Below are 288358 nucleotides of genomic sequence, written 5' to 3'. Positions count from 1 at the left end.
AATGTGGATTGAATTTTCTATCATGGGTCTTTCAGAATTGTGTTAGATCATCTTATTGCTGAGAAGAGCTCAGTCTATCAAAGTTGGTCATCACACAAAATTGCTATTACTGCATACAATGGCCTCCTGATTCTGCTCATTTTGCATGGGGTAATTTTTTACTCTTAGTTCTTAGTGGCCCTTCTCTCACTGCTGTCTTTCTTAGACAATAAGTATTTAACCACTAATTCCTGATAATTCCTTTGCAAACAAATGCAGAGTTTCTAAGTTGTCCCAAGATAAAATCTACTTTAACCCAAATTTGAAAAAAAAGTCCTTTCTACAATATACCTAACAAGTCTTCTGTTAGACTTTATTAGATTATCTAGCTTTTCCAAGAGAGAAAATAGAATGTGCCACTCCAAGAGTGACCCATTCTACTTAGATAGATGTAATCATTTGGGATAAAAAAGATCAATTCCAAATTCACCTTTATGCAAACCACCTATTGCTTTTCATCTTTACCCACTAGGGTCAAGTAGAAAAAAAATCTAGTCACTTCAGTACCTGAATACATTGATGGATCTATGAGTTCCTCAAAGTGAGTACTCAATTCAGCCTATCTTGTTTGAATCTTTTCCATATTTTCCTGTAAATTCTTCAAAAAGAATTGGCTCAACATGCTATAATATTCCTGTAGATCTTTTGATATTGTGTAGATATTTCTGAAACAAACTGGATATCAATCAATTATTGCTCCATCTTGCCACTTATCTAATCCATGTTCTTTTCCATTTATGTGCCTTATCCTTAAGTCATTTCTTTTGTTCATTTCTTCGTAGATAATATATTGTAGCCTACTCATACCCACCATGCCCCTCTCCATTGTTATTGGGAGGCAGAAGGGACAAATAACTTCAAGTTCTTCATAATCTGTTAGTTTTTAATTGATAAACATAGTGAAGATGAATAATATTGATGTGTTCTTCTTTTGAGAATATTAATATTTTAAAATAGACTTACATGAGTCTTTTGAATGCTTTGGATCTAATTGGTAAATATCTGCAGCGTTTCATCGTTTAACCAGTACAGCAAGAGCAAAAAGCCAACAACAGAGAATTGTGATATCTATACAATGCCAGGTATTTTTCACTAGAAATTACATAAAGTTTACCTTTAAGGAACTATAAAATATCACTTCGGCTTGCAAAATTTAGCATATTCAGAATATGCAAAAAGACATAATAAGGTGGAAATCAAATATTATTAAAGACAAAGATGTTGCCCATGAATAATCTAATTTATCATCATCATCATCATGGTCATCATAATGCCACCAAATGATCACAATCTTCTAATCCATGTAATATGAAAAACCTTAAAAACTAAGAGATTTAAGAGAAGTATAAATTACCTATCACCCCCATTATTCTGTCTATTATTGGAGTTGTCCCAAAAATGTTTTTATTTAACTTATACAAGATTAACTTTCATCCCAGTATTTTTTAAAAGTAGTTATTCTGCCCACTTATGAAATTGTTAAAAATAAAATAATTCTAGTAAGATTTTGACTTGTTCTAAGACTATTTCTTTTTGAACTTTATTAACAAGATGGAGCAATTAAAAATAATGTTAATGTCATTGTTTTATGCATATGCCACTTTAAAGTTTTCAAAATACTTTCAAAGAGTTAATTTGAGCACCATAACAATAATATGAGGTTGGTACTAAAAGTATTATTAAAATTTTTGTATTTCAAAACAGGCCTGGGAGGGTTAAGTACTTGGCCTGTGGTCACATAGCTTTTACATCAGAAGCAGGATAGATGAAGGTCTCCAAATCCACTAAATCATCCAATGCCAGACTGCCTCACCAAAACTTGACCCAATCACCACAATACCATTTGCAGTTGGGAACATCTGGTAAACATCATAGAACCATCCATGAGTCATAAATATTGATCATGAGTTATACTATTCACATCCAGTACAAGAGGTGAAAATTTATAGGTGTATAATTGCTACAATGTAACATTTTATTGCTATTAAGTTATGTTGCATTGTGGCATATTGTATATTATTGTATCATAGCATCATAACATACCATAATCATATTGAATTATTACATTACATAACATTATATTACATACTACACCATTGTAGCATCAATGCAATACTTAGAGCACCTATGGTGGCCATGAATATACTGGTGCAAATCCAAATCACAAAATACAACAGACTGTCTACATGGAAGACAGAACGAAAACATTTATTAGATATCAGAAATCCAAATCCTGGGACCAGAAAGCCAAATCATCATAGTAATAAAAATCTATACACAATAGCAATGCAGAGGATAACACCATCCCCAAGGCTTCCCCCTGTTAGGGTTTCCATAAACCAGCTCCCTTAAACAAAATCACAAACAAGCTCTTTCACTCACACTAGCCAACTGCCTGCTTGCTTGCATCCTTCCAAGCTCTGACTAGACTGACCAATTTCTTCTCAGCTCCCGTCTACCTCCATCTCTTCCTGTTTCATCCATTCAGCAAACTACTCCCACCATAAGCTCCATGTGATTCAGACTTCCATGTGACCCAGGAAGTTCACATGGGCCTAATAATGAATGGGAAAGATCTTCCCATTTAAATTACCATTACAACCATACAATACTATAAACATATATCACATCATACATTGTATTGTATTATATAATTGTATATATAATATTATATATATAGTATTATATGTATACATAGTTCTTTCTCTAGATATGGATGGCATTTGGCTTCAAGAGTTCTTTGGGAATATTTTAGGTCCTTGCATTGCTGCAAAAGGCTAAGTCTATCTATCAGAAAAATTCCTTGAATACTATGGTTGTTACTGGGTTACAGTGAGTTCCTATTCCAGAAGTGGGGTTCTTGAGTTTATCAAATGATTAATTGTTATATTCATTGACTGTTGTGTCTTGAAGATCTACCCTTCTATTTCTTAGCCAGCAATGCAAGGACCTAAAACATTCCCAAAGGTCTCTTGAGGCAAAATGCTATCCACATCCAGAGAAAGAAGTATGGAACTGGAATTCAGAATGAAGTGGACTATTTTCTCTTGTGTTATGTTTTGTTTTGTTTGAGTTTTTCTCATGGTTTATCCCATTCATTTTAATTCTTTTGCACATGACTAATGTGAAATGTGTGTAATTAGAACATATATGTAAAACCCATATAAGATTGCATGCCATCTAGAGGAGGGAGGGAAATGGAAGGGGGAGAAAAATCTGAGACTTGGAGAAGTAATTGTAGAAAACTGGAAACAAATAAATAAGTTTATATATTACATATATGTACATATGCATATTTATATTTTCACACAGTAAATAAGAGAAATTTTGATTGAATACATATTTGTTACTAGGAAATCATTTGTCTTTTCTCTTTTTTCAATGAGTTAAAGAATGAAAGAGATATTTGTTATTTAAAAATGGAAAAATAAAAAGTTGTGTTTACACATATGAAATGTTGCTTGCTTTTTCAGATGAGGTTGTCATATTTTTAATTTTACTTTTTTAAATACGTAATTTATTTATTTTTCAGATCTTAACATTCACTTCTACAAGAATTTGAATTCAGGGGGAGCCAAGATGTTGAAGTAGAAAGATGTACATACACTTAACTCTTACCCCACAACCCATAAAATACTTGTAAAGAAGAACTCTCAACAAATTCTAGAGCAGCAGAAGCCACAGAACAATGGAGTGGAGAAGATTTCTACCCCAGAGAGACCTGAAAGACCAAGGGGAAAGGTCTGTCACACAACAGACACAGAGCAGAGCCCAGCCCTGCCTTTGCCGCACAGCACCTAAAGGAGCAGATCTGAGCAGGCTTCAGGGACAGAATCTCCAGCAGCAGCACAGATCCCTCAACCCGCAGGTGCCAAAGGTCAGTAAGAGGGTCTTTTCAGCTGGCCAAGAGTGAAGCAGGGTATCCCCATAACTCAGTCCTCCTCAGGTGGCAGTAGTAGAGGCAGCAACAGATGGGGCTCCCATAGCAGGCAGTAGCCCACATCCATTGTTGAAGGTGCCATTGTAAACCCCCTGAAGGAACTGAACACTGTGTGGTAGCCCTGCCCCCACTTGAACAGGTGATCTTAATCTCACACTGAATAGCAGCCCTGCCCCCACCAAAAGCCCCTGAGGCTTGGGAGCAGGTCATTTGAATCTCAGCCCCCAAGTGCTGGCTTGGCAGAACTGGAGGCAAGGTGGTTGTGGAAAGGAAACTCAGAAGTCAAGTAACTGGCTGGGAAAACGCCCCAAAAAGGAAAAAAAATAAGAGCATAGATGGTTACTTTCTTGGGGAACAGGTGTCTCCCCCCATCCTTTCTGATGAGGAAGAACAACACATACTGTCAGAGGAAGTCAAGGCCTCTGCTTTCAAAGGGAACTTAAACTGGGCTCAGGCAATAGAAGACCTTAAAAAACAAGTTAGCAGCTTACTAAAGGAGAACCAAAAAAATGCTGAGGAAAATAACAGCTTTAAAAAGAAGCTAACTCAATTGGAAAAAGAGGTCCAAAAAGACAACAAGGAGAAGGAGGTTTTAAAAAGCAGAGTTAGCCAAATGGAGGAGAAGGTTCAAAAGCTCACTGAACAAAATAATTCATTGAAGGACAGAATTGAGTTCAGGGAAATGAATGACTTTGAGTTAAACCAAGCAGTTAGTGAACAAAACCAAAAATTTGAAAAAATAGAAGATAATGTGAAACAACTCATTGGAAAAACAACTGACCTGGAAAACAGATCCAGGAGAAATAATTTAAAAATTATAGGACTCCCTGAAAGCCATGATCAAAAAAGAGCCTAGGCATTATCTTCCATGAAATTATCAAAGAAAACTGCCCTAATATTCTAGGATCAGAAGACAAAAAAAAATATTGAAAGAATTCACTGATCATCACCTCCTGAAAAAGACCTGAACAGAAAAACTCCTAGGAATGTTGTGGCCAAATTTCAGAGTTCCCAGATCAAGGAGAAAATACCGCAAGGAGCTAGAAAAAAAAAAAAAAACAATTTGAGTACTGTGGAAATACAATCAGGATAACACAGGATCTGGCAGCTTCAACATTAAGAGATCAAAGGACTTGGAACGAGGTATTTCAGAAGTCAAAGAAACTGGGATTGAAACCAAAAATCACCTACCCAGCAAATCTGGGTATAATACTTCAAGGGAAAACATGTTCATTCAATGATATATATGATTTTAAATCATTCATATTGAGGAAAAGACCAGATCTGTAAAGAAAAATTTGACTTCCCAAGACAAGAATCAAAAGAAGCAAGCAAAGGAAAACTGGAAAGAAAAATCCTAAAAGTCTCTCTAAAGCTGAACTGTTTACATTGCTACATGGAAAGAAAATATTTTTAACTCTTGAATCTTTTCTCAGTATTTGGGTAGATGGAGAGATTGTACACACACACACACACACACACACACACACACATACATATAGATAGATAGAGAGTACAGGGTGTGTTATATCAGAAGAGATATCCACACAAAAAAATAAAAAAAAAAATTAAGAGGTGAAGGAGGAAAATTCCAGGAAGAGAAAGGGAGAAATGGAACAGGGCAGTCTATAACTCATGAAAGAGATAAGAAAAACTTTATTCAAAGGAGATCAGGGAGAAGGGGAGAAGGGGAGGAAAATAAAGCTATTCTCTCCGCATGTGGCTGAAGGAGGGAATAACACACTCACTAAATTTGATATGAACATTTTTATCACACCACAGGAAAGTAAGAGAAGAGGTGACAAGTGGGGTGAGAGGACTGTTAGAAGGGAGGGCAAATGGGAGAAGGGAGTCACTAGAAATGAACACTTTTGAGAAGGGACAAGGGCAATTGTAGGGGAAAAAATAAGGGGGAATAGAGTAGGATAGAGGGCAATATAATTAGTATTACACAATAAGATTATTATGGAATTCTTTTGCAAAAGAACACATATTTGGTCTGTATTGAATTGCTTCCCTTCTCAGTGGGGCTGGGGAGGGAGGGGGAGGAGGAAGAGAAGTTGGAATTCAAAGTATTAGCCATGAATGTTGAGAATTTTTATTGCATATAATTGGGAAATAAGAACTACAGGGAATGGGGTATAGATATCTATCTTGCCCTACAAGAAAAGAGAGAAGATGGGGATAAGGGGAGGGTGGGGTATGATAGAAGGGAGGGTACATGGAAAGAAGGAGCAATCTGAATGCAAGGTATTAGGAAGCAGGTGGAAGGGAGTGATGGGGAGAAAAATTGCACATGTTGCAAAGTGAGGTAAAAACAATTAGTATTAAAACAATTGACTGAATTAATTACTGAGAATAAATCAATGACATCTTTAGTTTGGGGAGAAGAATTTCAGTCTAAATTTCCTAGAGGAAGGTAGCCTCAGGTAAAATTTGGCATTGATGGAAAAGTTAGGGTTTTAATGGTAAATTTTATGATTGCTATTTAATCAGGAACTAGAATATGTATAGAAAGGCATGTAAGCCACTTAAGACTTGCCTCAAAAGATGTTCCTTAGCCAAAGTGAAATTACAATCATATTTAAAACCTGGTTATTGGAACTTGCCATTTTTTAATATGCTATGGGACTATTAAGTGAATGTTCTTCTGAGTCTAACTCCAGGTATGGGTAGCAAGAAAGGTGATCTGAGCCTCCAACCCAAGATGTCAGTAAGCTGGTGAGATGCTGGTATGAACTGCAAATGGTGATCTCATGGGAAGGGTGGGAGAGCGGCTGTTCAGCCTGGGCTGAGGTAGGATTCTCCTGACTCAATATGCCCTCTCACACCTTGCAGACCATAAGCCTGACTGAATGCAAGTGGATAATCTACTCCTGCCTGGAACTAATATGAAATACTATATACTATATCCCTGGGAGATACCATATCCCTGTAATGTTCCTACTCTTGGTGGCAATTTCCTATAGTCAAAAGGTTTGCAAGCTTAATACTAGATCTAATCAATTATAGATTATTGGTAGGGAAACATCTGAGGTTAAGTCTAAAATTAAGCTATTAGGCATAACACTTTAGACCAACAACAATAAGTTCGGGTCCTTTAATTCTTAGCAATACTGTGGAGACAATTAGGTCAACAGCTTTTGAAGTTAGCAAATTAAATATTATTTGTGTCTCAGTTGGTTAATGTTTAAAAAATAATTCTTTTGTGGTCCATATTGTAAATGCTTTAAAAAGAAGTATCACCTGACCGAAAGTTTGAATTGTTTCATCTATTATAAACTGTGTTAAAAAATGAAAAATTAAAATAAAAAAAAAATTTGAATTCAAAATTTTCTTCCCATCTCTTCCCACCCCCACCCCTGGATAGCATGCACTCCATCCACCCCTTCATCCAGTTTGTCCTCCATTCTATTACCCACCTTTCTTCCATCCCCCTTCCCTCTATTTTTCTCTAGGGTAAAATAGATTTTTATACTCCATTGCTTCTGTAGATTAATTTCCAGCTACATGCTAAAACAAGGTTTAACATTTATTCTTAAAACTTAGAGTTCCATATTCTCTCCCTCCCTCTCTACCCACTCTCACTGAGAAACCAATCAATTCAATGTAGGTCATACATGTATAACAATGCAAAGCATTTCCATAATAGTTATGTTGTAAAGAATTTAACACATTTCCCTCTGTCCAATCCTGCCCTTCATTTATTCCATTCTCTCCCTTGACCTGTCCTCCCATAATAGTGCTTGTTTCTGATTATCCCTTTCCTTCATTTGCTGCCCCTTCTATTATCTTCCCTCTCCTATACCCTTCCCCCTTGCCTTCCTGAAGGGTAAAATAGATTTCCATATCCTATTGAGTGTGTGTTATGCCTTCCTTAAGCCAAATCCCATGAGAATAAGGCTCAATTATTTCCTTTCATCTCCCCCCTCTTACCCTCCATTATAAAACTCTTTCTTCCCTCTTTTATGTGAGATAATTTGCTACATTCTACCTCTCCCTTTCTCTTATTCCTAGTGCATTCCTTTCAACAGTAAATTTTATTTTTTTTAAAGTATTTTCCCTTCATACTGAGCTCATCCTGTGCCCTCTGTCTATGCATGGATACATATATGTATATTCACACACACACACATACACCTATATACATACACACACCTATGCATATATAATATACACATACACACATACAGCCATATACATACACATATCTACATATATATAAAACAGAGACATACATACATATCCACATATATATGTATATGTATATATATACACAGATACATATATATGTGAATATATATATATATATATATATATATTCCCTCTAACTACTCTAATACTGAAAATGTCTCATGAGTTACAAATAACATCTTTCCATGTAGGAATGTAAGCAGTTCAATTTTAATGAGTTCCTTAAGACTTCTATTTCCTGTTAACCTTTTCATGTTTCTTTTTAATCTATTTCAAAATAAAATTTTCTATTCAACTTTGATCTTTTCAATAAGAATGCTTGGAAGCCTTCTATTTCATTGAAATTCTATTTTTTCTTCTCAAGTATTATACCCAGTTTTGCTGAGTAGGTGATTCTTGGTTGTAATTCTAACTCCTTTGACCTCTGGTATACCATATTCCAAGACCTTTGATCCCTTTGTGTAGAAGCTGCTAAATTCTGTGTTATCCTGTTTGTATTTTGACAACACTTGAGTTGTTTCTTTCTGGCTGCTTGTAATATTTTCTCCTTCACCTGGGAACTCTGGAATTTGGGTACAATATTCTTAGGAGTTTTTCTTTTGAAATATCTTTCAGTAGGTGATCAGTGAATTCTTTTTTTTTTTTCAAATAAAGAAGTGTTTGTTAAGTCCCATTATGTACCAGAAATTATATTAAGCACTGGGAATACAAAACAAGCCAAAAAAAGTTCTTGCTGTCAATGACCACAAAGTCTAATTGTGAAACAACATGCAAAAACTACATACAAATCAGAAATATAAAAGGTATTCTCTGTCCTTCTAGGTCCTTTACCTTCTAGAATATAATATTCTAAGCCCTCTACTTCTTTACAATGACAGAAGCTAAATCTTTTGTTATCCTGGCAGTGGTTAAATAGTATTTAAATTGTTTGTTTGTGGGTGCTTGAAATATTTTCTTCTTAATCTATGTGCTTTGCAAGTTGAGTAAAATATTCCTGGGGGTTTCATTTTGGGATCCCTTTCAGGAGTTGATTGGTGAATTCTTTCATTTCTTGCTTTGTCCTTTCATTCTTTGGTACTGATACAGTTTTCCTTTATAATTTCTTGAACTATGGCTTCTTTTTTTAAGATCATGGGTTTCAGGTAGTGCAATAATTCTTAAATTATCTCTCCTTGATCTATTTTCCAGGTCGTTTTTCTGATGAGATGTGTTACATTTTCTTTTTTTCTCCTTTTCTTGCTTTCTTTACTTCTTTCTTTTCTTTTATCTTTCCTCTCTCCTCTTTCTTTCTTTCTTTCTTTCTTCCTTTCTTTCTTCCTTCCTTCCTTCCTTCCTTCCTTCCTTCCTTCCTTCCTTCCTTCCTTCCTTCCTTCCTTCCTTCCTTTCTTTCTTTCTTTCTTCCTTCCTTCCTTTCTTCCTTCCTTCTTTCTTTCCTTCTCTTTCTTTCCTTCTTTCTTTTTCTTTCTTTCTTTCTTTCTTTCTTTCTTTCTTTCTTTCTTTCTTTCTTCCTTCCTTTCTTCCTTCCTTCTTTCTTTCCTTCCTTCTTTCTTTCCTTCTTTCTTTCTTTCCTTCTTTCTTTTTCTTTCTTTCTTTCTTTCTTTCTTTCTTTCTTTCTTTCTTTCTTTCTTTCTTTCTTTCTTTCTTTCTTTCTTTCTTTCTTTCTTCCTTCCTTTCTTCCTTCCTTCTTTCTTTCCTTCTTTCTTTCTTTCCTTCTTTCTTTTTCTTTCTTTCTTTCTTTCTTTCTTTCTTTCTTTCTTTCTTTCTTTCTTTCTTTCTTTCTTTCTTTCCTTCTTTCCTTCTTTCCTTCCTTCCTTCTTTCTTTCTTTCTTTCTTTCTTTCTTTCTTTCTTTCTTTCTTTCTTTCTTTCTTCCTTCCTTCCTTCCTTCCTTCCTTCCTTCCTTCCTTCCTTCCTTCCTTCCTTCCTTCCTTTATTTTGCTTTTAATGTTTTTCTTGACGTCATTTTACCAATTGTAATTTTTAAAGAGTTATTTCTTCAGTAAGTTTTGGTAGCTCCTTTACCAAGTTGTTAATTATCTTTTTATAATTTTCTTTCATCACTCTAATTTCTTCTTCCAATTTTTCTCTAGCATTTTTATTTGAATTTAAAAATAATTTTTTGCTCCTTTAAAAAAATACCTATGCTCAGATATCCTAGGAATTCTTGTTGAACTTCTGTCTAACATGAATTTTTATTTGAGGTGTTGTTTGTAGAAGTTTTCAAGTTATTCTTGTCTTCTGAATCTGTCTTCCTTGTCTCCATAGCAGGTTTTAATGGTTAGATTCTTCTCTCCACCCACACCCCCCGTTTTTGAACCTATTTCTTCACTTTGAGTTTAAGTTAGCATTTTTTTTTTTGTTCATTTTGGGGTTTTCTTATCTTTTGATTTGGTTTTATAATTTGTGTTAGAGAATCATGTTGTTATTTTTAGTTTATGTGCCCTCACTTCTCTTTTTTTTATTACCTTATAAATTTTTAATATCTGCTCTAAGTGATTAATTTCTCTTTTTGAATTTCATTAAGAATTTAATTTTTTTACCTTATTTTTCCTCTTGATTAGTATTTTAAAAAAAAATCATTCTGAGAGGTACCTGTGGTCATAATCTGTCTTAGTTTTAGTTGTTGGAGTTGTTTTCTAGAGATTCCTCACTTCTATATACTCTTTTTAAGAAAAAAAAACACTTTTTAAATTTCTTCATTGTATTGGTGTTTTTTACCCCTATCCTCCTTATTTCAGTTTCTATGCTTTTTTCCTGTAGTAGTTTCTTTATGAGGATTTCTTTCCTATTACGTAGTTTAGTTTTTGCTTTAATATTATTTGACACATTTTTTCTCTATTACTGTAATGAGGTTTGACAGGGCTTAGATATAGCCTCTCATTCTCTCATCTTGCCAGAAGTCTGTCACCAGTTTTTTTTTTTAAATTTGTTTTCAGTGTTCTACAATCACTTCCAAATATCTTAGATATTTTCCCTCCTTAAAATTTAGAATGGAGCAGATGAAAGTTAATGACTTTATGAGAAACCAAGAAATTACAACACAAACCAAAAGAATGATAAATAGAAGACAACATGAAACATCTTATTGGAAAAACAACTGACCTGGAAAATAGATACAGGAGAGATGATTTAAAAACTATGTGACTACCTGAAAGTCATGATAAAAAAAATCATCTTCTAAGAAATTATCAAGGAAAGATGCCCTGTTATTCTAGAACCAGAGGTAAGCTAAAAACAGAAAGAATTATCAGATAATCATTTTCTAGAGCTAGGAAAAATATAAAAATTAATCTGGAAGAAAAAAGGTCCAGAATATCAAGGGAACTAATGAAAAGAAATGCTAGGGAAGGTGGCCTAACTCTACCAGATCTCAAATTGTATTATAAAGCAGCAGTTATCAAAACCACTTGATACTGGCTAAGAAACAGAAAAGCAAACCAGTGGAATATGTTATATACTATGACACAGTAGTCAATGAATATAGCAATCTACTGTTTGATAAACAAAAGGACCCCAGTTTCTGGGGTAAGAACTCACTGTTCCACAAAAATTGCTGGGAAAACTAGATAACGGTGTGACAGAAATTAGGCATAGATCAATGCCTGACATTGTACACAAGAATAAAGTTCAAATGGATACATGATCCAGGTATAAAGATTGATACTACAAACATATTAGTGGAGCAAGGAATACTGCATTTATCAGACTTACAGAGAAGGGAAGAATTTTTGACTAAACAAGAGATCGAAAACATTATGAAGTGCAAAATGGATAATCTATATAAAGAACTGAGTCAAATGTACAAGAATACAAATCATTCCCAGTGGTCAAAGGATAGGAACAGGCAGTTTTCAGAGGAAGAAATTAAAGCTATCTGTAGTCACGTGAAGAAATGCTCTAAATCACTACTGATTAGACAGATGCAAATCAAAACAACTCAGAAATACCACATCACACCTGTCATATAGGCTAACATGACAAAACAGGAAGATGGTAAATGTTGGAGAAGATATGGGAGAGTTGGAACACTAATTCATTGTTGGTAGAACTGTGAGCTGATCTAATGATTTTGAAGAGCAATTTGAAACTATGTGCAAAGGGCTACAAAAATATGCATACCCTTTGACCCAGCAATACTGCTTTTAGGACCGTATCCCCAAAAGATCATAAAAATGGGAAAGGGTCCCACATGTACAAAAGTCTTTATAGCAGCTCTCCCGGTGGTGACCAAAAACCGTAAACCAAAGGGATGCCCATCAATTGAGGAATGGATGAATAAGTTGTTATGTATGAATGTAATGAAATACTATTGTGTGATAAGAAGTGATGAACAAGAAGACTTCATAGAGTCCTGGAAAGACTTACACGAACTGATGCTTACTGAAAGGAGCAGAGCCAGGAGAACTTTGTACACAGCAACAACCACAGTGTGCAAGGAATTTTTCTGCTAGACTTAATACTTCATTGCAATGCAAGGACTTAAATAATGCTCAATAGTCAGGAAAGAACTACAGAATTAGAACACAGAATGAAGCAGATCATTTTCTTTTGCATTATACTTTGATTTGTTTTATGATTTCTCCCACTCATTTTAATTCTTTCATGCAACATGACAAAGATGAAAAGGTATTTAGTAGGAATGTATATATAGAACCTATATAAAACTCTATGCCTTCTCAGGGAGGGAGTAGGGAGGTAGGGGGGAAGAGGGGAAGGGAGAGGGAAAATCTAAGATATATGGAAGTGATTGTACAACACTGAAAACAAAATATTAAAAAAAAATAAATGTTTGTATTTCTAGCCTTGAGAACCTCTGTGCTTCTTTTTTAAAATTTATTCATTTATTTCTAGTTTTCAACATTCATTTCCATGAGATTTTGAGTCCCAAATTTTCTCCCCATCTCTCCCCTCTCCTCACCTTAAGACACAGTGCATTCTGATCACCCCTTTCCCCAATCTACCCTCTCTTCTATCACACCCCTCCATTCCCTTATCCCGATCTTCTCTCTTTTCTTGTAGCGTAAGATAAATTTCAGTAACCCATTACCTGTAATTTTTATGCCCCAGCTGAATGCAAAAACAATTCTCAACATTCATTCCTAAACCTTTGAATTCCAGCTTCTCTCCCTTCCTCTCTCCCCCTCAAACCCACTGAGAAGGAAAGCAATTCAATATAGACTATACATGAGTAGTTATGCAGAAGACTTCCATAAAAGTCATGTTCTGAAAGACTAACTATATTTCCCTCCATCTTATCCTGTCCTCTACTTATTCTATTCTCTCTTTTGTCCTTTTCCCTCCCCAATAGTGTTTACTTTTAATTATTCCCTCCTCCCATTTGCCTTTCCTTCTATCATCTCCCCCCCAGCCCACTTTTCCCCTTCTCTTCTACTTTCCTCTAGTGTAAGATAGCTTTTCATACCAAATTGAGTATGCATATTATTCCCTTCTTAAGCCAAATGCGATGAGAGTAAGTTTCCCTTCAATCCCTTAATGTACAAGCTGCAAGATCTTGTGTTATCCTGACTGTATTTCCACAGTACTCGAATTGTTTCTTTTTCACTACTTGCAATATTTTCTCCTCAACCTGGGAACTCTAGAATCTGACTACAATATTCCTAGGAGTTTTGCCTTTTGGATCTCTCTCAGGATGTGATTGGTGGATTCTTTCAATATTTATTTTGTCCTCTGGTTCCAGAATATCAGGACAGTTTTCCTTGATAATTTCATGAAAGATGATATGTATGTTCTTTTTTTCATTATTGTGTTCAGGTAGCCTCATACTTTTTAAATTGTCTCTCCTGGATCTTTTTTCCAGGTCAGTTGTTTTTCCAATGAGATATTTCACGTTGTGTTCTATTTTTTCATTCTTTTGATTTTGTTTTGTAATTTCTTGGTTTTTCACGAAGTCATGAGCTTCTTTTTGCTCCATTCTAATTTTTAAAGAACTGTGTTCTTCAGTGAGTTTTTGAGCCTCCCTTTCCATTTGGCTAATTCTGCTTTTGAAAACACTTTTCTCCTCATTGATTTTTTGAGCCTATTTTTCAGTTTGGGTTAATGTGTTTCCTTAGGTCTTCTTTAGCCAGCTGTTGACTCACTTTTCATGATTTTCTTGTATTGCTCTCATTTCTTTTCCCAATTTTTCCTCCATCTCTCTTACTTGATTTTCAAAATCTCTTTTGAGCTCTTCCATGGTCTGTGATCATTGCAAGTTTATTTTGGAGGTTTTTGATGAAGAAATCTTGACTTTGATGTCTTTCTCTAATGGTTAGCACTTGAGAATCTAGAGGGTCACATGTGACTTCAAGTACAAAGGTTCCCCACCCCTGCTCTAGAAGAATTAAGGTGATAGTTCTGTTCTTCTCTGATTGGATCATGTGTCTTGTTTTATTCAGTTTTAAATACAACATTTTAGAACATTGTTATGGGCCTATTAATCAGCCTCAGGTGGAGCTATTAAGGGAAACTTGATTAGGGGAGATTTGTTTTGCAGGAAGGCCAACACCTTTTGTTAACTGCTAATGAGGCACTGGGTTACCAGGGCCATGCCCTCTGGCTCTGACAAGTGTATATAAACTCTGAGGTGAGGTTTTGCTTTGGGGCTTATTTTTTTGGAAGAATGCTCAAGTGCCAGATGAGAGTCTGGGTAGCCATTAAGAAGCTCCCTGGACTTGAAAACCCAGATGTTGTTGCTTCTCTCTCTGGTATTGATGTATGTATTGCCTTTGGTCAGGCATTTGGAAGCTCTGTCTGTTGGTCTTTCTGTTTGTAATTTCTCCTTGTAATTTCTGTTTGTATTTTCTCTGAAATTAAGCTTGCTGACTTTTTTTTTCCCCTTCACTAAGTGAATAATATATGTGTTTGATTAAAGTCATTGTTGACCCCTCAGAAGTTGCTTTACTTTTAGAAAGGCAGATATAAGAACTTGTACCAGCAGGTCATCCTGGGTGCCAGGGTGCTTGCTATTACAAACATAAGAAGACAAATTTGACTGAGTCAAAGAGGAGGGTAGGCAGGTTTGTGAAATGCTTTTCAATTGGCATGTACTGATCAGTTGAAGTAAGAGGGAATATTTATAACATAAAAAAGAAGACTTGAGTGCCCAAGACATGTGTTTACATGTATTTTAATGTACTGTCACGTATAAGAAAAGTATATTTATTATGCTTCTCTCATGAAGGTAAAAGGATTGGTGGAGGTTTCCAAGAGGTTAATTTCTAAATAAGAAAAAAATTCTTTCAAAGTACCAGGAGTGTCTAAAATTGGAATAGACTGCTTTAGGAGTTAGTGAATCAGTCAAAGACTAGATTAGCCGAGACCAGATAACATGCCCAAGATGTAATGCCTTCTCTGGTATAAATGATCTTTGAGGTCACTTCTAATTTTTAAATTATATGATTTTATGGCTCAAAACTCTTAATTCCCTCTTTCTAAAGCTTGACATCCAGAAAGACTGCTCCCCTTAACTAAAATGATTCCCTGCCCTATTCCTGCTCCTGTCATCCCTCTTCACCTCAGGCTTATGCCTTTGTAATCCTTCTGTTTTCTTTTTCCTTCCACTGTATCTCATTGGCAAATCTCTCTTTATCCTCATCTTTTCTTTACAATCCTTCAAACTAATGGTATTGAAAGCTGGTTTTCCTTTGAAGACACAATATCTTTGTTCAGTGTTGAGAACCCTTTATTTCATGCTCTCTAATTCACATGACTAAGACAATAACTCACCAGGAATATCTTCATCAACTCCGTGTTCTAGAGCTGCTTGGCTATTAGCATTTGATCTGTCTCTTTTGCACTTTATACCACCTAGTTATATCAGTTTGATGTAATTGCTTGCCACTGTCATCTTCCGATCTCTAAAACATTACTCCACATTCTTCAATGTTTTCAGCAGTTGGCTAATAATCTCATTTTGTATATATTTTTTCAATGATTAAACATTTAGCTTTTTCTCCCTTCTCACTACCACCTTAAAATTTAAAAGGAAAACAAAACTTACATGGAAATTTGTTTGTCTATAGAGATATGAGTTTTTTTTCTTCACAATGGGAGAGTAAGGAGGAGTAAGAACTGAAAATGCAATTTAAAAAATTAAATAAAATATGGACATTAAAGTAATTGAAATTCTCCCACTGACCATTTCCAAAAGTGTGGTTCTTATTTTGCATCTTGCATCTTTCAGCTTTCTTTCAGGAGATGGATAGCATAGTTCAACATCAGTACTGGACGGTATTCTTCAGTCTTTAAAAGCTGTCTTTGCAATAAAGTTACTATTTAATATTGCATCATTTTTTCTTCTTTGTATTCACTCTACATCATTTCATGTTTATTGTCTTCTTTATCTTCAACTTCTATCATTCATTCTTGTTAAAATAAATATTCATAATGATGATCCCACAAATCTCTCAATTAAATTTATTAAATCCCATAACTAATATCACCTTTATCTTTACTTCTTGAGTTCTTAGCACAGTGCTGGCTCATTGTATACACTTCAAAGATTCTTATTAATAGATTAATTAGAATTTACCATCATATGAAACTGCAAGATCCAGAACTCTAAAACTTTTCTCTTTGATGACAAATTATTAAACTGTAATGTCTGCTACTTCCTGACTCCTCCATTTGAACTTTCATGCTTGTCATCTTCTCTAGTCCCTCAGTCAGTCTGTGTTCACCCAATACATGACTTTTCTCTGGCTTCACTTTCCTTGCTTCATAGTTGTCAGTCAATCAATAAGCATTTATTGCCTACTAGATGGTTTGGGGCAGGGCCTTTGACTACATCCAAACTTCACAGAACAAATCCCCTTAATAGTGAATTGATTAAAGAAGTACAAAAAGACTACCTTGCTACGATATAGTAAGTAGGTGTACACGAGCCTATGTGAGAGATGTGAAATGTTACATTTGGTGGAAATACTCCATCAACCTGTTATATCTATTGTCTGTATTTTCTTCTACAGTAGAAACTCTTCTATACCTACTAAAAATGCTTCTGCACAGAACAAGACCATTATTATTGTGTTAGAAATACATTCAATTGACAGAAAGTTTTTTTTTTCTCAAATCAAGGTGAAATGTGCCCCTTTGTAATTTCCTTTCATGGTACATAGCTCTACCTTCTGGGACCAAGCAGCACAAATGTGATGCCATTTCCATTTAACTCCTTTCAAATACTCAAAAACAACTATCATATCTTCATTCAATATTCTTTTTTCTCATCTGAACATTCCAATTTTCTCAGTAGATTTTCACATGAATCATACAGAAGGCTATCATTACCCTGGTTGTCCTCTTCTTGACAAATTCTAACTGCTCCACATCCTTCCTAACAATGAGAGGCCTCAAACTGAATATAATTTTTCTGATGTAGCAGAGTACAGTAGTGTTATTGCCTCCTGATTTGGAGATGTTATGCCTTTGTTGGCTTCCAGATCACAGTTGACTCACACACACATTATAGTTTGTTAAAATCATAGCATAATTCTCATCCACATTCCCCATGGTGATTGGCCTAACCTTTCCCTTCTCCTCTACAGTTCTTAATTGTATTCTCATTGTATTGGCTTATTATCTTGATTGCTCATTTTCTGAAGAGATTGTGAGCATCCATCCTGACATCATACTTATAGTCAAAATAATGTCCAAAGACCAAGCCATAGATGCATTTTGATGGGCATATGAGAAGGACAGACTCACCCAGATAAAACATGTCTTCTTGAAATAACAAAAATCCACTGAATGCAAATGCGGAGTGACTCTTGGGAGTATCATTCTGCTTTTAAGTACAAGGGGAAATGTTTTCTGTACCATCTCTTCAAAAACTTGTAAAGGGATCAGATTTCCTCCCATTGATTTACTCCCTCAGTGTTATTTGTCCAAAAAAAAAAAGATAGCGAACACAGGAGGAATATTTCTTGGTCTCAGTTTCTAAGATACTTTTTTGACTGAAAATTTTAGTAAAATTTTTTTTTCACTCAGCCAGTAGTCACTATTTAACTGAAATTATCCAGAGAAGTAAATTCTTCCCTTCTGTTACAAATGAGAAATATGTTTCTTTTGCTAGAAATTCTTAACTGTGAATTATAAATCAACATGTTTTTATTGAGTGCCTACTATGTGCAAGGCACTGTGGTAGGTGCTGAGGATCTAAGTATAAGGGATGAAACAACCTTACTCATCAGCAGCATATATTCACTTTTAAAAATTTTTAATTAACCAAAATCTATGTTCTCCCTCTCCTATCCTCTACATTAGAAAATAAAGGTAAATCAAAATATTTATAACAAATATAAACAGTTAAAAAAAAGAAACAAAAACTTGTCACATTTTGGCCATGTTTGTGTGTGTGTGTGTGTGCATACACATATACACATACATATATACATATATGTATGTGTATATCAAGAAGCTGATATTTTTCTGGGGGAAACAAGAAGTGCATATACAAATATTTCCAGTATAAATAAAGTTAATACATATTTGCAAAGAATGGAATACAAGATAATGTGGGAGTGAGGGCACTAGGAGTATAGGGGATCAGGAAAGGCCTCATATTAAAAAACAGTCAATAGATCATAGAGGAAGAAGAGGAATCTTCGATATGAATGGAAATAAGGAGGTAGAATATTCCATCAATGTAGGACAGCCAGTATAAAGGCATGGAGAAGAGAGATGGAGTGTCATATGTGAGGAAAGAAATAACAGTTTATCTGGATTACCATGAGATCAGTGGGAGACATACTGAGATTGGAAATGAAGCCCTGAAGCAGGAAAAGTAGTTTGAGCTCAAGTTGCATAGGGATACACATACACACAAACCACACAAATCATATAGATATACAAACACAAACACACACACATACATATATAGGTGATGAGGGCTAGAGAGACAGCTGTACAGGAGCTCCATTGACTAGAGTTCCCTGAGTGGGCTGTCTGGAGAAGGATTCACAGACTCAAGCATTCTTGAGGTCAAGGTAAAGATTTATTATAATTTTCAGCATACAGGAGTTCTTAGGGAACCTACAATTTGAATGGGGTAGAGGTAAAGTTTATAGAAAATAAATAGAAAATATAGAAAATATTCTATAGTAAAACATGTATCAAATATACTAACTAGGTGTTTCAGGGTGGGATAAGGGAGTGGTTAAGGAGTGATTAGTTCTTAGAGGAACATGCACTTTTGGTATCTACTGTGCAGACATTTTACCCAGAGTTCATCAGGAAATAACCCAAGGGTGTGCTACATGAAGGTGTGGTTTTAGGCCTGAAGCATCACTACTTCAAGTAATGAATCTGGACTGACTAAGTAATACCAGGCTGCTTTCATCAATGACTTGTTAGACAAGATAAATGTAAGGGAGTGTATGTATGTCTAAGTTTAGGATACATAGGATTGTTCAGTGAGTAGTAAATGCCATTATGACCCAGTGCAAAGTCAGTTCGACCGGTACACAGCTGGTTCAGACTAATAAGTTCTACAAGTGCAGTCAGCTACTATATCAGTAAAAGAAATAAAAGATTTGCTAGGGCAGTCTGTGTCCTTGGGCTGGGGAGAAAGTGCCTGGGATAATATTTTGAGTCTAGGGAGAAATATGATTTTTAGAGGGAAATGTGATTTTGGAACTGGGGTCCAAGCACATGCACCCAAGCACCCATCACAGGCATACACACATACACACACAAACATACAAATACATACACATACACAAATATATGTACATATATTTACATATATACGTGTATATATATACATATATGTATATATATGTGTGTATATATATATATATATATATATACAAACACATATGCACACATATCTGTGCATGTGTAGTCTAGAAGCTTTAGGAAGCCCCTGTAGTTTGTTGAATAGGTGGGGCACATAGTTCTGCACTTACAGAAAATCACTTTGGCAGCAGTATGTAGGGTAGATAGATTAGAGTGAGGAGAGATTTAAGTTAGAGAGACAAATTCAGAAGTTGTTGTAATAATTGTGATGCAAGAGTATGAGGACATGAAATAAAAGTACAAATTGTAAATGGAAAGAGGAGATCAAATGTAAGAAATATTGTGAAGGGAGAAAATGTATGATTTGGCAATTGATCAGATATGTTGGATAAGGAAGAATAAGTTGAATAATTTAGAGGTTGTAAAGCTGGAAGAGTGGAAAGATGGTGTCCGCAAGAGAAATATGAAAAGTCAGAAAAGGAGATAGTGGGGCCAATAATGAGATCAGTTTTGGATACATTAAGTTTAATACACCATGAGATATCCAGTTAAAAATGTCTAATAAGTAATTGATGGTGTGAGATTGAAGATTAGCAGTGATGCTGTGAATCCTATAGCATATATAAATATGATATAAATCATATAGAGCATATATAAATAATTAAATGATCATATATACATACAAAATCATACATTATTCCATGAATATATACATTTTTCTCATCTTTAAAAGAACAGGTCATTCAAGATAATCTTGATAGCTCCTTTAATTTTTAAGTTCTGTGATTCTAAGAATATTAATTTTCGGAAAGTACCTCCAAAAAAATTTCTGAAAAGTGTGTGTGTCCATAAGAAAATATGTGGTACATAGTTTCGATATGTAAGTTTACTTGTTCTTAGTTACAAGATACCCCTTTAAAATACATTATCTTTCTTGTGTTTTAGTTTTGAGAAATAAATCATTCAGTTTCATGAATCTTTGCTGTCTGGTACCAAGTTTACAATGAATAGGCAAAGGCTTCAGGACTACAGTGCTTAGCTAGTGGCACATTTAGCTTATTTTCGTGAGCTAAATATTTCCAGCTGAACTTACTATTCATTTATTCATAATCAGATCTTCCCTTGTTTCTCACCAGGTGGGGACAGATCTAATTAACAATGGTACATGCGATTTCCATCATTTTCTTTCATTATTATTGTTCCTGTCATTTTCCAAATAGGTGAACAACCCACTCATCTCATTGTGATTCCTTCTCCCCTCCCCATGTACTGGGTGTTTGGTAATATGAAATCCATTGTAGAGTTCAGGTGGTCCTCACAATTATTAAAGGATCCACTCAAATGGTGCTGTTTTTCTTCTGATAGACACATTCGTCTCTCTTTACTTTCTTGAGGGTTTCTTTTTAGCGACCATACACTTCCTCTTGCAAACATGTATTAAGTTCAATTAAATTTACTTTGTATTACATCTAATTTATTGAGTATTTATTGATTAGCAACTGTTTGCTCTTGACTACATCAGGTACTAGTAAATACAAATTATTTCCATATTTAAGTAGACATATTCTCTGCCTTCAAAGGGTATGCAATATCATTGTAGAGAGAGTACATCAAACTATGAAATAATCTAGGAATAAATGTCAAAATGTGTGACTCAAAGATTTAATGGTTTATATTTAGTCATTATTAGTCAGAAAAATAGAGAAAACCATGTGTAACAACATGATTAGGAAAGGAGTTGAGCTTTTAAGCAGCCCATTGTAACTAAATTGTTTGAAAGCAAGATAAGAGGAAACTACCCTTTAAGGCACTGGAGTGAAAGTGGGTAGGGGCAGGGAGGCATGAGCAACTATAGGGAAGCAAACATGAGCATAGTACGTTTGGAGAGCAGTTAGGAGACTGCACTGATGAAAGCAAAGGATATGTGCATGTGAAGTGATAGTGTAAACTAGAAAAAAGGCATCCTTTTTAAAAAGAGAATAATATGGTGATCAACATGCAATTATTTGATATATATTATTTTTTGGGTCCTGAGTGTATATGTGTGTCTGTATGTTTACCTGGGTATGTATAATAGTTTGTCATATATAAAGCTTAATTTCATGAGTTAACCATTTCTAACTGAATGTATTATTATACATATATACACACAACAGCAGGCAGTAAAGATTGCACATCAAAGTAAGTAAATATATACATGCATTGTGCATATATAACTTTTATGTGGATCACATTCCTAGAAAGTGATACAAAAATAAAACAATGCAAATGTTGATATATTAACCTATTGGAAATAGGTTAGATTCCTGTGAACACCAAAAACTGGAAACTTTCACTAGAGATTGCTGAAAATACAGTTTTCTTCATGTTATTCTTTATAGCAAAACATTAATTCCGATAATATGCACATTTCCTAACATAGTAACAATGAATTAACCTATAAAATGCATTTTTTCACTAGCAATTTCCTAGAATCTTATGACCTTTTGTGTTAATGCCTCAAAAAAAATGATTTCAGAAAAAAAATCACTGTTTATAAAACATATCTGCAGTACCATAAATACCATACAGCAAATAAAATATATAAAATTAAAATATTTTAACCCAAAATCTTATCTCCCATTGTGTCAGATGACAGTGTGAGAGCACTGTATTTAAATTATACTTCTGTAAACATCTCTACTTTGATTGCCCTCTGAAAACCAAGGAAGACTTTGCTGGAACTTTAGTCACTACTGTTGGAAGATGTGGAGAATGTTGAGATCAACATCACTTCTGACACTTTGTCCTTCATGGTTTGTGAATGACATTGGAGATTGTGATGGACACATCAGCTTTAAATAATCCGTCAGCCAACCTTTGCTTTCTACACTATTTGTGATCTTTAAGATATGTGAGCATAGTAAAAGTAAGCTGATGTTTGACCTTGAGGCTGTGATTGATGATAGGATTTCTACCATTGATGTCTGTAGCTATCTGATTGATTATGCCAAGCCAACCTTCAAGCTTATAAACTTTGAGTGGCACAGTCTTAGGAGCTTGTTCATCATTGTTACCTTCCCTATCATGAAGACCTTAAGACATTGCATTCTTTGGCTTCTGGGGTGGTTCTTGAAGGATGTCATGTCAGAGACATCTGCCTCTCCTATATCTTCAAACCTTTAACCTCCAATTGTATGCACATTATTGCTTCAGTATTCTACAACACAGCTTCATCAATACCTTTAAAGCCTTCAAAATCTGATAGAAGTAGGCCATACTGTTTTCAACAACTGTTCAAGGTAGCCTGTGAAACTTTTCCCCAGTCTGTCAGAAATCGATCATGGTGGTTTTCAGGTTTGTTTCCAAGTAGTCACAAGCATGACGGTAGATTTCCTTGGTATAATGGGATCTGAAATCTTTTATTATGCCCTGATCCATAGACTGGATCATAGATGTGGTGTTGGGCATCATAAAACAACTTCTATATCTTTATGGGCATTTTCCAGCTGCTCATGAAAATAAACTGGTAGATTCTCTTGTGTTAAAACAATCTTGAATACAAGGTTCTTCCCCCACAGATATCATTCCCCCACTAAAGGAAAAAGTTGTTGAACCAGTCCTAGAAGATCTCTGCAGTCATCCAAGAATTTTATTCCAGCACCAAATGCTCTGACATTCTGGCTTTGGTTTTTCCCTTTTGTAACAGCAAGCAAAGTGGAATTTTGTTTTTTAATTTTTGGAGTTGTTTCCTAGGTTCAGGCTAAATTGTGAGCATCTGAAGACTCCGATCTCCTTTGAACCCTGATAGGTCATAGCTGATCTGAGTCATGTAGATTTCATGCCTACTGACTCTGAGCCAATCAGGAGCTGAGTCTTTGTTATATATACTGGGAGGTTGGTATTTTACTTTGGGGGTTTGCTTATGAGAAGGATCTTGTGATTACCTGGATGAGACTCTGAGTGGCTGTATATTCAGACTCCCTGACTGGTCAGATACAAAAGCTCTCTTGATCCAGGGATCGATATAAAATGTATAACAATACTGCTTTGGTCGAAGCAATAGAGCCTTGTCTGTTGGTCTTTATTTCTCTACTTGCATTTTCTATATTCACTTCTTTCAATGTAATTAAAAAGGATTGCTGACCTTTTAAATGGTTATCTTTCCTAGTAAAGCAGATCTAAGAACTAGCTAGCAGTCATTCTGGGTATGCCAGTGTGGTTGCCATTACACCTTTTAGAACCTTGGGTTTGGAGACTTGATAGGTCATCATTGACTTACACTTGAAATGGCTTCTGGCTTTGGTGCACAGCAGTAGGGTTGAATGCTCCTTAAAAGTCTCGAAACCAGGAGCTTTGGCAATGGCTTTTGTTATTTGTGTGTACTTTCCTAACTATTTCAAAAGCAGTCTAATTGGCATTAAATACTTGTTTTTATAGGTAATCTTTTTTCTCAATCAGTGCATTTAACATGTTCTGAAATTCAGCAGCTATATCATCAGCAGAATCAACTTCACCAGAAAGTTTCAAATTTTTAATACCACACCACAACCTTAAATAATAAAGCCACTTGGCTAGGCCCTTCATTACGTATTTATAAATTTGTTGGGCCTTCAAGTGTATGGTTTGCATATCAACCACACTTTTTTATTCTTTTGCCCTCTCATTTACACACAAAACATAGCCACTTTTGACTTTTTTCCAATTTCCTCATCACACACTTGAGAGATTATGTTAACACTTTCTGTAGTGGATTCATGAACGCTTTCATGAATACTTTCTTCCTTTTTGCAGTAATACCAAATCATCTATTCATTAACACCAAACTCACAGCTGACAGCAACTGCAGACATTCTGGTATGAAGTGTATCTAACACCCTTATTTTTCTCACTAAGCCACATCACTGACTGCATACTTAGGTTCAGAGCCTGTTAGACTTGCACTATGCTTTGGGGGCATAATTGCAACACAAAACTTGAACTTTAAAGGCAAAGAATGAAAACATGCAACAGATTCTCAGGGAGATCTTTACAATGGTAGGGTGAATACGGCCGATGAAACTCCTAGTAGTATACCACAAACTTACATGTATCCTGACTCTTATTTTTTCTCTACTACACATAACGACAAATGTGTGAGGTTGTCAACATGAAAGTGAAAATGAAGTTATGAATAAAATCATGTGAATGTTTAAAGTCATACAAGTTAAACTCACAAATGTGAAGGATTGATTGTATGCACATATATACATGCTTATGTGAATATATACATATACAGGTTTACATATGTGTATGTATGTGTGTGTATAATGCATATGTGCATATATGATGTAAACAAAATAATTTGGGGAACACTGTGAATTACTACAATTGGGAAAATTCCTGCTGTAGGAGGTGGCATTTTCTGTGAGCTTCAAAGATAAATAGACATTCTAAGAAGCAAAGATGAAGCTCATTTGTTTAGAATATATTGTATGTGGTAGGGGATTAAAATCCAATAAACTTAAAAATGTAAAATAGAATCAAATTATAAAGACCTTTATTGCCAGTCAGAGCGATTTCCTTCATCTAAGTGGCAATAGGGAGTCATTAGAATTTTGACTGGAGTAGTGACTTCCTCAGATGTATGTTTATATACTTTGCCATCTATATAGAGAATAGATTTGAGATGGAAGAAGCTACACTATGTCTTTGTCCTCACCACATATGTCTATTAGCAACCTATTTAAGTTTTTTAACTCTTTGGTAGTATAGATAGAGTGCTGGAGATGGCATTAGAAAGACTTTTAAATTCTGTTTCTAACACTTTGAATAAATCACTCAGACAGCTCTCTACTATTTATCTTCTAAGTTGTATAATTAAGATAATTTTTGTTAGTGAAGGGACTTCTGATATTAGGAGTTTCCCACAATAATCAAGACAATCACAAATCCTTCCAGTACTCACATCTTCAATTATTCTTCTCATTCATTTGCTCAGCAACATTTTGAAGCTTGGTGATAGTTTCATGTATAGAAATGATGCTCTTTTCCCTTAGCAATAACATGTCCTTTGAGACATTTCTTTTCACCACTGAGCTCCCCGAACTGTAGGAATAAGTTGAACTGAGTCATATTTTATTGGTCCAGGTGATCTCATTAACATAGAGGGCAGAGGTCTATGTGATCAATTATAACAGGCTTCCACTGTTTCGTAGCTCTGGAGTTTTTGTTTGCCTTGACTTCTCATGTAAGAGTAAGAATGGCTTATATAACACGGGCGCAATCATCCTTGATCTTATTGTTAGACTTATTTAATCTTAGGCATTCACATGTTTTGCAGTGCTGATATCATATTTGAATACTTCCTCAGTTGTGTTTATGTTAAATCATGCTATTAATGCAAAAAGCTCTCAAGATACATCAAAACTAAATGTGATCAAAGTGTTTATCTGTTGGAAGATGTTCCAATAACAATTGGGCCATGAAGAGGGTGGATTCTGTAAAATAAGAGCAGAGAATGACTGAATTGGTATAAAAGTGGAATTGAATTCTTCTGTACACATTTGCCAATTTAGTTCATTTGAATCATTAGTAAGACAGATTTCCTTCACAGTACATTCCTTAGCTCAGCTTCTGTAACATGACAGAGATCTTGTCAGTTTCACACACCTGGGTACATTCTGTGAAGTTAGCTTGCTACGAATATACACTCTCTTACCTGTTTATCCTTGAAACCAGTGACATGCTTTGTCACTCAATAGGCTGACCTACACAAATCAACATTCATTATAAAAAAAAAAAAACTCTCCTGTATTCTTTGATTACTTCATGTTTATTAGTCTTGCCTTCCTAACCAAACCATTAGCTCCTAAAGGAAGATATTTTTTCATTTCATTCAATTTATTGAAAATTACAGTAAATGGATATTCAATAATTTCACTCTAGGACTAAGAAGAATGAAAGCCTTTGATACTATTATTTTTGTGGGAAGAGCAAGTTGGAACTGGAAGTTTGATGTTGGAGAACAGACTGCCAAATCTGTGAATTTTGAAGGGCCAAGTTGTAGCTTGCATGCAAATATAGGTAGGTTTTACTTTTTACATTTTTTTCAATTAATAAGTATTTATTTTTTTCTCCTTTCCATCTAACTCCCCCCCACACAAAAAAATAGTCAAGAAAACAAAGTCAAGCAAACAAATTTTGATAATGACCATAAGCCAAACTGTATCTCATTTTGGATGTTTAAAACATTACTTTATCTCTTCCTTCCCTTCCTTCCCCTTCCTTCCCTTCTTGTTTCTCCTTGATTGGGCCCCACCAATTATTTTACTGTCTAGACTAGACATCCTAATCCTGGAGTCTATTAACTTTAAAAAAATGACAACTGTCTCTCAACAAATTTGCTTATGTATTTTATGCATTTAAAAATTATTCTGCAAAGGATTTCATAAACTCTAAACTATTGTAAAAGGGGTCTATAAAACTAAAAATGTTTAGGAAACATTGGTTTAAGCAGTTGTTCCAGCAGCAAGTGAACTATAAACTAGCTTTGCCCTTTCAGAAAGTGAGAGATTTTTACTGTTGCTGAAAGTATAAAGAAACTTAGACCAGGGGTAGGGGAAAGCCTATGAAGCTTTGTCCTGTCCCTCATTCCTTGTTGGGCCCGTTGATTCTGCAGCAGCAGGTATTGAATAGCATTTTATTTTAACTTGGTTTTCTTTTTTAAAGTGTGTTCTTTTAACTGCATATTCCAATTCAGTAGTGCATTTTGAACTTTGAATCTATTGGTTGTTGTTGTGGTGGTGTCATTTTGCTATAGTGTCCAACTCCTCATTACCCTATTTGGGGTTTTCTAGGCAAGGACACTGGAATGGTTTGCAATTTCCTTTCCTGGGTCATTTTACAGATGAAAACTGAGGCAACTAGGGTTAAACTGTTACCCAGAGTCATATAGCTGATAAGTGTCTGAGGTTGAATTTGAATGTAGATCTTCCTGACTTGAGGGTAGTCATTGTATTCACTATGTCACCTAGTTGCCCTTCCCCAAAGACTAGAGAGATGCAGATTTTAGAATCCTTGTATCTTGGTCCTTGCTACCGCTCCAGCCCCATGTGACAACCCCTGGATACTGTTAAATTACATTTTCTGCTTTTAATTTTTTTTTCTTTTCCCTCTACAAATCCCTTGTCTTGACTTTATCTTGCTTTCTTTGGTATAAGTATATTCACACATCCTCAGGAATGTATCTTCACTTCGACATGACTACACTTTTAGAACTGCATTTCTCAGGGCACCTTTGGGGATTGTCATGTCAGCTTTCCTCACTGTCATGTCAACCAGACTTCACGGCTCAGTTCCTCAATTCTAACCTTTCCAAGTAGTGTTCTCTTAGTTCTGGTTCAACTTTGCAATAAAGTGAGACATTGGCAAGTCATCAAAGATCTGAAAAAAAGTTTACTTTGATTTAGCACAAAGATATGCAAGAAGGATGAGATAGTACTTATCTTGAGTACAGGTAGATATGGCTTCCCTTAGTTTCTCATAGAATAGATGTCATCAGTAGGTCAACAGGATACAACAACTTCTGTGATGTTAGGCACTCACCAAGTCTGAGAGGTTTATATTTCAGGTAGCCTGTACTTTTCATGCCCTCTGATGACCAGGAAGTTGCTTCAGAGAAACTGGATCCAGTCAAGTCTCATGTGGAAGCTTTGTCTTCTTTTAGTAAAATAGTCCTGTATTATGTCTGGGAGAGACAAGACCAAGAGCAGGTTGCAGGGGCAATAGTTTGAAATATTCCTTCCAAACTGACATTGAACTGTTAGGTCTTATTCTGACTAATCAAGTAAACACCAATTTAATAAGCATTTACTATGTTCCAGGAACTGAAGATGCAAATAAAAACAGGAAGAAAGGCATGCTGTGCCCCAAAATATTTTTCGTTCTCTAATGACAAAGAGAGCTGAAAATATGAGAGATATAAAGAGAGAAGATTGGAGAGCAAAAGGTGGCTTTTCTGGTCCCTTCTTCAAAATGGAGAGTCCAGAAAGAAGTTACCAATAGGAAAAGGGGATTATAAGAGCTGAGGGAGAAAACAATTGAATTATGCTGGCAAAAGTCCAGAAAGAGAAGCAGGACTGCTCTGGACCTTTTGCAAAATAGAGGTTCTAGAAATAATTCAATAATTGGAGAAGGGAATCATGGGGCTGAGGTGAAAGGCATCTGGAGAAAATTGGCAAAATTCAGAAAAAATGTGATTGGTCACAGCCCTTCCTCAGAATGAAAGTTCTATCCACCATGTTATTGTGCAACCCACATGTTGTCCACAAGAACTATCAAAATCTGTGCTATAAACTAGGCAAAATATTTTTAGAGCATTCTTCTCAACTACAAATTATATAATCTTACCATAAAAGTAATTAAATTTAGTTTGGAATGCCCTGTTCTTGTTGATGCCAGGCTGTCTCATTGTGATCAAAGTAGAATATAGACATGAATAAATTATTGGAATAATTTAAGCAAAACAATAATTCAAGAAAAAATATTTTTTACCTCACTTTCAGCATAATAGATGAAAGTGATTTAAGATTCTAATTTTAGAGGTACTTAGATTAGGAAATTTGATTCCGTATCAAAGTAAGTGATTAAGTATTCAAAATAGAAAGAAATCTAAAGATCATCAAGTCCAGTGGTATCAAACTCAAATAGAAACAAAGGCCACCAAACTTTAACAAGTATCCCTGTGGGCTGAATTGTGACATGTACAAATATACACACATGTGTATATACACATGTATATTTATATGGATGCATATACATGTATATGTATACATATATATATATACACATAAACACTGCCTATATTCTATTGTATTTTTATTTTGTTAAATATTTCCCAATTACATTTTAAATTGTTTTGAGCAAAACTTCAGAGGGTTGGAAGGTAACATCATGTGTTTGGCACTTCTGATCTATCCATCCCCAGGAGCTTTTCTTTTCTTGCATCAAAGTCACGTATGTACATTTTTAATGGGCTAGTAAAGAGTAAACAGTGAAACATAAGGAAGACAGAGGGAGATCTTTAGTTATAAATAGGACTACATTTTTGTGTACAGATACAGTAGTCACCTAAGTGGCATAGTCAATAGAGTGGTTGACTGAGAGGCAGAATTATCTGACTTTGAGTCTTGCTTCAGACACTCAGTGCCTGGGTAAGTAAGTTCACAATTTCCTCATCTGTTAAATGAGGTTCATAATAGCACATACTTCATGGGGCAATTATGAAAATCAAACAAGTTGATATGCATAAAGTGATTTATAAACTTTAAAGCTTTTGTAACAGTAATTATTGCTGGTGTTATCTTTATTGTTATACTAAGGAAACAAACTTATTTTTTAATTCCTCTATTCAACTATTTCTGATATATTATTTTAGTGAAATTTAATCTCCATGAGTACAAAGGCAGTTCTTTTGAGAATCCTCTTGCTTGCTTCTTTTCATTAAATTCGTTCATCTGATACATGTAAACATTTCAGTCCTACATCCAAATAAAATTAATGGTCTTGATATCTTTTTTTCTAACCTATTTCTCCAAGTATTGATCCTATCAGGTGTTGCTGCATCAAGAGGGTACAAGAGCAAGTCAGGGTAGGGGCCTTATGAAAATGATATACAAGTCAAAACTTTGGGGTAACAAGATGTCTAGTCACCTCTCAGAGCTTCCTCCCTATATCTTTTCTCCTCATTTGATGGTAATTCTTAGACATATTATCTCCTCCTGGAATTGACTTTCCATTTTCACCTCACCTCCTTGAACTTGGACCCTCTGAGAAAAACCATCCTCAGCAACAACACTCCTTGGACTTTTAGTCAGATATTATCCCTTTCCTCACTGTCAGAAGTAATGTGGTTTTCAGAAATATTCTAATTTGAAGATGAGCAAATACTTACATTACTTGAATAAATTTTCAAAAATCTCTGATAATCTCTTTCCCTGGAAATGTTCAGGGAAGAAAATGGTGGTTGATATGGGAACTATTCAAATCATCATTATTACTGTGGTTGTAGAGAGACACAGTTATATTTTACCTGAATACCATGTCTTCAATAATGTAAAGTTATCTAAAAGTATATGAAATTTATTCCTATTATGATAATCGATGAGGTAATTTTGTTTTCAAAACAAGAAGGCTCGTGAATATTTGACTTTTCCATTCTCCTTAGAGCAGTTTAATCCTACCTTTTAAAGTTGCTTTTTAAATTTTATATATATATATATATATATATATATATATATATATAACATATTTGTTTCTAATTTTGAAAATAATTTAAGCTTTACCTAGATAAGATCAACCATTTATTAATACAATTTCTTGGATTTTTAGAAGAATGGCATTTAAATATAAAGACATATAAGAATATTTTGAACAAATACTATATGCATACTTTCACTTAATTCAATGGAGTAAAATTTACAAATTTATTTATATTTATTTGATATTTATATAAATGCTAATTAGTAGTTAGAAAATTTCCAGATTTTATTAATAGTATCAATGATGAGCTGACATGAGTCAGTGGTAGACATAAGATTCCTGTTTAATTGGGTTAGCAAATGCAGTCAGGTAGGTGAAGGTAGGGATCCTGTTTTGGGAGGGGTGACTGTGAGCAGAAAAAAAAAAACATCTAATTTTAGTTCCCTGCTTAGATTAAAAGTGACCTTATAATAGTTCATTGTATTGTCTTTAACCACTGTGATATATGTGTATATAAACATGTGTGTATGTATATGTGTATATGTATGTATATAATTCCCATCATCTTTACTTAAAAAACATAAAAGAAACAGAATATATACAGATCTACACATTCTAAAAAAACTTGATAAAGGGCTTAGGACAGAGGCCAGATGTAACTGCTGATTTGACACTTTAATTACACTACCTGCGACCAGATGTTTAGTTCAAGATCTACTGAGTAATCATTTACTAGGTATCGAGCTCTGGAAAACATTGTGGAGACATAAAAGCATAGAACACCATCCTTGCCATCATGGAGCTTACAATCTAGTTGTGAAGGAAAGATTCACACAAGTGAAATAATTGAAAAACCAATCTGTAATTAACTGTCGTAATGTGTAATACAGACTAGTAATTATTACGCTATATCTGAAAGGGGAAAGGTCAGGAGGTGGGAGGTAAAGCTGATATGGAAAAGACTCAGGGTTGACATTTGATTACTGTGCCACAATGTGGCATGGTTATTACAAGGACTAATGAGCTCTTGGGATGGATTAACCAATATATAGGGAGATGACAACAGATATGCTCTAGAACTAGTCAGACATCATATGCAGCATTATGTTTAGTTCTGTAGGTTAGATTTAGGGCAAGAAATTACAATTTTGAGGAAGGGGTCTCTTTGGCCATCTTCTGGAACCTATGGAGCCTTTCTCCTAATGATATTTTAAATGCATACAATAAAATACATACAATTAAAAGGAAAACTAGTTATACTGAATATATTCCACAGACAGGAATGCTATAATCCTATAGGGTCTAGAGGCTGGCCTAATAACTAGTGTGCTAACCTCTGAGTCATAAAATATTTTTGAGATATTGGGAATAGCTATAACATGATATGAAAATATGTGAGTTCTGTTAACGAAGTTACAGTTTCTGCCAATACTACTATTATTTTCCCTACATTTATAATAAAAAGAAAAGCTAAATTATAGTTAAAGGTTAGTGAAAATAACAATGTGAATATACAAGTTTACAGGACACACTCATCACACTCCAAATCTACCTACAGTTCCTTTAGGAGTTCTTAAGTTAAGAAACCTTGATTTAGAGGGACATAGAAAAAATGGAGCCCCTTCAGAGGAAAGAATCCAGGATATTGAAAAGATTCAAAGCAGTTCTATGAGGAAAAATAGAAGGAACTGGGGATGTTTAGCTTCAAGAAGAGATTTATAGCTATCTTTAAATATTTGAAGAGCTGTCATGAGGAAGACAGATGAGACATGTTCTGTATAACTCTGGAGGGTGTCACTTGGCTCAATGGATAGAAATTACAGAAAGATAGTTTCAGTACAATATGAGGAAGAATATTTTTAACCCTCAGAACAGTCAAAAAATGGAATGAACTGCCTTTTGAGTTGTTAGATTTCCTGTTTTTATGTAGAGGTCAAATGATCATTTGTCAAGACTTTTGTAAAAGCAGTCCTTGGAGGTGGAAGATCCCCAAAATGACCTCTCAGGTCCCTTATTTAAGAATTTATGTGATTAGTGTCAGATAGAATTGTCAGTTTCAAGCAATAGTCTGATATTCATATTTTCTATTGTGAGAATAAAGTAGAAGCAGCCAGGATACCTGAGAGCACTGAATAAAAGAGAGGTGTTGTTTATACTCTTTCTTGCCCCTTTCATTCTCATAATTGATATTATTCCCTCCTGGAATTGACTTTCCATTTTCACTTCAACTCCCTGGGCTTGGGTCCTCTGAGAAAAAACATCCTCATTCTCATAATCGATATGGATAGCTAAAGCTGTAGCAAACTGCATTGATCATTCAGCACAGTATGAGTGATGTGTCCAGACTGTTTGCCAAGCTATTGTCCTCATTTTCCTTTACAAGTAGATGTGGCTACCTCAACCTTACTTTTGTCATCTATGAAATGAGAGGCATGGCCTTGTTGACCTACCAAGTTGTTTTTAATTATAAATTTTTATGGATTCATGAAATTATGTTTACATATAAAAGTGGTTTGATTGAGTTGACAGGTGACTAACCTTAGTTTGATCTTTAGAAAAAAATAAAAAAAAAAACAAATTTTCTTGAGAAATATTTTACTGTTGATAAAAATTAGCTCGTTTTGAAACTTTTATAGCAACAAGCTTCCTACACTCCTTCTGTACTTAACCTTATTTGGGGTATACTTTTCTGTTGGGAAAAAAAAAAGCATAATTTAAGCTGTGCCTATAAACACTAAATAAAGAAACTGGATAACCAAAAGAGATGGAAACTGGAACCTTCGACATAGATAGAAAGACAGACATATACATAGATAGATAGATAGATAGATAGATAGATAGATAGATAGATAGATAGATAGATAGATAGATATAGAGATAGAGATATACTGTGGATCTTTAGACATATTTTCAAATAAGCAGTCCACCAAAAAATTATTGTCTGTTATGTGTCAGGCTCTGTCCCAGGTGTTGGGATACAAATGCTAACATAAGACAGTTTCTGCCATTTACAGACTTATATGCTGCTATGGGGGCCACAGGTTTTACAGATAAGTAACTGTAGGACATATACAAGGTAATCTGGATGTTTATAAATATTGAATCACTCTTTAATTTGTTATTCAGATATTTGTCATCAAAGAAACATAGTCTTACTGTAATTTCTATTGACCATATTTTTAATGTTTAGACCCTTCAAGTATTTATTTGTATTTTATTTTATTTCCTATCATGCAGAACCTAACTCAGTTACAGATAACAATGACAAATGACATGGAGACTCATATCATTCTATCTGAAAAATACTTGTCTCACCAATAACATATATATATGTGTGTATATATATATGTGTATATATATATGTGTGTATATATATATGTGTGTATATATATATGTGTGTATATATATATATACATATATATATATATATATGGAGATAGAGACAGAGACAGAGAGAGACAGAGAGAGATAAATACAGGCTAACCGAGGCAATCTTGAATTGTCTCTTTAAATGTCTAAATTTTTCTCTTTCAGTTCGTTAATTTGGACCTGGCCTATTTTCATTAAGATGTATACAGATACAGTGTACTTTGGCTTAAAAGCTATCACCTTGTGTTTGAATTACAAATTCGCTTTGTTCTTTAGCTTTTGACATGCTTTTAATACTTTTCTAGTTCAGCATGTTATTAATTATGATTTCCATTAATCTAAAGTTACCCAGGAAGAATGGACGGTGTCAAACATGTTTTTTTTCCTTTGAAAACTACATTGTGCAGTAATATTCAGAGCAACACCCACTCTCCAGCAATTTTGAGTTGTGTGGAATGAGTCATACAGACATATGCATGTGTATTTTTATCTGAGTAGAAAATGTCATGCACGTCTAATTCTCACCCTTCCAGATACATGCACTTCTGGGCTTTGTTCCTGTTTCTCACATGCATGGAATGCATAAGTTTGAATTCAGTCCAGTAACTTAGGTGTTCTAAAATCAACAAAGGAAGCCTTTTTGTGCATTCACTTATTTTCTGTTAGTTCTTCAAATTATGTCACTGTTTTTGATGAGTACTAATTCCACAAATGCAGTTTGAAATCCTCCCTCTTCTCCCCTCTCCTCAATTAGTCAATGGTTTAATCGGTTATTGATTAAAAAAATACCTGGTGGCAAGTCTTCTTTTCCTCAACTAGGAAAGCCCTCAAACCATCATCCATCGCCAGATACACACACACAAAGGTCTTTTCTTTTTCATATGACTTGCCAAGACAGAATTTGAATTTAGTTGATATTTTTCATGCTGTCACAAAGTGCATCACACTCTGACTTGTCTGACCTACTCTGCAGGCTAACTTTCTGAATGGCTAGAATCCTGGCTCTAAGGTTGCCATGGCTCAAACTCTTGGTCTGGAGAGAAATACTGCTGGTGCCTAAAAACTGAGAAGGAGAATTAACACCCAGGCCATTGGAGCTCTTTTTGGAGTTTGGGTAAAAGAGAGAGAGAAAAGAGGAAAGAAGCCCTTCCCTTTCCATCATTTCAGTTAATGACACCATAGCTGTGAGTAAACTATAATTTTCATCCTCTGGGAGAAAACAAAGCAAGAAAAAGTGTGCAGGGAAAAAGAGACAATTTTAACCTGGATCCACCAAATCCGAGACTATAGTTCATGCTCCACACGATAGTTGCCCACTTCTTCAAAAAAGGGAGAGATGACTTTCTCATCTTTCTTGTTGTCATTGCTACTTGAAAGTGCATAATAATCTAACACGCTGTGGCTCGGCTCACAATTTCTGAAACATTTCAAACCAAAATATCTTTCCTTGACAACTACTCACCTTTATGGGGTAGAATTTATAGTACTTGGGGACAGGCAACTTTTTCTCTTTTTTGTTTGTCTTTTTTTTTATTACAATTCATGGCACATTCTAGGTTTTTGGTTCATTATTATTTTTTTTGGACATATCTAACTCTTTGTGTCCCCATTCAGGATTTTCTTGGCATTGATGCTGGAGTGGATTGTCATTTCCTTCTCTCTAGCTCATTTTACGAATGAGGAAATTGAGGCAAAAAAGATTAAGTAGCTTGCTCAGGGTCATACAGTTAGTATCTAAGGACAGATTTGAACTCAAGTCTTCCTGATTCCAGGTCTGGCCCCCTATCCACTACAGCACCCAGCTGCCCTAGCTTCACGTAGTACTCACATTTTTAAAAATTCATCTATACGTCAGGATAAGTTCCAGTCATTTTAATGAAGCAGCTTTTCCTTTCCTTTTGTTGTTATTCTTTTCATGTATATTTTGTAGTAGTCATTATGTAAGTTGTTTTGTAAGAACCTTTTTTCATTAAATGAAAGTTTCATTAAAAGCTCTTTCTAATGTGAATAAAAATGCATAATTTTTAATGAGAGATAGTTTGAGAGTCTACAATGTGAACTCAAACAAGATATCATAACATATGTCATTCACAGACCCCTTTTATTTTATTTTCCCCAGACCTTTGATGTCATGAGCGTTGAAACTCCTCCCAATTACACAGCTCACCAAACTGTCTGGAACAAAACTTATAGAGTATCCTGGGGCTTGACAATTTAAATGACTCATCCATGCTACATGGTATGTCTGAGGAATGAGTTGAACCCAAGTTAGTCAGCTATAATGTATTAAGTACCCAGCATGTGCCAGGCACTTTAAGGTCTGGAGATACAAAGAAAGGTGCATACACCCATGAACAAACAAACCAAACCACCGCAACAGCATTAAAAGTCAGTGATTTTAAAGAGCTCACTGACCCCTACTATGGCTTAATGACTTTCCTCATATACTTAAATACTTCAAGGAGGAATTTTTTTTTCAGCATAGGTACTCCGTGCACTGATAAATTACAAACCTTCTATGGTAGATGGTTTAGAAGGGTTACTGTGATGGAAAATGCATCACCATGTATTAAATTTGGTGCATATCTTTAAACTTAGCTAAGATAGTCTTTAGAAAACAGGCATCACATGTTCAAAACAATGTCTATACCTGAAACTTTTTAAAGCTTTTAACATGTTGTAGTAATGTATTTAGTATTTTGTTTTTATATTTAGTATTTTATATTTTTATTATATTTATACAGCCACAACACTTAGTATTTGCCCTTGGATATTGTAGCTATTCAGTAACTGCTCATTGAATGAATAAGTGAACTGAATTTGGAGGAAGAAGAGACTATATTATGCACATTTTTCTTATATAAAACTTAAAATTTTATTGTACAAAGTATTAGACTTTGTACAAAGTAGCTGAATGAAGGGATGTGTGTGTATGTATGTAAAACCTAAAGATTTAGAAGTATACTGAGATGATATTAATACAAGATATAAAAATTGAATCTATCTAGTATTAATTGCATTCTTCTTCCTTTCCTCTTTTGAGATAGAAGGAAATAAATTTCGTAATGGAACTTGATGTAACTTTTAAAAACTTAATAATCATAATTTAACATGAATGAGATAAATTCACTCATAAACTTGTGAGGTAGGTAGAAAAATGGATTACAAAACAAAATCCAACAGTGTGCAGTAAATAAGAAATGTGTTTGTTTTCATACAAATTATAAACAAGATCTTAGAATTAAATTTATCAAAAAAGAGCAGAAGTGGCCAACATGATCTCAAATAAGACAACAATAAAATATATACAATCAAGAGATGCAAAAAGTTAAATTGTCCTATGCTTAAAGGCACTTGGTAGACATGAACAAATTGCAACACATATCAGAGAAGGAGCCGCAAATAAGAAAAATTAGTGTCTTTTGCTAAGGAGAAGTCTACTGCTATTACCAATACTACTATTACTACACCTACTGCTGCTGCTGCTACTACTACAACTATTGCTGCTGCTGCTTCTGCTACTACTACTACTACTTATATTACTAGATGGGTGAGCCATATTGTGAATATGAGAGATAACTGATGGATAGTCAATTTGATCTACAAGGATCATCATGATTTTGAGAGAAAACAAGGAACACCAACACTATGGCAAGTGGATCACCTATGGTGAAGTTAGGAGTACATGAACAAGAAGATCATAGACATATACAGATAGATTATGACCTGCATTATTGAAAGAAATAGCCATATCAATGAGATTACAGATTCTGTTGAACATTTACAGTAAATATGTAAATTATAGTATATAGTATATATACTATATACTAATTATAGTATATAATAAATTATACTATATAGTAAACATAGTAAATTTTCTCTGAATAATATATTTTAATTAGTTGCATTGAGCCATTTGAAACTTCTTATAGATGGAGCCAAGAGGTTGAATTAAAGCAGGGACTTACTTGAGTTCTCCCTGCAAAACTCTCCAAATACCTGTAAAAATAACTAAACTAATTCCAAAGCTGCAGAACCCACAAAACAACAGTGAATCAAATCTCCAGACCAAAGCAGCCTGGAAGGTTGACAGGAAGCATCTATCATGCCAAGTTGGGAGCAGAGTGCAGTCCAACATGGGCCATGGCGGCAGAGACTGGGCCCGAGCAGGTCTCAGGGGACTGAATCACTGGCAGCTGTGGCAGTTTCCAGATTTCTTGACCCCAATACACAGAGGACCACATGGAAAGCATATGAAAAAAAATCTGTCTGACCTGTGTGGGAGGGTAGTGTGGTCTGGCCCCAATTTCAGATAAGTAGAGTGGTTAGAGGAGCCCATGGCAGCCACAGCATCAGCAGTGGCAGTAGCTGTTTCTAGAGGTCTAGGCCCACAGATCGTGGGGGGAAATAAGCAGCTGACAGTCCACCACCCCACCCCCACTGGAAGAAGAGAACTACCTTGACAAAGAACTACCTTGACTCAAAAATCAAATAATTGGCTAGGGAAATGATCAAAAACCAGAAAAAAAAAATTAGACTATGAAGTCTTACATTGGTGACAAGGAAGATCAAAACATACAATCATAAGACAACAAAATCAAAGCTCCTACATACAAAGCCTCCAAGAAAAATATGAATTGATTTCATACCATGGTAGCACTGAAAAAGGATTTTGAAAATCAAGTAAGAGAAGTAGAGGAAAAATTGAGAAGAGAAATGAGAGTGATGCAGGAAAATCATGAAAAAATGAGTCAACTGCTTGCTAAGTGGGAACCAAAAAAAATGCTGAAGAAAATAATGCCTTAAAAATAGACTAACACATATGGCAAGAGTCCCCAAAAATTAATGAGGAGAAGAATGACTTAAAAAGCAGAATTGGCCAAAGGTAAAAGGGGTTCCAAAAGTTCACTGAAGAAAATAATTCTTTGAAAATAGAATGGAGCAGATGGAAGGTAATGACTTTATGAAACATCAAGAAATTATAAAAGAAAACCAAAACAATGGAAAAATAGAATACAATGTGCAACATCTTATTGGAAAAACAATGGACTTGGAAAGTAGATACAGGAGAGACAATTTAAAAATTATTGGACTACCTGAAAGACATGATCAAAACAAAAGAGCCTAGATATCATCTTTCAAGAACTTATCAAGGAAAATTGCCTTGATATTGTAGAACCAGAGGGTAAAACAGATAGTGAAAGAATCTATAAATCACTTCCTAAAAGAAATCCCAAAAGGAAAACTCCTAGGAATATTGTAGCCAAATTCCAGACTTTCCAGGTCAAGGAGGAAATACGGAAGCAACCAGAAAGAAACAATTTGAGTATTATGGAAAGAAAATTGGAATAATGCAAGACCTAGCAGCTTCTTCATTAAGGGATTGGAGGGCTAGGAACATGATATTCTAGAGGTCAAAGGATCACCTACCCAGCAAAACTGAGTAGAATCCTTCATTCAGTTAAATATAGGACTTTCAAGTATTCTTGTTGAAAACACCACAACTGAGTAAAAAATTTGACTTGCAAATACAAGAATCAAGAGAAGCATGAAAAGGTAAACAAGAAAGAGAAATCATCAGAGACTTACTAAATTTGAACTGTTTATATTCCTACATGGAAAGATAATATTTGTAACTCTTTAGCCTTTTCTCAGTATTAGAGTAGTGGCATGGATTATAAATACATACATGTGTGTGTACACATACATATGTATATATGTGTTTGTATGTGTATACATATATATATATATATATATATATATATATATATATATTCACATATCCACACACACAAACACACAAACATCCACACACAGTTGGCACAGGGTGAGTTGAATATGAAGGGATGATATCTAAAAAACTAAAAGGAAGAGGTGAGAGGGGAATGAATTGGAAAAGGAGAAAGGGAGAAATAGAATGGAGTAAATTTTCTCTCACAAAAAGACGGCAAGGAAAAGCTTTTACAATGGAGGGAAGATGGAAGAGTTGAAAGGGAAAGAGTGAGCCATACTGTCATCAGATTGAGTTTAAGGAAGAAATGACACACACACTCAGCTGAGTATGAAAATCTACCTTACCCTAAAGGAAAGTAGAGGAGAAGGGGATAAATGTGGAATGGGTGGATGATAGAAGGGAGAGCAAATGGGAGGAGGGGGTAATTAGAAGTAAACATTTTTGAGGAGGAACAGGGTCAAAAGAAATAATAGAATAAATGGGGGGCAGGATAGGTTGGAGGGAAATATAGTTAGTCTTTCACAACATGACTGTTATGGAAATGATTTGCATGACTACACATGTATAATCTGTATTGAATTGCTTGCTTTCATAATGTACATGGATGGGGAGGGAGGAAGGGACAGAATTTGGAGCTCAAAGTTTTAAAAACAAATGTTAAAAATTTAAATAAATCAGGCAATGGGTATACAAATCCATCCTGCCCTATAAGAAAACAGACGGGAAGGAAATAAGACAATGGGGGGTGTGTGATGGAAGGGAGGGCAGATTTGGGGGAAGGGGTAATCAGAATGCATGCTGCCTTGAGGTGGGGGAGGGGGGAGATGGGGAGAAAATTTGGAACTCAAAATCTTGTGAAAGTGAATTTTGAAAGCTAAAAATTAATTAATTAGGAAAAAAGAGATATTGTAATACATGATTTGAGATCCTATACTTTTGCATTACTTTAGTGTCTTATCTGACCATGGAAGAGAGCCTGCACAATTACAAGTTTAGCCAGTAAAATTCCAAGTTCCATCAAACTGTAATGTAAAGGAATAGCCTGTATTAAGAAAGTTCAAGCTTTAAAACATTATTTTCAGTGGTATTCAATGAAGATAATTAATTGGAAACTCTAAGTCTCCTAAGAATTAAAAGGTGTACTATTCAAAAAGCAGTGGAGTAGTGCATGGTCAGGGTGCTTAGATTTCAAAATGTAACCAATGAATAAGTGCCTACTTGAATCAGCATCAAAGATTTTGAAAGAGTGGCATGCTTAAAAAAAGGGCAATGTGCCAGTCTTGTAGAAAGGTTAAAGAATAACTGATGCATAACATGCAGATTCCTGTGGTATGTTAAAAGGTTTAGAGAAAGACTCATTAAGCAGTCTGTTTTGGGAGGATTTAGGAGACAGATGAGCATCACACATGATGTGATGGCATAGATTGTTGTAATCTCCATTAAAAGGAGTGCCTACACTGATGAGATCACAGATCCTCCAAAGTATTCAGAGAATATAATAAGCCTTAGTTAGCAGTGAGAAGGCCTTACAGTATTATGTGGAATTGTTTCGCATAGTAGTTGATGAATCTATCACCTAATCACCCTGTTTCTAGTCTCTATTATATTTCATACATTGCTGCTAAATTTTCATTTGTGTATCATTCATTTTATAGTCATTTCCTTTGATGGCTTCCCACCAACCAGCATTTAAATTAAGATACTGTAGCCTTCCCTTATCTGGTTTAGACTTATCTTCCCGGTCTTATTATTCAGCACTTCATCACCTCCATAGTCTACCCATGCTAATCAGCTTTGTTTATCTTGAACATCTCTCTCCCTCTTCTTCCTCTCTGCTTACATGAAATATACCCATCTTTCAAAATAATCTTAATCAAAATGGTATTGTAGATAGTGTGTTGGGTTTGAAGACAGGAAGACCTGGATTTAAACTTTGCTTCTGATATTTATGATATGTGGAGTCATGAATAAGCCACTTAAATTCTCTGAAATAATTTCCCCACCTATAAAATGCAAGTGATGATGCCTGGACCTCACAACTTATCTCACCTTGAAAGAAGCTCCAATAAGATAAGATTCACAAAAAAATGTTGCAAACTCAAAATTGCTACATAAATTTTAGCTAGACCACATATAATTTTTCAAAAGAGATAGAAAACTGCTCTATTTGTTGGTATTCCCTTTTGTACTTTTAGTCTTCTGTTCATTTAAAAATATTTTGTTGATGCCTTTTGAAATGTTTTTCACTGCCCACTAAGTATATTCCTAAATAGAAGCCCTCCCTTGTAATAATCTACACTAATATATCTCTTTTCTTGGAACTCATAAAACTGGGTATATCATTTATTTGAAATATAATCATGTACTAGCTGGTGACACATATTGTTATCTTTGTGTTGGCATTTAAATTTTCATGGGGTTATTTTTAATTTCCTCCTGGGCAGGAAACTGCTTTATGCTTGTCCTAAGTCTCCTGGAGCACCTAGCCCAGTGCTGATCATGGACGTAGTAAGTGCTCAATATTTATTTGTTGAACAGATGAAATTATGACCCTAGATGGAATGGCAGATGAGGTTTAACTAGAGGAGTGCATCTTTGCAGGCAGAAAACTGCCAGGCTGACTCATTCAACAGCTGCAGTGTGTTTTCTTATCTAAGTGAAAGAATTTGAAAAAGACAGAGAGTAAAATGGAACACTGTAGGTCTACAAGGGACCTGGACTTTTTGTGGTTTAATTACTTTCCTTTTTGAATCCTGTCTTGGAACCCAGAAAAATGTTAGTTCCATTTTGGAAATGTTGGGAGAATTTCTTGCACCTGTTTAGATGTCAGGGGAATGAATAAGTCTTGAATCTACCCACACTCTTGTATATCCAATTCAAAAGAACAGTACATTGGGGTACCAACCAAAATATTTCTCTGATGCTAATGATAATCACAATTTAAATGTACATGTTCCAATGGGAGGTTAGCATTCTGATGAAATCAAAGAAGAATAGGAAGTCAGTCAATGAATAAACATTTATTAACTGAATACTATGTGCCATGCCCCATGCTAAGCACTGAGAATACCAAAAGATGCAAATGGCAGTACCCACATTGAAAGAGCTCACAATGGAATAGGAGAGAACCAAACGAATACATATGTACAAATAAACTATATACAGGATAAATAGGAAAAAAAACAAGAAAGAGTAGACTCTAGAATTAAGAGGGATTGGGAAATACTTCTTGTCTAAAGTGGGATTTCAGTTGAGACTTAAAGGAGGCCAGGGAAACCAATAGGCAAGGATAAGGATGTGAAATATTCTTGGTGTAAGAGACAGTCAAAGAAAATGCTTGAAGTTGAGAGATGTACTGTCTGGTTTATGAAACATAAGTGTCCAGTGTCACTGGACTAAAATGTATGTGGCAAGGAGTAAGGTGTAAGAAAATTGGAAAGATTATGAGGAACCCAGGATTTGTAGGACTTTGAACACCAAATGCAAGATTTTATATTTAATACTGGAGGTGATAAGAAGCCTCTGGAATTTATTAAGTAGTGAGGTGATATAGTTGAATCTGTGCTTCAGAAAAATCACTTTGGTGGTTGAATGGAGGATAGATTGGAGGAGGGGATAATTGAGGCAGGTAGCCCCATGAGCAGGCCATTGCAATAGTACAGGACTCAGGTCATGAGGTTCTGCACCAAAGTGTCAGCAGTGGTTGGATAGAGAAGAGAGTGTATTCAAGAGATGCTACAAAGGCAAAATTGCCAGATTGTTTCTGGGCATGAGGGATAGTGAGTATTATACCAGGTTGTGAACCTGAGAGACTGGGAGAATGGTGATCCCCTCTACTATAATAATAAGATAAGGAGATAGGAAAGGGTAGGTTATACATATACATATAGATATACAAATATATACACATATATTTATTTATATTATATATATATTTATATGCACATGTGTGTGCATGTGTCTGTATATATATATATATATATATATATGTATCTATGTATACACATATACATATACCTATACACATATATATACATTAGTCTAATGTAAACTTTTAGAATTGTAAAATGAGACACAACAGATGTGGAAAGTTCCTCCCACCCCACAAACTTATATGACATTAATAAAGGACAGGGCCAATAACCTTAATACAGCTATAGAAAGATTTATATTTTGTCACTAAGAAGTGGGAAGAGAATTGATGGAAGTTTTTTTCATATTTCAACAGTATGCATTTAACAAAAGATTTAAGAAATGAAAATTGGGGGTGAGAATTTTAGTGAGTAATAAAAAAGGGTGATAATTACACACCAGGGGATTTGTCAAATATATACAAACAGTACAGCGTATGAAACATCTCATGGCCAAGAACAAAATCGAAAGGTCCTTCTTGGGCAACGTGCACAAAATCTCAGCTAATAAGATGTTGATAATTAGATAAAACATTCTTTAAACACTTAATATTTGTCAGTAACTGTGCTAAGTGCTGGAGATACAAATGAAGACGTGCAAGATAATCTTAGACTTGAAGGCGCTTAGATTCTAGGGGGAAGAAAATCCCAAAAGGGGAGCTAGAAAGTGAGAAGCAGGAATATGCATAGAGTAGCAATTTATAAAAATGGCTAGGAAGTAATATGAGAATTGATTTGGGGTAAGATGAGGTAAAGCTTTCCTATTAGAGTTTAGCTTCCCAGGGTTGGAACACCAGCCTGCTGGAGCAGAATGGGATGGGGTGGAAGATGATACCTGAAATGTAGGCCAGTGGTGTCAATTGAAATACATCCATTTGGGCCACATATTGATTTAGAAAACTAAAAATTAACATTATCTATATTGTGTTGTAATTTTATTTATTTTGTTCAAAATATCCCAATTAGATTTCAGTCTGATTAGAGCTGCACTTAGTAGCTTTGCAGCAGTGATCTCAAATTTATCACCTCTGATCTAGGAAACATGGTGATGAGATGACTGGAAAACCATCTGTTAATAAAGAAGCGTTGAGCAAATTGGAGTCATGCAGATTTGTTTGTATAAATGGAATTATTGATGATGGGTATTTAACACCAGATTACTACTACCAAAATTACAGAAGTGTTTTTCTTAAGGAGCCACAATTAAGTAATAAATTTGGATCCAAAGGGAAATGATGGAAATACCCAAACACCTCAACATGCCACCGTAGTGTGTGATGACATACTTCCTACCAAATACAAATCAAGACATGATCTGTTGGCTAGAATTAGAAATCAGAAGTTTTCTGTCTTTCATGGACGCACTGATAATGAATCTGAATGCTGAAAATATAGATGTCAAAATATCCTAGAGGACTCAACAAATAAACTGTACTGGGACTGAGTCATTATCACAGACTAAACTGTTGGCTACATTTGCCCAGACAAAATATTTTTGCCTAGAAACTGAAGAACACTTTTTCATAAATGTTACCATACTGAATATTCATTATCTCTAAGTTACCCAGAACAAAAAAGCTTTCCAAATAAAGGAAGTTACAAGAGAAGACCAGTATCATGTGGGAACAACACGAGGTCTGAATCCTTATTGTAGTCCTATTTGCTGTGGATTTATATTCAGGATGCTTTCATTAAGCCCATAAAAATATGAATTTGCATCTTAGTATTTTTATCCAACTACAAAACAGGGGGTTTATGAACTTCTGAAATATTCAAGATGTAACACAACTTTGACTAAGTGCAAGTGGTTTTTAAGGGACAGCCTATATGTATATGTATGTCATGCCTATATGCATATGTACATATAGTAGGTGTATTTATATATGCACATGCATGTTTTTTATAATATATATGTGCAAAACCACACTGCATATATACATGTATATGTACATACATATACATATATATTTATATACGCATATATGTATACATAGATATATCTATCAGATTGTAATTCCTCCTCTTTAATGTCATTTACACTGAAAAAATAATCAGTTTCTGGTGTTGAGTCATTTGACAGTCAAAGACTATGGCATCAAGAATTTTCACTGAGGACAAGAACTTTCTTTTCTTCTTTCTTGACATGCTTGGTAGATTGTTGCAGAACTTTTGGAGAGATGGTACTGAGAGGTTTAATGCAAACTTTTGAATGGCCACTTTGTGCTCTCAGACCTGTAGGCTCCTGGAAAACCAGTGTCTAAGATATCCATTGACTTCCACCTCTTGGAATCCTAGAAACTGCTAGAGGTAGACTCTTCTTGGTGGTTATTGTCCTCTCTTTCCATAATTGAACCAAAGACTTAATTCACTTCCAGCCTAAAAATTTCTTTACTTTTGTGTGTTACTCCAATCAGTATAATCTCCCTGACATCCACTTACTGCTTATTTTGATTTTCAGGCATGTTAACTATTCTCATTGATTTGTTTAATGAACATTTGGTAAGAAGGAAATAAACCATCAAGTCTAGAGGGAGTACTACAGTTCCTTTTGAGAGTGGTCAGGGAAAGGAGTATTAACACTAATCTCTTTTTTTCCACTCCAATATCCCAGTTAGATTTCAATCTGGTTAAGACTGCACTTAGTAGGTTTGCAGAATATTGAATATTCAATATTCAATACCTTAGACAGGTAGCACAAGTTCACATCTTGTAAACAAGGAAGCTGGAAGTCAGAGAAATGGTCTGATTTACCTATGAGCTAGTCAGGATAACATAAGATTTTTCAGCTTCTACATTAAAGGATCAGAGGACTTGGGATATGATATTCAGGAGGGCAAAGGAACTAGGATTACAACCAAGAATTCCCTACCCAGAAAAATTGAGTATAATCCATGAGGACAAAATGGCTATTCAATGAAATAGAGGACTTTCAAGTATTCTTGATGAAAAAACTAGAGTTCAAAAGAAAATTTGACTTTGAGATATAAGACTCAAGGGAAGTATAAATAAATAAAAAGAAAAGGAAATTATAAGGGACTTAATAAAGATAAACTGTTTATATTCCTATATGAGAAAAAATATCTGTACATGACCTCTCTCATTATTAGGGTAGTAAAAAAGAGTCTATATAAACAGGAGGCACAGGTGCGAGTTGAATATAAAGGGATGATATCTAAAAAATAAAATTAAGGGATGAGAGGAATGCACTGGAAGAAAGAGAAAGAGAGAAGTAGAATGGGGTAAATTATCTCACATAAAAGAGACAAGAAAAAGCTTGTATAGTGGAGGGGAAAAGGGGGGAAGTGAAGGGGAGTGAGTGAACCTTTTTCTTATCAGAATTGACTCAAAGAGGGAATAACATGCACATTCAATTGGGTATAAAAATCTTTCTTACCCTACGTGAAAGTAGGAGGGAAGGGGATGAGAGAGGGGAGGGTGATAGAAGGGAGGAAAGATTGGGGGAGAGAGTAGTCAAAAGCAAAGCACTTTTGAGGAGGGACAAGGTGAAAAGAGAGAGAGTAGAATAAGTGGGGAATAGAATGGAGGGAAATACAGTTAGCAAAAATAACTGTGGGAAAAATTGAAGCAGTTTTCTTTGATAAAGGCCTCATTTCTAAAACATTGAGAACTGCATCAAATGTATAAAAGTAAGTTATTCCCCAACTGATACATGATCAAATGATATGATTAGTTTTCAGATGAAGTAATCCAAGGTATCCATATCCATTTGAAAAAATACTCTCACTTTTGAATATGGAGAAATGCGAATTAGAACAATTCTGAGGTATTATTTCATACCTATTGTATCAGTTAATAGGACAGAAAAGGTAAATGACAAATGTTGGAGGGATGTGAGAAAAATGACACACCAGTGCATTTTTTATGGAGTTGTGAACTGATTCAACCATTCTGTAGAGTAGTTTGAAATTATGCCCAAAGGGCTCTGGAACCATGCATACCTCTTCCCCTAGCAATGCCACTACTACATCTGTATCCCTAGAGAGATTAAAAAACAAAAAGACCTACATGTACAAAATATTTATAGCAACTTCTTTCTGGGAACAAAGAATTAGAAGTTGAGGGGGTGCCCATCAATTGAGGAATGACTGGACAAGTTGTGGTATGTGATTATGTGGGAATATTATTGTACTATAAGAAATGATGAGCAGGATACTTTCAGAAAATCCTGGAAAGACTTGTGTGGGCCAATGCAAAGCAAAATATACTATGTACAAAGTAACAGCAATATTATAAAATAATCAATTATAAATTACTTAGTTATTCTCAACAGTATATGGATCCAAGATAACTCTGAAGGACTTATGATAAAAACATGCTATCCATCCCTAGAGAAATAGCTGATGGTGTCTGAAAACTGAACAAAGCATCCTTCTTTAACTTTATTTTTCTTGAATTTTTTGTCTGTTTTCTTTCACAGCATGAATATTATGCATATTTTACATGACTACACATGTATAACCTATATTGAATTGTTGGCCTTCTCCATGTAGGGGTTGGAAGGGAGAAAATTTGGAACTCAAAAGTTTTAAAAATGAATGTTAAAATTATTTTTACATGTAATTGAGGGAAAATAAAATACTAATTAAAGAGTATTGGGATTTCCCTAGCACTTCTAAAGTCGTTGTTCACAGGCCTAGTCTGTCTTTATGTAAACCTGGTCTTTGTCCAGAAATGATGCCTAAACATATTTTGTATCCTAATTAGGATAAGTAAGTTCCTGTTTTATATATGTGTATTTCATTTAGTGTAGTGGCAATAATATGGATTTGGAGTCAGTGTTAGTATTTTGACACAAGCTAACTACATCACCTTGAGCAAATCACTTACTGACACTGCTCTTGATCTCTTCTTCCAAATAAATGTGGTAGCATCCACAAAATGGAAGAGGACAGCAGAAAGGATTAAAAAGTAGAATCAAACAATATGTTGTTTTCATGAAATCTTCTTGAAGCATAAAAATTCATATAGATTTAAAGTAAGAGCCTAGAGGAAAGTTTTAGTGAAAAGTAGATAGATAATGGATTACTATCAATATTTCTACATATTTATTGAATGGCATAGCATCTAAATACCCAAAGAAAAAGGTAAAAAGTCATAGGGAGAAATTGAGAGTAAAACTAGAATAATTAGATAACTTAATATACTACTTCCAAGCCAAAATAATGTATTTTAAAAAATAACTAGAAAGAAGGGTCTGACTGGATCTTATTTTTATATATACATATATGGCAAATATTGAATATGAATACAAGTGAATAAACATATCACTGTATGGTTCATTTACAAAAATTATCTATGGAATACAGTTCAAAATCTAAGCTCTTGAAATTGACTATGTTAAGGGATAAAAACCTAATGTATTGAATATGTTCCTTTTTGAGTACAAGGAAATAGTCTTTTTCCTCAATACATGGCAACTGAAGAAAGAATATAGCATTAATGGGAACCTAAATTAATCCAAAGGAGTTCATAGGTAGAGGAATTAATCATAGAAGCAGTAGATAATTTCACCAAAGAAATAATCAAATGAGGGGAATCTAAGAGTTCTATAAATTTCTTTTCTTTTCCAACATTGCGTGACTTAGATGATTATGACTCACATGTGTATATTTTGCACTAATTACATCAAGAAAATCTAAGCATAAGTCCTGCCACCGATATATATCAAAATTTTGACATGTAAAGTCAAGCCACTTAAATTTTCAGTGTTTCAAGAAACATAGAAAAGGAAGTTTTCACTCTGAAAGCTCCCTATACCAATGAAGTTGCAGATTGAGGTCTATCTCAAAAGACTTACAAAAACTTAATCCATGGATTTATAAATCCCAAATTCATTTCATTCATCTTTGAATGCTCCTAAACCACACCTAAACAACTTCTTTTAATTGTATTTTTTACCAATATATTTTAGTGAATAGAATATACAGCTACACTCAACATCCAGAGAATCAGTGAAGTTCTCTGAACGGCCCAGTGAATTCTTTACTAATTTTCTTTCCATTTTTTTACTCCATTTGTGGAAAGTTTCTAGTCTATCTGTCATCTGCTTCACTGGCTTTGTTACTTATTCATTTTCATCCGCTAAAAAAATTATTTGTTTCCAATCTGTTCAAGAAAATGAATGTTAATTAAAACAAGGGCTTCAATTGAATCAATTAAGATAGTATCCTTAAATCTACTCTCCAGAAAGGGGTTGGGGTGGGAAGAATAAAACTAGTTTTGGCAAAACTTGATACTTGATATTTCACAGTTATCGATAATGAATTTTATTCTGTTTGGCCCAGAAGGTTATAAGCAATGTATTCTTTTGGGGATGCAGAGAAGACAACCCTTCTTTGGTTCCCCCCTATATTCTTGCTTATCTGTTTCACCTCACGGTTTTCTCTACTTCTTATGTTACTTCCCCTTAAATATGACAACTTGAACCTATGGTTTACATTGCACATCCACAATTAATTCAGACTAGGGCAGGAATATTACTATTAGACATTGGGAGAGTGGAGGAGTAAAGGTTATGCCTCTCCCAAAGGACCTAGTGTGATAGATGTTCCCCCAAGGGGATGTTATCTCTGCTTCTAGAAACATGGTTACCCTAGGGCAATACCCTGCACCTCAATAATAACCTTTAGAGTAGCCATTATTCCCCACTGTAAAGGCAGAGATTTGCCAGGGAGACCTTGTCATGTACACAGTTCAATCAGGGCTGAATTCCAAGGTAGGTCTTAGCCTGCATGTTTGTAGCCAATTTCACACCAAGAATTTCCTAGAAGAGTTCACTCATGTTTCCTTCATGGTAGAGGGCAGTGGTAGAGGGCAGCGTCATCTTTGGAAAGGCACTATACTTCGTTCCTCTGGTTATCTTCACCCCACCCCCATCCCAATACTGCAGTGACTAGTTATACATTTCTTTGACCATAAATTTGACTATAAATTTCTGTCTTTGTTCTGGAGAATGCTTACTCTGTATTCAGTGACGCTTTATTGTTCTAGTCGCCTTTTTTTTGTTTTCTCTTGCAGAAAGGGAATGAGCCCTAAGGGAAACTTGTGCCCAGTACAGCTCAACATTAAGCTTTTATAATCATCCTATCCGTGGTACCATTCTGTGTTGTGGCTGAATACGTCCCCATACCGTATGCAAACATGCAATCAGATTCTACCTTTACCCCAGCCATTAAAAAGGAACTGAACGGCAACTATGCTGAAGACTCTAAAATGGTCATGTATTTTTGCTTGCTTCTTGGTCTAACCTTGTGATGTTATTGGTAAAAAGAATTCTTAGTTCTGAAACCATCTCCAACACTGTAGATTAGTGAATACCTTAAAAATTATTGCCAATGAGATTTGACTTGAGTCAAAAAAATAAAATTATGTGACATGTCCATGTCAAATATATCAAAGGCAGAACTTAACCTGCCAGACCCAGACACTTGTCCTGCATCTCCTAAACCATGTTGCCACTCATTCCATGGTCATGTGAATAATAGTGTTGATTCTGATAATTATAGCTGACTTGAAAGCAACTATCAGATCCCCACTGAACTTACCCAGCACTCCCATGTCCTTATCTCCCTTTTTCACATACTCCCTTCTGCTATATTTGATGAAGCTTTAAATGGGCCTCTAATCTTTCTCACTCCTCTCTGGGTGATATCTTTAGATACCTTAACTACCTTTATTGGTATTTTCTAATGCACATTTATTCTACCCAGGGCCTCAGACTATACCAACACTTCAATCCCCTCACATTTTAAGGACAGCCTGGACTTTGTGAATTAGCGAAACAAAGGAGTGAATCTACAATGAATCGGATGGGCCAAATGTTTGCAGTCCTTAGATGCTTATGAAGACACCCTCCTTTAAAGATTTTATTGTGGATGTCTGTACTAGTGATTCCAAAGTACCATGGCTTGTATTCGCTCTTATGTCAAACAGAATTACTTAAAAGATGATGAGTTAATTTCAACTTAAATATGTCAGTGCAGCCAGAATCAGGTAAAGTCCTTTGCTATTTTGCAATAGTTTCTTCTGATGAGAAGGTTCAAAAATAAATCACATACATTCTGAAATCTCTTCTTGAATAATTTACTTTTGTTCCAGATCTTGATAACTTAAATTCTCTAGTCCACAATATCCTAGAGGGGACAAGAAGGAGCTTGGGAGGATAAAGACACAGACAAGGAAACTGGAGAAAAAAAAATTGAATAGCAATCGACTTTCTCCCCAATATATTTACAATGTTTAATTAAAATTAATTTAAGTATATAATGCTTATTCTAAAATTGTTTTAGTTGTACTAAATTGATAAATAAGGATTTTCACAGTTTTGTATGTGTTATCTTGGGAACATGCAGCAAAAATGACTCAATTAAAATAAGTTATGAGGTGTTAGATAATTTATTTGCAAAATATTTTTAAACCATAGTTACTTAAAAATAAATTAAACATCTTAGAATAAGAGCTATTTTTTATTATTTTCACACCTTTCTAGACCATAATGGGATTCTATGGTCAGAGTGTGAATGGTGCTATTTTGTAATGGAGAAATGTACAGATCTCTAATACCGAGGCTAGCTCTAACATCATTAAATCACACAGCTCACAAATCTATTTTAGCTGGGAGTCATACGGTATACTAGATATAAGTGGATAAGAAATTAGGATTCTTGAGGTCCAAGTCCACTTCCCTGTCTCCTGTATGATCACATGCAAGTCTACATTCTTACTTTCTCTTTTCTACAAAAAAGGGATGGAAATATCTGCCATAAATTATTTCAGAAGATTAATACAAGAATGAAATTAAATACTGAATATAAAAGTGTTTTGAAATGAAGCATTGAAAGTGGATCTATTGGCCTGGAATTCAGCTTTCCATTCTATCCTTTTGTGACTATTTGACCTTGGAAAGTCACTTAGCCTCCTACATTTTAATTTTCTGTAGAATTAAAATAGAGATAATTATATCCACACCATAGAATGATTATGAGGATATTGATTTGGTGGGTTTCCTTTTCCTTTTGTTAGATTTCTTAGACTGGGACAATTCCCATGGAACTAGACATTTATCTTTGGTCCCATGCCAAGGGACCTATATCTCCCTGAAAGGATAGTACTGAAAACCTATGCAGAATGCTCTATAAATTTGAAATATCATACAAGTGTAAATGGTGATCACCAAAAACTATTATTCTAAAACACACAAGTATAATCAGAAAGCTATGAAATCCAGGCACAATTCCCCAGCAGGAATGTATTTTAGAGATTGTTGGGAGCATGCTCATTGACATTTTTGTCTTACTCTTTCTCCAGCTATACCCATTAATGAAACCCTGCACCACATTTAGGACAAATACCATATCCCTGGAATTAATACACAGAGAGCTTCTTTGGGCAACTTACTCAGATGTAATATGAATTAGAGAAACTGATGATGAGGATGATGATGATAAGCATGATGATGTGGAAGAAGAAGAAGAAGATGATGATGATGATGATGATGATGATGATGATGATGATGATGATGATGATGATGATGATAGTTTTTTTTACTCAACTTCCTCTGGAGTGAGATAATGATTGGAGGCCTGCCCAAGTTTCAGATTTCATTTCCAGTGTAAGCAGAGGGTGGCTGGACAGTGTGTAGATATTTGTACACATGATTGGGGTGATATTTCTAATGAACAAGAATGATAAAATAGAAGCTACAGAGAGACATCATAATGACAGTTATTTGGCAAAGAGCTAGGGACCTTGTTTTTGAGAGAATATTTAAGCAAATGCTTTTGTAAAACAGTAATGCCTCAAGGATGAGACAAAGATATTCTCCCTCAATAACATCCTGGATTCATTTGGGAAATGTTGCTCTGATGAAAGATAAGACAAACATAATAGCCTACATTCAGGTTTCAAAACAATTTTTCTTGAAGCCCTCATTGAGCTAGTTATTTCTGGATTAATTGCAGCAATAAAAATTTTAAGGATTAGAAGGTAAAAGTGGCTATTAAATGGAGACTTACCTTTCAGAGTTAACTCCTAAATAGCATACTTTTTTTTACAGGGGATTGAAAATGAAGTCCTATAGAAGTGAATTTTAGGACTGGCAAATGAAACTTTAATAGTATGCATATTATATTAAGAGAGAGCCTTAGACACTTCCCATAGGAGGAGAAATACCCTTCAGGAAACCCACTATCTGGGGGAATTGATGTAACCATTTTTTTTCATACACAAGATGTTCATCTTCACTTAAGACCTCAGGGAAGAGGCTGGCAAAGAAGGAAGAGGAACAAAGGAAATTAAAGGAGGAAAACAAAAAAGGAAACAAATAGATGTTTTCAAGTACTCTGCCTGGGGTCCTTGATTTCAAGTGATAGCAGATGGCATTTCTGCCTATTTGCAGCAGATGAGCTAGCTCTCCACAAAACTTAACTGAAAATTTTCTCATTAAAAAATGGTGAAAATGAAAACACAACCAAAGCCAGAAGAACAGCAAAAGAAACCTCATTCAAGTTACTTAAATTGCACAGTAGCAGATAATCTTTGGAACTAGATTTCATCATCTATAACAGAAAAATAAATATCAAAAGCATTGATAGGAGCCCTCTACAAGTATATACAGGATACGCTTTGAGTCTTTCTCTCCATACACATTCATATTTGTATCCAGTAAGTCTTCTTTCTAATGCCTTGTAATTCAGGACCGCCCACAAATATATGTGGAATACTTAAATGAATAAATGATTGAATGAGTTAGGCAGTGCTAGAGTCCAAATCAATAGACCAAGGTCCTTTTTTTTAATCTACCTGAAATTTTCACTGTGTGACCTATGGCTTGTCAATTCACCTTGCAGGATCTCTCTTCTTTGACCCTCTCAGTAAAATTATTGCATTGGACTATAATCTCTCTTTGGTCACTTCCAGTTCTGATGTTCTATGGTTCTATGATTGCTAAACATTTAAATTCCCCAGCATGGGAAAGGCTGAGTTAGTTAAGAAGAGATGGAGAAAGAGAAGAAGAGCAAGGAGACACACAGACACACTATTAAAGTAACTGTTGACATGATAATTTTTTGAAGACTGAAGCTGAGGAGAGTTTTCATATTAGTTCAGAATTCTGTATTTCTAGTCATGCTATTTATTTTGAAATTGTGATAATCGAATGACTCTATCCATATCTGTAAATGTGATTTATCCATCTTACTAAGTTTAAAAATGTCAAAGACAAAAATGTATCTTTAAAGATCCCCTATAGATTGAAAGCTGCATGGAACTGTTTTTTGATTATGAACTTTTTTTTCATTTGTTCCTTTCAGGAACAGTGTCAAGCAATTATTCTAAGAACTGATATCTGCCTTTTCTAGATGGAGAAACAGATTTAGATATGGCCTGACATCCAAAATCCTTTAGAAATAAGTGGCAAAGACAGGATTTAAGTCAGATTTTTAAACTAAAATACTTAGTCCAAGTTTTTCATGTCTCAATGTTCATAACATGTATGATCATAGATCATGTGTTAAAGATAAGGCAGAGTAGGAACTTGACTCAAACTTTCCTTGCTTGGAAATCAGAAAAGTTCTGTGTGAAACTCACCTCCAGAATCAATATAAAAATCAAATCAATTTAATATATTCATTGTTTGGTTTACATATTCACCACTCAGCAATTTTACAAATGTCCTCATAGTATTTTGTTAGCAGCCACATTCTTTAACTGCTTTGTCAAATAGTTGATATCCAGATGCTGGTTAGCACCATAATATGTTGGCATAAACTAATTATCCGCCATGTGAAGCTATTTATAATTTCTCACTACATTAGTAAGACATGAAAGCAGTTTATGATTTTCTTTAAATAGTCATATCCACCTGCATGTTGGTTTAGAAAAAAAAAGAATCTAGAATGGAAAAAAAAAAGATATGTATGTCTCTTTGAAGTATGTCTAGACAAAGTTGAATGGGGTACTCTGTGGAAACCAGGGAAGGGTAGAAAAACTAAGACACTGTTTGGGTGTCTACAAAGGTCAACATGGACCTGGAAAAAAGGACTAAAAACTCAGGAAATGGTACTAAAGCAGTGAGTCAACTAATCTGGAGAAGATCTAGGTTAGAATGTGTGAAGACCAGAGTATTGTTAAAATGAACACTATTGTAATATAGTGTAACAACTATTTGTTAAAATCCTACTGTGTACAGGGCACTACAATAGATGCTAGGGAAAACACAGATCACATGTCATGAGTTCCTGCCCTCATAGTGTGTACAATCTAAGAGAGAAATGAGATGTCAATACAAACAATTGTCATACACTGTCTTATGTTAGACAGTAACATATGAAACATAGCAAAGTGCTTTGTGAAGTCTATGGGGGAAGATCTATCATGACTTTGACTGTGAAGTTAAGGTTCCACAGAGAGAGTTGACTTTTGTGCCTGACTTCTAAAGGATTGCTAGAACTTAACTAGGCAAATGTTGAGGTGGGAAGGTCATATTAGGTACAGGAAATGGTTTGAACAAAGCCTTAGATGTCTGAGAGTGAAGTGCATGTTTGGAAGCAGAGAATTGCTAGTTTGAAAATAGAATGTGTGACAGGAAATGGAGGCAGACTCTGAAAAGTGTTGAAAGGCAGGAAGAACTAAACTTTATTAGACAGCCAATAGGGAGACATTGAAGATTTTTTAGTAGAAAAGTAACATGACCATATTTATTCATAAGGTTATTCTGTCTGCACTTTGTAGAATGGATTAGAGGGCATAAAGACTAGAAGCAGAAAGAGTTATTAGGAAATGTCTGCAACACTTTAAATAAATGTTAAAATATGTCTGATTCATTTTGGTGGTGAAAGGAAAGGAAAGATTGGAGAAATACTGCAAAGGTGGAAATGTTAAGACATAGTAATGGATTAGAAGCCCTTCAATATATCTATGTTGCATATCATTATTCACCTGGTCTTCTAGGTTGTAAAGTATGATACAGAAATGGCATAAATTATACTTGGACCCAAAGATCTGAAAGTCCTATGATTGTACTTAATATTGGGAATTGTGGGTAAATTTCCTTTTTTAATCATTCAAAATTCTCCAATACTACTTTCATTTGAACTTCTTCCCAGGTTCTCATCTATTTGGTGATCATTTTTTAAAAAAGAAACTTGTATTATCTTCCTTCCAATGTCCTCATTTTTTTCATAAATCATTATCTCTCACATTTTTTGTTTCTTTCACTCTTTCCCTTTTCATAGTACCATATCATATAACCAAGCATTTTATTCCTTAAGTGTCATCTGGGACTTAGGCATTTCGTCTGTCAAAATGTAAGAGAAAAACTGAATTGATAAATTCTACCAGAAACTCTATCCTTGGCTTAGAGGATATCTAATATTCTATGATTATAGCATGCACTGACTCCCAATACCATAATTTAATTATAAATGTACATAATAATGATCACAATTGATTAGTTTCCAAATCTGTATAACAAAGTTGTTCAAAATTAACTCAGCACAATTATGGTATGCATTCTTAGCCATACATTCTTTGTTCTGATATCCACAGCTAATTGCCAAACAGTGGCAGGAAAAGTGAACTGAGTCAAGTTTCTCTGTAATGGAGTCAGTCAGTAAATTAGAATTTAATTTTGCAAGAAAATCCCCCTACTGAGTTTATTTATTTTTGAGTATGTATTTTAGCAGAGAAAAGATCAAACTGCGTGAAGGATTCAACTGTGAATTCTCAGGAGGAGTTCAAGCCAACCTCCTACGTAATATATAACATGTCAAGATCTTATTTTTTTAATGGTCATTTCTTCTCAGAGTGGATCATCTGAAAACTTGTAGGAAATCTTGGTCATGTACCTTCTCAGTTGATGCTCTGAGACACATTTTGTAGGAGAAATTACTGAGTAAATCTCTTCATTTGGAATGTGACTATTTGGTAATCATAGATATATAAATGCTACTTAAAGCTAGAAGGGGCAATGGAAATAGTGCAGGTCAATACTTTCATTCTTGCAGCATTTTTTTCTTTTATTAAATTGTCCCTCCTGCTACCACATTGTAAAAATAGAGTCCCCTCTCTGTACATGTATCCATATATACATATGGATATATGTAAACATACACATATGTATATATATATATATATTATATGTATATGCATATATACATATATAGTCATATATCATATATGGTTATATAGAGAGCAGAACAAACTCCCACATTAGTCACATATTTCATTGTATAGTTGAGAAAAGTGAAGTCCAGAGAGAGTGAATGATTTAGTAAAACCTACACAGTTAGTTATTGACCCAACTGAGTTTAGAATCCAGTTTTCTTAGATTCTTGCCAGTCCAGTGCTTTTTTTCTACCATAATAATTTCCATATGAATAGCTCAATAAAAATCGAATGAGGTGATTAAAACATCCATCAAACAAATTCACAAGCATAGCAATAATTTGAGTTCTCAAATGATGTATAAAACAAGTCTCTGTCCATCCACATCTACTTATGCATATCAAAGAAAAGCTAGCTAGAATAATCCAACTAGGTAAAGATCACATAGATGTAAACATCTTCTTTTTAGGTAATTAGCAATTTGTTGAGCAAGGAACTATGTTTATGTAGATCCTTTGGCAAAAATAATCAGGAATAGTTCAAACAAATGGCTTAATTGAAGCATCCCTTTAAGACACTAAAAAGATGGAATTCCTAGGGACATCTTGCTAACATCAACAGACTCGACAGCAGCTTAGAGAAAGGGTTACTTGGTTACTTTACTTGTGTGATGTCAACTCCAAGGAGTTGATAGAAGAGCTAATTTGTATGCCATCAGACTGAGCACATAGAGCAAATATCATTGTTGCATCTTTCCAGGCTATTTTCACATTTCTGGATGCAAACATCCAGAAGAAAACAAGTTTGCACCATTTGTGTAATAATTTTCTGTGGTAAAAATCATGCTAGATCCAGAGTCAAGATGTCTGAGCTCTCATACTATGTGACACTTGGACAGACACTGAAATTCAATTTCTTCAGCTACAAAATGGTGGCCATCACTATGGTACTATGTTTGTTAACCTTAATGTGTTATGCACATGTAAACTATTATCTGTGCATAAATTCTCTTTGTACTTCTCTTGTATGTGTCCTAGGACTATGCAGCTAGTCTTAAGCCTCTATCTATGAACAATTGGATATTGGCTGATCTGATACTACAGATTAACATTAACTCTCAGAAAAATGGCAAGTCTTTTATCTGGACCAAGAAATACCTCTTTTTGTCACTTGTTTCTTCAAGTCCTTCTATTATAGCTACATCACTGGGTAAAACGTTTCTCCTTGGGTAGCTGTGCTGCAACTTGTTTTTAGGGGATCTTGCTTATCCTGCCTTATGACACTCTTGCATAAGAATTCACGTATTTTCCTTTATTTCCTATTAGATCAAGCCCTACTCGTCAGGCTTATAGAAACCAATGTTTTACATGATGATTTAAAAAATCATTAAAAAATCAACCAAATATGTCCCCAATACAAATCCTCCACCTGAGAATGTGAAAAACTAGAATGTAAGGTCCTGAGAGAAAGGGCTATTTTACTTTTTTCTTTATATCCATAATGTCTAACACAGTGCCCCACACATAGTAGGTAATTAATCAATCTAAAGCCAGAAGTGCAGTGGATAAGTGATGGAATTGGCATTAGGAGGACATGAGTTCTAAATCTGCCTCATGAACTTACTAGCTGTGTGAACCTAGAATATTTGTTTAAATATTATTTAAATAGTGTTATATACAATTTATATTACATATAATAATATAAATATTATATTTTATATAATATATAAATATACACTTATTTTATTTATTTATTATCCTTTATTTATTATTTACTTTTTTATAAAATGGGGATACAAATGTCATAATATAAGTAAAGAGTTTTGCAAAGCTTGAAGAGCTACATAAAAGTTAACTTTTTATTATTAACAACAACACATAGATGTTTAATTTAATTGAATGGGGCTCTGTATGGAGCACTATTGTTACCTCAGTGTCTTTACTTATTCTGGTGCCTCTCCTTCTCTGTTTCCTTGTCCAAATCCTACATTTCTTTCAAGAAGTAGTTCAAAAAGGACTTCTTACATGAAGCACTTTTAGGATTGCTTCAGGCCACACTAATATTTCTTTTTTCACTTTACTTATGATAGTTAGCATCCATACCATATAATTAATGTTGTATTACACATTTGCTGTTGTTCAAGCATTGCATTTGTGCCTGACTATTTGTGACTTTATTTGGGATTTTCTTGGCAACATAATTGAGTGGTTTGCCATTTCCTTCTCCAGTTCATTTTACAGATGAAGAACTAAGGCCCAGGGTCACACAGCTAGTAAGTATCTGATACCAGATTTGAACTCAGAAAAATGATTCTTTCTGGCTCCAGACCCAGTGTTCTGTCCCCTGTCCCATCTCGGTGCCCAGTATTACACATGTTCATATCAGCAAGGACCCTGGCATGCACAGTAAGATCTGCTGTACAGGTTCTTAGATCAACTTTTCTAAAAGGAAAGCAACTTTTGAGGGGTCAACAATCACTTTAATCAAACACATATATCATCACTTAGTTCAGGGGAAAAAGTCAGCACCATGGACTTCAGAGAAAATACAAGCAGAAATTACAAGCAGGAAGACCAACAGAGAGGGAAGGCAATAAATCATTACCAGAGAGAGAAGCACCAACATGTGGGCTTCTTAAAACAGCTGTCCAGAGTCTCTTCTGGCACATGAACCTTCTTCCAGAAAATAAACCCCAAAGCAAAATCTCATCTCAGAGTACATATACTCTTTTCAGGGCTGGAGGGTATGACCCTGGTGACCCAGTGCCTAATTAGCAATTAACAAAAGGTATCTGAAGCTTATTAATGAGCAGGAAAGATTTTTAACTCTTCCTCCCCACCCATTATTAACCTTACATTAACCTTACAATGCTCTTATATTATGCTCTTGTTTTTTCATAATTTTCCAATATAATTTTTAAACTTTGATAAGGATTGTGGAGGTTTGCATCTATTAAGACAAAATGATCCTCACAATTAGAGAGAACATGTAAATTTAGGTACAGAGTGAATGAAAAGAGAAATTCTCCTGATATTAAAAAGAACATACCTTACTTCCACTGAAAACTTTCAGAAAATCCTAATAATAAAACGACTTTAAATATTTTTCTTTCTATAGAACATTTAGTTTCTTAGTGGAAGAAGAAAAACAAATATTTTTAAAGATGTGTAAAGCACATTCGAGATCAGTTGGTTCAACTTCTCTCATTTTACAGACAAGGAAACTGAGGATTAGCAAGGTAACATTAGGCACTCAAGATCATACAGTTATTTAGGAGCAGAACAGACACTAGAATGAGAGTACTCAAATTTGTCATTTAACACTTTCTATCATACAATAATTTACAGCTTCTCCCTCACTGCAATTGCTTGCTTTGAAATAAATGTGAACTTTCAAATAATTTTTATCTACCCCCTGCACAGTTGCCTTTGACTATGCTTAGGACCTTCAAAAACAGTTGTCTAATTTGAACTTTATTGTTCCTTGCTTTATGTTGATTTGATGAATGAATATTTTGGGCCCTATTCTACAATAACTATTTTATCTGTTAAATGTTCTACCACCTTTGGGATGAACTGGATCTGCATTTTAAAGGGCATGATTTTTAATTTTTGGTAAAATTCTGATTTTCCTTCTCTGTGACTATGAGCCAAACAATGTCATCAATCATAACCTACTTAAGTTACCATATGGATACAGACAACACTGAGCTGTAAGTGCTCAAAAATTAATTAATTGAAAACATTTTTTCCAAGGGAGCTGAGAGGTTTTTAGCTAATGCTAATAAAAAAAAACAAACAAACCTATATTTGTAAGAATAACAAAATATAACAATTGCTTCAACTATACCTGATGCCTTCTTGCGTATGATCAAATTATCAGAACTAGTATTGACCAAATATCAGTGATTTCCCTATGAAATGATTACTAAGGTAACTTATCTGAGGCCCTAAGAAATTTAACCTATTTTAATTTTGGCTCCTGCATACTTCCAAGTTGCCCAAGTCCAGTATAGGTGAAGAAATCCCTACAATACAGGTCATTACCTATTCTGTAATTTATAGGCTTAGAGAGTGGCCAGAAAATCCTGAAATTTTATGTAACTTGTCCAGGGTCAGTATACATCAGAGGTAGGGATTGAACCCAAGTAGTCCTGATTCTGAGGCCACCTCTCCAGTCATAATGCCTCACAGGGCCTTATATACTCAGTTACATCTATATGCTCAATTATATACATACATATATATATATATATATATATATATGTATACACACACATATACTTTTTATATACCCACTCATATATGTATATATGTATGTGTATGTTTGTTTGTATGTACACACATACATACACCCCCCCCACATATGCATATATGCAGTCTCCTGAATAAAGACATCTGCAAAAAAGAGGAACAACAAGTTAGAAAAGGGGAACATGGGAAGTGACAAAAAAAGTAAAAAGAGAAATGCAGGATAAGCTGGAATACAAAGGAGGACGGGCCACATGAAAAGGAGGACAGTTTAAAAATAGTAGGGAAGGAAAATAAAAAAGTGAATGAACAACAAAGTGGGTGAGTAGGGAAAAATAAGGGCACATGGAGGAGTTTGGGTAAAAATGTGTAGGCTAGGGGTAGAGTTAATTAGTAGAAAGATGATTGTAAGCCAGTAGGTCCTGGAGGTGTGAAAAAAGAAGGGAAGAAAAACAGATGGCTGACAAAAAGGAGAGGTCATAAGAGAAGGGGAGAAAGAACAGCAGAAAGAGCAAAGAGAGATTATAAAATGGAGAATTCCATTGGACTTTAGAAATCAAGTAGTCCAAATCCATGTTCTGTAGATGGTAAAACTAAAATTCAGAGTGATACAGTGCCTTATTCAAGGTAATGCAACTAGTTATTGGAAGTTTGTATTAGAACTCAGTTACCATGATTCCTGTCATTTTCCATTATCTCGTATTGAAGTGTTCTTTTTTAAATGAGGAAAACAGGGTGAAAAATACAAAGATAGGAATGATAAAAATGGGTGAAGAGAAGATCTAAGATAGAACAAAGGAAAAAAAAAAACTAATAGTACAAATATGATGGCCCCAAATCTCTTTAACTTTTGGAAAACATTCTGATAAGAAAGTACTCTTTTTTATTTCTGTTCAAATGGCTAACTGGTATTGTTTCTTGTGGGGCGTGGTACTTTAGAGCATTGTCAGTATCCTTTCCTACATGTTATGTGATTTGACTGATCAAATATGATCATATGATTCTACTGTTTATCACTTTCTACTTCTCAATAGATATTTCAATAGATCTATGCCTCATTATTTTGTGTAGGTATACTCCCTTTAGTAGCTCAGATTGAAACCCATTCATGTCCTTCCAATCTGGGTGATTTTTACTCCTTTTTGGAAATCCTCCCTATTTCTTCTTTCGTGAGCAAAATGGAGCATTTTGTCAACCAACAGTGAATTCATTATACCCCTGCTATATAACTTGGGCATACAAAAGCATTCAAACATTGGTTTTACTTTTTAAGGAGTTATATCTTGTTTGTAGTTCAATTTGCAGAGCTGGAAGGAAATACAGATGTCATTTAGTGCAGTTTTCTATGTTTTGTAGATGATGAACTGAAGCTAGAGAGATTAAAGGACTTGCCCCAAATCACAGGGCAAATTAAGAATCTGACTTCAAGTTGCCTCACTTGAGAGTCAAGATTCTTTATATCTTACTATGCTAGTTTTCACTATTGCAGCAACCTGTAATTCTATATTAATGAATTAATCTTGATTTACTGAGACATAATTGCTGTTATTTCTTTTCTTAAACTTATTTGTTTTCAGTTTTCAACATTCACTTCCACAAAATTTTGAATTTTAAATTTTTTCCCCATCTCCCCCCTACCCCAACCCCAGGACAGTTTATATTCTGATTATCCTTTCCTGCAATCTGCCCTCCCTTCTATCCCCTCCCCCCATCCTCTTCCTTTCTATTTTCCTGTAGAGAAAGATATACTACATGGCCAATATATCTTATTTCCTAGTTGCATATAAACATAATTTTTAACATTTATTTTTAAAGATCTGTGTTCCACATTTTTTCCCTTCCCCCTTCTCTACCCACCCTAATTGAGAAGGCAAGTAATTCAATATAGGTTATACATGTGTGGTCATGCAAAACACTTCCATAATAGTCATGTTGTGAAAGACCAACAATATTTCTCTCTATCTTTTCTCACCCTTCATTTATTCTGTTCTCTCCTTTGACCTGTCCCTCTGCATAAGTGTTTGCTTCTGATTACATCTTCCCCCAATCCACTGTCCCTTCTTTTTATTCCCCTCTCTCATCCCCTTTCCCCTCTGCTTTCCTGTAAGGTAAGAAAGATTTCCATACCCAATTGAGTGTGTATGTTATTCCCTTCTGAAACCAAATACTATGAAAGTTAGGTGCACTTATTCCCTCTCATCTGCCCCTCTTCCCCTCCATTGTAAAAGTTTTTCAGCTTTTTTATGTTGGATGCTTTGCTACATTCTACCTCTCCCTTTCACTTTCTTCCAGTACATTCCTCTCAACATTCAATTTTGTCTTTTAGATATCATACCTTGATATTCAGTTCACCCTGTGTCCTCTCTCTTCTCTCTCTCTCTCTCTCTGTATATATGTATATATGTACATATGTATATATATATATATAAATATATGTATGTATATATATATATATATATATATATATGGTATATATGTGTATATTTCCTGCAACTACCCTAATAGTGAGAAAGGTCTCATGAGTTACAAATATCACCTTTCCATATAGGAATGTAAACAGTTCAACTTTAATAAGTCCCTTATGGTTTTTTTTCCTGTTTATCTTTTCATGTTTTTCTTGATTCCTGTATTTGAAAGTCAAATTTTCTATTCAGCTCTAGGCTTTTCAACAAGAATGCTTGGAAGTCCTCTATTTCATTGAAATTCCATTTTCCCCCTTGGAATATTATACTTAGTTTTGCTGGGTAAGTGATTCTTGGTTTTAATCTTACCTCCTTTGACATCCGGTATGTCATATTCCAAACTCTTAGATCCCTTAGTGCAGAAGCTGCTAAATTCTGTCTTACCCTGATTGTTTTTCCACCATACTTGAATTGTTTCTTTCTGGCTGCTTGTAATATTTTCTCCTTGATGTGAGAACTCTGGAATTTGGCTATAATATTCCTAGTTTTCCTTTTGGGGTTTCTTTCAGGAATTAGTCTGTGAATTCCTTCAATATCTACTTTACCTTCTGGTTCCAGAATATCAACTCATTTTCCTTGATAATTTCTTTAAAGATGATATCTAGGCTGATTTCTTTTTTATCAGAGCTTTCAGGTAGTCCAATAATTTTTAAATTATCTCTCCTGGATATATTTTATAGGTCAATGGATTTTTGCAGTGAGATATTTCACATTGTCATCTATTTTTTTCATTCTTTTGGTTTTGTTTTATAATTCCTTGATTTTTCATAAAGTTCATTATTTTCCATTTGCTCCATTCTAATTTTTAAAGAATCATTTTCTTCAATGAGCTTTTGGACCTCATTTTCTATTTGACCCATTTTGCTTTATAAACATTGGCTTTTTGAACCTCTTTTGTCATTTGGGTTAGTCTAATTTTAAAGCTGTTATTTTATGCAGCATTTTGGGGTCTCATTTAGCAATCTGTTGACTCAGTTTTCATGATTTTCTTGTATTGCTCTCATTTCTGTTACCAATTTTTTCCTCTGCTTCCCTTACTTGATTTTCAAATTCCATTTGGAACTCTTCAATGGTCTGAGACCATATTTTCTTGGAGGTTTTGGATGTAGACTTTGTTGTCTTCCTCTGATTACATACCTTGATTTTCCTCATCACCACTGATGTAAGAAAATACCTTTTCACCTAGAAAGTAAGAATCTATCATATTTTTTCTCTACCCATTTGTTTGCTCATCCTCCTAGTCAATCACTTGACCTTTGAGCTCTTTGTTAAGTGGAGGGCTCAAGAGGCAGTTGCCCAGCCAATTACCTGACCCTTAATAGCTGTGTTAAGTGGAGGGATCCAGAAGCAGCTGCTTCTTTGGTAGTGATTGCTACTGCCCTTGGGCTGGGGTCAGGTGGACTCCACTCCCCTCTCAGTCAGCTCAGAGACCCTTCCCACTGACCTTCCAAGCTGTCTTTGGCATTTATGGATTGAGAAGTCTGGAAACTGCCATTGCCATCCTGATTCAGTCTCCTAAGGACTACCCCAGCTCAGTCCTCATTGGAGTGGCCCACACCAAAATGCACTCCACTCCCAGATTGGTGTGATAGACCCATCCTGTCAATCTTCCAGATTGTCTTAGGATAGAAATTTACTTCAGTCTGTCATTTTGTGGCCTCTGATACAATATTTTGTGTTTACAGTCATTTTTTACGGGTTTTTTGGGGGATTTTGGGGGAGAGCTCAAGTGGATCTGTGCTTCTACTCCACCATCCTGGCTCTGTCCTCTCTTACATTTTAATAGTGGAAAAAATGATTCTATTCTCTTCTTCATATCTGGGCTACTACTAGCTGAGAGAGGAAAGAGGAAGAGAGAGAGAGAGAGAGAGAGACAGAGAGAGAGAGAGAGAGAGAGAGAGAGAGAGAGAGAGAGAGAGAGAGAGAGAGAGAGAGATATGCTGTAAACTTGCATTTTTCAACCCTATTGGGGGCTGGGAGAACATTTTTTTCAATGACATTTATTGCACGTGGAATTTTTGTTCATGGTAGAAATTGGCAAAACTATGACAGGAACATTCCTGCTTTTACATCTTTGGTTTCCTCTCCCCATAATTGCCCTTTTTCTGTACTTCTGTCAGTTCTAATCATATTCATTCTTCCAGGTCTTACTTAACTTTACTCTTTTGGGAAACTAACCTTTACCTCACCCCTTTCCCTCTTGTCCTAATTTTAATTCTTATTTGCAAGTTTGTTACACAAAAATCTCCAGTCCTCCTGATGAATATCTGGCCACTAGACCCAGATAACTCTGGAGGAGAAAGTGAGACTGGTAACCTTGCACAGCTCTCTCTCACTGAATTCAAAGTGAACTGCAAATCACTGATGTCATAGTCCTCATTGAAAATTAAGGACACCTTTTTTTTTCTAATCTGCCTAATTCTTAGTAACACTTAGAGGAGAGGATTCTAGGAAGATGGTGGAGTAAGTTAGACTATTCCAAACTCTAAAGATTTTCCCCCACTAAAGAGTTAAAATAGCACTTTAGAGTGAACAAAGTGTGGCTGGAGATACCTAAGAATAAGGGCACAACTGGGGTCTTCCTGGAATAATTTGATAAGATTAGAAGAAGAATCACAGGGCAAGGCTTGGTCCATGTGAAGAGTAAACACCTCCAGGTTAGGTTCTATTTTAACAACAAACGGTAAGCCCTGGTGTTAGTTGATATGAGAGGTTGCCTCAGCCCCAGGCACAGGAACTTTCACCTGTGGGGATAGTGAGGAGAGTTGACATTTCAGCCTGGGAAGATTGAGGAAACATCTGCTGATAAGGAATGCCAGACCCAGCTGTGCTGCAGATGAGCAACAGGGGCAAAAAGGAACCAGTATATGCCTAGTGAATACAGAAGTAGGGCAAAAAGCTTCAGGATGAGGGCACTTAAAGGAGGTTGGAGGTTTGGCTTTGGTTCCAGACAGGAGGGGAGAACTGAAGATCTGGGGCAAGAAGCATCATGTCACATACCTGTAGGACAAGAGGTGATCACAAAAACTAAGCTTTAATCGCAAAATATGCACAGGCACAAAAGAAAGAATCCAATCATAGAAAGTTATTATAGGGGAGTGGAGACAAGATGGCAGAGTAGAAACAAGAAGATTTGCTGGAACTCTCCCCTCAAGCCCAGCCAAATACCTGTAAAAATAACTCTAAACAAATTCTAGAGCTGCAGAACCCACAGAATGATTGAGTGAACAAATCTCCAGCCTAAGACAGCCTGGAAAGTCAACAGGAAGTGTCTAGCATGCCATGCTTGCCTAAGAGCACAGTCCACACTGGACATCTGTCTTACACTACAGGAAAAAAAGGGGGAAGGGGATAAGTGGAGTCTTGGGGAAATGATAGAAGGCAGGACAAATAGGAGGAGCAGGTAATTAGAAGTAAACACTTTGATGAGGGACAGGGTCAAAAAAAAGAAAAGAATAAATAGGGGGCAGGATGGGATGCAGGGAAATATAGTTAGTCTTTTGCAACATGACTGTTGTGGAAGTGTTTTGCATGATTAGATGTGTGTAACCTATATCAAATTGCTTACCTTCTCAGTGGGGATGGGAGGGGAGGGAGGAAGCAAGAGAAGTTGGAACTCAAAGTTTTAAAAACAAATGTTAAAAAATTGTTTTTGCATGCAACTGGGAAATAAGACATACAGGAAATGGGGTATAGAAGCCTATCTTGCCCTACAAGAAAATAGAGGCAAGAGGGATGAGAGAAAGGAGGGGTGTAATACAAGGGAGGAAAGATTGGGAGGAGTAATTAGAATGCACAATGTCTTGGGGTGGGTGGAGGGGAGAGATGGGGATACAATTTGGAACTCAAAATGCTGTGGAAGTGAATGTTTAAAAGTAAGGTAAATTAATTTTAAAAAGAGAAAGCTATTATAGAAATAGAGATGACTGGGGTTCATCTTCAGAGGAGTATATTGAAGTAAAGAAATCCCCAAAGTGTAATGTCAAATGGTCAGTAGCCCAAAAAGAATTCTTAGAAGATCTTTAAAAAGAGTTTAAAAACCAAAGGAGAGAGATGGAGGAAACACTAAAAAAGAAGTAAGAATAATCCAATAAAAATAAAAAGATTATGAAAGGAAAGTCAACCAATTAGAAAAGGAATCCTAGAATCTTAAAGAAGAAAATGATACATGGAAAATTAGATTTCAGAAAAGTGAAGCCAGGGAAATTATGAGATGGACAAATAATTTTAAAAAAATATGATTAATGAAAAAATAGAAGCAAAGTGAAACATCTTATAAGAAAAACAACAGATCTGGAGAATAGATTATGAAGAGAAAATATAAAAATGATCAGACTAACTGATAGTTACAATAAAAAAGAATTTTTATACAACAACACAAGATATAATTAAAGAAAAATTTCCTAAAGTATTAGAAAAGAAGTGGGGAGGAGAGAAGTAGAAATTAAAAAAAAAATCCATCCATCACCACTTATAAGAGATCCTATGAAGAAAACTTATAAGAATATCACAGTCAAATTCTGAAAACCCAAGTTCAAGAGAAAAATAGTATAAGCATCAAGATTAAAACAATTTAAATATGGTTGTAGCACAATTAGAGTCACACAAGACTTAGCAGCAGAGACTTTAAAGGATGGCAGGTCTTGGAATATAATACATCAAAGGGTAAAAGGCCTGGGGTTCTGGCTGCAAATATCATACCCTGCAAGGTTAAGCATTATCTTGAATGAGTAAAAATGGACATTGGTAAACTCTCAGACTTTCAAGACTTTGTTAAAAAATATCCTGAACTTAATGGAAGATTTGACATGCAAAAACCAAGAGAAATATAAGGTATGTGCCAAAGACTTATTATAAATGTTCTTAAGGACAGACTATTTAGTTTTTACTTTTCATATATACAAAATGTGAAATGTATGTTTAAGATTCTTATTAATAATTGGGTATCTCATAAGTACATTTGGGGAAAACCTGAGTAGGATATGAATTTAAAAAGTAAAACCTTTTAGGAACAGCTAAAAAAAGTAACCATTTTATACAAATGAGGTGAAGAAGAAGAATAGATACAGAGGAATTAGATGGGGGAGGAGGGCTGGTAGTGCTGGTAACCTACTTTAATCCAGAATGAGTTTAAAAGGGAACAGCATGTATATATTTAGAAGAGTATAAAAGTCTTCTAAATTCAGAAGAAATAAAAAGATAGGGGCATAGGGAGGGTGGAGAGGACAAGGGAGGGATCTTTAGAGGGGAAGGGGGAAATAGGTGAAAGGACTATAGAAGGGTGTTTAGATTAACAGGAATGGGAGGATAGGAGAGGGATACTTGGAGGAGGTAGGAAAGTAATAGGAGGGGAAGGTAGTGGGTAAAAGTAAAGTAGAAGAGGCAGGAGGGATAGGAAACAAGAGATATGCATAAATTTAAAAAATAAAAATCGGGAGTAGAATATGTTTTGAAAGGTGTATATCTATATGTATATGCATATTTGTATATCTGTATGTATATATCTATAGCTAAAAAATATCTAAACTTTATTGTAGCCTTGTGGGGGGGGTGGGAGAAGAGGAAAAAAGAACAAAATAAAAAGGTACAAGCAAAGAATAAAAGAACTCACAAGGAACCAAGGAAAAGATGGACAATTTTCAACTTAAGTATTATTTATCATACAGTCTTTCTTGAAATGAAAATTTGTTACATAATTTGAATCCTCTCATGTTCTGCTATGCACATGACATGCTTTTTTTCTTTTTAACTTTGTATTTAAGTTCCAATATTTATTTTGGTTATTTTAGTTCTTTGTTTCAGTTCTGTATTTGTGTTCTGGCATTTTAGTCTAAAATTAAATTTTAAAAAAGGGAAAAAAAGAAAATGAAGGACAAACACAACCTGTGACTAGCCCAAGCTGCCTGAATAGGGATCCAGTCCATTGTATTACTCAGTTCACCCTTTCCCCTCTCCCTTTCTCCCTCTCCTCCTCTCCAAAGGAAGGTAAATTTTGATGACCAGAAGCTGTCCACTTAATCTGGGGTTTGCTGTCTAAATTCTTCGTTCCTTCCTTCTTTCCTTTCTTCCTTCCTTCCTTCCTTCCTTCCTTCCTTCCTTCCTTCCTTCCTTCCTTCCTTCCTTCCTTCCTTCCTTCTTTCCTTCTTTCCTTCCTTCCTTCCTTTCTTCCTTCCTTTCTTTCTTCCTTCCTTCCTTTCTTTCTTTCTTCCTCTTTTTTCAAAGAACAAACCTTAAACCCATTTCACTCTGGACCTCAATAAGGGACAATAGGTCTCTGCTCAACCACCACTTAATGGCTATATTTTGAGCCCTCCTGGCTCAGAGTGAATGTCAATAGTAACTATTTCTCATTTTAGCTGAAACCCTGAGGGTCTTCCCCTACCAGTTTGATATTTTTTTATTAATGGGACCATCCTTTGACTCATTTCTTAAAGAGGCCTATTCACTGAATGGGCTTTACCTCAGTCAAATTAAGAACCTGAAAGGACCTTACCTTGAAAGGGCTAGGGTCTCCCATTGCATCCTGGGCCATCTCCAGGAATCCTAATGAATATCTAGCCTCTGGACCCAGGTAGTTCTGGAGGAGAAAATCAGGCTGGTGACCTTTCACAGTCCTCCCTCACTCAAATCAAAGTCAACTGTAAGTTTTGTTGTCATCTCCCTGGTGTCATGGTCCTCTGAAAATAAGGACAAACAATACAAGATGGTGTAAAGATAGCAAGACCAATAAGACCACAGTGTGATTGTATTTCTGAATGCTCAGCTAATACAGAGGGAGTAATACATCTTCATTTGTGGGAAATGTTCCAAGTGTAATATAGTTCTCCATGAATAGAGACTAATTGTTCTCTGAATAAAGAAATCATTTTTTTTTTAACAGTGGTGGCAGAAGGAGCTCTTCCCACCCTCCATAACTCCAGAGGAAGATGCCTGTCTTTCACTGGCTGCTATGAATACACAGTCTTAATCACTCTCTCTCTCTCTCTCTCTCTCTCTCTCTCTCTCTCTCTCTCTCTCTCTCTCTCTCTCCCCCTTTCTCTCTTCTCTCCTCTCCTTTACTCTCCTCTCCTCTCCTCTCTTCTTATCTCCCTGAGGTGTCCTGCCCTTACCTGAGTGTGCTCTGCCCAAAGGAAGGTAAATTTTGATAGGGAAAGACAGCCTTGATATCATTTAATTTACTGGTTAGATTACTTTCTTGCGGACCATGCCAGAAACCCAATTCAATCTTGCTCTCATTGATTGGCATAGGGGAGGTCCCTGTTCAAGCACCACTTAATGATCATTTTTTGGGGAGGAGGAGGCCCTGATGGGTCATGAATTTAAATACTGTTTCTCTTTCAGTGAGAAAGAACCCTGATGGTCTCCCCCTCCCAGTTTGATTTTTTTTTCTTTTTTTGGATTAAAGGGACCATCCCTTGGCTCACTTTTTTAAACTGCCCTAATCACTGAATGAGAGTTGCCTCAGACAAAGTAAGAACTTGAAAAGACCTTAGTTTAGAAAGATCAAGGTCTCTCATTGCATCCTGGGTGCATCTCTTGTCCTAATCTGTATCTAGCCACTGGACCCAGATGGCTCTGGAGGAGAAGGTGAGGCTGGTAACTTTGCACAGCCCTCAATCACAATACTCCAATTCACTTGCAAATCATGACATTTTCTTTCTGATGGCGTGATCCTCTTTGAGGAAAGAAGGACAAACCACAATCTCTGTCCATCTAGCTTCCTGTCAGTTTCTGTCTCAATCTCAATTTTCCTGTCTCTCTGTCTGTCTCCATCTGTTTCTATCTGTGTTGCCTCTTTCTCCCTTCTCTTTCCTTCTTCCATTCCTCTCTCCCTTTATCTATCCCTCTCCCACTTTTTCTTTTTCTCTTACACCTAGCGCTCTCTCTCACACACACACACACACACACACACACACACACACACACACACACACACACACTAGAGGTATAAGAGACTCAGTGCTTAAAATTGTCTTGAGTGTCACATATCTCTATAATTGTTGTGAATTCATCTTTGATCAAAAAATCACCACATCAGCAACTTTTATAAGGCCCAATTTAAATCTTGAGACTTTTACCTGATTATGCTTCTTTTCTCATTAATTAATGCATTTAAACCTACCCTTTTTCAAAACTTTATTAGGAAATTGACAATTTAACATAGATTCATTTTTATCGCAAAGGATAATTTTTCATAGTCCCAGTGCATTTTGAAATACTGATATTCATTCATTCCAAGACACATTTAAATCATAAACATTCCTCATAGGTTCCTCTTAAATTTGCTCACTTTTATCTACAGGCAGTTTAGACAACCATTGGGTTTTTAATTTGTCTATGAAATGAAAAAAAATATCTCATACAGTGTCTTCTTTTCTTAGCTGCATGCTATTAGCTGTTAGTAATTTTGCTTCATATCCATTCCACGGATATCTAGCAACTGTAGGACATTTTATGAAAGGCATTGTGCACCCTGCTTCCCTTGGGGTCAGATATGGGAGAGCAGTTCAGGGGCGAAAGACTTCACTTAGACCTCCTCTGTAGCCAATGGGAGCTTTTTTATGTGAAAGCTACATGGGTCTCCTTAGCAAGAAAGCTAATTGAGATCCTGATATTTGGGGAGTTATGCTTATATAGAGGTTTTGGAATGATGATGTAGTTGTAGAGGTTTATATGGGGGTTAAAGAGTAAGGACAGGACAAGAAAGGATTTTTTGACATGGGATAAGGGAGATAAAGGAAATTCTTTACAGTTTAAAGATTTAAGAACAGGACAGGGGGGCACAGGTTAAAGATTAAAGAATAGTGAGAAGAATAGGATAGGATAAGAATAGGATAAGGGAGAGAAAAACAATTCTTTCAGTACAGGTTAAGGAGAAGTTTTTTGGTATTTCCAGAAAAGAGGGAAAGGACTTTAGGGCACCCTCAAGTTACAAGATCTTCAGGAGGGTCTTCACAAAGTGCTGGGAAAGCAAACTTTCATATTCTTCTTAACCCTTAGGGCACCATTTGTATCCACATCACTTACATTTTTCTAATTTATACTGCTCACATCTGTATCTGTTAGAATTGCCATTTGGAGTATTGGTCAACTCACATATCTTGATATGTCTGTGTTTTGACCATTGGCATTCTGTAGCAAAGAAAAGAATGGTTTATCAGAACCAGAAATTCTGAATGTGATCCTGTATAAGTCTAAAATGGATCTAAGAATGCTTAGCTTCTTATAAAATACAAACAAAACACATACATGAAGGACTATCATAATGATTACTGGTGCTATTTAAGGGTAGAGGCACATGTAGTGAAACTGTAGCAAAACTTGATTTTCAGTCAGCTGTGCGATGCATTATAAGTCTTCCTTTCTGTTTATACTTGTTTTTCATATATGGCGGTAAGCAATTGCTAGATATGTTGAGGAGTACTGTACATTGTTTTTTGAAATTTTACTTAGAAAAGAGTAAAAACAGACTACACATTGAAATAGAAAGAAGCCACTGATTTTCGTAACCACTAATCCAAGAACAATTGACTCAAATTTTCCCAGAGAGTTGCACATATTTACATGATGTCTCTGCATATTTGGTTGAACCTGTTGATTTGAATATTGGATGAAAAATGTGTAAATTGGTTTACAAACAGAAAGCTTCAGTGTTATGTTTGAAGAAGGAAATGTGCATAGTTGATTCCAAGCAGTGTACATGAAATATTTAGCTCTTATGAAATGTGACCTAGATACACTAATTTTATAGAGTAGTGTGTGAATTATTAGTGTGTAAGACGAATGACTTCCACATTTAAGCTGTGCCCTCTTTCAGAATCTTGGGGCAAAGAGGACTATTAGTATAATTTATCTAAATCCACCACACAGAAGTGGAAGAACCGAAACATTTAAGATTGTAGGTTATTGCTAAACCCTCAAGTAAAGCTTTGGTTCTTGTCATGCAAATATGATAAAATTATTATGTTGAAACATTTTTAATTATGAAGAATTCTAGACTAATATAGGAGACATTGATAAGTCTTCAAAATGGTAGATTCCTTATTTGTTCTTAAGTATTTATTTTTTACCATTTCATGTGATCAAATCTGAGAGGAATGAATTTTTCATATATATTTGAAAAATACATCATATATATATATTTTAAATCATTAATACAATAGCCAGGGATATGTCATTTTCTGTCCAACTCATGTAATTCTGATCTTACTTTTAAGAAAATGTAGAACTGCCCTTTATGAAATGATTAAAAGGGAAAAAGTAAAATATTTTGAGCTTTTTAATGGAAAAAATCATAATAGATGTACAACTCTATAATTAAAATAATTATCACTTGGAATTATTAGTTCAGAAATCATTACTGGCCTACCTCTTCCTCCACTATGCCCTAACATCATCAAAATGCTTTTTATCCTTTTAGATAGACTTAAAAATTTATTACATCCTCTGGGGCATGTAAACTTGTTCTCTGGAGCAGCGATGTTAAGCTCTGTGAATAGCTAGATCTTGAGAAAAAATGATAAAGTTTCACATAAGAAAAACACCTGTTCTGAAATATATCAAAACATTATACTGGAATTTAAAATCATTAAAAGGATCATGCCAGAAATTTTTCATATAAACAAAGGAATTTGCCAGTTCTTCAGCTAGTCTTTCCCCCCCTTAGCACTCACCTTTAAAATGCTGATCGAGGAAAGGAAGGCAAATAAAAAGAAAATGATCGCATAAAACCAATCAAGAGGAAAGGAACTCAAATAGGGTTCTTCATATATCCTTAGTCTGGGATGGTGTAGATTTGTTGGCAACCAATTAGCTCTTTATCAGGATTGGCTGCCCTAGGACTCTCTCTAGGAGCAGAAAGGAAGAGCAGAGAGTTACTTGCAGCCCACACAAGATGGCTTTGAGCCAGGCATCATCATTCCAGGCTGTTAACCTGCATTCTATCCCAGAAAGAGAATCAGGTTGTATCTCAGGTCTATGGGGGAATTATTGATGTGTATCGGTACCATAAGATATTTGGCTTGGAGGGGAAAAACAAAATGAGATTTCTTTATTGATGTTGTATACTCACAGAAACCCTATGCATACAATTTTAAAATTATCAACTTCTTTCAGTTCTTTTTTCTTTAAATGTGTTGTAACTCATCCTTATCTAATTTAGAAAAGAATTTATAGAATATCTTGAGGGGGAAAAACAATAGACCATTTGGTATTAAATGGTTTTTAATATTCATGACTATTCCCTTTTTAAAGCAATATACATTGAAATCTATAGGAAAATTTAGCATAACATATTTAGGCATTTAGAAAATGCCCAATGGTTCATATTACAACACTAATTCATGTAAAATAGCCTCCCCTGATGTAGGTGATCATGGACTTGGAAATATAAACAAAATGAGGAAACTAACAGCAACTAGGCAAGAAATTACTTCAAAAAGATCAGGTTCCTAAAGAATACAAATAAAATGAATGTATCAAACTCAAAATTAGGATCTAAAAATGTAGTTTACATGATAACATAAGGAAATGTATGGAAATAGTGGTATTTATGAAATAAAATTAGTGTAGTTGGATATATGAGTGGGGAATTTGTACTACAGAACATTGACTATTAAGAAAATAAAAGATTTCTATTCAAATAAAAATGTTGAGTTGGTGGAAATCTTAACACTATAGATGAATCCCAGGAATAAAGGACCATCACTAATGGGACAATGGAGTAGGACATATTTAATCCAAGCTGTAAGGTAGGCTTGGTTTCCCTGTTTTCATGGTTCAAATGACATACATATCCCATGAATTTTAATTAGACTGTCAATGGGCAAATATAGAATAATAATGTGGAAGAGAGTGATGGAGAGAACTTAGTGGTGTTCTTCACAGAGCCGACTGTAAAAAACAAACAAATGTTTGTTTAGGTTGTAGCATATTAAACATTCTTAGAAAGTGGTGATTATTAGGTTAAAAAGAGCATTGAAAATATTTACAGTCTACATTTCTTTCTCTCTTTCCCTCCCATAACATTCTTACAAAAGCAAAGCAAAAATGGACAGTAGATTTCCACAACAACGTTATTATTATATATTGTAAAAGCATTTATATTTGAATGCATCTCTCTGTGTCTGTCTCCTCTCTCTCTCTCTCTCTCTCTCTCTCTCTCTCTCTCTCTCTCTCTCTCTCTCTCTCTCTCTCTCTCTGTCTTTCTGTAGTAATAAATTGCATTTTATCATCACAGTAGAAAGGAGAAAGACCAAATATATGCCAGTTTGGAGTTGAAAATTATAACAATTCCTTTAAGGAACTTTTAAAAAGAGCACTTTTGAACAAAAAAAGAGTGAAAAATTAAATACTGCTCCAATATTCTTCTAATGGATATTTGATTCAGATGGCATCAGTAGCCTAGCAATTTTTCTGCAACTCAGTTTATATAAACTTTTTGGAACTGTTGATTCAATGTAGCCCCAGTATAGGAGTAGAAAGGGAAAAGAGCCTGTAGGAAGAAATTCGGGGAAAAGGAAAAAAAGTGATTTTTCCCAGGTGCATAGAATAGAAATGGATACATATCACATACCACTCTGAAAAGACAGGAGTGTGTGGTGGGGTTTTAAAGAGCTTGCCTGTCCTTTGCAAAGTCTAATGGAGGAATTGGCTCACATTTAGTCATCAAGAGGACTCAGAGGAGAAAAAGAAACTTCCTCTTCGTTGGCTTCAAGTAAAGCGTTTTGAACTTTATTTTGCTTGTGGAAGGTAATGACACAGAAAGAGTAGCTTTTCTCATCCGCCAAAATCCTTAACTCTTTCCCCTCTTCACTCAGTGTTGCTCCCTAAGAAGAGGGGGTAGGAGTGAGGGGTGTAATCCTGGGGATATAGGACCGTCCCCCTTTTCTAATACCCTCAAGTCCCCATACCCAGTCACATAACCCTTCTAGAAGCCATGTGGCCCCCTTGAAGTTACAGCTACTGCAACAAGCGCAGAGCAGCAGGGTTAGGAGTCCTGGCTTCTTTTCCTCTCCTTCCCAATAAGGGAGCAGGAGGGAGCTGTCCAGCGCACTCCTGAGCGCACTAGTCTACAAGCCTACAGCCACCCAGCAGGCGGTGGTCCAGAGTAGGGGTTCTCTCTCTTCTAGTGTCACAAGGTGGGGGTGGGGCGAGGACGTTTTTCGGGTGTAGCTAATTAGCCCTCCGCCCTGAGCTCTAGCTCCTCCTCCCACTCCCCCCAGAGCCTGGGCTCGTGCCTGCCACTGCTAGTGCGCACGGCGCCTTCCCCCTCCTCCGCCTGCTATCTCCTCCTCCTCCTCCTCCTTCTCCTTCTCCATCTCCTCCTCCTTCTACCACCGCCACCACTACCACCACCACTGCCACCTCCTGCTGCTGCTGCTGCTGCCGCCGCCGTCGCCGCCTCTGCTGTTGCCACTGTGGCTGCTTCTGTTCTCTCCTCCTTCTTCTACCAACCCACTCTGAATCAGCTCCCTTTTCACGACTGCTATTGCTGCAGTCTCTTTCTTTCTCTCTCTCCTTAGCGCTCCAAGTTTCCCATCTTCAGCCTCCTTCTTTCAGGATCAGGGCAAAGGGAGGAAACATCAGGTCCTGTTTGCTGCTTCAGGTAGGGTCACAAGCGTTAGTTCCACCAGAGACCATCTCCCTTCTCCTCATGTGCATGTTTGATATTGTTCCACCTCACCCCAACCCCACCCTACCTTTCTCTTCTCTACGGGAAAAGAGGGGCTCTAGCTTCATTTCCTTTTGGAATGGCCATCCTAATAATTATAAGAGAACAACAATAAAATTCACAACCACCACCACCCAGCAAGACATTAATCGGGCTCCTTTATATTCTTGGACTTTGCACACAGTGATTGCTGCTGCCTCTTTAGTATTTGAGCTGGTATCCTTTCTCATATTGTAATCATCAGTAACAGAACAGCTGTCAAACACGTTCGTCGTTTCGCAGCAGTCCAGCTGGCTGCTTTCTGAGACCTAGTCTCGAAACACCGCGAATGGATTATTTAGTTGGGGATTGTGGGGTTGTTACAATTGCAGTGCACTCTAATGAAACCAGGAATGATGGAACCAAGCTTTTGGTGGGCTTGTGCCCCTTTGCTTCCTTGCTATCGTTGCCGTGATTGTCTGGATTGAGGGTGTTGTGGCATGAAACACTCTCTCTCCTCCTTTTCCTTCCCCCCCTCCCCTTTCCTTCTGCAGCTCACATGTCACTTTGGGTTCCCAGGAATTACATGTTTGCACAAAACAAGGTGTTCACATAGGATGAAGACTAGCCTAAGTTCCTACTAGAGTAAAGTCAGATTACTTGTTAATGGTGTTGAAAAATGCACCACCTCGTCATCACTCCTTATCCTCTCTTTATTAATTTTGTCACCATCCTTCTTAAATTCAGTCTTCCACCGAAATGAGTCTTTTAGATTAAAGGATTGCTGGAAAGCGAATTTAGTTCTGAGTAGGTTTTGTTGTTTGTTTCCTTTTTTTTTTTTTTTATGGCTTTGAAAAGAACAGTTATGAAGAAGAAACTATCAGACTTCACCATGCAGTTGGTCCTTCTTGTTTTCTTGGTGTGGGCACCAACAAGGTGAGATTTTTTTTTCGTCTAATTTTGCTATTTGAATTAAGAGGAAAGCTTGTCTTGAATATCAGGAATTTAGGAAAAACTATTGAGCAACTGGGTTATAGCAATATACTTTGAAATACTCTTATCTAATGAAAGACGACTATTCTTGTAATAACCTAGGGATTCATCCTGTCAAATGAATCTTGTAGATAGATATTATGCAAAGTTGCTTGTTATTTATCTTTTACAATAAGGTACAATAGAGAGAATAAGAAGAGTTAAGGGAGGGAAATTCACTGAAAGAAAAATTGCCTGGGAAGTGTTTTCTCCCCATAATATTAGGTTATAAAGTACTGGTATAAATGTGTTATGTCTTCCACAATTCTGAACTTGCTATCATTAAAGTCAAATAGAAAACCTTAATTTAAAATAAATTTTTCAATGGACTTGTATCTTTTGGTCAAGATAGCAAATAAAAATGTATTTGATCTTAAACCTCTAGGTGGAGATAGCAGACAACTTCACATTCTTAAACAATAAAACAATAGCTTCATTTACTAATCAACTTTTTCCTCTTGTAAATTTAGAAACCATTTTTAAAATTACAACTTCATACAAAATACTTATTTTAAAAGTGTTTTTAATTTCCCCAAAATACAATTTTTTTGTGACTGAAATCTGTAACTTCATTTTTATATTTTAATAATTTAATAAAAAATATCAGAATGGCATCTTGAGTTAAATGTATTTATAATGCTGTTTTCAAAATAATGGAAACTGTGATTCCAGTTTGATCATAAAATTCCTATATACACTTTGGATGCAACCATTCTATTTGTTAATTAAAAATAGCCAAGATGTCCAGTTTATATTTACAAATGTTTTTGATACTCTAAGTACACAACTTTATTAAAATAATAGTAGAATAAGTTCAAGATAAAGGAGACATTTCCAAAAATAAGTATTTTATTTTTCAGATAATTTTAAAGGAAACTGATATTTGAATTGGAAAATATCCACTATTTTGTTATGTTAAATATTGATTCCAAAGGGAAAATCACAAATATTAATTTTAAAATGTATGATTTTGATGTGAAAATATTTTTGTGAAACTTTAATCATATCTTACTTATAGGTTTGTAAATAAGTTAATCAATGTAAAAACTTTGTAAACTCCCAGAACCTGAAATAATGTACACACATAGTTTTCTTAATGTTTCTGAAGTATACACAGTTAAATGTTTTCTTTGTTGCTATAATAACGTGTTTGTGTATTAGTTACCAATTCTGTAGGTGTGTTTTGGTCTATATGGTAGTTTTGGATGCATGTGTGTGTGCGTATGTATGTATGTATGTATATAATGTTCGTGCTGTTTATATATGGATACTGTCATTTATTTGTAATTTTTCACATATAGTTTGTCTTTTCCAAATACAATTAAAATGCTATTTTCCTTTGAAAACAATGGACAAATTGTAATCATGATTAAAATTTTACTATTTAATCAAATATTTGCTTACTGTTCTTAACTTTATATTTGCACAGTGATGATAAAAACTAGATTTTACTACATTATATAAAACAGTGCTTTTTAATTTGGTGGGCAGTATTTAAATCTCAAAATCATTCTCAGGAAAAAAAACTTGCTTATGAAGCAAATGTTCTTCTTTTACATCTATCTGAGGTTCTGCGTTAAAAAGCTAAGCTTTATAATCATGTACCTTTGGATCTAAGAATACTTTTGATAGAATTGTTGGTGGTAAAAATCAGTCTCTACCACTTTTGAAGAGAATGTAAGCCAATTTCATTTTTTTTATATTACATATTCAGGAAATGACTGGATAATTTAATGTCTGAAAAGGAAGTTATTACTGTTGTGGTAGACTGATTTAAAGCTCTTTCACCTTTAAGACTATCTGCAGTTCTTTGGAAATGTGTTTGTTGCTAGTCTGTTGTAGAGCCCACCCCCACAGTACTGACATCAGAGGACTCCCTGAGCATGATCAGTGGAGTTTCCCTCATATGTATATTGTATTTTATGTGGCCATTGGGTGGAGGCATATATAAAGGATGTAATATATGTAGTTTTGGGGATAAAAATATCCCCAGGAAAAAAGGAAATATGTCAAACAATAGGAATTGGAATTCTTACTCCTTAGTAGAGTTAATTCTGTTTTCCAATACAAGATTCAAATCATGGAGTGATTATTTATGGCACATGTATATTTATTATCATTTTTTATCAGTGTAGCTAAATTTTATTACATAGTTAAATTATTATTACCAAATTGTCGTATTTGAAAATATAATTTGAAACATTCTGTCAAATCTGAAATATGACACTTTGGAAAATGGGAAGTTTAAAATATAAAGCAGCAGAAATGTAAAACCTATTTTGATTTCAAGTTTTTGAAGAATCCAATGTGTCATATCTCTTTTCAACAATACTGTATGCCTCTTCTCCACACTGTTTGTAAATACATTTGTATTTATAGTAGTGATAACAAAAAAGGTGGCACTAGTAGCTTAGGTGGGAGAACTTAGTAAAACATAAAAATACAGAGTGAGAACAGTGTTCATGTTATAAAAAAACATTTCTATTAGCTTGTAAATTATGTCTTTAGGTTGGTGCTGGCTGATCCTCAAGAAGATGAAGCTAAGAATAACATCACCATCTTTACAAGAATTCTAGACAGACTTCTTGATGGTTATGATAATCGTCTTAGGCCAGGATTGGGAGGTAAAATATTTTTCTATTCTCTGAATTATGTTTAGTGCCCATAGGAGCTACATGATGATACTGATTGATTATTTAATAAGTTCTTACTTATGGATAACTTTATGCCTATTTAAGTACCTTAGATGAAATAAAAAGGAACAATCTAAAATACATATCCTATTTGTTATTTTTCTGCATGCTCTCATGAATACGTCAGTTAGCAAATATTTAGTAAGTGTCTTTTACATGACAGGCACTATTTAATGCACCATTAATACAAATGCAATGAATTAAAAAAAAACATACTCAATGAATTTGAAATATATGTTGCAGATAAATAGATATACACACCTAAAATCAAAGGAAGTATAAAACTTCCTTTGATTTATGAAATATGTCCAATTAAATTGATTTCGTCTGACAGAAATGAGTTTGAGTATATTTAAATCTACTGTGAATTAAGTCATTATCCATAGGTATCTACATAGGTTTGCTAGTTTCATTTTGCACTTTTCACAACAGAACTTTTGCTTTGATGAAGTCCTAGAAATTGGGCTAGAACATACAACACAAATATAATAAAAATGTTTTAGCATCTTGATTTAAGATGTGATTTTGTTTTGTAATAAATGTCAATGTGCATTTCTATTCTTTCTTCATTTCTAAAGCCATTGAAAAACATAACAGTTGATGCCAATATCAATTTGGCAGGGATAGTGTGTGATTTCAATAAAAAATATAATTTTCAACAAAGAAAAATAACTTTATTCATAAATTTAAAAGAATTTAGTCATAGTTAATATGTTTACTTTAATCTTCCTTCAGAAAGGAGCTAGATAATAGTGAGTAGTATGAGGAAAAATGTAGGCTGGCGCAAATCTTTAACTGGAGTTTTGACTCAAGAAGTTATGGTCCTTCATTACATCCCCTATTACTTTCTTAGGCATGAAAATGTTCATATGCCATTCCAAATCACTTACATATTCACAGGCACAGACACAGACATAGACACAAACGAGATTTTTTTATAATTCAAATTTAAAGTAGGTGATGTTGATCTCTATAAAATTAATTATTTACTTTTTCTAAGAGTGGTACTATTAAAACTTTAATTATTTAATAATTATAAAGTATATCTATACTACCTGCCAAGTTGTTTTCAGAAATCATTTCCAATAAAGATTTGGAATGCTTCAATAAAACTAGCAAAAGATCCTCCTTGTTACATGGGGATTTGACTCTTAATTAATGAATTAGCTATCCTTTGAATAGGTAGATTTGGGTTGAAGAACTGGAATCGAGCATTTTGTTAGAACATTAGTATGTGTAGCAAGTAATGCCTACAAGAAAGACAATTTTCTTTTACTTCTCAGTTATAATTGAATCCCTGAAAGCCAGGTTTTTTTAAAAAATATATATCGTCATGTAATTGCTATGTCTTTAGTCCTAATGAAAATAAGAAAATAACTTTTATGTTGCCATATTGGCAATTAACCACTGCCAAGCATTTGTGAAATGAAACTGTGCCAGGCATAAAAAGCCATTTAGGATTAGTAATGTATTTTTGAAGGTAGTATGTTTTCAAGAAGACGTTTTCCCCCTAATGTTACAGGGTCTTATCTATTTATAAAATAGATTATCTGTTTTTGCTTTGAATAGTATCATATACAGATTTAATATGAAGGTACATACACTGTGGTTTACTGAAAAGATCATGGGATCAAAGGACTGATTCCCTTACATTAAAAATGGATTTTACTATAAGCCTGTCAATTCAGATACAAATATCTCTTGTTTCTTTTCTCACTGCTGCCATTTTAGTTTAAGCATTTAACATCTTGTGATTGGAAGACCTCCCAGAATTGTTTCTCCCTCTTTCAGTGTATCCTCAAATTCAATAAGTAAATTATTTTTTCTTAAAATCACTTGGATTATGTCACTTCTTTGCTTCAAAAAAAAGAGTGACCTCTAAATTTATTCAAAATAAACTTTAAAGGTATTCAAAGTTTTTTGTTGTTCGTGCCCTTCCAGAATCTATCGACAATCTTACTTCCTATTGCTCCTCAGACAAATTTCTCATTCTCTCTTGGACATACTATGGATATTTCTGCTTCTGAAGCTTTCTTTCATCTGAAATTCAGGTTTTATTGCTTTTTCTTTGCTAGATAAATCTGTTTCCCTTTTTAAAGGAAACCCAGGTGCTTTAATTTCAATAGATTAAATTAAACATTTATTAATCCCCTAACAATAATGATTAATAATTATAAAGTACTTTACATTTGCTAAGCCTTTTACAGATGTTATAAATTCATTTAATCTTTACAACAACCCTGGAAGACTGGTGGTATTATAATGCCTATTTTACAGATGAGGAAACTGAAACACTTTTCCAGGATCAGAGAGGTAGCAAGTGTCTAAGGCAGAATTTATCCTTGGGTATCTCTGACTACACCACGCCATGAAGTTATGCACCAGACAAATTACTAGGTTCTGAGGCTACACAGAATCATAAAATATTCCCTGATCTCAAGGACTTTATATTCTTTTGGGTTGAGGAGAGTGAACAAGAATAACATGTTCAAAGATAAGTAAATGTAGACATATAAACAAAGCAAGTAGAAAGTCATTTACAGAAGGGGGAACACTTACAAGTAGGTTCTCATGTAAGAGATAGCTTTTGAACTGAGCTTTGAAGGGAATTTGCTGTTACAAGAACAAAAGGTGAGGAAGGAAAGCATTCTGCAATTGAGAGACAGCTTTCTGAAGGCTGAAGTGCTTTGTATTAGGGGAAAAAATCAGCAAAGGAAGCAATTTAGGTGAATCTTAGAGTTTATGAGGGAGGAATCAGTACAACTTTCTGTGAAACCTTCCCCAACTGCTTTTACAAAATTCTCTTTCCTTCCTGAAAACTCTTAGGCACTTTTATTTATTAATTATATGCTATTATTTATTAATATACAAATTCATAATTATTTACTAATGCTTTGCTATGTGTTATTTTATACTATTTAGGTATTATTCTATTATTTCTGTGAATAAATGTATTAAACAAATGTAACATATCTCCTTATATATGCATATATGTATAATATTTTCTCAATTAAAATGTAAATTCATTATAGGGAAGGACTAGTTTGTATATCCAGTTATTTTCATATCCTTTGTACATCAAATTTTTGTTGTCTAATTTATCTAAATTTCTTCATCTATAAAGTGAAGATACCTTTTTAGTGTTAATATAATAATAACATAATAATAATGCTAATTAGCACAACATAGGTTACAATATTTAGAAATCAAAAGGAAAATGCATTTTCCAAAATAGCAGATATTATAACTTACTTCTCTAGCCTATAGGAGTTTATAGTCTAAAATTATGCAGATCAAGGCAGATTGAAATGGAAACAATTGTTTATATGGATTCAATTCCAGAAACAAATATTAAAGCAAATATAAGACTTTCGACCTATTGATTAGGGCAATTATATTGTTTCAAGTATAGAATCATAGCATTTTATATTGAGAGAGGACCTTGAGAACATTCATTCAAACCTTCATATTTTGAAAATGGGATAAATGAGACTTGGAAATGTGAGATTTTTCTTAATTCATGGATTCCTAAATTCTCTAATAGACTGAAGATATGTTCCCTGATATAGAATCCTGGACTTTTGAGGACTAGTAATATAGAATTACAACATTGGTATTATTTCTCCCCTTGTCTACTTGTGTGGATTACTGTACCTCCTCCCAGATTTATTAACTTGTGTCTAGGTCCAAATCTATGTGTTTTCTGGGAGATCAGCTAACTCTAGGAGGAGATTCGTGTGTCTGGACCAATCTGTCCATAAACTGAACTGGACAGCTGACCTCAATGTAAAGGAAATCCACCACTGGTAAAATGTTTGCTTCAGACTAAGCTAATATACTCTGAGACTAGAGGTGAATCCAAAGCACACCCTATTTCATCTACAGCATCAGTGCTACATTCCCCCCATTCCTCAGGAAGATGTTTCTTTATGGAGATAGGCTTTCTGCTACCCAGGACCAGAACTAGTTTTTCTGTTTTTTTTGTTTTGTTTTGTTTTGTTTTTCTGATTGAGTGGCATACTATGTCCACGACACTTTACTATCTTTTTTCCAAGAAAATTACTTAAGTTGCAATTTAATATGCCAAAATATCTATTTTTCCTAAAAATAATATGAAAGTGTTAATTCCTGGAATGTCCTCTTTACTTTGCAGGCTTGAAAAGAATTACCAAAAAAGTCTTAGTCTTTTAGTTATAAAAAGTCAAATATCAGTATAGTGGAAATAGCACTGCTTTTTGGTATAATGGAAGGCAGAACAAATTAAGGATTGGTATAATAAAGTAGCCCAACTGGAAATAATGGGCCATGTCACTTAGGACAAACCATTGTGATGCAGTGTATAAAGAGGAGGCCTTGCATTCCAAAAGACCTTGCTTCATATTCCACCTCTGACACACACCTGCTTTGAACTCATTTAACTTTTCTGAGGCACTCTGTATGTTTTAAAGTGCTCTCTCTGTGTTAATTCCTTTTTTCATAAACTTTAGGAAAGTACCACTTGATCTTTTTATGTCATGCAGATATTCTGACAGTCAAATAAACAACAAAATGTGAAAACACTTTACTGTGCCTGTAGTTATATGAAATTGTTAGATTATTAGTTGAGTAAAGGCCTTAGAAAACCTCTTGGAAGTATGAGTTTAGTAACTGAAAATTTCTTTGAAACTGACAAGTCAGGAAATTATTGGTAGGCTTTTTGTGTTCAAGTAGACTGTTTCATTGTAACCTTTTCAAATCATAGCTAAGTTTGCCTTGAGTATCTTATCTACCAAGACCAGTAGGTTCAGATTAGCTAAAATTAAGAACTTCAATCAATTTTACCCCCTCTTGTCTTCATGTTGATCTTTTTGGTCTTTTTGGTTTGATCTTTCTGCCCAGGGATTTTACATTACATGTGAGATTTTCAAATGATTGAATCCTATATTTTAACCAACTGAAAGAAAATTCTCTCTCTTTTTGACCTCTTTCATGGATAATTGGGCACAAGGTGGATGATTCCAGGAGTACTAAAGTGTATTTTCACAAAGTTTGTGTTTGATAGTCCAGTTCATTCATATACTTTGTGTTACTTTTCATTAGGTAAATATTAACATTTAGGGATTAGTTTTGGAAAATCTACCCTAATCATTATGCTCACCTTCAAGCATGGAAAATAATAACAAAGATGGAAAAGTCTCATGTTGTTGCTGTCACCCCCTCCTTGCTGATATAGCTCTTATTGTTTTCTCTAAATTTGTAAAGAAATTACATTATGTTATCTGTGCAATCCAGCATAGAAGGACTGATGAGGAATAACAAACGATAAAATTGCTTCTTCAAGTCTTCTGGCCAGAATGAGGTTTGACACATTCCTATGCTTGTTGGTTTGCTTGTTTTTTAAATTTATAAAAATATGATTAACAGGATCATAACTGTAATAGTTTAAAATTTTATTTGGTATACTTTTATCAAAGTAGCATATGGAAAAAATGGGCAGAATTTGGGGAAAAATATCTTGTACCCAACATAAAGGAAAGAAGTAAATCAATATTTATCTGATTTTATTTTATTGTTTTTTTAAATATAGTAATAACCATGAGAAGATTATTATCCTGCATAAACAGAAAGGTCTTTACTCCATATTCCAAAAACCTTTCCTACTGCCTAAGCATGAGTGCAAACTGTAAATGATAAGACTCACTAATAGGTAGCTCATGGAAGCAGTCTCCTTGTTTTACTATAGAATTAGCTTGTATATCTAAAACGTTAGCAGTTTAAGTTAAATATACTGACATTAAAGTTGAAATATTTTTATAATATCAGTAATCATGGGCATGGGGCATTATAATTAATCATAGACATTTTACATAAATGGTTTAATATTATTTTTATGATACCAAGCTAGTTTTTAGTATTTTGGCCCTGATTTTGTTTTATTAATTCTTGTTGTAGTTATAAACCATTGAGAGCTATGCTGGCACTATCCTCATGTACCTTTCTCTCTCTCTTACTCTGTAAAGTTCACACACTAATTACTGACACAAGAGTTCTAGATTTGATGCCTCAATAGGAGTGGTACAGATAACTCTTTATTTGGAGTCAAAGATCATGTATTCAAATCTTGACTCTCCAATGTATTTCCTCTCTGGCTACTGACTATGAACTTAGCATCTATGGACTTTCATTTCCTCATCTTTAAAATGAGGGTGTCAAACTAGATAATCATGTAAGGTCCATTCCATCTACTATTCTATGATTCAATTATCCTTTGGCACAGTACTCTTTTCTTAAGATATAGAGAGCTAACTTCTACTCACTGTTTGTTCCAAGCAATCCTATTCCATCAATCCTTTTCACTACCCAACCAAAGAGATTTTCTTCATTGTTTGTTAGAATCATGAAGTCCTTTGTTGATGAAAGTGAAGTCTATGCGTCCCTTCCCGTAATAATAATTTAAATGCATAAAATGAAATCCATAGGATTACAAAGGAAACAAAAGATGCATTTGCTCCCATTCAAGTTTATGGACCTCATGAAATCTAACCATGGTGCCTGATACTCCTGACCAAACTTCTACCTGACATATACCTCTTTGCTTCTGGTCCTGGCTGCTATTGGTGCTGAGGCTATAAAACTATCCAATGTTTTCCTGAGATAGAGGAGGATAGTAATATAGCATGAGTATCATGATCATGGAGTGTGGAATGAGGGAGAACCAAACCAAAAACAGCATCATAAGTTAAGGAAGTAGGAATTCTAATGGGAGTAAGAATAAAGCCTGAATAACAAGATTATACAAATAGAGACGGAAGAACTTTAGAGACCCTATAACCCAATGGTTTCATTTTTGAAAAAGAGGAAACAAATCCAGGGCATTTAAGTCACTTGCTAATATCACACAGAGAGTAAGGATATAATTCAAGATTTTTAACCCAGTTCCTCTGACTTCAGAGACAGTACTTTTCTATATTGTACCATAATGACTTGCTTTGTCTTTTGGGAGTCTTGGAGCAGAAGATAAAAGAAGGTAATGTTTAGGGAGAGGGAAGGAGAAAGAGTTGCAGGTCAGCTAGACCTGTGATCAGGAAAGATAGTTCTAGACCTCGAGATAGTAGTTACATAAAATCATTAATGTTTTTCTATACTCAGGAACTACCAAGGTGGAGAGACCCTATATCGAGAAATTATTTTTCTTCTTTTCTCCAGGAGAGTTGGGCTTGTAAAATGATTAGAAAGGCTGTCTGACATCCATTTGCATCCAGTGAGCTAGTCTTTCCCCTTTCTGTTTTGGAGGTAGACAATGCGGTACATAAAATGAAAGGTATAACTAAGTTCACCTATCAGTTTGGGTTAAGCGTGGTAATATGTCAAAGTCAGAATTAAGATTCAACCCCCAAAAGAAAGCATTTTCCTACATACTTGTTTGTGTCAGAAATTACTTTGACAAAGGACAAAGACTTTCAAATCACAATTAAAAATAAAAGACTTGAGATGCAAATAGGACATTGGAGAACTAAAATATTAATGTAAATGAGTTATACTCAAAGCATAAATGATATCAGTCCTCTTTTGAGTGGAGGAGGAGTTTAGAGGAAGGAACTCAAAGCCAAGGGGAGAAAGGAATATCACTAAAGAGTAGAAAATTGAGAAAAGTGGTTTGAATACACTTATTTATTTTAAAAATTATTCATTTGGTATTTTTTGCAATTACATGTAAAAACAACTTTTAACTTTGTAAAAAATGTTATTTTGATTGTTATTATCTTCCTCTCTACTCTCCTTTCATCAAGAAAGCAAGCAATTCAATATACATTATACAAGTATAGACATGGAAAACATAATTCTATATTAGTCATGTAATGAAAGGAAACACAGAAAAATAAAGCAAGTTAAAAAAAGTATGCTTCAATCTTCACTCAGATTCCATCAGTTCTTTTTCGGGGGATGGATAGCATTTTTCATCGTGAGTTCTACAGAACTGTCTTTGATCATTATATTGCTAAGAATAACTAAATCATTCACAGTTGATCATCTTACAGTATTACTGTTACCTTGTACAGTGTCATCTTGGTTCTACTCATTTCTACTCATTTGCATCAGTTCAGATTTTTTCTGAGAGCATCCTGCTTGTAATTTCTTATGGAACAATAGTATTCTATCACAATTATATATCATAACTTGTACATCCATCCTCCAATTCATGGAAATCCATTCGGTTTCCAATTCTTTGCCAACTAGCAAAGAGCTGCAATAACCCTTCTTTTTTTTCTCTTTGAGCTATAATCTTAGCAATGATATTGCTGGGTCAAAGGGTATGTATAGTTTTATAACCCTTTGGGCATAGATCCAAATTATTCTCCACAGTAATTGGATTAGTTCGCAACTCTACCAACAATGTAAAAGTGTTCTAATTTTCCCACATCCCCTCCAACATTTATAATTTTCCTCTTGTGTCATATTAACTAATTTGATGGGTATAAAGTAGTACCTTAGAGTTGTTTTAATTTGCAGTTCTCTAATCAATAGCAATTTAAAATTTTTTTCCAAATAGCTATAGATAGCCTTGCTTATTTCATCTGAAAACTTTCTCTTCATATCTTTGACCACTTATCAATTGAATAATGGCTCTCATTTTTAGAATTTTGACTCAATTATACACACATTTATATTTGGTAAGTGAGGCCTTTATTTTGTAGCTATAAGCAGTAACTGTATTTCCCTCCATCCTGCTTCCCTCTGTTTATTCCACTCTCTCCTTTCACCCTTTCTATCCTCAAAAGTATTTTGCTTCTGATTTTAGCTTCCTCCAGTCTGCCCTTCCTTCTATCACCCCAGCTTCCTTTTATCCTTTTCCCCTCCTACTTTCCTGTAAGGTAAGATGATTTCTATATGCAACTGAGTGTGTATATTATTCCTTCATTGAGTCAATTCCAATGAGAATAAGGTTTAAGCATTCCCCCTGAGGAAAAGAGACTCTTGAGACATGGAAAACAGAATTCCCCTGATTCAGTTTTTCTTAGCCCCTCTCCAGTTTCCTGCTGGGTATGAGATTTGAGGTCAGAACAATGCAAATACTAGCTTTGTCACTTAATATTTATGTAACTTAAAATGTGTTATTTCCAGACCTAGGGCCCCAATTTTGTCATCTGTAAAATAAGGTGATTGGAAGAGATGATCTGTAAGGGACCTTCTGAGTCTTAACAGCTTATTATTCTACTAACAACCACCTGCATTGATTCAGTGCTTTTTAAGATTTGCCAGGTGTTTTGATATTTCCAACAGTTTTCTTCCTCTGTTGATCAGCAGAGAAAAAAGATATTGCAATTGGCAGCTAATATGTATTTCAAATTATGAATATAAAATATTCAAATATGAAATATATTTGAATATATATTTCAAATTGTTTCCTTCATGGAAGAAAAAGCATTTTTCATGATATATTCATCCTTTTGACTAGTTAGTTCATTAAATCACATTGTAATAAGGGAACCAGACAAATAATTTCAGTAATTAAAAGAGTATCCAATGATATCTTGACATTCAGTTTTGACTTGATAGTGTGCTTCCTGCAAAAACCTGTTTTCAGTTAACAATTTACTGATAATTTCCTTCTGAGGTAGATGGTTGAGAAAAAAATAAAATAACTTTAATTCTTGAAAGTTTTCCTGTGGTGGCTATGAATCTTAAAGATGGATGTTATGTAGGGAAAAATTAAGAACTCCTTAAACTCTACCATATACTTCAGTTCAGTGTAAAACAAACATTTATTAAGTACCTATTATGTACAAAGCACTGAACAGCCATGGGGTAAACATGAAAGATTACTTAATCTGCCTCATATAGTGTTGCAAGTTTGTGTATAAGCAGTCATTTCTAAGTGATGACCACATCTCTTCCAGTATTGATTTGCTTTCTTCTTCCTCTCTCTTTCAATTTATAAGGCTGATATTTAAAAATAAAATAGAAATCTATTTCTACTTTGAAAAATGAGCATTTTTTTGGTTTACGTAAATATTATGGTTTGAGCATTAGGAATTCAATTAAGGGACACCAGATACAATATTCTTTTTCTTTCCCCTGGTTTCTTCATTGTATACCATATTTTTTCTTTCCTAATTTTCATTACAATATTGAAACTTGTTTCATTTACACGTAAGAAATGAGAAGAAGCCTGGCATACTAGAGGCTAACCTTCAGAGTGAGATCTGGGTTCAGGTACTGCCTCTGAAATATATTGGCTTTGTACCTCTGGTTAAATCATTTACATTCTCCCTGCCATAGGTAATGGAAAACCATAACTTGAAGATCAGTTGCTGATCTGTGTCAGTGGAGGGATATTACTCACAGAAAATTCCTTATGGCAATGAAATTACAAGACTTGATCAAAGAAGAAGAAAACATATAATAGCTAATCAGGCAATAAATATTTATTATGTCCCTACTGTATGCCAGACACTGTTCTAAGCTCCGGGGATATAAAGAAAGATAAAGGGCAGTCTCTGTTCTCAAGGAGCTCACAGTTTAATTGGACAGAGAACATCTAAATAGTTATATACAAAGAAGCTATACACAGGATAAATTGGTACTAATCCACAGGGGGAAGGCATTAGAATTAGAGAGTATTGAGAAAAGCTTTGTGTAGAAGGAAAAAAAATTATTTGGGACTTGAAAGAAGCTAAAGAAAGGGATGAGGTAAAGAGGAAGATGATTCCAGTCCTGGCAGAGAGTAATGCATACGCTTGAATTTAGAACATAGAGTGTCTTGTTGGATGAACAACAATAAAGCCAATGTCACCTGATTGAAGGATACATAGTGGGGTGTAAGTTTTAAGAGGATTAAAAGGTATATGTGGAAGAGCAGTTTATAAAGAGCTTTGAATGACAGAGCATTTTATATTTGAGGTGACAGAAGTTTATTGAGGTGAGGGGTATGACATTGTTAGACCTGCACTGTAGGCAGATCACTTTGGCAGCTGAGTGGCAGATACATTGGAAAAGAGTGAATTTTTGACAGAGAAACCAACCGACGTGCTACTTCCTTGATCCAGATGTGAAGTGGTGAGGACCTAGACCAGGATGGTAACCTTGTCATAGGAGCAAAAAGACACATACAAGAGATGTTACAAAAGTAAAGTCATCAGGTTTTGGCAATAGTTTGGAAATGGGCAGTGACAGAAAAAGGAGTATAGGTTGACACCTAGGTAGTGAGCATAATTGATGGTGGCACCCTCAACAGTAATACAGAAGTTAGGGAGATGGGAGAGATGTTTATTTTTTCCTTGTGCAGGAGTAGGGAAATAATGAATTCAGATTTGAATACATTGAGTTCAAGATATATACTTTCAAATCAGTTCAAGATGTCCAGTAGATTGTTGGGAGTTGGCCTGGAGAGACTGGAGGTCAGCAGAGAAGTCAGTGCTAGTTCATTAGATTTAAGAATCATTAGCATAGCAATGATAATTGAATGCATGGGAACTGATGAGATCACCAACAGAAATACCATAAAGGAAGAAGAAAAGAGGACCCATTATTAAGCCATTTGGGACACTCACAGACAGTGGATGTAATCTGAATCAATATTTGGCAAAGGATACTGAGAAGCAGCAGTCAAGTAAGAGAACCAGGAGAGACTGGTGTCACTAAACTCTAGAGAATATATCAAGAAGAGAATGATAGGGTCAAAGGCTACTGAGATGTCAAGAATAAGGATTGAGAAAAGGCTATTACATTGGACAATTAGCAGATACTTAGGAACGTAGGAATGAGAAGCTTCAGTTGAATGATGTGGGAAGCTAGATTATAGAGTTAAGAAGAAAATTGAGAGAAAAGAAGAAGGGGTGCCTATTGTAGATGGCATTCTCATTGAGAATAGTCATAAAAGTGAAAAGAGATATGGGGCAATATCTGGGAGGAGTGGCTATAGATCAAGTGAGAAATTTTTGAGGATGGGGAAGGTATGAGCCTGTTTGTAGGAAGAAGCAGCCAGTAGAAAAGGAAAGATTTAAGATAAGTAAACACCTGAGGTTGAGAGAAGGGGCAATATGCTGTAGCAGGTGGAAGAAGTGGTATAATTTTTTTCATACAGAGAGATTTGCTTCAGGCAGGAGAAGGGATACTGCATTATGTATGACAGGGGTAAAGGTACAAAAAATATCAGAATCCTTCTGAGATATGCAAATTGAAGAGGAAAGAAGAGGACAATTCTTACTGAATGGCCTAATGGGAAAAATGCTAAGTTTTTCTCTTTCATGACATATTTAGTAAAGAAAGAAAGCCAAAAATAGTGTTAATCCCAAAGAGACCAGAGGGGATCACACAGTCAGATTAACCTTATCATTATTACATAAATACTGAGGAATAAATACTATAATTGGAATTTTTCTGAAAGCATTGCTAGGTTACAGGGTGAAAGTGAAGGTAAAAGAAAAGCGAAAAAAACTTTATATGTCTCCTAATGGCGTTCTAAAGCCTATTAGTTAGGTTATCTTTGTAGTGGTACCTAATGCATTTTAGTAGGGTTTGGGGAGACATTTGGTTTCTATTAGGGATGTAAAAGGATCAGGTGTTTGTAGAAAAGTATGTGTTAAAAGCTTTCCAAGACAGACAAGAATTCCAGACTAAAATTCGATGGCCATCTTAGAGTAGGAAGGAAATTGCCATGGGAGAGTTTTTGAAATGAGATGAGAGATTTTCCTATATACTGTAACTGCATTTCTCTTGAGAAGATTTTAGATTTCGAAGATGTTTATTTGGTATTCACATGGTCAGGGCAGAGTGGGAAGAAAATCCTTAATTACATGATTTTAGAAAAATACTTTTTTTTCAACCTCTTCAATAGAATTAAATGTGCCAGCCATTCTGTGTTGTTAGGATTGAGGGCAAATGGAATAAATTCTGATTGGTTATGATGAGCATACAGGACAAGGCTTCAATTTCTCAGAAAAAGGAGTAGACTAAAATGCCAGCCAGGTTTTCAAGGAAGATTAAAAACTGGAGAGCAAGAAATAAGAAGTCTTAATTAAAAGAAAGTGGAATTGCAAGACTGGTGTTCAGGTCAGGTAGAGGGGAATATGGGAGGAGATATCTAATTAGTTATCTAGGGCATGTAAGAGGGTAATCATTGAAGCAGAACAGTGAGAAACTGATCATGGTACTAGAAAGGATAGCACTAGACTCTTTTAAACAGATATTGAAGAAAGAATTTCACAATCACAAGAAATCAAATGGATTATGGGTGATGGGGTTTGGATGTCTAAAGAAATGAGTTAATATAAAATAAGGTGAGAAATTTTAATGTGTGTGAACCTAATTGAATTCACATGTCTTTAGTAGAATGGAAAACAATGTGCATAGAAAGTACCATTTCTAAAATATTTGACATTTTCCTTTTAAAATGAAAACTTTTTTATCTAAATCACTCATTACAGATTTGACTCATAAATTACATTTATTCCATTGCTGAATAGAAGGTACCAAACCTGCATTATCACCTGATAATGGAGTCATTACCCAAGTTGGGATGCCAAAATATCGAAATTACACAGTATTTTCAGACCTTGAATTCCAAAATAAGAAAGAAATATATATGGGCCCAATGCCCTGATACAAGAATTGTTTTGCACTTTGATTCCATATAATATTCCAAATACTACTGAAAGCTCTAGAAGGGATTTTTGTTTTGGTCAGGAAAGAGAGAGCGAGAGAGAGAGAGAGAGAGAGAGAGAGAGAGAGAGAGAGAGAGAGAGAGAGAGAGAAACAGAGAGAGAGACAGAGAGAGAGAGAGAGAGACAGAGACAGAGACACAGAGAGAGACAGAGACAGACAGACAGACAGAGACAGAGACAGAGAGAGGGGAGGAAAGAGAGCTGGTCACAGAGGCACTACAATACTGTGACTTACGCATCTGTGGCAATGTAATGGTAATGTGGTAATGTGATATGGAGACTGAATTATTGATGTAAGGCACTGGTAAATGGGTGGATAAGGTACCACTTTAGCATTCCTATTCCCTATGACTCTTTGTCCCAACCAGCAGTCATGACTAAAAATGAGCTGATCTGTACCATCTTAATGGACTACTTCTGCACCCACAAAATTAGATGGGTAGTCAACATCTTTGTAAACGCCACTTTCCATTCCTTCTACTTCTATCTCAGCCCCTAACTGAAGGCCAAGGGTACAAGACATTAAAAGTGTTTTTAGGAACAGAACAGGCTTGATCTGAGTACGAGTCTAATCTAAAACAGAGTAGTACAGAAAGTAAACAAGAGTTCTGATGAACGGTGTCAGTCTTTCAAATTCCATGACTCATACCTTTGTCCCATGGCTGTCTTGGTACTTTCTACAGCTTGCTTTTAGGAAACAGCTTAATCTTTCAAAGATCTCACCATTGTTACAAGTTATCAATATCATAAGTAACTTTAAAAATCTAATTTGCCACCTTTGTAAACAAATGAATTTTTCTCCAAACATTGTGGTAATATTTTCAAATGCAGGTGCTGGGAACATAGTTTTGTTTTATAATTTCCTGGAAAGCTGGACACTGCCAATACAGGATAAATAACATCAGTTTCTGAAGAATTTCTGAATCTCAAAGTTGGGGAATCCATTTTGACTCAAAACATTTTAAGTTTCTTTTAAATTGTTTCTAATTCTTCCTCCTGAGTCCTAGCTGAACTGTTTTCCAGGTATCATTCTTTCCAATACATGGAGACAAATACAGCACTGCCACCTTTCTCTTTTTCAAGATAAGTGAATCTTGTATCTAACATTATAGAAATGCAAATCCAATTCTTTGTTCTGATATATTTTCCAAAATGTGACGATAAACCTTAGATTGTTTACTCTCTTATCTGAGTGATGTAGCTTGTAGTAAATCAGCAAAAATAGAGGTAAGTTGATAGGGCTATAGGGTGATTCTTCAAGGCAGGCTAAACCTAGCTGAAGACTGATCTGGATAGGGAATATTCAAAAACATTTACTAAATTCACGTTGTGCTCAGATCATGGCATTAGGTCATAAATATCAATAACAGGCAGCAAAATTAAGTAGATTAAAGTCATATGAGTATTGGATATATATTCATATGTATTTTTTAAAAAAAGACTATCCACATAGAAAAACCAAATTAAGTAAACAACTATTGTCAAGATTACTATGTGCCTTTTGGTTGAGTAGCTTGAAATTAGTGGGTAAATATTTATACCTCTGTCAGGCATTAGAGATGAACAGTGAACCATACCCAGAGCTGAGGAAAAATGGGTCTAGATTATATTTGGAATATAGTTCATTGCCTTCCATGACCCCATTCTATTTGTCACTACGATGGGATAAAACCACAAACTGCTATATGACTAGAAGGAAAAGAATACTATGATATACTAAAGGATAGAAGTGGAAAAGGAAATCATATAGTGTGTGGTATTCAGGTTATGTTACATGTTACTAGATGCCACATGTATGTGATAAATGGTATAAAAGATTATCAATAACACATATGTCAAAAGAAAGGAGAATTGATTATATAGTGAGAATGATACAACAGAAGCAAATATAGACCATACACTGGTTTCCACAAGTTACTAGTAAAAGCAAAGTAAAAATTCCAGGATATTTGGGAGTCCCCCTGAACAGGCCTTGTATAAACAAATAAGCAAGAATAGTGTTGCTTGAGAATATAAGAAAAATCTATAATGTACATTAGTAAAAGTTGTAACCATAGAAATTAAATAATGAATCCACCAAATGACTAAATTTATGTGAGATTCATGTTAGATTTGATGGCCAAATTCATGTTAGATTTTAAAATGCATATCATTTGGGCTGGCAGTTTTCTTTTTATCATTTCCTAAATTTCCTCTCCAATAGTCATACTGAATTATCTTTTTTTTTCCCTTCAAAAGCATTTTTTTAGGCTTTCAATTGTAGTTTGGGATTTGGACAGTAGGGGTTTAAATGAATAAGAGAAGTCCTGATAGAGAAGCCATCTGAGGCAACTTAACTGGTGCTTTCAGAAATTTCTGGATAGCAAGAATTTTTTTCCTACCATATGCTCAATTATAACTTTATGAGAAGGAACTGAGAAGACTGTGTGTCCTAGAAAGATGATTCCAGCATGAAATAAGGTAAATCCTATAAATATTGTTGACTGGCTAACCAAAATGTCTGATATTTTCATCCCGAAATTGAGGAGGCAGGATGAGATTATCACTAAGGTCACTCCTGGCTCTGGTATTCTGTGTTTCTGTGTTTTGTTTGTTTCTTATTTCTGTAAGTCACAATTAAAGATTATTGTGTATAGGAAAGGAAGATGCTTGAGAAAGGGAATGAGGTAAAGGAATTATGAAATTCAATAGTATTTTGTCATCTAAGGCTGGTTAGAAATCAGTAGGCATTTCTAGTAAGGTTAGTTTATTCTTTCTGGCTCATCTGGGACTTAGAGAAATCCAGCTGCTGTGAGAAGAAGAGGAATGTCACACTGTATAGTGCCAGGACCAGTCTTAGAGACGATAGAGTGAGCATTATTTAAACGTATGTAGGGAATAAAGATTACTTTGAACTGATGATATCAATTGATTTTTTATTACCTTTAGCCATTGACTCCAGATGTTCCTATTTCTATTTTTTCCCTTGTACAAGACTCTTCCAACGAAGCCTGTTGATAGGGTTTTGATTGTTCAGAAACTGTGAATTGGAAATCATTCCTGCTCGTTCTTTGTGAATGAGCAAAAAATGGCTGGCTTGGGGAAATAATGTTGGGAGAGTGGGAAAGCAAGGAGAAACAGGTGAATAAATTATTTGCAAGAAAGTAAAAGAGGGAAGATAAGTGATGGGCTAGTTCTCTTTTGGTTTTTTGCCATTTTTAGCTTCCTTTTAAAATTATTTGAGTCTGTCAATTTTCACAATCATGTTGGGGGTAAAGGAATATATATAGAAGGTATAGGACCACATTCTCTTACATAGGGAAAGAAGGGAGAACTGTTCATCTTTAATCACTGGTTTCCCTGCCAAAATCAAGGATTTTTTGGACTGGATATGCAGGCAAAATGGATAATAGAGAGTTAAATTGTTGTTATTGAGTTGATCCAGTTGTTCCTGACTCTCTGTGACCCCATTTGAGATTTGCTTGGCAAAGATATTGGGGTGTTTGCCCCTTCCTTCTCCAGCTCATTTACAGATGAAGAACTGAGGTTAAGTGATTTGTCCAGGGTCACGCAGTTAGTAAGTGTCTGAGGCTCGATTTGATTTCAGGTCTTCCTGAATCTAGGGTGACTGCTTTATCCACTGTGCTGCCTAGTTGATACCCAAGACAAATAAGGGGATAGTAAGAGAGAACTTGTCTGTACTTGATAAGCATAAATCCCCTAGCCTAAGATACTGAAAGAACTGGCAAATATGATTGTCATTATTCATCATCTGTGAAAGATTATGGAGATATCAAAAGGGATCAAAGCACCGGAGAAGGGAGAATATGGTACCAACATTTTGAAAAAGGGGAATGAAAACTATAAAAGAGGACAGCAACTAATGTCATGATAGACCTAAAATTCAAGAATGGGGACTAATTGAAGGAAATGGAGATATTTAGCCTGAAGAGAAGACTGTGATGGGAAAAGTGGGACACCAATCATATGTTGACTGTTTTCAAGTATTTGAAGACTTATTGGGTGACAATAGAAAGAATCAGAAGACAAAATTGAGAGAAATCGGTTGAAATTTCAAAGGGCACAGTTTAGACTGAATTTTGGGAGGGGGAAACTGAGAATTTGAGGTATCCTAAAGAGTAATGTTCCTTGAAGGGAATTCTTCAGTGGAGGCTTTCAAGCAAAGGATAGATCACTATTTATTAGATTTATAGTAGAAGGAATTCTTTTTCAGGTAAATTTCAAAACAGTCTCTGACCATCTGATGTTCCTTCCAACTCTAAGGTTTTATACCATCATAATCTGAGAGTCAGCTTTTAAGGGAGGAGGGCGAGTGCACATGAATGCTTTCAAATGCTGTGGCTATTTTTTTTTCTTATCCACCTCATTCATAAATGAAGCACTGTATTCTAAATATTTTCTGATAATACACAATGGGACCCAATCTAACCTGAATCATTTTTACCTTGATTCAAATATACTGTAGCCATCTTATATGATTCCCAAACATAATTCATATAGAAAAACTTAATTAAATATAATTAGCTTGTTAAGTGGGGTTCAGTCTGGCCTATGAAAAAGAATTTTATTGAAATATAGATATTACCAAATCACTAGATGCATCTAAATCTTCCACATTATGATATGGAAATAAATTTTAGCTCTTTATCCTTGTACATGAAAAGTTTGACATCTCTGGCAAATTTTCTTTGTCAAATTAATTTATAGTTTCTACGAATATAGATAAAGAGCCACATTAAGGGAAAAATTGTCTCTTTAAGATATTCTATGCTTCCTTTATAGCATTTCATTTTACTTCACTTCCTTGCCAATCGTGGGACAAAACAATTCTAAAATTATGTTCAAGGTGTTAAAGATCTATTCCTTGTGGTTGTCTCAAATTACTTCACATAGTTAATATGTAAAACCTCTAACAAAAAAAAAAGAGATTCAAGAGAGGAAAGCTTGTGAATAGAAAATAATTCTTTGAATTACTGTTTGTTTATTACATATTCAGAAGCAATGTTAGGAAAGTGCATTAATTCACAAATAGACTTCCTTTATTTCTCTAGCACTGTCACATTAAGATTCCATTTCTGTTCATTGTTGTTCAGTCATTTCAGTCATGTCCTACTCTTTATGACCCCATTTGGAGTTTTCTTGGAAAAGATACTGGAGTGTTTTCTACTGGAGTGGTTTGTCATTTCCTTCTCCAGTTCATTGTACAAAGGAGGAAACTGAGGCAAACAGGTTTAAATGCCTTACCCAGGGTCACATAGCCACTAACTTTCTGAGGCAGAATTTGAACTCAGATCTTCCTGTCTCCAGGCCTCATGCTCTATTTACTGTGCCACCTAGCTGCTCCCAATTTCACTTTTACCTCTCTTTTTCCCTCTCTTGCACTGGCTTCTTTCTTACCTTTTGTCCTTTAAATGTAGTAATTCCTTAGGGTTTTGCCTTGGTTTTCTCTTCTCTTCATTTACCATTTCTCAGAAAACTTAGCAGCTCCTATGACACATACCTCTTCACATGCTCCCACTCTGCTGCCTCTGTCTTCTCTTTTGAGTTCCTTTCCAACTACTTGCAGTGCATTTCAGCTTAGTTGTTCCACTGCTATGTCAAAATCAACATATATGAAACTTAACACCTCAGGCAACTCTTCATGAATCTTCAAATTCTGCTAATGGAACCACAGTTCTACTCAGACAATCTTAAAACACTGACATCAAGTTTTGATGCTCTTGGCCTTGCTGTCCCTTGACAACTGGTAGCCAACCCTATTGATTTTACTTTCGAATACCTCTGCTATCCATCCCTTCCTTACATTTCCATTGTCAAATCTTTTAGTCAGTTTGTATTACCTCTTTCCTAGCCTGTTTTTATTGTGTTGCCACTTCTAATCTCTCCCCTCACTAATTCATTTTACAAGTTACTGGCAGATTAATATTCTCAAAACTGAACTCTGAATATATCAATTCAATGTTAAGAACATTTCAATAAATAATATGAAAAGCTGTATATGAATATAACTTTTTAAATTATAATTTTTTCAATGTTAAAGTTAACTTGCTATTCAAGGCCCTCCACAATATTAGTGCAATTGACCTTTTGATTTAAGTTTCACTCCAGCTTTACCTTCTTTCATGCTAATTCCTCTCAAGTTCTCTAGAGAGCAGTCAAATGGAAATAGTTGCTATTCCTCAAAGTATTTATAAAAAATGTAAACTAACAGAATAGATAAATTGATGAAAAGAATAAGAGAATATTGAAGTCATTCCAGTTTAAGACTGATTTTACAAATGACAAAACTTGGGTCTCAAAAGTTAAAATGATTTGTCCAATTCCACATTGCTAGTTGTAGTCACAGAGCTAGAATGAGAAAACAGGTTACTGACTTCTAATCTAGTGATCTTTTCACTGCGCTTTGAAGTATAAAGGACTTTTCTAAAACAAAAGAGAAACCTGACACATTGAAGGGTTCTCCTTGATCTTATGCTCTCTGAATCAAATTCAAATAGGATTTAAGTGAAAAAAAATGGGGTTCTTCAGAAACATATCTATTGTTTGAAAGATGCCTCATTCAACCAACCTAAAGCATTTAAAGAATTTGAGAACTGATGAAGAAACAAATTGACAAAGAAACTTTTTATTTTCGTGGTCCAAGTTCTTTAAGGACAAATTACTGTCATACATGGCCACAACTGATGGTCTTGATATTGTTTGTGCCAGACAATACCAACAACTTAAATTAAGCATAGTTTTATTTTTGAGGTGATTTACAGGAAATTCCACTGTCAGACATGATGAATGACTTAAATTTAATGACTTAAAATCAAACTAACTTATATACACATCTTCAAGAATATTCATTACATATGAAACCTATTCTGCTTCCCTTATATTAAAACTATCAAAAATTAATGTAATATAAATGCAGTGAATTACATAATATTGCAAATGGACAAAAATAATGGACAAATATCTAAAGAATTTAGTGATTCTTATGCCAAATGAATGAAATGAAAGAATGAAAGTTCTATCTTCAGCTATAGAAGCTGCATATTCCAATAGTATATAGAAAAGTAATTTCCCCAAATTCTAGGCAAGCAGTAATACTTGATGCTAAATCCGTATGTTGATGAAATATAGATGAGCCATTTAGCAGTCATCAATACGAGTTAACAAAATAACCGTATATATGTATTTCCAAGAAATCAATGGTAGGAGGTAACTAGAGCTTTTGAACAGAGCCCTGGGAAAAACTTACCTTTTGAGAAAATCTTTGGTGACAATGCAACCCATAGTTTGCCACTCATTCTATTTGTATTGAAAGTCTAGAAAGTAAAGATAGCACAATACATTATAAATCAAGGAAGCCTATTAGTAATAAATCAAAGTTGATTCAATATTTTTGTGTTGCCAAAGAATAAAACCGCAGGCATCCACAAATAATGTTATATCATTAAAGTAGTCTATTATCTTTTTAAAATGTTATTTAAGGAGCAGAGTGAATGACAACTTCCATACTCTTTGCTGATGAAAGTAGCCATTGTCTTAACATATCAGGACAGTGAAATAATGCTAACCACACTTTTTGAAAGGAAGAAAAGTGGTGTTAAGTACTAGCTGAAGACTGCATTCACATTGCTGACAAGAGAGAAATTATAATTTTCAGTTAAGGGAAACTGATAGTTTTAGGCAGAATTACATCATTTTTGACCAAGTTAAGCACTATTTCCATGATACTCAGTATGACTTCTTGCTCTGCTATTGCGTTACTGTATCACTTCCTTTGGAAAATGTATAGTCTACTCAATCAGTTAGGAAAAAATAAGATTGCCTTGTGAAGGAATCTTCTATCCTTTTATTGACCTTAAATATATATTCCAGTATCTAAAAGAACATTAAGCTCCTCAAAGCCACATTTTCTCTTCTGTGTGTACTCAGGTTCCCAGTGAACTCTTATACACCCTACATTTGATAAACACACATGCACACACACACACACACACACACACAAGAAGTTTTTATTGCTAGTTCATTCGGAAGGAAAGACAATTGGTTAAAATATATATGTGTTGCATGTACCTTGCCATCATCAATATAACAAATTGTTGTTGATGAAGAGATAAATATAAAAGCAGTGCCCACAAATCAAACGCCCTGAGTCTAGTCCAGTCCATCCAGTCATCATATCAGGAAGCAAACCCTGTGGAGATGAGATCTGGAGTTGTATCAGAAAGACATGAAGTCCCTGCCTCTTCAGCCCTAAGTTCCTTATCACTGTCAAAGAATTCAACATCAGAAAGACACAAAACAATGGGGGAAAGGGTAGGAATGAAGAAACATAGAACTTTCTATCTTCAAATTATATTATAGAGTAGCAATCATCAAAATCTTTTGACAGTAGTAAAGTTGATCTTTGGAACAAAGTATCTAAGAAAGAATCAGAAATAATGGAACTCAATAACCTAATATTAGATAAATTTAAAAACATAATTTACTTAGGAAAGTACTTCCTATTTGACAAGAACTATGGGGAAAACTAAGAAGTGGTCTATTAGAATTTAGGCTTAGACCAAAAATTTATATATATATATATACACACATATATATATATATGTGTATATATGTATATATACATATATATATATATGATAACATAAGAAAAAGAAGACCACATACTTTGATGTCTATGGCTAAGCCTTAAAATGCTATATACATCTTAGCTATTATTATAGAAATGAAAAGAAAAATGAGCATAAAAAATTTTTTAAAATGCATGTTGCAAAATTACAGAAACAAGCGTGGCCTATTAGAATAGATATGAGGGACAATCCCTTGTCCCATTCCTTTGAAAAGAGTGGGAGATGCAAGGATATAGAATAGTTCATAAAATTTCAGAACTTTTTGAAGACGATTCATTTGGCTGATATTGTTCTCATTTTTCTTTTAAAATTCTTTGTAAAATGGGATATATCTGAGAGAAAGGAGAGGGAGGAACAGTGGGGAAATATGGATAATATAAAAGCAAATCTATATATCAATAAAATCCATTTTAAAATTAAAGATGGTATGCATTAAATAAAATTTTATTAGCAGAAAATATTCAAAAACATACATCTTCTGTGCCACTGTACTGTAAGATACATGCATCTTTTCCTTTTCATTTGAAGTCAAAACCTCCTATGTGTGTTGTTCTATCAATTAGAATGTGAGCTCTTTGAGAATACATATTATTCCCACTTTTAAAATTTTGTTCCTAATATTCAGTACAATGATTTTCCCATATTAAAATCCTCATTTCTTTTCATTCAAGTTTATAATAAAATGTTATTAAAAGAATTCATCTATGCTCAAAAACCACAGGGAATACTTAAATATAAAAAGTCAACAGTTATGCAGTGGAGGCATGGGTAGAGGGGAAAAAGGTGCTGAAAATAAATTGCATTAATGCAACATTTGCAGGGGAGTGGGACAATTTTAAAAAATGCCAATATTTTCATTCTGATATCACATGATTGGGAATGATGCAACACCATTATCAGATGAATAAAATTTCAGGTGACTCAAATGACAATAGAAGGATGTATTGTGGGGTGAAGTAAACTGCAATGTCATTCTTATAATGACTTGAAAGAAAGAAGTGCATAAAAGATTACAAGAAGAGCTCTGATTAGAAAAAGTAGATTGCTAGTTATGTTGTGAGAGTGAAAAAAAAAGGAATGGTGTCTGAATGAATGAGAAGGTGTCTGGTAGCTGCACACTGAATAGAAACCTAAATAAAGTATTTTTAGAAAGTAGGGAACAAGAAACACGTAAGGCAGAAAGATGTGAATGGGCTGTGCAAAGAAGACCCAAATAAAGCAGGGCATAGATTGAGTTAGGTAGCCTAGTAAACTTAATTTCACATGGATTATTATTTTTTTTATCATTGTGTGAATAACATTAGAAGGAACATAATATACTCCATAGATGAATAAAAGTAGTCATGTCTTTGTAGATGTGTGTGTGTGTGTGTGTGTGTGTGTGAGTGGGTGGTCTCAATCATTATTTTAGTACTTCATGTGCAAACAAAATAAATAAGGCCTGTGTTTTTGTATTTCATTCATCAACGAGAAACTAAAGAAAAATTGCTACTTCTTTGTATGCATTTTGAATGGTATTGAAATGAACTTTCTTGAAAATCCTTATTTATTCACAAGAAATGATTAAGATTTGGGGAAAATTGGGAAAAAATACAGTCAAATAGGATATGATGCCAAAAATTAAAAATTTCTATTGTCCCAATTGTTAAACATCTTCTTAGCAATTGTACCATAAGAATATATGATTGATAAAGGGAGGAAAACTAGTAAGCAAACAAACAAAGTAAACCAGGAATACAGAGATATTCCTTTATGTCACTGAGATGTGTATTTCCACTCTACTTCTGCCAAGTGTCAAACATGAGGATTTATTTATTTTTTCTAGAGCCAGTGGCTGACAACGGGTGATGTACCCAAATTGCTGCCCAATTGAGTTTAAAGGGATTAAAGAATTTTGTTATTTAAAAAAAAAATGTTGTGCTAATTGTTTTGTGTCATGTATTCTGAACACTTCCCACAATGGGGTCCCCATTAGTGCCAATAAAGAATCTTGTGAAACGGTCACAAGATTTTGAAAGTGCACACTTCAAAGTTACAATTGGATAAATATGGTAAATGATTCTAGCCCAAAAGAAATAATGCAGATTATATTTAAATAATAGTCCACTTCACAGGATTTTTATTCATATAAAATGCAATATTGATAAAATTAAATGCTTGTCTAAGCTTTGCAAACAATTCATTTAGCATCATATAGTGGATCATCAGGCTGCAACTCATCATAACTCCAAAGTCCATTGGAATGTGAACTGAGGAGGAACTGAAAAAAAATATGATAAAAATGCCAGTGCCTTCAAATATTGTGATAAAAACAAAATGGAAAGAATATGATTTGAAATTCAAAAGAGGAAAGGTTAATGCGAGAAGAAGATAGAGGAGTGGTCTAGAAGCTGCAGTTAGAAGCAAGAAGAAACATGTTTTGTTTCTTTTCCCTAGACTTAAGAGTACATGGGAATAAGATGCATTTTTTTCTTTTTTTTAAAAAAAAAATCTATACTTAATAATTTATCTTCCCCAATTACATGTAAATACAGTTTTTAACATTTAGTTCTTAAAATTTTGAGTTTTTAATTCTCTCCCTTCCTCACACTGATGTTGCTGATTTATTTGCCTCCCTCCCTCATTGATAAGGAAAGCAATTTCATATGGATTACATAATTGCATTCAAATAAAACATTTCCATCATAGTCATGTTATGAATAAAAGCACAAAAGCAAACAGGAAAAGTAAAGTAAAAGAAAAACTCAGATGTGCTTTGATGTGCATCCAGACTCCATTAGTTCTCTGGAAATGGATGACATTCTCATTGTAAGTTTCAGAATTGTCTTGGATCATTATGTTGTGGAGAATAGATAAGTTATTTGCAGTTGATCATCATACAACATTGCGGTTATGGTGTACAATGTTCTCTTGATTTTGCTCATTTAACTTTACATTAATACATGTGAGTCTTTCCAGGTTTTTCTGAGAGCATCCTATTTGTTATCTCATAAAAAGCTATAGCTTTCCATCATGATCATATATCACAACTTGGTCAGCTATTCCCCAATCAAAGGGCATCCCCTCAGTTTTAAATTCTTTGCCCTCACACAAAGAGCTGCTATAAATATTTTTGTACATATATGTCCTTTTCCATTTGTTTTTTATCTCTTTGGGATATAGATCTAGTAGTGGTATTGCCTATTCTGTTTTTTAAGGTATTATTTTCTTCAGTATTTTTTGTGACCCCTTTACTAAACTGTTGAACCTTTTTCATGATTTTTTTGGATTACTTTCTTTTCCCAATTTTTCTTCTATCTTATTTGATTTTTTACAATTCTTTTTGAGTTTCCTAGGAATTCTTCTTTTTAAATTATCTTTTTTTAAAAAAAATATTTTCAGTTTTTAGCATCCACTTCTACAAAATTTTGAATTTCAAATTTTCTCCTCATCTTCCCCTCCCCCCCCATAAGACAGCATGTATTCTAATTACCCTTTCCTCCAATCTGTCTTCCCTTCTATCACCTCCCCCCCCCATTATCCTTTTCCCTTTTATTTTCCTATAGGGCAAGACAGATTTCTATACCCCATTGCCTATATATCTTATTTCCTAGTTGCATGTCAAAACAATTTAACGTTCATTTTTTAAAGTTCTCCCTTACATCCTTCCCATTCACACACACACACATATAAACATGCACATATACATGCAAATATACATATACATACATATATGTGTATATATGCATACATTCATCTCTCTCTCTCTCTCTCTCTCTCTCTCTCTCTCTCTCTCTCTCTCTCTCTCTCTCTCTCTCCTCTGTCTATCCACACATACATATATTCCATCCAACTATCCTAATACTGAGAAGGTTCTCATGAGTTACAGATATCATCTTTCCATGTAGGAATGTGAACAGTTCAACTTTAATAAGTGCCTTATAGTTTCTCTATCCTGTTTACCTTTTCATGCTTCTCTTGATTATTGTATTTGAAAGTTAAATTTTCTATTCAGCTGTGGTCTTTTCGACAAGAATGTTTGGAAGTCCTCTATTTCATTGAATTTCTGTTTTGTCCCTTGAAGTATGATCAGTTTTGCTGGGTAGATGATTCTTGGTTATAATCCTACCTCCTTTGACCTCCAGGATATCATATTGCAAGCTCTCTGATACCTTAGTGGAGAAGCTGCTAAATTTTGTGTTATCATGATTGTGTTTTCACAGCACTTGAGTGGTTTCTTTCTGGTTTCTTGCAATATTTTCTCCTTGGCAAGGAAACTTTGAAATTTGGCTATAATATTCTTAGGAATTTTCCTTTGGGATCTCTTTCAGGAACTGATCAGTGGATCCTTTCCACTTCTATTTTACATTCTGGTTTTAGAATATAAGGACATTTTCCCTTCATAATTTCTTGAAAGATGATGTCTAGCCTCCTTTTTTGATCATGGCTTTCAGGTACTCCAATACTTTTTAAATTGTCTCACCTGATCTATTTTCAAGGTCAGTTGTTTTTCCAGTGAGATAGTTTACATTTTCTTCTATTTTTTCATTCTTTTGATTTTTTTAAATAATTTCTTGATTTCTCATTTGCTCTATTCTAATTTTTAAGGAATTATTTTCATCATTTAGCTTTTGGACCCCTTTTTCCACTTGGCTCATTCTGCTTTTTAAGGTATTCTCCTCATTGGCTTTTTAAACCTCTTTTGTCATTTAGGTTAATCAATTTTTGAAGGTCTTATTTTCTTCAGTGTTTTGAGGATCTCCTTTAGAAAGCTGTTGACTTCTTTTTCATACTTTTCTTGCATCACTCTCATTTCTCTTCCCAATTTTCCTCTACTTTCCTTACTTGATTTTCAAAATCCTTTTTGATCGCTTCCATGTCCTGAGAACAATTCATGTTTTTCTCAGAGGCTTTGAATTCAGGAGCTTTGACTCTGCTTCTACACTTCCATCTTGGATATGCCTCCCTACCCCCCCAGGAATTCTTATAAAACCTGAGAACATTTTACTTTGCAGCTTTGGATGTTGCAGTTTTGACTTTGTTGTCTTCCTCTGAGTTTGTGTTTTGTTTCTCCTTGTCACCTTAGTAACTCAGTCAGGATCTTTTTCTATTGTTTGCTCATTTTCCACCCTACTTCTGTACTTTTAACTTCATGTTAATATTGGGCTCTGCTCCTGAATCAGAAGAGCATTGTCCCATGGTTCTGAGTTTTTTGCAGCTGCTTTCAGAGTTAGTTCTGGGAGGCTGTAAGTTTTCAGTTCTTCCAAGGTGGTATGATTGAAGGAGAGGTGTATTTACTGCTCTCCTGTCCTGCACTTTGGTCGATAAGCAATCCCAAGCAATCTTTTCTGCCTTAGAACTGTGACCAGGGTCCCTGATTCCCTGTAACTGCAAACTCTGTTATGCTAGTGCTCATTCTCACCATGGAACTGTGAATCATGATTGCACTCAGTTCTGATTATGGGCAGAGCAAAATGTCCTGCCTCAGGCCTGGGAAGGGACTCCCTTAATTTCATTCTTTTTATTTCTTTTCCTCCAAATTAATTCATTTATTTGTTTTCAGTTTTCAACAATTACTTCCATAAGTTTCAAATTGTCTCCCACTTCCTTCCCTCTCCTTGCCCAAGATGACATGCAATCTTTCATGGGTTCTACACATACATTCCTATTAAAAACATTTTCACATTAGTCATCTTGCACAAAAGAATTAATATGAGTGGGAGAAACTATGAGAAAAAACAAAAGAAAACAAAACATAATAAAGGAGAAAATAGACTGCTTCATTCTGCATTCTGATTCCATAGTTCTTTCTCTGCATATGGAAGGCATTTTGCAGCATGGGTCCTTTGGAAATGTTTTAAGTTCTTTCATTGCTGTGAAGGGCTAAGTCTATCAAAATCAGCCCTTTCACACTGTGGCTGTTACTGTGAATAATGTTCTCTTGACTCTGTTCACTTCACTCAGCATCAGTTCATATAAGTCTCTCCATGATTTTCTGAAGTTGGCCTGTTCATCATTTCTTATAGCACAATAATATTCCATTATATTGATACATACTACAACAAATATTGTTGTACATATGAGTCCTTTGCCCATTGTTTTGATCCCTTTGGAATACAGCCCTAGAAGTGGTATTGCTGGGTCAAAGGATATGCACATTTTTATAGCCCTTTGGGAATAGTTCCAAATTGCTCTGCAGAGTGGTTGGATCAGCTCACAGCTCCACCAACAGTGTTCCAAATTTGCTCCAGCATGTATAATTTTCTTGTTTTGTCATCTTAACTGATCTGATAGGTGTGATGTGGTACCTCAAAATTGTTTTGATTTGCATCTCTCTAATCACTAGTGATTTAGAGCATTTTTTTCTTATGATTATAGATTGCTTTAATTTCTTCCTTTAAAAACTTTCACCAGTTATCAATTGGTGAATGGCTTGAATTCTTGTACATTTGATTCAGTTCTGTATATATTTTAGAAATATATATTTTTAAAATGAGGCCATTGTCACAGACACTAGTAGTAAAAATTCTTTGCCAGTTTTCTGCTTCCTGCTTTATCTTGGTTGCATTGGCTTTGTTTGTGTAAATAGTTGCAATTTAATGTAATCAAAATTATCGACTTTGAATCTTATAATATTATCTGTGTCTTGTTAGGTCATAAAGTCGACCATTCTTCATAAATCTGACAAATAAACTCTTCCTTGTTCCCCTTGTTTGTTTATAGGATCAGCCTTTATACTAGATCCTGTACTGTGTTAACTGTTGGTCTCTGCTCAGTTTTTGCCATATTATTTTTTAGTTTTCCCAACAGTTTTTGTCAAACAGTGAGTTCTTATCCCAGAAGCTGAGGTCCTTGAGTTTATTAAAATGCAGAGGGCTATAGTCAGTGACTGCTGTGTCTTGTGTATCTAAACTATTCCACTGATCTACTCCTCTATTTCTTAGCTAATACCAAATGGTGCTTATGATTATTGCTTTACAATACAATTTAAGATCTGGCATATCTAGGCTATCTTCCCTGGCATTTCTTTTCATGAATTCCCTTGATGTTCTGGAACTTTTGTTCTTCCATATGAATTTTGATATTTTTTTCTAGCTCTATAAAATAATTTTTGATAGTTTCATTGGTATGGCACCCCTGTAATTTTATTCTGACCAGGTGTCCACCCCCTTACTGCATGTGGGCAGAGAGCTCCAGAAACCACCAATAATACTGCTGTTTTAGTTGCCTCTGAGATCTGCTGCTACTTTACTGAAGCATGGTCTGCATGTGATTGGGCTCTACTTTGACCTTTCCTGCAGATCTTCTGTGTTGTTGTGGGCTGGAAAATCATTTCACTCCCTTCTTTTGTGGCTTCTGCTGCTCTAGAATTGGTTTTGAGGCTTTATTTACATTTGTTGGAGAAAAATTTGTGAAAACTTGAGTGAATTCTTGCCTTTTGTCTACCAACTTGACTCTGTCCCCTGACCTCAATCAAAAGTCATTATTTTCAATGGAAAAGGTTGCCAAGGTTATGAACTGCTCTGAGTGATAATAATTCATGTGTATTTATCATTTTCAGATTTACGCAATGTTCTCATAAGTCAATGAGATATATTATTATGCCCATTTTGATGCTGAAAAAACTGAGGGTCAAGGAAATTTAGTGATATGTACATATATTACACCAATAAAAACATAATATTCAAATTAAGGACACAAAGTCAGTGACTACCACATTTCAATGCATTGAATATGATTATTCAGAGCTCAAAATTCTTAATGTTTAAAAAATACTCTAACATTTTCCTTTTAAGCAATGCCATAAACATTAGTGGTTTCTTTCTTTACAAGCTGTAGCAAGTGATAATATATCCTTTGGGTTCAGTCTTTGATCCAGTTTTCCCCCCAATAGACCTTTTTATGGCAAATAATTTTTCTTAAATGGATTTTGAAATTCTTTTTTAACTTTAAGTTATTATTAAATTATAGAAAATTAGGGAAAAGGTTATTACATATATCAAGCATTCATTTTCTAGCACTCACTGCAGGATGGCTCATTTAAAATGTACTAATCTTGATTTGCCCAGCACCTAAGGTACTCCCTGGGAGTAACTTTAGCTGATTCAATAAATGCCAAATGAGCTGGCCTGTGGGGCTCAATGAAAGACAAATTTTAAACATTGGGCTAGTGGGAATAAAAGTAAAAGTTATATATTTTTCTGTATTGTGAGTTTTTTCATAGGATTTTATTTAATTTGAAGTTGTATAATATTAAAATATTACTATGTTCCTTTCCTGAACCAAAACAGTGCTTCCTAGCTTTCACTGCAATATCAGATTCTATATTGCATTATTCTAATTGTGCATATATTTATGTTTCCTAGTAGAAGAAAGCTCCATGAAGACAGGGATAAAAATATATGCATAGAATGCTGGAGCTGGAAAGGATATAGATTCACAGAATTTAGAGTTGGAAGGGACTTCAGTAATCATCTTGTCGAACTCCTTTATTTATAGATAAGAAAATAGAAGCCTTGGAGATCTTAGATGATTTGCCTCATAGGAAATTGCTATTATAATTGGCCCTAATTATGATAAAATAAGTGCCAGATTTTGGATATGAACACAAGTCCCTCTGAATCTATAAAATGATACTCTGGTATTTCTTTAGAGCTCATTTATGGCAAGCCTCTCATGCTTTATTTTTGCTTGTTTCCTCTTTACTACCTCAAATAGTGACTGGCATATCATAAGTAAATGAATGGTTATTGAAAGAATATCTCTAAGTGGATGGGTTATCTACTTCAGAAGATGTTGCCCCCCCCCAAAAAAAAATAGGTAATCACTCGAAATGAGGCATGACTAGGGAAAAAAATAAAACTATTTGACTACTCTTTAGTGATCTGAACTGCATAGAATGTGAGAGCTGGAAGGAAGATGGAAGCAAATAAGGCTGTCTAGGCCATCATCTACACTAATACCTCAATTTTACAGAGTAAGAAATTGAAGTCTAGTTCAGTGATGTAAACTACCCTAGATTACAAAATAAGTTAATGGCGCAACTGAGACTAGAACCTCCCTTTTTTTTTTTTTTTTTTTACTCCTAGCTATTATTTTTTTGGCTTATATTACACTGTTGCCTTTCCAAGAATACTTCTGGGGTTTATAATATACAGGACATTATATATAAATATATAGACACACAAATATGTATGTATGCTTGTATCTACATGCATATGTATGTACAATACATATGTGTATGTATGTTGTAGTTTGACTCATCTAACATGTCATCACTGATCTTTCACTTTGCTTTGCTGTTTTAGCTAATTTTCAATATACAGAGAAAGATTATATATGAAACCAGAAACAAGAAACCAAATGGATACCCATGCACTGAGGACTGACCAAACATATTTCATTTATGAATATAAATGCAATATTATTTCACTTTAAATATTATTCATTAAGTGGAACCTCAGAAGCACTATATGAACTGATACAGAATGAAATGAGTGGAATCAAAATACTTTATGCTGTGATTAAAATTAAAAAGGAAAATATGTGAAATATTTCTTAATTCTAATTCAGTCTAAATTTTCATCTCCATTGGCCATTTCATGTTTTGTTTTTCTCTGTTTCTCTTTCTACAACTGTTTCTTACCCTATCTTCTTTGCTCCATCTCTCTAACTTCCTGTCTCTATCAATCTCTATGTCTTTCTCTCCTGTCTCTCTGTCTCTCTTTCTCATACAGACATACACACACACACGTGCATGCACACATGCACTATGTACACATTCACACATAAGTATAAACTAATTTACTCAACTTCATTTTGTATCGTGGGCAATAAATCTTGGTCATTTACTTGCTTTTCTATTATGGATGGTTTACATGGTCTCTTTTAAGTCAACTATAATGTTCATTGTGAAAGGATTGTAGTTGCTTGGGCTAAAACAATTAGCACAATATCATCTGTAAGTAAAAATGTGAAAGAAAATTTGGCTTTAATTGTGAATTCATTTTTTAATTGAATTCTGAACTGGTGAACTGCCGTATCACTGGCCAAAAGAAAAATAGGTGAATGACTGTGTCCTTGTTTTATGATCTCATAGGAGGATAAGATTCTTTAAAAGTGAAAAAGAAGCAAATTTCAAAAAATGAGATATTGAAAAGATATCAGCAACTATGTCATGGAGTTTACTATTTAAGACCAAAATATCAAAAACAAAACAAGAGAAAAGCAAAAAGCATTTGACTCAATAGGCACAAAACAGAAGCCCTCCTCTGAAAATGTGACTGCGTATATGTTAAAATATAATAATAAACATATTTGTAATAAACATATAATCGTAATACTTTATTTCCAAATTATGATAACACAATACTTTGTGGATTGAAAGTAAGAGTACTATAATTTGGGATATGGTAATGTGTACATAGATTAAGTAAATATTATGAAAAACCACAACAAAACTGCCAATCTCTGCAAGGTTTCTTATCTACTCATACAGAATATAAACACTTGCAGGGGAGGAGGTATATATTAAGCTCCTTCTCTAATTCTCTCACTGCCCACCCTTTCTTCAATTCTTACTCAGTATAGCAAACTAGATTAGTTTAGTTGTATGGTTCATTTCATAGACATAGGCAGGATTACTCTTGGCAAATTATTTCTAAGGTAAAGGAGTTATATCATAAATGGAAGAAAGTTTCTTGGCAAAACTTCTAAAAATAAACATCCAGTACTTTATAGTGTTGGCAAGGGTGAGTTTTGCCTACACATCATCTCTAAAATGGACTGTTCAACTAAATTAATGTAGACAGTTTGCTACGTCAAGGTTTCACGATCCATATGGAGCTCCTCTTCCAATTGATCATGAGCATCTGTAACAATTTTTTATAACCTAAGCAATGAACTGTGCAAATTGTGTTATTTATTTTCTGTATATATATGCAGACCATTTTAGCCATGCTTTCTATTTTTTTAAATACACAGAACAGGGCTTGGATTGAGGTCTCCCATCTAAAGTGAAGACAAAATTTATGAAAATTATATAATAAAGTTTGTTCCTTTAAATTTCCCAGTAAATGTTCATATAACAAGTTTCATGGCAACACTTGATTCTTTATTTCAGGGTGAGATTCAGCTTGGAACTTAAGGGGTTTTGCCTCAATATTTATTAAGAGAATTGTATTTTTTTCCATGTGAAATTTGTATCCTTGTGGATGTTTACAGATGAGATACATAAAACCTTTCATGCTTCGAAATGAAGCAAACAACATCATCTCATGGGGAAGCAAAAGGAAAATAACCTAGGAAGTATAGCATTGCTACTTTATCTTCTTAATCTGTCCATTGTAAATCCAATCAAAATGCTGGGGTGCAACATTTGTAAATGTTAGAGAAACGTTCTGCTGTGCTGTGGCAGAAATGTTATAGTCAAGAAGTAACAAGTAAATATGTGAAACCTACTCTTTGAACTACAACTGTTTCTTTGACTGCAGACTGGTTATTTTTATTTCAGGTGGTATAAAGTGTCATTGATGTGTTTCTACCCTTAAAGCAAAAGATGAATAATCTCATGCACCCAAATCAGGAATGGCAAATATGGGACTCTTCTTTTTTGGTCCATTAGCTAGTTTGGTACTATTTACATATACCTCTTTGAAACTGTCAGAACAGGTGCACCATCAGTTTAAATCACTTATAGTGTTGGAATGGAGGGACAGAAAGAGAAGCCAGTGAGTATGAAATTATAAATACCATAGAATGAAAAAGTTAACGGAGTGAAGGTAGGAATCAAACTGTTTACAAAGTCACACCAGATTATATTGAAAGTGGGCAAGATCTAAAAATTTGTGTACTGTCAAAAAATTAGAACAAATGAAAGTTTTATTTTAAAATAATTTAAGTTGTTAAATATAAATAAATTTGAATTATTGGAGTTCAATTAGAAAATTAACATTCTAGCTTATGATATTCCCCTAGTAATCATCTTGAAAACAGAGTATTATTACATATTAAGCCTAAATTTAGTTAGCTCTCTCTCTCTTTCTCCCTCTCTGTCTTATCCTTTATTTTAGAATATATACTCAATATGGTTGCTAGTTTTACAAACATGTATACATCTTGAATAATTTTAAAAGTTTAGGGAGATTAAAATAGTAAGTTGTAATTAATATTTTATTACAGCACAGATTCATGTTTCTTTACAACCTTTATCAGAATTGCAATTATGAATGATTAGGATTCAAGGAATAATTCATAATTGGGTGAACCAATCACAAGACAGGCAAAGATCTCTGATTTAGAGAGTTATACTTTATCTAAAGTAAGAGTTATTGACTCTTAAATGAACCCCATTGGCAATCTGATGAATCCTATGAATCGCTACTCAGATAATTACTTTTGAGCCAAAAGAAATACTAAATTTCAGTTAAAGGTAAGTGTAAAGGAAGATACTTTATCATTCAAGTTCATGTTCCCCTCTGAAATCTACCCCCATGCCCCTCCTTGGAAGCAATAGGGCATGGACCACAAGTTAAGAACTTCTGATTTGAAGCAAGTAATTTTGGATCCTGGAATAAATAGCACAAACAACACCAGGGAGAGAAAGGATAAAATGCATTCTCAAATCACCTGTGGGTAGTTTGAGGTGAGGAAATGGCATTAATTTTGTGAGGAGGTACCAGGATATCTCTCATAGTAGGGGAAGAGATTCAAGATATTGCTCTATGAGAAGTACTACACATGAAGGAAGACCCAGGGACAATCAAAACCAAGCCACTCCAGGGGGTCCATATGGTACATAATTTTTGCACTCTCAATTTTGATGTACTGGGGCAAATTCCCAGTAACCATGGTCAAATATGGTGCTGAGGATCAATCACTAGACTAATTCAAAAGACTTCTAGGAAATTCTATAGTCTTTTAAAATTCCAGAGTCATCATCCTTTCCCTCCCCTTTCCTTTCTTCCATCACTCTTCGAAGAGTGAAATTTCAAATTTCATTTTGTTTACATTACCTTGTGAATTGAATCATGCAAATCATTTCTAGATCTATATCCTATGCTGTACTTGTTTCCTCAGTAACTTGCTTTTCACTATCCTCAGCCAAAAATCATGTTTCCTGAGGGTTCATTTAATAATATTTCAGCTACATGAATTGTATTAAGCTCATGAGCATCAATTCTTTGACATGTCACTCAATGATTGAGATGATGGCAGAAGAAGCAATAGTAGGAAAAGGAGAAAGAGAGGAAGGATATACTGAGTATTTTTAATGCAAAGAAAGGTGTGAACATGAACTCATTTCAACTCTTCAGCACTTGTGTTTTCATGGCAACCTGCAGTTCCCAAGAAAAGATGCTCTGGTTTAAGTCTCTTTGTAGAGATATGGGGTAATTTATACCCTAGAAGAGAGTATAAAACTACTGACTTAATTATATTTGTAGAGAACTAGCCCCTCATTGTATATTGTTTGTTTCTCTGATTCTTCTATGTTTCTATACCTTATCTATCTCACTAAATTTCAGCATCTTTATATATGTATAACTTCCCAGGACTAAACTAAGTAACAGAACCAGTAGTGCACTATGCCATATTGTTGAGCATTAAATTTCTTTTCCATGTCACAAACACTAAGTAATAGAACCAGGAGTCTACTAGACTAGATTTTTGGACAGTAAATTTCTTTTTGAAAGTATTTTTAAAATTTATTTCATTCAACATTTCCCAAGTATACACACACACATACACACACACACACACACACACACGTGTGTGTGTGTGTATGTGTGTGTGTGTGTAAATAATTACTTCCGAATTATTCTCCAGAATGGTTGAACTGCTTCACAATTCCACCAACAATGTATCGGTGTGTCAACTTTTCCAAGCCTCCTCCAGTGTTTGCAATTTTCCTTTTCTGTTATGTTGGTAAATCTGATATTTGTGGGGTAGTGCCTCAGAGTTGTTTTAACTTGCATTTCTCTAATCAGTAATGGTTTAAAAAGTTTGGTTTTTTTTGATGTGGTTATTGACAGCTTTAATCTCTTTTCCTGAAATCTACCTCTTCATATCTTTTGACCGTCCTACACTCAGGAATAACTCTTACTCTTGAAAATTTCATTCAGTTCACTATATATTTGAGAAATGAGGCCTTTGTCAAAGAAAGTTACTAGAAATTTTTCCTAGTTTCCTTTTTGCATTCTAATTTTGTGTGCATTGGTTTTATGCGTGTGAGAGCTTTTTAGTTTCATGTAATCAAAATTATATATTTTACTTCTCAAAGTTTCCTCTATCTTTTGCTTGAACCTAAACTCTTCCCTGATCCACAACTCTGACAGATACATTTTTCATGCCACCCTAATTTACTTATACTACCTTTTATGTACACAACATTTATTTATTTCGACCTTTTTTTGGTATATGATAAGATAATGCTTGCTCTTGGTTTTAGATACCACTTAGATAATTTTAAGAAAGGCATCATTGATTCCTATGCTTTCTAATGTTTTTAAGAGGAATGAATGTTGAATTTTGCTAAAATATTTTTCTGCATCTATATGATTTTTATTATTGTTTTATTTACATTGTCAATTATACTGATAGTTTTCCTAACATTGAACTAACCCTGAATTCCTCATTATATTCAAATGTTTTATATAGTAGTAAGATTAATTGTTCCTTAAATGTTTGGTGGAATTCATTTGTGAATTCCTCTAGTCCTAGAGATTATTTTTTTCCTTAGGGAGTTCATTGATAGTTTAATATCTTTTTCTAAGTAGAGTTATTTCAGCATTCTATTTCCATTGTTGTTAATCTGGAAGGCTTACATTTTTTGTAAATATTCAATCATCTCGCTTAGATTGCCAATTTTACTCACATATCATTAGGCAGAATAACTCCTAATAATTGTCTTAATTTTGTCTCCTTTTGTGGATTCACCCGTTTCATTTTTGATACTGGTAACTGGGATTTCTTCTTCTTTAAATCAAACTTACTAGTGGTTTATCTGTTTTATTGCTCCCCTTTCCATAAACCCAGTTCTTAGTTTTATTTATTAATTAGTTCAATGGTTTTGTTTCAGTTTTATTAATCTTTTCTTTAATTTTCAGAATTTCTGTCTTGATATTTAATTGGGGCTTTCTAAGTTGTGTTTTTCCTAGTTTTATTTTAAACATGTATTCCCAATTTATTGATCTGCTCTTTTTCTCTTTTATTGATATGCACATTCAAAATATAAACTTTCCTCTAAGTTCTGTTTTGATTGTATCTCATGCACTTAGAATGTAAATCATTGTTATAATTCTCTTTAATGAATTATGTAGAATTAGATTTTTTAATCTACAATGAGTTTTTAATCTCTTATTCCATAGCCCTTTATTAGATGTAATTTTTATTGTCCTATGGTCTCAAAAGGGTGAACTCAATATTATTTGCTCTTCTTCATTTGACTGTATTTTATTTTACTTTCACTTTACATGTTTACATAATCAGCTTTTGAGAAGGTGCCATGTACAGCTGAGATTAAAGGTATCTTCTTTTATATTCTCATTCAGTTTTCCCCAGATTTCTCCAGATTTTTATCATATCTAATTTTTACCATATTCTAGTCATCTCTCTTACTTCTTTTTTATTTATTTTTTGGTTACATTTATCCAGCTCTGAAAGGGAAAATTTGAGGAATCCCACAAATATAGTTTTACAATGTCCACCTATAATTCATTTAACTTCTCCTTTAAGGATTCCTATGCCATTTGGTGCATATACGTTTAGTGTTGATATTATTTCATTGCCTATGGTTCGTTTTGATAGGATATGATTTTCATGCATATTTCTTTCAAGTAGATCTATTTTTGCTTTTGCTTTGTCTAAGATCATGATTGCTACCTCTTGCCTTTTTAACCTCCGTATAATAGATTCTGCACCAGCACATTATTTTAACCCTCTGGGTGTCTCTCTGTTTCAAGTGTGTTTCCTGTAAATGATATATTATTTGCATTCTGGTTTCTAATCAATTTTTCCATTGAATTCCATTTTGTGGGTGAGTACATCCCACTAAAGTTCACAGTTATGATTTCTAACTGTGCATTTCCCTCTCTTGTATTTTCTTCTATTAACATTTCTCTTTATGCTTTTGTCCTCTCCTCTCTAAAGTCTGTTTTGCTTCTGACCACTACCTTTTTTATCGTCTTCCCTTTTATCATCCCTGTTTTCTCTTATTCTCTTTCCACTCCAAGTTTCATATTGGGTAAGACAGATTTATATTACCACTTGAGTATGTATGTATATGTATATATATATATATATATATATATATATCTAAGTATATATTTGTTCATATGTATATGTGTGCATATATATGTATATATATATATATACACTTGCATATGTATACATATTCATACACACATATATGTGTATATATATTATTGAAACAATTTAGATATAAGGGACTTTCAAGTGTTGCCCTCTTCCCCACAATTATTTTCTGTTTTACTGTAAAAACTAATCCTTGAATGCCTTTTTTTCACATAAGAGAATTTTCCACATTCTTCCTCTCTCCTTTCCCCTTCTCATAAGGCATTCTTATTACTCACCTATTCATTTTTTATAGCATCTCAATATAATTAACTGACTCCCTCACACCCTTTCTATGTAAATTTTCTAAAATAAAATGAAAAGTTCTTAGAAGATACATTTCATCTCCTCATATAGAAGTGAACACAGTTGAATGTTACTGAATTCTTTATGACTTCTCTTTCATGTTTACTTTTTAATGCTTCTCTTGAGTCTTATATTTGAAAGTCGCATTTTCTTTTTGACTCTAGTCTTTTCATCTGGTGTGTTTAAAAGTCCACTATTTCATTATGTGTCCATGTTTCCCTTGAAAGATTATCTGTTTAGCTGGATAGTTTATTCTTAGTTGTAATTCCAGCTCTTTTGCCTTCTACAATCTCATATTAGAAGTCCTTTGTTTTTGCAAAGTGTTAGGTACTAAATCTTGCCTGATTGTAACTGTGGCTACAGTATTTATATGCTTTCTTTCTTTCTGCTTGCAATATATTCTCTTTGACCTGGGAGATTTGCAATTTGATTATAATATTCTTGGGAATTTTTCTTTTCAAAATCTCTTTCAGGTGGTGATCAGTGGATTCTTTCAATTTCTTTTTTCCCTCTAGTTCTATGATATGGGGGCAGTTTTTCTTGATCACTTTTTGAAATATGATGTCTAGACTTTTTTTGTAAAAACAAAAATCTGGTTTTTCAGGGAGCCTATTAATTCTTCATTTACCTCTCCCTGCTCTATTTTCCACTTCAACTATTTTTCAATGATATATTTCACATTCCCCCCCCCCCCTTTTTCATTCTTTTGACTTTGTTTTTATTTTATCTTGGTGTTTCATAGAGTCTTTAGCTTCCACTTATTCAATTCTAATTTTTAAGGAATTACTTTCTTCAGGGACCTTTTGTATGTTTTATCCCATTTGGCCAATTCTGTTTGTTTTACAGTTTATTAAAGTATTTTTATTAATAGTATTAATAGTATTTTTCCAAATATATCAAGACAATTTTTAGCATTCATTTTTACAGTATTTTGAGTTGCAAAATTTTCTCCTTCTTTCTTCTCCCCCTTCCCAAAGTGGTAGGTAACTTGATAGAGGTCATACATATGCTATCATATTTCCATATCAATAACAGTTGTGAAAGAAGAAACAGATCAAAAGAAATAAAAACACAAAGAAGAATAAAGTAAGTGCAAAAAGTATGCTTCAATATGTGCTCAGAGTCCATCAGTTCTTTATTTGGATGTAGATAGAAATTTCCTTTGTTAGTCCTATGTACACATTGTCTTGAATCATTGTGTTGCTGAGAACAGCTATCATTAATGATTGATCATCACACAACGTTGCTGAAATTCTGTACAATGTTTTCTTGGCTCTGCTCATTTTGCTTTGCATCAATTCATACAATAGTTTCCATGTTTTTGTTTTCTTCTTGTCTGCATATTCGTCAGTTCTTATTGTGCAATAGTATTCCATGACATTCATATACAACAGCTTGTTCAGCCATTCCCCAATTGATGGGCATTAACACAATTTCCAGTATTTTGCCACCACAAAAATTGCAGCTATGAATATTTCGGCACATGTAGATCCTTTCCCCTTTTTTATGATCTCTTTGGGATGTAGACCTATTAGTGGTATTGCTGGTTCCAGGGTATGTACAGTTGGGTTGACATTTGATCACAATTCCAAATTACTCTCCAGAATGGTTGGATCAGTTCATAATTCCACCAACAGCACATTATTGTCTAGATTTTCCCAGATCCTCTACAACATTTATCATTCTCCTTTTCCTGTCATATTAGCCAATCTGATACATATAAGGTGGCATCTCCAAATTGTTTTAATTTGCATCTCTCCAGTCTTCATATGTCCACAGATGTATCGCCAAACCAATATTCTCAGCACTGTTTGTGACTTTGAATGTGCCATTGTAATTCTGAATCACAAAGTATAATTGACTCTCCATATAGAAGGCAGAAGAAAAATATTTATTTAGTCAAATCCCAACACCAGAAAGCCAAATTCATCATAGTAACCAAGAAGTCAATACACATTAGCACTGCAGGGGACAAAGCCATTTCCAAGCCTCCCAGCTCACCCCATGATTCTGAGTCCTTCCCACAAACAAACATTTACAAGACTAGCTGTACCTACTTATGTCCTCATACCTCAGCTCTAACTGCTCTCACCAACTTTCTCCCAGTTCTGCTCCACCCTTCCTGTTTCACTAATTCAGCAAGCTCCTCCTACCACATGTGCCTTAGATTTCCATGTTATTATTTAAGTGAAATGGGTCCTTTTTTTAATCTCTATTTATTTATTTTCAATTAATTTTATTTATTTTCAGTGTACTACAATCACTACCATATGACAGAGATTTTTATTTTCCCTCCCTTTCCCCTTTCCTTTCCCTCCCCTAGACAGTATACAATTTTATACAGGTTCTATACATACATTCCTATTAAGTACGTTTTTGCTATATGCTGTGTAGAAGAAATGAAATGAATGGAAGAAATCATATAACAAACCAAAATGTAATACACACAAAAAAGTGATCTGTTACATTCTGTGATTGATTCCACAGTTCTTTCTCTGGATGTGGAAGGCATTTTGCCTTAAAAGACCATTGCGAATTTTTTTTTAAGTCTTTGAATTGCAATGAAGTTCCAAGCCTACAAGAAAAAGAATTTGGGAGGACTTCTTCTTCCCCAATTTTCCCAAATAATCTATAAGGTATTGGAATTAACTGTTCTTTAAATGTTTGGTAGAATTCTCTTGAAAATCCATCAGGCCCTGGAGATTATTTTCTAAGGAGTTCATTGATGGCTTGTTCAATTTCTTTTTCTGAGATGGGGTTGTTTAAGTATTCAACTACTTCTTCTGTTCATCTGGGAAATTTATATATTTTTTTAAAATATTCATCCATCTCATTTAAATTATTGAATTTATGGGCATAAAGCTGGACATAGTAATTTTTAATTATTGTTTTAATTAATTCCTCATTGGAGGTGAGTTCACCCTTTCATTTTTGATATTGCTAATTTGGTTTTCTTCTTTATTTTTGATCAAAGGGACCAAATGTTTATCAATTTTATTAGTTTTTTTTATAAAAAACCAACTATTAGTTTTATTTATTAGTTTAATAGTTTTCTTAATTTCAATTTTATTAATCTCTCCTTCGATTTTCAGTATTTCTAATTTGGTATTTACTGGGAATTTTCAATTTGTTTTATTTTCTAGCTTTTTTAGGCTGAATACCTAAGTCATTGATCTCCTCTTTCTGTGTTTTATTCATGTAGGCATTCAATGCTATAAAACTTCCCCTAAGAACTGCTTTTGCAGTATCCCATGAGATTTGGTAGGTTATCTCATTATTGTCATTCTCTTGAATGAAGTTGTTGATTGTTTCTATGATTTATTGTTTAACCCACTCCTCCTTTAAGATTAGATTATTTAGTTTCCAATTGATTTTTGGTTTATCTTTCCATGGCTTTTTATTACATATAATTTTTATAGCATTATGATTTGAGAAGGAGGCATTGACTATCTCTGCCTTTCTGCAATGGATTGTGAGGTTTCTATGCCCTAGAACATGGTCGGTTTTTCTGTATGTGCCATGTACTACTGTGAACAAGGCATGTTCCTTTCCATCCCCATTCAGTTTTCTCCACAGATCTATCATATCTACCTTACCCAGAGTTTTATTTACTTCCTTAACTCCTTTCTTGTTTATTTTGAGGTTAGATTCATCAAGTTCAGATAGGGGGAGGTTGAGGTCTCCCACTGTTATAATTTTGCTGTCTGTTTCTTCCTGCAACTCCCTCACCCTCTCCTCTAAGAATCTGGATGCTATACCACTTGGAGCATACATGTTTAGTAATGATATTGCTTCATTGTCTATGGTGCCTTTTAGTAGGATATAGTTTCCTTCCTCATCCCTTTTGATTATATCTATTTCTACTTTTGCTTTGTCTGAGATTAGGATTGCTACCCCTGTTTTTCTTACATCATCTGAAGCACAATATGTTTTTCTCCAATCTTTTATCTTTATTTACCCTGTGTGTATCCCGCCATTTCAAATGTGTTTCTTGTAAACAACATGTTGTTGAATTATGGCTTTTAATCTATTCTGCTATCCCTCTCCGTTTTATGGGAGAGTTCATTCCATTCACATTCACAGTTATGATTACAATTTGTATCTTTCCCTCCATCCTCTTTATCACCTTGTGTGCTTTTAGTTCTCCCATCTTCCTTCCCCTCTTCAATAGTGTTTTCACTTTTGATCACCACCTCCTGCACTTTTCCTTTCCTTCTTTCAGCCACCCTCCCTTTTACTTCTCTTGACCCTTATTACTTTTCCCTCCCTTTTAGCTTCCCCTCCCCTTTCTTCTGCCTTCCCCTCCTACTGCCTATAGAGCTAATTAGATTTATATAATTAAGTTTCTTTTTCCCTCCTTGAACCAAATCAAATAAGAATACCTCTCCAGTAATGTTCATCTCCCTCCCCTCTTCCCTCTACTATAATATAATTTTGTACTTCTTCTTGTGATGTAATTTACCATTTTCCACTTCCTCCTTTTCCCATCTCATGTTACATTCCCTTTACATGCTTAAATCACATTTTTATCATCACATCATTTACTTTATGCTCATTCCCTCTATCTATGTATATCCCTTTTATATTTCATAATAGATGTACAATTCTAAAATTAACAATTATCATCTTCCCTTGTAGGAAGGTAAACAGTTTGTCCAAATTGAGTAACAATTTTTTCTTTTCCCCTGCTTACTTTTTTTATACTTCTCTTGAGTCCTGCATTTGAAGATCAAATTTTCTATTGAGTTCTGGCCTTTTTGTCAGGTAGGTCTGGAAATCCCTTATTTCATTGAATGTCCATCTCCTTGCCTGACATGTTATGCTGAACTTTGCTGGGTAATTGATCCTTGGATATAGTGCCAGCTCCTTTGCCTTACAGAATATCATATTCCAATTCCTTTGATCTTTTTATGTAGAAGCTGCAAGGTCCTGTGTGATCCTGACTGTAGTTTCTCGATGTTTGAATAGTTTCTTTCTGGCTGTCTGTAATATTTTTTCCTTCACTTGATTCTTCTGCAATTTGACAAAGACATTCCTTAGTATTTTTAGTTTGGGATCCCTTTCAGGAGGTGAATGGTGGATTTTTTTGATGACTATTTTACCCTCTGTATCTAGCACTTCTGGGCAGTTTTCCTTGATGATTTCTTGGAAGATATTGTCCAGACTCTTTTTTTCAACATGGCTTCCTGGTAGGCCAATAATTCTTAAATTTTCTCTCTTGGACCTATTTTCCAAGTCAGTTGTTTTTCCAATTAGATGTTTTACATTTTCGTCTATCTTTCCATTCTTTAGATTTTGTTTGATTGATTCTTGCTGTCTCATAGAGTCATTAGGTTCTGTTTCCCAATTATAATTTTTATCAAATTATTTTCTTGAGTTAACTTTTGCATCTCCTTTTTCATCTGTCCAAATATTCCTTTTAAGGAATTATTTTCTCCAGTTACATTCTGTGCTTCCTTTTCGATTTGTCCATTTGTCCCAGTTAGATTTTGTGCTCCCTTTTCCATTTGTTCAATTTTCCTTTTTAAAGAGCTGTTCTCTTCAGTGAATTCTTTTTTCATACTTTTAAAATCATTGGCCAATTTTTCTTCTGTGTTCTTCTCCCCCTGTTCCAGGAGAGCTGTTTGTGCAGCTGAGTAGTTCATAGTCCCTTCTTAAGTTTTAGATGGGAGTACAGTCTCAATACTGACCTCCTCGGTATTTGTGTTTTGGTCCTTGTCCCCATAGAAAGATTCTATGGCCTTCTCCTACTTGCTTTGCTTCTTCTTACTTATGATGGTGAGGCTTTGTATGTTGTGGTCTATGGTTCTTTAAGTTAGAAGCTGGAGAACTTGATGTTGAGCTGATTGGTGTGAAAAAGCTAAAGGCAGCTGCCTTTTTTCTTTTTGTTTTGTGTTTCCGCAGGTCAGCTCTGGGACTAGCTTGTTGAATGCAGGGGAGGGGTGATCTGTTCATGGGAGATCTCTTCAGCTGAGCTGGAGCAAAGGCAAGCTCAGTGCTTGGTGATCCTGGTTACTCTATTGTATTTCCTTTTCCCCTGAAGCACTGAGGCATGCCTGGGTCCTAGTGGAAGTTCCCTGCTCCTCCTCCCCTTCCCCCCCCCCCCCCCCCCGAGCTCCTGTCCTTCCTGTTCACCTCTGCTACAATAAGAGAAATCCCCCTTAGCCATTTTCCTAGCCTCAGGTTCTATGAGACTGTTTGCCCCTTTTGTTGATCCCACTGATACAGAATTTTTCTGGGGAAATATTTTATGATTCTTTCAAGTTCAACAAGGGGAGGGGAAGAGAGCATTTACTGATCACTCTGCCATTTTGACTCCCAGAAGTTCAAGTAGGTGACTTACAGATGTTTAATCTGTGGGCTGATAGTCTCAGAAACTGCTGGGGTTGATACCTGGGGCTCAGTGACTGTCATTGCTAGGCTCCCACTGGTCTCCTGTCCTGGGCTGCCACTCTGCAGTTCTGCCCTGCTGCTGCTGCCTCAGGCCCCCAGGGGGTTTTGTGCTCAGCCATGCTGGGCACACTGCACTGTGTGCTGTAGGCTCACCCACGAGGAATAGATAGTTCTTGTTGACTTTTCATTCTGTCCTGGTCTGTGAATCTGCCACAGTCTGTCTCTTATTGGATTCTGCACCTCCAAAATTTGATCAGATTATCTTTTGGGAGGTATCTAAAGGAGTTTGTCTAAGAGCTTACATGAGTAGTTGCTCTCACTCTGTCATCTTGGCTCTGTTACCTATTGTTACTTTTTTTTAAGTTAAATTATTTTATTTGTTTTCAGTGTTCTACAGTCACTTCCATATGTCTTATATTTTTGCCCCTACCTCCCCCTCCTTCCTTCTTCCCTCTTCACTCCCTCCCTGAGAGGGCATAAAATTTTATATAGGTTCTACATATACATTCCTATTAATTCCATTTTCAATTTAGTCATGTTGCATAGAAGAATTAAAATGAATGGGAGAAACCATAAAAAATAGACCAAAACAAAACAAAAAACAGAGCACCCCTTTGTTTTCTCCATAATCCAGTGAGTGTGGGCAATGTGGTCTCTAGTTCCTCTGCTTCTTTGAAAACCAGACTGTTTTTCTGGTCATTCTCAGTTCGCATATTGCTGAAGCCTAGCTTGTTTAAATTTTTTTAAAAAAATGTATACTTTATTTTTCATTTCTCAACATTCACTTCCACAAGAATTTGAAATAAAAATTTCTCTTCCTATCTATCCCTACCCCCCACCCAAGACAGCATGTGCCCCATCAATGCCTTCCTCCAGTCTGTCCTCCCTTCTATTTTCCTCCCCCTTTCATCTATCACCCTCCCCTCTATTTTCCTGTTGGGAAAAATAGATTTCTAAATCCCATTACCTGTACATCTTATTTCCCAGTTGCATGCTAAAACAATTTTTAACATTCATTATTAAAGCTTTGAATTCTGTATTCTCTCCCTTCCTCCCTCCCTATCCACCCTAATTGAGAAAATAATTCAACATACGTCATACATGTGTAGCCATTTAAGACACTTCCATAATAGTTATGCTGAGAAAGATTAATCACATTTCCCTCTGCCTTATCCTGCACTCCATTTATTCCTTTCTCTCCCTTGACTGAATTTAGATATAATATTTCTAGGAGTTTTCCTTTTGAGATCTTTTTCAGGTGGTGATCAGTGAATTCTCTCCATTTTTCTTTTATCCTTTGGTTTTAGAATATCAGGACAGTTTTCCTTGATAATTTCTTGGGAGATTGTGTCTAGGCACTTTTTATCACGATTTTCAAGTAGGCCAATAATTTTTAAATTATCTCCCCTGAATTGGTTTTCCAAGTCAGTTGATTTTCCAGTGAGATATTTTACATTGTCTTCTATTTTTTCATTCTTTTGGTTGTGTTTTATAATTTCTTGATTTCTCATAAGGTCATTAGCTTCCATCTGCTCCATTCTAATTTTTAAAGAACTCTTTTCTTCAGTGAGTTTTTGAACCTCCTTTTCCATTTGGCCAATTCTGTTTTTTAAAGTATTTTTCTCCTCCTTGACTTTTTGGACGTCTTTTGCCATTTGGTTTAATCTATTTTTAAAGGTGCTATTTTCTTCAGCATTTTTAAACTCACTTTTCATGATTTTCTTGCATCACTCTCAATTCTCTTGACAATTTTTCTCCACCTCTCTTAATTAATTTTCAAAATACTTTTTCAGCTCGTCAATGGCTTGAGAGTATTGCATATTTTTTGGAGTCTTTAGATGTAGAAACCTTGACCTTGCTGTTTTCCTCTGATTGCATGCTTTTTTCTTCCTCATTCAAAAGGATGGAAGAAAATACCTTTTCACCAAGACAGTAACTTTCTGTAGTCTTATTTTTTCATCCATTTTGGGTATTTTCCCAGTCAGTTACTTGACTTTTGAGTCCTTTGTCAAGTAGAGGTTGTACTACCCTAGACTTCAGAATTTTTGTGTAGCTGTTCTCTGAGATATCTCTAGGAACCTGTATATTTTCAGTTCCTCCAAGGTGGCACAACCATGGGAGAGGGATTTACTCCTCTTCTGGCCTGTGCTCTGATCTGTGAGCAAGTAGAAGTCCTCTTTTATACCCTTGAACTGCGATTCCCTCTCCCCAGCCACCATAAGTTCCACCACACCAGTACTCCTCCTCACCCTAAGACCACCACTCAGGAATGAAACTCAGAGCAGCAACTCGATTTCCCTAGAGTCTTTAAGCTCAGCAAAGGGTCCAAAATAGGCACTGCTGCCACAGTGGCTGCAACCACCCTGGGGCTTTTTCCACTTTCTTACTTGATTTGGGACTTTATGTTAATATTGGGCTCTGTTTCTACTATGGGAATTATGAGGCTCTGTCTTAAGCTTCAGACTGTTTTGCACTTCTGTTTTCAGAGGTAGTTTTGGGGGTTTGCAAGTTTTCAGTGCTGTCAAGGTGTTGTGATCTTGGGAGAGGTGAGGCCACAGCTCTCTTGGTCCCCTCTGTAGTCCTTTCTCAGGAAAGGCCCCTGTTCACTTGGCATGGCAATCAATAAAGCTACTCATAGTCCCTATTCCCTTGGTATTAGAAACAATAATTTTTTTGTGGTCTCTGATATTTTTGAGTCAGAAATGCTAGTGCCTCTCTGGTTATCTCCTTCCTTCTGACCAAAAGTACTCCTCTTTGCCCTTGAATCATTACCTAAAAGTCATTATAAATAATGGAGTTGCCAGATAGTTGTGCCTTAGGGAACCCACTCCCACTTGACCAGTAGTACTCTTCTCTGCCCTTCAGCTTAGACCCAGAAGTGGGTATTGGCAATGCAATCTAGTTCTGCGCCCAGTGCTAGCATAGGGATACCATGTAATCTCTTTCTGTCCAGTTGCCAGGACCTCTTCTGTCATCACAACCTTGTTCTACCCCTGGTGTTTCATTCCCATATATTACAGACCAGCTTCCTCCCCCATGTAATAGAACTTTCTTTCTGACCCATTATGTTTTCTTGTACTGGAAAGATGTCTCACTCTAACTTTTTTTTAGCTCTGACACTTCAGAATACGATTTTATGTGTTATGTTAAAGTTGTTCATAGGAGAATTTTGGGATAACTTGGCTAAGTGCTTCTCTGCCATCTTTTTACATCACATTTCTATTTTATTTGCTATGTTATTGATGTTGAAGGAGTAAATGTTAGAGATATGAACCAACCTGAAAACTATATTTTAAAAATATCATTAATAGAACATGAATATAAAACATTCATTCAAAATTTTTATTGTGGCTTTATGAATAAATCTCTAAAATATTCAATGATGTCAAATTTTGACTAAATAAGCATTATACATCCATCATTCACCTCTTTAATTTTCAGTATTTCTCAGAGTATTATTGACTATACACAAAATGCCCTTCATAAGAGAAAGTTTTTTTTGTCTTCAAATTCTGTTAAAGTTATGTCATTGTAATTTCAGATTTGGTTAATATGATAATAATGCTTTTATTTCATTCAGTTTTCTTTTCATGGAAAAAACATGCATAACCAAATGGAAATGTGATTGTCTTACTACATCAGCAGTAGCTTTTGGGGTGCCACAGAATTTATAAATGAAAAAATTGTCAACAAACTTAAATTGTTTTTTTTCCAAGTATCTTTCAGAATTAATACTGATTACAGATTTTCAAAGTGGAAAGTGAGTACCATATTAATCACATTTCTTAGAGGATTTGGAATAACCAAATCTATGACAGTTTTTTTTAAAATTATGAAGTTGAAAATATGAAAACCCATGTGATATGGGATCATGTTTATTTTCATTTTAGATGATATTGTATTTTCCCCAATTATATATCAAAAAAAATTTTAGCATTCATTTTTACAAGATTTTGAGTTCCACATTTTTGTTCTTCCCTCCAGTTTGATATAGTTCATACATATCCTATCATCTAAAACATATTTCCAGATTTATCACAGTTGTTGGAAGAATAAACAGATCAAAAGGGGAAAAAACATGAGAAAAGATAAAGTGTATGACAAAAATATATTTTAATCTACTTTCAAAATCCATCAGTTCTTTATCTAGATATGGATAGCATTTTCCTTCATGAGTCTTTGTATGTTCCTTGGACCATTGTGTTGCTGAGAAGAACTGAGTCATTCATAATTGATCATCACATGTTTTCTTGTTTTTGCTCATTTCACTTCACATCAATTCATAGAAGTCTTTCCAGGTTTTTCTAAAATCTGCCCACTCATCCTGTCTTATTGCACAATAGTATTCTATTACATTCACATACAATAGCTTGTTCAGGCATTCCCTTATTGATGAACATCCCCTCGATCTCTAATATTTTGCCAGCATGAATGAGGCTGCTATAAATATTTTTGCATGTTTAGGGCTTTTTCCCTTTTTTATGATATCTTTGGGACATAGACTTAGTGTCTTTATTGATTCAAAGGGTATGAACAGTTTGATTACATTTTGAGTATAGTTCCAAATTGCTCTGCAGATTTGTTCCATCAGTTCTCAACTCTACCAACGTTGAATTTGTGTCCCAATTTTCCTATATTCTCTCCAACATTTATCATTTTCCTTTTTTGAGTATTAACAATTAAGTTTGTGTGAGGTATTATTTCAGAGTTATTTTAATTTGCATTTCTGTAATAAAAAGTGATTTAGAACAACTCTTCATATGCCTACAGATAGCTTCAATTTCATCTGAAAACTGCCTGTTCATTTCATTTGGCCATTAATCAATTGGGGAATGAATTGTATATCCTGTAAATTTGACTCAATTGTTTGTGTATTTTAATAATGAGGCCTTTATCAGAGACACTGGATATAAAAAATGTTTTCCAGCTTTCTGCTTCCCTCCTGATCTCAACTGCATTGACTTTGTGTAAAACCTTTCCAATTTAATGTAATCAAAATTATTATTACCCTGTGGAGGTAAGGGAAGAGCCCGTGGGCTTTGGGGATTAATGAATGAATTGAATTTCTGAACTTAAATTAATACAAACCAGTCGGGTTTTTGAACTAGGTTCAGAGACATATAAACATGGCTTAGGCAGTTTTACAACATATTAGGGGTTACAGATAATAGAATCAGTTATAGAATAGGATCACAACAATGTGATTTTCTCAATTTCCCCTTTTTTATGAGGGGAGATTTGTTCCACAATGATCAACAATCTACCCCCCAATATCCATTTAATTAGCAAATTTCTTTTTTGGAATCCATATATTTCATGTAGTTGTCTGGTCTTTGGAACATTTTTTCTTGGAGCTATATGAAAAATGTCTTGTCCTCAGGGGAAGTTCTTTGGTAGAATTGCTTTTCTGGTTCCAAATTATTTGTAGAGACTCTGTAGATGTTCCTGCTAAAATCTTTTACAAAACAAATGGAAGTTAGTATAGCTTCTCAAATTTTCCATCTCCAATAACTAATTCACACTATGAAAACCAGCTCAGATGTTAGAGTTCTAGTCTTAACAATTGAGCTATAAGGGAGAACATCAAAATAGGAACTCAGAGTTTGCTTGAAGCTTCAGAAAATTTAGTTGTTCTTTTCACATGCCTCATTAGAATAATTTACATTTAACATACATGATTGTCTGTTCTAATCACTTTTTCAAACTTTTCCATGCTGATTCCAATTCCTTTAAGAGGAATAGATGCTATTGAGGATTCAGTCCTATACATGAAAATATAAGTAACAAAACTCTTGCAGAGAGCTTTCCATCCCTCAGTTCAATGGTTACACAAATGAGTTTACTTACAAGAGACTGACTTTACTTCAATCATAATAAAATACTTGGGAGGTTACTTAAATAATTAATTCTAAAACAGTGAATACCAATTTTATTTATAATAAAACATCTTGGTTCTACAGGACACACAATTTAAACAGGTGTTATTTTCACATTGTTGTTACATTTGGATGAAATTGACTTTTCCATTAATGTAACACAAAATATTCCATGACTTACATCTATCTAAGAAAACTGACTGCCCTGAAATTCTCTTGCCAAAGATATTTCTGATTTCCACAGTAGAAATTAATAGATTTTTATCTTTATTTCATGTTTTGCCTATGTCCAGTTACTCTTATATTATTCAGAAAGAATGAGCTTTCAGAGACTTAATCTTTCACATAACTATGTAGGCAGGCAGATGACAAGCCTGAGTACTTATTTACCTAGCTGGATGGCATATGGAATGACTACACTTTAAGAAGGTATACAGTAAAATTTCACATGCTTTCATTGTGCTTACCACGTGCTCTGATTACAGAAATTTACTATTAAAGGAAAAAACATTTGATTATACAAGCATCAAAGTGGTTTTCAGGCCTAAGTCTTAGGCCTGACAAGAGAATGCAGTCTTAGCTCTTTTTGATTTCAAGTAAGAGTCACAGTTTAACAACCAACCATGTAGTAATAATTCCACCATGCAGTAATAATTCCACCTTACAGCCAAACTCAGGAATAGCCAAGTGGGAAACATTCCTGTTCAAAGAAACACAATGGGGAAACTGAGGCAGGAGAATCCTTAGACTGATGCCAGAGTTGTTGAGCTTTTTTCCCAGATGCAGCTCTCCACCTGTAATAGTTCAAGATCACATTCCCTCTGAGTAACTTGTGGCATTTCTCTTTGATGGTGGATTACTGACTTAATTACTTAACTATTGACTTAATGATTCGTTAGACATCTATACCTAAATTCATACCTCAAAATGAGATCAGTTATAGTCCCATGATCTTTTACCTTAAATGGCAAGTTCCACTAATCACAGCTTAGAGCTAGATACAGTTATTTACAATCTCATGGAGTTGCAATAAGCAATAAAAATTTACCAAGGCTCACATACATTAGAGATTTCATTGAATAATTTCCCTTGTTTTCTTTTCATCTCATGTTCAAATTTTGCCTTGGTGTAAAAAACCATTTGCAAGTTTATGTATAATATAGAAATTATGAATAATTTCTGTGTCATACATAAACTTGCAAATCCTCAGCAAGTAAAGTTCATTGTTTAGTAACTCCATAACCCAAACAACCTTTTTTTTCCCCAAGGCTGATGACCTTTGCCACGCAGATGGTTTCCAAGGACTTGGTAAATTTACAAATAAAGGGAATCCATAGGGACCCTAGAGAAGGTACTGATCTAAATGCTCGTATCTGCCCAATCCATTCTTCCCCTGGCCTGATGTAAACAACATATCCTCTGGGTTGCAAGTCCCTAATTTTCACTCTTGATTTAGTTTGTTTTTCCCTGACTGAATTTCCCCTGTATCTTTCTGTGGCTACCCACTTCCCAGGATGTCTTTCAGAATTTCCACAAATCATCATGTATTCTACACCAATATCTACTAGAGTAGACATGGTTTGTTTATTGTTAGGACCTTAGCATATGATAATTGGCACATGGGGCTGCTGGTCACCTCCTAGAAACCTACATTGGAGGTGATTTTTTCTTTCTTCTTAAGGGAGGGGAATTGGGAATATCCATTCCATTGACCATTAGAGCTGCTGTGGACTGTGTCCTTTGACACCTATCTCAGAAGGTAGAATAGAATAACCCTCCTGCACACCCTCACTCCTCAAGGAGGATTGCTCTGAATGAGGAGGACCAATCTAAATCGTACCTTCTTTTCACACATAGTAATCAATTACCAATTTTAGGTTTAAACATTAAAATAATAATTCTAAATAATTTAGTCAGCCAAATTGTTTTATATGTGAGTTTCTCTTAACTACAGGCAAAAGTCGAAATATCCAGTTTTCTAAATGGCAGATACAAAACATTATAAGACAGAGTTAGCAGGGCTAATAAAATAACTGCTTTTAAACAATTTTTCCATTCAGTTTCTTTTGGTTCATACTCTAATAACATCCAAATTATGAAAAGTTGTTCGACATAACTGATGCAAAAGTTTGAAACAATATTATGTATTTGAAATTTGAAAGAAACTCATTACTCATCAGGTGACTTCAATCCTATTGAATGTTTTTTTTCCAAATTATCTTGGCATCTAATTAAGTAACTAATAATAAGAGTTAACATTTATGGTGTTTGCCCTGTTCCAGGCATTACGATAGGCATTTTACACTCATGTAAAGTAAACTGAGATAACTTGCTTAAGGTCATCCAGTTGACAAATTTTAGATCTCTGTCTTTTCCCAATTTGTTTTAGTGCCAAATAGTATAATAAATTCTGACTTACCTTAAACATCAAATTAAGAAAGCATTATTTCATTTAAAATGTGATTAGGGTAAGTTCTATCACCTGGATCTATGCGTTACACAGAATCTGGTATTATGATTTTAATACTGATTGTAATATTATATTTTACCCAAATGCTATTTACTTCAAACACTTCATATTATGATGCCCACTGTTTCCAGTCAATCCATTGCTAAAAATTGTAAAAGTGGCAATCTAATATTATGATTTGATCTACCCCAGTTATCACACTTAAGAGCATGTTTTAATTTAATTTAAATCTCAGTTCCACAATCTCAGATGGAGCCCATAGTTTATCAATCTGCTCATAGCTCCCTATGATTTTTTTATAAGTAGGAATCTCATGTAATTTAGTCGTTTCCAATTTTAACACACACCTGGATTTAAAAAGTTACTTTAAAATTGACCAATATTTAATTTTAGTTTGTAAGACTTCCTAAATTTTAGCAGAAATTATAATCAAGCTCAATTACTTTTTGGTTGTTTCTCAATTCACATAAATCTTTCCTATTTTTGTTAGCCAGGAAAGGATTAACTGCTAGTCCTATTCCAAAGTGAAAGTCTTGGAACTTTCAGTGACACTGTCTCCAAGCCCATCTCTCTATAATCAGTGACATGACTTCTCTTAGATCTGAAGAGAAAAACTTCCCTCCACCTCATTTTTATCTTGTCTATCCTTTTACAATCCAGAACCTAGCTATAGTTCAGGAATGTAGAGGTAGAGAAAGAACTTTTTTTTGAACTTTTAGGGGTTTAATTAACAAGACACAGAAAGCTTTGCCAGCACATGTCTTGTTTCTTTCAAATTATGGTCCTACTCAAATAATCTTCACTTCACTGAAAATATTTTGTTTCTCTCTTCTGCTCACCCACCCATGCTGCTTCAGTCAGCCAGAGATGGAGGAAGAGAAGGAGAAAAAGTCACACCTTGTTGCTTTCTGGCATACATATTTAACTCCCCTTAACCTGGCTAACCAAAAAACCGGCATTTCTGCATGTTTCTTCTAAATGGAATTTTTCCAACAATTTTCTATTCTTAGCCTCTGTATCTGGGAACTTGGTAGTAGATTTTTTTTAATACTGTGAAAAATTGGCCATCTGACATCTTGCCACTTTTTGTGGCAAGTATAATTCCATCGGGGGGGAATCTCAGCCATTTGACATAGTCAGGGCATCCCCATACTTATGCAATAGTCTAAATATGTGTCAGAGCCACCCTCCACATGGAGGTCATCCAGGAATTCCATCCCCCCTCCCCAATTCATCCTTTCTCTTACTCCTTTGGCATTCCATTGGTATGCTGACAACTAGCCCAGTTTTAAGGTCCTGAATTCCCCTAGCTGGAGAACCCTGTACTGCCCCTATGGGTGTTCTTTTGATACCAAAGGAAGAAGCTAAGTATCTCCAGATTGGTTATAGGTAGTAGTTTAATCAAACAGTATGAATACTTACAAAATGGGCAATCTTCAGTCTGTGGTGGCAGCTAGTCAGCTCAGAAGATCCCTGCTAAGAACTCCCAAGATCCACATGGTAATTATAGAAAACAGACAAAGATAGAAGGAGCTAGAGAGTATGTTATTACTGATTGGTGAATATTTTGGGGTTTCTGCTTAGTAATGAACTTGATAGGTAAACAAATGTTATGCTCAAACATAAGTTTGTGTATTGATCATGTTCCAGTCACAATATTCTTTCTATGGCTTTCCTAGGTCATAGTATTTTAAGTGTATACTCAGTGTATTCAGTGTCTTAGTTATGATTTTTGACAGATCACCGTGTTTGGGCTTCCACCTTTCACAGAGTTTAAGTCTTTATGGCTTTTCACTTATTACTGTATTTTATGGCTTTTCCCCAATCAAGATCGCACACTCCATTTCTTGTCTGGTCATGAAGTATTCTCCTCCCCATTGATCTGACCAGCAGACTATTTCTTGCTCTATAACTTGACTGTTTTATTGCCTATGGTACCTTTGAGCAAGATTTAATTTTCTTCCTTGTCTCTCTTAATTAAATCTATCATTGTTTTGTTTTTTTTTTTACTATGTCTAAGATCAGGATTGTTACCCCTGCTTTTATTTTACTTCACTGAACCAAAATAGTTTCTCTTCCAACCCATTACCTTTAACTCTATGTAAGTCTCTCTGCTTCAAGTATGTTCCTTCTAAGCAACACATTGTAGGATTGTGGTTTTTGATCCACTCTTATCTCTACTTAAGTTTTATGTGAGAGTTCATCCCATTCACATTCACAGTTATAATTACTGTGTATTTCCCTCCATCCTCTTCTTCCTCCTGTTTGTCCGCTCTCTCCTCTCACCCTTTCCCACTCCACCAGTGTTTTGCATCTGCCTACCATCTCCCTTGATCTGCCCTCCCTTATGTCAATCTCCAACTCCCCTTTGTTTAATCTCCTCCCCTCCCACATCCCTCCTGTGTAGGGATGCAAACAGTTTAGCTCTATTGAATTCCTTATTTTTTTTTTTCCTTTTCCTTTTCTACTTGTTTATACTTCTCTTGGGTCTTGATATCGGTGGTCAAATTGTTTGTTTTGTTCTGGTTTCTCCTTATGAAGGCTTGAAGTCCTATTTATTGAATGACCATTTTTTTCCCTTTATGTATTATTCTTAATTTTGTCAGGTAAGTGATTCTTGGTTGCAGTTCTTGCTCCTTTGCCCAATTCTAACTTTTAAGGTGTTGTTTTTATCAATTGGCTTTTATGCATTCTTTTCTATTTGACCACTTGTACTTTTTTTAGGAGTTGTTTTCTTCAGTGGATTTTTGTATTTCCTTTCCCATTTGGCCAATTCTAATTTTGAAGCAGTCTTCCAAGTTGTTGAATTTTTTTAAATATAATTCTCTTGTATCACTCTGATGTCTTTTCCCCATTTCTCTTTGACTTCTCTTATAAGATTTTTGAACCCCCTTGTGAGCTCTTCCATGAGTTCTTTCAGGGCTTGAGACCATTTCCCATTTCTTTGAGGTTTTGCCTTTAGGTATTTTCACATTGTTCTCCTCTGAGTTTGTGTCTTGGTCTTCCCTGTCACCATAAAAACTTTATATAATCAGACGCTTCTATTTTGCTGTTGCTGTTGATTTTTTTCATCATTTCTTTCTTTTTTTTTTTTTTGTGGAGAGTGGGGCTTTTTCCTCCAGCTTCTTGTGCTAGTGCTGCAGTCCCTGGCTGTTTATGTGGTGCTGAGCTGATGTTGCCCTGACACTCACGGGGGACCCTCTTGTCTGGTGCTATGCTGAAGGTCTGCCGTGGGGGTTGACTGGAGCTGCTGAAGACCATAGGGGTCTGACAGCTTGTCTGGTGCAGAGCTGGGATCCCCATCATACCATATTTTTTGCTTATATTTATAAGTTTAATAAGTTATATTTAATATAAGTGTCATTGTGTGCTGAGGCCCCATGGTTTGCTTCTGCATTTCCCAAGGCTACACTGAAGCACAAGTTTGTCTGACCCTTGGAGGCTGCCTGTTTGCCTGGGGCTATGCTGAAGTGTGGAGAGGCCAGTTCTAGCTGATATGGATGCTACCTATTTGCTTAGGCACCTGTAGGATTAGCAACTACCTGTTTGTCTGGAGTTGTGCTGCTTCACAAGGAAGTCTAACTGCTGGAGGTTGCCTGTTACCCTGGGGCTACACTAAAGCAGAGTGGTGGTTCTCAGAGCTGGAGTTGTCCGGTTCCCCTGATTATGCTAAGGCATGTGAGAGTTCTGGTGTCAGCATTTGCCTCCCCCACTACATTGGGGCTCAGAATCTCCCACTGGTTTGCTGAAGTGGAGCTTACTGCTGGCTTGCTGGGATATTTCCTGTCCTGGAATGTACTCCCCTTTCACCAAAGTGAGATTCAACTTTCTGCTTGCTAATCCTCCAAGTTTTTTGAGCTAAAAGATTGTATTACCCCATCTTTTTGCAGGTTCTTCTGCTCCAGGATTTGTTTTGGGGCTCTATTTTATGGTTGTTTGGAAATGACTATAGAAAAGTTACAGTGATTTCCTGCTTACTCCACCATCTTGGCTCCTGGAGGTCAACACCTCAGCTTTGCATTTACTTTTCTTCAAAATCTGCCTCAATCATATCTTTCCAGGTTTATTTCATATTACTTCCCTTCATTTTTTTTTCATTTTAGCCAAATAAATCTGTTTATTGCTCCTCTACCTCCATACTTTTGCAAATGTGTAGAAGCCTTTCATTCTGTTTAACTCTTTCCTCATGTTTTAAAAGAAAAAAATGAGCTAATAAACATTAAACATACTTCTTTCCCTTAATGCTTCCCTTTGCTTCATGTTGTTGTCTAACAGTTACTAATCTTAGTGTTACCAACAATCAAAATATTCCCTATGGGCACTTTAGTGGACTATATAATATATATGGGCACTGGTTACTGGAAGTAATCTAATCAGTACACAAAGTGTAACCACTCAGTAAAATGCAAAGAATATTGGATTAAAAGGTCTGGATTGAGATTACACATTTGCTCCTTTCTAGGAATGGAACCATAAAGGTGCCACTTCACTTTTGAAAGACTGAGTTTCTTTTTAAAATCTTGTTATTAGTCTTAATTTCAGCATACTTTCCACTCATTCTTTTTTTCATCCATCCATCCATTCATTTACTCTTTCATCTATTCAGTGATTCAGCAAATATCTATCAAATATCCACTGTATATGAAACACTGCACCACATGGATAAAAGAATGGTGTTTATATTTTTTCAAATATACACACATATGTGTATAGAGATAGAAATATAGATGATATAGATATGTGATACTGTTTGAAGCAACCCTGATAATAGAACACAAAGATAACCATAATGTACCCTATGGCGTGATATGTATAAGCAAAAAAGTATGGTATGATGGGGAAAGTCTTGAATTTAGAATCAGAGATCCTGGTTTTAAGTCTCAACTCAACCAATATACTTTCTAGGTCTAGACTGGCAGAACTGGCACTCAAGTTCAGATCTACTAATCCATATTTAATGTTCTTTCTACTTATGTGAATAATAGTGAAGCCAGAGAAGTGTCTACAAGCATAATTTTAGACATCTGCTTATGACATACTGCCCAAATAGTGTTATTCTCTCTGGATAAGTGCCTCTTCTCTGGATTTAAATAGTGAAATGTTCTGGTAAAATGTGCACCCATTTTGAATGGGTTTTAATTAGTGAATGCCTCAATAAATTGGGAGCTTTTTTATAGATATTATTTTTGTTCAACAAAATCATTATCAAGTAACACAGTTTACTCTACTAAACTCATCGTATGAAATGATTTTCAGTATTCTAAAAGTATCTATTTTTGAGATCGGACTGTCCCAGCAAAGCTGACATTATGTCAGGTACTGATGCTACATCTGTTGGACACTGGCACACTAAACTTGAGATCTTACTTTAATATTTTGCCTGTGTTTTCTTGCATAATCACTATATATAAAAAATAGAAAAAACATCATAATATGACTGTACAATGAGATCTGCATTTCACTATAACATTGGAAGAGTTAATATGGCCAGAGCTAATATGGGTAGAGTGCTGAGTGTAGGAGTGAGTAAGGCCTTGCTTCTGACATCTTGTGATTCTGGGCAAATCACTAACTTTCATGTACCTTAGGGAATTCTTTAGGATATATCTCCTAGGTCAAAGATAATTGCAATATAGCAATAGAATCACAAATTATTTATATATTTTAAAGAGGTAAACATCATATGATCTTATCTTCAGGGTTCTTCTCATTCATTCATGCATTCAACATTTAACTAAAGGCCCACCTGGTAATGAGCACCACCGTAGGTTCTAGGAAATTTGTAAGACAACAAATAGTATCTGCCTTTCTAGAACTTTTTTTTTTATAATTACATATATTTATTTAGCTTTTAACATTCATTTTGACAAAATTTTGGGTTACAAATTTTCTCCCCTTTTCTCCTCTCCCCCCCCCAAACACCAAGCATTCTAATTGCCCCTATGACCAATCTGCTCTCTCTTCTATCATCCCTCTCTGCCCTTGTCTCCGTCTTCTCTTTTATCCTGTAGGGCCAGATAGCTTTCTATACCCCTTTACCTGTATTTCTTATTTACTAGTGGCAAGAACCTTACAGTTGATCCTAACACTTTGAGTTCCAACTGCTTTACCTCCCTCCCTCTCCACCCCTTCCCTTTGGAAGGCAAGCAATTCAATATAGGCCAAATCTGTGTAGTTTTGCAAATGACTTCCATAATAGTTGTGTTGTATAGGACTAACTATAATTCCGTCCATCCTATTCTGTCCCCCATTACTTCTATTCTCTTTTGATCCTATCCCTCCCCATGAGTGTTGACCTCGAATTGCACTCTCCTCCCCATGCCCTCCCTTCTATCATCCCCCCCACCCTGCTTGTCGCCTTATCTCCCACTTTCCTGTATAGTGAGATAGGTTTTCCTACCAAAATGAGTGTGCATTTTATTCTTTTCTTTAGTGGAATGTGATGAGAGTAGACTTCATGATTTTCTCTCACCTCCCCTCTTTATCCCTCCACTAATGAGTCTTTTGCTTGCCTCTTTTATGAGAGATAATTTGACCCATTCAATTTCTCCCTTTCTCCTCCCAATATATTTCTCTCTCACTGCTTGATTTCATTTTTTTTTAAGATATGATCCCATCCTCTTCAATTCACTCTGTGCACTCTGTCTCTATGTATGTGTGCGTGTGTGCATGTGTGTGTGTAATCCTACCCAGTACCCAGATACTGAAATGTTTCAAGAGTTACAAATATTGTCTTTCCATGTAGGAATGTAAACAGTTCAACTTTAGTAAGTCCCTTATGACTTCTCTTTGCTGTTCACCTTTTCATGGTTCTCTTCATTCTTGTGTTTGAAAGTCAAATTTTCTTTTCAGCTCTGGTCTTTTCATCAAGAATGCTTGAAAATCCTCAATTTCATTGAAAGACCAATTTTTCCCCTGAAGTATTATACTCAGTTTTGCTGGGTAGGTGATTCTTGGTTTTAGTCCTAGTTCCTTTGACTTCTGGAATATCCTATTCCATGCCCTTCGATCCCTTAATGTAGAGGCTGCTAGATCTTGTGTTATCCTGATTGTATTTCCACAATACTTGAATTGTTTCTTTCTAGCTGCTTGCAATATTTTCTCCTTGACCTGGGAACTCTGGAATTTGGCCACAATGTTCCTAGGAGTTTCTCTTTTTGTATCTCTTTCAGGCGGTGTTCTGTGGATTCCTTGAATATTTATTTTGCCCTCTGGTTCTAGAATCTCAGGGCAGTTTTCATTGATAATTTCATGAAAGATGATGTCTAGGCTCTTCTTTTGATCATGGCTTTCAGGTAGTCCCAAAATTTTTAAATTGTCTTTCCTGGATCTATATTCCAGGTCAGTTGTTTTTCCAATGAGATATTTCACATTATCTTCCATTTTTCCAACCCTAGGAAATGTCCAAGTGACAAATTGGTAGCAAGCAGGTTTAATAAAGTAACTGGAGAAGAAACTGAGGGGATACAGTAATTATATAGCAGAAAAGTGCAAGGGTTGTTGGTATTTATTACTCAAGAACCAAAGACCAATTCTCTCACAGATCTTATCCACCAACCAATTCAGCCTTCAGCATCACTTTACATATGATAATAGCTACAGTGTTTCAGTACTTCAAGCATTTATCAAATGCCTGATATGTCCAGAGAACTGTGCTGGGTACTGGTGGATATAAAGCTGGAAATTAAAATGAAATATGGATACCCAAGTTTCACTGGATTTTGATTAGATATCTGGTTGTTTATTTGATAAAGGTGCACTTGTAAAAGTTAAAGATGACTTTCTGCAGCCACAGAAAATGACTATATTCTCTATTGCTGAAACTAGGTCCTACCTCTAAGTCTATTTTCTATCGATTGACTTCCTAGTCATTTTTCAAATCCCAGCTGAGAAATTTCTCTAAAAGTCTTCTGCGATCACATCTACCATAACTTTAATCCACTTTCACGCATCCCCTTTTATTAAGAGGAATTTTTCTGTGAAATTTGGATTCAGTCAAAGGACTGACACTTGAGGATATACAGGGCCACATGTGACCTCAAGGCTGCAGATTCCCCACCCCATCTTAATCCTTTATATCACTTTTACTAATTTATCATATTCCAAGAGTAGAGAAATGTATCAGAGTCAGGAAGTTCTGGAGTAAAATTCTGCATCCCATGCCTATGTGACTAGGAAAATCCATCAGTACCCCAGGCAATGTTTAAAGACTCCAGGTTGCAGAAGGAGCTTCAAGTTGCATTGATTTAGGGAATGTACTCACTGAGAGTTCTCTGTACCAATGAAATCTTAGGTCATGTCAAAGACAAATTCAAACAAGTTTGGCTATGTTCTTTACCTCTTTTATTCTCTCTGCTTCCAACTAATTCGTATATTCTTTGATTACAGGGATCATGAATTAATAAGTTATTTAATACTGCATCTTGTACCATGTCTTATACATAGTCTCTACTTAATAACTAATTGACTAATGACATAATAGAAAATGAATTTGACTGGAATCCAAGTCTCAGATCTGACATGGATTAGTTGTGCAGTGTTGAGCAAGATCAGTAAACTTTCAGAACCTTAGTTTTCTCTTCTGCAAAATGGAGATTGTAACTCTTGTTACCAACTGTAAAGGGTAGTTAGGAAGATTAAATACTATAATCACAAGCAAGGCTTTTGTTGGCACTACTGAAGTCCATTATGTAATGAGGGAAAGAGGCCTGCCCACCAATTTCATTGGCATGAGTCATTCCTGATGTAAAACCCAGTCTGTTAGTGTAGATAGGGAACCATTTGGAAAATTTATCTTTATAGATTTTTTGGGGAGCACTAAGAGTTTATGGAACTTTTTAAGATCACATAATTAGTATTTATTGAGGAACAATTTGAATCTGGGTCTCCCCAAGTCCAAAGTTGGCCCTCCAATATATGTACATATATATATATATATATATATATATATATATACATATATATATATATATATATATATATATGTGTGTGTGTGTGTGTGTGTATATATATATATATATATATATGTGTGTGTGTATATATATATATATACATATATATATATACATGCTCTACACCATTAATAACACAACAAAGTTATTTTTAATGTATAGTATACTTTACTAGATGCTCTACAAGACAGAATGATAATGAGAACAAGGGTCCCTTCCTTTAAAGACTTTGCAATGTCATGAAAATAATTAAAAATATATAAAAATAAACACAACAAAATGATAATATTGTAAATGTATATGAAATTATCACAAAAATGCACTAGTACCTACTGAATTAAATGGATCTTAATATGAAGAACAAAGAGGTCCTTCTGATTTTGATGGCAACAGACAAAAACAATGTGCAGCATTGACCAAAGTATAAAACATCCATCAACCTACTGATAAGCTATAGAATCCATTAAAAAATTAGCAATGTCAATATGTTCTTCTGAAAAACATGTTTTATCAGTGTGTTCTGTTTATTACATCATCACAGTTATCCCAAGTAACCCTTTCCCTCTCAGAGAGCCATCCCAAATAAAAAAAATAGCACTTTTTGGTGAAGAAAAACTCATCACAACTGCTCAATTCTTTTATAAAAGTAGTAAACTATGTGCAATGTGCAATGCCTGTGGACCTACTATCTCCAAAGAAGGCTGATTTGGAGAAGACCTCTCATTTCTGCTCATTCAAATGCTGCATGATTTTGTTATACCTGTAGTTATTTTTGGATTTTTGGAGGGGTTTTGTTTGTGTGTATGTGTATGTGTGTTTGTGTGTCACTGTTGATTCCATTTACATTGATGCAATTACTATGTATATTCTTTGTTTAACTCTGCCAACTTCACTTTGCATCCATCAAATGTTTTATCATTCACCAATTAATAGACATCTACTTCATTCCCAAATCTTAGTTATCATGAAATGTGCTGTTATAAATATTTTGTAGTACATGGCAACTTCCTTTTTATCAGTGGCTTCTTAAGGTTATAAGACAAGTAATAGAATTTCTGGTTCAAAGGGAAGATATTTTGGTCACTTTATTTAGAGAATTCAAAACTGCTTTTCAAAATTATTGTACCACTTTATAGTATTACCAACAGTGTACTGGTGTGCCTACACTTCCAATATTGGCTAATATTGACTACTAATATTGACTACTTCTATTTTTTGTCATTTCTGTCAATGTGCACTGTTTAAGATACAATCTCAAGTTTGTTTATATTTGCTTTTCCATTATTATTCATGATTTGGAGTGCTTTTCATTTGCTTGTAAAGACTATGTGATTCATCTTTGGAAAACTTTATATCCTTTGACCAGATATCTCTTGGTAGATGGCTATTAGTTTTACACATGTGTGTGGAACTAATACTTATGTTTTATCTATCTATTTCAATACAAATATATGTGTCCCAATATATAAAAACAACACACACACATACATATGTGTACACACAGACATGTGTGACTTATATATCTTGAATAATAAACCTTTATCAGAGAAATTTCATACAAGATTTTTCCCCATTTGAACGACTTCCCTTTTTATTTTAATTGCATTAATCTTATCTATGCAAGAACTTTTCAGTTTCAGATAATCAAAGTTATTTACTTCATCTTTCATAATTGCCTCTATCTCTTGTTTGCCTAGGAACACATCTTCTACCCATCACTTTGAGAAGTATGTGATTTCTCTTCTAATATTTTTATTGTCTAATCTTTAATAGTAAGGTCTCATCCACTTGTAGTTAATTAAAGAATGAGGTATAAAATGTTGGTTTCAGCCCAATTCCTGCCAGCATACTTTTCAGTCTTCAGAGAAGTTTTCATCAAATAAGTAGATTTTTCCCCCTAGGTAATTTATGTTTTCCACTTTATCAAACACTGGGTTATTGAATTCTGTTGTTTGTGATTCTCTCTTGTTTATCCATATTTTCTAGAATAATCATTAGAACTTTCCTTTTTTTCTATCACTATTATAAATTCTCCTCTGATTTAATATCATTATAAATACATGTATCATAGTCTATGGAAGCAGATATAGAATACTGCTAAATGTACCTCGTGGGCAAGATTAGTCATGGAAAATGCATTTTATATTGCTATTTCACCTACAGTTCTTGCAATTGTTCCTAATTAACATAAATAAATGGTCTCTTTAGATTTCTATGGACAGTTAGATTTTTAAGTTCATATATTTATCAACTGCTATATCATGTCATTCAATAACTGACAAAATAGACTGTTTCCAAAATTACTTTGTTTGAGACCTTAGATCATAGTATTAGCTTTCCCCAGTCTGAAGATAGCACTTCATAAGTAATATAGCTTAAAAAGAGAATATACTTTCCAAAGAATTTCCATGTTACTGCTTTATTAATTTAATCTGATAGTATTAGATTCTTTAATCAGTGTTCCTTATCCTTTATTTACAGTGGTAGTTTTGCTTTAAGAACATCAATCCTACTTTATTCCAGCTTTCCTTTATTTGAAAATATTGGCTACTCAGTTAATCTTTGTAATCCAACAAGAAGCATCATATGAAACTTTCGTTATTGTGCTGACATCCTCACCTTCAGTCTCCCAGCTGATTTCCTCAGAATCTTAGGAGCATTAGGGTTGGAAGTGACCTCCAGAGTTCAAATAAATTCCCTTAAACTCTATTTAGCATCCACAGAGGACATGGCTTTATTCTGGTCCATCTGTATTTTATTTTTCTTCTCTTTCATAAAAAATTAAAATGTTCCAACACAATTATGTTCTAGCACAATTACAAGGGGTGTTTTAAGTAATCATGTTTTTACTTTTAATGACTTAGTTTAATTATATCATTGTTCATAAGAATCTTAAATATAGAAAGGTAGTTTTGAAAGTTGCAATTATCATCAGAAACAATATCATAGTTTATGTATATAATAGATTGTGTGTTAATGTGATACCACTAATGGAAATATTTACCTTTATTTATAAGTGTATATAATATAGACATGTGTATACAAACAGACAAACATACATATCTATATTTGTGGATTGAGTTTTACACTAATACAATTTGACATTACTGTGTTTTTTAGGAAGGGAAAATTCTTGACCTAGTGTTTCCATTCTTATTCCATTTTAGAGCTACACTATGTTGACAGATTTCCATCTAAGCTCCTTCTGTATCTACTGAGTTGTAAAAGGATTGTTTTATTGGCAATATCTTTGAATTATCATTATAATTTAGCCTACTATTTTGACTTGAATTTATCTTGATCCTTGTACTTTTATATAATTTTATATTTAATAAATGAGTGTGGAGAAAAAAATAATCATATAATCAAAAACCAGAAGAGATCTCAAGCAATCATTTGTTCTAACTCCTTAATTAAAAAGAAGTCCAGCATACCTGAATCATCTAGAGCAGATTGTTACTTATCACATTTATTTATCCTAGAAACTTTCAGGAATGGAAATAATTCTGTCCATTATCACAACTTTCTCCACTGATTAAACACCTGCAAAAACATATAATTCTTATGAACTCTGTCCTTTGTAATATCTCTCGTTCAGTTTTCCATACAGAAAGACAATTGGTCACTATCTTCCTAACAATTTTTCAATTGCATCTTAATAATAATGGACATTTCATAGAAAATAATGTTACCCAGTAGTAGCTGATGTTCTCTAATCAAGGTAAACTTCCAGGTAGTTCACGCTCCAGTCTGTTATATTCCATGTTTGTCTCTGTATCCCCAGCACAAACCAGACACTGAATACGTAACTTTTGATATGCCTAAAGTGCGGAAAACTGGCGGTACCCTTTGATCCAACAATACCACTACTAGATATGTATCCCAAAGCTATCATAACAAAGGAAAAAGTTAAGATGGCAGAGAAGGGACAGGGACTTCTAGAGCTCTCCCAAAAAGCCCAGCCAAATACCTGTAAAAAATGACTAAAAACAAATTCTGGTGCTGTGGAACTGACAACATGATGAAGTGAAGCAAATATCCAGCAAAAGAGAGCCTGGAAGGTTGAGGGGAAGTGTTTATTGTGCTGCACTAGGAGTAGAGGGCGGTCCAGCCTGGGGCATGTTGGCACAGATGGGACGTGAGCAAGCCTCAGCAGTATTGAATCTCTGGCATTTGTGGTGGTTTCTGGATGTCACAACCCCAAAATACTGAGGACAAACTGGAGGATCAGTGGAAAAAACCTGTCAGATCTCTGTGAGGTGCAGAGTGATGTGGAATCTGCCCCAGAATTGCAGAATGGGTGGAGGAGCCCATGGCAGCTACAGAAGCAGGAGTGGCAGCAGCAGCTCTTTTTAGAGGTCTAGGCCCACAGATTGTGGGACAATCGAGTGGGTAACAGTGCACCCCCTCCACCCTTATTGGAAGCAGAGAACTACCTTGACAAAGAGCTCAAAATCCAAGTAAATGACTGGAGAAATGAGCAAAAATGGAAAAAAGAATCAGACTATAGAATCTTACTTTAGGTACAAGGAATACCAAAATATACAAACAGAAGAAGACAGCTTCTACATCCAAAGTCTCCAAGAGAAATATGAATTGGTATCAGGACATGGAAGAGCTCAAAAAGGATTTTGAAATTCAAGTAATAGAAGTAGAGGAAAAATTGGGAAGAAAAATGGGAGCGATGCAAGAAAATCATAAAAACAATCCACTGCTTGCTAAAGGGGACCTAAAAATGCTGAAGAAAATAACACCTTAATAACAGACTAACACAAATGACAAAAGAGATCCAAAAAGCCAATGAGGAGAATACCCTAAAAATTAAAAATTTCCAGATGAAAAAGGAGGTACAAAACTTCAGTGAAGAAAATAATTCCTTAAAGATTAGAGTGGAACAGATGGAAACTAAGACTTCATGAAAAATCAAGCAATTATGAAATAAAAGCAAATAAATGAAAAAATAGCAGACAATGTGAAATATCTCATTGGAAAACAACTGACTTGGAAAATAGGTCCAGGAGAGATGATTTAAAAAGTATTGGACTATCTGAAAGCCATGATCAAAAAAAGAGCCTAGACATAATCTTTCAAGAAATTATCAAGGGAAACTGCCCTGGTAGTCTAGAACCAGAGGGCAAAATAAATATTGAAAGAATCCACTGATCACCTCCTGAAAGAGATCCCAAAAGGAAAACTCCAAAGAATATTATAGCCAAATTTCAGAGCTCCCAGGCCCAGGAGAAAATTTTGCAAGCAGCCAAAAAGAAACATTTAGAGTATTGTGGAAACACAATCAGAATAACACAAGGTCTAGCAGCTTCTACATTAAGTGATCAGTGGGCTTGGAATATGATATTACAGAAGTCAAAGGAACTAGTATTAAAACCAAGAATCACCTACCCAGCAAAACTGAGTCTAATACTTCATGGGAAACAATGGCCAATCAATGAAATAGAGGAGTCTCAAGCATTCTTGATGAAAAGACCAGAGCTTGATAGAAAATCTGACTTTCAAACACAAGAATCAAGAGAAGTATACAAAGGTAACCAGAAAAGACAAATCATAAGGGACTTACTAAAGTTGAACTGTTTACATCCTTACATGGAGAGACAATATTTGTAACTCTTGAGACTTTTCTCAGTATAAGGGTTGGTGGAGCAATTATATACATATAGAGAGAGGGCTCAGGGTGGGTTGAATACGAAGGGATGATATTTAAAAAAGTAAAACTAAGGGGTGAGAAATGAATATATTGGAAGCAGGAGAAAGGGAGAAATAGAATGGAATAAATTATCTCTCACATAAATGAGGCAAGAAAAAGATTTTTCAATGAAGGGTAAGAAGGGGGAGGTGAAAGGGAAAGATTGAACCTTACTATCATCACATTTGGCTTAAGGAGAGAATGAAATACAGACTCAATTTGGTATGAAAATTTATCTTACACTACAGGAAGATAGAGGGAAGGGGATAAGTGAGGGGGAATGATAGAAAGGAAGGCAAAATGGAAGAGGGAGTAATTAGAAGGAAGGTCAGGGTTAAAAGAGAGAATAAAGTAAGTGGAGGCAGGATAGGATGGAGAGAAACATAGTTAGTCTTTCACAACATGACTTTTTATGGAAGTCTTTTGCATCACTACACATATTTAGTTGCTTGCCTTCTCAGTGGGGATGGATGGGGCCAGAGGAAGGAAAAGAAGTTGGAACCCACAGTTTTAAAAATAAATGTTGAAAATTGTTTTTACATACAACTGGAAAATAAGGCCTACAGGCAATGTGGTATAGAAATCCATCTTGTTCTTAAAGAAAATAGAGGGTAAGGGGATGACTAAAGGCAGGGATGTTATAGAAGGGAGGGCAAATTGAGGTAAGCAGTAATTAGGAAAGCATGATAGCTTGGGGTGGGCAGAGGGGAGACAAGAGGAGAAATTTAGGAACTCAAAATCTTACGTAAGTGAATGTTGAAAACTAAAAATAAATTGACTAATTGATAAAAAAATTTAGTAGGGGAAAATAAAAGAAAGTATTCTTCAAAAAGAAAAAAAAGTGAAACTTTCTAACATGTATGAAAATATTTATAGCAGTTTGTTTTTTGTAGTGGCAAAGAATTGGAAGTTGAGGAGATGCCTATCAATTGGGGAATGGGTAAAGAAGTATTGTATATAAATGTAATGGAATACTACTGTTTTATAAGAAATGATGAGCAGACATATTTCAGAAAAATGTGGGAAGACTTACATCAACCGATGCTGAGTGAAGTGAGCAGAATCAGGAGAACATTGTATGTAATAAGAGCAACATTATATAATAATCAATTCAGATAGACTTAGCTTTTCTCCACAATACAATGATCCAAGACAATTCCAAAAGACTCATGATGGAGAATGCTATCCACATCCAGAGGAAGAACTATGGATTCTAAATACAGATCAAGATATACTATTTTAACTTTGTTTTGTTTTTTCTTTCTCATAGCCTCTCCCTTTTTTTCTGATTCTTCTTTTACAACATGACTAATATGGAAATATGTTTAACATGACTGTATCTATATAAGCAATATCAGACTACTTGCTTTCTTGGGGAGAGGAAGGGAAAGGATGGAAGGAAAATATTTGAAACTCAAAATCTTACCAAAATAAATGTGGAATACAGAGCAAGATGACTGAATGAAGGCAGGGATTTGCCTGAGCTCTCCCTCAAAACCCTCACAATACTTTTCAATAATGACTCTAAACAAACTTTGCAGTAGCAGAACCCACAAAAAGATTGAGTGAAATGATTTTCCAACCAAATACAACTTGGAAGATCAGCAGGGAAGGTCTGTTTCACTTAGGTGAGAGTGGAGCACAGTCTAGTGCAGGTTGTGACAGTATAGACTAAATCCTAGGAAACAAGGAACAGAATTTCAAAGCCACTGAATCAGCATCACCAGCAGTTGTTTCTGTAACTCTCACCCACAAACAGTAAGGGTGTCAAACAACTATTCAGAAGGGGTCTCTTTGCTAGCACTGAGGCAGGACTCTGTTGCTTTGCCCATACTTGAATCTTTTTGCAATCTTGCATGGCAGTCCCAAGGCAAGGGGAAGCCCTAACACAAAAGAGTGTATAGCCACAGTAGAGTAGGGACCCTTGTCACAGTTTCAAGGCAGAAAACAGTACTTGTGATCACTCATAGACCAGGCAACAGGCCATGAGAGAGTAATAAATACCTCTCCTTAGTTCATACCTTGGATGAATGGAAAACTTACAGGTCCCTAGAAGTATTTATCAAGACAGCTGTACAAAACCACTCAAGTTTGGGATAGAGTGCCCTTCACCCTCAAGGCAGACCCCCACTTTAACAAAAAGTTGCAAGTCAAGTAATCAGCTGAGAATATGAGCAAGCAACAGAAAAAATCTGATCATGGGAAGTTACTATGGTGACAAGGAAATTCAAAACACACATTCAGAAGATAATAAAGTGAAAGGTCCTACATCCAAATCCTAGCATAGGACTAAGGAAGTGGGATGGCAGTGCTCTATCACAGGAGGGGTTGAAGGGTGAGAGGTTGGAGTGTAATGGATTATATTAGAACTGTAGCAGGTGTGACAGAGTTGAAAATTTGGGTGAGAGCTTCCGGATGATGACAGGGAGAACTGTTCTAGAAGGAATGAGTAGATATAGATAGATAGATAGATAGATAGATAGATAGATAGATAGATAGATAGATAGATAGATGGATAGATGGATGGACATAGACATATCTATATCCATTTATCTATATATCTATTTACCTATATATCTATATCCATCTGGAAAAATTGCCCATGGAAGGTTAAAGTAAGTAAGTTTTCTAGGTTATATAGCACTTGCCTATAATGGTCCTGGCCACTATTCTTTTACATGTGTTGTTTTCCACGTTAGGATGTAATTTTCTTTTAGGATATGGTCTCTCACTTTTTTGTATTTATATCTTTAGCACTTGGCACAATGCAAGACACATAGTAATGACTTAATAAACATTGTTTTTAATTCATTAATTCATACTTATAATATTTAACCTATAGTAGAAATAGAACTAATCTTCAAGATTGATTCATTCACTCAACATATATTTATTGAGCATAAGTTCAGTGGGAGATTTGAAAGCATATAAGATCAAGTTCTTACCTCAATTTCCCTTTCTTGAATCTCAAAAGGTTTTGTAAAATTTTCAAACAGATAGAAAATCAATGTTTTAAGTTATACACCTGTGATAACATCTCTTTTTCATCAGAAAAACTAATTTAAATTTTTACAAAATAAAAATGTTAACTGGTTTGCCCTTAGAAAGTATTTTGCTAGGCATTGAAATCATGTAGTTGTTCATAAAAATCTTTCTGTCCTTGCTCTCAGATATTAAAACAAAATAAAACAAAACAAAACGAAGAAATTGTTATCTGCTTCCTAGAGTGAAGTGTGTCAACATTGACTGAAGACAAGTTCAGGATGGGACTATTAGGGTCATCTTTCTGAATGCTGTGCATTCTTAAAAATATAGGAAGTGTGGGAGAATTGGAGACATAATTCAAGAAAATATCCTCCCTAAAACACTTTAAAACCTATGAAATTCAAATTTCCAATAGAATCTTTAATGACCATTATTTATTTGACTCCTTCTAAAAGAGAGGAAAGGAATGTTGTTCAGAACTTGAAAGACCTTTCCAAAGACATATCAGTTATCAGTTAAAGATTTTAAAAATTCAATTTTCAAAATACAATTTTGCTCAAATGACAGTTTATCATAGAAGAAATTTTCCCCAATTAGTGTAAATTGTTTGATTTTGTGTGTGGCAGGCATATAACTAAATAACAAATCTCTTCTTAGTAGAATAAATCATATTTGTTTATAATGATTAATAGTCCATTTTTAGACATCAAAGAGGAAAGATACTTATTTTTAACTTACAAATCTAGTTCCTTATCTAGAGGAAATATATCAGTTTGGAATAGTTTCTAATCTAAAGATCAAATATGCACACTTTTGAACAATAAGTATGCTTTATTTTTAACATTTTTGGTGATTTTATTGTAAGCTTGTTTTCTTAGGATGGTTTTGGAAGAAGCTATTTATTATGGAGAAACAGGCTTGAAACAGACTGCACTTAATAGCTATGATCTGCAATAGAATGTAATAGAGCTGCTATAAAAACATTTTATATTTAGAACTGAGATAGCCTCCTATTAAAAAATCCAAACAGAATGGTTATTTTTATGGGTTGGTTGATTGTGAAAGTAAAGAAGGAATTTGTTACATGTGTATATGTATGCATGTGAACATTTATGTAAATATGACTACCATGACACAACTTTCAAAACAAGTCATTCTTAAATATGCCTTTATATTCTGCCTTTATACTTTTTATTATTAATATTAAACCATTCTTATTTTAATTCAATCAGACAGCATTACTGAAGTCTTCACTAATATCTATGTGACCAGTTTTGGACCTGTCTCAGACACAGATATGGTAAGTCCTTTATTAAAAGAATATTTTGATTGAAATATCTGATTGTAATTGTTTCAATATCCTTTATTTATTTTAAATCTTTGTCTTTAAAAATGTTTTGATTATAGTACAAAGATCTATTGTTTTTTTGGGCCAAATGGAAAATAACTTGTCAGCACACTGATATTTGCTAATTTGGCTTTCTAAAAACATTGTTTGCACCCTTCATTTTACTTTTATCTAAATTTGGTGTCTAAACATTTGTTGCTGTTGATTCTAGGGATATTCTCTAGATTTTGATTTCCTATTTACCTATCTTTGAGTAATTCCTATTTAGTTTTATATGTTTTGGCTGTCCATAAAGTCCCTACTACTTCCCAAAGTTTTGAGCTATCCGTAGATCTGGTTCCTACCTTATTTTTAAACTTCATAACCTTCTTCTTTAGATAAAATGAATTGGACAAAACAATTCCACAGACCGCACATACTGTGTGCCCAATCTTTAAGTTCCTTGTGTACTGGTGAAGTTTTGTCTGTCAAGTTTAATATGAAGCTTCACACCTTCCTTAGTCATTTCTTGTCTTAATTATAGCCCACTCCTTTCTATTGAAACTCATTACAGTTTGAAAAAAGTTTTGCTGAAGGCTGTCTTCAGAAAGATATATTTAATTTATTCAGAATTTGCTGCCCAATATTATATACATGAATTTCATATGTAATGTCTGCTTGTCATTATTTACACATGAACACAATAGTAAGTCTTAGTTAAGAAGATGTAACCTCAGTTTGAACAAACCAAAATTTTCCGCAACTACATTTATTATTCTCTCATAACTGTTTACTATAGTAATATACATGGATAATGTAATGAATGTATATGTCTATAAATTTCTTAAAGGGTGTGAGGAATCTTGGACTGTGAGATAGGGGTGAAACTTTAGGATGGGGGGGTAATCTATTTTATCTGCTGTTTTACCTAATTTCAATTTCAAGAAACAAGATGCCCCCAATCCAGGTACCCTCTGGAGTCCCTGTCTCCTACTTTTCTGCCTCCTTTGTGTGTTGTCTTACCTCATTAGATTGTAAGCTCCTTGAAACCAGGAACTGCCTTTCTTTTTATTAATTATAGTCTCAGTACTTAAAACAGTGCCTGGCACATGGTAGGCACTTAAATTTTTATGGAATTGGATTGGGACAAAGAATATCAAATCTGTCTCCTGTGGTACTCACAAACTCCCAAGTTGATGGAACTTGGGTTCTTGCAGTGACAGCTGTCTAATTTTCTAATTTTTGGATGAATAATTCTGAAGAATCAGTGATATAACTTATTTAAACAAAATACAAATTTTTAAATTATGTTTGGATGTATTTGAAAAAAATCTAGATTCATAATTTCATTGGTCTACAGAATTCCCATTATGAAAAGTCATTTAGAAAAAAAATCATTTAGAGTTTGTAGTTTCAGAGAATTATCTCAGGTTCCTAGGAATGTAAATAATTTGTCCATAGTTATATAGGTAGTAAAAACTTGAACATAGATCTTATTCTTTCTAAGATAATATTTCACTATGTCTCATTTCCTGTTCTTATATGCAGATGGATTTAACACACTTAGACAAATGTTCCTTAAAAGAGGCTAACTTAAGCAGTCTGAAACATCAAATCAAGTTGTCAACAAGAATTTATTAAATCTTTTCTCTGTGTCAGGAACTGTGTTAAAAGTTATATAAGGTATATAAAGAAACACAAAAACAGTACCTGCACTCAAAGATCTCACATTCTAATTGGGGAGATAATTTGCAAACAAGTATGTACTTACAAGATATATGCAGGGTAAAATTGGAACTGTCTCTGAAGGAAGGCGGTATATCATTGTTTGGAAGAGATAATATGGCCTTATTTAGAAAACTGAAGTTGAGCTGGATCTTAAAGGAAGCCAGGTACTCCAGGAAGTGGAGATGAGAAGGGAGTGAATCTCAGACAAGGGGTACAGCATATGAGAAGGTATCAAGTGAGGTTTGAGGAAAAGCAAGTGGTTCAATGTAGCTGAATCATCATCATAGAGTTCATGAAGGGGAGTAAAGTTTCAGAAGATTTGAAAGGTAGGAAGAGACTAACTTGCGGATGGTAGAAGTAAGGGAATGACATGATCAGACCTCAGAAAGATCATTTTGCATTAAAGTGGAGGAAGGACTGGAGTGTGGAGATACTTGAGACAGAGAGAACAACTGAGATGGATGAGGGATGACACAAGAAGTTGTAGGGAAGATAAAATAGGTTGGAAAAGCCACTATATTGAGTGGGATAATGAGCAGATTACAGTTTTAAAAGCATTGCTATGGCACAATGAGGATCCAATTAAGATTATGTAACATAAATCTGTCCTAGTCAGCATTGTTTTATGAGTTTTTTCCAACAGTTAAGGATGATATGAATAAGAGCAAAGGCAGCAGATAGTGGTAGTAGTCCAAGTTTGGAGTCTGGAAAGGTGTAATTGATGATACAATACATGGGCAAGTGACTCAGCATAGAGAAATGAGGGTAACATTAGAAAAAAGCTATAAGAATTAGTTTTGGAGTTACCACAGCATCCTCTACTTGGGAAACAATCTAAGGAGAGAGATATATTGACACACTTCCTAATTACTTGGGAAAATTTTGCATATACAAATTAAGGTGATCTATTTTTTTCCATCATAGAAAAAAAGTTATGTCTGTACTAAGGGAGTAAACTAAAGGAGCAAACTTCAGAGCAGAATTGTTTTAGTATTTTCCATATTGAAGATACACAAGACAATAATTCAGTTAGATTAGAGAGTATTTGAAGGTGTTAGATGACATTGAAAAGCAAGTAGAGTGAATGACAAGCCTAAAGTTTAATACCTACCACAAGTCCCTGGTCTCCATCTTTATCTCTCATTCCAAAATGGACCAACAAAATTGGATAAAAAATGAGTTATAGAAATTTAAATTTAGTAACCAAATTTAATTTGGCACATTGTTAGGACAGTAAGGAATTGCTAAAGTCATTTCAACTATTGATTTAAGGAAAAGGTTTGAGCAAATGTTCTTGGATGAAAAGTCTAAGCTTCAAATAACTTTGGTAACATTAGATTATGTGTTCAGTGTATCTTACCCTTTAGACTAAAGAATTTATTTACCTCTTTCCTCAAGCTGGTTAATTTTTCACTCTGTGGACTAGGGACATTTTCCATATTGCAGAGCAAATGGAGATATGTCTCGCTATTGGGTAGCAGGGTATTGGAAATATTTCAAGATGTGAATGGTCTATCAAGATGTTCTTGGAAAGTGAGAATTTCTTCACAGTATTTCTATATTCTTTTACTGAAATCTACTTCCACCTGGTTCTCCCAAGAGGAACCTGGATTCTTGTACGTGCGTTGCAGTTCTAAGCACTCCTTTCATGCAATGTTAAAACACTAGATGAGGAGGGAAAAGGGGAATACTCACCTTTGCCACTTTTTTTTTTCACTGTCCTTTTATCACCAACACTAGCTAGCTCTATTCTTTTGACAACCACCTGGGCTGTCTTTAATACTAGTTTAAATTCTTATTGTAGTGGTCCAGTCATTTCCAGGATGTTATTCTTTCTTGTTTAAAGAGTTCAGTACGTAAGTTACAGTCTTCCTCTCCAATCCAGAACTTTTCCTTAGACCAAACAACATCAAAACACACAACTTTGCTCTTAAATGCCCCAGCCTACTCGTGGTACAACAACCTCAGCAACTGTGAATTGCATCTTAATTTTGAACATGCTGTGATTGTTGATTGATCATTCAATACTTTCCACATTCATGATCAAGAACCCTGGAATTCTTCCTTCTCACCATAGTCCCCTAGACTTCAAGTTATTATTTGAAATTTCTTTCACCCTCTCACAGCTAAACTCCTCTAAAGGGGTATATTGATGTTGTATATTTCTTGACCTTCCATTCTTTTCTTTTCTTATATTTATTTGTTTATTTTTAATTTTCAACATTCATTTCCACAAAATTTTGAGTTCCAAATTTTCTCCCCATCTATCCCCTCCCCCACCCCAAAAAACCATGCATTCTGATTACCCCTTCCCCAATCTTTCCTCTGTTCTATCACACCTCTCCCTTCCCTTATAATCATATTCTCTCTTTTCTTGTACAGCGTGATAGATTTCTATAACTCATTACCTGTATTTCTTATTCCCCAGTTGCATGCAAAAACCATTCTCAGCATTTGTTCCTAAAACTTTGAGTTCCAACTTCTCTCCTTTTCTCCCTCCCCATCTATCCCCACTGAGAAGCCTAGCAATTCAATATAGGCTATATAAGTGTAGTTTTGCAAAATACTTCCATAATAGTCATGTTGTGTAAGACTAACTATATTTCCCTCCATCCTATCCTGCCCCCCATTTACTCTATTCTCACTTTTGACCTTGTTCCTCCCAAAAAATGTTTTCTTTTAATTGCTCCCTCCTCTCATTTGCCCTCCCTTCTTTTTCCCCCCCACCCCACTTATCCCCTTCTCCACTACTTCTCTGTAGTGTAAGATAGATTTTCATACAAAATTGAGTGAGCGTGTTATTCCCTCCTTAAGCCAAATATAATGAGAGTAAGCTTCTTTGGCCTTTGCGGATTGAACAGTCTGGGAACTGCAACTGCTCCCTGTGACTCCTCCCTCTGAGGCCTGCTCTGGTCCTGTTCCTGCTGGTTCTGTGAGGCCGTAGCTGGGCTGTGCTCTGCTCCATGCCCAGAGTGATAAACCTTTCCTGTTGGCCTTTCAGTCTGCCTTAGACTGGAAATCTCTTTCACTTTTTCATTTTGTGGCTTCTGGTGCTCTAGAATTTGTTTAGTCATTTTTTAACAGGTATTTTATGGGCTACTGGGGAGAGCTTGTAAGAGTCTGTCCTTCTACTCAGCCCTTTTGGCTTCGCCCCTCCTTCCATTCTTTTCTTAACTGTTAACCTCTCACTTGACACTGTTTGTTTTCAGGGTCACCCGTGATTCCAAATCATAAATCCTATTTTTCTAAGTAAAGGGACCATCCCATGACTCAGTTCTTAAAGAGGACTCTTCACTGAATGGGCTTACCTCACTCTAAGTGAGTACCTGAAAAGGCCTTAGCCTTAAACAGCCAGGGTCTCCCATTGCATGCTGGGTCATCTCCACTCATCCTGATGAATATCTGGCTTTGGAAGAGAAAGTGAAACTGGTGATCTTGCACAGCCCTCCCTCACTCAAAGTCAACTGCAAATCAGGTCATCAATTCCCTGTTGTTATGGTCGTCTTCGAAAACAAAGGCAAACACAACTCAGCTCTCATATTTTCACCTCCTCAGTTTTTGATACTCTCTACCATATCTTTCTGGACGCTCTTTCCTAAGTTTCTGTGGCTGTAATCTTGCTGCATAATAATTAACCACCTTCCTACTGAGCAATACCCCAAGGCTCTGCCTGTAGCCCTCTTCTCAGTTCTCTATCACTGTGTAAACTTACCAACTTCCATAACTGTGATTTTTTATCTCTCTCCAGAGTATTCTCAAATCTACATATCTAGTTCTAATGCTTCTCCTCTCCCTGGTCCTCCCAGCCCTGTTTAACTCCAATCCTGTATTATCAAGTGCATGCTTGATATGAGTATCTGAATATCTTCTATGTAACTATGTGCCCAAAAATGTTTAATAACTTACTCCAGAAAAAAGAAAATGCATCCAGGAAACATATTTAAATTTACTCTGCATCATTACAATTTTCTCCATCCCTTTTTTAAGTTGAGAAAAATCAAAATAAGAAATCAACCCCTGATTTATAGTGTTTGCTCATTATGGAGATATAAATATCCTCACTGAAAGTTTAACAATTGGCTCAATAACTTGAGCTGGCTCCAGCACAGTTCAGGTGTGTGTATTCTCAAATCTTATATCTCTTGTAACCATCTCCAATTTGTTACCTAATATAAATTATTATTAATAGTAATAATTATTAATAATTATTTATTTCCTGGGAAAAAGAATTCTATTTCTATTATTGTTGTCTCCTCTCATTATTTATGTACATAAAGACAGATAGTTACTTAGGTATATTAGATTGGATTAGGTTTTTCTCCATTATTAGAATCATCAAGAAGATCATTTTGGCTGCAAAAGAAAGTGTATAAAGCTAAGTTATATGTAATAAGTTGGTAATGTGAACAAAATTACATGGGAGCTTGATTATGAAGGGTTTTAAATTTCAGGTTGATAATCAAGCACTCACAACTGAATATATCTATATCTATAATCTATGCCTATTGTAATTGTATGTTGCATATACACAGTTATCTTATATATTAATAATGTGTGTATATGCAATGCATATATATATTGTTTATTATATCCCTACTCTGAACATTATAATAATGCATAGTATACAATACTATACAATAAACTGAATATTATATAGATGTGTTTATTCATATATGTACATACATTTACATCTTCTACCCACATATTATATTTATATATGTGAACATAGCTATAGATCTATGTGAGTATATGTATATACATTACATACACAAACAAAAATATGCATGTTTGGCTATTAACTTCAACTTTAGATCTTCTCCTAATCTGGCTCCCAAATACTTACTTAATCTTAATTCATATTAGCTTCGTATACTCTCTGTTTCAATCAAAGTGACCCAGGAGCTATTCCTAGTAGAGGAAATTCTATCTTTTGTCTATGTGGCTTTGCAAAAAGTCAAATCACAAAAATGTTTACTTCAACAATAACAATAAAAGGAGCATTTGTATAGTGACTGAACATTTGCAAAATGCTTTATATGTATTAACTCATTTCATCCTCAGAACAACCATCTGAACTAGGTGCTATTTTCCTCATTTTACAAATGAGAAAAACGAGGCTGAGAGGTGAAGTGACTTACCCATGATCGCATAGTTAGTAAGTGTCAGGGGCAAGGTTAGAATTCAATTCTTCCTGACTCTGCCTTTAGCACTTCTGCTACTTTAGCACATTCACAGAGCCCTCTTAGTGTCTCCACAGGTCTGTCTGGATATACTTTATCTCTATTAGAAAATCTCAAAATTCCTTTGAAGTACAAATTATTTCTCCCCTCTTGATGCAAGGCTTTGCCTGACATCAGCAGCCATTTATTAGCACTCTGTCCCTTTTGAAATGAATTTGTATATACATTCTATATGTGGTTTATTCTTTGATCTTGAAGAAGTCCAATGTTGTATTTACTTACTTGTGTACATGTTATATTCTTCAATTATAATGTAAACACTTTAAGGATAGGCACTATTTTATTATGGACTTTGCATGTCTAGTGCCTAGCAGTATCTTGCTTATAAATGGCAAGTAATGTGTGTTAGCTGAATTGAATGATATTAAAATATATAGGAACTAAGATTCGCTATATAAGACTCTTGTGTAATAGACTAAACAAAAACTATCAGAGCCTAGCAATTTCACAATCCTAAGAAAACAATGGCTGAGCAAATTGATAAGATTTTCCTTATTTAGGAGCTTAATTAATTAATAGGACTAAATAGTAGGAATCAAAATGAAAAAGTAAATCAGAAATAACTGCACCTAAGCATTCAAGAAATTTTGGGAATATTGAAATTGGATTTAGTTTTTCAACCTATTTCAAATGCTTCTAACTATTCAAAATCACTTATAATTGTAACTAATAAGGCTGAAGTGGGAATGAACGTGGTTACGTAACAAAACCACAGATAGGGTGAAACATTCTGTGACTTGTAACCATAAAAAAACGAAAGGCAGGAATAAAAGAAATCTTTATCAAATGCAGAAAGTGATACCTGGAAATTTCTTAGGCTTTGAATAAACACAAGTCATTTCAATTTTGGATGGATGTTTACTTTATGGACTGATCTTCAAACTCTGATATGGATAAAAACTACGGATCTTCAATAGCAAGTTATAAAGAGAGTTATATTGAAGCTTTGCGACTTACAAGAGAACAAGATCATGCTGAGAGTTGAATATTTATTGGTACACCAGCCTTTTTGTAAGGGAAGAATGAATATGGATCATCTTGTTGATGACCTCAAACTAAATATGCACTGTAACCTGAATTTCTGTTGGCAGAGAAATCCACATTAAGAAATTACAGGGGAAAATGAGGAAAAAAAAACACTGAATAACTTCATTCAAAAATCTGTTTTGTTATATTCAGGTATGCTTATTGAGGAAAAGGGTAGTTTGACTTTTTAATGGCATTTAATAATAGAATACAGAGGAATATCATTAATCTGGTACTGAAGTCAAAATGGAATGTAGAAGGACACAGAGGCAGTTAGTAGAAACCAAGGCTGTATTGGTATATTATAAATGATTCTTGTTTACCTCAGAAGAGAAAATTACTGCTTCATTTACAAAGAAGTTGTTGCTATTCCACTTTCAGTTCTTTCCCATAGTAGGAATGATTTATCACTGAATCATCATATTCTCCCAGTTCTATACTGGACATCATTGGCATGCATGTGAAAAATAGTTGAATAGGGTCAAATGTGAAGTTATTAACTATGGAGCTGAGTGAAGCCACCTGGTCTTTATGGGAATGGAACTCACAACTTTGGGCAACTTAGTACTTTGTGTTAATTTAATGTATTAAAAGGTAAAATTTTTGTTTTGACTTTGGGTCCATTTCTTCCTTCCTTTTCATCTTGTCCTTTTCATTTTTGGTAATATTGCCATTTTGTCTAGCAAAATGTTTGGGGACAATGCAACATTTTAAACAACTCATCTAGAGTGTATAAACTTGCTTCCATATTCTTTGAGAGAAGATCTCAGTGAAGGGTGGAAGGTTGTCTAAAAGATATACAAGATGTAAGGAATTACTGAGTGGAAGAGAAGATGTGGGAAGTTTTGAAGGGAAAAGAATGTTATAGTGATTATGAAATCAGTTTGATGCAGTGGATACTTAAGGAAAAGAAACTTAGTGATGTTTATAAGGAAATAAATGTGGTCAAATGACAGCCAAAATAAATGATCATGCATCTTTAGCAACAAGGCATTTAATATCAATAAAGTGAAAACAGGAACATCAGTAAGAAAAAGGTTAAAGGTTTTATATTATGCCTAGGAAGAAAAATTAAAATTGGTTTTTGGTATATAAACATAAGGTAACTTGTTTAAGGATGTGGAGATTACTTTAAAATTACTTTAAAGGGGTATTACTTTAAAGGCATGAACAGTTAGAGCCACAAAGGACAGTAGAGATTGTCTTTTTCAACTCCCCACTTGACAGATGAAGAGACAGGTGACACGAAGTGAAAGGACTTGTCCAAGAAGACACAGCTAACAGGTTGCAGGGTCAAGACTGAACTTATATCCTTAAACTCTCAGGCCACAGTTCTTTCTAATATATTGTGGGGAGTTATCAAAAGCAAAATGTTCCTTTTCAATAAAACACAGAGGATAGATAGATGCTCTCTGTAGTCCCTTCTAGCTCTGAGTCAATGATTTTAGGAGACTCTGTGCTAATGTCACTGAAATGCAGTTTTGCAAAACAGAAAATTATCATAGAAATAAAGTACAGAACAAACCAGATTGTCCTTGTATCAGATTCATCCTTACACTCTCATTTTATGCAGAATATACAGTTCGAAGCATGACCTAAACTGCCAAGTATTCCTGTTCAGGTTAGTGATGAACATTTATAATGACATTAGCCTAAAAGGAAAAAGTGGCATTGCAAAGACAATTAGGAACAATGAAACACACACACACACACACACACACACACACTCACACACATACACATTGTTATCTCAAAATCATTAGCTACTCTAATTGTCCAAGGAAAGTTTCAGGACTAAATTATAATTAAAGATTCTAATTACAATGTCTGCAATTAAGTTAAAATCTTTTACTTCAACATTTAAAAATTCATAAGTAAGAAGGTAATTAAACTTTGGAATGTGCTATGCTGACAAGATGACAAAGTCTGTAGTTGGATGTGTGCATTTAAGTAATTTAAAATGCTTTCTTCTTTTCTTCTACATTTGGAGTGTCTATTCCCAGAGTAAAAAACAAGTTATTTGCTTTAATTATATACACATATATGCATGACATGTACATATAATATGTATTATATGGGTATGCCTATACATGTACCAATACTCATGTGTGTATGTGTGTGTGTTTCTGTTCATATTATTCGGTTAAATTAAGCCTAACTATCAGTCATCATACTTGGGATGCTGCTGTAGATCAGCATCCCTAATCTATGGGCACTCAGAATGTTGGAATAGTTACTTTACTTTAAGTAATGAAAACATAGAAGAAAGCTGTACTTCCCAATGTAGAGCAGTTTAACCTACATTCTGAAAGATCATGCTAGTCATACTAGTATAAGGTCATTCTCGTATAAATAGACAACATCAGAACTAGGATTCTTTGTCACTATCAATCAATAAAATTCATGCTACTCATGCTACTATAAGGTCATGCTAATATAAGTAGACAAGTAACATCTGAGCTAGTATTCGTCACTATCAGTCAATAAGCATTTATTAATTATTATGTTCTAGGCACTGTGCATTGAGAGAATCAGAGCACATGTGTTGCCTATTATCCCACTAAAATCATTATTCCTGTGTTTTCATTCAGGTACATTTATGAAAAATTCCTCCACTCCCTAATGATCACCAATTCATTTGCAGTTTATAATCCTAGAAAGCAGCCTGTAACCTTGAGAGGTGACTTGAATTACATATACGTTTCTATGTTTATTATGATGCACATATATTTGGTCATCTATGTATTATATATTATAGCACATATCTTTATGTATCTATGTTATTTAATGAATCTGTGATTTTATTGATATGGTTACTTCTCCACAAATGCATAGTCTCCCTCTTACCCCCACATTCTCATCTTGTATCATTTTTGTCCATATTTTCTGATAAATTATTGATGAATGACCTACCTAATATGCTGTTTGATTTCACTCTTTTCTCCATCTTACTTCATATTCAGCTACCTCTTTTTCTAGTGATATTCATCCTCAGTGTTATCTTTTATGCCATCCCTCCCATAAAAGTCCACTCAGCTGCATCTCCATCAGAGAATAGAGCTAGTAGTGTCAACTAGAGGGGTATCAGAATATTGCTGACATTTTTTGGATGTATGCAGATTTGCATAAATACTAGAGCTGTTCATATCTTCCATAATTCAGTTATTTATTGAAATACTTATAGGAACAGTGATGTAATTGATACAGATATCTTCACCAAATCAGTGCAGTTCGACAAGTCTTTATTCACCTTAATAGAGTTGCTGGACATCATCACTGTTATCAAACATCAACAACCTACACCACCCATCCCTGATCATCACATCTCTGGTTGTGAGCTCCTTTGAAAAATAGTTCACCAGTCCCGTTATATAGACAGGTGGTCCATCTTGGGACCTATGCTAGAATCCTTTGTAGAAGCTTCCAGAGATTGTTTATGATTGGCATATAGCGTTGAGGACCAAAATCACTTCTCTACCAAATTAACACTTTGGAATAAGAATTTTGTAGAGGACCAAAGTTCTGCAGAAAATATAAAGACCTGCTGGGATTAGTTTATAGGGAACTTCTGAGTCTTATCCCTCTATATCCATGTAAGAGAATAGTTCCACCATATTTTCATATTGCTACTTAATTACTCTTACAATTTTCATCAAGGAGAATTGAGGCATACACCTTTTGTACTTAAACTAAAAAGAATTAAGGGAAGGAAACAGTATTTTCCTTTCTTGGCACATGGCCCATACGTATCCTTTCACTGGGCTAATAAGGCACAATTTACAGTGATTTAAAAAACAACATCCAGGCTTCTAGTCTTTCTGCCTTTGTGAAGCAATTGCCACTTAAACATTTTATATTGAAAAATTGACAAACAAATTACCTACAAAAGTCATTTCAATGCAAGAATTCTAAGCCACCTCTCAGTTTTGTAAGAGATCTCAGAGATCAGAACAACAGTGCATAACCCAATACCAATGCCCTTTTAGTGTTCAGAGGGTGAATGTGGTGGTGGTCAGAACTGAACAGGATATTCAACTTTTAATTTGATCAGGCCAGGATATAGTCGTATTATCATCTCCGGCATCCTGGACCTGCTCTAATGAAGCCAAGATTGTGTTAGCTCTTTTTGCTCTTATATCACACTATTAAATTATATTGAGTTTGTAGTCCACTAAAATCACCAGGATAACGAATGATTCATGGCCATATAGCATCATCAAAATAATGCTTATGTTAAAAATGTGTGAAAAAGATCAGGTTTTGTTTACAGAGAGAAACTTTACATCCTATGAGGTCATTTACCCCAGTAGGCTCCCATCATTTTCAACTCAGCAACTAGTTTCTTCTTGTTGACAGTTTATAAATGTATTTGATTGAAGTGACTCATCACAGAGATTATTTGAAACCTTAATTTATGTCTAAAATAAGCTGAATTTAAAATTATTTGCAAGTATCTGAAAAGTATTAGGAAATAATGTAAGAAGATGTATTATTTTCTTCAAGTGATATCACTATTATAATTACAAAAGCTTACCTTTTGTTTCTCAAACGAAGAAAAATGACTATAAATAAAATCTTTCAGACTATAAAGAAAATATGTATTCAAAGCAGTACTCAAAACACTACATACAATAGAAGAATGATATAGATTAAATAATGTCATAAAATAACATGATTATAGAACAGATCTAGAATTAAATTGGATATAGGAACTAGGATAGACAACACTGGGAATATTATGCAGTGCTTTTAGAGATCCCAAACTACTCAGTTCTGCTAAAGTTCAATTCTTTAACATTAATATTCTCTTATTGATACTTTATGCTATATCACTGAGAATCATGAAACATCACAATCTCACAAGCACAAATAACTCAAAATATAATGGAAACACAAATATTCTCTATATATGGTATATTATTAATTATTATTTTCATGAAATTTGTTACAAAATTCATTGTCAAAGGCATTTATAACTAGAAAAAGAGAAGAGTTGGTTTTATAGTAAGAGTGGGAGACAACAGATAGACAACTTAACTGATCCCCGCGATATGAGAATACCAGTGATTGTCCTCATAAAAAGACAAAAGAAATACATGATTGAGATGGCATTGGTAGTTGTGTTCTTTTATCTGTGTATAAGGGAGACATATACCAATTAAAATAAGAATGAAACTAATTGTAATATAATATTTTGAAGGATCTGTGATCTTAATGATGTGGGTACTCCAGTGATACAAACAATAATTCATCAAAGCAATCTTAACCTGTGCAGCTTTCGTCCAGATTCTCCTACAGTTTTTCCAGAGGGAGTCTATTTGGTACACTGGGGGCTATGTAGGTCCTCTTATATTTTGTGAACACTGATGCACACAGCCAGGGCATTGTTTATTACTCACTTTTACCATATGGCATTGGTAATAAGCTACACCCCACTCAGAGCCATCATAAGATTCTCCATATTTTTTTTGGATTATCCACAACTTAATTTTTTTTAACTCTCTGGATTTTATTAACGTGTGAGTATTCATTAACAAATAGAATCATTGGAATAATATTAGTATTAACAATACTATGGGGCAGGTTCTCCATATCTCTAAACAGCAGTGTTGTGTAGTGAATGAAGAATTGGACTTTGAATGTTGAAATCCTGCTGTGTGATCTGGGCAAAATAAGTTATCCTTTCCCTCAAGACTCAGTTTGTTCTTTTTAAAATGAGAACGATAGTTGTTGAGTTTTTTTTTAAACTGAGTTCCAAGGATAAGATTCTATAAATATATGTATATATGTATATATGCATATATATAGATATATATATTTGTAAACCTTAAACTGACAGATAAATATTAGTTGCTATCTACATTTCTATGAGGGAGGGAGGGACAGAGAGAGAGAGAGAGAGAGAGAGAGAGAGAGAGAGAGAGAGAGAGAGAGAGAGAGAGAGAGAGGAAGCATGCAACTCAGTGGACTGTACATCCACATTTATATTATAACCTAAGTAGACTTTTTTTATCCAAATGCATTCTCTTCTATGAAAACTATGTCTTCTAAGTTGAATATAAAAATGAAAATTATATTTCTTTTTTGTATTATCAAAATTTTACACATCATCACTACCTTAGCAAATTTGAAATACTATAGATAAAGCTGTTATTTTGATAATTTTATGACTCAGATGCAAACAGTTGTCTGAAAATGCAAAAGTTGTCAACTGTTCTGAACAGACACATGCCAATGCAGATATATTGAACGAACTCAGATCTGGCTTTTCATTCTCATACACAAGGAAGCTTTTCCTGTGCTTAGTGACTGGCATTATCTGAAAAGGCTGGTTGGCATTTGCAAAGATGCTTCTTATCTTCTTGGTTAATCACAAAGAGTTGCAACAACAGAAGTGTCATTTTCAAAGCCATTTTTCTCCCAGTTTATGACAGAAAAGAAAATTCAGGAACATTTTTGATCAATATAAGAAGCACAATTTGCTACTAGTTGGAGACGATCGTTATGAAATATTATTTTTAAAGCTTTTGATAAAGAAGAGAGTGATTCATTTTTACAATTTTTGGAAAAATCATATTGTTAAGCTTTATTGCTGTATCTCTCCCAAAGTCATAACATGAACAAAGAGGGCTATTTTCCAATCAATGTAAACTCATTATTTGGTAGTTGTGTTTCCATAGGAAATCAATATTATCAAATAGCAGTCACTCAAGAGCTAAGATAATAGGATAATAGAGCTAGAGCAGGAAAGGAACCCAGGAGGCAGCTAATCAAACTGCTTCCTTTTTGAGAAGAAAAACCCAAAGTCCCAGGATTTTAGGTAACTTTGTCAAGGTCCCACAGGTAGTAAGTACACGTATGTTTTCATGATACTTGAATACTTTGATCAGAGATGGAGGTGGGGGCTAAAAACAGGCTAAGAAACAAATACAAATCATAATTTAGGTGTTAGTGAGCTTCTACAGCAATATTTCAAGGTCAAACCTTTGTCATTTCCCAAACTCCTTCTTCTGATGAATATTGTCAGTTTATAAATTAGTACGAAAGTCTGAGATTTGCATGAGACTCAGATATTAAACTCAGCAAGTCCAGAGTTCAAATCCAGGCTCAGACACTTGAACTTTGTAACATTGAGCAAGTCACTCATTTTCTTCATCTGTAAAATGGGAATCATAATAGCACCAACTTCATAGAATTGTTTGGAGGATAAAATTAAATGTTTAAAATGTTCTTTTCATGCCTTAAAGCACTATATAATTGCCAGTTATAATAATAAATATAATGATGTTATTTCTGTGTCTCAGATTTCAACTCATTCCTCCTTGATTCTAAGTTTCATATTCTATGTGCTAAATAAAACTTTTTTTATATGAAAAATAGTCATGTCATATTTATGTACAAAACCCTTTTATTTATGTAAAGGGTCAATAAGGTGGGATGGTGGATAGAAACTTGCAAGTGTAGAACATTCTCCTCCAACTTTGCTCTTTACCCTATGACTCAACTATGTTATCTCCCTGGAGTATCCATTTGAAATGTTCAGCCCCCTTCTCCTTGATTTCCTTTAGTGGCCTCCATTTGGGAAAAGGTCAGCCCAACCATGAAATCAGACTGACATTCAAATCTGACCTGAAATAAATAACTCTGGACAAGTCACTTAACCTCTGCTTACATCAGTTTCCGTAACTATAAAATGGGGAAAATAATAGTATCTACCTCTTAGAGCTGTTGTGAGGATCAAATGAGACAATATTTATAAAGCACTTAACACAGTTCCAGGCACATAGTAGGACCTATATAAATAACTATATGTCATCGTTGTCATCATCATCTTCAATCCAGTTGTGACATGCTCTCCCATCATAATATATAGAGTCCAAGAGAAAATGGGCTCAATCTAGTCCAACATATCCACAAAAAAAAAAAAAAAATTCTGTACATCATTTAAAGTAGATATCAGGTCTTTGTGAGAGACTTCCAAAGTGGGGGAAACTCATTTCCCAAGATATCCCTTTCTTCTTTGAGATAGATCTAATTAGTAGGAAGAGTTTTCCCCCTTACAACATACTATATTTACTACGTTTTTAGTACCATGAAAAAAGAGAGAACTTTGAAGTACCTTCTCTTACTCAGGTACTGAACAGCTATGTGACCTTATTCAAGTCACTTCAACTTGCTGGGACCTTGGTTTCCTTCTCAGTAAAATGAGGAGATTACACTACATATCCTCTCCATCCCTTCCAGATCTAAAGTTCTATTTTATTCTATTCTCCAGGCTTATTTGTTCACAAGAACAAAACTTCTCTTGCTTCAGTTGCAAGTGAGAAATAATTTTAGCTACGTGATCTTGGATAAGCTGAAATGGGATGAGATTCATATCAAATTTTTTTAAAGTTCTTGAACTTATACAGCCCTTGTGTATTTATTTACATAGTTTCCTTTGTTGTCGTTATTATCATTTATTTCTTTTAGCCCCTGGGTACCAGCATAACTGCTAATAACTCGAAAGGCAAAATTAACTTACATATTTTTATATTCTTATGATTGTTCTGTATTTAAAAAAAGTTTTTGAACAAATAGGAACAGGAATGATTTTTCTTTTCTTTTTTAGTACTTTTAGATAAGAAAGAAAATGATAAGGGTCTCATCATCCAAGCTTTTAAGAAAAGAAGTTTGTCCTCAATTATGCTACTACCTAGTTGACTCACCTACATGTTTGAACAGTTTCTTCATAAAATCCTTTGACAGTTGGATATAAAAAAGTTAACATTAGAGAAGGACACCCACTGGCAATTGCATCTATAGTGTTAGAGAGTTGTTTGGGACACTAAAAGATTAAGGGATTTGCCCAGAGGCTCATACAGCCAGATGTGTCAGGTACAAAGCAATTCATGAAGAAAGATGTGGTTAGGAGGTGGACAAAAGAAAAAGGAGCTTCTGTTCAGACTCCAGTATAGCTAATTGCATACATTGCCTTTCATGGTGCATGCTGTTTATTGTCATAATTCAATTAGCATTAATGAGTACCTATTACATCTATATTAAAGAGCAGATTGGGTAGTACATAGAGAGCTTAAAATGACATCAGCAAGATCTGGGTTCAAGTTACCCTACCAAAGCACATGGCTACGTGACCTTGCATGAGCTGTTTTTCCTCTCAGTGCCCTCAAACAGATCTCTAAGCCTATTGTTGAAAGCAGGTATTGATCTTCATTGACACTGGACGTTTCCTCCTTTGATAGAAGTTCCCTAGCAAAGTGAAATCACAGTTCTAGTCTTGTGAGCATGAAAACATTCACCATAATATAATAATAGTTTTATATTCTCATAAGGATTTGAACATTTAAGAAGTTTCTTGATTTCTAAGTACTGCCTTATCAGATTTGGTGTTTGACAGTTACTAAGGTGCTAAATCATCAAGAATACAACTTTGACCATTTTTGTTGCAGGTGCTATTTCTAAATGTTAAACTCAGGTGCATAACTTAACATCTTTCAGAAAATATGCTGCAGTACATTATCAAAGGCAGTGAGATAGAAACAGAAAATCAGCTTTGTTCACAATTGCAAGTTGGGCATCCTATCCTCACCCATCTGAAACTGATTTCTTTCCTCACAGAAAGCCACTTCAAGGGCTTTCTCTTATCGGAAACTTGCAGGTATTTTGATTCTAATTGAAATTTCATCCCCTTTATTTTGTAAGAATGTTTGAAAATTCTTAAAAAGAATCACAAAACAAACATAAACTGATTCTTCCTGAATGTTGGGGACTTTATCTCTTCTTTATGGATGTTTTTCAAAAGATTCATTTTGCCAACATGACCAATTCAACTTTCCCACCTTTGGATAAAATTGTCACTGGTTTCTCTATGAAGCATAGGTAGAATTGAATATGGTTTAGATACAACATTGGAAAATGATTTCAGAGATACTGACGATCAGGACAGACAAATATTTTAAATGACAAAGTTTCATTTGTATGTGGATCACTTTTAAGTAGCTTCCTGTCTCCCAAAGAAGCCCTATAGTTTAAATTACGGCTTCTCAGATGAAAAAAAAAATTCTATGAACTCAAAAGCACCTGATCCAAGCAAGATGATAACACTATATTTAGTCAAAAATCCTTCTATTAAGAACAAAAAAGAAATACAAATAGTCTGCCTGGAGTGACATAGACACCAGGAAGTAGGTGATGATTCATGGGGACCTGACTGTGTCCTCATTAGTCAGATCTTTTCGTCTTTTGCTTCTAGGTAAACTGCTACCCACTCTTTATTAGTATTATCTCAGGAAACAAAAAAGAGACAAAGAAAAAAAAGAAGTCAGACAGTTTTCTTTTCATTACTTTGCCTCTTTAGATTAGCTCTCCATGCTCTTCTGTTCCACAGGCTGTAGTGAAGTGCTATTCATCACAATTCTCTGTGAACCCAAGTGAAAGAGTCCAGTTGCAAAACAATATTTTTTTGTTTTTTTTTTATGGACCTATAGAGCTAAGGATATAGGTGCGTACCCAATACTGCTTTGAAAATGGGCGATGTTTATTTGTGATAAATGTAAATAAGTGGCCTGTATTTTGGATTTGAAAGACAGGAGATGGATCTTGGAAAGTCAGCCCCATATTCATTCTCCAAAATCACTGTATTGGGTGATATAGTAGGAAAAATTATTTCTATTATACTCAGATTACTTGAAGTATAACACTCTGATAAACAGAAATGGTATATGTGTATGGCTTTATTATAAAGGGAAGATAGACTTTAAAATTCTGTCAGTCTTGCATTGATTTTCATGCAAATAACTGTCTATTTTCTTTTCTAGCATCTATTTTCATTAATTTTATTGTTCTTATAGTCTTGAAGGGGGGATAGGAATCTATTTTCCTTCAGAATTATTTTTCCCCTTACAGGAATACACAATAGATGTTTTCTTCCGTCAAAAATGGAAAGACGAAAGGTTGAAATTTAAAGGTCCCATGAACATTCTCCGACTGAATAATCTAATGGCCAGCAAAATCTGGACTCCTGACACTTTCTTTCACAATGGAAAGAAATCTGTGGCTCATAACATGACAATGCCAAACAAGCTTCTACGTATCCAGGATGATGGCACTTTGTTATACACAATGAGGTAAATTTTTCCCTCCTGTTTCTCTGTGTTTCATTTATATGCTCAGAAATGGACACACCAGTTTATCAATCAATACAGTCTCAGTTATTTGCTCATTTGAACTCTTATATTATTATTCATGTTGTGTCATTAGAATGATCAAGATACTTTGATGAGTGATTGCTAAGAAGCTAAAGTATGTAGTATGAAGGATAAGTCTGACTAAAATAATAATGGAACCCATGACAGAAGTGAAGGAAAGGAGCAGGTTAGTTAATAGTCATTTAGATAATGATTATCCTACTAACATTGCTGTGACTTTCCAAGCTCTGTATTCATTAATAAAAATTCTAATGTTACTTTAAGGTCCTTTATTCATGCTACTCCACACTTCAAGTTCTATTAATTTGTGTATTTAAGTTTTTAATCAATACAAGATATTTTACATTTTATTAAAATAGATTTCTGAATTGAAGCATTCATTATATACCTTTGATACATTTTCTCTGTTAAAAACAAGTAAAAATATATTCTGTAACTTCATACTTATGGATGTAGTCATCTGTCCTTGAAGTCAGTTTGTTGTTGTTGTTTTTTTTTTTTGGTGGGGGGCAGGGGTTAGTGGGGAAAGGATTTCATTAGTATAGGCAATTTTCCTTGCACGAACTCCCTCTATCATAATGCACATAATAACCCTTTGCAGAATTCTGTGTTTTGCTTCTCAGACCAATAAATGCTAGTTGATTAGAATCTCAAAATCAGTGGGTAGATCTTATGAGTAAATGCAGAGTAAAATTACACATTCATATAATTCAGTGGGCATTTTTTGAAATATAATTTAGGAATGAATTGGTTATCACAATTTTCATATGCAACGAAATCACTAGCAGAGGTAAATGTTTTAAAATTGCCACTTTCCTCTTCCCCCCCAAAAAATCTGTTCCATTTTCTACAGAATTTTTTCTTTTTACAAGTAACAGGTATTCTTTTTAGTTAACTTGTGGGAAATCAAAGCCAACCTTAGAAAATTGATGATAAATCAAAGAAACAAGTTTATGGGAATTTGGTTTATTCTTGGAAATACTATAGCTATGAGGAAATTTTGTATTTTGAAAGATATGAGTGGTATGTTAAATGACGAATACACAAAGTTACAGAGATAAATTTATCTCTGTTGATATACTTCAGATTGTATTCAAAAAAGATTTGTGGAAAAAAATAAATCCCAGAATCACAAATATGTCCCTTTGTTTACTTGTCTCTGTGATAACTAAAGTCTTTAAATGCCCAGTTAAAATTGAATAACAGTGAGGAGATGGTTATTCACTATATTTCATCTTGCTTCTTCTTTCTAGGACCTGATCGAAGGGTAATGCCTTTCAGAATGTTGGGAACATCATATTTTAGGAGTATATTAATTAAAATATTGGAGTTAAGTAGAATCTTAAAGCCAAAGATGAGAGAAGTCATGGTGGGGTTAAAAATTATACTTGACTTTGAATCCAAAGAAATGGGTTTTTGTATCAGCTTTGTCAATAACTGGAATCTTACTTTTCTAAAGCTCTTTTCTCATATGTGGAATGAGAAGGTTGGACTACATGACTTTTAATCAATTTCTTGAAGTTGTGAGATAGATCTTCATTTAGGACTAGTTTTCTTCCATCCTGAGTAGAAAGTATGTAATGCAAATTTGGATAATTTTCTGATTAATAAAAATATCATATTGCTTTGATGTGTCAGGATTCATTCAGTCCAATAGCTGATATTACACCTTACATTAAAAACACAAAGTCTATTTTAAAATCTATTTAGATTTCTGTTTATTTTTATATTTAATTCCAATATATAAGATGTATATTTTAGGGGAGACCTGGTGAAGTGTTTGCTTTTTAAAATTTTTTTATAAAGATTAATAATTTGAAGTTACATATTCATATATTTTACTTTTATTTTAAAAATTATTCAGAATTATATGAGAAAAACAGCCCTCAGAAAAATTAGTATTTCTTTGTGCTTTTAAGAAGATAAATTGTGACATTACTGTGGCTAACCCACACTCCAACACACACACACACCCACACACACACACTCACAAACATACACACATACACATACACTTCCTGGTTTTGATTCCTCTGGTCAACTCTTCAAGCTTTTGGTGAGTGAGAAAATAAGGCTTCATAAACATCACAGAAAGGGAAACTATCAAAAAGTTATTTATCTACTAACCTTGAGATAATATAACCTCATCTTCTCTATGGTTGAGAACTTATTTAATTTAGCTGCAATTCCTTTATCTTGCTTTTCTGATTAACTTAAAAAAAGACTTGATTTTTGATTTTTAGGCTTACAGTGCAAGCTGAATGTCCAATGCACTTGGAAGACTTTCCAATGGATGCTCATTCATGTCCTTTGAAATTTGGCAGCTGTAAGTACACGGGCAAATGTATAACTTTTACTTTATTGGAAGTATGCATAATCAAACGACTCATTTCTTTGCATAGTCATATCATAATATCACAAATTACTCAACTATATCTTTAGCCATGTCTCTGTTATCACTCCATCAATTACAGGCATTTACTAAGCACTTTATGGATTAATTAAAATTTGCTGATTCACTCACTGCTTTCCAGTGGATCCAAATTCAAGAAGCATTTGTTAAGTGCCCACTGTGTGCAAGACAGAATGATAAGACAAAATTAAAACAAATTCTTCCTTTTAAGGAGCTTGTCATCTGCTGAAGGGATAAAAGATGTAAATACATATATATGTGATAAATTGAGGAAGGAGAGAGCCCTAACAATTAAGATCACAAGGGAAAACTTACCACAGAAGTCTCTAGCAGTGTACTCACTGTCATGGGAGATAACATCAGAAGTAATTAGAGGGAAAAACTACTGTCTAATCATGTGGTACAGAAGGTTGGGAAAGTATCAAGGAAGAAAGTTAATGAAATGAGTACTCTAAAAGGAGTTGGGTAACCTGTAATCTTGTGCAAGTTTTTTTTTTTTTTTTAAACACTTTGGGTTTCATTTTCCTTATCTTTCAAATAAAAGAAGTTATTCTAGATTATATCTAAATACTTTTTCAACTTTAAATTCTATGATCTTAGATTTAATCAATTTAACAAATATATTAAGTGCCCACAATTTGCCAAGCATCTTGACACAAAGAAAAAAAATGAAAAGAGTACTTGGCCTCAAGGGGATTATAATCTACTTACAGTCGCATCATTTTCCACCTGATTTCATGATCTCCAGGAACTCATCATTCTGTAAGATAGTATCAATTCTAAAACTCTCACTTCTTCAGGTCATTTTGTACCCTAGCTATAGGAATTAATTATGCCCCACCAAATAATCTCTCTCTCTTCAATTTATTTCTATGTATTGTATTTACCATTCGATTATGAGTCCCTTGATGGCAAAGGCTGCTAGGCTTTTCTTTGTATCCTCAAAGTTTAGTACAGTGCTGCATACATAGTAGGTGATTAATGAATATTTATTGTCTGACTCATTACTTGGTCTCTAAGGTTCTATCTGAACTTAGAAATGTTATGGTTTTATTTCAACTTTTAGATTACTGTTTTCCCATGGAAATATGTATATAATTCCCTTTTGGAACAGGCCCTTATTTGATACCAAATTATCTTGTATTGCAAAGTGCACATACATTAGGAATGATCTTACCAATCCTGCGTATATGGTAATTTGTCTACTTTCAAAAATCTCTGATGGTAAAACTTTATAAAAAATGTTTTTATGGCACTTCCATTGCTACTTCCTAACATAAAAAAGTCTAGTATATTTGGTATTCTGACATTAATTGGAGAGAAATCATCTAGCTTATTTTAGAGATATCATCATTGCTGAATACACTGGGCACACATATCAAGACCCTGAGCCTTTGATCAATTAGCAATTGTGTGAATACTCTGGGTCAGATGGCAGCATCGTGCTATCTGAATCATTAATGGAGATTGTCAAGTACCTGTTCCCTAAGGACTGTTGGGAAGAGTCCCAAATTCACTAACACTTCAAAAGAGGCTTCTTTTCTGGATCCCATGTTCCTTTGGGAACCTATAATATTCTTGTTGCCTCTAAAGTGGAATGTTCAGGGTCACTCGGTGAATCAACACCTGTTCATTCAAAAGAGAGAGTATTTGGTCTGAACCTGTGATTTCATCAGTGAAGGAATCCTTCATGATGAAGCTCTATGCAATTTGGCAACTGTTCTACAATTTACCATCATAAAGGGTTGTCAGTCAATATCTTGTTCTTAGAAAGCTCAAGTGTGCCACATTGAAGTCTGGTTGGCAAAACCGCTATAGCATATTCTTCTTGTTTTTATGGTTTTGTTGAATAAAAATTGATCATCATTCATGGTGCATCTTATTCTTCTGAATGGGACCTGACTCAACCCCATCTCTATCTCTCTCTTAATATCTCTGTCTCTGTCTCTGTCTCTCCACCTTCCCTTTACCCCACCACATCTTTGATTAACTAAAAAATCCTTTTATTAACTAAAAAATCCTTTTATTGTCATGGAAAAAGTTTCTTCAGATGTACAATCTCTATTGAACACCTAATAACTTATCTCTAGAAATAGTATGAAATGTTGACATCATAACAGTAAAAAATAAGAGTGGATATAAAACAGAAAGCAGTCATTTAAATTACATAAGTTACATTGCAGAGAGAAATGAAAATCTAAGATCACAATAAGCTAATTCAGGATTGGAGTAATTCAAGACAAGAAGATATTTATTGGGACAAGAGATTAAATAGAATTTTAAAAAAAAAGTATTTGGGATATCAAAAAAAACAAAAGAGAACTTATTCAAATGTTTTAAATGAAACTAATAAGAGATTCTTTTAAAATACAGTACTAACAAAATGGTAGAGTATTCATAATGTGATGATTTGGAATACCTGGGTAAGTTTGTTCAGTGAGTGATACCACTAGAGGTTAGTAATGCCAGACTAGAGTAAGTTCACCTGCTTTGTGTTAGCTTGTTATCATTCATTTTCTCTTTTCGGTCTGTCAGTTTCTAGGGTCTGTGGAAGAGGCTATAACCATGATCATGAGAAAATGCTTATAGATTACCTTGACTTCCTGCTGAATGAGAACTTTCAATTGCTCATCTTATCCATTTTTGTTCATCTCAAATTCCTTTCTCTCTCAAAGCTCCCATCCTTCTATCTTTTTCTCTTTTTTTCTGATTCACATCGTATTTAAAAAAAATAATTTCTTTTCATCAGAGTTACCCTTAGAATACCCACACTTTCTGCTGGCAGACTCACCAGGTCCTTTAAACCACACAATTTTGGTATGGTTCACATGCCAAAAGAGGCAGCAAGGTAGCACAGCTGAAAGACTTGAGTTTAAATCTGGGCTACACAATTATTAGTTGTGTGACTCCAGGCAAGTCACTTATCCTCTGTTTGCTCAATCTTCTAAAGTGAGGATAATAACAGCACCTATCTCACAAGACTGTGGTGAGGATGAAATGAAATAGTATATGTGAAGTACTTTGCACCATGCCTGGAACCTAGTAGGTGCTATACAAATGATTATCTCTATCCCCCACCCCCAATTTTCCTATATTGTCAGGAGATAGTGAGCATTTTCGTAGCTTTGTTACTTCCTATACTCATTGTTCTCCTTCCTATTTAAGAACAATAACAAGATTAGCATCAGTCTGAGATCCACATCACTCTCTAATCAATGAAGCATAGTCTATTACCAATATTTCTAACTTTCTAGATCTATATAACTTTATAGTTTTCATTCCCATATGTTTTATATTTTATCCTTTTTAGAGGTTAGCCTCATTTTTCAGTTTGTTTCAAAAATGAATAAATTAAAACCTAAGCTTTTGAATGAATTTGTAAGGATCATTTTGATTCCATTCTGTAAAATCCCTACCCCAATAAAAACAGATGAATGAACTTAATAGTGTAATTAAAAAAGAGATTACTGCAAATATATTTAAGATTTTTAAAAAGTTAAACCAATGATCAAAAAATCAGTAGGTCTGCACTTTCTGGTCATTTGATTGAACTTGGAAGGTAAATTCAGGCTATTTAACAAAATACTGTGTAATCATAATATTCTTACAGCAAATTTCTTTGAGAAAACCCTCATTTCTCAAATATATTGGGAACTGAGCCAAATTTATAAAAATTGAGAGTCATTTCCCAATTGATTGATGCCAGCAACTGGTGGATCAGAGGCACAGCGGTTATAGAAAAGAAAGAGATAGCAGCGGGGGCTAGGTTAGCCTGTATCATCTGTACATGACTGGTACATGACTGATTTATTGATCTGAGGGTCAAGTTTATATACTCTCTTAAGCAAGCAAGCAAGCAAGATTATTCCCATGAAAACATTTTTAATTTACATCTTTTACTTCCATATCTTGGTTCCTTCTGCATAATAACCTCAGGGTACACAATCAGGGTCAGGATTGCCAGGTCTAGAGGCCTGAGGGCTACCCGAGTCTTTCCTTACCTCTATCGGAGGTCTTCGGTTGGCCAAACCGGATGCTCGTATGAGAGAAAGGACGTTCCAGAGTCGAACAAGGGTTGAGCTTTATTTCAGGGTCTAGTTACAAGTGCAGGGGAATTTTTCCTTAGGAGGGAGCGAAGAATCTCCCAAGGAGGCAAAGATCTTACAATAAGAGATTGGAAGTAGAAGTGTAAGTGGGGAGAGAGGGGGAGGGGAGAGAGGAGAGAGGAAAAGCGGAGCCTTGTTGTCCTCACACGTGGCCCCTCCACCCAAGAGAACTTTCAGGCTTTCCTGATCCTACTTAAGCTCTCCAGCCGCATAGTTTGCATCTGAATACTGTGCTGTTAGATAACAATAGTGTACCCAGATCCGGGACAATCTCGAGGGCGGGGAGAGCTCTCTCCCATCACGTTTCTCACGGGAAGAGGCGGAAATACACGAGATAGCTCGGTTCACCTCGATTCCCAGTCGTTTCTTGGGGGGGCCTCGTGAGAACTCTAAGATTTAGAAGTTCCTACCTTTACCCGCCCAAGACTGTCCACATGGAATTAAGCTTCCATCCCCAGCACAGGATGATCTTGTCCTTGCTTATCAGGAGTGGAAATGGTGACCTAATTTCCTGAGAACGTCAGCCTTTATGCTAGTACAAGTTTCAAGTACCTCACATTCGGGACTCCATCAGTACTAGCTCTCTACATCTCTCCCTTTTTTCTTTGCAAGTAATTTTAGTCCATGTAGGTCTGTGCCAATTTTGAGAAGAAAATGATGTAGTGTGACAAGGTTTTTAAAAAGAAATGCGATTTTAGAATTGGAATTGGGGTCCAAGTACATGTACCCAGGTATCCCATCATTCCCCCTTAAACAGATGAGGCCTAAAACCTTTTGAGGTAAGGGACAAACGTCTCGGCTTCTGAAACTGCTTCCTGCTGAGATTGCATGTAGAGCTGTCCCTGCCTCATAGGGTCCTGACATTAGAGAGTTTGGGTCTTTAGCTAGTGTGACACCAGGTCCTTGTACTGTGAGTGATATACAGTAAGAGCTGTCATATGCAAGTAGAGAGTATTTAACCTAAAAATCTGGCAAGGAGGTTAAGCAAACAAAGGTCAAAAAATGATCACAAGAGTTTAAAAATGGGTTGGTATCAGTTAGGTAGGGCCACCTCAAATTTGATTGGGCTATTAATTATCAGATCAATTTACATCATTTTTCCATTTTCTGGAAATACTCCCCCACACTCTCTCAGCATGCTTAAACCATATGACACTGGTACAAAACCATATGACACTACCCAAAGCAACTATCTGGGGATAGGAGGGGCTTGGATCCCAAACCTTCTTATCTGCCTTCCATATTTTCAATCAAACCTTTATTTATCTTTCAAAATCTCTTGAACCCATTATTCAGACTGTTTCACTTTCCTTTATGTTTCTACCATAGACAATACGGCTCACAAGTTATTGCTCTTCACTGGCATGCCTGTATTGTCTTAAACAAAAGAGATTTCTAATTTGAATCTCACGACTGAATAGATGTTCATTGTTGTTTCACAGACTTGTTTATCCTTCTCTGATTATATTCACTCTGAAAGAGAAACTTTAGAAATTAAGTTCTTAATAAGTTCAAACACTAATTTTAACTTTTGCTTAGGCTGTGGAATGACTACAAATTCAGATTAAAATAGCAAGATCTTTTTTGCTTTGTAGATCTTTGCATATTAATTTAGCAATACATTATCTTGAAAATGACAGTTTAATAGGCTCTACCCTTATCTTGAAAAACATTTCTTCTAAAAATATTTCTTTTTCTTTAAAATAGCTGAAATTTTATCCTGATGTTAACAGAGCCACTAAACTTTTATAAAGAAAATTAGTTGAAACCTTTTAAAATGATGATTCTCTTTTCACTTTAAAGCAAAAATGAACCTTTTAAAATTAAAATTCATTGAAACTTAGTTGGTATAAAATGTCCTTAAGTAATGTGAATTCCCAGAGTCTTAGAACAAACCAAATTCCTAGATATCACAAAATGCTTTAATCAAACAGGTACAATGGAATCTCACACTGGTAACTACTGCTTTTAAAATCCTTTTAAATAATGGGGACATCTTAAGTTGAGTCTTAAGTAATTTAAATAAATTTCTGAACATGTTCTAATTTCAGATAAAAATAATATTAGATTTCCCAGTAAGATTACACAAAAGGGCTCCCATGTTTTGCTGGTCAATTGCTATTGATCATAGAAATTTGCTATAGAGAGAAAAAATAGGGAAATGTGACATACCAAATATGACAGGATAAAATGTCCTTGACTCTGCTTGAATTCAGATAAAAGTAAAATTTTCCAATCATGCAATATCTGTTTCATAGCCAGACTCAGAAATAGTCAGGTGGGAAACAATTCTTTTTTAAAGAAACACAATGGGGAAACTGACCAGGAGGATCCCATCCTAGATTAAATCTAGAATTGTTCCCCCAGTGTTTCCTTTCCAGATACAAACTTCACGTGTTAATGGTGCAGGATCACATTCCCTCTGAGTAGCTTATGGCGTTTCTCCAATTTGCCTGAGTGCCACACAATATAACAAATTCTGACCTGTCTTAAATATCCAATTAGGAGTGGCATGTTTCACTTAAAATATGACCACAATAACTACCTTTTAGTTCTTTCCCATTAAACAAAACTTTTCTTTTTTAGGTGAGGCATGAGATAATTAAAATGCTAGTCAGTCTGCCTCTCTGATACTAGGGGAAAAGCTGCCCTGATTTCTTCTTGTCTTTCTCCCCACCTTCACAACCTGGCCAGGGTTAGAAGGTAGAAAGAGAGAGAGAATTTTATCAACAACTTTTCAACAATTTCCAGAACTTCTGTGTATTCCTTAAACTTCATATCCATGTGGGCTTTGATTAAAGCCCCTTTTAAAACTGCACATATATTATTTCTTTCTATTTCTGATCCGAAATTGCCTTTAGCAATCATATAAACTAAATAATATGAGGTTTGTCTTCTCTTTCCCTCTTCTATCCTTTCTCTAATGCTGCAGCAATCAGAGACAGGGGAAGAGGGGGAGGGAAAGAGATAACAGTCCATCTGCAATGAAGTTGGCTGCATTAATCACAAAGACACATAGATACAGAACTCATATACAGACAATGAAAAGAAGAATCCAAAAACTGAGAGAGGATCATGATAGGAAAGTAATCCCCCCAGAGAGCCTAGTTATTCATCAAAATTCCCCAGACTTTCCAAATTCTGTGTGCATGATCAGTGGGGGCCACCACTCCACTTTCACTTCATGCCCCTGTTCTGGGTGCCAGTTGCCAGCAACTGGTGGATCAGAGGCATAGCAGTTATAGAAAAGAAAGAGATAACAGTAGTGGGGGCCAGGCAAGCCTGTTCCATCTGTACATGACTGGTACATGACTGATTTATTGATCTGAGGGTCAAGTTTATATACTCTCTTAAACAAGCTGGTAAGCAGTGTTATTTCCATGAGAACATTTTTAGTTTACATCTTTTACTGCCATATCTTAGTTCCTTCTTCATAACAACCTGGGGGTACACAATCAGGGTCAGGGCTATCTTGTCCTTGCTTATCAGGAGTGGAAATGGTGACCCCAATTTCCTGAGAAAGTCAACCTTTATGCTAGTACAAGTCTCAAGTACCTCTCATTCAAGACTCCATCAGTACTGGATCTCTATAGATTGACAATGGATAAGAACAAGTAGTTTTGAGAGGAAGAAATGAAAAGTTATTTGTAGTCATATGACAAAATGATCTAAATCACAATTGATTACAAAAATGCAAATTAAAACATCTCAGAGGTACTACTATCAGAAATGACAAATGCTAAGGGGCAATGTGAGAGAAAATGTGTACATTTATGAATTGTTGGTAAAGTAGTGAAGTTGTCAATTATTCTAGAGAATAATTTGGAATTATGCCCAAAGGGCTATAAAACTGTAAATACCTGTTGATCCAGCAATATCACTCCTAGTTCTATACCCCAGATAAAAAAAAAAAAAGTAGAAGAAGCTATACGTACAAAACAAAAACAAAAACATTTACAGCACTTCTTTTCAGGTGGTAGCAAGGAGTTAGAAACTGAAGGGATAAGCTGTGGCATATGATTATGATGGAACGCTATTGGGTTAAAAAGAAATGATGAAGGAGTGGTTTCAGGCAAAACAACAACAACATGGCAAGACTTATATGTAAAATAATGTAATAATATATAATGTGTAATGTGATGTGAGAAAAATTAGGAGAGCATTGCACATAGTAATGACAGTATTATAAGTATAATGAGCTTTGAAAGACTTGGGTATTCTGATCAATACAATTATCTAAGACAGTTACAAAGGATTCAGAATGAAAAACTGCAATCTACTTCCAGAGAGAGAACTGATAGAACTCTGTGTGTAAATTGAAATATAGTTCCCTCACTTTAATTTTTTGCTTATTTATTTTGCAATACAACAAATATGGAAATTTCTTGCATAATTTCACATGTATAATTGGTATTATATTGCTTCCCTTAGTGGACAGATGAGGGTTTAAAGGGAGGGAGAGAATCTGGAACTCAAAACTTAAAAATGAATGTTAAAAATATGTAATAAATACTAAGTAAATATCAACCATCATCATCAGTGTCCTCTGTCTCTTTTTAGAGACTTTCCCTGCTCCTCACTGTTTATAAGAATTTTTGTAATATCTCCAATATGGAGTTAACTTATGAATGCAAAAACTGCAGTAGCATATCCCTTTAATTTTTGAGATTAGTATGTACTCTGCTCAGTACAAATTAAAAAGGTGTGAAATTGCCAACTGAGTTTTGTGAATTCTTTCTAATGCTGTTATATGTGTTATTTATATAATCAAATATTGCTGCCTTTTGAAAATAGATGACAGTGAGAATCATGAAGAAAAGTAGAACTTTCTCCCATATGGTTCATCAATTGCATGTCCAAAGTCAGAAACCTAAGCATTACATGGCATTTATCAAACGAATTGCTAGGAAGAATTTATACATGTCCTAATTGTTACTTTTGATGTTTCCCCATAGAAGAGTCATTGGGATTAGTTAATTGAAAGCAAATGCTTACTAAATATGTAAATAATACTAAAAATGCAACTGACTAATAAATAGCTTAATCAATATGATCCCATATCTGGAAATATTAGAAATATTTACTCACAAATACCTATTTAGCACGTATTATTTCATGGCCATATAAGATAAGATATGTTTAGCATCAGCAACTTCTATCATCATTCAAAAGCAGAATTTCAAGGGGTACTTCTTTTAAAGCATTAGGAAAACATGTCCAGTGAATGTTCTAATTCATACAATGCTTACTCTATGCAAAAAAACTATGCTAAGCACTGGGAGATGCAAGTAGATAAGTATAGCAGGACATTCCCTGCTTTTAAGAAGTTCACATTATAGTAAAAGGAGACAATGCATAAAAAGTTTTCAGCTATAAGTCAAGTGGAATGGCTCCATTTTTCCTTATGGTACAATGGTTAAGCAGATAGTAGTACATTGTCTACAATGTCATTTCCATTAGCAAAACCATATCCATTTTTGATGGTATACCATTTGACAGAGCCTTCGGCTTTGTTGGTGATAACTTTCTTTTCTGACTCTTCAGTGGCTGTGGCCACTGTGTAACTTCAGAGACAATTACCAAGTCCTATTTTGACAACAGTTGCTCCAGTCTAAGATGCCTGTAGAGTCTAGACTAGAAGAAAAGCAGGTGATCTACAGTTCCCAATCTCACTGGTTACACTCACCTCCAATTGGAATTCTTCAAATTAGTGGGTTATGTAACTACTTCACATTCTTCCTAGACAAAATCATGAAACAGAATATGGAAGAAAAATAAGAAGAAATACTATCTACCTCCTCATTCTGTACTAACTAATATAGTCATCCAATGAACACCAAAGGACCAATTTTAGAAATACTATTTGTGACATAGCGACATTCTGATTTTGCACTGCAGTTAATTCATCTCTGTTATTTCAATTGCATGAAATAGGTCTCTCTAGCCAAGTTATCATTTCCTAACTAGGTTCAACAAACCAGAACACTTTGGAGAAAAGGATCATTGCCTAGGTCTCCTGCTGGCCTTGGAGAAGTCACTTGTTAGTTTGTAATAATTTCTCTATCTGTTTGACATTAGGGGCATTTTTTCTTGTTACTTATCTTTTTATGGGTCCTCTGAATTTAAAGGGACCTTATATCTATATGTGGATTGATAAGATAAACTTACTATACCTAGCTCATATGGGCATTTTGAAAAGGGAGAAAAAATATAGTCATGTTTGAGTTCTTAGTTTCTTTCCTGCAACTCATACTAAAGTTGTAATAATTTAAGCAATTTGGCTCTAAAATAGCATGAATGGTAAATACAAGTTTACTTAATATTTCATCCCTGGTCCTACTTTGAAATTTCCAGGTCTGAATGTTTTCTCCTAAAAAGCTGACAAGCTATTTTCTCCAATTTTTCTTTTACAGATGCATATACAACCTCAGAAGTCACCTATATTTGGACTTACAATGCATCTGATTCAGTTCAGGTTGCTCCAGATGGATCCAGATTAAATCAGTATGATCTCCTAGGCCAAACAATTGGAAAAGAGACAATTAAATCTAGTACAGGCAAGTTAAACACATATGAGTGTAAAGATCAACTGACTAAGAATCATAACGAAACATCAGAAAGGTGATTTGTTGGCTGAAATATACAATTTGTTTAAATAGTAGAAATCTTTCCCCAAAATTTCATTTTATTCTTTGCCCAAAAATTTCCTTACTTTCTTCCCGTCATTTCATTTATCTATTTCCCACTCTTTCTGGATAGCTTTTGAGTGTAGAGTTCCTGATTTCTAGATAGTTACCTTTGGCTTTTTATTGTACTGTGAAAAAGCTGCTGCTCTGGCTATAAGGCATACTAATCTATGAGAAAACAGCTGTGAGGGTTAATTAGTTTACATCTGGCAATAATTAAAACCCTGGGAATAGAGAAGAAGGCTGCCATACGGATCCCAACAGGACTGAATGAACTAAATTAGTTCTGACAGAACACTGGGAATCCCACAATTGGTATTTGGGCCAAAAGTGAAAGAACTGGGTCAAAAAATGAACTGTGTAACATGAGAACTCTGACTGGAAGTCAGTGCTTAAGGTTCTAGATTAAAAAAAATAAACAATTAGGGCCAATAAAATAGTGTTCAGAGTCTAGTGCTAGTGAGCATGAGAAATCTGAGGAGGTCAATAAACCCCCATATCAGAGAGAGGCTATTGATACACAGTGTTTTCACAAGTAATGCTTTTGAAGGAAAACAGTACTGAGGCTATTGTATGATTGTATAACCTCTTAGAAATTCTTGGTAAATGTTAAGTTTCTCTCAGTTAAATTATTATTGGGATAAAAATGGTACATTCACATTTAAAATGTGCTATAGTTAGGATTTTTAAAAATTGCAATTTCTCTAATACCTTCAGATCTCTCCAAATGTTCAATCTATTTAGAGAGTATTATTCTTTTCAACTTTCTAATGAAATTTTTTTTCATTTCCATGTAGGTGAATACACAGTTATGACTGCACATTTCCACTTGAAAAGAAAAATTGGTTATTTTGTCATTCAGACCTACCTCCCTTGCATCATGACAGTCATTCTCTCCCAAGTCTCATTCTGGCTAAATAGAGAATCAGTACCTGCAAGAACTGTCTTTGGTGAGTTATTTCAGGGACACATCAACTTATAGATGTATGTTAGTGCTTATTGTATATTTTAGTACAATGCTAAATCAAGCCATCCATAGACTCTCTGCAAGTTTGACTCCAAGAGGGCAAATGTTTTTGTCAGAAACAAACTTCAAAGATCATTGATGAATGTATCTGTCTTGAAGGGCAGCAGTCTGCTTCCACACAGAGTATTCACTTTGAGTCATGGCAGATCCTTAGTGCAGAAAACATTCTGAGAGCACTACTGCATTCTAGGGAAGACATTTGAATTTACAATGCAGAAAGATAATTCTGCATGTATAATCTTAAAACCTCGAAGGCAAAAAGGGTTTAGGACATTATACAGTACCATCCTTACCTAAAGAGCAAATTTCCTCCAAAACATCACTGAGAAGTCATCAATTCTAGTAGATGTCAATATCTTGGTAATGCTCTTTGAGTCTTATTGAAGCTTGTCAATGCTTCATGAAAAATGTCATACCCAGAACAGAGTATTATATTCCAGACCTAGTCTGACAAGGGGTGAGTGAGAAAGATAGCTATTACCCCTCATCCTTTAGGTAGAATATTCCTACTATTATCACTTAATATTACATTAGCTTTTGAGATAGCCATTTTAGTCTTTAGTGTATGTTGAGATTATATAAAAGGACAGACTTTTCTCACATATAATTCCCACACTTTATATTCATGCATTTGAACCTGAGAATAACCCTTGACATTCATTAAAGTTTATCGCATTTGTTTCAGTACAACATTTCAGTTTCTCAGAATCTTTTTGTTGGAGTCGAATTCTGTGACCCAAATGAAATATTAACTATCCTTCCCAGTTTGACTTCATCCTCAAATTTCAAAAATATGCTGTTTCTGTCTTCGTTTCATAACTGATAAGCATCATACGACACTCGAGAAAATGACTATAGATTGATTACATCCTTTACAGCACCCAAAACAATTATAAGGTTCCAGTTAATATTTTTTTTTTGTATTGACTGCTTTAATCTGCACTGGCCTAGTACTCTTCCCTGGAAAGACAGAATCAGGCTCATTCATAGTCTACTACTCTATTTGTGATGAAGTTACAGGAAACCTACTATACTTTCAGATAGTCAAACTTCAGCTATCCTGGTGGCCACATAGGATGAGGATTTGAATTTCAAAAGAGAAATGAAAAGATTTATGGAGTCCTACTAATCTTTAATGGTAGCAAAGACTTGGGCTGCAAATTACTGTAGGATTTTCAAATTCATAGGGATCTAAGTAAAAAATGCTTTAAAAAGGGAATTTTTTTCCTTTTCTACAAAATGACTTTAGATGTTTTAAATGTACAGTACTTATTTCAGCACATATCTATACAATATATTTTGATGTACACATTACTTCCTTAGAATTGATCATCATTGATTATTTACATATGTGTATAAATATCCAGATGTATTGAAATATGTGCTTTTCAAGGCAAGACTAGACTAACTGCATGGGAATAGTCAAGTCAACAAACATTTATTATTAATAAGATTATTATATCAAAGATTTATAGGTAAAGGGGTCATATAGTCAAAAACTCTTCTTTTCCACATGAGGAACTGAAATCCAGGGAGATTAAATGACTTTTACAGATCTATGTACATATATATGCATGCATGTATATAAATACATATTCTTGTAGCACACATATGTAGGCATATATTTATATATAACATATGCATGTTAGTATATATTTATAGCAAAGACTGGTGTGTGCATCTGTATAACACCTTAGACACATGTTTATGCAAGCATTTATATACATATACATATACATATACATATATATATATACATATACACATATATATATGTATATATATGTATATATGAATAAATAATGGAGTGGTAGTAGGGTTAGGATCCAAACCTACATACTCTGACTCTAAAAGTAGTTATCTTTTCTACTGCAAGAAATTGTCTCCATGTAGTCATAATCAATAAGCATTTGTTTGTTGCCTACTATGTGATAAGTACAGTACAAAGAGCTGTAGATATAAGTAAGAAAAAGAAAGACAGCTCCTTCCCTTAAGGAGCTTATTATCTAACACAGGAAGACAATAAAAAAAAATGGAAGCTGAAAATTGAGGAAAGGGCAGGCAAAGAGTATTGGACAAGCAGGCATGATGTGCCCACAGTTAAAACCGGGCTACATAGTTGGTGAGAAATGAAGATAGCTTAAAAATTCGGAGGACTCCTTATTAAAGGGAGGCTTTGGCATGAATATATGTCTTTGTCCTCCACATAACTAGTATAGGACATGAATTGAATTTTACTAGGGATACTTTTTCTCCCTCTATCCCCTCCAACCTTTTCTGAAGGTCAAAGTTCCTGCAATGTGGGAAAAAGAAATTTTGTCTAAGAATAGCAAAATTTCAAAGTATACATTTCCTTAAGAGCTAATACATTGACTTAAAATTAGACATTCACATGGTAAAACAGATAGAATTGATGATCTAGAGTTAGAAGAATATGGTTCCAACTTCTTTTTGGAACATTTATTAAAAAGAAATGAAGAAAAAGATGAGACTTCTAGTAGGTGTCAGGAATTTCTGTTCTTCCTCTGTTTTCTGCTTAACTGGAAAGGGACTGTAGACAAATGAAATTCAGGCAGAATCATCTTGGGTCTTTTTCCCCAAATGGATCTCATCTTCAAAACTGTTTCTTTTTATACCGAGCACAAGCAAGTGGCTAGATAAGACAAGGAAGATGCTGAACATGCTGCTTTTCCCAATTTGCAAGTTAGGTACTACTTATCATGCCCCCATGTGAAGGAAACACACTCACAGATATATATATATATATATATATATATATATATATATATATATATATATATATATATATATATATATATATATATATATATAGAGAGAGAGAGAGAGAGAGAGAGAGAGAGAGAGAGAGAGAGAGAGAGTATGTATATATACATATATATTAGATAAATAGATAGACAGATACATATAAATATATGAAAAACAATACTATGCATACTTCTATTTATCTTTTTCTGGGTACAGATAGCATCTTCCTTTATAGGTGCTTTGTATTTAATTTCAGTATTTACAATACTCAAAAATGATTTGCTTATCCAGTTATTCTTATAACAATATTGTTGTTAATGCATACAGCATTTTCTTGATTCTGCTCATTTCACTCCTTATTATTTCATGAAAGTCTTTCCATGTTTTTTTTTTTCTCTAACCATCCTGCTCATCATTTCTTATAGCATAGTAGGATTCCATCAAAATCATATATCACAACTTATTTAGCCATTCCCCAATTGTTGGGCATCTTCCTCAATTTCCAGTTCTTTGCCACCACACACACAGACACACAGCTGCTATAAATATTTTTGAATAGATAATGTTTTTTTTCTTTTTTTCCATAATCACCTTGGGAAATAGACCTAATAGTGGTATCACTGAATCAAAGAGTATACATAGTTTCATAATTCTTTTGATGTAATATAAGATTGCTCTCCAAAATGATTGGATCAGTTCATAGTTTCACCAACAGTTCATTAGTGTCCCATTTTTTTCCACATCCCCTTCAACATTTGTCATTTACACCTTCTACCATTTTATCTGATCTGATACATATATCTCAAAATTGTTTCAATTTTTGTTTCTCTAATCAATACTCAGAGAATTTTTCATATAGTTTTAATTTTTTTTTTATTAAAAAGACTGTCTCTTCATATCCTTTGGCCATTTATCATTTTGAGAATGACTGATATTCTGATAAATTTGACCATTTTTTCTATATATTTGAGGTATGACACCTTTATCCAAGAAACTGTCTGTAAATTTTCCCCCAATTTTCTGTCTTCCTCCTAATATTGGGCTTGGTTTTATTTGACTAACCCCATTTTTAATTTAATATGATCAAGATTATCCATTTCATATCTCACAATGCTCTCCATCTCTTACTTACTAAATTTTCTTATCCATATGTCTGCTAGGTAATTTGTTCCATGTTCTTCTAATTTATAGATGATGACTCTTTTTATATTTAGGTCATGTACCCATTTTTACTTTATCTTGGTAAAAAGCATCAGATATTGGTCTATACTCAGTTCTAGCCAGACTGCTCTCCAGTTTTCTCAACAATTTTTACCAAGCAATGAATTCTTTTCCCCAAAGCTTAAATCTTTGCGTTTGCCAAACACAGTTACTATAATCATTTACTATTGAATATATTGCATGCCTACTCTGCTCCACTGATTTACCTTTCTGTTTCTTAGCCAGTACCAGATAGTTTTGAAAATTTCTGCCTCATAATATAGCTTAAGATCTGGCACTGATATTCCCATGTTTAACAAAAGGAGGTTGACCCAGACAATCTCTAATCCTCTTTTCATTCTAAACATTTTATTTTCAAGGTTAGGTAGTTGATATCCTTTCATTTTTCCTTCATTCATATCTCTTAATTTTTACTAATGAGATATAGAGAAGAATCATGTTTTAGATTAGTTCTAAAAATTTATCTTTTCTTTATTATTTTACAATCATAGCTGCAACATACAGATAACATTGTTGTAGCTGTTATCTCTTTGCATTTAGAGAACCTGAAGTATAGAAAGATGTAAATATTCTTCTGAGATTTCTAATGAGCATTATTTCCAGTTTTCAGAAGACACAGAGAAGTCATTTATTAAATTGACTCCGTGATTGACCTGGAATTAGACTGCACTGAAATCCTAGTTTTGTTTTCACAATTAAGTCAACCTTATCACCTCTTGATTACAGGAATTGTGAAAGATTCCATTAGTGTAAGTTAATATCAAAGAGCTAACTTAATAGAAAGACAATCAGAAAAGGAAAGTATATGGTAAATTTCTAAGTCTGTAGAAAAGATGATAAGTAAGAAATAATAATGTTTGTCCTTGGTAGCACATGGGATGGTGAACCAAACCTTTAATAAACTTTAAGTGCTACGTAAATGTAAATCATTATTTAGTGCTAAAGGAGTAAGAGAAAGACGGGAAGAGTAATGTAGTTTTCATGAAGAGCTACCCTTGGAATTTGAAAAAAAAAATTCTTAAAGTTATAGTTAATGAAAAATATATTAGCTTTAAAATAAGACAATTTTGATCAATAGTAGTTAATTGAGGGAGGGAGGGAGAGAAAAAGAGAGAGAGAGAGAGAGAGAGAGAGAGAGAGAGAGAGAGAGAGAGAGAGAGAGAGAGAGAGAGAGAGAGAGAGAGAGAAGAAAGCAGAGAGACCCTGTTTTCTTTCTAGACTATGGAGTTCACTTTAGTAGAAAAAAAATCGATTATGAAATATATCTAATACTAGTTCTCAGTGGCAGGGTGAAAGCAGAACTGCCATTTCCTGAAGTCATTTAGAATTTTGCTACTTTCAAATATTTTGTTGCAAACTCAGTTGAGTTTATTTTAAGCTCTAGAACATAATGGTACCATGTACTTAGATTTCTTAAAGAACCACATAGAAATATAAATTCAAAGTTAGGGGAAATATTATACATGATATAAATCAAACAATTAATTGGACAAATTCATAAACTGAGAACTAGAGAGCTGAAGTGAACTACACAATGGTAGCTAAGATTAATGCAGGTACAATTAAATTTAGAAAATAACTAATGTCTTCAACTAATAAACATTACCTATATGCAAGACATTATACAAAGAAGGATTTTCAGCATTCTACTCTTGCTCAAGAATTGTCAGTTTATCTTTCTTGCCTCTAGAATAAAATATGAACAGGTCAGCTTGTACTGATGGCTCCTTATAGTCAGGCTCCAGTCTGCCTTTTCAGACATTTCAAATTGCTGCCTTTTATGCACTCTCCTTTGGAACCAAAGTGGCCTCCCTTCTTATTTCCTGAACTGAGCATTTCATCTCTTCCCCCCTAGCTTTTACTCAGTCAGGCCTCCATGTCACTATTTGTTTGTGATTTTTGGATTGCGTTCATCCTTCATTGCTGAAGAAGACCATGTCATCAGAGAAATAATGACATGACTTGCACTTGACTTTGTTTTGAGTGAGAGAGGGCTGTGCAGGTCACCAGCCTCACTTCTCCTCCAGAGCCATCTTGGATTGCCTTTTTGAATCCTTCATTTTCTTCAATGCTCTACTCAGTAACCACAGTTTTCTTGTTTAGGGCATTCTCCCTGCTCAATTTATCTTACATTTATTCGTTTATGTGAATGTTATATCTTCCCAGTAGAATATAAGTTCCTTCAGGGCTGGCAATGTTTTAAATTTGACTTTGTATTCCCACTACCAAACATTTTGCTTGATAAACACTTGTCACTAGAAATAGTAATTGCTTAATAATTACTTGTAGAATTGAGTTGCCTTCAATACTTCAAGAATTAATGGTTATAAAGGACTTTACCTCCTCTAACACAGATCATAATACCCCCATGTGTAAGCACATGATATATGTGAATTTTTCACAGCTTTAAAAAAAAGTTATCACCCTTTAAGTAATCTGTTGACGAACATTTCTCAACTGAGGCTTACATTAGTTAAACTAATTGTTCAGTGTCAAACAGGAAACTAGTTTATAGAGAAAGAATTAGAACCAGATTGTACAAATACCTTTAGAGTAGTTCCTTTTCAGTCTATGGAATATAATATATTTAGAAGAAGCATCACTGCATTCCAATTAGCAAACACTTAGTAGATACAAGACACTGTGCTAAATCCATGTATATCTATATGTAAATATATATATACATGTATACACACATAACCTATGTATTTACATATATATATACACATACACACATATTTATGTGTATATATATAATATATAATATAATACATATTTCATATATATATATGTACACATATACATATAAATCCTTCAGTGTGATGTTCCTGTTGAATAATCCTCAGTGAATCCCTCTTGCTTCTTAGATGAAATATAAGTTCTCAGGCATGTCTTCTCACAACAGGTTTAGAATTTTTCACCAGGCCAGTCCAGCTCCAAAGATTTTGTCAGATCTTTGACTCCTCTGTCAAATCTTTTCAGAATGCAGGGTCACCTTCATGCTAGAATGAGACATCTGAGTGGAATATATATGAAGAAAATTCAAAGATCAGTAAGAAATCTATTCTTTTTAAGGAACTCATAACTTAGAAATATTAAATGTGTATGTGTATGATGTGTTTGTGTGTGTATGCAAAATGAAATATACTGTGTTGAAAAAAAGTGCTCTGAGAGTTGAAAGGATGAAATCCTTTATATCTGGAGGTAGTGGATCAGTGAAGATTTCATGAAGGAAGTGATATTTGAGCTGGGCCTTGAAAGATACGTCAGATTTTAACAAAAAGATATGAAGTGGGGGAAAAAGGGAGCCAATGAAATAGAAAGGAGTCTAGGAATTCCATGAGCAAAAGCAACAAAAATGGAAAAAGTAGATGTCATAAAAGGCAGTCCATTTTGCCCATTATTCTACCAGTAATCTATATATAAATAAAGCACAAGGCTCAAATTAACCACATTAAGGAAAATAAAATGTAATATAGAGAATTAGTGTAAAGGTAGGGATATTAAAAGTAAGACTGATTCAAATTATTGTAGGATGCATTTGAGAGAGTTATTATTTTTAATGAACATGTTGTTGAGATTTGGGGTGCTGGGGACCCCAAAATACTGGCACACCAGGTCCTGTTGGAATGAATTCGACACAAGCCTTCTTTAAGCCAAAGAAAAACAAAGTTTATTAAAGCCTCACCATATTGAGTTGATTCTTAAGGGGCCTAACCATTTGTTAAGCTTGTATTAACAAGCAGGCCAGATACAATCTGAGCTACACTGAATCTGAATTAGATTGAATCTGAGCACCTTCATGGAGGTGAGATAGAACTTAAATACAGAAAAACTGTGGGAGGGATCTGAGGGTGGTCTAGTAGTCTAGGGGTTCCAAGAATGGTCTTAATGGGAGTGGTCAGTAACCTGGGGAGTCTAGAGATCTTGATAGGAATGACCAGTACCTTGGGGTGAATAAAGATCAAATCTAGGGAGGATCTTGATGGCAGTGACCAGTAGCCTAGAGAAAGGAATTTTTGGTAGAACGTGCAACAGAGATTTGGGCAAAGTGATAACTAAAATCTTATGGACCTCTAGAGACTGTCAGATCAAGTGGGAAGATTAAAGGGGAGTTCAAGGAGGTTCCCAGAGTTTGTCCTTCATTATTGTGACCATTTAAAATTTACCAAAACTAATCATCCTTCCTCATTCCCTAAACATAAGCCCATCTGTTGTTTGTTTTTGTATCCAAACATGAGGTTATTTGTATATACCTGGTGCTTATATTCCCAAGTTTGACTTTAAGCTACTTTGCCATTCAAGCTTACAGTGATGGGATAGAACATATGGTGAATATACTGATGTAAGACTTCTTGGTCAAGAGGCCACACATAGTTTGTAAATGATCCTTGGATCATTAAGCATGGTTGAACTTTTCTCACTTGGAATTAATCTATTAGAAATAAGGAAGAGAATATTCATCGCCTTGAACAGATTATTTTTTGGTCAGTTAGTGACAATTTGATCACAGAGATTAATTTACATTTAACTTTCTAAATGACTCCTGAATGAAATAAAAAGGAAATGGATTGTACTGTTCTGAGATTGTTTTTTGCCTCATTATACCCTTTTAGTGGGATTATATGTTTCACTTTTACTATTTAGGAACAAGATGAAGACATATTTATTTTTGTTAATATGTCTGTATCTCAGAAAAGAGTAAAGGCTTCTCTAATCTTATTTTCAAATATAATATTTATTTCAAGAAAATAATTGTCCCTTTTGTGATTTTTCATAATAATAATCAATACTGTATCATTTATAGATTACTATATTCCATCTTCTCTCTAATATGGCCTAATGAAATAGAACAGTCCAAATGAAAGAAATATTTGAATTACATGCTATTAGGTTTTGCTTTTGTCACATTTTTATTGTTTTATGTAAGAATTGAAACCAGGCTAATGAAGACTCAAAATGTAGAGAAATCACTTCTGATGATTTGATAAAAATGACATAATTAACGTGTGAATTATTTGTTTGAAAATGACTTTTAAAGTATATTCAGACATTTGAATCAGGACCTTTCTTCACAGTTTATTAAAAAAGAGTTAAGCAATGCTTGCTGAATTGTCATAGATTATGGATGAATGGATGTAAATGGTGTGCATTTTATAACATTATATAATGCAATCCAGATCTTTCTTGTTTCTCTCGCACATTACAGACTTTTTTTCACATACTTCATATCTTGCAGAAGAATCTGTCATAATTAAACTAAAACATTTCATTGAAAATTAGTAGGAAAACCTGTGTAACATCTCTGCCAGGAATAACTCTTTATTTTTCTTGTAGCAATAACCAGTAGGTGGTATCATTGTAATGTTTTCTTCAATACTCTGTTATATTCTCTGACCTGTCTGGTTTTCTTTGTCCTTTTACATTCCACTTCCCTCCAACTCAGAGATGAGGAAACAAGGACAGGAAAGTATATTGACATGTAACATTAATATTTATGGTGCTATATGTTTATCTAAGAGAGATAAGATTTTAGATTTTCGTTTGCAAGATCATCTGGACCAGTGCTGTCAAACACAAATAGAAATGGAAGCCATAAACTGTACCTAAGAATTCTGGAGGGTTTACTATATTGCTTTAGAACATCACATATCAACATTACCTACATTTTATTCTATTTTTAATTTATTTTGTTAAATATTTCCCAATTATGTGTTAATTTGATTCAGCCACATAAAGAAATCTTATAGTCTATATTCTACTAATGGCCACATTTTTGACATCTGTAATCTAGACTACTTCTCCTCAATTTACAGATGAGGAAACTGAAAGGTGGAAAGGGTTAGTGACTTACTTACCCAAGGTCCTATAACTAGAAAGTTATAAAACTGCTAGTTAAACCCAGGTTCTCTGACTCTAAATTCAATGCCTGTGATCTTTAATTAGATTTTTTTTTCAGCACAACTAGTCAATGAGTCAGTCAACAAATATTTATGAATTACCTACTATGCCCCAAGCATCTTGCTAAGTGCTTGAAATAGAAAAAAAAGTAAAAGACCATCCCTGCTCTCAAGGAGCTTTTTCTGTAAGTTAAAATATAAATAAGTTGATTCTCTTGACATTTGCACCCTAAAAGAAAATGCACAAATATGAAAAAGGGGTAAAATACATCATTTAATTTCCCTCCTTCCTTCCTTCCTTCCTTCCTTCCTTCCTTCCTTCCTTCCTTCCTTCCTTCCTTCCTTCCTTCCTTCCTTCCTTCCTTCCTGCCTTCCTTCCTGCCTTCCTTCCTGCCTTCCTTCCTGCCTTCCTTCCTGCCTTCCTGCCTTCCTGCCTGCCTTCCTGCCTTCCTTCCTTCTTCACTTCCTTCCTTCATTCCTTCCTTCTTTCCTTCCTTCTTCCCTTCCTTCCTTCCTTCCTTCCTTCCTTCCTTCCTTCCTTCCTTCCTTCCTTCCTTCCTTCCTTCCTTCCTTCCTTCCTCCCTTTCTTGTCATTGAACTTCAGCTGTCAAGTTGATTATCCCATTGGGTGGTTTGCCTAGTGAAATTCTTCTTTTTCCACAGAGCATAGTTTTACTAAACAATTTAAACCAAATCAATTCAGATTAAAAGCAATCTTTAGGTAAAATTCTAGGAATCTTTTCATATCAGAGAAAAAAAAAAACTGCTTTGAGCCCTTTGTGGCCCCCTTTCATTTAAATGTAATTGTACATGAATTAATTCCTCAAGATTTACCCTTATTTTTAATTTATTGTTCAAGGACAGAGGTGCTCAGGAATCAGGAACTCTGTTTGCATTTTATTTCATAGAAAAGGATTGAATGAGAAAATGCCTTTTAAAGTCAGAGAGAGCAGAAATTCCTGCATATACAAATGGTTTCCTTAAGATCACTAAGGAATTTCCCAGTGGCCCTCCCATACTCTTTTTCCTCTTTTTTTATTCTTTATTTCCTTTTGCTTGAACTCCCATATATGTTGGGAAAGTGAGAAGGATCTCTACTCTGTGAGAATAGAAGGTGATTTAAGGTCCAAAGGTTTGTTTGTTTCTTTTAGCTCTCAAAATTCTATCACTTAGGTTGTTCCTATTACTTATATGTGAAGTGCTGATGGCAGCTGGGTGGCACCCTGGATATGGCACATGACCTGCAGTTGGAAGACCTGAATTCAAATTCAGCCTTAAACAGTTATTAGACATCTGTGCCCCTGTTTGCCTCAGTTTTCTCATCTGTAAAATGAACTGAAGAAGGAAATGACAGATCACTACATTGTCTTCATCAAGAAAACCCCAAAAGGGAGCATGACGAGTCAGACATAACAGAAAAAAGACTGAATATCAAAAACAGAAATGAAGTACTGACCTTGACCCTAATATAACAGTTCATAACTATTTTTATGTATTAAACAATTTTAATGGTCTGAGGAAGACTTTTTTCTCAGAAAAAAAATGTTTGAGCCCACAGCTCAAAATGAGGATGAGGATTTGGAGGTTTAGGTTTAAGAAGGTGTGTGTGTGTGTGTGTGTGTGTGTGTGTGTGTGTGTGTGTGTGTATTCACACATTTCAATTTTTTACATATTTTCAATATTTCTGTCTTTTTAAATTTTGAGTTACAAATTCACTTGTTCCCTCCAGTGCCCTAGCTTACCCACTGAGAAGGTAAGCCATGTGTTAACAATGTTAAATAATGCAAAACACATTTCTATGGTAGTCATATTTCAAAAAAACAAGAAAATAAAGTGAGAAAATTATAGTTCAATTTGTATCCAGGATCTGTCAGCTCTCTCTCTGAATGTGGATAACATTTTCTTTTATCCTGAGTCCTTTGGAATTCTATTGGATCATCATATTGATCACAGTAGGCAAGTCTTTCACAATTGAGCATCACAACAATGCTGTTATCATGCACAATGATCTGGTTTTTCTCACTTCACTTTACATCTGTTCATATAGTTCCATGTTTTTTTTTTCCCTTGAAGCCACCTCCATGTAATTCCTCCCAATTGTATACGATAATTTCTTTAGCCATTTTCCAACTGGTGACATCTCTTTGATTTCCAATTCTTTGTCACCCCAAAAAGAAATACTATCTATCTATCTATCTATCATCTAACATCTATCTATCTATCTATCTATCTATCTATCTATCTATCTATCATCTATCTGTCTATCTATCTATCTATCTATCTATCTATCTATCTATCTATCTATCTATCTATCTACCTATCTATCTATCTGTCTACCTAACTATCTATCTTTGCATGTAGGTTCTCTTCCTTTTACTTTGATCTCTTTGGAAAATAGATCTAATAATGGTATTTCTGGGTCATAGGTGTACACAATTTTATAGCTCATTGGGCAGAGTTCCAAACTGATCTCCAAAATGATTGGAGCAGTTCACTATTCCATCAACAATTCATTTGTATACCCTTATTCCCTTCAGTATTTGCCATTTTTGATACATGTGAGATGATGCTTCAGAGTTGTTCTAATTCATATTTATCTAATAATGATTTATAATTTTTTTAATATGACTACATATACCTTTGATTTCATCTTCTGAAAACTGCCTGTTTATGTCCTCTGACCATTTATTAATTGAGGAATTGTTTTTATTTTTATAAATTTGACTAAATCCTATACTCAATAAATATTTGAGAAATAAGATTTTTATCAAATATGCTATAATTTTTTGACATTATTTCATTGTTTATGGTACTTATGACCTAATGTAGTTTCCCTGATTATCTTTTTTTAATTGTCTATTTTTGCTTTTACTTCATTTGATATCATGATCACTACACATGCCTTTTTTTTAACTTCAGCTGAAGCATAGTAGATTCTGATCGAGTCATTTATTTTAACTGTCCCAAGTGTATTTCTTGTAAACAAAATAGTGTTGAATTTTGCTTTCTAATCTATTCTGCTATCTGCTTCTGTTTTATGGGTGAGCTCATACTATCCACATTCATGGTTATGATTTCTCTCTCTCTCTCTCTCTCTCTCTCTCTCTCTCTCTCTCTCTCTCTCTCTCTCCCTCTCTCTCTGTCTCTGTCTCTCTCTCTCTCTCTCTCTGTCTGTCTCTCTTTCTGTCTACACACAGACACACACACACTCAGTTGTGTATAGAAATGTAACTTACTCAGTAGGTAAACAGGAGGAAAAGTGGTGAGAGAAAGGGAGAAGTGATACAAGGGGAGGACAGTTAAGGGAGACGGTGGTTAGAAGCAAATAGCCTCTTTTTTTCTTTGCAGATATTTATTTTTATTTGTTTATTTATTTTTAGCCTTCAACGTTCATTTCCAAAAAATTTTGAGCTACAAATTTTCTCCCCATCTCTCCCCTTCCCCCACCCCAAAACACCTAGCATTCTGATTACCCCTTCCTTCAATATACCCCCTCCCTTCTATCACACCCCTCCCTTCCGTATCCCCTTCTCTAATTTCTTGTAAGAAAGGATTGATTTCTATATCTCATTACCTGTATTTCTTATTTCCCAGTTGTATGCAAAAACAATTGTCAAAATTAGTTCCTAAAACATTGAGTTCCAACTTCTCTGCCTTCCTCCCTCCCCACCCATCCTCACTGAGAAGGCAAGGAATTCAATATAGGCTATACATGGGTAGTTTTGCAAAAGATTTCCATAAGAGTCATGTTGTGTGACACCAACTATATTTCCCTCCATCCTATCCTGCCCTCCATTTATTCTATTCTCTGTTTTAACCTTGTCTCTCCCTAAAAGTGTTTACTTCTAATTACTCCCTCCTCCTACTTGTCCTCCCTTCTATCATTCCCCCAACCCACATTTCCCCTTCTCCTCTACTTTCCTGTAGTGTAAGATAGATTTTCATACCAAATTGAGTGTGCAGGTTATTCCCTCCTTAAGCCTAATGTGATGCGAGTAAGCTTCACTTTTTCCCTCTCACTTCTCCCCTTTTCCTCCATTGAAAAAACTTTTTCTTGCCTATTTTATGAGAGATAATTTGCCCCATTCCATTTCTTCCTTTCTCCTCCCAATATATTCCTCTCTCACCCCTTAATTTTATTTTTTTAGATATCATCCCTTCCTACTTAACTCACTCTGTGCTCTCTGTTTCTCTCTGTCTCTCTGTCTCTCTGCCTGCCTCTGTCTCTCTCTGTCTCTCTGTCTCTCTGTCTCTCTCTCTCTCTCTCTCTCTCTCTCTCTCTCTCTCTATATATATATATATATATATATATATATATATATACACACACATATATATGTGTGTGTGTGTGTGTGTGTGTTTGTGTGTGTCTAAAATCTCTCCTACTACCCAAATACTGAGAAAAGTTTCAGCAGTTTCAAATATTATGTTTCCATGTAGGAATGTAAACAGTTCAAGTTTAGTAAGTCCCTTATGAGTTCTCTTTCCCATTTACCTTTTCACATTTCTCTTGATTCTTGTGTTTGAAAATCAAATTTTCTATTCAGCTCTTGTCTTTTCATCAAGAATACTTGAAAGGCCTCTATTTCATTGAATGACCATTTTCACCTGAAGTATTATACTCAGTTTTGCTGGGTAGGTGATTCTTCATTTTAATCCCAGTTCCTTTGACTTCTGGAATATCATATTCCAAGCCCTTTGATCTCTTAATGTGAATGCTGCCAGATCCTGTGTTATAACATTTATAAACTATTTCTCTCTGGCTGCTTGCAATATTTTTCTCCTTGACCTGTGAACTCTGGAATTTGGCTACAATATTCCTAGGAGTTTCTCTTTTTGGATCTCTTTCAGGAGGTGATCTGTGGATTTTTTCAATATTTATTTTGCCCTCTGGTCCTAAAATATCAGGGCACTTTTTCCTTGATAATTTTATGAAAGATGATGTGTAGGCCCCTTTTTTGATCATGACTTTCAGGTTGTCCTATAAATCTTAAATTCTCTCTCTTGCATCTATTTTCCAGATCAGTTATTTTCTCCAATGAGATATTTCACATTGTTCTATTTTTTCATTCTTTTGGTTTTGTTTTACAATTTCTTGTTTTTTTATAAAGTCATTAGCTTCCATGTGCTCCATTCTAATCTTTAAGGGATAATTTTCTTCAGTGAGCTTTTGGATCTCGCTTTCCATCTGGCCAGTTCTACTTTTTAAAATATTCTTCTGCTCACTGGCTTTTTGGATTTCTTTTGCCCTTTGGGTTATTCTACTTTTTTAGATGTTATTTTCTTCAGCATTTTTTGGTTCCCCTTTAGCAAGCAGCTGATGTGGTTTTTAATGATTTTCTTGCATCATTCTCATTTCTCTTCCAAATTTTTCTTCTACTTCTCTTACTTGATTTTCAAAATCCTACTTGAGCTCTTCCATGGCCTGAGACCAGTTCATATTTTTCTTGTTGGCTTTGTATGTAGGAGTTTTGACTTTACAGTCTTCTGTTTGTATATCTTGGTCTTCCTTGTCAGCAAAGTAAGATTCTATAGTCCAATACTTTTTCCAGTTTTTGCTCATTTCTCCAGCGATTTACTTGACTTTTGATTACTTTGTCAAGGTAGTTCTCTGCTTCCAGTGGGGGGTGATGTATTCTCAAGTGCTCCATCTCGCCACAACCTGTGGGTCTACAGCTCCAAATACAGCCACTGCCTCTGTCACTGCTGCTTCTTTATCTCCTGCTGTGGTGGTTGTGGGCTCTTCCACCCCCTCTGCTACCCTGGGGATGGTGCTGGACCACTACTCTGTCACACAGATCTGATAGGTTTTTCCCACTTACCTACCAATTTGTCCTCAGATTTTTGGGGCTGTGAAGTCTGGAAACCCTCACAGGTTCCAGAGATTCAGTCTTCCTGAGGTCTGCTCAGGTACTGTCTGTGCTAGAGTGTTCCACACTGGATTGTGCTCTGCTACCAGCCAGGTGCAGTAGATGTTTCTCCTTGACTTTCCAGACTGTATTTACTTTACTCCAAAATGCTGTGGCTTCTGAAGCTCAAGAATTTGTTTAAAGTCATTTTACAGGTATTCAGTTGGGTTTGGGGGGAGATCTATAGAAAGTCCTTGCTTTTACTGCAGAATCTTGGCTCTACCTCCTCTTTCTAGAAAATATCAAGGAGAACATCCCTGATATTCTAGAACTAGAGAGTAAAATATATCATCTCCTGAAAGGGATATCAAAATGAAAACTCCCAGGAATATTATAGTCAAATCCCAGAGCTCCTGCATCAAGGAGAAAATATTACAACACCCAAAAAGCAAAAATTCAAATATCATGGAGCCACAGTCAGAATAACAGAAGATGCAGCATTTTCTACACTAAATAATTAGAGGACATGGGCTAAAATATTCTGGAGAGTAAAATGTCAAAGGTTAAAACCAAGAATCACTTATCCAGCAAAACTGGGTATAATCCTTCATGGAAAAAAGATTGGAAATTCAATCAAATAGAAGACTTTCAAGCACTCTTGATGAAAAGATGGGTTCTCAATATAAAATCTGACTTTCAACTGCAAGACTCAAGAGAATCATAAAAATGTAAATAGGAAAGAGAAATTATAAGGAATTTAATAAGATTAAACTGTTAAGTTCCTATCGAAGATGATACTTGTAACTACTAAAAACTTTGTGATTTGAATATGATGGGATGATTATTTAAAATATAAAGTTAAAGGTGAGAAATATGAATGCACTGAGAGAAAGGGAAAGGTAGAGTTAGAATGTCATCTGTTACCTGACATAAAGAGGCATGAATGAAGTTTTATAGTGGAGGACAAAATGAGGGAGTTGGAAAGGAGTGCATGAACCTTATCCTCATTGGAATTGGCTCAAAGAGGGAATAACATACACACTCATTTGAGCACAGAAATCTATCTTACCCTGCAGGAAAGTAGGAGGGGAATGGAATAAGAGAAGAGAGAGGAGCTGATAGAAGGGATAGTGGATTGGAGGAGGTAAAAATCAGAGGTAAGGCTCTTCTGAGAATGGATTGGGTGAAAGGAAAGAGAGAATGTGATAAAAAGGGAGGGGTAAGATGGAGGGAAATACATAGTAATCATACCTGTGAAAAAAATTACAGTCAAATTTCTCTAATAAAGACATCATTTCTCAAATTTATATACATAAAAAAAACCCAGCCAAATTTATGGAAAAAGAGCCATTCCTAAATTGATAAGTGGTCAAAGGATATAAGCACAATGTTTTCAGACGAAATAATCAAAGCTATCTACAATACTTTAAGTCACTATTGATTAGAAAAATACAAATTAAAACAACTTTGAGCAACCAGCCCACACCTATCAGATTGACTATTATGATAGAAAAGGAAAATGGCAAATATTGAGGGGATGTGGGAAAACTGAAACACTAATGCACTGTTGGCGGAATTGTGAAATGATTCAATCATTCTGCAGAGCAATCTGGAACTATGTGGAAAGGACCATGCATATATTTGACCAAGAATTACCATTACTAGTTCTATATCTGAAAGAGATAAAAAAAAAAATGAAAAGGATGTATATGTACTTAACTTTACAGCAGTTCTTGTAGTGGTGGCAAAGAACTGAAATTGATGAATGTCCATCAATTGAGGAATTCCTAAACAAGTTGTTTTATATGATTGTGATGAAATACTATTGTGCTATAAGAAATGATGAGCAAGATGCTCTCAGAAAAATCTGAAAAGACTTTGATGAACTCATGTGAAGGGAAATGAGCAGAACCAGAACACCATTACGTATAGTAACTGCAACATTCAATGACTTAAATGCAAAGCCATCCAATGATCCCAGATAATTCTGAGGGATTTATCATGAAAAAAATGCTATTTATTTCCAGAAAAAGAATTGATAGAGTCTTAATACAGATCAAAGCATACTTTTTCTTTTCTTTTGCCTTTTTTTAAATTCTGTGTTTTCTTTCACAACATCAGTAGCATGAAAATGTGTTTTGCATGACTGCACATGTACATCCTATATGAAATTGCTTACCTTCTCATTGGGGGTGAGGAGAGAGTGGGGGGAGAGAATTTGGAGCTCAGTTTTTTTTTAAATAAATGTTAAAAATTATTTTTAAGTCTTGTTGGGGAAACAAGTTTTAATTAAAAACTTAAAAAAGAAATACTAAATAAATACTAATTTCTGGATTGAATATAGTATTTTTGTTAGGCTAGAGATTTGGTTGTGTTTTGTTTTGTTGCTAAATGAACATCTAGGTCATGAATTTAACATTCTGTCTCTCTACCAGTCTCTGTGGAGAACAACAAAGGAAAAGGAAATTCTTAGTTCTGATATTTATACCTCTCAACCCACAAGCAGAATTATTGTCCCACTTTTTCTACATTGCCTCATCTATAAAACCAATTTTCAAAAAAACAGACCCTCTCCCAAAGGAAATATACTTTAAAGAATGAATAAATTTATAGAATTACGTTTTGTTGAAATACAGTGATTTTTTTTATTTTAAAAATCTTTATTATGAGTTAGTTTCATTTACTTTTTATTTTGAGATCCATTATTTAAAAAAAAAAAAAGGATTTTCTCTTTTCCTAGCTAATTTTGTTTAGACTTCCAACAAATGTAAAGCAACTCAGAATTCCTTTCCTATGATTCCTACCTATGCCATGTACTCAAATACTGAATATATTAATAATATTTCTATGATGGGCAATAGTGTGAAGACTTGACTTTCTCATTTTCTGTCATAACTGGGGTCTTTGAATCATAAGTCAGTATCTCAGGGCCTTTTTCATTAAAAACAATGTCTGTAGGTCAGTTGAAGTGTCTGGTCTACAGGCAGGAAAGCCAACTACATTCTCACATGTTTAGTTAAGTTTATAAGCTAGAATACACTTAGGAAGAAAAGAAATAGATATGTATTAAGTGGGCTTGTTGCAATCCATTTCCGTTCTTCTTTTTCTTTTTTTTATGTTCTCAAACCTTAGCACCTGAGTGCTGACAGTTAGTGCAATTAATAAATGCCAGATGATAATTATTTCCAGAGTTTTAAGAACTGTAATTTATATGTGTATACATACATATGCATATATATATATATATATATATATATATATATATATATATATATATATATATATATATATATATATATATATATATATATATATATATATATATATATATATACGTAAGTGGTAACCAAGATTAAATTCCCGTTAAGGTGCCCACATATTAAAGAAATCATTTTTTAAATTTGAAAATAGGTTTAAAATTCTAATAACATTTCATACTAATATTGTGATTTACCCCCATTTTCGTTCTTAGGAGTAACAACTGTTCTGACGATGACAACCCTGAGCATAAGTGCTCGAAACTCCCTCCCCAAAGTAGCTTATGCAACCGCTATGGACTGGTTTATTGCTGTTTGCTATGCATTTGTCTTCTCAGCCCTGATAGAATTTGCCACAGTCAATTACTTCACAAAAAGAGGTTGGGCTTGGGATGGAAAGAGTGTAGTCAATGACAAGGTAAGTGACAGCTACCTTTATATTAGCAACTTACCACTTTAACCTTAAATGAACACATTTTTTAGATATGGTTTGTTACAGATGCAAATTTAGTAGAGGCAATGTTGCATAATGGATATAGGGCCAACTTTAGAGTCCAAAGCATCGGAGTAAAGTCCTTCCCCTGACACACTAGCTATGGATCTCAAGACAAGGCTCCTCACATCTCAGTTCCACAGGCAATCCTCTAAAATGATAAGTCATAGAGTAGTTGCTGATCTGCATAGATAGAAGTAATTTGTATATAGGAGTACTCTTTAATCAATATGAAATAATAGGTCTAGGAAAATATACATTTGTATACATAAAAATGAGTATATATGTATATATGTGTGTTTGTATATGTGCATGGGTGTGTGTGTATATATATATAGTAGAGCATATGTGATATATACATGCATACATTTAGAGAATATAAATATATAGAGGCATACACATAAATATATACATATATCTATGTATGTATATGTGACAAAATTGTAAATTTTTTGATAAAGTGAACATGGTGAGAAAACTGCATGTTGAATTTGACTTGTGAATTTAGTAGTAAATCTATTCATGTAGATGGAATGAGTGTATAGTCTTAGGACTTAAGACCTCAGTCTGTGCCTAGGAGAAGGTATCAGAAAGTATTTTTAAAGTTTTAAAGATGCATATTGACAGATTTTTTGAAAATCTTACAAATAATATTACAAAATACAAACAATATTCCTTTAAGGGAATAGACATGCATACAAGGATACAACACCTGTGATCTCAATATCCCCCAAAATAATTCTTTTTTTCTCTGGTTCATTTTTTAAAACTTTCAATTATAAAATAAAGTTTACTTCCTAAAAACATTAAGTTTCAGATGAGAGGCAGTACAATGTACTTTAGAGACTCTGATGTCAGGAACATTTGGATTCAGATACTACCTCTCACAAATATTGGCTGTACCATTCTAGGCAAGCTGTTTTACCTTTCAAGCCCTACACAAGTCTCTAAGATCATAAGTTGCAGTGAAGTTGCCAGCTTGCATCATTAGAGAGAATTTTCTCACCTGCAAGTTCTCTACTCCAATGAAATTACAAGTCTTGTCATTTGTCCCTATTTTAAAAGTATAGTTTAATTGTTTATAATATTTATAAAATGCTTAGCACAATGCTTGGCATATGGTAAGGACTATATAAATGTTAGCTACTATTATTATTGAAAACAAGTTTATATTTTAATTTCTTTAATGAATAAAAACTGTTTATAACTGAGTACTCAATGAATATTTACTTGATATTTTGCTTTTAAATAATAAACTTACCTAGTTGCACAGGATAATGAAATATGGCCACATCTATGTCTCAGAACATATATATATATATATATATATATATATATATATATATATATATATATATATATATATATATATATATATATATATATATATATATATATATCAGTGCTCTAAATGAAAGGCAATTTAGTAGTTATGAGGAAGAGAATGAGGAAGGTCAAGTGGAAATCACTTTCATTGTGCTATCGAGTGCTCGACTAGACAAGTAGAACAGGCTTTCCCTATTCTCCCTTGTCTTGGTTGTTTAATCATTTCAGTCTTTGTACTCTGTAATCTCATTTGGGATTTTCTTGGCAAAGAGAGTAGGGTGGTTTGCCGTTTCCTTCTCTAGCTCATTTTACAGATGAGCAAACTGAACTAAACAGGGTTAAGTGAGTTGCCTAGGGTCACACAGCCAGTAAATGTCTGAATCTAGATTTGAAGCTTCTCCAGTGTTTCTGACTTAGACTTGCTGCTTAATTTACTGAGCTATTGTCCTCAACTTATTGCCTAGTATTACCTTCATCAGAGCAAGTTTTCTTTTTTTCTTTCTTCTTTTTTCTTTCCTTTCCTTTTCTTTTCTTTCCTTTCCTTTTCTTCCTTCCTTCCTTCCTTCCTTCCTTCCTTCCTTCCTTCCTTCCTTCCTTCCTTCCTTCCTTCCTTCCTTCCTTCTTTCCTTCCTTCCTTCCTTCCTTCCTTCCTTCCTTCCTTCCTTCCTTCTTTCCTTCCTTCTTTTCTTCCTTTCTTCCTTCCTTCCTTCCTTCCTTCCTTCCTTCCTTCCTTCCTTCCTTCCTTCCTTCCTTCCTTTTCTTCTCTAACTTGAGAGTGTATATATATATATATATAATTAGTTGATCCTCAATCCCTTGATAAAACAGAAGAAGAGAAACAGAACCATATTATATTATTACCATGCTATATTATAATCATATAATAATTTTATAAATATTAATCAACAAAAAATTCAAGGAATAGAGTGCAGGTGAGAATTTGGAATGGAAAATAAAAATTTCTAATGAAAAAAAGAAATTTTTCATATGGTATGTATTTCAACCCAAACATTTTATTGCTACCCATGGTATATTAGAAATATTTTACTGTGGTATTATAAAAATCTATAACCCTGAAGGGAAAAGAAAAATCCACTCACTGGAGTAGGTTCTCTTTTAAAAATAGCAGGTTTTTCTCATGTAGAACCAACTTTTACTGTCTGAACAATGAGTGACTATTAGATATCTTAGAAATGTGCTGTTTCCTAGCTAGATTGTTAACAGAGAATGAAAAAAATTCAGTTTCTGTTAATAATGACTCCAATTCCTTGAGAAGGTTAAGGCCTTTGTTTGTGTCACGCTATTTAGCAAATAGACCAAAAGACCTCCATAAAATTTCTCCTCTTGATGTTTGTTAACTTTAATCTGTTTGGCCAGTGACCTTTTCAATTAATCAGTCAAGGAATTTTGTAAATAGATTTGAATATTGATATACTTTAATAAACTTACAATCCAAGACTGGAAATGCATGTCATTGTTATTATACTTTGTTTTAATATGTGTGCCTGGATATTTGTATCTATGTGTGTGTATGTGTGTATGTATTCATGTATTTGTTGTGGTCTGAACCTATAGTTTTACCCTTATGGGAAATGTTCTCCATAGATGAATATTATTACCTCATCTATATTTCTAGTGTCAGATAATTGCCTGACTTGTCTTGGGTCACACAGTGTGGTTTTCTCAGAGCATTTATTCTTAAGTTTTTGTTTCTTGGAACACTTTTTCAGGCCAGTGAAGCCAATGAGACCTTTATGAAAATAATATTTCAAATATATTAATTAAAATATAGGATTGCAAAAGAAACTAATTATGTTGAAGTTTAGTTATCAAAATATTTTAAGAACAAATTAACAGACCATAAATTAAGAATTCCCATCACTGAATCATCGAAAATTAGTACTTTGAGTTCTTATAACACTTTACTTAAATGCATGTGCCAATAACCTAGCAAGGAAAAATGTACTGATTTTCCCCTCATATGGAAAGAATTTACCAATTTCATTTGAATTCTTTGATCTTAATTGGAACTTAGAAATAGCCCATTCTATTTCCATTGCTTTGGCAGACTTAGAAGCTTTAAAGGAAGAGGTTGCTCTTGGTTCTTTTAACTCACTCAGAGAAGGGTTTTAGATAAACTTGAATACCTGTGACCTTCAGGAGTAGGAGGAGAGCAAAGGAAGTAAGGTTATATTGGGATTATTGTGAAAGATACAAAAATATTTGATCTTTGAAGTTTAATATACATGTATGACTTAGCACATCATTATTAGGGCTTTGAATGAGTGATCTTCCGACTACAACAGAAAAAGGAAGGCAATCAGTGTTTAGGAGAGATATGCTCCTCACATGGTACCCAATTTATATCATATTCCCATCATCCCTCCAAGTTCAAAGCAAATACACTTAACAGGATTGTTTCCTGTTGGGAGGGATGGGTTCTTTCGCAGGCACACCCTATTAGTTTTCAATCTCTTATATCAGAGGCTAGGAATCACCAATTAGGTAAGCTGGAAGTTTTAATTTTCAGGGACAGGATCTCTCAGATACAGGACAGGGAATGAAAGGTGTTCAAAAAAAGGAGTGGGGGTGAAGATACTTGTCTGAAAAGTACATATTTAGGAAAAAGATAGCCTGTTGTGAGAAAGAATAAGTTTAAAATATCTGAGCATTTTTAGACTAACAGAAGAGATAAATATCAAAATCTTGAAAAAAGGTGTTATGTATATTGAGTAAGCCCTGATGATTGTGTGATAATGCTAAAATTATTCCAGCTTTCTAGAATTCTACCATATATTCTCAAATATAGGTATTTGAGAAAATCCAATCAAATTTCTCTACTCATCTCTGCTACCTTTTCAACATTTCCATTTTATTTTATTTATTGTTTTCATTTCCAAATATATTAATATTTATACTAACACATTTACTCTTATTTAGGTGTCTTGGTGTGTATGCCTTCTTCCAGACTTGATATATGCATTTGGAAGGCAACTGTCATTGTTTGTCAGGTGTATTAGTAACACGGATATATGACATGCCCTTGTGATCATCGTTTCATTAATAGTAGTACTGATAGCTAAGATTAGTATAGAACTTTACTATTTATAAAGCATTTTCTTAACAATCCTATGAGGTATAGAGTTTAAGAGTTATAGACAGCATTTTGAAGATATGGAAACTGAGACTCAGAGATATTAAGTGAATTACTCATGGTTACACATCCAGTGAAGTGACAGAGACAGGATTGAACATGAGATCGTCTAATTCCAAATCTAGTAGTGTGTGCAGTACCTACAGAACAAACATTATACCTCACTTGATTCCCTCTCCCCCACCCCAAGGGTCTGTTATTTTTAAATTTTGATTGTGATTGAGAGTACCAGGTAATGTCCTTTTATAATAACACATATTCAGAAGACATAAAGATGTAGTTGAAGGCATTGACCTCTTGATTGTACATCCTGAACCCAATTACCTAATAGGGATGGATATTAGATATAAATTTATCTCCCTGTAAAGTCACAAACAGCTAAAGCAGCTCTTACAGAATCCTTGAAGCCCTATTTTAATTGCATAGGGAAACAACTGATCTTTTTTTATATTTATTTCAATTTTAGTTCTCAAATTGAATGGATATTCTTGCTGGATATTAATTTAACAGCCTTATATCTGAAATTAATTTCCTTTGTGGTGAGAGAGAGAGAGAGAGAGAGAGAGAGAGAGAGAGAGAGAGAGAGAGAGAGAGAGAGAGAGAGAGAGAGAGAGCTCTTCAATATAGGTTTATACTTAAGTCTAGAGTGATTTGTCCAGAGTTTCTTCTTTTTCCTTCCCTTAAAGGTCATCTATTCCAATCCCCATTTTATAAGTCAAGGACTGAAACTTAAATAGGTAAGGTGATTTGCTAAACTGAACCAAACTCCTCTGATTTCTAACCAGTACTTTATCTAGTGGGTCACATCTCTCACATATGCCTCCACTTTTCCATTACCATTGGTGAACCCTGATTAATAACTTCATAGCCACCTACCTGGACAAGTAGATAACTATGACACTTTAAACTTGCAAAGTATTTTCCTTGCAAAAATCTTATGATGTAGATGTGAAATATTATTATCCCCACTTTACATATGGAGAAATAGAGGTGCTAAGAGGTTGTGACTTGCCCATTATAATAATTCTAGAGTGCATCTGAGTAAGGGTTCAAATCCACATCTTCTGACTCTACGTCTGATATTCAATCCATTCTATCACCCTGGCCAGCTATCTCCCCATATTCCAATAAATTTTTCCTATAGCTCAGTGATAGAGTGGATGAAGTGCTGAGCCTGGAGTCAAGAAGATTTGAGTTCACATCTAGACTTAGATATTTCCTACGTGTGTGCCCTGAACAAATCATTTATACTCTGCTTGGCTCAATTTCCTTCTCTGAAAAGTGGGGATAATAGTAGCACCTATCTCACAGGGTTGTTTTTAAGGATCAAATGAGATAGTAACTGTAAAATGCAGAGTGCCTGGCACATAGTAATGCTATATAAATGTTAGCTATTACTAGCTTTTATTATTATTAGGTAATCTTTCTTGTACATACAACTGATTATTTGCTCGAAATTCTTGAACATTTTCCAATTGCTTACTGAAAGCACAAATTCCTTAAGGTACACTGCAATCCACCTGCTGCTTATAACTTGAAGACTCCCTATCCGTCTGTCTCACAGTATTGCCTTATATGTGGGTCAGACTATGCTACTTTTTATACCATCTATGTAAGTCAGTTAAATCTCTCTTGGTTTCATTGCGTTAATCTAAAAAATTAGAGTTAGAATACGCTATCTTTAATGACCTTTCCAGTATTTTACCTCATATGATTTTAGAGCATGAATAGTTCCAGACAAGATGTTATATTGCACAGTGCTGGACCTGGTATCAAAGAATCTTGGATTCAGTCGGTCAATAATCATTTTATTAAGTGCCTACTATATGCTAGGTACTGAACTAAGCTCTGGAAATGCAAGAGCTCTATTAGAGGAAACCAGAAGCAAATACTTGCAAATAAGGTGTATGTGTTTGCGTGTTTGTGTGTATGTGTTTGTGTGTATGTGTTTGTGTGTGTGTGTGTGGGTGTGCAACAGTAAATAATAGAGGGAAGGCCCTGGAATTAAGAGGGATTACCTGAGACTTGAAGGAACCCAGGAGATGAGGAGGAAGACCATTTCAGGTATTTACAGAAAACCATAAAAAAAAAAAAAATACCTGGCTCAAACCTTACTATGTAGATTACTAGCTATGTGTCCTTTGGTAAGTAGCTTCAAATCTTTTGGCTACCGTTTCTTCATCTGTAAAATTTTGACATTTGAACTGAACGATCTTTATGGTCCCTCCCAGCTCTAAGTCTATGGTACTAAAATTTGACTGTAAGATCATTGTCTCAATGAAGTTTATATGGATTCTTTAAGTAGTCTGGGATGAAGTTGCACAGAGATTTGTTCAGTAGCCTCTTCATGAATGTCTTTTATTCTTATAATCCAGTCTATGAGGTCGGTAGAATATAGTATTTTCTCAAGGAAGGGCTTTTATTTTTCATCATGTAGAATATAATTCATTTTGTCCCTGAAGAAAGACCAGAGGCACCTTGGTCTTACGTAAAACAAAATCTTTCAAATGGATGCTCAGAGTATTCCAGTCTCAGCCCTATTATTACCTCATTAACTTCAACTCATTTTACATTAATTTTCTCATCTTTTTAAGGTGAGGCATGAAATGGATTGGAGTTAAATGATTCTTAAAATTGCTTCCATTTTTAAAATTTTTCAAGTTATAGTTTGGGCCACGCACTAACTTGCTTCAACCAGTAGAGTTGTAAAGTTGAGATGTATTCTCATTATTGTCACTGTATTAGTTGCATTTCTTGGTTTCAAAGAGTGTACTTTGGGTTACTACCAAGCTACAGGTCATGATTATTGTAGTAATCAGGCTTTTCCTGGCTTGAATTAAGTCCTTTGGTGCTTTAGTCATTAAATGATTGGTAGTTTTGAACATATACCTAGAGGTCTTGATATAGCAACAAACGAACTCTCAATATATTCTGAATCCTGTAAGACATCATTTTAAAAGTAGAAAATAGAATTCAGTTATGGTGGGCTACACAACCTTTTCATTCTACTTCAGTGGAAACATCAACAAACTCCATAGAAAGGATGCCTTTTCTTTTAACGTTTTCAATTCTTAATGTCTATGTGAAGATTATACTGTAATTCCACAATTTTTTTAAAATCTAAATAGCATACATCTTGAATTACCCTAGTTGGAAAAATCTACAAGGGAGGTCCCCTTTTCTTTCTGTATCTGGATATGTTAGAATGAATGTTGGTACCTACATTTATAGTCTTTAACAGAGCTATAATTAAAATAAGTCCTATGGGCCCTGTTAACACAAACTGAATATACAAATACATAGAGCCTTAATCCTAGCTTAGTTTGATTGCAGCAGTGTTAAATTTTCCTTTTAAAAATCATTATTTTTACCTGTTCTTAAGAGAGCTAATCAATACCTTCTCTTCAAGCCTCAAGGAATGTAAACTATTCATGTTGAGTGCTTAGTTGAGATACACTGAGAATGGCATTTCATCTGTTCTATTAGTTTAAAAATATTCTTTTTGATGTTCTCCTTCAAACCAAAAGCAAACATTCTAGAGGGAATTTTCCCTCCTCTCTTTCTCCTATCCCTTCTACTTTGGGAGGACATGGATCTATTCCAAATCTCCAAGGCCTTACCTATGATGTTTACTCTTTTGAGAATACTTTGTCTTTTTTAAAGGACTCTTTGGAGTAACTCTGATATCAAACTGAGAAAATGGGGATAATCTGCCATTTAGCAGAGAATTCGAAGGTGCTCTAGTTGATAGTTTGACTACTGACTTACACAAAAAACTTTTACCGAACCTTCTATAAGATCTTGTCATGTGAGCATTTGGAAGGACAATTTCACCTTACAGAAGAAATGGCAAGTGAACAAGAATTATTAGTGTTCATGATAAATGGTTATGCCTATGACTCAGACAACCGGAAATATATGAGAATTTTTAAAAACATATTATCTCTGTCCCTTGAATTGCATATATATATATATATAATATATGTATACACATACACACACATATATATATAGTCACAGTTCAAGAATGATCAGATTACCAACAATTTCTGACTTAAAGATTTCTACTTTCATAGAAGATTGAATTTAGCTAGAATTGGAATTGATAAGCAGGGACAATTGGTCTTTGCTTCCAAATTCAGAAAGTTTATGGTAACATTGCCCTACAGAGATACCCTCTTTTATTATTATTTTTTAAAAGTTATTGAATTTTGATGTTGAATTTTAAATGCAACAAAGATAATGATTTCTACATAGAAAACAGAACATAATAAAGAGAAACCATGAATCTCAATTCCAAGCAGTTTTATTTACAATATAAAATATGTTCAACACTAATTTCCAAAGCTGCTTCCTTGTCTGCCTCTTCTTTCTTCTGAACTTTTCTTTGTTCTCTTCTGTATATTAAAATGAGGTTGGATTACTTTTTCTCCTTATGGGGGCGTTAAGGAGAAGAGATATTTATTGTATTACATTCCTATAACATCTCTTAAAAAAGATTGATTTATATAGTGGAATATTAGTGTGAAATTTCTAGACATTGAAATAATAAGTATTTTAATTTTAGGGATGTTTCATTTTCTTTCCTTCCTGTACTCTGTGTTGTGATTACTCAGATGAATTTGTGAAAGATGTGCCTTCTGAGGTTACACATCATAACTAATTTGTCATTACCTATCCAGGCAATTCATTTCCATGTCTTCCCACAAATCAACTATTGCAGATCTACACAATACATTGGAAGTGTTCTTAGTTTTCTGCTTACATCATAGAGCAACAGTGAAGCAAAAAAGCTTAGAAATCTCTTGCTTTTACTATATGATGAGCCCATATTAATTTCCTATTGACATTATCTTCGTGACATCTTTCACTTAATTTTTCTTCACAGTCCCTCATTGCTTACATGCTGTAGCTTGTTTACAACCAACCATATATGTGCTAGGTGAGATTCATTCTGTCACATATATACTCAAGTATTATTCAGATTTTTTTTCTCAACTTGACATCTACATCTCCACTGTGTTTTTCTCACTCAAAAAAGAAAGTTCCCTTGAAATGTTTGTATATATAAGGAAAAATCCAAGTAACAAACTGACCAAAATTAAATGAGAGTATGCTACTGTAGAATCACACATTTGTAGGACTTCCTTTCCCATGTCCTTTGTCCTCTGTATTCCAGTTAGTTATATTGTGCCATTCCTTAAAGTGTTGGGCAATTTCTTACAAGCACATGACCTTTTTTAAAGACAAAAACAATGCTAGTAGCACATTAAGCATTATTGATATACCTCTAAGGACCTCCTTTTCATAGTAACTTCATGACTCCATAATCCTCCGTAACTAAAATTAACTCCCCCAATTTCAGTGCCCTTGATATATGATATTTCCTTAAAAAAGCTATCAGAATAGCTATATGTTGGCCAGACATATTGTAATAATGACCTGGACAATGATTCTTCTGAACAAGTCCATTTGATGAGCACCCAGAACTCATTGGCCAAGCCTCCATTAAAGTAGTTGTCAAGTTCTTCCTGCACCATTTTAATTTCTGTGTTTTTCAATAGAAAAAAGAGAAGGCATCTGTCATGAAGAAGAATAATGCTTATGCCGTAGCCGTGGCCAATTATGCTCCAAATATTACCAAGGACCCGGTTCTTTCCACCATCTCCAAGAGTGCCACCACAGCAGAAACCAACAAGAAACCAGAGGGAAAACCAGCAGAAGCCAAGAAAACATTCAACAGCGTTAGCAAAATTGACAGAATGTCTAGAATAGTTTTCCCAGTCTTATTTGGTACTTTTAATTTAGTGTACTGGGCAACATATCTGAACAGGGAGCCTGTACTTTTAGGGTTTGCTCCATCAACCTAAATGCAAAACTCCCTCTTGCTATGGATATTGCAAAATGAAAATCTGCTAAGTTGTTTTGCTATGTACAGTCCGACTAATAACTGCTAATTTGTGAACCAATATGTACAGGATGTATATAGAAATCTATCTTATCAGTAAGTCTCCAAAGGAGGCCCACATTTGCTAATTCATGGGATCTGTAAGCAGATAGCACCCATGCCAACTGAGCCATTGCTTTTACAAAGGTGTACCGAGGGAAGTTGGTTTGAAGTCAATTTCAGGTATGCTGAATATGACCTCTATTTACTGTAGAAATGAAAATGGGAGTCCTACACAACACTTCTGGAACACTTTTGTTTTAGTTTGATGTTAGGATTTTTCTCTTCTCATGTCTAATTTTACAATAATGGATGAAATTATCATTAAAAAGATGTTTCTTCTTTTAAGCAGCAGGGTTTGTTCTCTGCAAACTTAATACTTTCTCTGAGTGCTCAGAATCCCTGCTGATGTATTTGGGAGTTTGGTGCACATAAGAATGCTAGGAAGCAAGATTCAGCCTCTAATTATTCTGTACAGTTTGTTTATCCATGTACATATTACAGTATGATGACCTCAAACTTCAGATGACTCACAACCTGACAGGATGTTAATTATGATTAGAACTGAGTAACTGTTGGAATGCCATAGTTATTATTTTCTTCCTTTAGCCCTTATTGGAAAGTTGTCAATGAAGCAGTTGTTGAAATTCTGCAAATTATTTTTGTCAGCCACAGATAATTAGAATTCTTAGTGTCTCCATTTCACTAAAGAAAGTGTCTAACTCTTTAAAGTGTGTATTGCTTTGATATTGATCAGCCAAGTTGACTTGGTTTGGAGACAGGAAAAATTCATGTAAACTTTGAAACCTGTTGAGCAATGTTGACATTCCCACTCTTCAGAAACTGATCAGTGCTTTTGTGTCCTAGAGAATACATGTGAAAACTGTAAGATACTCTTTGTTCCTGTTTACTAATACAGAAAATTCTGCCTTAAGGTTTCTCTCTTCAACATTTTGGGGAAGCCACTAATTCTAAAGGAAGAGGCAGTTAAAGTGGCACTTTTTCTCTGTCCTAAAAGCAGCTTTCTCAGATAACATTTAATGTAAATCTGCTTTTGTAAATTGCAACTTTACATTTTGCTGACATAACTTTACAATGGCTTTGTATACCAGACAAGGTTTTGGTAAGAGTTGAACATTTTTTTACTTAAACTTAAAAGCATTACTGGCAATTATTGACTATTTCACACACACATACACACACATGCACACACACACACACCTCACACACAAGTAGCAAGATTAGAAACTGTTTTCAATTTTATATCAGTGTTGAAGAAGAGTGATAAATTTCTGGTTTGTTTTTTTTTCAGTTGAATGCTTTGAAAATATTCTTTATGCCCTGAGACAACTTTTAAAAAAATGCAATGATTGTGTATGTCCCCTGGCTTCCAGGTTTCTGGACACTCTAAAAGTCCTTTTGATTCACACATATATTAGCAGTTATTAGTTGACCCTTACCAAGAGATCACCTTTATGATGATGTCTTTGTAGAAACGTGTAGTCGTACAGTGTCATTTCTTGCAGTTTTGTATAATATTTGAGTCTAGTGCATAAAATAGGTATGTTCAAAAATCAATAAAAGGAATATCTTCTAATGTGGAAAAAAGCAAAAAGAACTAAACAATGTTTCTTTCATTTGCCTTTTTTCTTTGTTTCTTCTAGTATTTTCTCTTTAAATAATGTGATTCTTTTCTGTACCCTGTATTGAAACCAAGGTCACAAATTCATTTTAATAATAGAATTTACAGCGAAGACAGACTTAATAGTCAATAGTTCCTCAGGCCTCAATATAATCCATAAGACTTCAAAGAAACCAAAGGGTGATACATGAACACAATATCAATTTTCCTATTCCCCTTCTAATGATGCCTTCCTTATCAGCGAAGTAGCTTAAAACATGCACTTTACTCAGACATTTAACTAAAAATGACCTTATTTTCATATACATATTTGTATACATTGTAGATCTCCATGTAGTTCAGATATGTTTGCAATGATATGATAAAGTATGTAAGGTTTGAAGGCAAACAATAAAAGGGGTGTTTTTTTTTATGGTATATATCTATTATACATTTAAAGTTGTTTTTATTTGTAAATTATAAGATATGTTCTTAATGTCAGACTAACCAGGTATAAATTATAAATTTATAAATATGTATATATGTAAAAAACTTGTAAATAATTGGTTCTTCAAATCAACCACCGCCACGAACAATTTCTCTCTAATTTTGGCAAGGGGCTGTCCCTCCATGATTTGTTGCTGGCTTCAGTCCTACGTGCAAGTTGGAGCAGATTGCCTAGAATTATTATTTTCTGTGGTTTCAGTGGTTGAGGACCTTCTGTCCTAATTACACTGTAGACATATCTTATGTTCATATAATTTATTTCAGAATGCTCTGTTACTGCTCTGATTTTGGTGCATGTTATCTCTGTGCATATCCCTAAATAGAATCTTTTAGGAATTTGAATAGATAGAGAGGAATGTTGAAATTTTGTTGGAGAGAGGTAGGTAGGAAACCCCATGGAGAACAAGAATCACAACTCATAGAGCCATGAAGTTGACAATTTTACTCACCCTTTAGAAAACAACTTAAAATGCAGACTAATGAAAGCAATGGTTTACTCCAAGGAGAAAAAAAGCAAAATATGTAGAAAATTAGTTGTTAAAGACCCTGAGCATGCTTCCTTGGTGTATGAATATCAACTTCATGTAAGTGTATATATGATATCTGAAGTTATGCACACAAAAGATAAAGATATATATAATTCTATTATCAGTCAGGCCCTTCTTTGAAATTAACTCATGAAATTGCCATTAAAGTTAGGAGAAATTAGTATGAATTTCATCCCTTTAGATAAGATGCTAAAATAAAATGATCAATGAAATATGCAAAAGTAGCTTAATATTGGAGATAGTTTTATATTTTTCTGCTATTCATTTCCTATTAATTTAAATATAAAGCTACAAGGAATATAACCAGTTCAAAAATTCATTAAAATCAATATTTTTTTTGAATTGCCAGTCTTAATAATTTTTCAAGGGATCTTAAAATGATAGTACTCCCCAGTTTCTCTGTATTTGCAGTTTGTCTCAGGATTAGATTAAGAAATATTTTGTGTTATCTCTTCTGCTTTACAAGAATGTCAAGATTCACATAAAATTCCACTGCTTGTAGGGCTGAAGATTCTTAGGTCTTATATTTATTATCTATAATCTGGAAAACTTCAAGACCCATGAGAGAATTCACAAACTATATCTATATTTAATGTGTAGTGGCATTGGGTGAACACTAGGCATTATTATTCTACGAATTACTGACATACATAGTACAAGATGGTGACAAATTGCTCCTTTAGCATGGCTTTTCTCTTTTCAAAGAAGAAAGGAAAGGAGAAAAAGGAGAGAAATAAGGCAAATTAATATTCTGGCTTTCTGCATTTTGTCAGGTTCTTTAAATACTTTCATCCACTTATTCATTCATTCTGCCCACATTCACTGAGTACCCAACATGAGTAAGGAATCATATAGGAAAAGACCAACGATGTCATTTATACATGATATTTACCATAGTTAATTTGGAATAGTCAACTCTCTTAGCATCGGTATTAACAACTATTTAAAATGACCCCTAGCTTTGCTAAAAATAAAATATATGCAGGAAGTCAATTTCTTTTATTTCCAATCATCTAACATAGTTTAAAAATAGTCATAAATCCAGGTTCAGGAATCTTCTTCCTTAATTGTCTAGGTAGAAAGGTGAACAATTTTAAGGAATTATCCACTAACCTAAGGTTACCAAGTTCTGTCTTTGATTTGCTATTAATTGAGCTCCTTGCACTTAAAATCTCCACTGAGTTAGTCTATTAAACCCAAAGTCACACAATTAAGACCATTTGAGGAAGTACTTCTGGCTTAGAATTTTCAGTGACAATACACTGAAGTATGTATCCTAAGATGTACTGTTTCATGCATAGTCTTCAATTATGGTGCAACATTTATTCATTTTATCCCCTTTGATGGAATGCATTGTTTAAAAAAATTGAAAACCTTTCTTTATTGTACTTCCTGACCATATCCTTTGTCTATATAGTTTTATTTCTCATATTTCCTGTGGTAGTCTTAGATTTATGTGCAATTGTTTTTACAAACTTCAAAGAAACAGAAAGCAGAATCATAACATAAAGAGAAAAAATTAAAGGAAGCTAAGGATATACCAAAAATGAGTGCTTCAAGTTTAAGCCAAACAAGAATACTCATGTTTTCCTTTTTAAAATAAAAAAAATTATCCTCCAAGTATTATAGTATTTTGATAACCTACTTAAAAATATATTGATAATTTTACAAGGAGAAAAAGACATAAAAATCCTTATTAAAACCAATAACATTGACTTAAAAGGAACCTTTTGTTCTAGGAAGATAAGAACAACAGTTTAGTTGTCTTCAAATACATAGTTCACGTATATGTTATATTTTAAATGTTGAATTAGAACTATGGTTTAATCAATATTATTTTTCTTTCCTGTATTTGCTTTCAGAATTTTATTTAGTTTAAAAGCAATACCTATTTTGTATAAAATATACATTTAATTAAATGCAGGCTGCCCTCTCTCTTCACATTTTAGCTAATGACCTTATGCCAATATGTAATCTATTAGGAAATAAAAATAAATTATTTTATATGCTTCTGCTTATGATGTTTCTCAAAGAACTATTAATATCTGGAAGTTTGAATCTATATGTTAACATATGCATATGGACCCTAGAAACTAAGTGGGTAACATGAGACATAAGAAATTCATGTAATTTGTGAAACCTAAACATTATGCACAGATCTAACTCATATGATTTATTTTAACAAGTAATTGGCTTTGGAAATGGTATAACTTTGGAAAGAGACACAATGAATGAAAATACTAGACCCTAAAAAACATTTGGGAATTAGTTATAATATGAAAATCCATCATATCCAATTGGAAATGTTTTCCTTCTATATTTAAATATATCATTTAAATAAGTCAACAAGATGACATATGTGACTCCTACAAAATGCCAGTGATCATTTTGACAAGTATCCCCTGATGGATTTTTTAAAAGTTTGTAGACACGAAGTATCCAAATGCCCTTTCAAACGGCCAGTACAATGGGCTGGTTTGAGATCCAATATAACTTTTTCTCACAATGGAGTAATATTTGTAGTTGTATATCAGGAATTCCTATTTAATGCATGCCTAAAGTCACAACACTCTAATTTAATTAATGCGAGCAAATTATTGTTTTTGGCCGAGATTTCATTGGCTCTCACATTAATGTTTTCCCAATATTTTTGAGTTAATGTTAACATAACCATCTGCAACCTCAGAGCTACTAAAACATAATATGAAATTCTGGCCCTGCTCTCCTGTGAAAAAGACTACTGATTGGTATGTAGAAATTTTTTTAATCCCATTTAAGTAGAAATATTGGTTAATATAGGTTATTCAGGAAGTTATTTTTAATACAAAATTTTGTTAGTCATTTCATACTAGAGTTTTTTTTTTTGTTTGTTTGTTTCACTGTCACAAATTTGTCAACAATTTGGGGGAGAGGTTATACCTTGCTTTGAAGTATTATTTGGTTTAAAATATGTAATTCAACAAATCCTCAAGTTTACTTCTTTTACTTTCTCTCCCTCTTCCCACACCTACCCATCATGATGTTCTACAGTTTCAAGAGAGAATCATGAATCGAACTAATGTGAAAAATGTGTCTTTATCTTAGATCTGCCCCACTCTCTCTGTAGTGAACTTGTAGTGAGCCATTCAGTTTGGTTCATTCTTGAGTACAACTTTGTGTTTCACCTGTATACCCTCTAAGTAAAACAAATATTTGTGAAACCTAGTGCTCTGACCTAGGTGTACTATGGTGTGTTGGGAAGAGAGGCAGTGAAAGACTAATATTCAGATCCTACCTCTAACAGATACTGTCACTTTGGTCATCATATTGCTAAAACCTAGCATTTGTTACTATGGCTAAATCACTGACAATTGTCTTAAGACTCTATAGTAGAGCCATTAGTGCTCTGCACTGGTGGAGAGAGTTTCCACACTCAGAGTTCCCCAGATTGATGAAAAGACAAGTCCTCATTTATTTCCCCCTACCCGAAACAAAAGTAATACATTAATGATCCTTCTGCTCAGGTAACAAAATGGTAAGCCTTTGACCCCAATAGAAAGCAAGACTTACAGAAGCATCTCATTGTTCTTTTTTCAAAAGGAAAACTTCCAATTAAGAGTTTGTGAAATATAAGGTCCTTGGGGTTTGGGACTGTATCGCTTTGGTTATTGTATCTGTACCACCTAGCATAATGACTGGGACATGGCACTTATTATCTTTGATTGGTTTTTGGCTTATAATTTTATGGGGATAGACTATGATTAAAACTCCTCAATGAAACTGAAGGTTTGTTGCAGATTGGAGCTTAAGGGTCACAACATGAGCTTGAAATCCTTCAGGCAAGTGCTAGATCCCTTTAAATTGTGGGATAAAATTGCATTGAGATGTTATAGACTATTAAGAGAGAAAACTTGATTGGACCCTCCCTCTGCGAGTGTTACAAATAAACAAAATTTGATTTCAGTATGTGAAGAATCTCTGTCATGCCACTCTGTCCTCCTTTTGAAAGTGATGGCTTTATTGTCAATGTTCCGTTGGGAGTGTTAGAAAACATTTTTAGTGAATGAATTTTATGAGTTGCCCAATTAACAGAAAAAAGGAAGAAAAAGAGAAAGGGGATGGAATTATGTTTCTCATCACCAATTAACAGCAAATTCCACATTCCGAGTCATTGCATGATGCGTGCACACACACTGACCTTTGAATAGTGACATTGCGTAGAACTTTTGGGTGCTTCTCTGGTAAGTTTCATAGCTGTTAGGATATAACTAAAGGGTGATAATATTCTTTCATTTGTGACCTTGTTTTAATTGGAAAATTTACAACCTCTTTTTTTTAAGTGTAAGAGAATCAAGTTAAACTTTATTTGAATGTGTCATTTTTTGCTTGCTGTTGAAAAATAATTATTGACTTCCTGCAAATATTGCTTAACATTATCTTTTTGTACTTCTTATTAAAATTAATATCAATTTATTGGTTTTCAGAAGCATTTCTTAAAACTCTAATCATAAATATATAATTAGTAAAAATAAAAATTTGGTATCAATGAGTTTTAATCAAGATGTGCCCCTAATATTTTATAATACTTTTTAGTTGTTATTATCATTAAATTATATTTAATTGGAGAGTTATGGTTGGGAGAAAATAAGTGGTGACCAAGTTGAATTTGTAAAAAATATGCATAATATTTCTAATTATAAAATAACAAAAAACTGCCTCATTTCCATTACTCTTGATTTTAGAAAATGATCCTATACACTACTTGAGTTCAACCAGGAAATTAGTTACTTTTCAGGAATTTCCATCACAAAAAAGTACCACATTTATATGACAGGATTGGAATAAAATGATTAAGCATGCCTCTTTCTCTGATAGCAGCCTCAAGCTTTTATTGCTTTCTTAAATCTATGAATCTTATTATTTGAACACTTCTTTCTGTTAGGCTCATCATCTTGATTTAATGGAATGTTATTTAAATGTAGGTGTACTTGTATTATTATAAGTATTCCTATCTAAAGAAATGGTATATCAAAACATTATTATCCTAAGATAATTTCCCCCAACACAAAAGTTCTATTAATATGATTCTCTTACTAGACCTTTTCACAATAACTGGTTATACCTGGAGGCCTCTGTTTGCTACATGAATCTATCTTTAAACATTATTATATACATAAAACAGTCCTCAATCATATGGCATTCAATATTGTTGATTTTTTAAAAAATATTAGTATTGTAACTTATTCTATACCACATAATATTCACATTAAAATGATGATCTTACAATCAGTCCTATACTAAGGAGAATTCTTGTGTTTGCTCTTATTTGGTACTTTATGTTAAGAAATTTAAGTTAAATGGAAGCACATTATGAATTTGATCTATATTTTAGTTGGTAAATCCTACCCATTCACTTAGGTGCATAGTGATTTAAGTGATTTATCCAGGCCTATACAATCAGGTAGAGCTAATCATGCCAGAGCTTAACTGTGTACTCAAGGCTTTTCAAGTTTAGCACTCCTTCAATTCTACCAAGCTGTCTTTACAACCAAGACTGGTGTCAATGGAAAGAAGTTTCTGTTTCTCTGGGAGTTCTCTATGCTTATAAATTTTTGAGTCACACCAACTTGAGTTTGGATTCTGCCTCAAATATTTGATATCTATATGGCTTTGGTAAAATCATTTATCTTTCTTGGAGTTTTTTATTTCTTTATCTGTCAATCACAGAGAATCATACCTGTGGTACTTTCCTCATAGGATCATTGCCAGTGTCAAATGAGATCATACGAATAATTCAATTCCATATGCAACAAAGAGTAATTCAACAGATGCTTGTGATCTTTATTTAAAATCCTAATCTTAGAAAATACTATTGTGCTGTTGGTAATCCAGTTTTCCGTAGAGCATAAGAGAAGATGTGATAAATTAAAATTCTGAACATATCCACTAAGTCCTAGTGAAAAGGGTCCTTTGTATGTTTGTATCATTGACCTCTTCAGATTTAATTTATGTGTTAGAGAAAATCTGGCATAGAAGAGAAAGCAGTTGACCTTGAGTCAACTTGGATACAAATATTAACTCTGACATATCTTGTTGCATGGCCATGGGCAAATCACCTTCTCTGAAATTCAATTTCCTCATCTATAAATGGAGGCAACAGTAATCACCCCAGCATCATTATATTTTAAAGCAATATCTCTGTTTTAGTTTCAGAAGGTTTATTTTCAAAACCCTGTTCTACTTGCTACCTACTTGCGACCTTGGACAAATTACTTGACCTCTTTGATCTCCCATTTCCACATCTGTGAAATGAGGAAAGATCAGACCAGATGTCCTCTAAGGTCCATTTCAATTTACTTCAGAGGATTCTACAATCCTCTGAAAGTGCTTATACGCCTTTAAGTGCTATATTATGTGAATTGTGAAATCACTAAATAGAACTTGGCTCAAACTAATCCTAATTAAATTAACCACAGTAAGATTCTCCCACTTGAATTCAGAGGATAGAATTTCAAAGAAAGACACAAGAAAATGAGACAAAATCCCTCACCCCCATCCTGGAATTAGAATAAGGGGAAGGTAGGGGGTCTAATGGATAGAGCATTGGGCTTGGAATCATGAATTCAAATATGGCCTCAGACACAAACTGAGTAACCCTGGCCAAATCACTTAATTCTGTTTGCTTCAGTTTCCTCATCTGTAAAATGATGTAGAAAAGGAAATGGCCAACTACTGCAGTATCCTGGCAAGAAAACTCCAAATGGGGTCAGGAGGAGTCAGATACAACTAAAACACAACAAAGGCTTCAAAAAGAAAGCAATGTACCCTGAGGAGCTATAATGGGAAGGTTAATTTTTGAACGTTATTATTCTTAGAATCCAAAGTCAAGGAAGATTCTCATGCAAAAAGCACTCTCTACATGTGAAATATACGGTTATGCATTTAATTTTAAATCAATATATTTTGCAAATTTCACTCTCTAGGTGGCAAGAGTGGATATATGCTTCAGTTATTGTTGGAACACCTGGAAATTGAGCACAGTTTGGTTCCTGAGCTAGACAATTATTAGATGCAGGATATTACCATCATTTTGCCCCTCCATTTAAACTAAGAAACAGAAGCATCTCTTAAATTGTAAGCTACTATTGGTGGCAGCACAAGAAATCAGTAGAAGCCTTCTGACTGTTGAAGAATGTTTTTATATAGGCTCAAAGATTCATTCCCTACATTTCAGGCTTTTGTAATATCCACAATATTATATATAAAAATGAACAAGCAAAAAAATCTCCAGCATCCTTTCTATATGTGTCTCATTTTCTATCACTATTAGTTCAATCTTTATCCCTTATCTATTTCTCTCTGTTCTTTTCTCAGGAGAATCAGACCTAGCTTTGTAACATGGATGTTAGACTCAATGTCTACCAGCTTCCTTTTTAACTTTATGAACACAGATTCCAGTGCTCAACATTTAGAAGAAGTATGTGGACTAGTTCTAACTAGTCCCAACCTTCCTTCCAGTAAACTGAGGCAGACTTAAATCAATCACAAAGAATGGATTTCCTTGAGTTGGGAGACATTAACATCTTCTGTAACCATTTAGGAGTTAATTATGAGTCCAATAGCCTGGAGTCCAATTACAGAATTCAGAGGCATAGATGGGAAGGCATTGCTCAACCATGGACAGTACACAGAGATGAGATTAGAAAACGATTTCTATAATGGATTAAGTATTTGAACAAACCTGAATTTTCCACTCCTATCTAATTCAGGATATAATGTAGTCTTATCTTATTTATCCTCAGAATCTCACCAAAAAATGGATAAAGTTAATAATGACAAGTTTCCTTGGATAGATATAGAAACACAAACTCGCAAAGAAAGCATCAGCAACTTTTAGGAGTGAAACTTTGATATTCCAACTAAATATTTAGTACCTAAATAGGCCTTAAATGAAAAAGGTCAAGGTCTCCCACTGCATCCTGCGCTGGCTCCAGTCATTCTAATGAATATCTGGTCATTGGATCCAGATGGCTCAGGAGGAGAAAGTGAGGCTGGTGACCTTGCACAGCTCTCCCTCACTCAAAACAAAGTCAAGTGCAAGTCATGTCATCATTTCTCTAATGTCATGGTCTTCTTTGAAAAGGAACTACAAACAAACCCAGTGCACTCTGAGGCCCATAGATTGGACAACAATAAATACATCCCTGCTCAAACTCCACTTAATGACTGTTATCTAGACCCTCCTGGCTTAAGAGTGATTATCAATAGTAACTGTTGCTCTCTCCCTCTCAGCTTGATTTACATATATATATATATATATATATATATATATATATATATATACATATTTTTTTTTTCTTTTGATCATTAAAGGGACCATGACCTGATTACTTCTTAAAGAGGCCTATTTATTGAATGGGCATCACCTCACTCTAAGTGAGTACCTGAATACGCCTTAGGTGAAAAAGACCAAGGTCTCCAATTGCACCCTGGACCATCTTCCATCATCCTGATGAATATCTGGTCACTGGATCCAGATGGCACAGAAAGAGAAAGTGAGACTGGTGACCTGCATAGCCCTCCCTCATGCAAAATAAAGTCAAGTGCAAGTCATGTCATCATTTCTCTGATATCATGATGTTCTTTGAAAATGAAGGATGAGCACAACACAACAACAACAAAAACTATTTAGTCTAATCAAAGCACTCTACACGTTTTGCAGATTTCTCCCAGACTCTTAGCTTCATCTTATGGTTTGAGTTTTCCCTAGAAAACAAAAATATTTGGGCATTGGAGAATAGTCTACTTTCCACCATACTTACACTCTCTGCTAACATACTGGTTTTGATCTCCAAATAACAAATGACACAGGGTGTGAGGACAACCCTCTTCTTTCTACATATACCTTGATGCATTATAGAAATACTTTGTTTCTCTAAGGCCCATCCTCAAGTTCTTGAACATGCTTATCCCACATATCTGGGCTAAACTCTAATTGAATTCTGCTCTTGGGTCAAGTGGACATGAACACATTGTCTATAATACTCCCAAGAACTTTTGAAAAGATCTCTTATTGTCCAATAAGCAACTATCTTTTGAGGCAAGAAAGTCTAATTTCAGGTTTTCTATACTCAGGATTGATACAAGGACATGCTAACTCACTGTTGCTTCTGCCCCAAGGCATATATTTCAGTTTCCTCCAGGGGATAGTGGTGGTAGTGGCAAAAATATACATGACTTCTGCTTCCTCTCTCCCTAGACCCCCAAGAATACAGACCTAAACTACTGTATGTTGATTTTTCTTCTTTACAGGGTAAAATGAAAAAGAAGTCCAGTAAAGGAACTTGGTCTTTCAGCTCACTGCTATAGCTGATGTAGAAGGAAAGGTCTTCTGAGAAAAGTTCCCATTAAAGTCCTAGTCAGTCAGTCTCCATCACATTCCCGTGTTTTCAGATAAAGTTCATAGTAGATACTACTAGACTACAATGAGAGATACTTCCCCAGTTATGCCAAACAAAGGTTAGTGGCCTGTAATGTAAGCAAATCATTGTAAAAAATCTCTAAATTGATAATGGTTCTTCCTGTCAACCCCCTTCCTGCAAGTTTTACTTGTATATACATACATATATATATATATATATGTATATATATATTATATTAAATTAAAAAGTGTTTGTTTTATCTTAATTTCACCAATAGAGACACTTTAAAAATATGCAGAAAAAAATTTCCACATTGGTCATAAATAAAAAGCTGTGTCTCTTTTCTGCATTTTGAGTTTATTGTTTCTCTTTCAGGAGATAGATAGCAGTCTTCATCATTAGGCCTGTGCAATTAGTTGTTCATCATAGCATTAATCAGAGTTCTTAAATCTTTCAAAGTTATTTGTGTTTGCAATATTATTATAATTGTATAAACTAATGTTCTGGTTCTGCTTGTTTTACTCTACATCATTTCATACAAGTCTTTCAGGCATCTTTGAAATTATACTTCTCAAGACAATTAAAAATTAATCTGAATAACAGAATTAGCTTCATTCTTCTTGGCCCCAGGAGTCATATCTGTTTGCAATGAATGGAATTTATGAAGATGCAAATTTGGGCTTAATTTAAGGAAACATTTTCTAATAATTGGCACTACTCAAATTTGGAGTGAGCTACCTTAGGAGGTAGTATATTCCCCTCATTGGAAGTTTCAGGAAAAGAATACACAAATTTTTTTTCAAAATTATTGATTTATTTGTTTCAGTATTTAATTCAGTATTAATATTATTTGTATTCATTTCCGTAAGTGCCAAATTTTCTCCTCCCCTCCCCTCATTCCCCAAGATGACATGCAATACATGAGCTCTACACATACATTCTTATTAAACACATTTTCACATTAGTCATGTTTCATAGAAGAATTAAAATGAGTGGGAGAAATCATGAGAAAAAGAAAACAAAATAAAATGTAACAAAAGATAGAATAGGCTGACTTCATTCTGCATTTCAACTCCATAGTTCTTTCTCTGGATGTGGATGGCGTTTTGCATCATGAGTCACTTGGAAATGTTTTAAGCTGCTGTGAAGGGCTAAGTCTATCAAAAACAGTCCTCACACAATGTGACTGTATAAAAACAAATACCCTGATATACACAAGAGGGCTTGCTATCACAGGTTTTTGATCTGCTTTTCTAAAAGGAAAAGCAACTTTTGAGGGGTCAAAAATTACTTTAATTAAGCACATGTATCATTCATTTAGTTCAGGAGAAAAAGTCAGCACCCTGAACTTTAGAGAAAATACAGAGATATAAAGATAAACAGATAGGGCTTCCAACTGCCTGACCATAAGCAATACATAAATCACAGATCAATAGACAGATACAACTGTCTGACCATTTATACACCATTACCAGAGAGAGAAGCACCAACATCTGGGTTTTCAAAGCTGGGGGGCTCCTTAGAAGCTGTCCAGGGTCTTATTTGGCCACACAATCACTTCCAGTGAGTAAGCTCCTAAACAAAACCTCACCTCAGAGTACATATACACTTTTTAGAGCCAGAAGGTATCACAACCCTTGAGAACCAGTGCCTGACAAAAGGTGTGGGCCTTCCTACAATAAGCAACTTCCTACAAATCCCCCTTGATGTGGGGGCCATTAATGGATGGGGAAGATCTTTAACCTCAGCATTACAGGCTGTTACTATGTTTAATGTTCTCCTGATTCTGTTCACTTCACTCAGCACCAGTTTGTATAAGTCTTTACAGGTTTTTCTGAAGTTGACCTGTTTGTCATTTCTCATAGTACAATAGTATTCCATTACATTCATATACAAAACTTGTTCAGCCATTTCCTAATTGATGGACATTCCCTTGATTTGTAATTGTTGACCAACACAAAAATAGCTGCTATAAATATATGTATACATATGGTCCTTTTCCCATTTTTATGATCTGTTTGTGATACATCCCTAGAAGTGGTCTTGTTTGGTCAAAGAGCACGCACATTTTTTATAGCTTTTTGGGCATGGTTCTAAATTGATCTCCAGAATGCTTGAATCAGCTCACAGCTCTACCAACAATGAATTAGTGTTCCAACTCTCCCACATCTTCTCCCAATATTTATCATCTTCCTGTTCTGTCCTGTTAGTCAATCTGAAAGGTGATGTGATACCTCAGAGTTGTTTGATTCCCATCTCTCTAATCAATAGTGATTTAGAGCATTTTTTATATGACTATAGATAACTTTAATTTCTTCCTCTCTAAACTGCCTGTTCACATCCTTTCACCATTTATCAATTGGGGAATGACTGGTAAGGAATACATAAATTGTTGAATATGTTTCAGTGGAGTTATTCTTAATCTTTATGCATGTGTATCACAGGCCCTTTTAATAATCAAGTGAAATGTATAGATTCCTGAAAACAATGTTTTTAAGTGAATGAAACAGAATTATATTAAAATGCAGTTATATATTTTAGAGCAAGTTTACAGGCCTTGAGCTAAGAACCTCTTAAACAGATGATTTTTGAAGTCTACTTCCATGTGGAGTTTCTATCAGCTATGTAAGGGAACTTAGGAAGTTGGGATAGAATTGGAGAAAAGAAAGGCAAAAAGGGAAATACACATTTATTTAGCACCTATCATGTGCCAGGTACTGTGCTAAGCACTTTAAAAATATCTCATTTGATCCTTACAATAACCCCAGTGAGTTAAGTGTTACTATTATTCTTATGCCCACTGTTGCAGTTGAGGAAATTGAGACAAATAGAACTTTAAGTAACTTGCACAGGATGAAACATCCAGTAAGTGTCTGATAGAGTGTTTAAACCAAAGTCTTCCTATCTACTTGTCCGGCATTATATTGTTCCAAATAATGGCCTAGAGAAGCTACAATATCAGGATTCTGACTGTGGACCTTCCATTTGAGATCTCTTTTCTAACATTCGCTAAGACAGAAATAAGGAAAGGTAGAGTCAAATGAGTGGAGTTCTCCAAAATTCTTCTCCTAATAATATTAAAATAGTGTCTTAAAACTGAATTTTACAACAACAGAATCAGCAAAAGTTCGTGTGAAATAATTTCTAGCCCAAGATAACTTGGTCAGTATGAATTATTTGCTTCATTAGAAGTGGTGGTCAGAACTGAGCAGCACAGGTCATGTCATGGTGATACAAGCAGGCCTTGGGGGTGGCTACATTAGTGACAGCTGTAGATTCAGGAGTTCTCAGTCATGGATAGTGGTCAGAAGATTAAAGGAGACCTTTTCCTGGCATTGCGTTCAGAATGCCATTACATTGCTTATATACAATTCTGGAATGCAATCTCAGTTCTAAAAGAAGTAGTAAAATTTGTAGCCACACTGAGGAAGAAGCCATGGTCATGGTTCTAGAGTGGAAAAGAGTGCTTGTGGTCACTCAAGGGGAGGAAGAGACCCAGGTCTCAATTCCAAGAGAGACAGGAGCACTAGCAATTGCACATGCAGGAAAGCAAGGGAGTTGTGCAAGTACTGGTAGCTACAGGAGGGCAAGGTCCTTCCTGGATAAAGACCAGAGTATAGGACAGGAAGGCAGTGACTACTCTGTTCGCACTAAAAACCACCAATATCCCAGACCTAGCTTTGAAAACAGCAACAAGAAAGGCCTGAAGCTAGATTTCAGGAAAAAAGTTTATAAAGCCAGAAAAAAAATAACAAAATTCATCTGTAAGAACAAAAAGTTCAGAATTTTAAGCAAATTAATGAAAAGAAATGCAAGGTAAGATGGCTTAGCCATACCAGATATATAACTATGTTATAAGGAAGATATTGGCTAAGAAAGAGGGTGGTAGATCCATGGAATTGGTTAGATAAAAAAGACACAGTAGTCAAGGACTACAGTAATCTTCTGTTTGATAAAACCAAAAATAGCAACTTCTGGAATAAGAACTCACTATTTGACAAAAACTGCTAGGAAAACTGCAAAACAGTATGGCAGAAACTAGGCATGGAACAACATCTTATACCATAAATGAAAATAAGATCAAAAAGTGTGCATGATTTAGACATAAATGACAATACATCGAGCAAATTTGGAGAGCAAGGAATAGTTTACCTGTAAGATCTATGGTAAAGGGAAGAATTTAGGACAAACAAGAGATAGAAAACATCATTAAATGCAAAAGGGATAATTTTTTATCACATTAAATTAAAAAGATTTTGCAGAAATTAAGCCAATGCCACCAAGATTACAAGGGAAGCAGAAAGCTAGGATGCAATTTTTGTAGTCAGTATATCTAACAAAGATCTCATTTTAAACATATATAGAGAACTGAGTCAAATCTATAAGAATATAAGTCATCCTCCAATTGATAAAAGGTCAAAGGGTATGAACAGAAAATTTGCAGATGAAGAAATTGAAGCTATGTATCATTTTATAAAAATGCTCTAAATCACTATTGATTAGAAAAATGAAAATTAAAATACCTCTGAGGTACCACCTTACACCTATCATATTGTCTAGTATAACAAAGCAAGGAAATGATAGATGTTGGAGAAGATGTAGGGAATTTGGAACACTAATGCATTGTTGGTGGAGTTGTGAATTGATACAACCATTCTGGAGAGCAATTTGGAACTATGCCTTAAGGGCTATAAAACTGTGTGTACCTTTTGATCCAGTAATACAGCTGCTAGATCTATGTCACAAAGAGATCATAAGAAATGAAAAAGGACCCACATGTACAAAAATATTGATGTCAACTCTTATTTGCGATAGCAAAAAATTGGAAGTAAAGGGAATGCTATCAATTGGGGAATGAGTGAATTAGTTGTGGTATATGAACGCAATGGAATAGTATTATTCCATATGAAATAATGAGCAGGTCAATTTCAGAAAAATAAAAAAAAAAACCTGGAAAGAACTACATGAACTGATGCAGAGTGAAATGAACAGAACTGAGAGAAAACTATATGCAGTAACAGCAACACAGCAATGATTGACTTTTATAGACTTTGCTCTTCTCTGCCACACAATGATCAAAGACAATTCCAAAAGATTCCTCATGGAAAATATTATCTGCACCCAGAGAAATAGCTTTGAAGTCTACATGCAGATTGACACATACTACTTTATCTTTTCTTTCTTTCTCATTTTTCCCCTCTTATTCTGATTCTTCCTTTACAACATGACTAATGTAGGAATATTTCAAATAAGACTGTACATGTACAGCCTACGTCAGATTGCATACTGTCTTTTCAAGTGGGAGGAGAAGGAGAGAGAACAAATTTGGAAATCAAAATCTTATCAAGTGAAGGTTGAAAACTATCTTCACATGTAGTTGGAAAAAATAAAATACTATAAAGTGCAAAAAAGAAGGGATGCAGAAAAACTGGGTGGGGAGCTGTTTATAACCAGTTTCTCTGATAAAGATCTCATTTCTCAAATATATAGAGAACTGTGTCAAATTTATAAGAATACGAATAATCCCCTAATTGATAAATGGTCAAAGGATATGAGCAGGAAGTTTTCAGATTAAGAAAGCAAAGCTATCTTTAGTCTTATAAAAATGCTCTAAATCACTCTTGATTAGAGAAAAACAAATTGAGGTACAACTTCATACCTATCAGATTAACTAATATGACAGAAAAGGAAAATATTTTGTGGGTTGTGGAAATATAAGGACACTAATGTATAGTTGGTGGAGTTGTGAACTGATCCTACCATCCTGGAGAACAATTTGGACCTATTCACAAAGGACTATAAATCTTTACATACTCTTTGACCTAGAAATACCATTACTAGGTCTGTACTTCAAAGAGATCAAAGAAAGGGGAAAAGGATGTGTGTGTATACATACATACATACATACATACATACATACATACATACATACATACATATATATATAAACGCATATATACACACACAAATATTTGTAGAAGCTTTTTGTGGTGGCAAAGATTTGGAAATTGCGAGGAACCCCATCAATTGAGTAATGGCTGAACAAGCTGGGGTATATGATTTGTGATGGGATACTACTATTTTATAAGAAATGATGAGCATGATTCTTTCAGAAAAACCTGGAAAGGCTTACATGAACTGATTCAAAGTGAAATGAGCAGAACCAGGAGTACATTGTACACAACAACATAATTACTGTATAATGATTCACTGCAAATGACTTAGTTGTTCTCAGAAGCACAGTGATCCAAGACAACTCAGAAGACATGATGAAAAATGTTATCTATCTCTAGAGAAAGATACGATGGAATGTGAATTTAGATTGAAGTATACTTAAAAAAAAAAAAACCTTTCTTCTATTTTTGTCTTTTTTTCTTTCACAACACGGATATATAAAACTACTTGTTATATGTCTGCACATGTATAATCTATATCAAATTGCTTGCCTTCTCAACGTAGGCATAGGGGAGAGAGGGAAAGGGAGAGAATTTGGAACTAAATCTTTTTTTGAAAATCAGTGTCAAAAATTTTTATTTACATGTAATTACAAATTAATTTTTTTTAAAAAGAGGGCTAAGATAAGCATTAGAAACAGGTTCTAGACATGCCAACAAACTGCTGTGTGGTGAGACTACTAATTTTAGGAAAGTAGCTTTGTGATCAGTAACCTCCCATGTTTCAGTTACTATTATTTTCTTTTCTTATACCTAACTAGTAAAGGCCCTTTGATAAATTTCCACCCTTGCTTATGCTAACAGAATGAGAGGAGTGGCACAGTGGAAGGAGTTAGGTTAATAAACGCTGGGTTCATATCCTACATTTGGTGTGATTTGGGGCAAGTCAGCCTCCTTGTGCCTCACTGCCCTCATCTTTAAAATGAAAATACAAAACTAGATGGCCTCTGAGTTCTAATGCTATGACAATATGCCCATAATTCCTTTAAAGAGATAACATAAACCTGCTGACAACTGGCTTGTCAATAGTAGCAGTTCATTAGTCAGAAATGAGGAAGATACAGTGGACTAAGAATTTAAGAGAAGAGTCTAAGGTAGCTGCAATTGTGGATCCCTTCCTTAACATGTAATGAAAGCTGCTTCTACTCAGACATTTTGGAGTCCAACTCCTGAAATAAGAATATTGCATTACAAACTGTTGTCTTAAATAAAAACAAACAAAGCTGTGATCTAAGCCACATATTTTAATTCAATTTATCCTGGACAAAATTTCCATTTACTCATTCTAATTTCAGCCACTAGACCATCTGAATGATTCCCATTGTAAATCTACAAACAAATTGAAAGAAAACAAACTTGGCAGCTGATTGAAAGTAATGAGGTAGAAAAACTATGAAAAATAGATAACTTAAAATGAAAAATATGAAACTCAAATATGAAAAATAGGGAACTCAAACCATTCAATAGTCAACTCACTTAGTGGAATGCTCAAACAACTTACAAAATGAGAAGGACAAAATAATTTGATTACATAATTTTTACCCTTCAATAACAATAGTTATTTATTAATAACAACAGTTATTAATAATTATAATTAATAATAATAAAGTTATTTCTTATGTGTTTTTAAAAATAACTTGTATTATGGAAAATTTGTCATCATATTTGTTAACATTTATAAAAACCATTCATACAATGGTGAATTTTGATTATTTATAATAGACACTGGCAGAATATTTCATTCTCTAACTATTAACTGAAGTTCATTTTTTGTAAGTAAATGGCAATATGTGCCTTAGTACACACACCAAATAAACAAATATCATTGTGATAAACTTAACTGTGTTCCACAAGTAAGAAAATATATTTAAAATAATCAACTCAAAAATTTAATTCGTCAGTAGTTTTCAGTCCTTTTAAGTATCTCTGCTCTCCAGTCTCTCAAAGGCTTAAAAAGTATAGGTGAGGTTGACATATTATATTCACCTTACTACTGAGCCTCTCATCATTTTATTACAGCTTGTTTTAGTCCCTTTTATGTATCAAGTGATACACTGATATGAGACCTCTCAATATTTGAAAAACCAAGTCAAAGCTGTGATTAATTATTAACCTGTTTCTTGAGTCCATATAGATAAACATTTTAGAATCTACAGAATACCTCAAGAGATTTGAGTCAGAAATTTAATCCATGAACAAACGTAATGACATTTTCTTGTTGTCTTGCCCTGAATCCTTTATCGAAACCCTTAGGAGTGAATGCCCACTTACAAAGGGGAATTTGATTATTAGCTCTGGCTAAGTTTGTGAGTCTAGCCAAGAACATGAAAGCAAGTCACTGTCTTTAGAATAATAGATACACCTTTTCTTCCTTCTTTTTCTTCCTCTTTGTCCCTCAATAAAATGTAATGTTTAAAGATTCTAAAGTGAAGATGTTAGATTGAAGTAAACGGATAATTTGCTTATATAGTAACCACTGTCCTAGGACCACTGGAAAGTATGGAAACACAGTGAAATATCAGTACTTTGAATCACAGATGGAATATATCCTATATAAAATTAAAAGTTGAAAGTTATCTTTAGGGAGTAGCCATGAAGTGATCTGAGTATGTTGGTCTGAATGAATTTTAATCCCCAGTCCTCCCAAAGTCTTTGCTGTCTACGAAGAATAACCTTAAATAAACTTCATTGGTATATTATATGGACTAGCCCCCCCTCCAGGGGCACAGTGGTTAGAGGGGTGTGCCTGAATTCTCCCTGAGTTCCAATCTGGCTTAGACATTTTCTAGCTCAATGATCCTGGGCAAGTCACTTAACTCTATTTTCCTCAGTTCCTCATCAGTAAAATGAGACAGGGAAAGAAATGTCAAACCACTGTGGTATGTTTATGAAGAAAATCCCAAATGAGGTCTCAGAGTTGGAAATGACTGAAGAACAAAAAATCTTTCCCTCACCACTCTGGAATTTTGATAGGGTTACTACAAAATAACCCATTTAAAGAGAATTTGATGTTAAATAGTAAGAAAAAATATGAATATGAAATTAATCAACTCAATTTCTTTTTAAAAACTCATGGACCCATAATAATAGTAAGTCATTAGTTCATTTCAGGCCACACATGAATTAGGACCTCTTTTCTATAAAAAGACGAAGAGTAGTTAGCATCTACTTGCTTAATTACATCAACGTTTACAGAATATATGCCAGACACTACAGGAAGGGAAAGGCAAATGTGAAAAGTCCCTAGCCTCAAAATTCTTACATTCTACTGATAAGAACAACAACAAGTAAAAGTTAAGTAAACGGGAAATTATATATATATATATATATATATATGTATATATATATACATATATATATATACATATATATATACATGTACACACATACATACATACATACATACATACACACACACAAACACACAATATGGGTCAAAACTACAAAGTAATTGGGGAGAACACTAACAACTAGACAAGATTAGGAAAGATCTCCTGTCTTAGTTCACTGTTAAGCTTTGCATTGGAGAGAACTAGCAATTCCAAGACTTGGAAGTGAGGAGAGAGGAATGAAAGACAGACTGTACAAAAGAACAAAGGTTACATGTGGATCACTGGTGTCAGAAGAAGAAACTACGTAGTTTCTAACTAAGTGGTTTAGGAGATATGTTACATCAATATATAAATAAAAGCAAGGTAATTGTATTATTTTATTCATGTCTTGTGTTATTAGATATCTACCATCATAATTGCAGGGTCGCCCTGTTTTTGCAAACATTATCTGAATGAAACAGTCCCATTTTCCACTGAGAAATTATAAAATGAAGATTCATATTAAATTTTATATTTTGTACATAAATTTACATTCAAATACCTTTTAATTTCTGAGGTTTTCTACCTTATAACCTTTCTTTGCTTTCATGCCTTTCATTTTATTTTTTAGTATCTAGCTCAATAATTTAATTTAAGAACAACTAGTAAATTCCTACTCTGTGTAAGATGGTAAAACACCCTGTTTGTTGATAATCACACTTAAGTGATACATTCCTTTGTCAAAAAAATTGACATTTTTGAAATTTTAAATAGTTCTAAGGGAAAGGTGATGGTTAGGGCCTAACTCACAGCACTGTGTTCAATAGGACAGAAATAAATATTTTATAACAAGCTAGAACAAAAGATTAGAATTTTGTTGTTAATAATCATTTATATCACTTTATTCTTTACGAATGGCATTCTTTACTGAAAATATAACCAAAACCTTTAAAACAGCAAATGGTCATTATGTGAAAAAATTGATACAATGTACACAACTATTCCTCAAACCAAATTTTACTGAATTTTGCCAAAGGAGAATTTAAGATTGTCTTAAAAGGACACACTGTTTTCAACTACCAAAGCTAATGATTTATTAAGAAAAGATATTTGCCTTGACTAAATTTTTTGGAATATGAAAAAGTTTGTTAAGTTTGATTGCTCTTTAATAAGCTACCTTTATAAAATTCAAACATAGGAAATGAGAGCCTATTTTCATTTGGTCTAATTAAGTACTATAAAGAGGGAAAAAAATCCTTCTTAAATAATTACTCTTTCAAATAGGATACAAATAAAGCACACTTTTATAATTGGTCTTACTTGCTAGGAACAACTAGAATATGACCTTTAGCCAAATATAGCAAACACATGTATGTATATGTATAAGTATATAGAGGTACATATACAAATATATACATATGTATATAAAATACACATATATGGGTGTATATTTTACACATTTCATATTATTATAATTTTATACTATTATTCTATATTGTATATGTGTGTATATGTATATACACATATATATATATAATGTGCATATAAACTCATATAAGTATATGAGTATACATATATTATTGCATACATATATATTTAATTTATGGTCTTGTATAGGTAGGTGGGCACAGAAGACTTTAACTAGGTGGAATGTTTCCCATTAAAAATATTATAATTATCCCAAAGGAACCTATTACATTCATTAGAATGAGTTAATATCTGTTCTATGGTAGAATAGAACAAATCCGTCAATAATAACTGTTATAGCAAGAAGTTGTTATATACAACTTATGTGCCAGTCACTGTACAGAGCACTTGGAATACAAAAAATAACAAGCAAACTAGGTGCATATAAGATACAAGATAAATTGGAGGTAATCTCAGAGGGAAAGCTTTGATATTAAGGTAGAACAAGGAAATTTTCTTATAGAAGGTTGGAAAGGGCATTAGACCTGAGTTCTCATCTCACTTTTCCCAAGAAGTAACTACATAATTTTGGGCAACACATTTCCATGTCTTGCTTTCAGTTTTCTCATTTGTACATGATGTGGTAGATTAAAAGACTTCAAAAATCGCATCCATCTATACCATTCTATTTCCTATTCTATCTAGCTATAGGGACAGCTAGACTAGACAAGCTCTAGTCTTGGAGTCAGTAAGAATTTATGTCAAATCCAGCTTCAGAGACTTATTAGTGTCTATGAGAAAGTTACTTAACCTTCATTTAACTCACTTTCCTTGTCTGGAAAATGGAGAAATAAATACACATACCTCTCATGGTTCTCATGAGGATAAAATGATTTATCTGTAATACACTTAGCTCAGTGACTGATACATAGTAGGTGCTTTATAAACACTTATTCTCTCTCCATACAATCTATAATATCATGAGAAATAATGATTATTAAATCATTTATACAATGTTTTGCTTCCCCAAATGAAATATCACAGAAATATAGAATACTGGAGCAAGAAGCACTGTTAGAAAACATCTAGTACAAACCTTATATTGACTATGTATAGTTATTTGATTAAATGCAGCAAGCATGTAAGTGTCTACTAGGTGAAATATAATATTTAAAGCTTAAAAACTGCACTAAGACTTTTGGGACACAGATTACTTTGCTTTGTGGTAAAAATATAAAGACAAAAATGAAAAAAAAATTCCCTTGCATCTTGGAGTTTCCATTCTACTGGGGATACAATATAGACTCCTGGATAAAACATGTATTAAACACTTACTATGTGCTAAACAAAGAAGATGCATATACTATGTGTCAAGTACTTTGATAGGAAGAGGGCAAACAAAGAAAATTAAACACACAAACTCTATCCTCAAGAAACTCAAATTCCAATGAAGTGAGCCAATATGCAAACAAATCTATATGCCATGAGATAAATGAAGTATAAGTGGGGGGAAAGGTTATCTCAGAGTCATAAATCATAGAAATTTTAACATGAAATGTAATTTAAACCTACCAAAAACTCAATATACATAATATTCTGCTTTTGAATCCTCCAGGATTTTTCTGATTATGTTTATTCTTTCATATATTGTATATTACATATTTTATAATATTGCATTATTATATGTTTCATATATAATATATGTATGTGTAATGTTTGTGTGTATATATGTATATGTGTATATATATATATATATATATGTAAGTATGTATGTATCTCCTGAAACATGGGTAAGAAATTGTAGAATTTGTTTTAAATTAAAAAGTGATCTTTGAGTATAATTTCTCTGGAGGGAATGAATTCAAAACGAGAAGTCAGCCATTTTGCATGGCACGATGCCAAAAAAACCTTAATTTCATTAAAAATCAATTCAATCCTTCTATCATTACATGTAAATAATATTGCCTTCCATTGTGATTTCTCTTACTATCCCAGAAATGGTCCCTGTTTCCTTGTTGATTTCATCATAACAAATAGTATGTTGCAGTAAATAGCAAAGCTTCATACAAATGGCACTGGACTCAATTTAGCAATGAAATACCAAAGTAATGACATTTGTTGAAGACTTTCAACTGTGTCCTACTGGTGAATGTTTGTTTATTGGACTGATCTGGTACAAGAGTATGAATATCCTGAGTTGTCTTGGAATTGATTACATGAGCATTGGAGAGATATAATTTTCATAGCAATTAAACTTTTTGTTTTTCCTGCTGAATGGACTTCCATTCAAATCAAATGGTTTAGCCACTTTTTCTGGTGGCTGATAATCTCCATTCAGCATCCCATTCAAGAGTCTGTAAGCCAGTTGAAAGTGATGGCTTTCTCATAATAAAAGTTAACATTAAAATGTACAGCTGAGGAAAATTTTTGTTGCTAAGGTTGCCAGATAATTCTGCATCTGAGGTTTCATTCATTTCAACTTTTTGGATAGAAATTTAATCAAGCTCGATTGTTTGTTTTAATTAGGGAATTGTCATTTTACTGAGTACTTATCTATCTGCATGTTCTTAAGTGGTATTCCTAGCTCATTAATATGGAGATGGGAAGTAGTTCACCAGATTGATTTGAGGCTACAAGCAAAACTTACTAATGAACATATGATTTTGATAATGTTCTTGAACTGATAGAAATCTCAAGGAACTGAAGAGAAGAGATTGGAGCAGATTTTCTGTGGATATCCCTTTCGGTTTTTAAATCATTCATTCTATGCTTTAATATTGGTATTCAAGGATAAAACAGACAGAAGTTACAGGTATTGAACACCACATAAGCACTAAGGCTTAAATAAAATGATATGACAAAGGGAATTCAATATATAATAACTGGATTATTGTAATTTAATAATATGATAATAATGCTTAATCATAACGTGAATATGTAAAATTAATGCATAATTATTGATACATTGATCTTTTAGAATGATTAATTTCTTTTAACAATTTCACTTTCATTTTCTAATCTATCTACCTCTTCAAGATGAAACTCCTCCTTCCATCTAATCATTAGGAAGCATTAATTATGTTCCTAATAAGAGCTAAGCCTTCCACTAAGCACTGGAGAGACAAAAACAAAAGCAAAATATGATCCTGTCCTCAAGAAAAATATATCCTATTTGGGTAGAGCACTTATACACATAAAGATATTTACTAAACAATGTCCTTGTTACAAAGAAATATGTTGAAGCAGTTTTTACTCTTCCATTAAGATGTTGTGTCATGATTCATAAAAAGAAAGGCAGAGTCATCCCAAGTATATGTAGAAGTATCTGCTGATGATGACCTTCAGGGATCAATTCTCAAAATTATAAAAAATAAATAGGAGTATATTGGATTTCGAAATGATGTCTTTTACAGAGGAGAGTAAGTTTTGATAAATGGATGATCTTTTCTTTTAAACGCAAGCCTACCTGCTCTTTTACTCTCCCCCTCCCCTCCCTTCTCCTCTCCAAAGGAAGATAAATTTGGATGGCCAGAAGATTCCCAGTTAACTTGGGTATTACTGGCTAGATTCTTCTCTTCTCTCCTCTTCTCTTCTCTTCTCTTCTCTTCTCTTCTCTTCTCTTCTCTTCTCTTCTCTTCTCTTCTCTTCTCTTTTCTCCTCTTCTCTTCTCTTCTCTTCTCTTCTCTTCTCTTCTCTTCTCTTCTCTTCTCTTCTCTTCTCTTCTCTTCTCTTCTCTTCTCTTCTCTTCTCTTCTCTTCTCTTCTCTTCTCTTCCCTTCCCTTCCCTTCCCTTCCCTTCCCTTCCCTTCCCTTCCCTTCCCTTCCCTTCCCTTCCCTTCCCTTCCCTTCCCTTCACCTTCCCTTCACCTTCCCTTTCCTTCCCTTCCCTTCCCTTTCCTCTTCCTTCCCAAAACCTTTAACCTAATACACTCTGAAGCTCATGCATTAGGCAACACTAGGCCCCTGCCTAAGTGCTCTTCTGGACCCTCCTGCCTTAAGAATGATTATCAATAGTTACTGCTGCTGTTTCCCTCCCAGCCTGATGTCTTTGTATTTCTTTCCCTCATTAAAGGGGCCATCCCCTGGCTCTTTCTTAAACAGGCCTATTCAATGAATGAGCATTACCTCATCCTAAGTGAGTACCTTAATAGACCTTGGCCCCTTTAGGTCAAGGTCTCTCAGAGCATCCTGGGTCATCTTCAGTCAGCCTGATGGATATTTGGTCACTGGATTCATATGGCTCTGAAGAAGTGAGGCTGGTGACCTGCACAGCCCTCCCTCACTCAAAACAAAGTCAAGTATGAGTCATGTCATCATTACTCTGATAGCATGGTCTTCTTCGGCAACAAAGGACGAACACAACGACAGTACAAGTCTTTATTGAATGTGTTTTCTATCTGCTGTTTGTACAAGATCTACTAATGACCAAATTTCATGTGCCACCCAATGAACTACATTTATCTTCTGGGCAATACTGGTTCCTTAACCACTGAATTTTTCCTATGTGGCTTCCTAAACTCTCTCTGTTGTCATGAATCTCATTTAATATATCCTCTGGTTTCTTCTGTTTTGTGCAATCAGCACAATATTGTCTACTAATTAGAGCCTATTCACTAATCTATAAAGAAACATTTCACTGGAACTGTGTTGGAAATCTTCCCTGTAACTGGAAAGCAGTTTAATGAGCATGTGTTCCAATGTAATGCCTCACTTGTTATTGATAAAGGATCCTTTTACAAAGTGACCTCTTTGTCTACTTCACTCAAGGATTCCTATATGATTCCAGCAGATTTATAGGAAATTGTTGCAGGTGGATCTCTGTAGCATGATTTTCTAAATTTAATACCTCAGAGACAATTTTATAAAAATAAAGATATGGTTTTGTGAGGTTCAATTCAATTTAGCAAGCATTTACTATGTGTGCATTATATACCAGATGTCCCCTCTTTTAGACATTGGTGGGACACTGACAAAATTAAAAACAGCTCCTTGCTTGAAGAAATCCTAGTTTTTGGTTCTTTGCTATGGTAATTGTTTAACTTCGGTTATATTTGTCTTAGAAATGATGATAATAACAGTTAACATCTTGCTTTTTTAATCACCAATTGAATTCAGTTGTTGAATTCAATTCATTCTGTTTTCTAAGCACTTACTATGAGCAAGGGACAGAGATAGGAGGAGAAAAAAAATTATAATGTCCATTCAATGGAAGATTTTACATTATACTGTTGGGGGGGAGGAGATAATATATACACAGAATAGGAAGTAGAAATACTTTCTAAGTGAAGCAAGTAAAACCAACTCAAGGGGGCAGTAAAGACCTGGTTTAGGAGATAATATTTGAATTGAGCCTTGAAAGGAAATGGACTGTGTAGGGAGAGAACTTTTCAACTGGAAGTCAGCCTGTGTGGAAATATACAATTAGAAGATGTTAGGTTATGTACTGAAAATAGCAAGAAGGCTGATTAGTTTGGTACATAGAGTACACAATAAATAACTTTAAATCTGATTGGTAAGATAATGTAGGTGGGAGCAGGATTTCAAGGGCATCAAACGATTGATGAGTATATATTTGTCCTAGAGGCAATAGGGAGTCCTTGATGCTTCTGTTTTTCAATTCAAATATCTCCTAAACTAGGTCTTTCCTGGACCCTTCAGTTGTTGTGTTTGCTGTGTTGCTGTTTTATTTGGCTAGCAATATTTTTTGACTTCTCTTATCCCTTATAATTCTCCTCTTCTTTTTTCTCTTTTCTTTTCTTTCTTTTTCTTCCTCCTCCCCTTCCTTCTCTTCCATCTCCACCTTCTCCTCCTCCTCCTTTCCTCCTTGTCCTTCTCATTCTCCTCATTCTCCTCATCCTTCCTCTTCTCCTCCTCCTCCTCTTCCTCCTCCTTCTTTGTTACCTTCATCTCCTTCTTCCTCTTTCCTTGTGTTTCTACTCTTCCTCTTCTTCTCCCTCTTCCTCCTCCTCTTCTTCCTCTCTCATCTTTGCCATCTCTCTCTCTCTCTCTCTCTCTCTCTCTCTCTCTCTCTCTCTCTCTCTCTCTCTCTCTCTCTTTAATTGCTTCTTTAATACTATATCAAACACACTTAAGATTCCTGTCACTTTTTCACTACATTCTACAATCCTCTCAGGGTATTTTTCTATAGAATCCCTTTGAAAAATGTGTCTATATTTTTCTGTCTCTACTTGGTTTCCTCTCATTCCTCAGCCTGTAGCAATCTGTCATGTGATATTATCCCTCAACTAAACTTATTTTCTCCAAATTTACCAATTATCTTTTAATTGGAAAATCTGATGCTTTTCTTTTCAGTTTTCATTCTTTTAGATCCATATGCTACATGTGACACTGCTGATCACCTTAAATGCTGAAATACACACCCTCCTTACCATCATCTATCTCATTAAGTCCCTTTCTTCCTCCAAAACATAGCTCAAGTAGCATCTTCAGTAAGACTTTCCTGTTCCCCTCACTTGGTAATACCCTTCATAAAAACTGTGATAAAATTACTTTCATTTACTCTATATTAATTTTGCATATGATTATATATGTAATCAATGTCTTCTTCGAATGTAAGTTCGTTTAGAGCAGTGATCGTGTCTTTCTTTCTGTTTGTATCCTAGCACCAAGAACAATGCCTCACACATGCAAGGTACTTCCTAAATGCTTCTTGATTGATTGACTAAATATCCTTCTTAAACTGTGCTGTCCTGATACAATACTCCAGATAAGGTGTGATCAATATAAACTGTGACTTCCTCTTTATTTATAGAAGCTATGCTCCTTTTAGTGAAGTTCAAGATTACATTTATTTATTTTTTTTGGACACCACAAGAACCACCAATTCGCAGTCCCTAAAAATCTCAGGTCTTTTTCAGAATAAGTATTGTCTGCCTAGTTTTCCCCCATCTTATACTTGTAAATCTGATTTTTTTTGGCAAACAAAGGCAAGACAGTCAACTTTATTATATTTCATTCTATTATATTCAGTGCAATGATGTTCTAGGCTGTCAAGTCCCTTTTGGTTCCTAACTCTATCCTAGTTCTAAGCTTTGTGTTATCTGAAAATTTTTATGAAAATTCCATTATGTCTATCTTGAAGTCATTGACAAAATATTTGAAAGCACTGAACCCAGAACATATCCTTAGGTTGCTCCATTGGAGGATTCATGCCATTTCAACATGAAACTAGTAACAACTCTTTTTTTTTTTTTGAGGATGGCCATCCAACCACTGTTGAATTCATCTGAATATGTCTGTATATGGGTACACATATATGCATATATATATATATATGTATGTATATATATACATATTTACTCTCTGCAAGAAAAGTATGAACCTAGTCAACAAGCTTTATGATTCACCTCAAGGAAGTTTACCTGATTTCTTAATATTTTCTACCTATGTTTAAAAATGTCTCTTAAGCTAGTAATAATGGCATTTATAAGCTGTTAGCAACTCTCTTGTTAATCTGTATGCATTATTATTGCAATACCTTGAAAAGGAGATTCCATAAGGCATATTGTGGGAGAGGAGAAAGATAGACAATACCAAGTTTTTGCTGGAGTATGATCTCTGTCTTTGGTCTCAGAGATATGGAGAACTGTTAAATCAATTTTTAGAGTTTCCCACAACAGATTAAATACTTTAACCAGTATCTATACACATTCGAGCTAATCAGCTCTTGTCTTGTACACTAAGACAGGTCTCCACCATTTTTCCCCTTTATCTTCGAAACTGAAGCTACTCTCCAGAAGTGTGGGATTGAGGGTGACTAGAAAGAAATTCATGATTGAGAGTGGATGGTGTTGAGGGGCTAAGAAATAAGGATCAGTTGTAATCTTAGATGCCTACTCCAGCTCAGCATGGCACATAATTAACAGTGTGAAACTCTATCAAGTTAGACATAGATTACTAGGGCCAAATAATTCCTCACATAGTTCCTAATATATATTTGATAAGTCATTCTAAGTTCCCCAGCTCCCAGGCAAACAACAGAAGTAATAAGTGCCTTTTAATGGGAGCCTTCCAGGACAAATACAACAACTCAAGATATTCCAGGGCAGTGAGGATATATTTTGAAATAGTTGATCCCCTTGATTCCCCTCTAATCTAATATTAGTTGATACTTACTCTGTTGATTCTGTAGCTACAAAAGAAGGTATTTTGAACCAGTTGTGTCCAGGAGCAGAGTTCCCAGAGTACATTTTTAGAATATCCAGGACTTGGAACAAGTCAATAAATGTTGACTGGCCAGACAACTGAATAAAGTTAAAAGAAAGAAATCTATCCTAAATTATAGGTATAAGCCCAAAAGGACACTACTATATTTCTAATGTGCTGAATCATTCGATCTTTATTCATTTTCTGTGATCACTATACCTTCCATTATCTAATTGGCTAACAAAGCATAGTCATCACATTAAAGAAATGATGGGCTGGCAAATTCTTACAGATTTTGAAGCTCATGATGCAGCTGAAGTCATATGCAGCATTTAGTATAAATAATTTCCAATTGTAATTCATTGCCCTTGGGGGAACTGTGAAAAGTCTCTATAATTAGGCATTGAAAACAAAATGCCCATTTCTTGAACATGGAACTATTTAAATATGCAGTACTTGATGATGGCCATTGTTTTTATAGATGCTTTTAAACTGATAGTCAGTTTGGTGTAGGAAGAAATTGGAGAACCTAGGACTTAGATAATTTTGGCATCTCAGGAATATGTGGTGTTTTTGATTAAGAAATTGATGTCTACCTTTTATACATGAGTCACCTGCCAATTATATACCAATGATTCACAAAAAAATAATTAGAAAAAAAACTATTAAACATGCTGAGGATCACCCAAAGAGCAATTGACAGGTGCCTGGTAGGCATGGACAGGCTGCAATTCATTATCAAGGAAGAAATACACAAAAAAAGCATTATAAAAATGGCATCAGAGAAAGGTATGGTAGAGAAAAAGATGAGTCATTCCCATATAGTGAGAGTGAAGACTAGCCAATTGGCATTCAACTGCATACATCACTACATGAGCAAAATTAAGAAGTCATTAAGGTGGATACCCTATGGAGGATATATGTGAGGATATGTGGATAAGAATCATGGGAATATATGGATAGGTCGCTATCTTCATCATTAAAAGGAAATTCATAAATCTGTCAATATATTAGTATAATGTATTAAGTATAAACATATAAAAGTAGTCTCTGATTCCCTCATTTGTTAATCATTAATTCATTAATCACAGTTCTAAAATTTAGAAGTGAAATCTGTGTCATTTACTTTGTGGTTCTTCTGTTAGTGGACTTTACGATTGATATATAAAATGAAGTTAGACTACTTTAAAAAATTAAAGAACCTCATCTACATTGCTTACATAATAATTCTCTGGATGTGATAAGATATTGTCTGTGCAAAGAACAAATTAAATGTTTTATTTCTTTACCTAGTATAAAAAGATGCCGTTTTAATGACTTTCTTTTCTAATGTCAAAAATTACTCTAGCTTGCTTAGTCAGTCAACAAGCTTTCCTTCAGTGATTCTTATACACAGAATCTTATGCTGTGGGGAGACACAAAATAAATAAACAAATATAGCCCTTTCTCTCCTTTCCTTTGAGGGGTTTATAATCTAATTAGTTTGATGGTCTATCTTTAGAAAAAATGTTTATGAACTCTAAGTGAGAAGTAACAGGCAATTAAAGATAATATGAAGTTTTTATATAAGGTAAATTTTATGTTCATTTTTCTTAGTAACAGGATGGAGTAGCAAAAAAGAATATAAAATGAAAAGTAGAGGATTTTGTCAGGATATGTAGGTTTGAATTCTGGCTCTGATGCTGGTGATGTCTTTGATCCTGGACAAATGATATAGTGTCTCTGAAATTAAGTTTTCTTACCTACAAAAATGTTGTAATAATACTGTAATTACACTTCAAATTTGTTGTAAACAAAATCCTTTGAAAAACTCAAAGTTGTACATAAATGCGGGATTTTGGTCATTGTTAATCTTCTATGTATTTTTACTTCTAAAGAGAAAGTAAGAGTGATCATCGTAGAGCTAGGTTAATCAAACAGTACAATAGACATCCAAATACCTGTTATTGGGCAAGTATAGTGCGAAATGTTAGGTGCTAGATACTGGGACAAAAGACAAAAGGAGAGAAAAAACAATCCTTAACCAAACATATTCTATTTAGGGGATACAGCATGTTAACAAGTAAATACAGACAATATAATTTGAGAAGGAGGGTGAGAAAATTAACAACTAAGATCAAGAAAGGCCTCTGATAAGAGATGAACTAAGTTTTTGAAGGATGCTAGAAATATTCAAAGGCAAATATAAGAAGAGATTATATTATAGCAATGGACAGCTTATGCAAAGGTACAGTTCTAGGAGAATATTGAGTAAAATATTTCAAAGGAAGATAAGTGTGGAGCCAGGTTTTGAAGGAAATGACTATAAATTGACAAAGAAGAAAGGGAGAAGACATTGTAAATGAGCAGAAGGATCTATGCAAAAGCCTATAAGCAAAAAGAAATTGCAAAAATGTTGCGTGAAGGGGATGTAGGAGACATAGTTTAATGAGACTTAAGCAAAACTTCTGGAAAAGTTCCTATACTATTCTTTGGCAGAAGATTAAGAAATCTGGATTACAAGAAAATACAGCTTGATGTATTCAGAACTGGGTGGGTGAGCTCCTGAACTTAAAAATTTGTAATGTTTCATTATACAAGCTTCATGGGGTATTCAGTGAAGAAATTCTGTAGATCTGTGCATAGCCTGTGATATTAATCATTTTTAGCAATGATTTTAATGAAGGAATAAATGATATACTCAGTAAATTTGCAGATGATCCTAAACTGAAAGCAACTACTAATAGTGGATGACAGTAAGAATCTAAGCTCTGAAAGGGATAAATTTTTGCTTCTAATTGGAAGCAAAAATCATCTTCATTAATAAAATATGGGGCAACATAGAAAGAAATTATTTTGAAAAATGTCTGGAGGTGTTCAGATGGACTGAGACTTCAATATGAATCAGTAGTGTGATGTGGAAATAAAAGAACATATTATGATCTTGGAACTAAAAGAACATATTATGACAGAGATATTCTCAGGAATAAGGAGGTGAAAGGCATTGTATACTCTAAGCTCATCGAACAACATCTGATATCAGGGGAGACCAATTAAAATAAATGAAAAGCTTCCTAAAAATTAGAACTGTCAAAGAGTAGAATGGATGACCTTGCAGATATTGAAGCAAAGGTCAAAGAATGCAGGAGGGGGCAGGCCTCCTTTGTGTGTATGGGTTAAATTTGAAGGCTGCTGAAGTCCTATTTAGATCTTGAAATCCACTATTCGTTATTCTGTGAATCTGAGAATAAACCAGAAGCACATGAAGGATAATATATTTTTGTTTGGCTAAAACAAAAATGTTTACTTTAAGAAATATTAAGAAATGAAAAGATGGGGAGCCAAGATAGTAGAGTAGAAGGAACACTCAGCTAAGCTCTCCCAACATTCCCTTCTTTCTTAAAAAAATTTCAAATTATTTTATTTGTTTTCAGTGTTTTATAATCACTTCCATATATCTTGGATTTTTCCCCTCCCTGTCACCCTTCCTTCCTCCCTCCCCCCCTTCGCTCCTCCCTCCCCACTCCCTCCCTGAGACAGCACACAATCTTATATAGGTTCTACACATATATTCCTGTTAAATACATTTTCACCTTAGTTATATTGCATAGAAGAATGAAAATGAAACATTCCCAAAGAATTAAAATGAGACATCCTTTTCTAACACCTTTTTTATAAATGTATTTATTTTCAGTTTTCAACACTCACTTCCATTAGTTTTAAGTTTTCTCTGCCTCCCTTCTCCCCAGATTGTGTGCAATCCAATATATGCTCTACATATACATTTTATTAACGTTTTTTACATTAGTCATCTTGTATAGAGGAATTAGAATGAATAGGAGGAACCATGGGGAAGAAAAAACTAAACTAAACTAAACCAAACAAAAAAGAGAGCAAATACTATGTTCCAATCATCATTCGGACTCCATATTTGTTTCTGTGGATGTAGATAATATTTTCCATCATAGGTCTTTTGGAATTGTTTTAGGTTCTTACATTGCACGCAAGAGCTAAGTCTATTAGTCACTCATCTCACAATATGGCTCTTAGTGTGAACAATATTATTCTGGTTCTGCTCACTTCACTCAGCATCAGTTCATACAAGTCTTTCCAAGTTTTTCTGAAGCCTTTCTGCTCATCATTTCTTATAGCACAAAAGTATTCTATTACATTCATAGACCACAAATTGTCCAGCCATTCCCCAATTGATGGATATCCCCACCATTTCCAATACTTGGCCACCACAAAAACAGCTGCTATAAATATTTTTGTACATGTGGGTCCTTTTCCCACTTTTATGATCTCTTTGGGATATAGCCCTATAAGTGGTATTGCTGAGTCAAAGGGCATTCACATTTTTATAATCTTTTGGGCTATCAATGGACAATTTGCTTTCCAGAGTGGTTGGATCAGTTCATAACTCCACCAACAATGAATTACTGTTATGATTTTCTCACATACTCTCCAGCATTTATAATTTTCCTATTTTGCCATGTTAGCCAATCTGATAGGTATGATGTAATACCTCAGAGCTGTTTTAATTTGCATATCTCTAATCAATGGTGATTTAGGGCATTTTTCATAAGATTATAGATAGCTTTCATTTCTTCCTGTGTAAATAGTCTGTTCATATCCTTTGAACATTTATCAATTGAGAAATGATTTATATTCTTATAAATTTGACTCAGTTCTCTATATATTTTAGAAATAAGGTCTTATTCAGAGACATTGGTTGTAAAAATTCTTTCCTAATTTTCTGTGTCCCTCCTAATCTTGATTACATTGGCTTTGTGCAAAAACTTTTTAATTTAATATAGTCAAAATTATTTTCATTTCAATAATTTCAATAAATAGTTCATAATGTTTTCTATATCTTGTTGCTTATAAATTTCTCCATTTTCAATAAATCTGACAGGTAGATGCCTGTTTGCTCTCCTAATTTGATAATATTATCAGTCTTTATATCTAAATCATGTAACCACATGGACTTTATTTTGGTATATGGTATAAGGTGGTGGTCTTTGCACAGTTTCTGCCACACTTTTTTCCATTTTCCCAGGAGTTTTGTCAAATAATGAGTTCTTATCCCAAAAGCTGAAGTCTTTGTGTTTATGAAACAGTAGATTACTTGCGTACATAACCCATTCCATTAATCCACCACTATATTTCTTAGCCGATACCAAGTACTTTTAATGATTGTTGCTTTACAATACAATTTAAGATCTGCTATGACTAGGCCACCTTCCTTAGCATTTCTTTTGATTAAATCCCTTGATATACTAGACCTTTCATTCCAAACACCTTTAAAATAATTCATCCAATCAAATTCTGAGATGGAAGAGGCAGCAAAAATTCAGGGTGAGACATGCTTCCATCCTAAGGCAACTTAAGAGGTCAGAAAGAGAGGTCTATGACACAGATATGAAGGCTGGCCCAAAGCTCACATGAGTGAAACACCAGTGGTGGAATTAGATGGTTGCAACAGAAGCAACCAGTGTTTTGAGTTCTCTCAAGACTTGAAAGGATTAGGAGACCTGACAAGTGTTCAGAAAGAGATTATAGGGGACCTTCATGCTAGCATTGGATGCAGGACCAGATGCCATTTGGCAACTCCATTCCCCTCTACAGGGTCATAGTTCATAGCTTTATCAAGAAAGAGAAGGAATAATGAGGAACAGAATTTATCTATCTATCTATTTATTTATTTATTTATGTATCTATCTATCTATATATTTATTTATTTAACTTTTAACATTCATTTTAACAAAATTTTGGGTTCCGAATTTTCTTCCCTTTTGTCCCCTCCCCCCCTCAAACACCAAGCATTCTAATTGCCCCTATGACCAATCTGCTCTCTCTTCTATCATCCCTCTCTGCCTTTGTCTCCATCTTCTCTTTTGTTCTGTAGGGCCAGATAACTTTCTATACCCCTTCACCTGTATATCTTATTTCCTAGTGGCAAGAACATTACTCGACAGTTGCTCCTAACACTTTGAGTTCCAACTTCTTTACCTCCCTCCCTCCCCACCCCTTCCCTTTGGAAGGCAAGCAATTCAATATAGGCCAAATCTGTGTAGTTTTGCAAATGACTTCCATAATAGCTGTGTTGTATAAGACTAACTATATTTCCCTCCATCCTATCCTGTCCCCCATTACTTCTATTCTCTTTTGATCCTGTCCCTCTCCTGAGTGTCGATCTCAAATTGCTCCTTCTTCCCCATGCCCTCCCTTCCATCATCTCCCCCACCCTGCTTATCCCCTTATTCCCCACTTTCCTGTATTGTAAGATAGGTTTTCATACCAAAATGAGTGTGCATTTTATTCCTTCCTTTAGTGGAATGTGATGAGAGTAAACTTCATGTTTTTCTCTCACCTCCCCTCTTTATCCCTCCACTAAGAAGTCTCTTGCTTGCCTCTTTTATGAGAGATAATTTGCCCCATTCCATTTCTCCCTTTCTCCTCCCAATATATTTCTCTCTCACTGCTTGATTTCATTTTTTAAAGATATGATCCCATCCTCTTCAATTCACTCTGTGCATTCTGTCTCTATGTGTGTGTGTGTGTGTGCATGTGCGCATGTGTGCATGTGTAATCCCACCCAGTACCCAGACACCAAAAAGTTTCAAGGGTTACAAATATTGTCTTTCCATGTAGGAAACAGTTCAACTTTAGTAAGTCCCTTATGACTTCTCTTTGCTGTTCTCCTTTTCATGGTTCTCTTCATTCTTGTGTTTGAAAGTCAAATTTTCTCTTCAGTTCTGGTCTTTTCATCAAGAATGCTTGAAAGTTCTCTATTTCACTGAAATACCAATTTTTCCCCTGAAGTATTATACTCAGTTTTGCTGGGTAGGTGATTCTTGGTTTTAGTCTTAGTTCCTTTGACTTCTGGAATATCGTATTCCATGCCCTTTGATCCCTTAATGTAGAAGATGCTAGATCTTGTGTTATCCTGATTGTATTTCCACAATACTTGAATTGTTTCTTTCTAGCTGCTTGCAATATTTTCTCCTTGACCTGGGAACTCTGGAATTGGGCCACAATATTCCTAGGAGTTTCTCTTTTTGGATCTTTTTCAGGTGGTGATTGGTGGATTCTTTCAATATTTATTTTGCCCTCTGGTTCTAGAATAATAGGGCAGCTTTCCTTGATAATTTAATGAAAGATATTGTCTAGGCTCTTTTTTTGATCATGGCTTTCAGGCAGGCCCATAATTTTTAAATTGTCTCTCCTGGATCTATTTTCCAGGTCAGTTGTTTTTCCAGTAAGATATTTCACATTATCTTCCATTTTTTCATTCTTTTGGTTTTGTTTTGTGATTTCTTGGTTTCTCATAAAGTCATTAGCCTCCATCTATTCCATTCTAATTTTGAAAGAACTATTTTCTTCAGTGAGCTTTTGAATCTCCTTTTCCATTTGGCTAATTCTGCTTTTGAAAGCATTATTCTCCTCATTGGCTTCTTGAACCTCCTTTGCCAATTGAGTTAGCCTATTTTTCACGGTGTTATTTTCTTCTGCATTTTTTTGGGTCTCCTTTAGCAGGGTGCTGACCTGCTGTTCATTCTTTGCTTGCAAGTCTTTCATTTCTCTTTCCAGTTTTTCCTCCACCTCTCTAACACAATGTTCAAAATTTTCTGAGCTCTTTTTGATCTTTTCCCAGGTCTGATCTCATTTAGTGGGCTGAGATATAGAAGTCCTGACTTCCGTGTCTTTCCCTGATAGTGAGCACCGCTCTTCCTCATCAGAATGGAGGGGAGGAGAAACCTGTTCACCAAGAAAGTAACCCTCTATAGTCTTGTTTTTTTTCCCTTTTCTGGGCATTTTCCCCAGCCAGTGACTTGACTTCTGAATATTCTCTTCACACGCACTTTACCTCCTGATCCTCCCAGCCAGCTCTTGGGGTCTGAGATTCAAATGCTGCTTCCCAGCCTCAGGACTTGGGGTGGGGACAGGGCTGCTATTCAGTGTGAGATTAAGTTCAGGTGCTCAGGTCAAAGCAGGGCGGCCTCACAGCTTCAGTTCCCTCAGGGGGTTTATGCAGAGAGCTTCAACAATGGATTCTGGCTCCTGCCTGCTTGGGGTGCCCCTGTCTGCTCCCGCCTCCGCTGTTGCCTCCCCAGGAGGCCTGAATTATGGGGGCACCCCACTCCGTGCTCGACCCTCCAAAGAGACCCTCTCACCAACCCCTGTCACCTGTGGGTGAAGGGACCCGCGCGGTCGTTGGAGATTCCGTCCCTGAAGCTCGCTCAGATCTGCTCCTCTCGGTGCTGCCGCTGCGGCAGGGCTGTGCTAGGCTCCCAGTCCACGGCACCCAGTCCACCTCACAAAGGACCTTTTGCGAGAGGTTTGCAGATCCCTCTGGAACAGAAATCTCCTTTGTTCCACTGTTCTGTGGCCTCTGCTGCTCCAGAATTCGCCATGAGTTCCGTTTTACAGATGTTCTATGGGTTGTGGGTTCGGAGCTATGTGTATGTGTGTCTTTCTACTCTGCCATCTCTGCTCCACCCCTTGAGGAACAGTATTTTGCCCAGTGTCAAGGGAGCAGAAACCCTGAGGGAAAGCATTGATTGCAATCACAAAGGATCAGGGACCATTTCAGGGAAGGAACAGGGTGCAGCCAAGCAGAGCAGTAACCACACCTCTCTCCAGATCACACTATCTTGGAAGTACCAAAATTTTTTACTCTGACTTGTCCAGAAATGGCTTGGGAAACAGTAGTGTGAAAAAGACTTAAGCTTCAGTCTTCCAACTGCCACATCAAGAAGCGAGATAAACTTTAACATAAACTTGGAAATAAAAAATAGAGTGGACAAAATGAGAAAACATCAGCAACAAATAACCTGATCATAAAAAGTTGAGCAGAAAAGTTCAAGAAGAAGACACTATCATAAGAAAGAAAGAAAGAAAGAAAGAAAGAAAGAAAGAAAGAAAGAAAGAAAGAAAGAAAGAAAGAAAGAAAGAAAAAGAAAGAAAGGAAGGAAAGAAGGAAGGAAGGAAGGAAGGAAGGAAGGAAGGAAGGAAGGAAGGAAGGAAGGAAGGAAAAAAAGGAAAGAAAGAAATAAAGAAAGGAAGGAAGGAAAAAAAAGAATGTTAATTGGACAAATGTCCAACAAGAATTCCTGGAAGAGCAAAATATTTTATGTTCAAAATCAAGAAAGAATGATAGAAAAAATTAGGTAAGTAAATGAAAACAAAGGAAAGAAATTACAAAAAGATAATTATTGCTTGTCCTTTGTATTTGAAGACCACCAATGACATCACAGGGGAACGTCCTGACTTGTTCATGAATTGGATTTAAATGAGGCAGAGTTGCACAAAGCCATCAGCCTCACTTTGTCCATATTGTTGTTGATGTTCAGTGGAAGACAAAATTCAAGACGGCTGGCAATGACCCAGGATGCAATGGATGAACCTTATGTCTTTGATATCTGACCAAGCTCTAAGTACTCCAGAGTGTCTCTTTCAGCTGCCTTTATGCATATTGGAACAAAAATTCTCATCCACTCATTTCACTGGGGGAAATTTTCACATACTTGTGGTAGACACTGCTATGTCCCCTAAGGGTTTGAGGCCCTTTGTGGTTACCCTCAATTTGATTTAGCCTTTCTGCTAAGACTGTTTAGTGAGCCACACATGCTACAGATTCTTGGAGTCACAGGTGAGAGTTGAGTGACAGATTGACACCAAATACCATATAGCTACAACCAGGATCACATAAGATTTAAGAGCTACCACTTTAAAGGAGTGATGGGCTTAGAATATGATATTTCAATAGGTAAAGAGCTGGCATTAAAAACAAGAATAACTGACCCAGAAAAGCTGAATATAATATTTCTTTTTTTTTTTTATTTTTTTTATTTATTTATTTATTTTTATTTATTTTTTTTATTTTTTTTTTATTAATTTTTTTTATTTTTTTTTAATGTTTAACAATCACTGCCATACAATTGCGATTTTATCCCCTCCCCCCCACCCCCCACTACCTCCCTCCCTCCCCACGACTGCATACAATTCTGTATAGATTCTACATATACTTTCCTATTGAGTATATTTTCACTATCGTCATGCTATGTAGTCAGACTAAGATAAATGAAAGAATCCGTATAACAAATCAGAACATGATACACAAACAGATACACATACACAAACATGATCTGCTACATTATGTGAGTGACTTCCATATTTCTCTCTCTGAGTGTGGAAGGCTTTTTGCCTTGAGGTCCACCATTGGGATTTTTTTTTTTTTTCAGAAGTTCTTGTGTTATTACAAAAATCTAAGTCTACCAGAAAAAACTCTCACACACTGTGGTTGTTGCTGTGCATAAAGTTCTCCTGGTTCTGCTCCTTTCACTCAGCATCAGGTCATATAAGTCCTTCCAGGCCTCTCTGAAGTCTTCTTGTTCATCATTTCTTATGGCACAATAGTACTCCATTACATTCATATACCATAATTTATTCTGAATATAATCTTTCAAGGAAAAAAAGTACATATTTAATGAAAAAAAGGACTTTAAAGCAAAGCTGATATAAAGACCAGAACTGAATAAGCAATTTTGCTTTCACTTACAAAAAGTAAGAGAAGCATAAAATGGTAAGCATGAAAGATAAATCACAGAATACTCAAGTGTTTACATTTCAATATGGGGAGGATGATACATGTGACTTCAAAAATGTTACAATTATTAGGGCAATTAGAAGAATTTTATATAGAAAGATTAAGTCAATTATGTTAGAGTGAATTAACAAAGGATAAATGAGAAAGAGGAATAGGGAAAATTATCACATATAAAATTGGTGCACAATTTAGAGATTTTACAATAGAATGGAAAATGGAGAAGACAATACTTGAATCTTACTCTAAATTTTGTTCGTCGAAGGAAAGCACATATACACAAATGTATGTACACATGTGTGTAAACACACATACATATATGTATAGTTACCAAGTTTAGCAAAGTTGTAGGATAGAAAATAAACCTACATAAAACATCAGCATATCTTTTTATTAGCAAGGAAAGCCAGCAGAAAGATTTAGAAAGAGAAATTCCATTTAAAGTAACTACAGATAATATAAAACACTTGGAAATTTACCTGTCAAGACAAATCCAGGAGCTATATGGACAAAATCATAAAGCATTTTTCACACAAATAATGAGAGATCTAAACAATTGGAAAATATTAAATTTTCATGGACACACCAAGTTGATATAGTAAAAATGACAATTCTATCTAAGTTAATTTACTTATTCAGTATCATGTCAATCAAGATAACAATGAATTATTTTGTAGAGGTATAAAAATGACAAAATTTATCTGAAAATAAAAGCTAAAGAATATGAAAAGAATCAATTAAAAAAATATGAAGAAAGGTAGCCAAGCAGTTCTAGATTTCAAACTACGTTAGAAAACAGTAATCATCCAAACAATATGATGCTGGTTAATAAATAGAATAGTAGATTAATGGAATAGATTAGATACATTGCACACAGTAATAAATGACTATAGTAATCTAATATTTGCTAACCCAAAGATCCAAGTTTTGGAGATAATAACTCACCATTTGATAAAAATTGCTGAAAAAACTGGACAGCATTTTAACAGAAACTAGTTATAGAACAATATCTCAATGTATACCAAGCTAAGGTCAAAATCTATTCATGAATTAGATATAAAGGGTGATATCAAAAGTAAATTAGAGGGGCATGGAAAAAACATACCTGTCAGATCTATGAATAAGGGAAGAGTTTATGGCCAAACAAGAGGGATAAAGGGAGGGTCACAAAATGCATACTTTTATTACATGAAACTAAAGAAAAAAGGTTTTATATAAATAAAAATAATACAGAAAAGAAAACTGGAAAATATTTACATGTTTATCTGATAAAGATCTCATTTTTTTGAGTATCTAAAGAACTGCCTATAATTTATACAAATTAAAATCGTTCTCCAAAGGATGAATGACCAAAGGATATTAATAGGCAGTTTTTGGGAGAAGAAATAAAGTCTTTCAACAGTTATATTGATATATTAATTAGAAATATGTAAGTTAAAACAACTCTGCAGTACCATCTCACAGATTTACTCACATGATAAAAAAAGAAAATCACAAATACTCAAGAGAATGTTGAAAAATTGGAACACTACTGCACTGTTAGTGGGGTTGTGAAGTAGTCTAAACATCTGTAAAACAATTTGCAAGTATGACAAAAGGGCTATCAAATAGTCTATAGTCTTTGATTCCTCAATACCACTTCTAGGTCTGTATGTCAAAGAGATCAAAGACAAAGGAAAAGGATATATACGTGCAAAATATTTATAGCATCTCTTTTTGTGATGTCAAACAATTGGAAATCAAGGGAATGCTTGTCATTTGGAAAATGGCTGATCAAGCTGTGGTATATAGATTACTAATGTACTATGAGCAACGATGAACAGGATGACAAAACTTGAAAAACTTACAAGAACTTGTGCAGAGGGAAGCAAAACTAGGAGAACATTATGCATGATGATAGTAATACTGTAACAATTATCAACACAAGATCCAAAATATTTCTGAAGAACTTAGGATGAAAAAATCTGTCCATCTCCACAGAGAGAACTAATGAACTCTGAATATGATTAAAGTATCCTCTTTTCACTGCTTTTTTTTCTTTTGTTTTCTTTTTCAACATGACTAATATGGAAATAAGTTTGGATGACTTAATATGTCTATTGTTATATTGGATATAAAATTGGCTTATCTTCTTAAGGAAGGGGACAGGTAAGACAGAGAAATAGAATTTGGAACTCAAAAATTTTAAAACAGCTTATTAATTTTTACATGTAATTGGGTAATATTTAAGAAAAAAGTAAAGGAAAAAAGAAACAACATCATGGCATTTAGGGAGGTTGGGCAGAAATGCTATACTGTTTAATTTCTCAGTGTTTGATGTTCCTATGTTTCAAGCACTATTGGAACACTATTGTACATATTAATAAGGGAAGATATATTATTGAAAAGTGAATGTGAGGAGAAAAGCAACATGACATAGTAGATGGGATAGAGAGGTGGTCTCTTTTTCATAAAAACCTGGTTTAATGTTCTGCCTATGCAAAATACTGTGTGTCTCTTTGAGAAAATCACTTAAGCTCCCAGTTCCTCAGGCAACTCTATATAATCTATAAATTAGGGAATAGAAGTTTGTCTGCATTGGTGGAAGAATATTCTTACTTAGAGTCCTCTACATAGATAAAATCACAAAACTTGTTTAAAAAAATTAAGAAAAAGCAAATAGGAGGTCAAGCCCAGAGACACCTGTTAATATCACACCATAAGAATGGATGAAAATTCTGAGACAATAATGGTCAATATTGAACTAACACAAAGGGAATATTATTTGTGTAAGATAAACATCAGAATATCTGTTCTATAGTATATCACTACTAATATACACACACATATGTGTGTTTATACATACATACTCATATATACAGAACATATACATTTATGTACATTATATATGTATATATAGATGCATACATATTCAGATGTGTGTATATGATCAAAATCATGCAACATTTTACTGCAATGCTGTTTTATAAACCATATTTAATGATTTTGTAAAAGGAAAGGATGGATTTGGGGGTATAGAACACACTTTCTCACAGTTTTCCCTGTTAGAACAAAAAGCTCACCTGGAAAAAGGGAAGACAGAAAGCTGTGGGCAGGTGGGGTAAGGCAGTATTGATGATACAGATAATAGACTGCTTCTGGAACTAGGGATATGTATGAAAGACATTTAAACTATTAGGTTTTGAAAAAAAAAATTGCAGCATAAAGAGAAAAATATGAGGTTACTCATTGAAATCAGAGGTTTTTCCTAGCTATAACAATCAATCCTTTTTGCAAAAACTCCAGAAAGCAACAAAGGAAAAGATTTTAAGCAAATAATTTGCAGGCCCATTGAAAAGATAATGGACTGTGTAGTTAGTTGTCTCTTGGCGCAGGCGACAGCTCACTCTGTCCAGAAAATTATAGGGCAGTTATACAGAACACTGGTGCTTCGTTAAGAGAAACACATCACCCTGTGATTTGAAAAATGAGCAGCTACATGAGAGAAAAAAATCCATTTAGTCATTTCAAATCTCTTTTGACCTCCCTCTAAAACATCCACCTTCAAATGCCTTTAAAATATATCTCTTATAAATATATTTTAAAATGTATGGAAATGTGTAAAGGATAAGTAAGCATGTCAATACTGGAAAATAGCTCCGTTAATGCCAGTCATGACCTGTCCAGGAAGTTGCTCAAGAAGCTTAGATGTCGTAGCAGTAGGCACCCTAACATGCACAAGGGGGCCTACTATCACAGGTTCTTAGATCTGTATTGATTAAAGGAAAACAACTTCAAGAGGTTAACAATCTCTTTAATAGAGCAAGTGTCATTCCTTTAACTATAGACCATTCAGGTAGTTCAAGGAGTCAGCACCCTAAATGTGAAAGAAAATACAGAGAAATCAAAAGATCAGCAGATATGGCTTCCTGTGCCTGAATTCAACAGACAACTACTCCCCAGCTGTCTGACTATAGTTACCAGAGAGAGAAGCACATCTGGGTTCTCTCTTAGTAGTTTCCCAGAGTTCTCATCTGGCACTCAAACCTTCTTGCAAAAACTAAACCCCAAAGTCAAAACTCACCCTCAGAGTATTTATACCGTTTTTAGATCCAGAGGGCATCCCAACCCTTGAGAACCAGGGCCTCATTAACAAAAACTGTGGGTGTTCCTACAAATCTTCCCTAATCAAACTCTCCTTAATGGGCAGGTCCATTAATGGGTGGGTAAGATCTTTACTCACATAACCAATACAAATACACACACTGTTTCTAGTTAAAGAAACTCTTATTTCTGTACTTTATTCCTAGTAAAGACTCTTGACTGATAAAGACAAGATTCAATCAGAGGCACTTGATTATACTAAAACAAAAACAGCAAAAGATTCTATTTCAATTGCCATCACAGATGTTAAATGATTAGCTCAGGATCCAATGCTTATCAAGTACCAGAGACAAAATTCAAACCTAAGACTTCCTGACTTCAAGTCTAGCACTAATTGTATTTACTATATATACCATACTGGTTCTCAGTTTTAGAGAATCTCTAAAATTTAAAGAAATGGATATCATTTTATTGGGAAAAAAATACCTTTTTCATGAAGTTTAACTCTGATGTTCAAAAAATGATACTTTTTATGGCTTAAAAGCTATAGACAGAAAGTCACACAACACGGCATCTGGTTCCTGGCTCAACTATTGATCAGTCAGGTCATTAAGATCAGTGAGTTCAGTCTTTTTCTAGTTTAAAATGTGACCAATTATCTTTCCTCAAATGTTCTCAGAATTAATTAGAGTAATAGCATATGACACATTAAACTACTCAGTTGATTCTCACATAATTATTGAATCACTATATATTCCTTATTTAAGTGATTTAAGACAAAGGAAGGCTTCTCTGATTAATCCCATGTGAATTCAGAATAGACTTTCATTCTCACAGCTCTTTATTTAGTTTATACTATATTATCACACACTCAATTCATTTTTGTTTTGTTTTATATGTATAAATATTGTCCCTTCACATAGATACAAAGCTCCTCAAGTTCAGAGCTATTACTTCTCTTTTATCTGACATAATAATCAGTACCTCCATTAACATATTGCTTAGAGCTTTTGTCAAGATCGTGATATTTATATAGTTGGGGAATATATTTCAGGAAGAACCTATAAATATTATAAAGCTTTGTCACTGAACACATTGACAGACTGTATATCCATAGTCCAAAGATCAAAATTTCAAAGTTTGGAGAGGCCAATCACTAGACAGGCCACTGTGATGGATTTCTTATCCATAATATTGGTTTTTAGAGAGAGGTTATTCTTCGAACTTATATTATTATTCTTCAATGAACAAGAATTTATTTTCTTTCTTTCCCACTGACCCTGACCACAGTCTACAGGAAGAAAAACAGAGGAAATAAAATCCTTATCACAAATATTCATAGTCAAACAAAACATTTTTTTTTAACTATGTCTGAAAATCGTTTATTTCTATCTGAGCCATAAATCCCTCTAAGATTGACCCTTTCACGATTTATTGCACCATACTAGTATTACATTATATTCACTTACCATAATTCATACAACCATTCCCCAGTTGATTGTCACCCTTTTGTCTTGCAGTTCTTTGCCAACTCAAAATAAGCTTCTATAAATAGTTTTGCACATATATGAAATTTCCCTCTTTTTTTATCTTATTGAGGTATAGATCTAGTAATGCTCTTGTTTGGGGAAAAGAAATAAAACTTTGAGGGCAATAGTTCAAACGTACTTTCTACAATGACAGAATCTATTTTCACGGTTCCATCAAGTGTACATTATTGCAATTATTTGCTCATAGTCCTAATATTTGTCATTTTATTTTTGTAGGGGGTAAAATTTGCCATTTAAGTAAAATCTAATAGTTGCTTTAATTTTCATTTTTTTAAAATGGTGATTTGCAGCACTTTTCACATGGTTATTGATAATACAGATTTCTTTCTCTGGAAAAAAAAATGCCTGTTGACCAATTATCCTCTGGAGAATGGTTCTTCTTCTTATAAATTTGGTTTGGCTTCCTGTTTAACTTTGAAATGAGACATTTATCATTAAATAAAGCTTGCTGCAAGGTTTTTTTTCCCATTTCAATTATGTGTCTTCCATTGTTTTTAGTATTTTTAAAAATAAAATTTATTGGAATTTTTTAAATCTATCACCAGCATTTTAACTAGTATTCCTCCTCTATCCTCTCTCAGAGAACCACCTCAAAATACTTGTATTTTTCACTAAACGGGGAAAAGTTAGCACAACATATCAAAAAAGTGCAAAATAACACCACCATGAAACTCCAACTTTTGCAAAGTAAAGGTTTCTTCTGTTATCTCTGCTTTGGGGACATGTTTTTCTGTATAATTTTGCCACATTCACTTTTTTTTGGGGGGGTGGTTCTTACCATTTATTTTGAATTTTAATAGTCTTAAAAACTCCCTCATGAAGGGAAAGGGAAAGCATGTGTAGTGAGACTGGCTTCCCTAATGTAACAGATTTCCCTTGTATTCAACTTACAAATGGGGGGAAGAAATGTAGGAAAGAGGGAGAGAATCTGAGAAAAGCCCTAGAGGTAAGTGTCCAAAGTGGCCTCACCAACTACCTTGCAGCATCTCTGCTAGTCACTCATGAGCTCTAGAATCTGAGTGTACATTGGATGCCTGTGGATATCACCTGGCATAGCAAAGTGGTACCAGGTTTCCTCCACCTGAACCCAGAAAGGCAAAGGTAAGGAAAAGAAACCGCAGCTGGAACATGGCTCTGATTCCACCCATGCACCAAGGTCTGAATCATTCAGGTTCTGTATCTGGTAGCCAGGTGGGAGTTTGGGACACATAAGGACATCTTCCAAATCTTCTAATTGTTCTGTGAAAAAGGAGGCACAATGAATCCTTCATCAGAACTCACATCACTTCCACTGGTTCACTTGAAGATGACATGGTGGTACCATCAACCAAAATACAGCCTGAAGGAAAGTCTTCATTATTTTTCAGCTGACATCTTTGTGCAATCCTTCCTCTTTATGTTTCACGTCTACAGCTTTTCCATTTCTCTCCACAGCTTTCCGGTGTCTGAGATTAAACTTAGCTTTCATGTTGTAAAGTTGGAAGCAACCAACTTATATTCTTTTTTCTTTAAGTTTGATTGTGAAAGGGAAGAAACAGAGGATGGATAATGTGAGAAGACAGTACAGTGAAGTGGTGTCAACAGTAGAAGAACATGAGCAATATCATGACAAAAAGGACATATGTATGTATATATACACATATATATGCATATATCTCAATACTTTTGAACTACTTCAACATAAAAAAAAAAAACTGATTCTTTTAACCTTCTATAACAGATTTGCTCCCCCACTCATGACAACAGTTATTCTAAACATTTTTCTTGTTCCTCAAACTTTCCTAAAGCACTCCCTTTCCATCCTTGTCAACTTTGCCACTGCTGTCAATAGCACCAGTATGGTCATCATTTCTGTGACCATCACAATACTTGCTACTTGTCATTGATGCCATTCAAATTAACACCACCACTAGCATTACTGCTGTTGGAATGTGATAGGCAGGTGGGAGGTTGGGACGCAAAAGGACATCTTCCAAATGTTGCAAAATGTTTTCAGATAACTGGTGAATGAAGTAGAATGAATCCTTCATCAGAGCTCCTTTTGGTTTCCACTGCTTTCTGGGTCACTTGAAGCCAAAATGAAGCCTGAATGATGTGATCCATTGTTTTTCTGTTGACTATTTGATTCATTCTTTTTCTTTGATTCTTTCTCATTCTCTCTCACTTCCAAATTTTTTTCACTCATCTCTACAGCTTGTCTGTGAGCAAGCTCAGATATAGCTCCCAGGTTGTAAAACTGTAAGGAATCTGTATACATTCCTCATTCTAAAAGTTTAAATGACTGTCAGCATTGTCATTGCTATAGACATTATTAGCATGGTTTTCATGACTGTAACTCTCACTGCAATGACTTGTGATGTCATATTTGTTGTTGATGTCATGAACGTTGCCACCACCACTGTCATCAATACTGTTGCTTATGTTCTTTGGCCTGGTCAGCAAGTGAGAGACTGGGACATGGAAGAGCATCTTCCCAATCCTCCAATTGTCCTTGGACAAACTGAGGTAGCAAAGGATGCAATGGACCTTTCATTAGAATTCTCTTTCCTTGTACTATTGTCTGGGTCACCTGAAGTTGACATGGTATAACCTTTAGCCACAACAGAACATGAAGGAAGTGCTTCATTGATTTTTGTTTTTATTGACTGCTTGATTATAATTCTCTTTCTCTAATTCTCTTTCTGTCTCAGTTCCACAGAATTTTCACTTCTCCATTCAGCTTGGTTACGGGTGAGCTCAAATATGGGTGCCATATTGTTAAGGTAGGATAAAATCTAAATGAGTTGAACTCCTTCTGACTTGATATTCTTCTGAGAAGCTTCTTCAGGAGCATAGATCCAACTGGAATCTCTCTCTGAGGCTGAATCTCTCAAAGAGAGCTGGTACTAGATCCATGCAGTTTTCCCAGGAATCTTCTCCATTCTAGTTTTAGCTCCTCTGTTTTTTTTGAGCAAAAATCTTTTTTTTTTAATTCATAAAATCAATCCACTTTTGCTCTTCTTTCCCTCTTCTCTTCCTACACTCATAAGCAATCACAGATCCTTGACCTTTTTCTTTCTGTTTAAGTACCTCTTCATGGCTCATCTGCCATGGTTAAAGTTTGTTTTGCTTTTGACTAATTCCTACCACCCACCTTTGTATTCTTCTTTCTTCCCTTTCCCTCCTACTTCCAGTGGAATTGAATGTGCTTCTCTGTTCAACTCAGTGCATTCTCCCTTCCAGCATTTTGGGTGAACTCCAAATGGAGGATATATAGAACAAAGGAGTAATTAGGTGGTGCAATGGATAGAGCACTAGTGCAGAATTCAGGAGAACCTGAGTTCAAATCTCACCTCAGACACTTGACATTCACTAGCTCTGTGACCTTGGGCAAGTCACCCAATTGCCTCATCCTAGGTCATCTTCAATCATCCTCATGAATATCTGGTCACAGGATTCAGATGGGTCTGGAGGAGAAATGAGACTGGTGACCTGCACAGCCCTCCCTCACTCAAAACAAAGTCAAGTACAGGTCATGTCATTATTTCTCTGATGGCATGGTCTTCTTCGGCAACGAAGGACGAACACATACACACACAATGAGTTTAGAGGAAAGCAAGGTTGAACAATCACCCATTCCCCCAACCCTTTCCTCTTAGTTTGTATATTGTACATATTAATTATATAAGAGTATTTCCCCAAACTATCCACATTCTCTTTTCCAATTATGTATTCTTTTCCTTTCCTTTCCTTTCTTCTTATAAGATAATCATAACATGACAAAATCATTTCCAGCCCCCTTGTCTTTGACTCTTTCTATGATGTCTTCTTGGCCTCTCCAAACTTTGTTAAGTTGGTGCTTGGTCAATGGGTATATAGTATGACACTGTGCCCGTATCCAGAATTTTGTAATTTTGAAAGATTCTTCCTGAATTACACTTCTCAAGTATGGAGATATCAAGATCATGACAAGAGATCTAAGCAGAACTTGAAAGCAGAAGGTACTGATTACTATGCCAGATGAAATAGAAGTAATAGCCAAGAACCTTGAGAAGCACATTTGTTTTCATTGTAGAGTTGTAATCTGTTTTTTTTTCTTTTTTCTTGGTTGTTAATGTATGTCTTCTTGCCTTTCTAATATCATATTCTAAGCCTTATTCTAATGACTGCTAAATATTATGTCATGCTGACTGACTCATTTTGTATTTAAATCCTTTCTGAGTGTTTGGATTATTTTTCTTTTTGACCTTGGAACTCTAAATTTTGGCTACATGTTCCTAGAAATTTTCATTTTGGAATTCCTTTCAGGAAATGAACAGTAAATAGTTTCTCAATTCATTGCCCCTCTGTTTCTAGCAATTTAAAAAATATATATTTTCTTGAAAATTGGTGTCTAAACCAGATTACTTTCTCCAGGCATGACTTTCAATTTGTCCAGAGATTCTAAATATTGTCTCCTTAAACTGTTTTCCAGTTCAGATTTTTAAAATTGCATGTTTTCATTTTTCCAGTCTTCTGTCTTAATTTTACTATTTTTAGCAATTCTTTATTGTGTTATCATTTTGTTGCTTGTTTACTTTTTCATTCCTTTTCAAGTGTTAATACCCAAATTTGAATTTAAGTTGGGTCCAGACTTAGTACTTTTCTACACAGTACATATGGGCCTTGTCTACTTCTGTTTTATATTTTCTTTTGTTTTGCTGATGCTTTCTCCAAGTATTAAGTGTTAGATTTTACAAGGATTTCAGGGGCAGCTTCAGCTAGGGTCCTATAAGATTTTAGTATGTTCAAAGTGGTGTGGTCTTATTTAGGGAAAAATCTGGTCTCTGTCCTCCTGGTCTGAACTTTGCAAGGTCCCAATCTGGGTTTGAATCAGAGCAAAATAATTGTTGACTTATGCCTGCTTGGAGCTTCAGTAGACTGCTTCTAGTCCCAACTACAATGAGTCTACTACCTACATGCGTTCAGAGTGAAAAAAAAATGCACACTTCCTCATGGTTCCAATGCCCTTTCTTTGTTATTTTGCTGCAAGATTTAGACTGGGTTAAGAACTCAATCAGAGATTCTGCTTGGCTCCCAACATCAGGACTATGCAGCTGCCACTACTAGATCTTGTCCTCTTGCTCTATTGTAGGCCTGACCCCAGTTAAGGGTCCTCTCCCTGTAACATATATCACCATCCTCACTAGACCCAGTACCCAGTAATGAAAGAAATCTCTTTGTCTCCCTAAACTGACTTGACCTGAAAAAAAATGAATCACTGATTTTTGCCAACATCTTCCATAGATCTTCCTTAGATAGTCCTGATCAGGACACAATCAGGTACATTTTCTAGGTCTTTGTGAAGTAGTTGTCTGTACTGCTTGCACTTTTATTGACATCTTGGCTAATTTCAGCCATGGTGACTCTTGAAGATCATCTACCCAGTTGCAGTGGGATTTTGATCTATAGTCATGTAGAAAATATTCATTATTCAACTGAAATCATGTCTCTCTGAGGTCTTGAAGTAATTATTATTATCCCTAGCTTTAAATAACATATATCAGGGGTGCATATTAAACATTCTGGATTTGGCATCAAATGTCCTGGATTAAATTTCAATTTTCTTATTTACCAGTTGGGTGGTGAAGAGTCAAAAAATTTAACCACTGTTAACCTCATTTTCCTCATCTATAAAATGACATTCTAATAAATTATATTTTTCAAAAAAAAAATATTCTAGGGCAAACATTTTGTAGACCTCAAGATATTATACAGTTGAGAAATCTCATTATTGTTAATAATATTACAGTGAAAATTAAGATAAAAAACTGAATTTGATATGGATATGAAAAGAGCATGGAGGAGAAAATTGAGACACTTGCAAAAAATAAAGAATACCAGGATTCATAGCAATAAGAAAATCTGACATTATATACTGGCACAAGTGAATGTTTCTATCATTCTATCATTCTATCACTCCACATATCTAAATATCTATTTATATGTACCATGAACTAAAGGCTTTCTTCCCAGTACATCACCTATAAAATGAAGGTAAAATTTCCCTTTAACTCTTTTCTGGATATTTGGAATTTTTTTCATCTGTCTTGCAAGAGTAAAGGTAGAAGGCACTGAGAAACCCATAATTCCCATTGCTGAAGGAGAAAAGAAGCAAACTTTTGTGCCATTCTGAAACTCCAAGAAATTTGAGACAATTGTTTGTGAATTCCAAAGAAAATATTCCTTTAGCCCCAATAGATCTTTCACATAAGAGGCCTGGATTGGAAGAACCATGTAAAAAAGAAAGCTTGAGAATAAAGCCTGAGGGTAATTTCAGGAACATAACTAAATGAAAGGAGCGTTTAAGTCCAGCTACCGTTTATCACTTTTAAACAGAAAAAGAAGAGGTCAAATATTTGAGAATAATCATGAACAAAAACTAGAGAAAAAGAATAACATTTACAAAGAAAAAATCCAAAGGAAGCCAATTGTGAGAATGAGCCAATGAATGAACACTACATTTTCGTCCCCAAAATGCCATAGGTGTTGCATTTTATCCTACCCTGTCCCAAGGTTCTCTAGGACCCTTAAAATTGGTGACGTCAGTTGAGACAAGATGGTGGAGAAAGCAATAGATCTCTGTCCCTTTCCCATTCTCATCCATGAACAATAATAAAACAGCATGCTAGAATAGATCCTGGAAAAGAAGAGCTAGTGGAAAGACGGGGTGGACCAGTCTTTTGATCCAGGACGCTTAGGGGACTGGCAAATAAGTTCAATCTTATGTGGGTAAAGGGGAAGCATAGTTCAAGATAGGAAACACCCCAGTAAACTTGTAGCAGGCTCCTGACCCCCAGAGTGGTGGAGTAGGCAAATGCCAACTCCAGGACTCTGCCAAATGCTTTAGCCCATCCAGGAGAACCACCAGACTCCAGATTGGAGAACTCATTCATGCACTGCCAGAGTCCCAGATGAGCAGGCATTCTCCACCGACGTATCTCCCTGTGCTTCATGTCAGCCCCAGGGAAACACAAAAGAAACCCATGTAGTCTTAGAACACACCAGACTCCAACCCCAGCTTAATACTACTTATCCTGCCAGATACCTATAGCCTCAAAATTAGTGACCCTGAACTCCAGCAAAAGAAGCTTGGGACAGTGTTCCCTTGCTCCAGCCAGAAAGCTCAACTTTAAAAGTCACTAAATAGACAAACAAAATGAGCAAAAGGCAAAAAAGAACACTGATCATAGAGAATTATTGTATTGATAAGGAAGATCAAAGGAGGTGTGTGTGTGTGCGCATGTGTGTGTGTGTATGTGTTCATACTTCATTGCCAAAGAAGACCATGCCATCAAAAATAATGACATGACTTGCACTTGACATTGTTTTGAGTGAGGGAGGGCTGTTGCTGGTCACCAGCCTCACTTCTCCTCCAGAGTCATTTGAATCCAGTGACCAGAAACTCATCAGGATGACTGGAGATGACCCAAGGTGAGGCAATTGGGGTTAAGTGAATTGCCCGAGGTCGCACAGCTAGTGAGTGTCAAGTGTCTGAGGTGACATTTGAACTCAGGTCCTCCTGACTGCTACACTGGTACTCTATCAACTACACCTAAGCTGCCCCTAAGGAAGAGCAAAGCACAAATTCAGAAGAGGACAACACTTTCAATATACCCAAATCTGAAACCTCAAAGAGGAATCACACCCAAAAAGTCTTAAGTTTTTCTTAAAATTATAGGTAACATCTCTCTAAAACCATCAGCATGCATTATATGTAACAGGGATAAATAAGAAGTATTCCCAATAAGATAAGGGGTAAAGCAAAGATATTCATTATCACCACTGCTCTTCAGTATTGTACTAGAAATGCTAGCTTTCGCTATAGGAGAAGAAAAATAAATTAAAGGAGTTAGAACAGGCAATGAGGAAACAAAACTATCACTCTTTGCACACAACATGATGGTATACTTAGGGAATCCTAGAGAATCAACTAAAAATTATTTGAAATAATTAATAGCTTTAACAATGTTTCAGGATATAAACTCACATAAACAATTGGCATTTCTATATGTTACTGACAAAGCCTAGCAGCAGAAGACAGAAAGAGAAATTCCATTTAAATTTACCATAGACAATACTAAATATTTGGGAGTCTACCTACCAAACACATCTAGGAACCATATGAACACAATATAAAACACTTTTCACACAAATAAATTCAGATATAAATTAGAAAGATATCAGTTGCTTATGGATAAGCTGAGCTAATATAACAAAAATGACAGCTCTACCGAAATTAATTTATTCAGTGCCATACCAATCAAAAATATTTTATAGTACTATAAAAATAATAACAAAATTCATCCAGAATAACAAAAAAATTCAGAATATCAAGGAAATTTATGGAAAAGAATGCAGAGGAAGGTGGAGCCCTACTAGATCTAACACTGTGCTACAAAGGAACAAAAATAAAAATAATTTGGTACTGGCTGAGAAATAGAGTGATAGTTACACAAGACACAGTAATCAGTGACTATAGCAATATATTGTTTGATAAATCCAAAGGCTCCAACTTCTGGGATATGAACTCACTATTTGACAGAAACTGTTGAGAAAACTGGAAAATAGTATGGCAGAAACTAGGCATAAACCAATATCTTACATTATTTACCAAGATAAGGTCAAAATGGGTACACGATTTAGACATAAAGGGTGAAACTATAAGCAATTTAGAAGAACAAGGGATATTTTGCTTGTCAGATTTATGGAGAAGGGAAGAAACTATGATCAAACAAGAGAAAGAGAACATTATGAAATACAAAATGGATAATTTTGATTGCATTAAATTAAAAGTTTTTGCACAAAGAAAGTCAAATACAACTGAGATTAAAAGGGAAGCAGAAAGAGAAACAATTTTTACACCCTGAGTCTCTGATAAGGTCCTCATTTCTAAAATAAGCAGAGAACTGAGTTGAATCTACAAGAATACAAGTCATTCCACAATTGATACATAGTCAAAGTATATGAGCAGGCAGTTTTCAAATGAAGAAATTAAAGCTACATATACTAATAAAAATACTCCAAATCACTATTAATTAGAGAAATGAAAATTAAAGCAACTCAGAGGTACCCCATCACACCTATCAGATTCTCTAACATGACAAAACAGGAAAATGATAAATGTTGGAGAAGATATATGGGAATATTAGAACACTAATACATTGTTGATGGAATTGTCAACTGATTCAACAACTGTGGAGAAAAATTTGGAACTATGATCAAGGGCTATAAAACTGTGCAACCCTTTTGATCCAGAAATAGTACTAAAAGTTCTGTATCCCAAAGAGATCATAAAAAATGATAAAAGGAGCCATATGTACAAAAACTATTTATAGCAGTTCTTTTTGTGGTGGCAAAGAATTGAAAATGGGGGGGATTCCCATAAATTGGGGGATGACTGAACAAGTTGTGGTATGTAAATGTAATGTAGTACTATAATTTCATAAGAAATGGTGAGTAGTCGAACCGAAGAAAAACCTGGACTTTCATGAACTGATGCTTAGTCAAGTCAGCAGAATCAGGAAGAACATTGTGTACGACAGCAACATTATGTGATGGCCAACTTTATCATGATTAGCTCTTATAGCAAGGCAATGATCTAACACAGTTCCAAAACTCTCAGGATACAAAATGCTATTCACATCCAAAAGAAAGAACTATGGAGTCTGAATGCAGATTGAAGCATAATATTTTCCCTTTCTTGTTCTTCCCTTTTGTTCTTATTCTTCTTTGGCAACATAACCAATGTGGAAGTATGTTTAGTGTGATCATATATGTATAACCAATATCAGATTGCATGCTGTCTTCAGCAGGAGGAATGGAGGGAGGGGAGAAATATTTAGAACTCAAAATCTTATACAAGTGAGAGTTGAAAACTAAAACTAAATAAATAATTTAATGATGCTTAGGCTCTCTTCCAATGGCTCCAATCACTACTGATGAAGTTCCCCAAAATGTAGGTGGTTGGGGTGGGATCTCTTGAATTTAGCAACTAATAATCAGATTAATTTTTTATAAAAAATAATACTTGTTTCAAATGTTAACAAATTTATATTTATCCAACATGTAGGTGCAGTTCCCTCGCTGAGGAGAGGAAGGAAATTAGAATCATAACTCAGTTCTTGTAGAGCGTAATCTCAAGTACATATCCAAAATCCCCTTTGAGTTCAAATGTGAAGTACCTTGAATTCTCCAGACTTCCCTTCTTGGGTAGCTGGCTGCAACTCACCTCTAATCTTGGCTTCAAAGTTAATATGACTTGCATTTCTGTGTCCAGTGGGGATTGCTGCTGGCACCTATAACTGAGAATGACAAATGAAATGGAAGAAAAAACAAAGAGGTCTAGCCTATTTCTTCCATCTTTGATAAAAGAGAGGGAGATTGCAGTCATTTTTCTCCCATTGGTTGACTTCATAGTGCTAATGTTGTGTCTAAACTGCAATCTTCACCCTGCAAGACAGAATGAGAGCATCAGAGAGTAACTGCCCATTTTTATAAATTTTAAAGACTAGATCTATTTCAGTTATGTAGACAATCATTTATATACTTAAAGAAAAGTTAGGAGAAATTTTTAAAAAAAGGCCTCATAGCTCTCTGAATATTAGGTTTTAATTAATACATGTTGAATTGCAAAATAGAAGGTGCTTTGTTATTAACATGTTTGGGAACTGAAAAGTCAGACAAATGGACTGGTCTATATAACTAAAGTTGATAACAAAGCATCTTGTCCTCAGCAAGATAAAATCAAAATATTTCTCATCGTATTTATTTAACAACCTGATAAGTCTGAAAATGACACTGGCTTTGGCATCACAGTGTATGGATTTATATTTTGTCTCTCTCACTACCTGTGTGACTTTTGGATATTTAATCACTTAGATTATTAAGAATGAAAGCATCTTGGAACCGTGTACCTCTAAATTACCCTTTCAGTTCTACATCTGTGATTCTATCACATAATAACAAAACCATACAATAAATGGAATAGTTTGAATGCAGGATTGTTAATAAGCAGCTTTTATTTTCCTTAGAACTAATAACTTCTTATTAAATAATTTTAAAAGCTGACTTTTTATTTACTGAACCTGATAGAGGTCAAAGATGCCTGTGAACAAATGTGAAGAATGATAATCCAATATTTCACTGCATGACTATTAATAGAATCCTACATTTATGAGGACAAAAAAGGGTTTCTATTATAAAACCAGCATCATCTTGACTGTTATAATAGCATAATGACTTGAAAAGAAATGACCATGAAGCAAGTTCTTTGTGTCCAAGGTGGGGTGTTCTTTAAAAACTCTTTTTTCACAGATTGAGGGTAGGCATATTTTTTTTTTTCCTGTGAAATAGGCAGCGCTTTGCCATTCTACCCATTTCAAACATTTCTATGACACTTGAGGTTCTCTGTGTGATTGATTCAGCCTCACTATTTGTAAATACAGACAGCTAAAAGGTGTGGATAGCTATACTGTGAGCGCAGTAGCTACTGAGGGAAATTGAGGGAAATCCAGTTGGAGGGATGGAAGCTATGGGGTAAAAAGCAGAGATCTTGAATAACCTTGCATACTGTCAGCTCCACTGTTCTTACAATGGATTCTGAATACACTTGTTTCATAGTGTGGGTGAACAGTCCAGGTGGCATACAAGATGTCTTCTCCAGTTGCTAGCAATGAGAACCTGGGATTTTAGTAGCAATTTTAGGCTAATACTCATTATCATAACAACAGTATTTATACACTACTTTAAGTTTTGCAAAGTCCCTTACAAATAATATTAATTTATATTGAAAACAGCTCTGCTAGGTAGATGTTATTATTTTCCCCATTTTACCTATGAGAAAATAATATGAAGAAAGGGTGGGTGCCACTTCCTTCTCCAAGATATCTCTTAAGAGAGTATGTTTCCTTTCCAAAATAGTCTTCCATGCCACAGTATTACTGGTTTCTCTGTGATATCTGGCCTGATGTAACCACTTTGGAAAGACATACCCTTGTTTCTTCTTTGTCAGTATCCTAGGAAAGAAAATCTTCCCTCCTAGATGTTGATAACCTGGTGCAAAATCCATCATTAGTTACTTCTCAGCAAACTATGTCCAGACACTGTTTGTCACTCTGAGGAGCTAATATGACAAATATAGTTGAATTTACTTCTTGGTTATAGGGAGTTTCACTGAAGAAGCTCTAGGGAAGAAGCTTTATTACTGAAGTCCCTTCTTGGTACCACCAGAATGAACCCACCAGGGTATATTATCTGATCTACTAGGAATTTTCCATTGTAAAATGACCACAGCATATAAAAATTCATTGTCAAGAAAAATCCAAATAACTTCATAGTCAAAAGGAAGTTATTAAAGACCATAAACTGGAACTTAGACATTGGGGCTGAAGAGATTTTCTCCCTCTTTCATTAAAACTAATTTTGACTTGCATCTTCATCCTATTCTCTGAGGATAAAAAGTCAAAAGAATTCTTAGCATCTGAGGGTCACAGAAAAGATAACAGGAATTCCAAATTCTTTTTTTTTTAAATTTGGAGCCTTACCATACCTATTTAATCTTTCCTATTTGGTTTAATAAGGTCCTCAGAATCTAATGACTCTCTAGCTGCTTTTTATTGCCAAATCCTAAAAGTCTTACATTTTTCTGCATCAGTACATGCTCCAAGTACCATGTATGTCTTAACATTTCAATTAGTCTGTATAATCAGATTTTATTGCAGTGGTCTCTAAAATTTGTACTTATACATCCCTATGAAAATCCGACAATTGAGCACGTACCCCCCAAAATTCACATTTACTTATATATGTTACATATCAGTATTACTGATGAATACATTAAATGTATTATGAAATATACAAATAGATATTTTTAAATTGAGATTAACATGAAAAAAGCAATACTTAAAAGTATTTATTTGACTTTACTAAAGATGTGTGTTTGCTCTCATTAAATATTTTATTATTAATTGTAATTTCAATAGTACAATAATTTATAGTAATGTGTTTACATGGTCTCCATTAGTTCTGAATATCTTATGTTTGCCCTTTGTGATTCTGCTATATCAAGTTCTGGTTTTACATGATAACTTTATTATATATTTAAAAGGAAAAACAAGTTGTATGTAATAGACTTGCAGTTTTCTGTGCAATCATGCTTTTTCTATTCTACTTTGTTATACAAGTGCTTATTTTATTACTTACATGCCAAATAAAATTAACCTAAAAGAGAAAACTAAAAAAATTAAATTTATATCAATACTTTATTTTATTGGTTGTAAGGTCTAAAAAACAAATTTCTTAAAGACACATAGATCCAAATGGTAAAAATGAATCACTGACTAAGCTTACAAATCACAAATTTTTTCCAATCCTCTCCATGCATATGCAAAATTTTAAAAATTAGATTAATAATTTTCTACATCTACTCACTTCTTGGTTATAGAGACTTTCACTAATGTCCAAGTTATTCTTAGAAAACTAATTGGAAGATGGTGTAATTTTTAATGACTACTAACAATTGGATTAAAAATCCAAATAAACACACTTTAGGTATTTTTTAAACCATCTTGAAAATTGTTTCTGAGTATGCAGATGTGAGTTTCTTTTTTACAGGTGACATATTAAGCAATAAAAACAGTTTTATATGTACCATATTTTAAACAACTTTTTTTTTATAATTTTGAGCTGCATTGATTTCTAGTCAGATCTAATTAGATATCTTCATAATGTATCTGATAAAGAACTGATAGGAGAGGTAGGGAAAGTGTCAGATGTGCCGGACCTGGTAGCCATATTCTTAGGGAACCCCCTTCTGAATATATTTAAGCACTTTAGTAAAAATGAAATTTAGTTGACATTTGTATAAGGAAGGTATCTCATTTACTTTGGATTTCTCCCGGTTTTACTAAGCAGTTTCTCCTTTTACCTATCTAACAAATTGCGCAATTCCAATAAATGGAATGAGATTCCTTATTAACTCCATACGCTTAATTAGATTCTACTTTTTAGATTATAGTGTTTGTGCTGTATGTAGTAAAATGTGCAGTTGTTAGACGGTTTTTGTCTTCATGAGATCATTGAATAAATAAGTTTAAGAGTATAAACTTAGAAAGACATTGTAAAGGAAGTGTGTATAGTTAGTATTTGCACATATGCATATGTACAGACACGTATATAGAAGTATAAATATATATGCATATGTAAGAGTATTAGGGTTTGTATAATACTCACTGTCAATCAACTTGTGATGTGATTGCCAAAAAACAAATGCCAACTGCCAAAAAAGTATTACTATATAATATATTTTCAGTTTTCAACATTCACTTACACAGTATTATGAATTCCAAATTTTCTCCCCATCTCTCCCCTTACCCCAGCCCAGGACAACATGCATCGCAGCCAAACCTTTCCCCAACTTGTCCTCCTTACTATCACGACCCCACCACATCTCCCTCCCCTTTATTTTCCTGTAGGGCAAGATAAATTACTGTGACTCATTACCTATACAACTTAGTTCCCAGTTGCATGTGAAAACAATTTTTAACATTCATTCTTAAAGCTTTGAGTTCATTCTCTCTCTTTCTCTCTCCCCACCTACCCTCAATGAGAAAGAAAGCAATTCAGTATAGGTCACACACGTTGCAGCCATGCAAAACGTTTCCATAGTAATCATGATGTGAAAGACTACCCACATTTCCCTCTATCCTGTCCTGCCCCCCATTTATTCCATTCTCTCCCTTGACCTGTCCCCCCACAATAGTGTTTGCTTCTGATTACCCCTTTCCTCTAATTTTCTATCCCTTCTATTAGCTTCTCTTCTCCCCTGCCTTACTGTAGGGTAAGAGATTTGCATACACAATTGAATGCGTGTTACTCCCTCCTTGAGTCAAACCCAATGAGAGTAAGGCTCGCTTATTCCCTCTCACCCCTCCCCTCTTCCTCTCCATTGTAAAAGCTTTTTCTTGCCTCTTTTATGTGAGATGCTTTACTATATTCTAAGGGGAAGCTAGGTGGTCCAGTGGATACAGCACCAGTGCAGGAGTCAGGAGGACCTGACTTCAAATCTCACCTCAGACACTTGACTAGCTGTGTGACCTTGACCAAGTCACTTAACCCCAATTGCCTCATCCTGGGTCATCTCCAGTCATCCTGATGAATATCTGGTCACGAGATTCAGATGGGTCTGGAGGGGAAGTGAGGCTGGTGACCTGAACAGCCCTGTCTCACTCAAAACAAAGTCAAGTGCAAGTCATGTTATTATTTCTCTGATGGCATGGTCTTCTTTAGCAATGAAGGATGAACACATATATTTACTACATTCTACCTGTCCCTTTCTCTTTCTCACAGTATATTCCTCTCAACACTTAATTTTATTTTTTAGGTATCTACCTTTTACATAAGCTAACTTTATGCCCTCTGTCTATATATACACATACATACATACAGATGTATATATCTATGCATTTGTATATATGTATGCATACATAGACATATACATGCATATACATATATCTACACATATATAATATACATATACCTCCACACACATGAATATATACATATATATATATATATACACATGCACATATATGTATGTATGTATATGCATGTGTGTGTATTCCCTCTAAGTACCCTAATATTGAGAAAGGCCTAATGAGTTACAAATATCTTTCCATGTAGGAATGTAAACAGTTCAATTTTACTGAGTCCTTTATGGTTTCCCTTTCCTGTTAACCTTTTCATGTTTCTCTTGATTCTTTTATTTGAAAATCAAATTTTCTATTCAACTCTGGACTTTTCAACAAGAATGCTTGGAAGTCCTCTCTTTCATTCAAATTCCATTTTTTCCCCTGAAGTACTATACTCAGTTTTGCTAGGTAGGTGATTCTTGGTTTTAATCCTAACTCTTTTGATCTCTGGGATATCATATTCCAAGTCCTTGATTTCTTGGTGTAGATGCTGCTAAATCCTGTGTTATCTTGATTGTGTTTCAACAATACTTGAATTGTTTCTTTCTGGCTGCTTCTAATATTTTCTTCTTGGCCTGAGAAATCTGGAATTTGGCTACAATATTCCTAAGAGTTTTCCTTTCGGGATCTCTTTCAGGAGGTGATCAGTGGATTCTTTCCATTTCTATTTTACCTTCTGGTTTTAGAATATTAAGGCAATTTGCCTTGATAATTTCTTAAAAGATGATGTCTAGACTCTTTTTTGATGATGATTTTCAGGTAGATCAATAATTTTTAAATTATTTCTCCTGGATTTGTTTTCCATGTTAGTTGTTTTTCCAATGAGATATTTCACATTGTCTTCTATTTTTTCATTTTATTGGTTTTGTTTTATAATTTCTTATAAAGTCATTAGATTCCATTTGCTCCATTCTAATTTTGAAGGAATTATTTTCTTCAGCGAGCTTTGGGAGCTCCTTTTTCATTTGGCCCATTCTGTTCTTTAAGGCATTCTTGACCTCATTGGCTTTTTGGACCTCTCTTGCCATTTGGTTTAGTCGATTTTTAAAGGTGTTGTTTTCTTCAGCATTTTTGGGGATCTTCTTTACCAAGCTTTTGACTCACTTTTCATGATTTTCTTGCATTTTGTTCCCATTTCTCTTTCAAATTTTTCCTCTACTTCTTTTACTTGATTTTCAAAATCTTTTTTTAAGCTGCTCCATGGCCTGAAACCATTTCATGCTTTGCTTGGAGACTTTGGATGTAGGAGGCTTGACCTTGCTGCCTTCTTCAGGTTGTGTGCTTTGATCTTCCTTTTTGTAAGAAAATATTTTTTCACCAGTAATGTAACCTTCGATAGTATTATTTTCCCCTCCTTTTGGTCATTTTCCCAACCAATTACTTTTCCTCTGAGCTCCTTGTTAAGTGGAGGGTCCACTACTACATGTTTAAAGGGTTTTGTGCATCTACTTTCAGAGATATCTTCAGGGACCTGTAAATTCTTAACTCCTCCAAAGTGATATGATCACAGACGAGGTGTTACTCATATCTTCGACTACACTACTCTGTGAGCAACCACAAGCACTTTTTATTGTCCTGGATCTACGAGTGGAATTTCATCTCCACAGCTGCCACCAGTGCCAATATACCAGTCCTCCTCCTTGCCACAGGATAGCCACAGAGGCCTGTGACCCAAATCAGCTGCTAGATTCCCCCATTGTTTGCAGTCCGAGAGCTCCAGAAGCAGCAGGATGCTGCAGCAGTGGCTTTCACCACCCTGGGGCTGGTGCTGGGGCCAGACCATATTCCTCTCTCGTTTAGGTTAGAGAGCTTCCCCACTGACCTTTGAAGCTGTCTTTGGTGTTTGTAAGTTGAGAAGTCTAGAAACTCTGTTGCAGTGATTCAGTGCCCTGAGATCTGTTCCAGTCCTATTTGTGTTGGCACAGCCCACACTGGGCTGCGTTCTGAGTCCAGAGCAAAAAATCCCTCCAGTTGGCTTTCCACAATTTTGATTCCCCAGAAAAGTGTTACTGGAACTATACTGTCTAGAACAAGGGAGTATTTTATTCTCCACATTTTAATAGGCATACAAAGGAGACCAGATAAAAGAGGAGTGCTGAAAAAAAAAAAAACCCTCATACAGATGAACAGATAATTCATTGACAAGTATAGATTTTTTTAAAGATGCCTATAGGAAATAAAAGTAAGGCGAAGTAATTAAATTTGAATACGGAAAGTATCATAGCCCTATAAGAACTCTTTCAAGAGTGGAGAAGCCCATAATCAATTGATAAGAGATGAAAGATGCCAACAATATGCAAGGTTTTTTTTTAATTTAAGCTTTTATTTAGTATTTTATTTTTCTCCATTTATATGTAAGAAAAATTAACACTCATTTTTAAAACCTTCAATTCCAAATTATCTCTGTTCTTTCCACCCACTCACCCTCATTGAGAAGACAAACGAATTGATGTAAGTTATACACACGGAATCATGCAAAACATATTTATATTAGATATGTTGGAAAAGATGACATAGACAAGAAGAAATAAAGTGAAAATCTATGCTTAAGGTGGGTGGCAGAGCCAAGACTGCAGAGCAGAAGCAGAGACTTGCTAGTGCTCTTCCCCAAACCCAACTAAATACCTTTAAGAATGACTCTAAACAAATTCTGTAGCTGCAGAACCCACAGAATGACTAAGTGAAGCAAATCTCCAGCCGAAGATCGTCTGGAAGGTCCACAAGAGCAGTCTATCACACTGGGCAAAAAGCAGAGAGAAGTGCAGCATGGCCAGCATCAGCACAAACAGGAACTGAGCAGACCTCAGGGGGACTGAATCTCTAACGCACTTGTAGCAACTTCCAGACTTCAAAACCCTGAAACATAGAGGGCAAATTGGAAGGTCAGTGGAAAAAAACCTGTCTAACCTGTGTGAGAGAGTAGAGTGGTCTAGCCCCAGCCCTGGTGCCATGGCAGGGGTGGAAGAGCCAGCACCAGCCACAACAACAGCAGCAAAAGGGGCAGCTGCAGTGGTGGTTTCTGGAGCTCTATGACCACAAATTGTGGGGGAGATCAAGTAGCTCCACTCCCACTAAAAGCAGAGAACTCCTTTGACAAAGAGCTCAAAAGTCAAGGTAATGGTTGGGGAAATAAACAAAAAATGAAAAAAGAATCAGATCATAGAATCTTAATTTGGTGACAAGGAAGACCCAAACATACAAACAGAATAAAACATTAAAATCAAAGCTTCAATATCCAAAGTCTCAAAGAAAAATAGGAATTAGTCTCAGGGTATGGAAGAGCTCAAAAAGAATTTTGAAAATCAAGTAAGAGAAATATAGGAAAAATTTAGAAGAAAAATGAGAGTGATGCAAGAAAATCATGAAAAACAGCATCAACTGATTGCTAAAGGGGACTCAAAAATAGACTTTAAAAATAGACTAACCAAAATGGCAAATGAGATCCAAAAAGCCAATGAGGAGAATAATGCATTAAAAAGTAGAGTTGGCCAGATGGAAAAGGGGTTCCAAAAATTCACTAAGGAAAATAATTCCTTAAAGACTAGAATCAGGCAGATGGAATCTAATGATTTTATGAAAAATAAAGAAATTATAAAACAAAACAAATAGAATGAAAGAAATAGAATGCAATGTGAAGTATCTCGGAAAAACAACTCACTTGGAAAATAGATCTTAAATATACAATTGAAAAGTTATGGGACTACCTAAAAACCATGATCAAAAAAAGAGCCTAGATATCATCTTTCAAGAAATTTTCAAGAAAAACTTCTCTGATAGTCTAGAACCAGAGGGTAAAATGGACATTGAAAGAAGTCACTGATCACCTCTTGAAAGACATTCTAAAAGGAAAACTCCTACGGATATTGTAGTCAAATTCCAGAGTTCCTAGGTCAAGGAGAAAACATTGCAAGCAGCCAGAAAGAAGCAGTTCAAGTATTATGGAAACACAATCGGGATAACACCATATCCAGCACTTTCTACATTAAGAGATCTGAGGAGTCCGAATATAATATTTGAGAGGTCAAAGGAGCTTGGATTAGAACAAAGAATCACCTACCCAGCAAAACTGAGTATAATACTTCAGGGTAAAAATGCTCATTCAGTGAAACAGAGAACTTTTGAGCAGTCTTGAGGAAAAGACCAGAGCTGAATAGAAAATTTGACTTTCAAACACAAGAATCAAGAGAAGCATGAAAAGGTAAATCGGAAAGAGGACTTACTGAAGTCGAACTGTTTACTTTCCTACACGGAGTGATATTATTTGCAACTCTTGCTACTTTTCTCAGTATCAGGGTAGTTGGAGGGATTGTACACATATAGACAGAGGGCAGAGTGTGAGTTGAATATCAAGTGATGATATCTAAAAATAATAAAATCAAAGGGTGAGAGGGATATATTGGGGGAAGGAGAAAGGGAGAAATAGAATGTAGTAAAATATCTCTTTCATTAAAGAGGCAAGAAAAACTTTTATAATGAAGGGGAAGAGGGGCAGAGGTGAAAGGGAAAGAGTGAACCTTACTCTCATTGCATTTGGCTTAAGGAAGGAATAACAAAGCACACATAATTTGGTATGAATATCTGTCTTATGCTATACAAAAATGGGGAAAGGGGATAAGTGAGGGATGGGGGATTAAGAAGAAAGGGCAAATGGGAAGAGAAATAATTAGAAGTAAATACTGTTGAGGAGGGACATTGTCAAAAGAGAGAATAGAATAAATGAGGGGCAGGATAAGATGGAGGGAAATATAGTTAATCTTTTACAACATGACTGTCATGGAAGCGTGAATGGTTATTGTCTCACCCTAAGTGAGTATCTGCAAAGACCTTGACCTAAAGGGTCCAAGGGCTCCCAGTGCATCCTGGGTCATCTCCAGTCATCCTGATGAATATCACTGGATCCAGATGGCTCTGGAGGAGAAGTGAGGCTGGTGACCTGCACAGTCCTCCCTCACTCAAAACAAAGTGAAGTGCAAGTCGTGTCATCATTTCTCTGATGGCATGGTCTTCTTCAGCAATGAAGGATAAATACAAACATGTCATGGAAGTACTTTGTATGATTGCATATATTTAACCTATATTGAATTGCTTGCCTTCTCAGTGGGGATGGGAGAGGAGGAAGGAAAGAAGAGATGCTGAAACCCAAAGTTTTAAAAATGAATGTCAAAATTTGTTTTTACATTCAACTGGAAATAAGACATGCAGTTAATGTGGTATAGAAATCTATCTTGCCCTACAAGAAAAGAGAGAGTAAGAGGATGAGAAAAGGGAGGGGTGTGATAGAAGGGAGGGCAGATTAGAAGAAAGGGTAATTGGAATGTGTGATGTCTTAAGGTCGATGGAGGGGAGAAATGGGAAGAAAATTTGGAACTCCAAATCTTGTGGATGGGTATGTTGAAAGTTAAAAAAAATAATAATAAAAAAGGTACGATGCAATCTGTATTCAGACTGTAAGTTTTTTCTCTGGGGATGGATAGAATTTTTCATCATAAATTCTTCAGTTGTCTTGGATTCTTCTATTGCAGAGAATAGCTATTTCATTCACAGGTGATCATGTTACAATATTGCTACTACTTTTTCCTTTGCATCAGCCCATACAAGTCTTTTCAGGTTTTACTGAGGGCGTCCTATCATAGTACAATAGCATTCCATGATAATCACATACCTCAACTTCTAATTCTTTACCCCCAGAAAAGAGTAGCTATAAATACTTTTGTACATATAATTTTTTTTGTATTTTATCTCTTTTGGGATACAGACCTAGAAGTGGTATTGCTAGGCCAAAGGTTATGCATGGTTTTATAGCCCTTTGGACATAGTTCCAAGTTGCTCTACAGAATGGTGAAATTGGTTCACAACTCCAGTAACAGTACATCAAAATCTTTTTCCCACAATCCATCCTACATTTGCAATTTACTTTTGCTATCCTATTAACCAGTTTAATAGGTATGAGGTAGTACTTCAGAATAGATTACACCTTAACCCAATAGACCCTCCCTTCTATCAAATCCCCCCTTCTCTTATTTCCTTCTCCTTTTATTTTCCTGCACAGTAAGATAGATTTTTATACCCCACTTACTGTGTGACCCTAGGCAAGTCATTTAGTCTCTGTTTACATTAGTCCACTGGAGAAGGAAATAGCAAAATACTCCAGTATCTCTGCCAAAAAAACCCAGGAACCGTATGTTCCATGAAGTCATGAAGGGTCGGACATGGCTGAAGGACTGAGCAACAACAATGCAGTTCCAGGCACTGTGTTAATTGTTGGGGTTATAAGCAAAGCAAGAAGTTGACATTCTCAAAAAGTTTTGAGTCTCATTGGGAAAGAAAATGAAAGGAACTACATACAAACAAGATACACAGGTGATAATTTGGAGATAATCAATAGAAGAAAGGCATATGGTGGCAACATTGACTAATGACTGGCATTACAGTGACAGTATGCCTGACTATATATAGGACATAATACATATACATTTCAAAAGTTTCAGTGCATCCATTATGTAGAGCAAGTGATCATAGTCAGCAAATTATGCCTAATGAATCAAATTACAAGACTCAAGCGCTTCAAAAAGGATATTTTTACAAGCTTTTATCCCTCGTTCTTTATCAAATGTCCAAGTTTGTTTTAATGATTCAAATCCTTTCCTGAGATACTACCTTTTTAACCTGCTAATCATTTCCCAGTTCTGCATTGTCCTCTTGTATCCTTTGCATAAAACTCTGTTAGAATCACCAGATTTACTTAACAGGTCCCTTCTCCCTACCTGGATTCCAGGTTCAAGTCTTTCCTGACCAACCCTGCCCTGTTAACTTCAGTGCTCTTGTATGACATGTCAACAACATGATGAAGCAGTGTTCATGCTGTAAATTCATTATTCAATTATTACTTTTCGCTACATGTAGTTGTCATAGCTGACAAAAAGGGAGTAAGCCACAGAAGTTCAGTGAAAACATACTCGGCACAGAAACAAATAACACAGTTGTCTGTCAAAACAGAAAGACTGAGAGTGAAAGCAAAGGTATGTGACAGAGATAATATCCATGCAGTCACACCCTACTTGGGTCCATGTTCTCATCACTTATCACTTACATAGGAGAGAGTAAGACTGGGTTTATATTTATCATAGTCCAGAATTCCTTTGACATTCATGAGCTGATAAACTTCCTTTATCTTTTTCAGATATAAGTAATTACAAAATAGAAACTCTTTCACCCCCCACAATTAGAATACTTAAATAGGGTTCTATATGTCTGGGGAAATTTCCTTCTTAGTAGATTTAGGATTCTTTCCAGAAAAGGCCTTTTGCTTGAATTCATATGTATCTTTTTGTGTCAATATATTTAGGAAAGGACCAAAGGAGAGATACCCTACTCATATCTTTTAAAGAATAGAAAAGCCTAGAGAATATTGTCTGTCTTGGAGTAGGAGGG

The 288358-nt window shown here is 34.6% G+C and overlaps 1 protein-coding gene across 1 annotated transcript; it reads left to right on the top strand.

Annotated features, from left to right (window-relative positions):
- Positions 1 to 79490: 79490 nt before the first annotated feature.
- On the top strand, positions 79491 to 218316 carry GABRA2 (gamma-aminobutyric acid type A receptor subunit alpha2). The gene is made up of 9 exons (XM_072621433.1): positions 79491 to 79561; positions 82166 to 82281; positions 154864 to 154931; positions 173858 to 174078; positions 176403 to 176485; positions 187092 to 187235; positions 188162 to 188314; positions 207600 to 207802; positions 217922 to 218316. Exons 1-9 carry the CDS (start codon positions 79491 to 79493, stop codon positions 218225 to 218227), a joined length of 1365 nt encoding a protein of 454 aa, XP_072477534.1. The 3' UTR covers positions 218228 to 218316.
- The last annotated feature ends 70042 nt before the right edge of the window (positions 218317 to 288358 follow it).

The sequence above is a fragment of the Notamacropus eugenii genome, chromosome 6 (genome assembly GCF_028372415.1).
Source record: "Notamacropus eugenii isolate mMacEug1 chromosome 6, mMacEug1.pri_v2, whole genome shotgun sequence".
NCBI lineage: Eukaryota > Metazoa > Chordata > Mammalia > Diprotodontia > Macropodidae > Notamacropus > Notamacropus eugenii.
The sequence above is the reverse complement of the archived record's forward strand: the minus strand, read 5'-3'. Positions and strand labels throughout refer to the sequence as shown.

Bases quoted from the DNA above. Each gene is read 5' to 3' on its own strand.
- GABRA2 (XM_072621433.1), top strand. From the start codon at position 79,491: ATGAAGAAGAAACTATCAGACTTCACCATGCAGTTGGTCCTTCTTGTT. The intron at 174,079-176,402 runs GTAAATTTTTCC...TTTGATTTTTAG, and splicing joins ACTTTGTTATACACAATGAG to GCTTACAGTGCAAGCTGAAT. The intron at 207,803-217,921 runs GTAAGTGACAGC...GTTTTTCAATAG, and splicing joins AGAGTGTAGTCAATGACAAG to AAAAAAGAGAAGGCATCTGT.